Genomic DNA, 277,825 nt, shown 5'->3' on the forward strand with positions numbered 1-277,825 from the left:
TGACATTTTCTTGAGATCTTTGAGCTTCTAGCAGTCCCTGAGCACTCAACTAAACCATGTTTAGCTGCGATGGATAAGGTGCTGATAAGAACTTGCTTTCTGATATCATCTAAATTCCAAACGTCCTGTGATCCTGCACCATTCCCCCTCGAGGCACATATTGTGTTCAGCAAGCACTAAATATGGCCGCCTGGACAATAATATAACAAAAGGATGCATTCTCCCTTTATCAATACGATCAGTGTCAAAGTGGCCCGATTGTTATTTGCAGTTGTGTAGAACTTTACTGCAACATACTCTGTGTGATATTTAGGTAACCTTAATTTAGTAAGAGTAAAAATAAAATGGTACTACAGAACAGTTTTGTATTACTACAAGCACTAATCATTGTTAAATTAACACTGAAAATTTTCAACGCCAAAATATGTGATACACTTGTTTTGGATATCATCAGTATATTGTGCAAGTGGGCGTCCCAGTTAGTTGCGTAATACTTTTTTTCATGCCAATTAGCAAGAGAAACCATCTTATCAAGCACTTTAGAGTTTTATTATCCGAATAAAAAGATAATTGCTATTTATAGGCCACCGGGGCTTTTTTTTTTTCCCCAAAACTAATATTTTGGATTCCAAAAGTGGTTTTGCAATCCTGCTATCTCCAAGCTTGCCTGCAGCGCCAAGGCTGGGATGGGGGGAGGGGTCACACTGGACGATGAAGGATGGCTCGGGCAAAGCTTCCACTTGGTGCCACTGGCTAAGACTAATGTGTGAGGAAGTAATGGAAATGAAAAGGCCTCTTCCATGTAGGTCTGCCTGGAGCTGACAAACACCTGTTCTACTGAACCTCTAATGAGTCCACATCTATCATGGACTTTTTTTATTTTTGGGTCTGAGTGCAATCCTGCATAAAGATCATCCTGATATTATGTTTGAGATAACAATTGTGCCTGTTCACGTTTGGAATATATCTAAAATAATTTCCCTTCAAGCGCTGCTCCTGCAGTGAAAATAAATAATCTGCAAGGTCATACCTTTGTCTTACCTGAAAAACAGGAAGCATCTTTTTTGTCTATGTGGGAAGGGTTGGTTGCAGGCAAAACAGGAAATGAAGAGTGTTGGACTTGTCTGTCCATGCTGATCCTCCAGCTGACCAGGAGGCAGGGGGGGGGGAGAGAAGACTCAGATTTGTGAGGTCATGAGTTCACAGCCCAGGTGTTGTGCCTCGCAGCGGGACATTTGCCAGTCTAAACAGTGTCAATGGTTTTAGAGAGTAGAGAGGTTAACTTGAGATCAAGAGTGTCCACCTCTGACTCTTAACTCTCCACTGTATCAGTGAGAAATGTCACTCACTAGAGACAGACAATAAAACACTTGACTTCTTCATTTGAAAGCAGGTAGCTTACAATTTTTGTTTTATGATTTTTATTTGTACTGTTTTTATTTGTTATATTTGCATTATTTATTATTTTTTGTTTTAGGATTTTTATTTGCATTATTTTTATTTTTAAATTTATATTATTTATTATTTTTATTTTTTTATTTTATTTTATTTATTTTTTTATCATTATTCATATTTGATATACATTTGCATCTGATAAAAATGGTTAAAATCTAACACCATGTAGTTTTTTTGGTCACCCTTAACTCATTCACTCCAAACCCAATTAATAGCGTTGACGTCTATAATGGCACTGAACGAGTTAAAACGAAAAGATATTCGAGAACGCAGCCAATAAGTTTCCTGACAATAAATATACAGAATGTCATATTTTAAAGCAAGCCGCCATCAAATCACCGGAATCCAGCTCTTCTTCATTCCCATTTCATTGATTTAATTTCTTCTCCTTTGAAGATGTCACTTTGTGTGAAAAATGTATTCACCCTGCATATGCAACTCTTACTGACGCTAATCTTTTTGCCAGAGCAGAAATCTCATGGAGGGATAATCTCAGATAAATATAGTTAATTGAGGCCAGGTGAACTTTCTTTATCAGCTGCATAGTCAACCAATCTGAAGTAAATGTGATAATTAGGACGGACATGTCTTCGCTGTGAACACAGCGAAGTCATGTCCCTCAGCCATTTTCCCTCCAACTATATCTGATTTCACAACACATCCAAGATCCGTAACGGTGTGCCGTTGTCTGCATGCTTGGTCGAGACCACATCTTTTAATGTGGTGACTGATCTTAAATTACATTCTAACTTTTCACATCAGCACATTTACACATGATAAAAGAAAGCCCATTAAAGATGTTGTGAATTAAAAGATGATGATGTGGACGTACTTCTACCCTCGACTGAGCCCGGCCACCGCTAACACCCCAGAGAAACCTCGTCCTAATTACTCATTCACCCCGGCAGAATCTCCTTAATTACAAACTTCATTAGCCCGCAAGACTTTGTTTTTCTGCTGCAAAGGATGAAGCAGGGGACAACTCTGGCCAAGGTGCAGCCAGGGTGTGATTTAGCTTCTTTAGCACCTTTATCCCTCTATTTTTTTTTTTTTAGACCCTAGTCAGAGATCTAATTAGAATCATGGTGGGAATCACACACCTTTTAACTAGCCTCCGGAGCACCAGTCAAAGGACAGCGAGAAGATTTGCCAGACCGTGTTAGCGACTAACTACTCAAATGAATGTCACTGGCCGCCATACGATGTAATAAACCTTAACTGTATGTATTTCAAGCCGCCATTCTGCTTGTCATTCATCAGTCATGGCTGCTTGAGATCATTACACAATGTTAGCGTTCCTCTTCTTCAATAGCTAAACTCGACAGCGGTGAGGAGAAACATTATGAGTGAATGGAAGCGAATGATTAGCAGGTATTATCGGAGGTAGTTTGGGCGGCCGAAGTGTTCATTCGCCAATCAGAGATGTCTCGGTGAGGATTATGACAACTGATCATTTACACCCTGAAGTCAAAACGTGTTCCTCTTTAGAAACTGATCATCCAAGTTGACTTCTATCAAACAAGACAAGTTAACTCAATGTTACACATTGTGAGCATACAACCATAATGCTTGTTGGGGTTTCAAACTAGGGTAAGGTTTTCAAGGTAGGGTTTAAAACTAGGGTCAGGGTTCCAAATTGGGGTTCAACGCTAGGGTTAGGGTTTTAAACTAGTGTTCGGGTTGTTAGGGTTATAAAGTAGCGTTTAAAACTAGGGTTAGGGTTTCAAACTAAGGTTTTAAACTAGGGTCAGGACCATATCCTGAATCTATATTTCCATGTCAAACAGTCAAAGCAATTTGTCTTTAGCTTTTTAAAGCTATTTTGATGTTTACGCTGAGTTAAAAGCATCATCAGGACATTAAAACTCTTCGACTATTTTGCCATTCATACCGTAGAGCGTTTTTCCACTTAAAGAAGCGAGTACAGAGTGCACACATCCCCGCTTGCTCCCTGGCCACAAAATATAGTACATGAGGACATGGTGAGTACCACACAGAAAGACTCATGGAAAATATTGTTTGGGAATATTAGTCATGTTAAAACTAACTTTAAGAGTTTGTTGTGTTTGGAGGGCTACTATTATGACAGGACTGATCAAGCAGTTGGCCCCATTTCTCACGGATACCACAAACAGCACTTGAAAAGGTTCTAATGAGACTTGGCGTGGAGGTCGGATTCACATTTCAGAGTTCTGCGTAAGTCTTGATTGGGCTGCAGACACGGCGACAAACTGACGTGAAGTCATTTTGTAATATCGTGATTTTATTCCATCCTTTTTCTCAACGTGTTCAGGGTTTTGGTCAGTTCCAATTTTGAGGTACATCTGTGACAATATGTGTTATGACAATATATTCATCCCGTGTATTTTCATTTGACCTAATTATATATCTGTAATTTGTATTTTAAATATATTTGCAGGCTTCATCGTGCTGAAATAAAAGTGTGAGCTATCCACCCATCCCAATACAAACAAGCATCCCTCCTACCACTGCTATATTTCTCTTGCTTCACTTTCCAGACTCTCATTTGCACCCGGACTTTGCCACCAGAAACTTGATATATTGGGGGGGCTGACTTTTCCACCACTTTGTTACCAAGAGGGGGAGACACAGAGAAACCGTGCTGGTTGCAAAACAGGTGTACACCTGTCTCACCCTGCCAGTTTTATTTCAACTCCTGCAGTCACAATTAAGTGCAGCAGTGTAACGTCATGATCGTAAATAAAATACTTTCGGCATTAGTAGCTTCTAAATAGCCATTGGCGCTTCACAGATGACTCTCATATCAGTAGTGATGATGAGAGAGGGGACTCACAGGTCAAAAGATGCAGAATAGTTCAGCAGACACATGTGATATATTTAGCGAAGCCATTGTTTGTTTTATTTAGGGAGCGAATTGAGGATTTTCCAAACTGCAGGGCCCCTGAGGTATTTTATCAGGTGTACAGTCCACCATGTGTTAAACATTAAGGGACTGAGGGGAATGTAGCCGCTTGCACATATAAAATGTTTGTAATTTTGGAGGACAGGGGGGTCTACAATTGCTCCCTTCAGAGCTGGCGGACGGATGGAAAACATGCCACTTATATGCAAATGAAACAGCATCACATTACACACACACACACCTCATTAAAGAAAATAAACCTCATGGAATCTGTGGGACTTCAGCAGGCTGTAACAGGGCCGTAAAAGTTGTGCCTGTTCCCTGGGGGGGGGGGGGGGGGGGGGGGGGGGCTATTATGTCACAATGCTTGCAGAGGAAACACCACGCATGGAGATGAAGCCAAAAAGAAATAATGTATTTCTAATATCTTCTGGAGCACTATGACTATCATGACTTTTATCACGTGACTAATCGTGCGTATGCGCAAGATGCTGACTTTACGCAATGTGATCAAAGGTGAACACGAAAGGCACAAAAAAGAGGAAAACGAAATATGACTTTCGTCATTATTATTGTGATCATCCTGTTGTATATTTTGCACCTGTCTCGAAATGTAAATGAAATGTTAATCCAAGCGGAGTGAATGCGTCTAAGTGCTGACTGCACTGGTTGAGAGTGGAAAGTGCCGCGTTTGTAAACTCATCGCTTCACATCATGTCTACCTCCTTTATTAATAAAATAAAGAAGAAGAAAAAAAAGGAAACTGAAACCGAGGCTGCTATGTTTAATTCATTATGATGCACGCCGTTTGAAGGCTGATTGTAATTGCTCATTTGTCTTGTATATTTATCGCTTCGCCTTATGTCAAGGTCGAGAAGAATTGTGTGGGGTCCATTCTCTCGTTTCATGGATCTATTTCAGTAGTAATTTGGGAAACGGGGCAGCTCAAGTAAGTCGATCGTGACGCGCGGGTCCGCGGACGCGCTGCGGCCCGCTACAGACGCTCCATCATGAACAATTTCCACGCTTCCCAAAAAACAAAATAAATATGTGATATCTCGACATAATTTGCTGCTGATGAATATAAAAGTCGACATTGAACATGTCCGGTGTTTTCCCCTCCCTCGCGCATGCAGCCTCCATTCACATTAGTGCTGTCAGCGGACGTCATTAGAGCTACTAATTGCAGATTAGAGGTTTTGGGTCAGTGGGGGTCACTTGATAGGAGCAACTACTCTTTTCACTGAAGGATAATTATTTCACATAGCTCACTAAATGTTTAATGCTGAAAATTGTGCAGAGTACACAAAGAATAGCATAATCAAAGCGAGAACTCGAGATGTCATTATGTGTGATGAGTACACAATATTTGGAATTTTGCCTACTCCAACATTCGTTTACGCACATTTTAAACCTGTTTTGCGGGTTGTAGCAATTTTTCAAATCACACACAAAGCAGAATTTTATTGACTACAATTTTTATGGTTACGTTTTCATTATTATAATAAATAAGCATTAAAGATTATGTTTCGTTATTTTTATTATAAATATTTGTGATTTTTTTGTTTGCTAAATATAGTATAATTAATATAATAAAGTATATCCCCATGCATTTTTTTCCTCTAACATATAATGCAAATTAAATAATAATAATAAGAGGGAAAAGAGGGATTTGCAGGTTAAAATCTATGCATTAAATTTATCAAATGGTGGCAGGCTCTAATGAGACTCTGTCCTGTCTCCAGTGTGTCCACACAGGCGCACAGAGGGTGCGCCAAATTTTGTTTGTGACGGATCAAGGCTCACCGCCTCCACTGCACTTTCTTTATCTTAATTCCAACTTGAAAAGATATAATTATCTAGTTTGAACAGGACCACTATCAAATCCGTCTTTATAGGCAGGGAGGGGGAAAAGCTCGAGTGGATTGTGAGGCTCTGAGCCGCTCGGTGTTGCCCGAGATAGGAGTAATGAAGTTGTGGAGTCCGGAGATACAAAGGGCATTAACCTCATTAGCATGAAACCTTTTCTTCTAACTATTGTGGGACCCTTTCAGTGCTCTAATCCCCCCTATTTCAAAACTGGGTTTGTAATAAAGCTTTTAGTTTTTTCCCCCCTCTAATTCCCTAAAGATTTTTATTGCTGTTATAATCAAATGAACCGATTAAGAATTCCCTGTTACAAAAAAAAAAAACCTCATCTAAAAATAAACACGTTAAGAAAAAAAAAATAACTAGGTTGAATGTTGTACTTCATTCAAGTGTGCGTTGGCCTAAAAAGTGTTATGTTGCGGTTGCTGCAGCACCAAATCAAGATTTGAAACAAAGATCCCATTTTGAGGCGCATTGCAACCTTCCCTTATCGCGTCGCGAGGGCTAGTCAGATTGTGCTAAATTATGTCCAACCAAGCCCCCTTGGATCCGGATTAAGAGATTAAAGTGGACCACTGGGCATTGCTTCCCCTTTCTCCCCCTCATATTACTCGCATGATAATTGCCCAAACTGATTTGCACTTTCACAAAAGCTCGCCGAGACTCTTTGGAGCTCCTGCACACAATCATGGCAGAAACAAATGCTGAATCGAGCGCAAATTATTAGCTCTTCTTTTTTTTTTTTTACAATACACCTGAAAAACGGCAACCGCTATAGACTAATTTATTAAATCTTTTTTTTTTTTTAATAAAGGCCTGCGTAGACTTTTACAGCGCGCGACATATTGATAAAACTTTATTGACAAAATATTGACAATTACATACTTCTTGGAAGTATACTTTGTGTTAAAATTGTAGCAAACTTAACACATACACAAAAAATATTTACATTCTGTAAAAGAGGGTTTAACAGAAACAATAACAATATTTTTTCTGTACATGGAATACGCTCAGTGCTTGGAGGTTTGTTTTTTTTTGTTTGTTTGTGTGTCTATAATTCATTTTAGTCCTTGTGGCATCTTTGAGTGGAGGCTCACGTCCTGACAGAAGGTTGCGTGGGGCCAAGTACAACCACACATTGGTAAAGCTTTAGAGATTCAAGGAACGTCCTGATATACCATCCCTTAAATTCGCCCCCCCCCCCCCCCCCCACCCTAGAAAACCAATTTTTGCTTTTTTTTTTCTTGAAAAAAAAAAGACGATAAAGCACTGCTACTTCATATGTTTTCACAATCACTTTTACACGAGAATTATGAATTAAAGACTGCACACTGTCTGAAAAAGAAGTAGGCCTACAACACCTCTCTTAGAAAATAGATTTAAATAAAAAATTGTTTCGTCTTCCTCTTGATTGTGTCAAAATAAAACAAGTAACATGCAATTCAAGTTTTTTTTTTCTAAAAAGCAGTTTTGGTATCTTGAGTGGGAAAAAATAGAAGTGCAACCGTCCAATATGAATTGGAAAATGATAAAAAGAATATTTCAGGTGGTGGAGAGTGGTGACACACAATCTGTCAGTACCATGTTCCTGGTTCTTTTGGACTGACGGAGCCGCAGGGTGACAGCTGGGCCACGCAGCAGCCGGCCTTCCGTCGCCCTCAGCTGCCCATCGGGGATGTGAAATGTGACATCGGGTTATTTGAGCCCACTGTCTTCCCACGGTATCCTGTATTCGTGTCCTCCGTGCGCTCAGAAGCACATATGAGTCTCATTTTAATCGTCCGAAGTCACATCGATTTCCTCCGGACTGGACTGCTTGGTGGCCAACCTCCAGCGATTTATGTGATGGGAGCCCTTCTTTTTCTGTTGCGACTCGGAGCCCTCCTCTTCTAGCTTCTGTCTCTTGAATTTTGTCCTTCGATTCTGAAACCACACTTTTACCTAAAGTGAGGAGGAGGAGGGGTGGGGTGGGGTGTAAAAATGAATAATTATCACCGAAACAGAAACGCGTAAAATCATGCGTAAATACGCACAGGGCTGCACTGAATAACCATGCAGAAAATTAAAGGGTAAAAATAATACCACATTTCACATTTGTCAGGATTGCTTCAAATATCAAAACCAGTGACGAAACTCCAGCTGTTTTCTTTTTTTTTAAATAAAATATCAATTTAGAGCTTGTCCTAAAGTGGCCACGATGACGCTGCGTCGGTTATCTTCACAGGTACTATTTTTACACGGCCAATAAAACAAAATCAAGAAGGATTTCCATTATGTGACACATTTTACACCCATCGTGCTGATCAGTGGTACCGTGGGGAACTAACATCTAAATCGATCAATTGTCTGGACCACGCAGCTTTGTCAGTCCCTTCAATGGCAAGTGAGGCGCATTTAATAAGCCCTCAGTGTGTTAATTGAACGACGTGATGCGTCATTTGGACCGATGGGCTCGAACAATATGGTGAATATGGCAGCGCGACCCACTGAGGCCGAGACCTTCCTTTGAATTGCTGAGCCCACAAAATGGTTAAGTTCTTCATTTAGCCTCCATTTTGAAAGGCAACATTCTCAGTGTCCCCCTCGAAACAAAGCACCCCCGTCTAAAATTAGCTCGTACGGGAGAGGGGGGGCAGATATCCCCCCCCCCCCCACAACTGAATTTAAAGACAATTTAGCAAATTATGCACAAATGAACTCTATTTTCAGTCATCAATGTTTATTTCTAAATATCACAATATCTTGCAATGATTACATTTTAATATGCAAAAGCAAATATTTAAACTATTCTCCAAATGTAATTCCCCTGTCACAACAGACACATGCACATATAATAATCATATAATATGGTGTAATTGTCCACACAGCAAACGAGTGAATAAAATCACACAAATCCAAAATTGTAGTCTTACCTGAGTTTCTGTGAGGCTAAGGCTGTGCGCGAGTTGTTTCCTCTCTGCGCCCACCACGTAATGATTTTTCTCAAAGGCGTGTTCGAGCCGCAGGAGTTGCGATGGAGAGAAAGCCGTGCGGATTCTTTTGGGCTTTCGGGCGAGCGCGTTGTGCAAAAGGAAGCTCTCGGGACCTGTTTCGTTGCCTGAAGCCCAACAAGAAAAGGAGTCAGTTTGTTTGGTTGCTTTTAAATTATACACCGTAACGTAAAGTATTGGCACCGCCGGCCTGTGCAACGATTGGTGGTCGTGCAGGGTGGGTATCACGAAAAATAAAATATTGAGGTATGATCTAACGTCATGTCACATCTTTCTCAGGCCTAAAACAAACCAACTACTTTATTTAATTCATTTCTTTTAAACAAAAATAATTCATGCAAAAAAGGCACATCGTGTCATTTTTTAAAGTGTGTTAATTATATTTTGTTGTCAGTCCAATTTAAAAACAAATATTTGCATATGTAGTATAAGATATAGCACAATGAGCGAGTATCAAGGCTATTAAAAAAAGAAAACTAGGACTGCCCTAAATTAAAAGAGCCACCTGCTAAATAAAACGTATAATTAAAACGCAATTAAAAACAAATCCAATCGAAAAAGACTCTAAATGTAATTAAAATAAAATCAAATGTTATTTTAAATGCATTGTGTGCAGGAAGGATTCCTCATGCAATCGGAATATATATTGCACAAGGCAAAATAAAACGCTATCTTTTATGAGAAAATATAATTCAATACAAATATTTGAACGAATCCGTCGTTTTAATTCAAAACGCCGCACAGAAAGGCGGTGAGCAATTTTGAATTGTAACAATGTTGCATTAAAATTCTTTCCTCTTGCGCTCAACAAAAACTTTGGGTGCTTTCCGTGCGTAAAAGTGAGCCAAAAACCTACCTTGAAATCTGTGTCCCAAGTATCTATATCTGTGTAATAACCAGGGGTAAAAAGTAGAAGGGTCTCTTTGCTGGCTGCCAAAAAGAGGGTGCGGACTATGCGGGGAAGAGAGCGGATGAGCGGCCAGGGCGTGCGGCGGGGCCACCGGATGCACCGGGACCGCCGAGTTGGGCTGATGCGAGACCGTCTCGGCGAACACCAAGTCCGGGTTTGAGTAGACGCCCCTGGCTCCGGAGTGAAAGCCGTTGAGGAAGGGGTTCATCTGGCCAGAGTTTGCATAGCTGAGAGCCGCCGGCCGGATGGGCTCCTCCGAGCGGGACGCCGTTACCGGATTATCCTTGGCAACCAACGATTCTATCGTGAAACACCTCTTGGGTGTGGGCTGAAACATGGCGTGAAGGTCCGGGTTCCCCAGTTTAAGAGGAAGTTATCGCGGAAAATACTCCAGAGTTGGGAAAGAGGCGAAAGTTGTTGCGCGCCGCGAAGAAGTTCAGCAAAAGCGCAGCACACACCAGACACGATGGATACTGGAGGAGGACGTCAAATCAAAAGTGCGCCGTGCGCTCCCAGACTAATCCATGGATGTGATCGTTTTCCTCGGTGACTCGGTGCGGGCAGATGTGTTAGTTCATGAGGCTAATTAGCGCTGCACTCCCATAAACAGCTTCCTGTGAAGCCTCTAATGGCATGCTGATTGGCCGCCGCCTCTGCCGCTCGCCTTAAGGTGGAGAAGGAGCGAGGAGCTTTAAAGTGCGTCAATGGCAAAGCGGCCTGAGCTCAGAGAGGCGGACTCGAACACAACGCCGACACGATTCGTCCGCTCCTCAGCACCCCCGCCGTGCGCGTGCACGTAGGCGCGCTGCGCACGATTTACGCACGGAGTTCAGGCACTGGAAGGCCTCGGACACGTCCGCACTTGAAACGAGCGTTAGTGGTTTATTCCCATCTTTGAAACTCGACCATTTATACTGGTCGGCCTTAATTCGTCTATCCCCGAACTGGGGAGGCCACAATAGCCGTCACTTCTCGTTGAAAAATTAGAATCTGATGTAAACTAATGAAAATCGAGCATTACCGAATTCAGCTAGATTTGCTAGTAGAGTACGTGGAAGAAAATCCATATTGATTTTAATTCGCCTTTTTAAATATGAAGATGAGCCTTTTTGTTGTTAGGTTGGTAATACGCGCTCCCAGATGAAATCTTCAATCATGTCAAGCGTCTCTGGAAACATACACAATGCAGGCATTATTTGTCATCCTGTACATGTGTCAGTAACACTAAACAGACAAAACTTTACTAATTTATTTCATAAAAACTTACAATTAGCTTTTTTCGTATTATAATAATTATTTTACGGTAATCAATGTCGTGCATTACATCAGACTTTAGCTTTAAGCCTTAATAATTCTGAGTAAAACACACCCGTCAATTACAATTTATGAATGTTTTTATTTGTAAAAAGTATTTCAACGTATGTAACACAAAAATCCCATCTAAAGACTAATAAAGGATATCTTAGTCTAAATAATGCGTAGTTAATAGGTAATAAAATAACCCACCCAATTTATTACTACTCGTGTTTTGGGATATTAGTAGTAACGCAAAGTTTCTGATTATATTGAATACAATTTAAACAATAGATGCATCGTTTTTCCTGCTATTGCCATGTGAAAAGTCCTGCTGTGCTCCGTGGAGCTTTAGTGACCTCTAGTGGTTGCAGTGTATAAAAGACAAAGGTAAGCATGGGCTGAATAGCCCAGTTGCCTACAAGAAAACGATTTTTAGCAATCACAATGGTATATTTACTAATATTGTGTAAGGATTACACGTGCCTACATTAAAAACGACTGTTAGTTACACAAGAACTAAAGAGGGCTCATTTAAAATGTTGGGTTGGAAATGATAGCAATTTAGAAATTATTATACTATTAGGCTCGTGATAGCTGAGTTTACAGTCGATATTGGAATTTCTGACGCTGACAGATTCGGCAGGGTGCCTGGCATGTCAATATTATCTTCTGACACTAGGAGGGCAAACATTAAAAAAAAAAATAGGGTTTTATCCGGTCACATACAACCTGGTGTCACTCCATTGCTACCGCATGAAGAGAAGCAGAAAGTATTTGACGAGACAAATTTAATATTTGAAGCATATACTTCAAAATGGATATTTCACTCGTTTAACATAATCATTTGAAACAGTAGATTAGCCAACACTGACCTTTGCGTGAGCGCGCCATCATACAACATCCCTGTAAAACGTAACATTTTAAGAGGCATTGGTGATTCAGTAAGTTTGATATACAAGTCTTATCCGCTGGGGGTTGTCATGTCTACAGTGATGGTTTGACTGATGCATAACATTTTTAGAACTACTCAACGTCAACTTGTAGTAAGTTTAATATCCATCTGCATGAAGTATAAGAGTTTAGATATTGAATTGGAAAATTGATAATAGACAGGGAGTAGCAGAGGTTTTAATTCAGCTAAATGCGGGCTCAGTTGCCAAAGGCCAATCTAACCTGTCTTACTATTATTTTTGGAGCCACTTGTTGAGACTCAGCGGCGGACGGTGGTCCAGCCATCATCATCGGTCTCGTTTTTCGTGCGACGATCTTTGTCCGCACGCCAGGTCTTCTCTCCCTCGGTCTCTTTGTCTTGCTCGCGCTCCCGCTCTCTTTCCTTTGGCCTGTCGCGTTCCTCACGTCTTTCTTCACCTCCACGACGCCAGGTGCCTCCTGCACAAACAACATTGCTTATCAGAAAATGCATTAAATATGCCATGCAGAAGCACTACTTTTAAAGATACATGACGCCACCTACTGGCTGCTGTTTGAAGCGTGGCACACATACGCAAAGCTCCCACAATCGATATATTAGAGAAGCATGAAGTCACTGACACCAAAATGTAAACAAGCGATGGGTACCACTTTCATCAAACGGAATAATAATAATAGTGATAAGGTACAACATAGTGTATATGCAGCATCAAAAGCACGCCGTTCAGGGTGTCCAAATGTCCATGGATCAATGGCTGAAATATTGCCAATTACAAAACAGAGAAAAGCTGATTCCCATATCCATTAGAGGTAGTACAGCAATTCAATTAGACTACCTTCAAAGAAAAGCATTCATAAGTTTTTGTTTGCTGCTATTGTTTTGCTATCAATATTGCAACAGTATTTTATTTTCTATTTTTCCCAATAATACTACACCTCATGTATAAAAATATGCCCAGATCCCTTGTGATGTGCACAACTATAGGCTCCGTTTACCATCATTTAACTCTTTTGGTGGAGCTCTCTGGTGATCATCACGGCGATCGTCGCGGCGATCGTCACGCTCAACGCGGCGCTCAGTGTCCTCTCTGCGAGAATCTCTCCAGCCGCCTCTTCCTCCTTCTTCTGATCGCCTCCAGCCATTGTCCTCTCTGGAAATATGCACACCACTAATTGAACTGACAAGCCCCAAAAACGCACAATACGATCCTCATTCTGTCAGTCCCACCTTTGACGGTCTCTGAAGCGATCACTGGGAGGTTCCTCTCTCTCTTTGTTATCTTGGTCATCATTGGTGCCGCCGCCGCGAGGAGGACCCCAGCTCTCCTCCCTCGCCTTTTCCCGCTCACGCCACCCACCTCCTTATTATTTTATCAAAATAAAGTACAGTACAAATATAAGGTAAACATAACCGTTTTGTCACCGGGATGGATTACTGTAAAACCCTGTGAATAACATGTACTCTGTTAGAAGATGTGCCCCCAAAAGCACCCTCCCACCTTCAGTAAATCCCGTGATTCGCTTGCATTCTTGCATGGGCAGCTTTGTTTTCCCCAAGTGCTGTCTTTGTTTTCTGACTTCACAATCAACTTGTCATTTACCGCATATTTCATAAACTAAGATGTTCACGATCATGGTTGGATTTAAATTCAGTTTCCAGTTACTAGATGACTCATAGGCCAAATGCATACCTGGTTTAGTGAGTGGCTTCCAGGGTGCCGGGTCATCACCATCACGACGTGGACCATCGTCCCTTCTACCACTTCTGTCGTCGTCACCTCCTCTTCTGGGTCCCCAGTCATCATCACGCCTGGGACCCCTGGAGTCATCCATGCCCCTACGTGGTCCTCTGTCGTCGTCAAATCCGCGGCGGGGGCCACGATCGTCGTCAAAACCGCGCCGGGGGCCGCGATCGTCGTCAAAGCCACGCCGGGAGGTGCGATCGTCATCAAAGCCACGCCTGGGGCCGCGGTCGTCGTCAAAGCCACGTCGAGGGCCGCGATCGTCGTCAAAGCCACGTCGGGGGCCGCGATCGTCGTCAAAGCCACGCCGGGGACCGCGATCGTCGTCAAAGCCACGCCGGGGACCGCGATCGTCGTCAAAACCTCTGCGTGGAGCTCGGTCGTCATCCATCCCTCTGCGGGAGGGACGGTCGTCGTCGCCGCCCCGACGTGGACCTCGATCATCATCAAAGCCTCTACGGGGCCCTCGGTCATCTCCGCCTCGACGTAGACCTTCTCCTCGTTTGAAAGGATCTCGCTCCTCTTTGTCATCATCACGACCCTCTTGCCTCCATTCCCTACAAAGACACCCCAAGAGTTAGAAGAGGAGAGTCGCACAACAAATGAGTACGCAGCAAACGCACTTGTCGGCCACAGGACGTCGCCACTCTGATTCCCCTTCGGTGCGCTTCCGCCATCCTCCCTCCTCTTTCTCTCCCGCCCAGTCCTGTTGAGAACAATGACAACATTACCCTCCTCAATAATGAACAGACTGCAGGTGGGTTTGGATTAAAACATTCCCACAATCAATTGGGATATGTACAGACAAGTCGAGACAAACCTTGGGTTTCTCGTCTGGGTTTGTGCGCCTCTCCTCTTCACGACGGCGCTCGCGCTCTTCGATCTCCTGCTGACGGGCACGTTGCTTCCGTTCCTGCTCTTCAAGTTTACGCAGGCGCTCCTGATACTCTCTCTCCTCCTCTTCTCGCTGCTCCTGTTCAATGCGCTCACGCTCTTCGCGTTCTGAGACAAAAACAGACCAAAAATGTCATTTGTGACAAAGTAGCAGATAATGACTCGCCAATGAGTGGTCCCTCTGGTGAATATATGTTCCTAACCTTTCTTGAGCTGTTCCTCATGGATACGCTGTTCTTCTTCTTCTTTCTGGAGGTAGAAAGCCTTACGTCGGTCTTCTTTACGCTGAATCTTCCTTTCCTCCAGACGATTCTTTCTTTCCTCCACCAGGCGCTCCTGGAATACCTTCAGTTTCTCCTACAAAGGGACACGTGTGCTTAAAGTGTGTTACGACTAAAGCCAGATTGGCACTATTGTAACTCACCTCATAAATGAAGCTACGCGCAGCAGTGATTTTGGATAAAAAGTTTTCCTTGTCCTCCATCATGCGGGACATGCGCTTCTTGTGCTCCAGGGCCTTTTCCCGTTCTATTTTCATGTTACTGATCTGCCACAAAAAAAAACATATTTGTAAAATCTTGGAAGTATTTAATAAGCGTACAATAGCTCATTTTCCAAAGCTAATTTGCAACAAACCCGCTCCTCCTCTTGGAGCTCCCAAAGTTCCATGTCCTTGACACGCTGCTCCTCATAGGCCTTTTTGATAAGAGGAATTTCCTCAAGTCGTTTTGCCCTCTCGAAGTAGTCAATCTACGGAAAGAGTCCGGTACAGTGGTGAGTGACGTCACAAATGCAGTGATCCCTCGCCGCTTCGCAACAAAGGTGTTCACTGTAAACCATCTGGTGTTACCTTCTTCTCCTGGTTCTTCAGGCGCTCTTGGAGTTCTTTCTTCTCTTTCTCCAACTGCTCCACTTGCTTAGCCATGATGAAGTCAGGATCCAGCTCCTCCAGGTCCTGCATGTCAAGAGGTATGTTAAAGACATCTTAGGGACAGATCAAACACACGAACCAAAAGGGCTTCATGTGGTTGGACTTTACCTCGATGTCAATATCCTTGAAGGCCTTGGCGCCCAGTTCGGTCTTCTTAATTTGTTCCAGGCGCTCTCGCACTGTCTTTTTCTTGATCTGCTCGTGCTCTTGCATGATGCGCTCCTTCTCCCGCTCTTTAGCCTCCTGACGCAGGCGCTCCTCCTCTGCCTTGCGGACCTTCTGCTGCTCAGCTTCCCGCTGCTCTAGTTCTTCCTTCTCACGTTGTATGTTGAGGCTTTCAAGACGCTCCTTGCGCTCTTCTATGGTCTGTCTACGAGCCAGGATGCGCTGATGATCTTTGCGGGCGTTTTTCAGATAAGCAGCGATGGCCTGCTGGCTGTGCTCCTCACGCTCTTGCTAAAAAACAAACACATTCACATTTGGCATTGAAGAATTCAAAACCTACGAGTCAAGAAGATTTCTGCCACATTTCTTCGAACACAGCAAAAAACTCCCAAATTAAAAAAAAAAAGCTTTTTGGGGACAACAACATTTGTGGGAATCTCTTGAGCTCACCAGTGTGGAGGCAGGTTTGATGACCTGCAGGGCCTTGGCCAAAGAGGCAGACATAGCAGTCAGCTGGTTCCTTATTTGCTCAGATGGCATGTTTTGCAAGAATGGACCAACTGGAGCATCCTCTTTAGTGGAGTAGTTTAGGTCAGATCCAAAACTCAAGGTCCGAGAGGTGTGGTCAATTCGAACCTTTGTGAGGGAACACAGCTTTTGATGATGACAAGTCCACACTTATGTGCTTGCTTGTGTGTGATTGGCTCAAGAGGTTACCTGTAGATCACAGTGCCTGGCAGCATCAACAATGGAGCGCTCCAGCTGGAAGGCATCCACAAATGGAACCAGGGAGGCCAGACGACTGAACTCAATGCTCTGATAGATCTGTGCAACCTAATATAAATGGACACAAAATATGAAACCATAGCAAAAGGTGTGCTTGTAAATTCAAAGCTTTTTAAGAGACTGTGTTTGATTACCTGTTGCAAAAGACGCAAGATGGTGTTGCTTTGCAAGTGAGGGACATATTGCTGAAGGTCAGACTCCTTCTCACCTTGGTCTCTGACCCAATTCAGCACCTGGGAAGAGAGCAGAGCAGATTTTGCGGTGGGAGTAAGTCCTGACCAAACGCAACAAAAGAAATACAAAATCATTTCATAATCGTTTACTTGAAGTTTGTTACCTTGGTTACTCTTCCACTGAGCTTCAAGGGATGGAAGTCAACTTCGAGCCAATTGTGAAGTTCTTTCACCTCAGGTACTATATACTGCAACAAGTTAAACCTCACCTGGAAAACACAATAACAGTAATGTCTCACAAAATCAACCCTTGCTGTCACTAATAATTATTTTTACCATGTCATTGATCAGACTTTGGCGAGTTGGTGGAGCCTGCAGACCCAAGAGGGTCGCCAGCCGCCGGTGTTTCTCCACAATGATACCATCCATGTCCAACAGCCGAGCGATATCTGTGCGCTCGGGGGTGATGGGAATGGAGAGAGTAGCCAGGAGGACTCTGGTAGACATCCTGAAGGTGGAGTGAGAAGAGATTTATCATTAAATGGTCTTCACCAGAATAATCTTATACAAAGCTGAGATTGTAAAAAAAAAATACCTCTGCATCTCCTCTTGTGTGAGATTCTTGCGCATCTCTCTAGAGAGGTGATAAAGCCGGTGGAGGGTGCAAGCATGGAAAAGGGCATTTCCAGACTTCCAAAACACAGTCGACACCTTGTTGTAATAGTTGGCCATTAGTTGAGGTTTGGGTGGCTTTTTGGACAGAGCAAACAAACCATGGATGTCCTCAACAGCCTTGAATGCTTCCTGGAAAGACACAACAAAACGTTTTTACCTAGCACCTTGGAAAGACAACAAAACATTTTTACCTCCCACCTAAGTCTTAATAACTGCATATTTGTATTTCTCAGTATTGAAAGTGAATGACTTATAGTAGTAATGTATATTCTTTGATGAGAAACAGACCTGCCAGAGCTCCATGCTTATGGCACTGTCAAGCTGCACCAGGCGCGTCTCCAGGTGCATGGACTGACTTTCAGGGTTGTTGAGGTTGATGGCAGTACTCTGGTTGTGGTGTCGCTGAATTTGACCCAGATGCATTCGCAGGTTGTCACACAACTTGCGAAACTCTGCCTTTCGGGTGTACTGAAGGCAAAACTTGAATGCTGCAAATGAGATAAAACACAATAGAAAAGTCATTTTAATCTGAAAAGATTTGACTTCTCCTTTAACGATGAATAGTAACCCCAGTTAACACATTCACTGTAAGACCAGTTCATCCATCCATTTTTATGTGATCAATAACATATGTTACCTTGCTGGGCGATGTCATGGTAAAGGCGCTCCACCTTGGAGTTGTTTCGGAGAAGGTCCAGGCATTGGCGGTAGGACTCCCACAGAAATTTCACCCACGGAGTGAGGAGCAGACGATCGGTACGATCCTGAGTGTCTTCTCCACTCACAGCACTCAGGAGCACACTTAAGGTGGAAAACAAAGCCCAAAACAGTAAGCTTTTGACTAAACCAACAAACCACATCATACAAACGTTCTCACTTTTCTGGAGTCTGGATGTTGTCCAGATCCTCAATGTCCAGGACCATCTGCTGGGACTCCTCTTTAGCAGTTTCAGTCTTATCCTCCGCCAGCTTCAAGTAAGCCCTAACCACATCCTCAAGAGACTTGATGTTGACCTGATGATACAAGCAAAGAACGCTTTAACCCCTGATGATCTTAGACATGAGAACACACCAATGAACCTAACCTGCTGGCAGATGTTTTTGTATTGGTAAAGACCCTCCTTTGCCAGGTGACTCTTGCGAAGATCCACGCATAGCTCCAGGTATTTGAGCATAATCGGCTCGTGGATCTTCTGCCATGTTCGATGTTTCTTGCTCTTGATGACATCGTACAAAACGTCCAATGCAGGTTGCTTCTTGCCAACTTCCAGGAATTCTGTGTATTACACGGGGGGAAAGACGAGTATGTAACCAGTCAATCAATTCCACAGACAGCATCACTATTGAACTAGCTGTTCACTTGAGTGGTGCTCAAGAGCACTGGAAATTGGGCCTCAGAAGCAATCGGTGCGCAATGTTCAATTTCCAGAGCTCATAAGCCCCGTTTGTGAGCAAAGCTACAGATAATTTCTGAGTACGAAGAGGCCCGATGCGGCGTCACATAGCATACACATTGTCACCACATATGGGACAGACAATTCATGTTAATAATTCGAAAACGCATCATTTCCTTCAACTGTCAAGATGCAAATCAAAATCGATTATTTACTATCCACGAGAGCGTGTCTGCTCGGTTGCTGGCTAATCTAATACAGTCGTGGTGACTTCTGCTGACATTCGCTAGCTAGCGTAAGCATTTCCTTTAGCATTAGCACCACTTTCGGTGACGCGTCAGCTAACGAATGAAAGAGGCCGGCACTACACTCTATTTCTTCTCACCATTTGCTCGTTTCAGAGCATTCTCTGGGCGTTGGAAATACGCCGGCATTTTGGTGGCTTGCTAATCTTATCAAATCGTCGAGTTTATGTGAAATTTGAAAGAATCGACCAGTCCATCCAGGCCACGGGTTCACGCACGGAAACGGCGGTGCCTGAGAAAGGAAGGACCTCGTGAGCGGCCCGCTGAGGTTGCCAAGTGGCGTCACACGCCATCCCCCATGAAACACTTAACATGCCGGATATCAACACGCATTAAGTGATCATATTGTCTTAAAACATATCAAACGAGGTTTCCTCATATTACAAAACTGCTCCCTTGCAATTGCATATATTGATTTGAATTATTTTGTCAAACGTTTTAGGGTTAACTGCTCATCAATGTTAGTTATACTAACACAATATGTTTCAGAAGATGTGGTTATTTTAATATTATTCGATAATAAATATTTTAAAAAATAAATAAATTGCTTTCTTGCGAAATGTACACCAACAAAGGGGGATTTCACAAAACCTGGCAACTCCAAGTGACCCGTATGTATCGTAAACCCATTGTGGTGCGTTCGCTGACACTCAAATGTCAACTGTACGAGATCTAAATGTTAAATGCTGGTTCCATGTCAATTCGCGAGTTGGATACATCTTAAATTTCAAATAAAACTTCCAGTTGAATTGTTGGGTTAGCCAGGACCAGAATTCCCTTGATCTAGGTTAATGGTGTATCTATTTTTGCTGCAGAAATGTGCGTATCTGAGGGAATATTGTAATTAATTTTAAATACGTCTGGTGATTAGGCTCGCAGTTCGACCATGAAAACATTTTAAACATCGAATCGAATGCCTCTTTTACGCCCACAATGTGATTGGTTATGAGTGGTCAGGTCTCCTGACCCGGAAGAAGGAAGAAAAATACGCTCAGAGCAGCAAAGCAGTGACAGCAGAGGTAACAGAAACTGGAATAACTCATCAGTTTTATGATTGCATTAATTTTTTTTACATTACATTCATGCATCCATTTTGATCTTTTTACATTCGAATAGCTTGCAGTTTTCTTGGTGCCAGTCGCATCTTGATGGTCAAGATGCGACTCTCAGCCAAGAAATTGATGTAGTTTTGTATTCCTTCCGAAATTTATTAGTGATCATATTCTGATATTCTCCAGGTATGGAATATGGCATCAATCGAAACACAGTCCATGTTAAGCGTCGGATTGATTGGTAAGTTAACTTTCTCAAGACAGTATTTCACCTCGTTCTTTTCCATAGGAGATTAGCGACTAATAGAGTTTGTGCTGTAAAATCACATGACAGCAGAGCGAACTGCTGCAATAGCAGAATTCTCATATTTTTTCTTGGTTGCGACACCAGAGGGTCTCAAACTTAATTTATTTGTATTTTTATTGATGTGTCTGTTATGTTTTATGAAATAAAAGATGTATGAAAGAGGGATTCAAGTACTGTAGTAAATCCACTATTATTTATTAATAACAACCCAGAATATTATCGGTTCTTCAAAACAAGATTGGAGACACAGTCATTTCCTGGGCATACTTCTTCAGCAAGTCTTGCTTTGAAAATGACTGGGACTAGTTGACAAGTTGTCTTTTCTTTCCACTGTCATTTCAGAAATACATTTCACCAAACAAAGCCATGAACTTTAGCTGTGGTAGCCTACAGGCGATTTGACCCTTTGACCCCTGCACCCCAATATTGCCTCATTGTGTGTGTCACGTTATCCCCAGAAAAAGATGTGAACGGTGACACTCTGTGGGTGTGGTGCTATCCTTCGGTGGGCTCTGATCTTAGAAGCGTCCTCCTGAGCAAATGCTGTTTGACGCAGAGCAAGGATGATTTTCATACCTTTGTATTTGGCCAATTCTGCCGCACTTGGTACTACATCAGCACACTTGAGGTAGAGGAGCCAACACCTCTAAACAAGGTAGCTGGCTCATTCATAACAAGCATGGCACAGTAGTTGCTATTCTTACATCTTAAGTTGTTTCTCCCTTTGCTAGGTCACGCATTTGTCAGTGGTCGTTACAGCAAAAGACTTCAACCCTGAGAAATATGCTGCGCTTAATCGAATACTCTGCAGGTAAAGTGTGTATGCGACATTGATATCAATACTGATTATTGCACGATTTGAAATGATAACCTTTAAGAAATCTTTATTTTACTATTTAGGATGTACATCAAATATGGCAGTCCGGTGAAAATGATGGAGGTCTACATCGCTGTCCTCATTAAAGGTATTTGCCAAAGTGAAGAGAATGGCTCGTTTTTAACCAAGGACTACGACATACGAAAGGCATTCCTGGCAGGATCAATCAAAGGTAAAGAAATAAAATGCACTTCATTTCATTAATAGGTTATCCCTTCATATCAATTGGAAGTGATGTACAATATAAATTTCCTGAGATAGGGTGACTTATTGAATTTTACTAAGTTAACTTGAATTAAAGACTAGATTTAAAAACAAAACCATCATATCAGATTGAAAGAACATTTGGAACAATGTTCTGTAGCAATTTGAACCTTGAAATTAAAGGATCCAAATCAAACTAATAAGTGTGTTTTTTTATTATTTATGTTAGATGTGGTATCTCAGTTTGGCATGGAAACCATCATCCTGTACACGGCTGTCATGCTGAAAAAAAAGATTGCTGTCCACCACCCTCGAATTGAAGCCTTATTGGAATTCACGAGGTAAATTTCATCCAAACATTACATTCGTAATTCAATTATTTATTTGCGTGGTGGCCATGGTTACGCACTGTTAATCTTTTCTTTTAGAGCACTTCCTGCTCTCGCGTGGCACAGGAAAGACTGGTCTATTCTACATCCATATGTGCACCTGACTGATACTGAACTGGAGCATCTCAATAAATGCTCAGGTGAAAAGGTTTCCTATTTTCATTTTGTCACAAATAATTATCAAAGGGAGTCACTTTAACTCAACATTTGGACTTAGTTGGAATAAATGGGAGACTTGTAAATTTTGTTTTTCTACAGGATATATAGCAGGATTTGTCGATCCAGAGGTGAGCAACAGATCAGACCTGTTTGATGTGTATGTCAACCTCCCTGACAGTGTCATCACGATTTCACAGAGTGCCAAAGGTGCTGTAATTTTTTTGTAACACTATATTGCTGAGTAGTATTTTGCCTGACAATAAATGATGTGTTCCAACGCAGAGGCTATGATGATGGGGAAGTTACATAAGGACATTGGCAATCTTATTGTCCATTCTGCAGAAGACATGGAGAAGTCAGATAGTCAAGTCATTAAGGTAAGAGTTGTGTTTTTGTCTTCTAAGCTGTCAGGAATGGAGATGATTGTGACAGCTATATTTTGAATTACAGGACATTTCTTTAAAGACCCAACAAATTCTTGCTCATTTGGGGACCTTGGCTGATCAGTGTGAAGGCTCTAAAATTACTTTGGAATATTTAAAGCAGCAACATTTCCCTCCAGCGACGGAAAACTTCCTGTTTCATCTGGCTGCGGCTGAGCAGATTTTACGGATGTGAGTCTTCTATAAAATTTTACGGATTCTCAGATGCCGTCCAAAATGGTGACGGTTTGGGCACGCTTGTCACTTAAGCAGACAGGACCCTGAGTATGTATGACAGTAGAAGTGTGCCAAATATGGTGTTGAATTTTTTCTTTTTTAACTAAAGTTTTCTTGCTGACCTCAAATTCCAAGACATAATTTTGTTTTACTATATTGTCACTATGCCTCATTGTTCAATAGGTGATACACCGTGCAGTAATCCAGGTAATTTTTGCGACAAGGAGAAGACTCATACAAACAAGTTTTTGATTTTAAGTTAAATAATAATTAATTCCATGCCTACAGATTGTGTACTGTCTCTTTTCAGGTTCTACCATGTTTTTTGTTATTATGTTTTAGGGTACATTTGCTATGAATGGTTAAGCGCCTCAGTATTTCATTACATAATGCAATGCATAGAAAGATGTAACATTGGAATGGTTGCATTTATTTTTTATGAACAGATTTGTATTTGGCAACTATCAATGCTCAAAATATTCATAGACTAATAATAAATGTATTGTTAAAAAACAATGTGCTGCTTATTGACGGTTATTTCTCATTTGTGTTTGCGTCGAGCCCTTTCAGTTTTACTAACTTGAGCTCAAAGTCCTCGGTGGTAGAACAACTGTTCTTCAGCCACCTTGGCCTGCAGGTCTTTGTCAACATTTTCTCTCCTTATCTGGAAAAACAAGGTCAGATGAGCTCATGTTGATCCATTCAGACGAGAAGATATTCAGAATCTCACCGTCCCAAACTGAGGGTAGAGACTGAATGAAATTGGGATCATCAAACCGAGGACGAGAGCTACACTTATGTGACGGACAGGAGCGACCAGTAGAGAATTCTTCTGGAAAAATCTTGTTCTACAAGAGTGCACGTTAGTTCACCAATAATTCCAATCTGATGATTGACATTAGAGTCAACTGACCTCCGTAAAACTGAAACCAGGAGATTGGGAATAGCAGCAGTTGTGCCAAATAGTACTGCTCTGGATAATGCAGTTTCCATCACAGCCTGACAAACAATATTGCAATAGTGTGGATGACCAACATGTACAGTCGTGTTGATGTTTATACTCTATTACCTTTTCTGCCGCTGCCTTAGATATGCCCACAGAATTACCATTGGAATCGAACACTTGGATACCATTTTCACATTCTTCCGCTCTGACAGTCAACACGTTGAAGTAAGCAAGAGCAGCTGGCAAGACAAAACATGTTATGCTCTGAAATATATTATCATCAATTTGTGACTGTCGGGCAGAAACTTTCCATGTCCAAAACTAAATATATATATTTTTTAAAATTTTCTAATAATGGAAATATAAGAGGATAACAAACCTGAGAGTGGGATTGGTGCGGTAAACCTGAAGAAATTTTGGATGACAATGCTTCTTAAACCAAGACGGTTTACAATCATTTGAGGTAGGGCCTGAAACCAAAAAGTACAGGGATGATGATAATAATTTTTGATTGACAAACAGACAATTCAGTAGTTTATTTATTACTATGGCTGCAAATTGTATTAGATGAGAATTATTCAGCAACACTTTGGTGGTGAAACTCTTGTCATCTAATTGCATGTCATTAAACTGTGCATTTTGGTCATGGCTTTCACACCAGCTACAGTTGTCACACAATAATTGTTGTACATACCCCTGCGCATGTTGTATAGGAGACCGTCCCCGCTATCAAAAGGAGCTGCTTGAGAGACGGCGTGTGACCCTGCAGATAAGCAAAAAGTGCCAACTCCTCATTCATGAGTGATTTGATTGCAACTGTCAGAGCAGAGGCCTTATGCAGTCAATTTAGTATTGAAAATAGGTACACTACCTGCTCTGAGGAGCGATTTCTGTTGGCATAGTTGAAACCGGCAGTGTAACTTTGTAATAAAAACTGCAAGGAGACGTTTCAGTGATGAAAATCGAGTGGTGTGAAACACACGGTTTAAAAAAGTAACTCCCATACCTGCCAAAACAAGGTTGGTTTGATATTTCGATGCGGCAAAAAGCTGGCAACCACCTTAAAATAGAGACATTTTTAATATTCCTCAAACAAGCAGCAGACTATCACATATTTTAGGACGGACGTACCAATGGAGCTGTAAATGGCAAAAATGCTGGAAAGAAATGAGACAAACAAAAAGGGCCTGAGAAGCAGCTAACATATCCACAATTGCACAAAGTTCGATATTAGCATAATATTATTATATATTTATATTTTTAAATGTACTGTACCTGGAGGGCGGAAAACTAGTGGAAGCGCAGAACCAGAATCGGCATGGACACACGACTGTTAAGACAAACTAGCGGTCAAAACATTAAATTTAGCTTAATTTCTAAGACAGTCAACTATGCTGAAGCATTTAATGAAAAACCCAAATTAAGATATATGTAAAAGATAGGCCAAACAATATTTTTTGCAGCTAAAACAGGCCTCTGTCTCCTGCATTAGTACTTACAAGAGAGATGTTCCATGCATGTGCATCCTACAGGCAGGAAAAATAAACAGAAACATTGGTACTCGGTTTCAAAAAAGAAAAGCAAACACTGAGCGCATCTGACCTTTTTGTTGATTATTTCTCCATCTCCAAGTTGGGAGCGACTTTCTTGTATTTCTGCCTGAGAGGAGCGGTATAATTAATTCACAACTTGTGGCACATCACTGGAAAGTCTCCAGTCTTGTTAAACTGTTCTTGATACTCACGTTTGATGTGAGCAGAGATAATGGATCCAGAAGATTCACCCAGATCTTTAAACGACTAAAGGCAGAATGATATAGAAGGACATACGTTATCATATGGTCTATTTATAACTCTTCCTTTGATACACAAATAGCTACATAATACACAATATTATGATAGCAACAACATGAGTTATTTCACTTAATACATATGATGCTGAATCTCTGCTTGCTCAATTACCTCCCCATGGCTCTTCCAGTACAACAGATTGGGATCCATTACATTAATACTGTCATTATCCTTGTAAACTCAATAAACAAGGTTTCCCATTTGAAAATAAAAAAAGATATTCTCAATTAAACACAAGCTGTCATGTTGTTGAGGTCAAATGGGAACGACTTCCGTGGTCAGTCACGTGTTCATTTATAGCTTTAGGAACAGTCGGAAATTTGAAAAGAAGCGTTCATTTTGACGATTAGATTATGATTTTTTTGTTGAATTTAGTTGAATACATGCATGTATAGTCTATTATTTATATTAAACGGAAATTGAAAGATATACATCTGAATGTTTCAAATACTACCAGCAGATATTTCGTCTTCTGTGCGCACCTGAAGGCATCTTTGATTGATTTCGTTTAATTTTGCTTTTTTATTTTTATTTTAGGGTGTTTTTTGCATTGACGAACAACAATAACAATACTAAAATTATATCCATAGTATATGATTAGATAAGACGTGTCAAAAAAGTAACGTCCACCCGCCCTCTCTTCTGACATCATCCAAAATGGCAGCCAGCTTTGGAAGACTCCTCAGGACATCTGTGAGTTTACAACTTACTTTACACTAAATCGCATTATAATGTCTGTTTGCGTTCATTTTACGTGTTAGTAATATCAGTAAAGATGCTATTGAAGAATGCATGACAAGCTTTTTTAGGTTATGCTGACTTACGTTGAACCTGCAGGAGCAACCTCTGGTTTGTGACCTCTTTCCGCGTTTCAAATATACTCTAAATTTATTCTACATTTAGATCAATTAAACATCATTTACGTTTGTTCCTTTCATGTAAAGCACATGTTAAAATGTAACATACTGTTTTGCTCCAGTACTTCCTGCTGTTAAGTGGTTACAAAACTAAAAACCGGACGTGCGCAGGTCTTTTGGCTTTGAGCACATGCTCAGTTTGTCAATTATTGATTTGTTTCAAGAAACTTCCTATGAATACTGTAAATTGCATTACAATCTGTAGTATTAGTTAGTCAAGAAGGTTTTCAAAAACGTGATGAGCTGCATGTTAAATGATGACTGTCATTTTTTCAGGCAAGAGTTGCAGGAGCATGTCGGCAAGGAGTTGCTGCAGCCGAACGAATTGGGTCTGCTTCGGTGCTTCCGAGGGCCTGCTTCTCTAGCAGTATGTATAAATGTCACTATTTCTACTGAGACCACTCATCTGAATAATAAGATTTTGCACAGATATAGAACAAAGTATTGCCTAGTTCACAGTCCCCTAAGCTGTCATGTGTTCTTTCAGGTTCTTGCAGATGGGCCGCTGCAGTCACTCAACCTGCACCTGCTTTTAAAGCCACCGCAGTCCATAATGGAGAATTCAAGGAGATGAGCCTGGCTGACTTTAAGGGCAAATATTTGGTTCTCTTCTTCTACCCGCTGGATTTGTGAGTGCTGCCACTCCCGCTGACCAACTTCCAAACATCCTGAGCTGACCTGTGATTTTGCACATGAGCATGCATGAGCCATGAACAGATGTCTGTTATGTACATTATTGTAAAATGATTTCTTTGTGTTTGCTTTATTGTAGCACCTTCGTATGCCCAACAGAGATTATCTCATTCAGCGACAAGGCTAATGAGTTCCACGATATCAACTGCGAGGTAGTGGGTGTGTCTGTGGACTCTCACTTTACTCACCTAGCGTGGACCAACACTTCTCGCAAGGTATGCTCCCTTATGGAAATATATTTTGTTTTATTAGTATTAGTGCAATATTAAGATGTAAAACATTAGCAACAAATAAAAACGTAATTGACTCACGACATCGTGTTGTCCATCGTAATGATGTTGTTTGCATCTGGCAGGCCGGAGGCTTGGGCAGCATTCATATTCCTCTGCTCGCTGACCTCACTAAGCAAATTTCCAGAGACTACGGTGTACTGCTGGAGAACCCAGGCATTGCTCTGAGGTAATTACAATTTAAAGTCATTCAGGGTGAATGCTGACCCAATAAAATTACATTTCCGTATAATTGGTTTTCCTGATATTATTTTAGGGGTCTGTTTATCATCGATCCTAATGGCGTGGTGAAGCACATGAGCGTAAATGACCTGCCAGTGGGTCGTAGTGTGGAAGAGACCCTTCGCCTTGTGAAGGCTTTCCAATTTGTGGAGACCCACGGTGAAGTGTGTCCCGCAAGCTGGACCCCCAAGTCACCAACAGTGAGTGGACAATATTCCAGCCTGCCCATATTAACAAACTCTGCAATTCAAAGTTTTTCCTTTTCATTTCAGATCAAACCAACCCCCGAAGGATCGAAAGAGTACTTTGAAAAAGTCAACTGATTGTAAAGCACTACAAGTCCATTTAGGTTAAGTTGCTTTATGCACTGTGATATGGAGAGTTATGCTAATAAAACCAGATTTATGGAAAAGTAAAAGCTCCACAACTGTTATTTTTTTTTTGCTCATTCGCACATCAACAGGCATAAGCTCACAACCCCTGTACATAAACATGTTTATTTCCTCTTTTTACAACAATATGCAGGATGAAAATGTCATCAGACGAGGTGCAAAATCAATTTCAGTGGGGAAGAATAAGAACTGAGAAGGCAGTACAAGTAGGGCACATACTGTATATACACAATATGTAGGGGTAAATAAAGACTTTGAAAGGCTGCAGCACTCTGTAGTTATGAAGACATTTAAGTCGAGTGTACTTTTTCATACATTCACACATAGCGTGTCATGTAAGGGGCAGCAAACCGAAAGGGTGCGCGAAGGAAATGGCTTACGAGATGCCGAGCCTTTTTAAAGCTTTAAATAATAGGAAATCAGTAAGTAAGCTCAAGTGGACCATCCAGCCCCAACAGTGCATACTTGCATTGTGAAGCTGATCTTATCGGTGAAACAATTTGATCAGTATGGTTTGGTGAGAACCTCATGCAAATTCAAGCAAGATGAAACGGCGCCACCAGCCCCAACCGCAACATACCTTTTGTTTTAGCTGATTCATTTAAAAAAAAAAAATCTGTACAACGAAAATACATTTGGGATCTACATCTAAAGGTACATTAAGGTTATATACACTCCCCTCATACATATATTATCTTTACATGTAGACAAAATTCAAACCCAAACATTGAGAAAACAAGACTAAACTTCGGGGGGAAACTCATCACATCCATTTAAAAGTCCGTGACTGTACTCCGACTGCAGATCTGACCCTCATTCTCGTTTCCGCAATCAACTACAGCACAACTCGAATCGCTGCCACTGGAGGTTGAGGGAGCGTAACAGGAAAGATTAGAGCCGCCAAAACGGGAGAATGACTCAAGTGGCAGCGTCGAGTTTTTGCAGTGGAAGTAAATGGGAACAAAGTACTTGCACTATGCACTAACATTACTGCGAGTTGACTTCAAGAATACAAAATAGAAATCAAGTCAGAATAACTCTGTTATTGTGACACAATAGAACAAATAAAGGCTTTCAATATATTTAGGCCTCTTCACTGAAGAGAGCTGCACCATTCCATCCATAAACATGTCTGGTCTCAGGTGGGACTGGTTTGGAAGGGAAGCCACGCAAGCCTTAAACATTTGCCCCCGATATTTGTGTGAGCGCAACTGATAAAAACACAACCGGATTTTGATGCCTCATCTGCAGCTATGCATCTGATCACTTCATGTTGCAGCTTTGAAAATCATTCAGAAAATGGAAAACTACATTGTACAAAGTGAGATTCTCACAATCTCTTTGCAAGAAAGAAAACGAAAAGGATGTTGTTTGCCGGCTGTCTTCCTGGATATTTTTATGACCTTGCCGTGGTGCTTTAGTCTATTTTCACATTTGTGTATATCTTCCTAACAAAGGCACTTGTTCCCATGTATCCGACGGCACCTGTAAGACACGCACCAACAACATTTAGCCCTTGGGACTCACCTAATTCTCGACAAAATTCTGGTTTAAAACCATGTCAGCACTTATGTCAACATGACTGTCGGATTTGTTTGTACAAACGAAAGCTACATATTCAAACGTCATGTCGTTTGCATGAAATACTGACCACACATGATTCCAAGAGCAGTGCTGAAGACAGCCATGTAACCAAAGTAGAAGGATGTCTGGAATAGCCCGTACATCCTGAAATATGCCAAAGAAGAAACCATTTAGTTTGTGCAATTGTTTAGTACAACAACAACGAAAATATTAAAAAAAAAATCATCCGCCAGACTCACTTAGTTTTGAAGAAATAGTAGTAAAAAGAGTACATGTAAACGTAAACTGCGGTGGATGCAGCAGACAGGAAGCTTGTCCATTGCCTGGAAAGGAGAAACGTCATGATCATCAGGTAACGTTTTCTTCCCTCCAAAGTTAGTGTGGGACAAGACGCTCACCATCTATAGTCTTCAGCATTGAGCAGGAAATACGTGCACACAATGGTCACGCACACCGTCACAATGCAAAGGATCACCAGGACCAGCATCATGAAGCCGTAGACGTAGTAGATTTTGTAGGCCCAGAAAGATGTAAAGATGAAATACCTGATGTGGGAGGAAAAATCAACTTGTATAATTGGCATATATAAAATGACCACTCTCGGGGCGTCGATTTACATTTCAATGAAGATGGACCCGAAAGGAAGGATTCCACCCAGACAGACGATGACAGCTGGCTCCATGAACCTAATGGCACAAAAATCCCCCACACGTGGCTTAGAGTGTTGAAAGTTAAAAAAAAAAAAAAGTAGGCCACAGGCAAATGCCGTTCCTGGTTCCACCTCAAAGGATGCAAACCTACCATTTCTTTTCAGGGATTGGCCTCGGCACAGCGTTCACCCTGCAGGGAAAGTTTGGCTGACCGGAAAGGTTCCTCCCCAAAATCGTTCCCACCAAGTTTAGCGGCAGAATGACGAAGAAGCAGATGCAACAAACAGCCACCTGCATATGGAGACACGGATCATTTTCTTTCAAATCAGTTCAAGTGACACTAATTAACACTTATATACTACGACCTTAAAGCAAGGTCACACTAACCTAACAGTTATATTTTATTCTTTTCCTCCCAGCAAACTAGTTGAGATTGAATCAAGCGCACCTCTGTTGGCATACAAATTCAATCCAGTTCTTTCACATGTAGAGCAAACTTACAAATGATTCTATTGGTACAAGTTAATCAAACTTACAAATGATTCTATTTGTACAAGTTGCGTTCACAGCTAAGTAAACAAGTCCATACGGAAGATCAGCATCCGGGTTCTTTAACACACCCATGTCTAACTAACATACCCCTCAGTCCAATTCCATTCCTGACACTCTTCATTTAGAGGAAGTAAATATATTTGAAAATAAACTGAAATAAAATCATCACATCAGTATGTTGTACTATATGTACTTTTGGCGACCCTTTTGATTGGTGGTGTTCCATGAGATTTTTATTTTTTTTTAAAAACCCACCATGGTGCCAAATGGAATGGCTCTGGAAGCGTGATAGTAGATTGCGATGAAGTTGATGAAGAAGGCAGTTCCGCACACCATTGCCGGGATCATAAAGGCTCCAATGAACATTTGCTTGATCCATCTTCTTCCTGTTTTTGTCAAGAAATTAAAACAAGAACATTTGAATATCCTATATGACGTGAAAAGGTAACAATCGATTTTCAAACACGATCATCACCTCCTTGTTTCGCGTACAAGCTTCCACCAAAATAGCCATTAACAGGGGAAGTGGCAGCATACACAAAAATGGCTGTGCTCAGCATCGATCCTCTCCTGCGGAGCAAAACCAAACTCTGTTACGTCTGCGATTCCTTTCACGGAACGGTAATTACTGACGTACTCTGTATATAGGTCCTCGACCATTGCCACGATGATGACAATGAGAGACACAGAGAAGATCTGGCAGCCAGAGCCAATGAGTGAGGAGAAAATGAGTGGATGGCTCGAGGGGCGGAACACATCCCCGTGCACCTGCTTCCAGCCGTATTCATCTCCCAGATCTCGGTCCTATTGGGAAAAGCATGGCGTCCTATGAACTCATTTGAAAGTACTGATTGTCTATGAAGAACCTTTAGCGAGCTTACCATGTCATCCATTTCCTCCTCTTTGCTGTACCTGGCATAATCCTTTCGGAGAGTTCTCATCAAAATCATTGACACCAGACCCACCAAGAAGATCACCATCATGAAGGAGTTAAAGATGGAGAACCAATGTATCTGGAAAGAAGGAGTGAATATGGTTTAATTAAGACACGCACTGGCATCATGCTTGTGACCTCAAGCAGACATTCTCAACTCACTCACCCGGTGCTGAAAGAAGGATGGGTCGAGATACTTGTCAAATCTGTCCTCAAACTTCACATCAGACTTCTTCCATTTCACCTGTGTATGCATTTAGGGATACTTAACACTTGTTTTCAACAAGACCTACAATACAGGTAGAAGAACCATTCCAGTAGCTCGTTGGGTACTTACAGAGTAAGACATTGCAATCCTTGTGTTGGGCACAAGTCGAACTTTGCCTTCACTAGTAAGATTCACATCAACAATTCTGTTGCCGTTAAAGCCGATCTCCAATTTCTTGTACGTCCAGAGGTAGTGATCTTCTCCATTTTCATCTGCCTCGCCAACAATACCTGAAAAATGAAATTGAAATTTGGTACTGGCTGAAAAAGATGGAATATTTTTACTCTTGACTTTTTTTGTTTGTTTTCAAAATCATCCTGGAGTATAAAAATATTTCCAAAGAAACGGCAATAGCTTGGTTTTGCATTCCACAACGTAACGTTTCAGGTTGTTTTAGTACTGGAATTTCAACCGCAGCAGCCAGTGGTGCGCGTCGATGCAGCCATAGCACTCAATGTCGTGGGACACGCCTCAAAAAAGAATAAAGACAAAAAATTCGCTCCCCAGTTTCCGGATTGTTCCCCGAGGGAGGGGGGGGGAGAGACAGGTGCTCAACAGGTAGGGCAACCTGAAAGATGCTACAACTTAGGCCTGCAAATCTTGATACGGCTCACTCATCAAGTTTATAGAGAAACAAGAAACAGAAAAAGCCAAATATACTCATTATAGAAATTTTGGATTGTCACTTACCCCAGATGGGCAGGTCATCGATGTACATTTGGTACCAGTAGTGATTCTTTATCGCATAAACAAATGCGTCCCGTTTGGCTTTGTCCAGCTCAATTTCGCAATACGTTGTCTGCATGACTTCATCTAGAGAGGTAGATAAAATGTAGTATAATCAAATTGTCAATGTGAAATCAAATACCAATTGAAATCCATTGGCTGAAACCACGCCTAAACAAGTATGCCCAGGCAAGCAATGAATAACTCTGCTTTTGTTTACCACGTCTACTGTTACCACCATTGCCTTTTGTAGTCCAATAAAAAAAAAAAAATCATACCTTAATTACTTGAAATGCTTTTCAATATGTGTCTTGGCAACATGCTTTGAGTTTAACATTTTTATGAAAGGCTCAAGTAAGACATGTTGGTGCGATGCAACAGTAAAGTACCTTTGAACTTGATGTCAAGGCCGCTAAATTCCAACTCCACTCCCTGCAGAGCTTCTCCAAGTGTCTCATGGTAATGACTGATGGTCTTCTTTGTGCCCACACAGAATGGTAAAGAGAAATACTTGTACGTCTCCTGTCGGTTGTGGTAAGGCCCCACCGTGTTCATCCATAATACTACCTCCTCTTTATCTGTGTACTGAAAGGAAAAACAAGAACTGTTACAATAAAGGTCAGACATAATGTGTCAATATCACCATAGGATGATGTTCCAAATTCACCCCCCAAATCTGATTGAACATTATTTTCACTGTATAGACCAGGGGTGTCAAACTATTTTTATTCGCGGGCCACATTATAGTCATAGCTTCTTTTGGAGGGCCATTATGACTGTCCACTCAAATAAATGTATGAGCACCTCATATATATACAGTAAAAGCAAAACAGACAACTAGTTTTCAAATCAGACGAGTAAAAACTCTTAAAATATTTTTAAAAAGATATTAAAATTGAAGACAATTTGCAATTCTAGTAATGACACACGAATTTGATGCACAATTTGTCTTCGCGGGCCACATAAAATAATGTGGCGGGCCGTATCTTGCCCGCGGGCCTTGAGTTTGACACTTGAATAGAGTATTGAAGATATTTATTAAACATGCTGCAGTTAACAAGGCATGTGCAACATGCTTAAATCAGGAATACCTCTTTAATTATTCAGGTACGTTTATATGATGGGAATAACAGCACACTTTCTGTGACCGGATAACGCGACTCAAAACTTGCACGCCGGTGCTCCAAAATAGCTTTGTGAGCAAGCAAGCCGTTCTATGAAGCCAGCAGGGAAACGTTTGGCCATAAGCACTTAGGCCGATGAGCGTTGACAGGCTAGCTTGCTAATGCTCAGCCTCGCTGTCGTTTTCCTAGCGCAATATTTGAAAATAAGAAACACGACGATTGAGTTTTTCTGTCTGCGAACAGAGTACTGCTGTACTTTAAAGTTAAGCAAAACGTTAGCATGTTGCACAGAGCAAACGTCCATTTTTTTAAGCAATCCCCTTTCATTCGGCCTTCCAAACGTAGCCTTACTGTGTGTTCATGTTCATCTGCTTCGACGGATATTAAGGAGCCAAGTAGACCGAGGAACACCGCAGCTGCCACCCTCCACCTGGATGATCCCATTCTTTTCGGCGAAAGTGTGCAGAAAGATCGGGGGTGTTAGCTTTGCAGGGCTAGCCCACCTTCTTCCTGGTTGTATGACTGAGGCGATTTTTTGGGACGCTCTTCTTCTACGCTTACGGCGTAAGTAGTTTACGATTACCCATCGGATATACTTCCGATTGGCTCGAATGAACCACGTGACTCAACTAAGCCAATCACGTTAAGAAGCGGTGAATGAAACGATGAATAAGAAAACTGTGGCTGCGAATCTTCCGCAACGTTCAGCCACGTCATCTGACTGCCAGAGACCGGAGCTTCACGTTTACCAAACGCACTGTATGACGTGAAACATGCCACAAAGCAAACGCCATCCGAACCAGCCTCCCTTCATGATCTGGGGCATTTTTAACATTTATTTATCCAACTACGTTCATCAAATTTGTACGCCGCATTGATTGACGTGTATACATACAGGGCTTGTTTTTTTTCTGCTCTCAGTGTATGCAAATAAAGTCAACAAAACTAAGAAAGACATTAAATGACTTACAAACAGAATACAGGGTAATATTTGTTCATTTACATATTTGCATTCATTACATCTATAAGGCAATCAACATATGCAAATCATTTACTTTGGATAATATATGCTCTCATACACACATTAAACAACTGCTGGAGGCATCTTCCAACTTCACAAAGACAACACAAACTTTCTGTGGAGAAAATAATATGCAGTTAAGTCACCATCAATTCACATGTGTAGCCAAATATTTAACTTGATATGATATTCTGTGAAATGATCAGTGCAATGTTCCCTTACTTTATGATGTCTGGCAGACGGGGGTCTTTGTATAATCCATTGTGTAGATATCCTAAAGAACCTTCGAAGGACACAAACTTGACACGCTCTGCATTCAGAGTACTCACTGCTATCTCGTACAGCTGGCGGTAAATGTCAAACATACAATTAATAATTAAATATAGCCATTTCACTTTTGGCAAATAGCTAAATAGTCATACATGCTGAGCACTCTGAATGAGAACCATTGGATCATCTTCTGCATGAAGAAAAAGTAATGAGCTTTTCATTCTTCTTAAACTGCAGAAAAAAAACATGTTAAGCAAGTGAATATTATTTTTTTACCAAATCACAATGAACAGTATAAAAATAAATGTAAATAAATATAAATAATTTTTTGAACACCTTCGGCATTACTTCAAACTTACTTTTCCGCAGTGGGAAAGACAATTTTATTTTCAGCCCACGGCTCTGGAAAAAAGTATCCCATGCCAGGAAACTTCCAATAATACTATGAAAAACACGAATAAAATTAAAATCAATATTGTATATATAAAGTAAAGTATAAAGTATGAAGTGGTATAAGTGATACATGTTGAAGCTTACCCATGAAAACACATGACTTGATAGTTTCTCTTTAGGAAAATGAAAGGTGCCTTCAAGAATCACACCATCCAAAACAATACCTGTTGATATTAAATATAGTGAAATTTAATTGCATTACAGAATTAGTATTTACTTGTGTAGTTGCACCTACCTTCATCTATTAGTTTGACTGCAGTGTTAGTGGACACTCTGCAAAGTCACACAGGTTCAAAAAAATTTTGATAATGTTTTTACAAGACATTTGCTTACTTTCCATGACTGAAAAATTATCACATTTAAATTGAACCACTGAAAATTGCTAAATTTATTGTTTATAATCTCAGGCAAGATAGCAGTTGCTATATGCTATGAAAACTGACCCAGTGCCAAGAGAATGTCCCCAGAAGATGACCAGGCTGCTTCCACTGCGTTCTTTGACCCACTTGAACACTTTAAGGGCATCTTTCGTGAGTCCAGCTTCAGTCGGCTCACCGCTTGAGTCTCCAAAACCTGTCAAGTTAGATGTAGTTTTACCTTGCCGCCACTAGATGGCCATCGCACAAAGCGCAAAAGTTGCACCCATGGCAGTCTGAATAAAATTCAACTAGTTTATTATTCCCTAAAAAAGCTTTCATTTATTTGTAGTGGTCAATCATTCAGAACTAAAAAGTAAAAAAGAAAAGTTGATTTTTATTTTTACCAACCTCTGTAGTCAGGCACTATCACATGGTAACCAAGTGCACTCAAAACCTGTTGACAAATTAAGTCTTATATAGTTTAGCATTACTGACTTAATGTTAAAGAATGAAAATATTTGTGCCGTTAATCACTCACTTTTGCAACTCCTACCCGATGAGGAGCACCCCTGTCAGAACAGTTTGTAAGAAACAAAATTGTTAATGAGTAGGAAAAAAGACCTACAAATTCCTAGCCTAATATACCTTGTGCCTGTGTTCCCATGAAGATATATAAAAACTGGATTTCCATCACTCAGTTGGTTTTGGTACCATGCCAAATGTTTGTCTTGTGCCTCCCTCCACTGACTTTCGGGGATTGTGTACCTGGAATAAATCAAAACAACACAAAGCTAAGAAGTGGACCATTAAAATGTAATCTCTGTTTAGAATAAAATACTGGACTCACCACACACCAAGAGAAATGCCTTCCTCTGATGTTAAGTACATGTTAATGGTGTGATTTAAGGAGAAATCAACAGGTTGGCTGAGGTCAACAAAGAAGGGAACCTTGACTGCAAATAGAAGACAAGAATATTTTGAAGTCAATCGAGGATTTTTAACCATATTGGGAATTCACTTACGTCTGTGTTTGTAAACAAGATGCTGGAATAATCCCCGTGACACGACCAGCGTGAAAGGAACCAAAGCGAAGATGACAAATAGTACAAATAAACGACTTTTTGTCCACCGGGACCTAGGCAAGGAAAATACACGAGTAAGCACATTTTGTCTTCACAATCGAATACTGAAATGTGCTTTAATCATATTTATAAAGTAAAAGAGTTGGCTGGTGTGATGATAAGGATGTCAAGACTCTACTGGAATCGGTTTAACCTTGCTTGAGGCAAAAGCACAAAAGAAGGTTCAGAATATGTCCAGCTCATGGACAACGCATTCCTCCCCTCCATTAACACTGTATTGTGACAGAAGAGCCCTTTGAGTGGAAAGGCTGATTTCTTCACACCCCTCAATGGAAAAAAATGGGACGTCATTATTGCACAAGCTTCCAAAAAGCTGGCTAGTTTGCACAGAACTGTCATCATGAAAAAAGTGACATTTGAACTCATTTCGTATATTGCACTGATTATTACTTGCGTTTATGTGCAGCCGATATTCGATATTGACGTTGCGCAAGTCTTGGTGACGTATGTGCTTTGCAGCAGGACTTCGAGATTATTACATGAACATGCAAACTTACTTGTTCTCGTGCTTCCTTCTCTGTTCTTTGGCTGTCTGAGCGGAAGTCGACATATCCTTTTTAAGAGGTCTTTGTCTCATTTTGATGAGCGATTGCAATGCGTTTTGATCCGTAAGCGAACTTTCTTTTAATGAAGACCTATTGCTCGCTCAAAGTTCAATTTTTCGCGTGTTCGGTCGGCGTTAGATTTTAACTTATTATTTAAGGCGGTGCCAGTCATGAAAATTGCATTGATCAAAAACTCCCAAAAATTCTTCAAAAATAGATAACGCTGCAAAAAGGTATTGGGGGAGTGCGTAAAAAAATGTAAATTTTTAAATTGAATAAATAAAAACAGTGATAGACAAATAAACACATCAATAAATAAATAAATAAATAAATAAATAAATAAATAAATAAATAAATAAATAAATAAATTAAAAGAAAGCTGATCCTCTTGGAACCCATTATGCTTTTTCTTTGGGAATTCCCTGTATAGATAAGGAAACACAGGAAAAAGCAAGGCAGCTTTATTTATTTACAGCATTTCATACACAAGGTTACTCAATGAGCTTCACATAGTTGGATATACACATAGCTTCCCATCCAACAGTATCTACAGTAAGTGCACTCCATTATGATTTACTGCATACATTGTTCATATTATATAGATTCAATGGCAGAAATCAGAAATCCCATGATGTTTACTAAGAAAGAGATGTTGGTGAAGATGTTTGACCCGTTTCAAAAGCATGGAGCTTTGGCAGTACGTGGGAGCCAGCACTGAGGACACCAGCTGTTGGTGAACCTTCGGGCAACTGATGGCTCAAGTACACACCAAATGTAATCTAAAAATGCCAGAAAATAGCAAGCAGCATGATGAGAAATCAAATGTTACACTAAGAATTGAGTTTTTTGAGAGCTTTGTTTGTTGCGGCACAATTTGGAAAAAAATGCGAAGGAGCAAATATGTGGGATTAGTTGCGAGGAAATCGTTTGGCCATGACTCACCTTTCCATTGCGGTACGCAGAAAGAGACATCAGCGGCTCCTTTGTTTTGGTCCCCGTGTTCTGGTCAACTCCAATCATTTGGCAGCGTACACATTGACCTCTGACCTTTTGATTTATTACACAAGAAGCTTATTAAGAATCCACTTCTAACACACGAAAAGACTTCATCTCATATCCCAAAGTGTCAACTCACCCTGAATTGAAGGTTGTCGATAATCAAGTGTGACCAATTATCTTCTTCAAACGCTTCAACCCCCGAGATGACAAAATTGGACCGGAACTGACTGATGATGTTCTGTGCGTCAAGCTCGGGATAGTCTTCCCTTTGAAAGGAGTCATGGAAATCCCATGTTATTTTATCGCACTCTCAAAATGATAGTGTCGTCGCATCCTGACGTCTTTCACTGTTGAGTATTTGAAATACGACAGTGTGAGTTCAAACCTGCTCCTCATTACGTTCTGAATGAGCTCCACACTTGCACGGTTGATCATGAGATACTGAGCTTCATTCACCAGGGAGAGCGACGAGGAAGTGACAGCTGGAAGGAAAATAGTTTATATTAGCAATTCATTTTAGGTACTCATCTCTGCTGGAAATCCTTAATGATTGTGGAAATTGAAGCTGGAGGGGGGGGTCTACACTTATGCTTCCTGTCTTCAAGTTGTGACAACAACATAACGATCACAGTAAACTTCTGACACATTCACCCGAAGCAGACTTCTCGTTCATATGTCGAGTGAAATCAGGACTTTGTCGTATAAGGCGGCATGGCTGTCCAAGCAAGTCCGAAAGCCACGATGCAGCCTCGTCGCCACAGTCCATCGTCTCCACCCTAGGGAAAGATTTTGTTTAGGACACCACCAGGGGATACACAGTTTATCGTGAAGTGAAAGTTTGTGCAACATTGCATCCGCGAATCACAGCCGTTTCGAATAACTTTGACTCATCAAAAAATATAAACAGCACTTTGTTACTAATTGTTTCATTTCCCCCTAAAAATGGGGACGTGAGTTTTTGAAACTGTCTCGGCCACATAGCTACTTCATGTTTGTTGCTGCAATACTTTTATTAGAAATTATCTTCACTTTTAAAAATGTTGCCAAGCATTTTATCACTGACCTCTTTTCAAAATAAATGTAATATTTGAACAAACAATTTTTGCTTTAAAATTCCATTTGTGGTTAAACATTACTATCCAGAATGTGATTAAAAAAGCAGAATACAATGTTACAAGCAGCAAGTATAAATATCAAACAAGTTCGAGTTGTTTCCTGTCCAAAGCTCACCTGTCACCACAAACTTTACTCTGACAGACGGGAAAGCTTGCGTGCTTTTGAGTCCTAATTTCCAGCGCAACTGAAATGTTATTCATCCCTGCAGGACAGTGAAGAAAAATCTTTTAAAAAAAGAAAAATGATTGACAGCTGCTTGAGCAGTGCGTCACATTGGCAGAGCTGATGACTGACTGACTTGGTGCCTGCAGGAGCAATTCATTTGAGGACAGATGAACTTGTGGGTGAATGAGGCATAAACGTGGCTCTCTTTTTTGATTTAAGCACACGCCATTTCCATTTACCACCATCCAGCTTCGGTCGTATAGTAAACCCCGAGGTCCAACTGGCCAGTTCTGGACCTAGAAAAAAAATGACAAAAAAAAAACCTGTAGAAAGAATATTGAAATGCACAAAAGGTGACACCAAGTGCTCATACCTCAAATGCACCGCATGATTTGATGGGATAGATGTAGATGTTCGTCAAAGTATAAGGTCCTTCAAAGTTGTTTGGACGTACGGGTTCAAATTCCTTCAGTGAAACAATTTTCTTTTCGTCCCTTTTGTGTGTCACTTCCTTGATAACGATTGTTTTCTCTTCAATGGATATGCTAGCTGCTTTAAGCCCCTCTAGTCTCGCATGGTCTACCGTCGGCGGCTTGTTCACAAAGCAGTCGACAACAAAACTCAAGAATTTTTGACAGTCGTCAAACGTCGACGTGTACCCAAACGACACGCGAACAGATCCGGTCGGCTGGCCATCCACCATGTCCATGGTGTCTCCGCAGACGTGGCCGGCCTAAAAAAAAAGACAGTTTCATTCTCCAAGCATTTTGAAATTTCCATTCCCCCAAATCTTTCACCTGCAAGTTTTTCCTCATCTGCTGATTTGTGATACCAAGAAAGCTCTGACAAGCTCCAGTGTTGCAAAAGCAACCAGTACGCACATGAATGTTGTATAAACTTGCCATTCTGTCCACCTGTAAGAAAAAAAAAACCCTCATAAGTGCTGCCATCTGCATCTACCACCACATTTCTTACTCAATATGAAATTCATCTTATGCACCTGAGAATATCCAATTATTTCTCCGTGCGAGTCCATCAAGTTGAAGTTTAATATCGCGCCCTGGGAGCTCGGACTGTCAAATTGGCCTTGTGTGTACATTTGAGCCACCGGTCGCCCGTTGCCATGGCAAAGACTTGACAGAAGCATATAAGTGTAACGTGCTAAGCCAAAGGTGTGCTTTTGTATATTTTGCATTCCCCCTGCAAGAAAGAAAGAAACAAAAAAAAAAAGGTAATTTCTCTGTGCGTCTTTGTCGCTGTTAAACTCGACTTACCGGTGATCCTGTATAATGCATCAAAACTGTGATTAAGGGCAATGATGTCCAGGAAGGAGACAGTACCATCTTCCAATCTAATCCAGGAAAGAAAAAAAAAATACTCGAGCCCTACAAGGTTTGCATGCATAAAATGATGTTTTCAAAGACCGTTCATGCTTGGCAATGTTGTTCACGGCCCTACCTGTCAGAAAGGTTTGCAGCCTGCACATAATAATCTTCTCCAGAAAGGTAAGCTGCTGCTGTGCCTCCTCCAAAATAAGCCTTTTTTAGTATGCCTGCTGCATTGTTGCGGACAAGAAGGGCCCCAAGACCTGTCGGGAAGCCAAATATCTTGTAGAAGGAGATGGGAATGAAATCAGCTGGGCAGTCTTGAAGGTTGAGAGGAGAACAGCTGACAAGCGAGGCCGCATCCAGCAGCACAAACCACTGGCCCTGATGGTCACACGCTGGATAAAGACGTCTTGCCTGGATGCCTTCGACGTGGCTCAGGGGATACTTTGTCCCTGAGAAGTTGCTCTGCGCCGGGTAGCAGAAGAGATGCGGCGTGTGACAAACTGGATCTTTGCCTTGAGTCTTATCTTTTGCCCTATCTTCCACTTCATGGGGGTAAACGGGCAGGGTAACTACTCCCCGGGTAGAGGTTAGACCTCTTACGCCAACAACAGACGTATGGTTGTCGGTGAGATGGCAGAAGTAACTGCCCGCCTCGCTTTCTGTCTGCGACCTCCAGGGGAAGACCTCTGCCGCTAATTTGATAGCGGCTGTACTGCCAGAGGTGAAAATCACTGAGTACTCTTCAGGGGTCGTGTTGAAATGCTGCAATATTCTGAAAGAAAATGATCCTGTTTTTTTTTTAGAGAACTCATTTCATGCGAGATGGTTTTAAAGAGGCCTCATGGGCCCATTTGGAATGTGACATGATTGGAGCTCACCTGTATCTGACCCTCTCCACAGTATCATGTGTCAACCTGCTGCTGGGGTTGTGGCTGTGAGGGTTTCCTGTAAAGAAGATGATGCTCTACGTCAATTTTTTATCTGGCAAATAAATATTGCTTTTCATACCATACGTGTTCCTTGAAATATCTAGGCAGTAGTTCTTCACCAGTGATTCCGGGTACAAAGTCGTTGCAGCATGATCCAGATATACAGTGCCTTAAAACAACAAGTGTATTGTGTGGTTAGTTAACTTTAAACTGCTCAGAGCAATTCACATGAGGACACGATTATTACCTTTAATCCGTGTGAACTCCCCCTCCAGCACGTCCTCCAGGTTTTTTCCGTAACCATAACAACTCCACACTTCCCTAAAGGTTTTGAAAGAGTTAAGTTGGTGGAAGTCCATTGAACGATAAGGAGAAGTGTCTGTGTTGGAGGCAGCTAAACTCTGACAGCTGCGAGAACAGACCGACAGTTATTGATTGATTTCCACGCTCAAAGTCCGCTGAGCACGGGTTCAGGTTTACGGTCCCATGAAGAGCACAAGACCACAGTTTCACTTTGTCATAGTCTTGTAACTTCCTTGAACAGAAGTTGTTCATGTTAAAGTTACTGGTGTGGAGAGGGGAGGAGCCAATGGACGGCAACCCTGACTGTCCACCTCAGGGTGGCGGGGCATCTACTAACTTCCTCCCACTGTTGACATTTCAAAACGTCCTTTGAAGGAAATCGATCTGGTGCATATGTATCGACCAACAGGGATTATTTTAATAAACGGTTAATCTATAAATTATTTGATCAATTAATCACTGTATCAGATAAAAAAATATTAATATTCCGTACAGTCATACAATGGACGGTGTGTCTGAAAAGTTTCATAATAAAAGATAGAGAGAGAGAGAGAGAGAGAGAGAGAGAGAGAGAGAGAGAGAGAGAGAGAGAGAGAGAGAGAGAGAGAGATAGATAGATAGATAGATAGATAGATAGATAGATAGATAGATAGATAGATAGATAGATAGATAGATAGATAGATAGATAGATAGATAGATAGATAGATAGATAGATAGATAGATAGATAGATAGATAGATAGATAGATAGATAGATAGATAGAAAATAGTATGAATTGATAATCGATCAACATCGAATGCTGTAGATATTTAAATCTAACTGGAACTAGTGACAAAAAAAAGTTTTAAATAACCCGTCCAGAGTAATCCCATTATATATAATCCCAGACTCAATAGAACCATCAGCACACGAGGGGGGCGATTAGGCACAAGTGACATAGAATTGGAATGTCTTATCCCAAATAATAGTGATGCAAATCTCTGTAAAATTACGGAATGAACTTTTATTGACTTTCTCTCTTTAACTTATGACCTTCTCATTTTACTATCTTGCTCAACTCCAAATTACTCACATATGCTTTTTCTTCTCATGACTAAATTAGACAGTTTTTATTCACAGAAGAACTACTGGGGAGTTGTATTGAACTGCTGAGCGGTGCTCAGATGTCGGAAAGACAGCCATGAGGCTCACAGCAGCCATCATTGTTTCTGTGCAACACAGTGAATAGTAATTAAATATGCCACTTATGCTTCACTGATTCACTTCCCTCGCAATTTTGAAGCTGAGCTGAATAAATTTTTTTGTGCAGAAGGGCTGTATTGTATCTAGTATGGCCTAATTTCCAGGGCAAAAGGGCTTGGTGTGGGGGAGGGCAAGGCAGAGAGAAGGGGGGGGGGGCACCCCACGAGGACATTGTGCTTAACATCACTAAATACCTTCAACGCCACATTGTCCTTTTTAGTCCTCAATTAGTTGGGCTCCAAGCACAACGAATCGATTTCAGAATGATATTTATTGTTTTTTTACCTTGAATATTTATTCAACTACATCTTTCTATGTACGTGCATGTGCTTTGTAATAATTTGATATTTATTTTTCTCTGACGGCATCCAGTGCTATATGTGGATTGGACAGTCGCCAGCAGAAGCGACTCTTTGCCCTGCCCTTAGGCCCCTTCAGCCTGTGGAACTTCTTCGTGTGGAGGAACGCCTCTTTGGTGGCAGGGACGGGGAGAATTAGGCAAGAGATGTGGGTTCTCTTGGCCTGTGTAGGGGCTTATCTTGGGCTAAGCTGAGGGACTAATAGCAAAGCCAACCTCCGCTCCAGCCAGTCTAAGGGCACAGAGAGCCATCTGTCCATTCTGTGGATAACTGACAACAAAGGAAGTAAACATTGAACACGGACAACAAACTCAGAGGTTATTCCATTAGGAGCCATAAAGGAGAGGAGGGAATAGTTTGGATATAAGGTTAGTAGATTTTTCACATTTTTCGTATCGCATTAGGCCTTCCTCTGGAGATGCAATTCCAAGATGTACTGGATTTTGCCATAATGCCATGCAAGATATTCTACAAATGTCTACTTTTGCCCAACTATGAAGACATCACCAAGCATTGTTTGATGTGCTCCTCGCAAAAGCATTTGATTCTTTTATGCCCTGCAAAGTAGAATGACGTCCTCATTACTATATTCAAAAACCAAGAAGTCGTCCTTGTTGTATTTTTCACCTGCCTGTATGATTCTGTAGTTTATTATGTTGTATATACTGTGGCCGCCATTGTGCACCAATGTTTTGTTCGGAAGTCTTGAGTCGGCGCTGACATACTAGAGGTGACAGAAATGGGTCAAAAGGGTCTTAGCGTTAACAAAACAAATCCTGGCCTATTGGATTAGGAAGAGATGTTGCTGTTTATTTGATGTTGCCACTGTAATTTTATAATAATACACAGAGGAGGAAAAAAAGAAAAACAACCTCAACGTACTAATTGGATTTGGTCAGAATGAACACATGAACATGGCGGACTGTGGAAAAAAACAACTCATTATCAAATTATCATATTTAATTCAGTTGACTGCACCAACATAACGGTAAAGTCCAATTTTTTGGGTTTCATTTTAGGTTTGGAATGGCAGCAAGGAGCTTGCAATTATGTAAGTACCTGAACACAAATCTGCGAGCCGGTCAATGCGTTATATTACAAATGTATACACTAAATCCTGCAGTAGCATGAAGCTACGCTATCGTTACCTCGATAGAACTACCGGAGATCTGCACACGTCGATAACACTTCTCTTTCTATCAATAAATCAAACTAAGTACCGTCATAATATACAGTAAGCAAATCTGGTTTTAAAATATAGCATTCTATCTCTGCGTATTGTTAGCAAGAAGCTTCTCTTCCGACATTGAACGCCTCCAAACATTCTTCATTTGGTCTGCATTGCCAACAAAGATTTGATTCACAGTCTTCTGAGCTCAAATTGTGTGTCAGTACATTGGAGACCATCACACACATATCACTTGATTGTCGGCTCGCCACAGTGGCGTCCTTTGTGTCTTATCATATCCAAAGGGAGTCACACATCTTGCATTAAGCCGGAACCAAAGACTTGGTCCCATGTGAAGATTGCACCTCGTGATAGGCTTACCCGTCCCAACTAGAGGATCGGGAGGGGAAAAACCTCATTGGTCAAGTCCCTTGATAAAGTTCTGAACATAGTTACAGTTTGGAATCAATTTTATGTCTTCTGGAGATTGATACTATACAGTCAAGGATTTTGTTATGAATACTATTTCTTTTCCATCCATCCATCCATCCATCCATCCATCCATCCATCCATCCATCCATCCATCCATCCATCCATCCATCCATCCATCCATCCATCCATCCATCCATCCATCCATCCATCCATCCATCCATCCATCCATCCATCCATCCATCCATCCATCCATCCATCCATCCATCCATCCATCCATCCATCCATCCATCCATCCATCCATCTTTCGCTTATCCGGGGTTGGGTCGTGGGGGCAGCAGCTTTAGTAGGGACTCCCAGACTTCTCTCTCCCCAGCCACTTCATCCAACTCATCCCGGGGATCCCAAGGCGTTCCCAGGCCAGCTGAGAGACATAGTCTCTCCAGCACGTCCTGGGTCGTCCCTGGGGTCTCCTACCGGTGGGACATGCCCGGAACACCTCCTCAGGAGGCATCCTGATGAGATGCCCGAGCCACCTCATCTGGCTCCTCTCAACGTTTCATTGACAACATTTCTTTTACATTGTTATTAAATCACAATGGCAAACTGGAAACGAGATAGTGGCACAAGGAGGCCACAATCGCACTGTCTGTGTTTTCATTCAAGCACCTTGATGTCTTGTCTAACCTCTTTTAATTTATTTGCAGAGTATTTACATATAAGGTGTGAAAACACAGGGCATGACTGAGAAGGAAGAAATGGCCTCAGATGGGAGCCTGAATGTCACACTGACACTGAGGCTATTGATGCATGGAAAGGTAATTAACCAATGTGGAATAGCCACTGTAGTATCGTCGTCCATGCTTGTTACTGCTATTTAAGGTTTCTTTTCATTACAGGAAGTTGGCAGTATAATTGGAAAGGCAGGTTCATTTTCAAATAAAACATCATTCATTGTGTCACTGCCATGTATAAGATAAATGGAATCAGTCAATGCCCTTTATTTCCTTCCAGAAAGGGGAAACAGTGAAGAAAATGAGAGAGGAGGTAAGAAATAAAGAATGGGGTAACTTGGCATGTTCTCACATGCAGGGTCTGCCTGGAGCAGCATAGAAATTAGATTGGATATTTATTCTTCTTCCCTCAGAGTGGAGCTCGCATCAACATATCAGAGGGATCGTCTCCTGAGAGGATAGTAACCATCACAGGGCCCACAGATGGAATTTTCCGAGCTTTCTCCATGATTGCGCAAAAGTTTGAGGAGGTCAATATGGCTGACATGTCTTTATTTGCCATTTTGTGCTAATATCCACAACACATTGTTGATCTTCTCCTCAGGATATAACGGCGGCAATGACAAACAGCAATGTGACAAGCAATCCGCCTGTGACGCTTCGCTTGGTTTTCCCAGGGAGTCAGTGCGGCTCACTGATTGGAAAAGGAGGATCTAAGATCAAAGAGATCCGAGAGGTAGGAAGTTCTGAAGTTTTCTATCTGGAAGTTATTGGTCTGCATGAGAATGAGGGGACACCATGATCATGGTTTTCCTTTCTATACATTTTGTAGAACTGCATATGAGAATCTGATAAGCTTGCACAGAGGCTGTAAAGCCATTCGAACTGAAGATGATTTATATTCACCTATTTAAATATTGCTGCACACGTTCCTATAAGGCGCCCAGCTGCTCTTTGCATGTCCGAAGCTTATCGGGGGGATAGAGCTGCAGGTGCTTGAGACTGCATTTCAATTTTGGGTGATGGAGTTCTCTTTCTGGCAATAAATGGCCATTTTTGCTGTGTTTGTCTGCTGATGTCAAGACCACAGGGGCCCAGGTTCAGGTGGCAGGAGATATGCTGCCGGATTCTACCGAGAGGGCTGTCACAATCTCGGGTACTCCACAGGCCATCACTCAGTGTGTCCGACACATCTGCTCCATCATGCTGGAGGTATGTTCTGTCAAACAGGTCTTCATGATCTTTGTTTAGATACATATCAGTGTTACATTTGTTGATTTGCATTGAGCAATATAATATTTCAAATATGTCCATCACTTTAATATTTACCTATAATATTTAGCATTTTATTACATAAGCATTTTTTGTGTACGTCGAATGGCCCAATTCTTTGCTGGAGTTTTAACAAAGACAACCTTTCAATCATTTTTCCTTAAAGTGATAATTTCAGTAAGAGCACAGAATTAATTAGCTCCTTAATTAGCATGAAAGCAACTCACCTTTGCATTCATGAAGCTGCTACCAATTAGATGGGTTATTATTACATGAATCACTGTTTCACCATGGTATCATATTGTATTTTCTGAATGAAGGCGTTGGGGTCATTAATTAATTTCTAATGGCAAGGGCACGATTACGCTGGAAAAATGAAATGCCTCGTAAATTAAGATTTGATTTTATCGTGGCATGCAAGGTCCATGTAACCTTCTCAACCGATTAGACGGCTATTAAAATATTCACTGAGGGATATAAGTGATACAAAATGTATCAGTCTTGCTAGGACTTCCATATGTAAAATGGTAATTTTTTTTTTTTCTTTATGCCTTTGTCTCTAGTCTCCTCCAAAAGGAGCAACTATTCCCTACCGTCCAAAGGCCATATCTGCAGGAGCCCATGCAGTATTAGCACAACAGCACTCTGCACAAGTAAGTTGCCAGGAAAAAAAAAACTGAAAAATTGAAAATGCTGCAGGGTTTCCTCAACCTGAAATGCACAAATTTTGTCAATAAATAAATCAACTCCGAACATATTTGGAACAACAAATATGAATCTAGATGGATTTTTCCATACACGTGTGCCTTTTAAGTTATTATATTGATCACCCTGTCAACCCAGAGGAAGGGCAGTAACACCTTTAATATTGCACAAATGTAAGCTTGAAATTGTGTAATTAAAACACATTCAACAATGTAGCTAATGTGTGACAGGTACAAATGATACTTATTTACATTGTTACTTCTCTGCAATGTGAAACATAAACGACATGGTGATGTTTTCCATTAACTGGCTTCCCACTGTCCTAGATTTGGCACACGCAGTTCTGATTTTGCAGACATGTTATTGAATTTCTGCCATTGTCAAAACATCAGTTGACTTCTAAATAAAATTCCATCAAAACCAATTACAGCTAGTGATTATGGGAAAAAGTGCGGGGATGGATTTTCAATAAAACTTCCTTTATTTTATTTTTATTTACTATTTTATTTATTTTATTTTTATTTACTATTTTATTTATTTTATTTTTATTTACTATTTTATTTATTTATGTTATTTTTATTTACTATTTTATTTATTTTATTTTTCATGCTATGTCCGTTGACGTTTCTTCTCCTACGCCATGCAGGCATTCGCACTTCCAGGACAATATGCTTTTGCTCATCAAGATGTAAGTGTGTTCCTTGAAATGACTGACTCCTTCCTTTCTCTCCAACTCTGCCCACTCCCACCAGTCCCCACATCCTCTTTCTTAACCCGTCTATCCGTTTCAGCATCAATGAAACTCTGATTTGTCAACATTCCTAACACTAACACAAATTAGCAGCATGCTCTGATTGAGATCCAAGTTTACAATGAGTCCCTTCATGAGCAAAGTTGTAGTTTGGTAGCCAGAGATATGATTGTATTTTCATGAGAATTCCGCATGCTTTCTGAAGGAAACCAATCTTCTCACTGACACCGTCTGTGATGTTTGTGAACTTCAGATGATCTCTGTATTGTAGCTGTCAACTCCTCTGAAATAATCCAGTTTGATTGGTTAGCTCTAACTTCCTTCCTACCCTGCAGTTGACCAAGCTTCACCAGTTGGCTATGCAGCATATTCCCCTCCCTTCCCTTGGGCAGAGCAACCCTACCTTCCCTGGTACGTACCCACGGCTCCGGGGAAGACCATCGATCCCCTCTGTCGTTACTCCTCTTCCAATCACAACATCAAACCACCCTGTCACATTAGACGGTATCAGGGATGTCTTCATTCCCCTCAAAGGTCATTTAATTTTTCGTGACCACATTTTACAAAGCGCAAACCTGTGTGGATAGCATGTAGACAAAATTATTGGAAAAACTAGGAAGGCAAAATGGATGTGTCCCTCATTTTTGATTTATCTAAAGGTCAGAGGTCATCTATATTGATAGAGTGGTTGTGCCGGTTGCTCCAATTTTATTTTTATTTTTTGAGGGAATTTAGATCAGTGTCCTCAAATTCTTCCAAACCACAATTCTTTTTTCCTCGTTTGTCCACTCTTTAGTGGAACAGTAAGTGTAACTCCCTAAACTGTTCCCCAAAATGTACATTTATAGACTTGGCTCACATGTGTGGATAAGATGAAGCACAACCACAAAAAAATAAAATAAAAAATAAAATAAATGGGGCATATCTTTTGATGGAAATTACAGTAGTAATATTTCTAAATTTCTGCTATTCAACCATTTATGAATATTTCCCAATCCTCTGAAAATGCAAATGCATTTGCCCGATTTTCCCAACTGAAACAAATCCCAATCTCTTGAACCCCCTTACCCTTCTACCCAGCATCATCTCCCCTCAAAATCTAACAATAACTTGGCTCAGACTATCCCTGAAATCATCAACCCACACTTTCATGCAGTCTCTCACAACTAACTAAACCTGCACCACATAGACAGGACTGATGGAAACAAACTCATGCTATATCTCACATTAAAGATTTAGAACCATAGCCGTGTTTTATATGTGGCTAGAATATGTCTTCAATATGTACACAGTACCTAGAAATCTTCTTTTCGTTCCTCCCACGTTATCAAAAGTAATAACTACTAAAAGTAGGTCAATTTTTGGAAGCCATTAGTGCCATGCAGTTGTTAGCGTTCTGTCTTCTACTTTACAGGATTGGATGCATCTGCCCCCACAAGTTCACAGGAGCTGGCCATACCTAATGATGTAAGTTTCTCATAGTTTGTCTTGTGGCAGTTCTAAAATCTGTTTTTGTTTTTCATTCATATTCCTTAAAAGTTAGACGTAATATGCTCGGACAATTTGCGGTAACCACCAAGAACCTCTTAAAGATTCACTGTGGTGTTTATTTTTTGTTTGTGTGCTTGCTCCCCTGTGATATTATTTCTTCCAAGGGTAAAAAAAAAAAAAAAAACATGAGCTCATTTGCTATTTACATTTTTTCACTCGCCTGCTCTTCTAGTTTATTGGCTGCATAATTGGAAGACAAGGCAGCAAGATCAATGAAATTCGCCAGGTCTCGGGAGCTCACATCAAAATTGCCAGTGCCACTGATGGCTCAGCTATGCGCCAAGTCACAATCACAGGCTCACCGGCAAGCATTAGCGTGGCCCAGTACCTCATCAGCGCCAGGTAAGACACGACCAGCTATTTAAAATTGATGTGAGGGTAGAATAATTATGGTCAAGATTTATTTTAATTTGCTGCAGTCAACTGCTCCAGCCTCATAAAAAACAAACCTGATTGTCTCTGCTTTTTTAACACATGGCTACTCTGATGATGTTTTCTCTTTGTCTTCTCACTTTCTATCCCTTCACATCCCTTTGTCTTTTCTTAACCTCACGCATCTCATCATCCCCCTCCGAAATCACGGCGTGCAGCTTAGAGATGGCTAAATACACCATGCAGGCTGCTTCCGCTGCGACCTCAGTTGACCTCAACATGAGCTACGCTCAGTCCGCTTCCAACGCCGCCAATGCTGCCGCTACCTCTCTCGCTGTTCTGACGGCCGCCAGCCCAGCCTCCACCAACATTAATGTCCACTCTCCCTCCACCTTACAGGCCCTCCAAAATTCCCACTATGCTGTCCCTATTTCCAGCCTGCTTGGCATGAAAACACTTCCCGTTCTGGCTGTTCACCCAGCAGCCGCTAGCAGCCTAACACAAGGTTTATCTCCTTACACTGCAAAAATATCCAATTCGAGCGTCAAAAAGTCCGAGCGGCAGAAATTTGCTCCCTATTGATTGCTATTTTCGTCTCTCCAATTGGATCATTTTTTATTGTAAATGTGTCAATGCACTGATTACCAGTGAAGCACTAGCTTTCCATTAATCAGGAGAGCATATTTATCATAGGTGGCAGAGGTGCGTGTTAACTCATGATCAATTTATATATGCAATGTGCAAACTCAGGCTTGCTTTGAACCCAGGAAAAAGCGTACTTTTCTTATGACTGTGTGTCACAGAGCTTTATATTAAGACTTACTCCAGGAGATTTGTTTCTTAATATGCAATGTTTACTTTCTGTGTATCTTCTTAGCGCTCTTTTTGATAGCAATTCAATTTGTGTAGGTAAATGGTTTGTTATGTACAATAGAGGTGGTTGTTTTTAGTATAATTAACAAGGATTGCTTCATTTCTCTGTCATACTTCCCCACGTTCCTTCACTTTAGGCTCTCATCCGGGCTAACAGGCTTGGGGGTTCTGTAGTAGCGTGGCACTGTTGCAGTTCTGATGGGATTATTCTAAAGCCACACTGGATTCTAGTGGATTTCACTCTGCACAGTAATCCTTTAGAGCAGGACTGGTCCAGACAACTCATGTATTGTTTCTTTTCCCAATCTCTATCACAACCGATTAATCATGTACGTCAGAAACTGACTGTTATTATGATACATTTGTTTTCATGTTTTCTTGGTGATGGTCCTGGCAAAGCAGTTTTGTAATGCTTGATGTTTATGATATGGATTTGGAATAAATGAAAATGACTTTTTATTAAGAAAAATGTCTGTTTTTATTGTTGCATTACATTTTTTTAAATTTAGTTAATTTTGTAACAAAATGAAGATATATATGCATATGCCTGTATGCATATATATATATATATATTTAAAAGTGTATATCCTATGTCCTAATTGTTTTTTAAATATATATATTTTTTCATCCATCCATCCATCCATCCATCCATCCATCCATCCATCCATCCATCCATCCATCCATCCATCCATCCATCCATCCATCCATCCATCCATCCATCCATCCATCCATCCATCCATCCATCCATCCATCCATCCATCCATCCATCCATCCATCCATCCATCCATCCATCCATCCATCCATCCATCCATCCATCCATCCATCCATCCATCCATCCATCCATCCATCCATCCATCCATCCATCCATCCATCCATCCATCCATTTTGTGTTGTACTGGACAAGACACTGACAAAGTACTATTTTGGATGCAGCCAGTTAATACTAAACACATTTGCAAATCCAGTGAGGGGGAGCAGAATATAATCCTTGTAAATATTCAACAGGATACAGAAAAAAATACTGAAAATGGAGAATTTTTTAATCTCTAGTTTACATTCAAGGGTAAACATTGCAACACTGTATTATTAACCGGCTGCTAGAGTAGTGTAGTGTTACTTTTTGCCCCCATTGCTGTGTTGTTCCACCCTTGAATTGACCCTTCCGACTGGGGAACCATATTGGCCATTTTGTTGATGAAAATGTTGAAGTGCATATGATCAATAATTTAATGGGGCCCAAATAAAATGACAGTGAAGATTGACATTCAACCTCAGGCAAAACAGTAACAGCAGAGAGCACTTTTGTGAGAATGCTAATGGATGTTCAAAGTTTTCAGGTCACAGCCGAGATAATGAATTCTTTTATAAACTAAAGAGAACGGAGTGGTCTTCATACTGGAATTGAAATCAATACTAGGCTTACAAAAAGCAACTTAAAAAAAAATCAAATTAAACTTTAAATATGTAACTTGAATAATAAAAATTGTAGTTTAAATGTATTTCCCATAATTTTAACTAGAAAGGATTGATCTCAAATATAAAATGGCTCAATAAATGTTGAACTGGTTGAACTGCACAAATCCAATTATAATAGTTTATTACCTATTTTATCTTGATAACATATGAAAAAAATACTTAAAATGAATGATCACTTTTAACGGCTCCGTGCCCAATTAACCAACAGAGCATAAAACCAATCTGGATCACCAGATTTCCTTGCCCCATCAGCAGTTCAGTCTTTTAAATCGTGCCACCTGGCGGCCAGATTGTTAGTTGCAGGAACCAAAGCACCCCGCCTCCATCTATTTAATAATTTGGGGAGAGAGAATAAAGTGCCCGCGCGTGTGGAGCATCAGACTCTCCGAATCACAAGCAGAGAACGGAGCACCTTGCACATTCTTATGAGACGACTAAAGTTAAAAAACGATCTTCTAGACAACCACCGTTTGGCAAAGTGGACCATCCTGCACTTGTTGTGATCATTTGTTTCTATCTGGGTTCCTTCGAACTGTGTGTAGCGGTGATCCAAAAGCGCTGACGGAACCGTACGATTATCACAGGTAGGTTCATTGTTATATTGATTAATATTTGGTATTTTTTTCAGTGCACTTATGAGAGGATTACAACCTGTAATTATTATGATTATTGTAAAAAAAAAACATTCCAGTGCATTTACAGTATAATATTCTTTATGCACCTGTGGATGCTGCATGTCTTCCTTTAGTGTGCATCTTAAAGATGGGAGGAGAAAATAAATGTTTGACAAATTACATGTACAATGGAATTCTACTCAGATTATATTCGGGAACGTATGCTTCCTTATTTTTGTATCCGGAAAATGTAAATGTCACTACATCTCTGGGTGAGCCACATCAAAAAGGAATATACACAATGTGTCATATGCTGCACTCTGCCCTTTAATATCGCCTCAGTTCTATTTTTATTTTTTTTTTACTTTTCCTGGCTGGAATTGTGCACACAAGCACATTTTCACCTTTATTCCATTCCACATGATCCAAAGATTACATGACAGTTTTACAAGAGTGGGTTGTATGTTTGCAAAAACTTTCTTTTCATGTAGGTCACTTGTAAGATTTACAACGAAAGGATCAAATCCAGTTAGACAGCCCTGAAATTATTTGCTAGCAGATGGCTCAATACTCTGCTTTGGTGTACATTCTTCTTCTAATTAGACTACATGATTCCACCCTTTACCTGTTTAATTTCTTTTAACATGGCATCATTAATTCAATGCTTTCTCTGCCCTGTCAGATCGGAGCACACAAGCAAGAACTGTCCTAAGCTTTCATGTCTTAGCCCTTGCAATGCGCTTTGTCACAAATTGACCCAAAGTAAATAGTTTCCTTGCACATTTGTGTAGATGTTTGAATGTTGGAGCAGCGAAGCTAAGGAATTAGATTCAGCGAAAAAACTAAATCAAGTGCAGACAGCTGTGCAGGCATACTGCGAGTCTGATTTAATTCTAGCCCGTGGACTTGCTTTTCCTCTAAATGACATCCAGTTTGATGTGACAGAGGGACATGGTTTGACTTTTATTCACTGAGACATTTTAAACACGATACTCGCCGTGGAGGTTCATTGCCAGCCAACCTGTGTGAGCTTTGCAACAACATCCCTACCATACAAATCAAAACACGAGGCTGCGAGCTCATCTCTGGATGTCGCCGGTCATGTGGATGAAACATGGCCGTAATAGATTTGATTCTTTTGAATAATTCAGCAGAGCTAGTAATTATCAACAAAAACAGTCTCAGCTCATGTGAGGAAAATTCCTGAAGATGGGAATTCTGCCTCAATTTATTTCAGCTTATTTATAGCATTGACTCATTCACTACCATTGATGCATATAGACGTCAAAAGTTGTATTTTATCTTTCACGTCTATATGAGTCAATGGCAGTGAATAAGTTAATGTGTTGCTTCATTTGCTCAAAGCAACTCTGGAAGAAAAATCTGAGTGACATGACTGAAGAGCGCAAGAGGCAGGTCAACCTTTTCTCCACTTGTTATAATATTGAAGTCTTGTCAGACTAATCTAGTGGAATAGAATGAGTAGTGTCCAATTAGTCAAGCTTGAGCTATATTTTCTCCCTGACTTAATGCTCCTTCTCAAGACTTACCGGCTTTATTTCCTCTGCTTGGTAATGAAAGCAACAATATTTATTATGAGTCATACATCAACGCTACGGTGGGAATCATTGAATCGTGAACCAACAGCCAGGTTAAATCTCTCTTTGATTAATCACCGCGGCTGCACCTCAGTGATCAACTGTGACAAATATGTCGACGTGAGCAAAATATTGACCTTTGACTTTGGGAACGTGTATGCAAAGTGACAGCGCTAATCTGCTCATACTGCAAAAGAAGCGTTTTTTTTTTTTTTTTTTGGGCTCCCTGCAGAAAGTCAAAGTAACATTTAAATGTCAGTGGAGATCAGGATCATAAAGTCCACCCGCCCCGTCCAACAAAAAAAACGTGGATCAATAGCAAATTTACAATATTAATAGCAGAGCTGGGCAATGATGTGAAGATAATTTGTTGTAAATTTGGCTTTGTGTCAAGGAAAAGCTCTCAGTATCATTAAGTAGTCAAAAGTAGTTCATGTTTTGTTTTGAGATATCTTACTCGTTGTTTTAACATTTATCACCTTGATTATCTCACTTTTATTAGGAGACAAAAATAAAAACTTTTATTGAGCTGTAAACCTGTTTTTAGTGCTGACGCTTTGTGTGAAAGTGTTTTATTTAGTGTTAATATGCTGTAAGGCCCAATTGCATTATCAGGCAATCTTCTGATGTTTGCTCTATTTACTCTTGCATTAGCAATCTTTCCTTCGTTTTAAAAATAATCATATTCACCATTTAGGTCTGCTGTAACTGGACATCTAATGTGTTTTATTTGGGCATCCAATCCCCCAAATGCGTTCTCACATTAAACCAAATTGAATTAACACAAAGTGTAATGTATTCCTCTGACAAAAACGATCGCTTGCACAGAGTATGTTACATTATATGACAACAATAAAACCTTTTGCACTTCAACATTGCTGTATAGCTTAGCTGTGACAAACAATCAAATGCAAATTCATTGATGATCATTCACATTTAGAGTTTCACTATTTTTCATTATCTGGAATCAGGAAAGTTGGTAAGCATTAAATGCTGCTTACCCTTTTATGTTTTTGATCTTTCAATGAGCAATTGCATTTTTGGATTGACTTTATAGAGAGGAGTGAATTTCCCATCAGCCCAACATTCGATTCACTTACAATTTTTTTGCAAAACGATTCACGCACCGATGCACCTCAATCATGAGCTGTATATATATTTTTTTCTTTACGTGGAACTGCGTAGTAACTTTAAAACATGTTACATTATTAGATGTCACGTTAGCCAACAAATCTGTCACAGCTATGCAAAAAGCCAACACTGCTTTCAGTTGCGTGTATGTACACAGTTTGGTCTAATCACGCACAAATCAATTCAGACTTCCGACTGTTATGTGGACTAATGGCCTATTAAAGCAATTAAAGCAAAATAGAATACACGCCTTGGTTGCAACCAGCCAAGGCAGTGTTGATTCATTCTCAGTTTGTGTTCAAAAGAAGAACAATATGACGTCAGGCAATATCATGGTGCAATGAGTCCCCAGGGAAGGATTACGTGGTCTATACTATATAACGATGATGTCAAAAGCAGAAAATATAACTGAGAATAAGATCATTGTATCGTTTTTTTTGCAAGCCGATCGACAATTGTAAAGAGTTTTAGATTGTTTGCAAAATTAGCTCAATCTCTGTACTTTACTAACAACATTTGATACAAACATTCATTTAACTATGTGGAAAAGCACATTTTCTCTATTTTCATCCAACATGAACATAAAAACATTATAATATTATTGATTTAAGTTCATTTTTCCCATAGTCAATCAAGGAAATGCAGTCAAATGCCTAACTAAATTCTGTTTCGTTACTTTAAAATCGTTTACCCATCTATCATTTGATTTGTAATGCGTCAACAAACTACGAAAATATGGTATACGACTCATTAATATATATATACATCCCCTTTGAGGTTTGTTTCTACACACCTCACAGATTTAGAAAGCATACTTATTAAAGGAACAAAATGAGCAAACATTTTGCCTGGCTCCCCAAAACCCCTGTGGTCCACCACTAAGCAATATAAATACAAATATTGTATTGTGAGTCACATGCAGACTATGCATCTTTTTTTAATTGACAGTTTGGGAACTTAAATATTCCCAACATTGGAGTTGTTTCAGAGATGCCCAATATTTGGAAGCATGCAGAGAAAGGAACGAGACCACCTCATGTGAAAAATCACTTCACTGCATATTCTGAGTGTTAAAAAGAAATAGGGAGATTTTAAAAGGCTTCATTTTGACTCTCATTGCAAGCAGAGAATTGCTACACTGCAGTAAATACGAGTCTTAAAAGCAAGTTGCACCTCAAGCAATACAAATACACAACAATTCAGTTGTATTATAACTTATAACTTTCATAAGTTCCCACCCACATGCAACTACCAATTGTGACAAAGCCCAAAATATATACAGTCAAACATACATATGTATTATTATTTTTTTTGATTGTGCTCCTTAAAACCTAGAAATGTATTTTTAGAGTGTGTGGAAAATGTGCCGAACACAGCACAACTCTGGATTGGAAGTGTTTTGGCGTTTCTCCCCAAAATAATTGAAGTAGTTTATCACACAACTCCTTTGGGATTTGTGGATAATGGAGTGTTTATGACATTGTGGGTTGTCGCTATCTATCACTTTTGCCAATTTCAGTGGCAAAGTACACGATCGGCATATACATATATATATAAACCAGAAAATAAAGACACACCAGGGCTGATTTGTATCTTAATAGAGCTGACACAATGCAGAGAACTCAAGGAAAAGATGTGATTTCCAATAAAACAGCATTATTAAGTTTTGAAAAGAATCACCTTGAAAAAGCTGCAAAAGAATACTATAACAATTCAGAATGAATGAAGCCTGCCCTACAGTCAGTTTTCCTTTTTGTACTCCAATGCAATGGATTTCGTCTTTTGCATTGGATGTCCTCAATTCCTCCTGCTCATTTTTTTAGCTCTTCAAAGATACAAGGACAAAAAAAATGAAATGGCTAGTATAATGGAAGGTTTATGATCGAGGCACATTTATATATTTTAGTTTTGGGACAATAGCGCCCAGAGGTAGTAAACAACTTTAGAACATTATAAAATCAGTCCATTTTTTTCCCTTTATTTTTTGTGGCCCTCTGTAGAATTGTTATTTCTCTAAAGCAAGTTCATGTCTCTATTTTTTGACAGAATGGCGGCGATACACAATATAGATCATGTTATTTTCACGAAGCTGTTAACAACATAATGTGTTTTATAGTCTTCCAAACAACAAAATAAAAAGACAACTCAATAACTTCAAGGAAGACGTTTTAATCCTTAGCTAATAACAAATTATAGAAAAAAAAACAAGCCCATCACCTGTAAGTCATTTCAAAAACAGTCAGACTGCAATCACAGGTTCTCCTCACCAGCAAAAAAAAAATACGTGTGTCCCTTTCGGTGTTCCATTTATAACTTGTATTACTGTAGGTGTATTTTCAACACACCATTTTTTTTAAAATTTATTATAGTTAGAGCTGAAGTATTTTGGGAAAATCTAATTACAATGATTTCTGTGACAATTTAACTTTTCTAATCAATTTTTTTAACCAGGCAATTAATATATTTTTTAAATTTATTCCCATTACATATTAATTTATTCCCATTACTTTCACAGTGTCATAAAAAGCCATGTGACCGCTTGTAACAGCTGCTAAGGTGGTTCGGGGTGAGGTTCTTCTACTAATGGGCTCATCTTTTCATCTCTCGTTCTCCCTCCACTGCCTTTCTCTCCCGCCACAACTCAAAAGCTTCTGCCTCAAAAAAAGCAAATCAGCTATAAACATTGCTCCAATACTGCCAGCAGTTTGAAGCAGACAGAATATTTTGTCAGGTTGTCTAAATAACATCATGTGCTGACTCTAACTTCTCTATATTCTGTCACTCCAGAGTCTTAAAGTGAATCCATGCATTGAAGTAGGCTGGAATAAATTCACATTGGATTATTTGAAATGTAGTTAGTCAACACAGACTAATTATATTGTATAAAATGGTTAACATCAATACAATTGCCGCCTTTGCGTGGCCTCAGCAACGGTAAGGAAATAAATGGAAGTAGGCCACCGAGCGCAGCAAAGCGTCATAGCAGGCATTTGAATTTCAAAGTGCCAGAGTAAATCAAGTTTAGCAAGAGGCAAAAATAAAAATATCCAGCACAGCCTTTTTTGTTTTTAATCAACTATGCTGTGTTTGCAGTTTACTTCAGGGTTTTACTCCTCCCGAGGTGTTGCATATTAACGTATAAAGGCTACATTCAAAAGATGTGCAATTACATGTGATTACAACACAAAAGAAAGCTCCAAGGAGGTTTTTAACTCGAGAGTATGTGGGGTAAAAAAACAAAGCTTCTTCACTTTAAACGGCTTGTTACGGCGACCGTGACATGAATGATCTTTTTTATTTTTCAAATCAATCCCTCTTACTGAGATTCATTTTAAGAAGTAAATTGATTGAGCCTTTTTGTTCCTTTAAGAGGAGCAGAGGAGCTTTCGAATGTTGGATTCGGTTTTTTCCTCTTTGCCACCAACAAGACTGATTGATGCAGGGAACTGTTCCAGTATCACGCCGTATCGATTTCCTAACACAGGTCTATGAATGTTCCCCATCTTAACAATCCAATCCCCCGATCTTCAATTTTCTGGGGATTTTTGCCCGTTTCATGGGACAAAGCCACGTGAATGTGTAACCCTGTACCAAAGCCCAGCCATTAAATAAAAAGTGGCAAAATACTGAGCACATAACCCCAGTTTAATTTTCTCTTTCCAGATGGACTGGCTCACACCTGAGCTGTGAAGTGTGTTATGTGAGTCAAGGTGTTTTCCCACCTCGCCAGTGGTGGGGAGAGATGCTGCACTCTGTTGCCATGACAGCAGAGGTTCTCTTTGTTCTCTGGTTCCTGATGAATGGGGCTGAAAGTAATCCTCTAACGACTCTTCCGGTTAGCCGTGAACGTCTGGAAAAGGTCTTGACCCAAGCCAGAGAGGACAAAGTGGTCCCCAAGCAACCCGAGGACAATACTTTGGGTCTAAACAGAACCGGCACGAGCCGTGCCAGATCTAACCTCAGATCGAAGGGTGGGAAGTCCCAAGAGCTGTGGACTGATCAAGATAAGTTCAAACAAATTGACGTGGGTCCCACAAGTGACGTCACTCTGTCCTTGGAGGCCATCGACGAGTACGCCTACCCGGACTACAGGGGTAAAGGCTGCATGGATGAGAGCGGTTTTGTATTCGCGATCGGTGAGCAATTCACCCCAGGCCCGTCCACGTGCCCTTGCCTTTGTACAGATGAAGGTCCTCTATGCAGCAAGCCCGATTGTCCCAGGGTGCACCCTCGCTGCATTAAAGTGGACACAAGTCAATGCTGCCCGCAATGCAAGGAGAAAAAGAACTACTGCGAATTTCGGGGAAAGATCTACGCTTCGCTAGAGGAGTTTAAGGTGAGTTCATGATCTGCCTTCACTGTGGAGCAAAAGGCTGACAAAACCTCCTTTGACGTTGAAATTGTCAAGCACTACAAAAAAAAAAGTAGTTGCAGGCGAGGAAGAAGGCATGATCTAATGGCAAAGATCAGCACTTGTTTTTGTTCGTTCTAGAAGATTTCCGTCGGCTCGTTTTCAAAGTCTTCATACGGTTACAGTACTCTCTTACAAGCTCAAGATGTTAGAAGCGGTTTTGGGATAAAGGTGTGCTGAGCTAAAGCTGCAAAAAAACCTTTCTGATACAAGCATCCTATATTAGCCTTTGGCTGTGCCTTGGGATTTGCAACAGCCAGGTTGTTATGCGTGATTGCTAACTTCTTTGGGAAGTGCTGCCGCGCTCCATTTTTCAAGTGGCATGCGGAGGCGACAGCCTCTGCAATCAGCAACAATACTGTCTGAATTAACCTTAGCGCTCTTGATCGAACCAAAGATGTGCTGCTATGCACAAGGGACTGACAAACAAGCCTTTCACAGAGCTGCAATCTGTACACAATCAGCTACAGTCTTTTCTGGGTTATGATATGGAAAGGAACAATTGAAGAGGCAAGGCATTTTGGAGTAATTCTGATCACGGCACATCTCTTAACTCATTTGCTGCCAGATCAGTTTTGATGTTTATAGCCGTCAATGGCAGTGAATGAGTTATTAAAAGAGGGTGTGTACACTTGTGCAACCACATTATCTCAGCTGCTTTTTTTCAATTGGCTTTTACAGGTTATACGTCACATTAGTGATGGAAAAAGTTTTGAAATTATTTATGGTGGTTTAGTTTTTTTGACATCACAAAAATGAAAGTATAGTGTTGTCGGAGTAAACGTGGAATGAAAGAGGTCGAGGAGAATATTGAGGAAAAATAAAATTGTACCGTTTAACTCCATTCTGAAGACGAGACCTCACAAAAACATTCTGCCCGAAGGCATTTTTCCACAACACAAAAAAATGCAATTTTTCCAGAACCTATCATCCGATTTTCAAAATATCCTGTTCATCGTACTCAGGCTGAAGTATCCATTCCAACCCAACTCAGCATTTTGACAGTCCGTCATTTTTAAGAAATGTTATCACGTTGCTATTGTGAGACAGGGATAGCAAGGAATTAATTAAAAAAATAAAAATAAAACAATACCTCCGCTAATTGTGTTTTCCAGGTGTCACCGTGCGAGAAATGCCGATGTGAGCCGAGCGGAGAGGTGCTGTGTTCTGTGTCGGCTTGCCCTCTTACGGAATGTGTGGACCCGGAATACGAGCCGGACCAGTGCTGTCCCATCTGCAAGAGCGGTAAGTGGAGTCACTTATTTTAAACGTATTGGCAGCCCACAGATTCAGTCAGTCCATCCAAATCAGTAAATGAATGGCTTCATCACCCTTTGTGTGTGTGTGTAGTAACTTAGTAGCTCCTTTTCAAAGGTCATATATTACACGTGGCTCATCAGTCACGTCCTTCAACATTTTTGATAAATTATTCCCAGCTAATTTCAAAGAGTGGCGACAGCATCTGTTCTGTGGTAAATTGATGGTGCTATTATGAAGTCGAGGTAGAAGGAGGTACTGTATGTTCATGTTTTGTTTTTAGTGTGAAGAACTCTGCAGAAACCATGCTGCTCAGTCCTTCCAAGACAAAAACAAGGGTCCTTTGTTTTTCTTGGTGGGACTATCAAATAGATATGTTTGTGTTATCGTGCAACAATACTGCTTGAATCCCTTCAAAGTAGAAAAGAAAGATTAATGCGTTATCATGTTGGCGCAGATATTCATGAGAAATTTTCAAATACTCAACAAAATGGCTTTCAAAAGAAATCTAGATTACATTCCAACCCAATAAAATGATCAAAGTAGACAAATAATAGATAACACATGCCATTATATAACATTGAAATACGATTAAAATGTGCTCATAAATGATGGTGATGATCAAAATACAAATTAAGAGTCAAAATGTTGTTTCTTTCCCTCGGGCAGACACTGACAGTCATGTTTAGCTGTTGGATTTTGGCAGGCAACAAGATGATTGTTTGTTCGCTTGTGAAATACGTACATGCCCAAAGAGCTTTGTGTTACATTTAGGCACTGCTCCAGTTTTCTCCCTTTGGATTGCACAGCAGATTTGTCGAGCTTCAGTTGTATGCGCATCTGTTTGGAGACAGATGTGGCATGGCTGTCAACTAATATTCACAACTGCCACCAAGCCGTCATGCTCTTTTCATCCGGGGAAGGATTTGCTGTGTTGCAATGGAATCCACCCATATTACCATAAGCTTGACTTCAACATGTCTAACGCAGCAAACTACTAATCCAAAAAATAAAATAATTGCAGCTAACAGAGGTAAACCTCGCTATTTGATCTATTATGCCAGTCCCAAAATATTTCGACCACCAAAAAGCGCCACGACATCAAGCTCAGTCGCCAAAATATTGTGTGATGACTTTATGACGACTTTATTCGGATCAGAACTTTGCAACATAAGTATTGAAACAGCTATGGAACACAAGATAAGATTGGCTGGCCCTTTAAAAAAAAAAAAAAAAAAAAAAGGAGCTCTAATTAACTCGACCTTCATCAATTTATAGTCCACTCGACCTTCATCGATTTATAGCAAATACAAGAAAACTCAACTCGTTCAGCCTTTACCATGTTGATTAAATCTGAATCAATTTTAAAAAATGGTTGACTAGGTCACATGATCAGAACACACATACCTGTACCCAACACATACACACAGAAATAGCACCGTATTGAATGATATCATCTGTTCATATACCCTGTAGCCAGGAAGACAGGAAATGATACAGACAGTGAGCTCTGTAATTAACTGTGCAGCACCACCAACAAGCCACGTTTAAAACAATGAACACGTGCAATGAAGCAATCCCGAACTAAAAATCAGCCAGCGGCCCTGAAGGGATCATCAAAATAAAAGTGCAGACAAATTTTGCACATTGGATTCGGAGCGAGTGGACCTGGCCACTTCAAATTCAACACAGTTTGCTCTCTTGTGAGTGACAGCATATTTTTCAATTTTGTCACTTTTACAATTTATTGCCAGCGGCTGAATGCGTTAAGGGAAGAAAAATGTAATCAACGTAAGGTCAAAATGAAATTCATCATCCTTCATCATCCAAAAGCCAACTAGAAAAGAACCGCGATAAAAAAAATGAAGACCAAAATTGTACACGTTATTGCCAATTGAAAAAAAAAATACAAAAGATAACCAATAAGACTTAAATAAAGCAGTTGTCATTGATTTTTTTTTTCTGCTTTGGAAACAAATGCAATTTAAATTTGTCATTCTCCTTGCAGCTACAATACAAAGGAGCTATTTTTTGTAAAGATAAATAATTATGACTCGCTGCCACATTCCACCTGCCCACAAATTCTACGTGACAGAAAATAAAAAACTCTTTCACCCTTCGCAATAATTAGCGTAAAATAAGTTCATCGGCGACCATTAAAATTGTCGCCCTGCTCGCATATGCTGTTTAAGTGTAGCAGATGTGTCGCTTGTAGGAAATGTGTCACATCAAAGCTCACATCATTAGTAGGAAAATAACAAATTACTCATCCAGGGGTGATTTAACACCGACTGACTGACTGAGTAAATTGCCGGAGCTGTGTTAATGTTCTAAGGTACATCAAAATTGAGAATATAAATCTCAAGGGTGTAACATTAGTATTCCGATTCCTCATACAACACATATACTGATTTAGCCAGTCTGCATTTTTGCATGGCTTTCATCGCTAAATGCAAGAATTGCATCGTTTGATGAGTTAATCAATTATGCACTGACATTATCGTGGCCTTTTCAGACATGCAAAAATCGATGACCATGGCAGGGTCCCCTGTCTCAGATGTGTTATTCACTTGTTATGCATGCAGACATTTTGGGGAAGAGCCAAGGGATGAAGATGAAAGCGCCAGGTATCGCTGACATCTCACCCAGACAGTTGTTCATGAATATCAAAGGCCAGCTGTGAATGAAGGCAACTTTTTTTTGCCATTTGACTCATCCTTAGATAATTTTTACCAATAAAGTTTGTGACTGACATTTACTGGATGCTGTCAAGTTTCATTTAACAATCGTGGCACCTCATTTATAGTGCTTCAAGAAAAACACTATTTTAAGCCATCACTATATCATGGTGGAGGACCCCAAAATATTGTCGGAAGGAGTCACCTGGGATTGTTTAGTAAAGTCATCTGTCAGAAGAACTTTCAACTCCAAGCTCTGACAGAATTTTAACCAAGAGAGGAACATTGTGCCAGAGTGGACCATGTTCCTGCTTCGATTCTTGAGGTGCCCGGACTTCCCCCATTGGTCATCCAGAATTTGAGTGCAATAGGAGGACAGTCCATGAAGTTAACACAATTCATACAACGGCCGTGTGTATCAATTGGAGAGTGCACCCACACCAGACTTCAAACTTGCATGATTAAAGTCTGTTGCCATTATCATAACAGTCTGAGTGCATAACCATCTGTTTGTCTATGGCACGCTGCAGCATTTCCATGGCAACCTTAGCGTTACCTTGGGGTAGCACTACAATGATTATGATAATCGTTGTGGATTCTTTTAGCAAAGTGTAACATAAGAGTCACTCCATGTCCAGATGTCCTCTAGTGTGGCGTTATTAGATATTGTTCAGGTACACACACAACCCTTGTCCACATTACGGACTTGTTGGTTCTACCCGTCTGAAGAGAAAAGTAGATGGCCCGCTAGCTCATTGGCAGAGTTTGGGATAAAAGAGCCCAGCCACATCTCCGTATCACACAGTACTGCAGTAGTTGCTCATCCATTTTATTGTTGAGTTGGGAGTTTGGAATGGCACTTTTGAAGGGGTTCGCAATTAGTCCAGCCTTTAGCCTCGTCCCAATCTCTGTTGCTTCCTGCGTCGCCACTTTGGGCAGATGGTGAAGAAGAGGCCCGCAGATCTTTGGCACAATCAAGTAGTCCCAGTTGCTGTTATTAAATGAATCATAGAAAGGAGTTCTGGAAAGTATTGCAAATATGATCTGGCTATTCCACTTATGAGTATGAAAGTGAGAAAAAAAACGCAAAAACCTTCTAAAACTACTCCTCAATCTGTTGCAACTTAACGAGTGGCGGGTCGCTACTTTTGCTCACGTCACCATCTCGGTTCGTCAAGTCAAGCAAATCGATTCTTATGCCCATCTCCTATTTTTCAATTTAAAATGAAAGTTCTGCTTTTGAAAGATGAAAATAACGACATTAAAATCAGAGATGCCTCTCCATAATCGAAACCGAAATAAATTGTCCTCTACTCTTGCAGGTTATCATCTTGGTAACGTACAAGGAAACAAATGGTGTTTTTCCGAGACCCAGACATTAGGGTCAGCACTAATCTGGGGGTGTGTAATAAACGATTTGAACCGGAGCCAATATCACTTCAAACTGAGCAACATGAGACATGGTGGCTCTGTTGCTAAGAGCGATAAAAGCTCATTTGAATTAAGGCAAGTATTAAGGTCCTCTTAAGATGCATCTTAAAAACACACACACGCTACACTAAAAAAACTAAATAAAACATAAATACTCGAAGAAATTGTACTCCACACTTGTTGCCTGTTTATCCTTGTGGCAGCCCAAGAAGAAAGAAACACTATCCTGTAAAATAATTTAATACATTTGAAGCTAGTCAAGCCTGGTAAGACATTGGGCTTTATTCTGGTATTTTCTTTTTAGTATAAAGTCAATTTCCAAGTGGCCATTCCACAGAAACCAACATTGCATCATCCGCAAATGGAGATCTTGCAGGTTTTTAAATGAGATATGCCTATTTCCTGCACGATGAAGAAAAAGGGTCAATTTTTCTGCCCTTATGAAGGACATTGAAAACAATAGGCAAGGCGCCGGTGTCCCGGTGGATTCATCCATAAAGATTAGAGGTGGTCTGACTTGATGAAACATAAAAAAGAAAAGATCGTGCTAGAAGGAATACCGACACTCTAAGCTATTAATATCATGAATTCATTTATTCATTGTGTTGTTAAATTGGTCCCTCGTGTTTTGTCTTTACACATCAGTGACACTTTTATCCTGTATTTATAATGCAAATACACTCAAGAAGTCCATTAAGATGAGGGATTTTTTCTCTCCAGATAATTGAGATCTGTTAGTTTTCTTTTTTTTTTTCTTTTTTAAACGATGGGATGTGAGTGTTTGAAAGTGTGCTCTCTTCTGCTGTCTGCTTTTCAAGCTATAGGTGCTAATGGCACATCATTTCCATATGCTGCCTTTGTCCCATCTTCATAAACAGTAGTGAACGTCTGGCTCCACAGTCCATTCGTCTGTGTGAGTGTCATTGAAAAGCTCTCGTGCTATCAAACGTGCTGCATAGAAAATACGTTAATAGAATGAAACCATGACAAAAGAATAGTGAACAAAATGATGCACCAATGCAACTGTGGGTGTTTCAGTCTTATCAAGATAAGGGTTGACGTGTGTTTTACAATATTATTGTCCTTGCAAATCTTTGACACGTTGTCGTAAGGATCCCTAATGATGACAAATGGGGAAGGACAGTCGTCCACAGCCACAAGACGAGATGTTCCCCAGTAAGGGTGCATGTCGGCATCTAAAGGACTTATGAATGTGTTGAGGTTGACATTTTGACAGGCTGTTTGCATTGATTGATGTGCTAGCAGCACACTTCTTCTGGCTGCTGACACCTCGTGAAATGCTGCAGCGGAAAGACTCCTCATTCTTCAGTCCCCTAATTACATCGTAATATATAACCAGCAGCTTGAGAGCTTGTTAGTGCAAGAAATGGCTATTGTTATGCTATACCTGATGCTGCGAGACACAATTCCTGTCGAGTTTATATTTCGTGTGGTGAGGCTGGGGAGATAATGGATGCTTTATGACCTTTTTTTCCCCCCTGGTGGCGGAAGAAGAAAGCACGAGGAGAAAACAGCCATTCAAAAGGGTAGACAAAGAAAAATCCATAATTTATTCATTTATAATTTAGCGCTAAAACCCATTTTGTGTTTTATTGTGTCACGATTTCCACTACTGCTTGGGTAGCATTAGGAAAAGTGTCCTATGGGACATATTTATGTATTCATTCATTCATTTATTTATTTTATTTGGCATATTCTCCGGTACCAGAAGTTCGATTTGTGCTTGAGGCAAGTTCAGGAAATAAGAAGAAAAACATAATTTTGAAAGGAATTCACAAGTAGGTCTTAAGAGCTTGGCGGCACGCTGAGCACATCCGAGAGGCGAGAGGTGGGGCAGACCCTGAACTGGTTGCCAGCCAACCACCATAATGTACTTGTTAGAGGATCAGAAAGTGAGAAGAAAAAAAGAGAATCTACTAAAAAAACATTTGTATTGTCTGTCAGAGATGGTTGTTTCGAGATACGAAAGTGCGGCCATCTTGATGTGAACTGCATTACACAAATCAAAATTTATAGCATATTGGATGGTAAAAGAGTACTCACAAACAAGCAAGACCTGAAACCAAAAGATGAATCTTTTAAAGCTCACCGTTACGACATGACTGAATTGAAAAAAGGCTCGCGGTTCACTTCAGGTTTCCTCCGTTGAGTACTAACTGTGTGTTGACCCAGGCCTTAAAAAAAAAAAAGTCTTTGGAGATGCCAAAATTATTTAACATTTGATCTTTGGCCCTTACTATTACACCAGTAGATACATTTTCATGTTTTCGATTATTGATGTAAAAGATTCCTTCCTAGTCTGATGCTAAATGGAAATCGTTTCTCTGCATAAAACAAGGGCAAGGCACTCAACGGTCTCAAGAGCCTGTTAATGGCAGTGAAAAGCTAAAATAGAAGCAGAGCATGGATGATGCATGGCAGTTTGGGGGAAAATGTCAGCATGTAAATTCCACCTTTTAAATGACCCTGGTGAAAACATCCTGTAAAAATGACTTCTATGTTAGTTGGCTTCTCATTACTGCCGGTCAGAAAAGGGCAATACACGACACCCACGGTATTACAAGCCTTATCGCAAAATTTGATATTTGTGTGTCTACCAAATTATTTTCCTGCCCTTTTCAACGTCATACCATAACGTGATTTTGGATTACCCCAGATTTTTCATTGTGTTGTGCTATGCTTGTGGTCTGTTTGTCTTTGACTTGAAATTATCGTTTTCATGTCTTATCGAGTGAAACTTGCAGCTTTAATCTTTATGGATGAAAGATCGAGCTGTACACAGACAGTCCGCCAATGTTCATAAATGTCCTTCATGGGGGCAGAAGCAAAGCCAGTCTTAGGTATTCTTTTAAAACAGTACATTGGACTATTCTGCAAAGCCCTGATTAAAATCCTACGAAACATCTGGAGAAGGTAACCTTCAAACATTGAGACAGCTGGAGTAGTTTGCTCAAGAAGAGTGTGACAAAATGCCTGTCAGATTACATTACGAGAAGCATACATTTTGCCAGGAATTTTTCTTTGTAATAAATCTATTGGGACAGAAAAATCAAGCAATGTCTGATTTACAGGAGTTATTGTCTATCCACCCAACCATTTACTATTTTTCTCATGCTAACATTCAAATATGGTTGTAGTAGTGCTGCTTTACAACTTTCGGACCTGGATGACAATTTGTGATATCACGCTGAAAGCACATTTCAGTTCGACATCATCACATCAGCAAATAGCTTTTTTGAATGGCTTAAATAAAAAACATGAAGGTTTTTGGTCAGGCCAAATCAAAGTCCAGTCTTGAATCTGATTGAAATTCTATGGAATATTCTTTCAAAGGCTTTTCATGCTTGAAAACCTGTAGCCGTGTTGCTGAATTACAGCAATTGTGCAAGGATGACTGGGCCAAAATGCCTCCAGAGATGTGAACGCCAATTATAGTAAATGCTTGATTTCGGTTGTTGCTGAGGGCAGCCCAAGGCTTAGGGTGGCATTCATTTTCCACACAGGGTGATGTGTGTGTGTATAAATATATATAGGTATATATATACATACATATAGATAGATAGATAGATAGATAGATAGATAGATAGATAGATAGATAGATAGATAGATAGATAGATAGATAGATAGATAGATAGATAGATAGATAGATAGATTATTTATATATATTTATTTATATTTTTATATTTATATATATATATATATATTTATGTATTTATTCATTTTAAAAATAATACAATCACTAATTTACATTAACTGCAATTTGTGTTTACTTGCATTGTCTTTGATATTTATTTGGTTTGATGATACGAAACGTTTAAGTGTGACAAACGTCTCTCTGTCTTTCTCATTCCGTTTATTCCTTTGCAATTCTCATTTCCCATTCTTATTCTTGCCAACAGGACCCAACTGCTTCGCAGACACAACAGTGATACCGGCCGGACGAGAGGTAAAGATCGACGAGTGTACAATCTGCTACTGCACGTACGAAGAGGGCACCTGGCAGATTGAACGCCAGGCCACCTGCAGCAAGAACGAATGCCAGCGCGGTTAGAGACTAGCGCGGTGAGAGGAACGTTGGCGAGCAACACGAACGTCCGTCCATATGAACACTTGGCCTTTCACCCAGACTTTCGGACATCAGGGTCAGTCGTCTCAACATTTGGAGTCTGCGCTAAGCAAAGGCTTTGATAAAGATTCGTAATCTGCACATAGAATATTTATTTATCTATGTGTTAAATTATTTATGAATATATCTATATATCTATACACAAATACTGTCTCGATGTCATTACGCTGTACTAGGTACAAATATTTTTTATAGTCTCTGTATTTTAATAATCGGCCTCATTGACTGCAAAGAAACACAAGCGAATGTATAGAACACACATGGCTGTCTTTGGAGGCTGAAACCTTGACATTTTCAAAATTCTGACAAGCCCTGACATGGCTGGCGCTCAGATGAGCAGCCATCTCCATCTGACGGGCACTGCTGTTCAAAATGATCAAGCACTGAGCCAAAAGTGAATTTAAAGCTGACTGTTTCTGACTTGTACTACTGTATGTTCTTTCGTCTCTTTGGATGTTTCAAGCGTGCTTTGATTTTTGAAAAGTGCTTTTTTTTGTATCTTGGTGCTCTACTGTATGTTTCTGTTTCAAATAAACAGCAGTCTGTGGCTCTGCGGGAGCTGGCATGAGGCTTCCCATCAGCCAAGTGCTTCTTTACTTACGATTAAAGTGTTCGGGTTCAGTGTCGTCGTGACATGGACCTTAGATAAGAGTCAAATTGGAATCCTAAGAGGCCCTCGGAGGCAGCCACTTTTTTTTTTTTAACTCGTGACCATACTGACAAATTTCTCAACCTAACACTTGGCACGGGGAGAACATGCAAACACCACACACAAAATCCGGAGCCGGAATCGAACCCTGCACCTTTAAACTGTGAGGCGGATGTGCTAATCAGTGTGTCACCGTGCCGAAAAAAACCCTCCAAAAACTGATACAATCATTTAATCTGAATTTAGACCAGTCTTGAATTTAAATTTGACACATTTATATTTACTTCCTCCAGTTTCAAATGAGTAACGAGTGTGTGGCGGAGCCCAGCGGTTCCTCAGCCAGCAGATCAAAACGACGGCTCATAATAAATCCAGGAAATGAGCGCTGAAGGGCAGGTAACAGATCAATGAATGCAGATGCTGTTTCAAAATTTACCAGCTGTCTTTTGCATGAGCTAGACAGTGCACTCACACCGTACATTGAGCCGGTCATGCGGCACAACTCTGATCAAGAGGGTTGCCAGACAACGGCGTAACATCTCCAGCAGTGAAACGTGCCTCTGAGCCTGCCAGCAGGATCTGAGACAAATCAGCCTAAATGCATGTACATGCAAGCTGACAGGCTTTCTCTGAGCAGCTGGCACAGCTCCATTACAGTTTCTTGTCAGACCTAACGGGTCAGATTCTTTGACTGTCCTCTCAAACGTAAATCATTCATTCAACAAGGAATGGAAATGTGCTTGTGCATAAGAGTGCTAAATGATTGTGGTTTCGCTCTTCAGTCTAAAGATTTCCTGATACAGCACTCGAGGTTTAGTGTGTAAAAGTAATCAAACAGCATTGTCTTAGATCAGTGTACAACCTTGACAAACTGACTTGACCACATGTGCCACATTTCAAGAGAACGGGAGGAGCCACTCTGATTGGCCCAGAGCGAGGTCAGCTCTGATCACTATCACAGTGGCGCTCACCTCCCTTTGTCAATCTGCCGTCGGCACTCATCTATAAAAATCCCAACACCAGGTCTAACCCTCATGAGCCAGGCAGAATTCAAATTAAGCCCAGACTGTTTATTTGTATATTGAAAGAAAGTACTGTACCTTTGTTGGTTTGACTTCCCTGGTTTCTCATAACAAGTCAATAAAGCAAAACCTGTTTAGCGCTTTTTATTTATTTATTATCTGGTGTTAAATTTGTTATGTATTTAAGTACTTGCAGTCTCAGCATATGACTAAAGGGTAGTCGCGATTAAAGCAACATAAGTCCTCGTCAAAAAGGAGTCTTGGGTCTTTGACTTTGATGTCAAATTCCCTAGATAGTATGCTTATAAGCGAGTCTTCCTCATTAATTGGACGGCATCTGTCAGAGGCACTGATAAAGGATTAGCCTCTGCACTTCCCAACACCGCAATGCTGTAATTAGACTCCTGCCCTGTTCTGGCCACTATTCACTTCTGCTGATCATATCATTGATGCTGATGAAATTCATTCCATATTTACTGCAACCAGCCAACTCTGTCAGTTGTAATTAAAATGCCACAGGTTTTAGTAGCTCACAAATAAATGGCAGCCAATTTTTTTTTTAAATAGAAAAATATGTTAATTAAACATTGAAAACATTCAAAATGAAAAGAATGAAGTGATATTCAATCCTTCCATTTGGTTGGCATTGCATTAAAAATGTGAGTGCCATACATTTAAAGGTGTGGTTTATCCTTTAATTTCGGTTGTAATGTCTTCCTCTTCACCACCGGCAGTGACTTTGAAAAACACAGCATTTCTTACAGAAACATTTCTTAATGCTACCAGTAATCTTTTAATTATTTCATTACTCAGCACAAGTTAGTCATAATGTCTTTCAAGAACGTCCCCCCAAAACAATGCATTATCATTTATATTCTGGTCAAATACATCTCAGGATAATTGCTATCTTTAAGCTGTTTACATAAAACAGAATAATTTGATTACATTTGGAAGAAAAAAAAAATAATTCTATTTTTCCCCCAAAATAGCCAAAGTATTTTTAATCATCTTTGTATTCATTTGTCTGAAAAGCACACGAATAAAGGAGAATAGAGATTTAAATGGAGGATGCATTCAATTATTTTTAGAATAATACTGTTATAACGCCATGTTTGGAGAAGGATGAAGGAGGGTCGGTTGTGGGCTTAGCAAGCCGTAAAGAAAACTATGCTACAGCAACCACAGCTGCAGCTCCAGATCGATGTCCTCCAGAGGCTTAAGTATGGGTCATGTCACACAGCAATAAAATCAACCATGAAACTGTGGACATACAATATGTATAAAAACTAGAGCTGTCAGTTTAATGTGTTAATTTGGTTAATTAACTATGCTGCAAATGACCACACTATAAAACTTTACGCAATTAATTGTGAGTGGCGTGTCGGCTGCAGTGACAGGTTACTTCCTGCTTGCACCATGGATGCCACACAGTAAGCTTACTTAGACCTTTTAATTTATTTATTAAAAAAATAGAGGAAAGATGGGACTATTAATAGGAAGGCGGTGATTTGTACCTTGTGTAAAAAAAATAATTTTCCTCCAGCCTGAATTATCACTCAAACGCTAAATGAACCAGTGATTTGAGAAGTGGAGGTGCTTTCTCTCTCTTTCTCTCTTTTTTATTTTTGTGTCTTCTACACTACTGTTCAAAAGTTTGTGGTCAATTGGAAATATCCTTATTTTTCAAATAAAATTTCTATTTTTTCAGTCAATATAACAATAATCAGGAATACACTCTATACATCGTTAATGTGATGAATGACTTTTCTAGCCTTTAATGCAATATCTACATAGGTGTATAAAGGCCCATTTTTGGAAATCATCCCGCCATTGTTCAAATGCTCCATTGTGTTTGCAGGCTAATGGATGATGAGAAAACCCTTGTGCAATTATGTTAGTTTTCATGGAAAACTAAATTGTCTGGGTGACTCCAAACTTTTGAACGTCGTTATATAGCTGCGGAATACTGGTACTGTACACGAGCCATGTTGCTATGGTGATCCATCTTTGTGGATCATTAGATGTGAATGATTATGTAGGCTTTTGTTGTTGGCTTGTCTGCACATTCATCTCCAGAGAGGAAGAATGCAATTGGAGCCACAAGTTCTACATTTTTAATGGCGCTGCATTCATTTCAGTCGGAAAGGAGTTTTTTAACGAGAATCAATTAGAATAAAGCCTAGTAATATGTCAGTGAATTTAGGCTTGCTGCTCAGGGTGGGACTTTTGAAAGAAGTTTTATTTTCACTGAGTGAACAATTTTCAGTTTCTGCTCAGAGGTGAACTTTTCCCATGCTGCCTTAGTTCATTAAAATTGCAATGATATGTTTTTATGAACTTAAAATTCCATACACACCATCAAAATGTGTTTAAAATGCTTTGAGAATTCATTTAGCACCTTGTGGATTTATTTCTAAGCTCATGTCCAATAATCCGTTCGATCCAACTTTGAATCCTCCGACAGTTGCACCTGCTTAAACCACGAAGACGTGGCGCGATGCTCCCTCGTGATCGGGTTGCTCCTTGATCAATCCGAGTGAATCGCTTCACCATCGAGTACCTGGAGCCTCAAATTGCCTTTTATAGATTTAGTATTGTTACGGCTGCTCTGCTCCCGGGCCATTACCCAGACCTTCACATTTTATATTCTACTTCTCATCTGCTGGAGGTGTTAAATTGCCCTACTGTGCATATATACGTATCTTTAACCATCCCAACAAAAAACTTAAATTGCTGGAACGTTATGAGCATCAAGAGGAATTTATTCTTAGATAAGACACATACTGGGATTCCAATCCATCACAGGTTGTTACGAAAATGAATGGACAAGACTTCCATGTGGGCAACATTTCATCCACAACTAAACCAGTGTGACCTGTTTGTTAACGACTTTCTTATTTTGGTGGTCAACTGAGCACAGCACTGCTGCAAAACACATCTGCATATGCTGCTGTCAAGTGGGAGCTCTCATTGTGGATGGTGGTGAATATCAATAATAAGAGTTTGCATCTGCAGAAACCCTTAAGACTTTTTTTTTTCCTATGGCAATATATCATCAATGTCATATCTTGATCCATATAATGCACATAGACTAGCTGCTAGCTCTCATGCCACTGTGGACGTCCTCGGAATATTGCGTGCATGAAAAGGTTTTGAATACATACAACACTGATGAGTTTGTTTTGACCATTTTGTACAAACAACTTGAAATATCAGGCAGGAGGGGGAAAAGTATAGCTTCAGGCTGTGGGTGTCCATCCTGAGGATTTCTCTTCGGTTTATAAACTTCAAAAGAAGAGACTTTTGCAGTTTGGTAGCAGCTTAATAACAGAAGGCAGGGTCATGTCTTGTATTCTAGGCTAACAGGGAAAGTCCATTACTGTTGCTGCCACTATTGCCTAATGCAATGCCTTCTTTGTTATTAAAGGGGGGATCTGTGTTATGCCGCATAGAAATATGAAATAGTGTTTTGCAGTGCCACAGTAGCAGTGTCACATTTGTGAGTCTTTACCGACCTTCCACGATTATTCCATTTCATGCCATAGATTTGCTATAAAAAAAAAAATGTAAAAACATTTTTGAAAGGGAAACATGCAGTGATTTTTGATTCAAATTTGATGTTGAGCAGTGTTACGAATGATCAGAACACCTTTGGGCCGCTCCCTAACAAAAAGATGATGTCCTTATTCATATTTGAGCTCATGCATCAAAGTGGCAAAAAAATCATGATAGAAGAGGATGATGAGTTTGCTCACCCGATTACAAGAGTAAATACAGCTCTGGTTTCAAATCAAATTGTGGCAACAGTTATTGGCTCTGTCATCAATCATCATTTGTCCTTTTTCGGAAGGCTGCATGAACGGTCCAGTTCTTTCTGAGCCACAGCACGGCGGCCTTGATTTATAGAAAAATGATGACATGCTGTCAAGAGAAATGGTATAGATCAGCTTGTTTTTATTTTATTTTCCTTTACAATGTTTTCGTCACAAATTGTCTATTGCTCAGTCCTAGTCCGTCCATCCATCCGTCCAATCCATGCCTTGATGTGAAATAGAAGCAGCTCAGTACAATAACGCTATCTTTAAAAGAAAACCCAGACACCCTGCGGAGGAAATTCATTTTGTGATCTTTTTCTTTCGGGTTCTACTCACACTTTATGACTTAGGGGAGGACGGGAGATTGACCAGTAAATCAAGAGCTCCACCACAACATCTCCAGTGACTGTCACGCTCCAGATTCATTGTTGTCAAACTTTTGAACAAAGACCGAAGCATCGTTAAACTCCTCCACTTAAGGCATCTCTGACCCAACGGCAGCACACTACACTTTTCATCATCCACTTTGCCTTGGATGCCTTGCAAACACTTGCACCATTTTAACAGCGATGGTTCAAGAACGCCCTTCTGTAATTTGAATCATCATACTGAATCAGGAATGAGGAGATGGAGACAATCCAGATTGTAAGAGTTCTTTGATTGGATGCTGCTAAATACACAAGGTGACATTGCGGCCTCATGGAGTGATTAAGAACTCTGTTTTTTTTGTTCACTGACACTCATTGGAAACACTGACAGCATAAAAGAATGACTCGAGTGAATTGGATCATTTCAGTGAGAGACTCACAGTTCATAAAATGAACTGTAAATGTGAAGCGAATGTGACTTCTTTTACTTTAGTCTCATAAGTCCCAAAAACATTTGTGTCAAAAGGAATCTCAGCAAATTTTAGTCTTGTCAGTTTTTATTTACTTCAGTGACTATTTTCATTTATTTGTTCTTCAATAATATATTTTATGGAAACATGTTGAAATTGATCTGTGTAAAATCTAACATTTTAATAAAGCCATTTTTCCAGGCGCAAGAAAAACTGCTGTTGTGTGCAAATTTGAATAGTGGGACAATTAATTTTCAATTCATGAGGCTGCTGACATATTTATTGTACCAGAGCGCGATCTTGTGGCTCGGAGGGATTTAGTTTGGTTTATCTGAAATAAGCAATTCTATCTATACATTCATTAATGCAAGGATATAATGTTATGGACACACGGTGCAACAATTCTGCATTATCTTTGATGGACAGCTAAATCAAAAATGGAAAACAAAATATCCCTACAATCAATAATTTGCACGGTTCACTGACTCGTAATAATTGGAACACTGTCGCTACCAAATCTGGCTTATAATATTGATGGGTCAGCAAAGAATTCCATGTTATATTCGTACTAGGTGCTGATATAAAAAAAAATGTAAATCTTTCATTTATCGTTTTTCCATTGTTGTTGTGACATGACTGTTAGGATAACACAATTTTAAATCCTACTTATATATTAAATCACATTAAATTTTGCAGACTTGCATAAAATCTCTTTATATCTAATTAATTTGTGTCAGCTCTTGTCTATAGTTTTCGGCTAACTTCTAAAATACCATATTTATATTTCATTCATCTTGATTAGAGTATAATGACAATAGTGGTCCATTGCCCTTCTTTATTCTTCTGTTAATATGAGCCCTCACGACACCATACTATAATCCTTCTCCAACGTCTCCTTTGCAAAAGAGGACGGGCCCTATGATCTAATTTACAACTTCTTGTGCATCTGCTGCAGTCAACATATTCATCATCGCGGGTGACATTGCATTATGCTGAATCTCTCTCGCAGGGAATGTTACCATTAAACATGCTCATGCAGCATCATGCCAGCCTGGAGGCTACTCGACAGGGGGTGGGGGTGGCTGAAGCGTGTGTGGGAAAACTTCCATATTAAAAGCATTATAAGGAGCACATTCTTCACTCTCACCCCTCTCATGAAAAATGTACAGCGGCATACTCATTACTTTCTTGAGCTAAGTGAGGATGACAAGCGGAGAGCGGCGGCATGGAGAGGGCAGGGAAGTCGCACTACAATAAAGCATCGGGCCCTCTCCTCGGGCACGCTTGCCCACATCGCTCACGGGAGTTTCATCTCTGCACTCGACTCGAGATCTTTACAAGTGGTCGAGGACAACGCATCGTAAAATATAGCCGGCTAATATTCCGCCATGCTCGCTGGGTGCTATCCGGTCACTGCCTTTACAGTGTAATGAATATGAGCTAGGAGCAATGACCTCAAAGCACATTCATCAGTTTCATCTTCTTACAATAGACAAGGAAGATGAAATTTGATGTATTGCTTGCATATTGAGGCGAATGATTTGAAAAGAGTTCAATCCTGGTATGGAAATCCCACCTGAGAAGAAACAACTGCCATCAAAGCTTTAGAAGTAGTAATAATGAATAAATTATTTATCTGGGACCTGTCATTCCTAGATACACAGATAGATGGGAACATAAATGTATGTTTAGAGCCCATCTGTCCTGGTAGCTGCTATTGTCTCCTGCATACATAATTATTTCATTAATACATTTTAGTAGGAGGAGAAACTAATGACTATAGCTAGACATGTCTCATAATGTTTTGGGGAAGTAATATTTTAGTTCTGGACACATTTGGGTGAGTCAACCATTTTAAGTTGTTTTAAATCCTTCAGTATGAACATTTTTAGCCATCATTGGGTAAAAATGTAAATATCCCCTTTGCACCAGGCTGAAAATACAGCGCTGGCTTTTAGTGACAGCAGTTGACAAGACCGGTTACATAACAAAAATTTCTCATGAGCGATCCCACACATGACTAAGGAGACATTAGTGTGTGTGTGTGCTATTCTGTCGTGTAGTACTTACTCAGGATGACCAGCACAGCACATTTCATAGGTCACACATCTCTGTTAACCAAGATGCCGGGGGCTCGGGTGCTATCTGTGCATTGTATATATAAAAAAGAGAAAAAAATATATATTAAAAAAATCATGACATTTAAAAGCACAAAAAAAAAAAAAAATTCTGGGGACTGCATTGTTGCAAACTTTTTTTATTTTTATTTTTTTGTAATTATGACTTGACACATTTACTAACCGCTGAGTAGGTGTATTTTTTGGGGGGAACATTACAGTATCTATTTCATTACTAGAGTGAATAAAATTGTTTCTTCAACAACAATTGACTTATCTTTGCCTGTCAAAGGCGTATAAAAGCTAGAGTGGGTCACCACCCAGATTTTGTAACCGGATAAATACTGCTGGGTGGTCAAGCTGCTACCTGTCCAAATTCACTTCACTTTGATCATTCATGTCACACCATCTGAGTTATTATGCGATTTATTCCGAGCTTGGGCAACCTTGCGCATATCTTTTCTTTTAACGTTTTTGTTTTTCTTTTAATTGTGTATGCTATTTTATGTTTGTACGGTGACCTCGAGTGCCTTGAAAGGCGCCTGATAAATCAAATGTATTATTATCATTATTATTATCTTGCTTTAATGGTTCTGTTCTCTCTGAAATGACAACCTTGTAAAAAACATTTTTGCTATTCATTTTTGCACAGGCAAACCTTTCGAATCAATACAGTATGTGAGCAGCTGGAGCTTTTCCAAGCAAAACAAGGAGAAGTCTGCAAAACTCCTACAAAATGTCTAGTTTATGGAACAATCTCGTGGAACTGACTTCCATATATATTCATGAATTCTGCATGGCAACAAATAGGTGGGGAGCAAAAAAACTGATCTGACAACATCTGTTTATCTATTAAGGGCCTCTGACACAGCGACGCCACTTTATTCTTGTAACCAAATCTTCTATACCCAAAGTAGCAGCTGCCCATATTGTCTTCAAATCACCTCACTCAAATTGTTATTTTGCTTTAACAAGCCTCTGCAGCAGCAAAAACACTGATCCTCCATCCAGAGTATCTGATCCTCTCAGACACATCTAGCCTGTGCAAATTAACACCGCACTGCAGTATCGGGTCCACTGAGCTGGCCAGTAAATATTTTCACAGATCGAGGATGCTTTAAAAGGGCTTCCAAGCAAACCAATAACTTACAATTCAGAAACAGAGACTTCTCTGATGAGAATGGCGCCTCCCTCTAGAAATAACAAAGCAGTGTACAATTGCAGGCGGGGTTTGGTCTTTAAATCTGAGCAGAAAACAGAATTAATTGGGGAAACAAAGATTTAGGGGGATGGTGACTGGAGATGCAATAAATCATGTGGATATATCTCAACATAATGGCATTCATTATAGATGCATGAATATACAATCAGTGGATGCAACAAATGGTATGTTTTTGTCAACACAACCTATCTCACTTGTGTCATGTCTGCCCTCCTTTTATCAAGGGAGCACTGCATGGGCGACACATTCGCCACTCTTGCACTAACTCATAATTAGGCTATTTTTAACACATCCCTTTCAACAGCTCGTGGGTGTTTACATTTGCAAACGACAGCCTGAGTAGAACTCATCCATCAGCAGGCATCAGCATCATCACTGACACATAAACATGAAAACATTTTCTTCCAACAAAATACCACCCAGCCACTGAAGATGCGGCACACGTGTGTTTACATTTACGATATGTGCATTTGCACATCACAATTTTGGCAACCCTTGCAAACTAATTAATAAGCACTCATGCACATACTGTGAAATATTTGTAGTTTTGATTTCTTTTTTGCTTCAGTGAATAGAAGACAGCTCTTTCAAGTCAGGGCATTTACTCGATTATGCCCTCTGAAAAAACGTGTTTTTTTTTTGCTTTTTGTTTTTTACATGCATGTAATTTACATATTTTACTTTTAGAAATCAAAACAACATTTGAGATTCTTTTTTTGTTTCTGTCAACTCACCTGCAAGCAAATAATAAGACGTTTCCTTAGGGACAGAATGTGGTTAAAGATCATAATAATAATAAATTAAACACAAATGAACAATTTTATGAAATCAGAATGAATTTTTGTACTTGTAGAGGTTTTTTTTTGTTTTATCGTTATTGCTGTATTATTGAGAAGGGTGATATTGGTGTATCATGTCAGATTTTTTACCCAAATGAAATAATTCGCCATTTTATCTTTTTTATTTTAACAATAAACACACAAAAAAAGCCTTCATAATCACAAAATAATAATCCATAGTCTTTTTGAGGTTTGCGATCGCTGCAAGTGAACAGGCAGTAGTTTGTAGAGTTAGTAGTAACTAGACAGAGCGCTCACCAGTACTCCGTGGATTATTTTACCTTTTCCTGTGCAGCGTCTCTGATTTTAGCGTCGCCTTAGTTCTTGGTGTGCAGAGATTTGATTGAGGAAGTGTCTGTGTCACATATTATCTTGCAAACGGACACCTGTGTGCGCGTGAACTGGAAAGGAACAGGGTAGAACGTGCTCGCACCCAATTACGATTGCCCAATTACGCACCTCAAGTGCGCGTTCCCGTTCGTGCACGTTTCATTTCTGTGGCTCGTTTCCGGGGCGTGCAGGTCCAGCGGGCAGTGCCACATATTGCACGATGCTTCGGGCCGGTTTAAATTTAGAGGCGGGCCAGATTTGGCCCGCAAGCCAGACTTTGATTGACAGTGACCATGGTATTTTAAACTCATAATAGATCATCATAATAACCCGACAGGGACTTCTATTTTTTTATATATATATACTGTTTCTATTGATTTATTATGAGAAATAGCAAACGATATTTCTCTACTGCCTGCTAGTGCAAGCACTCTATCTAGTGGTCAAATCTGTAAATGGCAATTGTTCTATATTTAATGACAGAGAAAAAACTCTATTTTGGCTTCTTCATCAATTAGTTATGTGGCGGTGGAATTATTTTGAAAATCAGGTGCCACTACGCAACTGCAAAATACCACAATCACAATAATGAAGTTTTGCTTGACAGTGTCATTGAAAATATCCATACCCACAAAGACAGCTGGGATAGCTTAAAACAGATTTTATTTAGCCAGTCGACAGGGCTGAATTTATTATTGAAGGTTGACAAATTAAAGCAACGCAAACCTGAGGAGTTCTGAGGCAAAATCACAAGTGTGGTGAAACCAATAGAATTTTGTGCTCTCAATTTGAATGAATAATGAGTGTTATGTGACCTCTGTGCATGTCAGCAATTTGATCCAAGCTGCCACCAAAGTCAGTTTCCCAGCAACCAAATGCCCACGACATAACTTTGCCGGAAAAGATCTATGAACTATGCTGGTGCACAAACACCCTCAGACACTCAGCCTTGGATTTGAATGGCTCCAAGCTAGCCCCTGCAAGTTTGCATGTCATCAGACGACCGACCTCTCGTGTGGGTCGACCTGCCGGAGGGGACACACCTCAGCCAGGAAACGTTAACTCGAATTTTGGATCTTATCCCCGAGCTCAGCATGACCCTCTGGCTCCCGAGCGAGATGACGTCCCCCTTTTGGATCCATGCAGCTGGCAGCTGAGTGCTGGAGCGCAAGATCGTCACAACTTTATTGACTTTCGGCATGTGGCCCCTAGCTCCACATGACAAGGAAAGGTTGAAAACAGCCTCAAGGCTGTCTGATATAAAGGTAAGAGAGGGTAGAACTCTAGGAGAGTCCCTCATGCAGCAGCAGGAGCAAAACTCACTGGTTAAACAAAAACATCCTATTTACTCAAATTCAATCTATTGCTGAATTTATTTGGGGATTATCTTAATGAGCAGTACTGTAAAATCTTAATTCAATAGCTGCAGTGCGACACAAATGGATCAACAGCTTCTTCACAAGCAGTGTTTTGCTGCCCTCTTTGGCTGAAATTGTTTAAACTGGTGGAGACACTCGACTACTTTATAAGCAGCGTTTGGCCAAAATGTCAATACTGTTAGGGTAGGTTGGGAGAAAAAGGAATGACATCATTTTTGTATGTTGTTGTTTCTTTTCAAAGATCTTATTCTCCAGTTTTTTTTTGACAAACAAATCAATACGCTGCTGTTAAAATTCACATCCAGCTAGATACAGATAGTTCTTGTAAGTGTCAACACACAATATTGATGCCATCAAGAGTACAAATCTTCTAGGAGTACCGAATTTATAAAATTTATTCTACATTTTGACCAAATTTTGTGTTCAGTGTTATAAATTCCAAAATTCAGAGTTGATTACAATGCTATGTTACACAGATCTTTTCAAATGGTGCAAAATATTGCCCCCCTGAGAAATAATTTTCATTATGTCAAAAAATTATGTATGCCACACTGAGAAGTTATTACCAAAAAGTGTCCGCTAGAGGGCAATCTAATTCACACAATCCAATACAGTGCAATACAGCACAGCCATTTATGCCCCTGATAAGAGTTAAAACATTTTGTGCATTGGTTTTGCACGAACACGCCGAAGACTGATGTCAATGATGCCAACACATCAGCAACAATTTAAAATATTTCATTACAAGTATGGCATGTACTCGAGCTGCAGCGTTTTGAACAATCTGCAGCTGTTTGATGCTCTTTTACAGGAGTCCAGTCAGAAAACCATTGCAATAATAAAGTCGACTAAAACCTGTGCTAAAGTATTTAAATGTGTGAAAAAAGTGGAAATTCTGCTCTTGACACCGCTTCATGTGTCACAAATTTAAAAACACCAAAGAAATAAACGTGCTCACAGGTCAACCATTGAAGCTGCATGGTTTATATTCTGGAATTAAGCTTCGAGGTCAAGTTAATGCAGGAAATAAAATTAAAAAATGTACATGGATGTAAAGATTTTGAATGTTGGTGGCTCTGTGTACGACTTGGGGAAAAATGCAACGTAAAAAAAAGTTTGTTGTTGTCGAAATGTACTCAGAGTAAATGTGTTTCCTACAGGGGCCCCAGCAGAGTGAACTTTACCGGCTTTTGGAGCAGGCTGCTCCAGATGGCTGAATCCAGAGCAGCTCGTGGTAATGGTGGTTTTCACAACCCAGATCCATTTTCCTGGTGCCCGAAAGCCCCTGAGATCTGTTTCCTTTGCTGATTACACTGGCCTCCCCCAGAGTTTTCCCCCCAAAAGAACAAAAAAAGGCAACTGTTTGGAATGATTAACGGTCGTCCTCAACGGTTAGACGACTTCCACATCTTATTTCGGCAGAGCTCACACACAACAAGTGCTCATGTTATGATTATGGTTAGCAGTTGTTTTTGCTTGGAATCTTCACATTGACTTTACTTTCACAAAAGAAATGCCCTCAATGTGTTTCTTCAAAAAAGACAATAATGATGTCACTTAATGATTCACTGAGCTGCAGAATAATGAGCTGTCTCATTATCATTGATTTATATAAATGTTTGTCTGCACTTTCTTCCTACAAAGCAACCTATGTGTGCAATAATAATGAATTTTGAACTGCAGGATTTGCAGGTAAGTGTAGAGATTTTTTTTTTTTAATAAAATGTTTTAGCTAGCCAGCAATCAGTAAGTTGACACCGCTAAAGTAGTCGGTAAAAGTAACCATGATTGATTTTATTATAGGTACCAAACTTTTAATATTTTTTTATGGAATCCATGGCCAATCAAACAGCATAAACATTTTGATCATAATGAGAACTGTATTTGCTGAAAAAAAAAAAACCCACCCCCTCCCCCCGCCCACCACTACGTTGTTCCACCCCGTGGTCTCCATCTCATCACTGGTTTCTTTTCAAAACAGCCTCACAAACATCATGATTGATTCAGCTACTATCCTGCAGGATCTCTCAATGCCTGCCTGGGCTGGAGATTAATTTCATTTCCTCATCTTAATTTTTACTCATCGCCTCTCCATAAAAAGGCTAAATGTCAAGCATGCCTGACTCCTTCTAGTGACACGTCTATTCCAGCAGATAATTACCATAAGGAAATTGATGCTTTAGTGTGCATGGGGGAAATTTAATTTACCCCGACAACCTCACAGCATAATGCTTTCCTAAAGAAAGAGAATTTTTCACTTTGCAGTTGACTTTTTAGAGACTATTTAATGTGATTATCAGCCTTGAACATATTTGACTTATTAAGGTGCTCTAAGCAATTAAGTGCTACACCGTGCTCGTGCTTCCACATGTGAAACATTGAATACTGCTTAAGGATCCATGAAATAGAAAGCCGGAGTGTATTGTTTGGTAGTCGGCCAGCTACATCAGCCGCTTGAAAGCCCCCCACCCCCCAACCCTAACCCCACATACTCGCCCAGTGATATTAATTACAGCGACACGACTTTCTTCAGGTTGTTGATCAACCTCGAGGTTTCTGTTTACGATAAGACTTGATGATTGCCTGCTCAAACAGGAAGATTAATGTTAAATTCAATAATTTCATCAAAGCTTGAGCTGGGACGCTCATTAACAGTGGGCAAGAGGGCCACAACTCACAGCACTGTTGTTATTTAGTTGGAAAATAAAAGCATTAAGATGACTGATGAAAAGCAAAAATGTTATTGGTCTTGTTCGTTCTTTAAAATTAAAGTTTGGGGCACCATTTGTTAAGTCATGAACAGATACCTCAGATCATGCTGAGTCATATTTAAGTCCAAACATTCCTTCTGCACAACAGGGACCACCAATCTTGCTTTTTCATAGCAAACATGGTCAAAAATGAAGAAAAAGGAAAAAGCTTCTGACCCAACACGAAGCATTGAGGAAGTCAGTGAGTGTTGCTGCAATCCACATTTAAGCCCAAAGACAGAGTAGGCCACATCACTCCTGCTTAAAGTTCCTCCTTTTGCAAGCAACTGCCTGAATGTTGTGCTTCTCAGGAGATAAGAGCAGCCTCCCACGAAAGGTGACTCAGCAATCCAGTACACGACCGCTCCTGAGATAAGACTCGGTGGGGCCTGAAGGTAGTGGAATACTGGAAAATAATCCAAGACGAATTAATAACGGTCAAATTGAAGTGTTTATCAAACCAAAAAAATACAAGAATTCTAAAAAATATAGCCAGGGGGATCATGTGAAAAAATACTTACAGATTAATATGAGATTATTATTGGAGAACTGCGAATAAGGGGTGATTCAATTTGGCCAAGGCAGAAGTCATTATTTATTAAAAAATGTATCAATATTAATCTTCAAATCATATATATTTAAATCATTTCCTACACAATATTAACACTTTTTACTTTGCTACTAAATTACGTATGGCTGCAGTGTAAATGAGAGCTGGATTAAAAAAAAAAATAGACTACCTTTGTTTTACTTGACTATTTATTTATTTATTTATTGTTTTCATGGCAATTCAAAACAATCCGCATGTGTCCAGCAAAAATGTCTGTTCCTGTCACAAAATACCCCTGAGGATCAAGTTGTACCTGCTTTTTAACCCTTTTGGAAGTTTGTCAAACTCAGTGCAGCTCTGCTTCCTTCATTTTGGATTTGAACACAGCCGATATTCTCCCAGCCAGGTCATGGGCGGAGAAACTCTGTGTGGTAAGAGTGCTTAAAATGTAAATTAGACTGTCACTTCACAATTGGACAAAATTCAGCTGGCCTCAATCACAGACACATTTTCAAAAAAAAAAATGTAGTATCGATTTAATTTCATTGGTTGTTTAATTTCACACTTGATGAGTGTGCAGACACTCAGATGACCCAACAATTAGTATACAAGCTAATAAGAAATCAATTTCCATAATATATCCCATGATATGATATAGCTTGTCTGATATGATCATGTTGTAATATGTCCGAATTTGTTTCATGAGACTCGACTGTGGCTCATGAATATACATTCAACTCATAATTAGCCATTTTTTAATAATAACATGTGGCATGTTATGTTTTGTTGACATTGTAAATTTTGATGAAGTAGACAGATTTTGCAGAATTGAACATGCATCTAATTGCATATGTATCCATGGAAAGACATTTAAAAGTTTATTCAGCATACTTTAACATCCATGGGCGGAACTTTGCCACTAAAGCGACGATTGCTACATAAGAGAAAAGAAACACTAAAAAAAGAAGAGTGGAAGAGTCATTAGGTGGAAATAGGAGTGTTAATTATAGGGGATGCCGGTATAGGTGACGAAGGGGTGCTGTCCAATATTCGAGTGAAGGGGTGACCCCCCCAACGCGCCCCTCCCTCCTCCATCAGCATCCTCAGTGAGAATGAAATAAATAAACAATGAATGGTCCACTCTTCTTGCGCGCGCCTCATCCCATCTCATGCATGGCTGCCAGTAATGGTCTACTGGGTGTCAGCTTTTATTGGCACGGCACAAAGCAAGTGCCAAGACGCCCCACCACACAGCGGGCCTGTGGATAAAAGCAAGCAAAATGCCTCAGTCGAGGACAGAGTAGTCATGTTGGGCTGGAACGAGGAAGTGCAGTGGAGAGGGGAGGGACTGAGGGCGCAGTTCCATGGGGCCGCGGCGCTGCGACCTTCTGCACATGGAGCAGGGGACAGTTGGAAGAACTTCATACTGCAAACTCAAGGAATAGCAGGTAAAGTGACTTCCACTAACTTTCAGCTCAGTGAGAATTTTGGCAGGACAGGGATAAAGTCCGACACAGGCGCGGTGAGATCCTCTTAAGAGTTTTTTAGGGGGCATGCACCTGCTGGAAAAGACTCCTGTAGAGTTTGGCGGCTGCAGGTGCATCATCTCATCCCGTTTGACACGCGCGCTTTTCTCTGCCGCTACATCGCACTAACACGCCATGCTTGACTAATACTGGAAATGAAAGAATTTTTCTCTTAATTGCATTTCTTCCACAAGATTCGCAGAAATTACAGGAAGCCTTTTGGCAGTTCCCATTTTCCATTATTTTTTTTAGGAACAATGTGAATCCATATTTTCAAAATTTCTAATAAAAAAGACGATTTTTTTTTAGCTTTCACAATTTTAATTGCTTATCCTGACATCTTTATCTGTTTTTCTATTTTTGTTGTAGCACCTGTTGCAGATGTGCCGCACCACTGCATTGAGAGCACGCTTTAAGAATGCAATAATTGTCGTATTTTTTTTTTTTTTTTTGCACGATTAAGGTGTTAATGTGAAAATATATTCGTACGGCTTAAACAGGAACCTTACCATGACACGAAAAGATAATCCGTAGATAAATATATGAACATTTCCTGCACGTCTAAGCTTGTTTTACATTTTCATCAAATTGTTTAAATGGAAGAAACTTGTGTAAAATCTTACCTTTTGTAAAACTAATTAAATTTTTTACAGAAAAGTAAAAGATTTTAATTTGATTTAAAAAACACACCGGAATTTTGTGCTTTTGAACTTTAACAACTATGTCAAAAAATATGTGACATTGGCATTTTATGAATACGTAATGACATTCTGAATGTACTTAACGAACTATAACAGACCTTCTTTAATTTTAATACATATTTTAAAAAAATATTCTACAGGTAATTTTAAAGCAAGGAACAAAAGGGAAATTTACAATCTTACAAATTGAAATTAACACCAGAAAATCTGACACTTTACAATATAAGCAACACTTCCCAAAAAATAATTTCAGTTTTCCGTCTATTTAAAACGTGGAAACACACCTGCGCAAATGACTTTTTTTTTCGATATAAAGAAGCAGAAGTGCTGCAAATGTGTGCCTCGTGTATGCTGTCAGAAGAAAGAGAAGTAGGAGGCACTGCAAGACACCCACTTATTAAAATAATTGTATTGTCTGAATAGCAGACTAGTGAAGTGTGTCACATGCAAATGAAGGAAACTTCTCTTGAGTGCACTTTTACTCCCCCGTTGCCCCCTCACTGGGCCCCCCCAAGAACACATCTGCTAACTCCGCTGATATCATCCATACATTTCACAAATTACTGATGCGAAGCTCCTTATGAACACATGTACGCAGGAGGTGAAAGCTGAAAACTTGGTTCCCTAATTATTTATAGAGCCCATCGCGTCATGACTTATTTTAAATCACATTTTCAAAGTCACATTTAAATATAGTGTTTGTCAAATGTCACTGAAAAACCGACTGTGAACATAAGAACAAAGATAAATGTTCTAAACTTTAATTTATTTGATATATATTATGATTGATTTCAAACAAAATTATTGGTTGGTTATTATTATTGCTTCCCAAATATTCAACTTTTGTTTCATTTAATCTACTGTGCTGGAAGCAATTGTATTTTTGAGTGCGTGCGTGTGTTTCTATGTGTGCGGGTTTATATGCATGATCCAATAAGATCCAAAATAAGAATTGTACCAAAAATTATGACTTCTGAAATTAATTTTGAATAGCAGAAAAAGTGTATATGTATTTGTGCTAGTTTAGAAGAGCAAAGAGATGTTTTAAATTAATGTTACCTAATTCACTACAAACCTTTTGGAATGATGCGGTGCAATTCAACATAACTGTAAATAAAAACCCAATTTTTTTTTTTTTTAAAGTACAAGTTGGACTTGAATATCTATTAACGTTATTGTCTACAGATCGAAATTTAATAATTTTGTGCCTTGACATTCCAATGCTTGCAATTCATTTGCTATCATAGAAACACATACGCACACGTGTCTGTTTGTGAGCTCCGTTTCGGGTATCCAGAATATACTGGTGTGGTCCTCAGTATCTGTTAACGGTTTCGCTCTTTCTCATCTCCACCCTTCTTGTTGGCGTAGCTACTTTGCACCTCTCTATGTGAAGAAGCCCCCCACCCTTTCCACCAGCACATAAACACTAATGTATAGACACATGCAAGCCTCATGTCAACCCACAAGCCTCTTCCTGTCTCTCCTCACTAACACTCAGATCAAAACTTTTCCAGTGCTTCTATATGCACGCACGCACCCACTTCAAACTTCCTGGCTATACTAAGTTTCCAGGCGTCTTTGCAAGTAGGTTTTGGCTGAAAGTGTCAACGTGCCCCCACCAACACATGGGTGATTCCCCTCGCACCATCTGCCCAGAAAAAAGGGCACGAGAGAATACATACCCCCCTTTTACCCCGACCTCCAAACTCCAGATGCAGAAGGTCGGTGGAGCACGCAACACCCTGCGTGATCTGTGCAGTAAATCATCTGCACCAGCAACCTTTGCCCCCCTTCCTTTCTTAACAGTTGGGTGTCTGCACAAGCTCCTGACTTGACTCCGCAAAATGCTCTTGCGTTGCGACACAAGCCCTGTCGCTTCCCACTATTTGTTCCAAATGTGTGGAGCCATCTGTTAGTGAAACAGGAAGGCCTAGGTTCCCCTTCTCCCTTGGGCTCGTTTCGCTATTTTCAGGAGCTTCACTTCTCCCTGTGTGGCTGCTTGGACTGGGCAGCGGCTCCACCGAGGGCTTCTTGAAGTGGCGGAGCCCGTGCCGAGGCTGTCGGGGCCCATCTGCTTCAGGCTGGAGGGCCATCCATTATTAATGGGGCCACAACCACTGGTGACTCCTCAGATATTCAGCCCTGGCCGAAGGAGCGGCGTCTCTGGACTCGGCTGCCTTCTCTGGCTTCTAAAGAACCAATAAAGACAACTTCTCCATCCGCTATCCTGTTGGTCTATTATCTCACCACCTTCCAGTTGCATTTGCTCTCTTGACTTCTCAGTTCTTCCCCTCAATTGCAATCTATTCCACCGCCGAGATGTCAATCGCCCTCGCCCTCGCCTCGTCTCTTTTGGGTTCCGAATGCGAGCGCGTCTGTGGCGAGACTGCGGACTCAGCCATGCGTGCTGGGTAAATTAGAGAGAACATGAGCGTTGATCAGCTGAGCACGGCAAGCACCCGCATCCTCAGTGACCTGAGGCCAGTTAATTTTCTGCTTAATTTTGCCGCGGTCACTTTGCATTTTTTAGATGATTACGTGGCAGGAAATTAACAATAAATAACAAATGTGGTCTGAAAGGCTATTCCCGGCAAGCCCGCCTTATATCGCCGGGCCACTCTCGGATCTCTGTCGGACTTGTAATGAAATTGTCTGTAATTCTTTGCAAACTACGACAAGAGTGACAAGAGCGATCTCACCGGGGTGACATAGCAAGAGTGCACCCTTTACCCCGCTCCAGCTTTGTGAAATGTTTCCTCTGCCAACTCTTGATTAAATGTACATACTTTTTACATCTCAATCTGTTCCTCCATTAGAGTACTTGCACCGCATGGAGACAGAGGAGGTCCAGGAAATGGCCCCAATGCCAGGTAAGAGACTGCCGCATGATTGAGCCATAATATGTTTTTTAAATCACCGCGAGGTAATTGTAGTCCTTTAAGAGAGGCGCTCGGGGTCCTTGCGCGGTGAGTGACGGGAGCTTTCCGATGTGTGTCACGCTAGGCCGAGACAGCTCCCCTGCCAATGAAGCTATCGAGGAGGCAGAGGAGCCCATGGCTGTTCCAGAAGACCTGTCAGCAGGCTCCACCCAGCAGCAACACAACAGAGGGGACAAAGGTATACTCAAGCCACAAGATACTTAATTAAAGTTAACTGGGTAGCATGGTGGTCAAATGATTAGCATGGTTTGACTCTTCCTGTGTGGTGTTTGCATGCTCTCCATTTCTCCAAGTACTTCCTCTCGCATCCCTAAAATTTAATTGTCTAAGTGTGAAAGGTTGCTAGTCCATATGCGCCCTGTGCTTGGCTGGCAACCTGTCCCAAAGTCAGGAATAAAGCGATGACGTTTGTTGAAGAAAACAATCTTATAATGTACAAATATTGTACTGTTAATATATAATCCATTTTCATCCATTCAAACATCTTGATTAGAAATTTCCGGATAATTCAATGAGTGCCAAATGAGCAATTAAGTCAAACACGTCAGCTTCAAAAAGTGTTACATAATTTTTTTTTTCTTTCAACATTTCCCTTTGCACATTAAATGAGGAATCTTTGCAGCTTCTAATCCCCTGGATCAATTAGAGTATCTAAAAATTGTGGAATTGATGCATTTAGGTCATTGGCAAAAAAAAAAAAAAAAAAAACTCCTTCTGATCCATGGCATGTAATTAATAAGCCAAATCTTAAGGAATAACTAATGTGACCTTGATTTGAATCTGTCAACATCAAGCCAGGGAATATCACGGGGAGGCTAAGGATGCTCATTAACTTTAAGTCCCCCAAAATGGATAATAATATACAGAATTAGTGGGGGATTTTAACCAGACATATTATTGACTTAATTGATCACATATAAACCACACCAGACTATAAGATGCTGGTGTTTTGAAGTTCAATTTCCATATGTAAAAAAAAATATGCACAAATTATTCAACATTATAAAAATCACATAAAAAAATGATTATACCAATTATAAAAATCACAAAAAAATCCATAGATAAGCCGCATTGGACTATAAGTCGCAGAGTAAAAAAACTGCATTCAGTTTATAGTCATCAAGACAGGAGAAAAAAAAGCAAACCTCTATCCCATCTGTGTTTTTCCACTCATCCAGATAACGGCAAAGATTAGCAGCACGCAATGAGAAATGAAAGGCGAGAGGAAACTGAAATAGGATGTGTAAGAGTTTCCTCAGAAACTAGTTGCCGTCAGGCAGTTTCAACACTTTTGGGAGATAAAGACTCCAGGAGCGGGGCAAACAAGCTTCATTGCACACCTGCACACACACACACGCAAACTTTACAGCACAACCTATTTCGAGTGGTCGAACAAAATAACACACAACTGAAATGAATGTGAATGTGATGTAGTTGAATCCCCTTACTTCCCTAAACCGCCGGTATACACTGGTATAAGCGTTTCTGTTTGTGTGTCTATAACGTTAGCGAGAAAACACGAGAGGAGGAAGTGTCATTTTCTCCTATATCTTTGTGTCAATGCCACACAGGCAAACATGCAGGTTGCAATGCATCAACTTGTTGACTGCAATTTGAATCTGTGACCCCAAAAAATGTCTTTGTGTTATTGTTTTTTTGTACAATAGTGGTTGCAGCTGCACCACGACACACTAAAAAGATGCTAATTTAGCCTAAGTGGAAGGATAATAAACATTTCATGTCATGTATTGGAGCTCATGTGAGTGAATTTTTGTCAGACCTTGGAAAAAAAATGACTGAGACACATTTTGAAGTTTAAGAGTAAAAGTATGTTGTTTGTGTTGGTTCCACAAGCTTGCACAGACGTTTTCAGGCAGCCTTGTAACAGGAACCCCCGGCAGGCTCAGTGCATGTTTCCACACAGCATACAAGAGCATTTGCTATCTAACTTCCCATATCTGCTATCTATCGACACCAAAATGTGCCAATTACTTCTGCCACAGGACTTGCTTCTCCTTTGTTTGCAAGTCAAGGATAACATTTATCCACTGTTTTATTGCTGCATGGTTTATTTGTTTATTATGGGTTGTGACACTAGCTTCCCAAAAAAAAAAAAAAAAAAAAATCAGGATTTAGTATGTGACTGAGGCAAAGATGATATAAAGTCAAAAGGCTTCTCCCTATTCCCGGTTCATTTGTAACTTCCCCATGTCCAGCACCACGGTTACTTTCTGTTTGCTCAGATGAGTTCAGATGGCTGCTCACACGAGAGGAGAATTGTTATAATAAGGATTTTTAATTGCTGCCTTTAAAAAAATAATAGTCATGTAGATGATGAAAAAAAAAAGAAAAATGATTAGTGTTGTTAACGGGGTTTTTTTTTTTGGCTCACTTTTATGAGACAGCAAAAATATTACAAGTCATTTCAGGCTATTTAGACAAAATGTCATGATTCCAGGTCAAATTGTGAAAAGAAAAAAAAAAGAGTAAGATTAAATATTCCCTTCCCTTGCCCTTAACTGCAACAAGCTTGTTTGTTTTCATTTCATTCAAGTGGATTGTGAAAAAAAAAGTTTAGTCAACCTGTTTCAGTTACAAGTTGTTTAACAATTCCTTTCCCATGCTTCCCTTTCTGTCACTTCTCCATAATTCTTAGTATTTCAGTTAGACAGGCCCTCTTTCTGAAGCTTCCCCTTTTCCATGGATTCCAAAATGCTTCACGATTTCCACTTCTTCCTCTTTGGTTGTAAAAGCGCAAGGCTTGAAACGTGGGGAAATCAGGCTGCGAACATGACACGTAAACCGCAGCTTGGCGATTCGCATGATCAGTCTGAACAACGTCGTCTGGTGGGAAAGAAGGAGAAGGTTGTTTGCACGCAATGGCCACTTCTCTTTTCTGGGAAAACAACAAGTCAAAAAAACCAGAATGGTTCTGGAACTATGTTATCATGATTTGTAGATTCTGTGTGATTGAAACGATGATGAAAATCTATCAGAGGTTGCGTGTGTGTTTATCAGTGTGTAGACTGTAGTCCTTAGGTTCACGCTACTTCCTGCGTCTCTGTTTCCTGTTTATCTCGCTGTCATTTTTTTCACCAAAGCATGATGGTGTGCGATGATCTCATTGCTGACTTTCTCAAATGCACGGCATGCAATATCTTTTCCATCTGCATATCACCACTTGGCTCTGGTGCTGCAATACAGAATGATCCTATCGAATGTTCAATTGCCAAAAGTGAGGCAAATGGACACTTTATATTTGAAGCGTCAAAGAAGTTTTCACTGGGCAATTGCAAAATTCTTCCAACTTCCGTCATGAAGAAATTTCTTATGGTGTAATTTCTTATTCCAAACAAAATATACCTCTTAACATATGTTACATTTGCATTGACAATTTATATCATATGAATAATAAAAAAAAAATAGAAATATATATATATTTTAAATGCATTCTAAGGAACGATATACACTGCATGAATTATAACCAACAATCTAGTACGTCAGGGTTTTTCAGTGCCTCGCTCAAGGGCATCACTATGTACCTCTAAATTGTTGCCATAGTTGTGATTTACAACTGGTGTCTTGATAGGGAAGATGAGTGTGTGTTTGTCTTGAATCAACGTATTTAGATGATTGCTGGCTTTCTGACAGGACAAATCCAAAATGTCTGCTCATAATGACAACAGACATATTTATTACCATCGTATATCCTCATGTGGTCTATGATTGAGAACTGATAATGGCAGAAAAAAAATGGAATGGGCTCCACAACTTCAGTAGGAAGTGACAATTCTGTCTATAGACACTGATTTGGAATTCTGACCTTAGAAACAGTTGAACGTTCACAGACAAGGTAAAGATGACTGGATGGTGTGGCTTTATCTTTTCAAATGTAACATGAACTAATTCATCCCAGTACTAGACTGCCCATCTGTTGTTCTACACAACATCATGACAGAATCTTGCTCTTCTTCTAAACCGTGGCCCTTCCCCTCCCCCTGCCCTCTTTTCCAGCCTGTAACATTAAAGTTGAGGCTCGCAGTGATGAGGAGAATGGGCTGTCCTGTGACATGAATGGCACGGAGGAGGAGGAGTGCGCGGAAGACTTGCGCGTGATCGATGCCTCTGGGGCCAAGGTGAACGGCTCACAGCCGAGTCCCGAGGCCAAGGTCTTCTCCTCGGCTGGCGGCATCCGGCTGTCCAACGGGAAGCTCAAGTGCGATATCTGTGGGATAATTTGTATTGGCCCCAATGTGTTGATGGTGCACAAGCGAAGCCACACTGGTAAGCCACCTGCAAAACATCATGCCCTCCATTATGCACCATGTTCAATGTTACGATGAGAGGATGGATGGATGGATGGATGAAGGGCAGCTAAGCGGCTCGAAATGTGGTCTTACTTTTCTGGCACGAAAGTCATCATAGAACTTGGCCTGTGTCTCCTTGCGCAATGATGGGTAGTACTTGTAGTTTGGCTGTGTGCATGCAGATTGGTCCTATCTTGTATAAAATCATCATTAGCGTGCAAAGAAAAAAGAACTGAGAAACATCACAACAAACTTTAGTCACATTATTGGGCAATCAAGCAGCAAAAATTAACGTAAAAAAAAACCTCGCGAATTGAGAAAAGACTCCCTTCGCAAGAATTAAATGGAATCTCTGTGCAGTCACAAATATATCTAGCTATTAAAAGTTTTTCAAAAATTCTGAAATGATATTCTATCATAATGAACCCGAACCAGTGGTGGGGAACATTTTTGAAAAAGGCACTTAACTGTCGTGATGTAGAAACTAATGACACTCAAAATGGAATAAAGGAACAGGAGACTAATGTAAATGAAAGTACAATAAAGAATACAATTGTGCCTCCTATTTGAATAGAAAATATTCTGTGGTTGAGTCTTTGCTCCTGAAATGCATTTTTAATGAATTTCCCCTTTTCAATATTTTTGCTGCTTCACTGGTGACTCTTATTTTATGAGGTGGAGGCTTTGGGAAAAAAAAAAAAGCCACATTAAAAGGTTCTCACAGAATGCCACAACACTCAAGAAGGCTGGATATTGGTTGATTCCAGGAGCGCTGATCAGGAAGACTGGCTCTCAACACAAAGTGTTTCCTTCACTTTATTCAAATGAGGCTGCATTTGCATTGTGATGTGCTGCTCTTAGTTTAGAGACGAAGAGGAGGAAAAAATGAGATTTTCAGATCAAATTGACCCAGGCAATGGTGCATTACGGAACTGCCAGGCTGAGTCTGAGAGGCTCTTGTTCGATCAGAGCACCGGGAGTTGATGGGGCAGGGGGGAGCATGGAGAGATGGAGCGTCACCCTGGAACCCCCCCCCCCCCTACACACACACTCTGCCCCTCAGCCGCTCCATTATCTCACTTGTTCTCTTTCCTCGGATGCTTGTAACACAGTGACCCCGTATTCCCGCTCCTGTAGCATACTCGATCAGGGTCCTAGTAAAAGTCAAAATAATTATAATAAATAAATAAATAATCCAATTAAAAAAAAAAAAAAAAAGACTTCAATATTTTGATGCTCATTGTTTCAGCAGCAATTTGATCCTATTTTGTCTGTGTGTTTTTTTTTTTTTCTCTTAGGAGAACGTCCCTTCCAGTGCAGCCAGTGCGGTGCTTCTTTCACCCAGAAGGGCAACCTGCTGCGTCACATCAAGCTCCACTCTGGAGAAAAACCCTTCAAGTGTCACCTTTGCAGCTACGCCTGTCGCAGGAGGGATGCGCTCACCGGACACCTGCGCACGCACTCTGGTAATTTCCAAATACCAACATTGTCATTTAGAACTCATTTATATGCAATTTTTACATATAAGTACTGTAGCTTTCCCCCCAAATTTCCAATTTTTATGAAATGCTTGTAAAGTGCTGCACCTATTCTCACTCACTAAAAAATTTACTGCTGCACTTCTTCTCGCTCACTAAAAATGTGACTTTTTGATTTATGCCTAATATAAAAGTGATTTAGAAAACTACATGCTTAAATGTGTGCCCAAAGATACAATAGAGTAAAATAAAAAAATGCATATTTTAATCAAATTATACAGTTAATTGTTTACAATGTGATTTTGTAAGTCTCCCGAGAAATCCAAGACGTCTTTTTGACTACCGCTCTACGTTTTAATTAGGAAGACAAGTCAACATTGGTTTGTTTTTATTCCTGTGATTATTGATTGATGCATTGATTTATTGATGTATTTATTTCAGTTGGAAAACCCCACAAGTGTGCTTACTGCGGTCGGAGTTACAAGCAACGGAGCTCTCTGGAGGAGCACAAGGAACGATGCCACAATTACCTTCAGTGCATGGGGCTGCAGAATAGCATCTACACAGGTCGGTGTCTCAAATTTAAATTTTCATTCACCCAAATGTTGATGACATATTTGACGTCATTCAATAAGCACCCCACAATAGAAAAGCTCAGGTTAAACATTTGATGGTCCTTGAACGCTGCATCACACATCACCGACTATGAGCTAAAACTTTGACCTCTATAGATGACCTCTGAAGAGACATTGATTAAAATAGTGCTGTAGTCAGCAGAAAAGAAAAACGAAACAATAAAAGCCGCCCTCCTACACAAGTACATGACTTTTGGACCATCTATTTTGACTCTAAAACTTCCTTCTCTGTCTTGCTTTCCAGTAGTAAAGGAAGAAAGCAGCCAGAATGAACAGAGGGAAGACTTAAGCCAGATGGGATCTGACAGAGCCTTGGTGCTAGACAGGCTAGCTAATAATGTAGCTAAGCGTAAGAGCACTATGCCACAGAAGTTTGTGGGTAAGGGCCGAAATCTGCTTCCTTTGTCTCAATACATTTACAGTAGATAGGTCTGTAAATTGTTTATTGTTATATGTAAAAAAAAAAAAAAAAACACTGCTAGGGAGCTCAACTACTGTTGTTTGCTGTAAATGGTAAAACCTCACGATAAGTCACTTCAGATTGATTTTACTGACCGGTGACTTGCATTGACATTGAACAGACTTTTATCAGACTGAGTCTCACATTGTTTTCAATAAGAACTAGGTTTCTCATGTTTTTACGGTGTGCTCGTTTCAGCATTGTGCTTTTAGCTAATAAGCTCAAAATATGTTTGCATGGATCAAATATGTTTTCACCTGTGACAACAAATGTGTGTTTCCTCAGGTGAAAAGCGCCTCTCAGATCTTTCCTACGATGGAGCACAAGGCGAGCTGATTCAGCCCCACGTCATTGACCAGGCCATCAACAGCGCCATCAGCTACCTGGGTGCAGAATCGCTTCGGCCCCTGGTCCAGCCCTCGTCAGCCTCGTCCTCTGACGTGGCCATGGGCTCCATCTACCCGCTGCACAAGGCGGCCCCGGAAGCCCAATCGGGACCGGGCCACAGCCTGTCAGCCAAGGACAGTGCGGCTGAGAATCTGCTCTTGCTCTCCAAGTCCAAATCTGCCTCCAGCGAGAAGGATGGATCTCCGAGTCACAGCGGCCAAGACTCCACTGACACGGAGAGCAATAGCGGGGATCGAGCGGGTGGGGTGGCCCCCGGCCTCATCTACCTGACCAATCACATCACCTCGGGCGGGCGGAACGGCACGCTGCCCCACGTGAAGGAAGAGCAGCAACGACAGTATGAGGCCATCCGCGCCAACATGGAGATGGCGTCTGAGGGCTTTAAGGTGATGACAGCAGACGGCGACCAGGTGAGGGCGTACAGGTGTGAACATTGTCGCATCCTCTTCCTGGACCTCGTCATGTACACCATACATATGGGCTGCCACGGCTTCAGAGACCCCTTTGAATGCAATCTCTGTGGCCATCGCAGTCAAGATCGTTATGAGTTCTCTTCGCACATAGCTCGCGGGGAGCATCGCTACTGACCCCTGAAGACCACAACATACACACATATAGTAAAAGCAATGCCTAGAAGTGTATCATGTGAAATACACAGTTGATGTGTGAAAGTGTGATTTTATACAGTGTGCATGTTTGTTAAATACAGAAGACATCCAAATCTCATTTCATGAATTTGTGTAAATAGATAACTAAATGGTGTTCAGTAAAGAAAAAAATGGCAAAATATGCCGAAACAGCATCACTTCTTACAGTATGTAAAGTAAATGTTCTTATGTTATATTGTGTGTATGTATGGATTTTTTCCCCCTTATAACAAGCAGCAACTTTATTTTCTAGTTTTTGATTAAAAAAAAAATCTGTGTTTTTACAGGTGTGTTAAGTGATGGAGACAAAAACCAAAACAAAATACCATATCTGTACAAAATGCAGTCAATCAAAAATGTCGATGTAGATATAATTCAACTCAAGTTCATTTTCCAACTATGTGCAACACACATATTATTTATACTACATTTACTTGCCATTTTTGTTTTTGTATTTATTACAGTAATTGGTGTTTGTCAATAGAATAGTTGCCAGACCTGTTCAACTGTATTAAATGTGTTTATAGTGAAAACATGACTGCTGCTCAACGGCAAAGGTGAGGAAAATGCTATCCTGGAGATTTGGTTCATTTCTGTCCATTTAGAATTGTTTTCCTCACGAGATAAAAGCCTTTTGAGGCTTAGTGGGAATTTTATGCTCACAAAATATCAATAAAGGATATTTTAAATAAGCCATAATAATGTCAGATTTGTTTGTTTTCCTGTGTTTCCTTTAATGAGATTAAATAGGTTGAAATTTGAGGAAAAATAAAAAGTTAATGACACATATTTAATGTTTTTTTCTTACCATATGTATTAAATGAGAGCATATTGTCTATAGTAAAATATAATTCACCTCGTTCCAGAGAGTCACAGTGTAACCAATAGATTTCATTTAGATATTTAAAAAAAATAGATTTTTTTTGCGGAAAGCAGCTGTGGCCAACATCGCCGCTCCACGCTTGACTGGGACCAAACAGGGGAGGGAAGGACATTTGCATTACAGCTCCCTTCATTTTAAAATACTCCCTTAAAGCATCAATAAGTAGTCGTTTCACCTTAAAGTTAACCAATTCAAAATTAGTTTGTAGCAGAATAGTTTGTGAGCAAATGTACAAATGCACAGTTAGTACAGCAAAAAAAATATATACAGGTATATTTGAAAAAGACTAATAAAAGTATCATTAATTCAGCTCTTTTACTTAAGTTAAAATAATACAGATACATGGACTGAAGTAATAAATTAGGCTTTACAGTAAACAAAAAACATTCTGGTAAATTTTGATGATGCCTAAATCTTTATTTTGTACTTACAAATGCTTACTAGTGTATCTATATTTGAATTACTGGTAGCTTTGAGTGGTTTTTACTTCCTTTAGTGTGAACGTGCTTCTGCTGGCTACACACACACACACACACGCACACAAGCATTGTGTCCCATTAATGCGATGTGACAGGAAGGCATTAAATGTTGACATTGCAAATTTGTTCACCATTTTCACCTTGCTTCTTGAGATGTGTCTCTGACAGGGGGACACGTGTACACAAGTAGACTCGACTCTCTTTATATATAAAAAAAAAAAAAAGCAATTCGATTCAGGTTATACCGTCTTTGTTGTACAAGCACTAAACAAAGAATAAGAGAGATCGAGTCTTAAGGTTTGGGGAGGGAAATTCAAATTAGTGTTGTGGTTAAGTTTCCAAATATTTTGTGTTGAACTTGTGACCAAAAATGAAATATAAATTATTTTTAAAAAATGAAATATAAAATATATACTATGTAAAATAAAATATATAGTTTCATTACTGTCTCTTTATTCTAAATATTGATCACTTAAAAAAAAAAAATCTCAGTCTTAGAATGTCAGTGGTTAAAATATTAAATTGACAAAAGGCATTTGTTGAAAAACTTAAGCCATTAATTCAAACGGTGTGCAATATGCAAAAACAATCTCAGATTCGACTGGCCACAGTAGAAATTAAGAAAACAAGCTAACACCATATGTCACCGTTTGGAGTCCATACTCAGTGGATCCCAGGCAGCACCAGAGAAATTCTGTGCATCTGTCCTAGTCCAGCTGTGAGGAGTCCCCCGTGATGCCAACTGGGAGGCGGGGGTGTTGACCACCGTCGCACGCTGGCCAAACCAACAAAGTTTAAATACAGTGGCCAGCCGCACAAGTCTTAAATATTTATGAGGGACGTGACAAAAAGATGAAAAATAAATGAATGTCTTTTTTTCATGGCCTTCCAGATTTGCAAAGATCATTTCATTAAAATTACATGATAATTTCATTTCATGTGTGCACTCTATAAGTGTCCCCTTCCAGAGGGGCGTGCGTGTGACCGACCGACCAGGCTATTGGCTCATAACACTTCATCAGATTGTGCTCACATTCACTTTCTTCAGACTGCTGTCCAGGAAGGTGGGAGGAATCATGTGAGTCACTCACTCTGAATATTGTGGAACACTTGCTCACTGAGCGGAATGTTAGCAGCAACCAATCAGCCGGCCTGTGCTGCTATCTTCATCGATGACAGGAAGAGAGGAACGCAAGAGGACAGTTTTTAGGATGGCGAATTTCTTACGCAACTTCCGTGGACATGATTAACACATCCATCTTTTGGAGTGTGTTACCGGTGTCACACAGATGCATGAGGCAAAGACTCATGACACAATACACTGATTTGTTTCATACGTATTTCTGTGTAGGCCTACTGTGCTGTAAATGGTTTTATGTTGTTATATTTTAGAAAACATTGCAATAGTTTTACATTGGAACATTTGTGACTATAGCCACTTAAGTAGTTCAGGAAAAAAATGGAAATAAACCGAAACAGCAACATGTGCACTTTGCTTAGTAACCAGGGAAAGAATATTTGTCCAACTGTCCGATGAAGTGAAACAAAATCCAAGCCACTTGTAAGCTTTAATGAAAGGTGTATTTATTTAATATTTTTTTTTGCTAAGGCCATCATCGACCACTTCCAAATGTCTTATTCCACTCCTCATACAGCTCCAGGTCCTTGGATGAGACGCTGGGTCGCACGGTCTTCAGAGCGTCTTGGAAGTCGCTGTAGAGGATTGGCCGTACCTGATCCGCCGTGATGGTGGCGATGTCGTCGAGCTGAATGCTGCGAATGGGTCCCAGGGCCGCCTCTCGGCACAGTTGTGTCATGTCTGCCCCGGAGAAGCCGTCTGTGTTGGCGACGATGCGTTCCAGTTCTTCGGCTATCAGCTGGTTCTTCTCTCGAGACATGAGGTTGGTGACTATCTGCTGCCGGGCGGGGCCCTCGGGGAGGGGGATGTACAACCTCTTGGCCAGGCGACGACGGGCAGCCTCGTCTATTTCCTGAGGTCGGTTGGTGGCCCCCACCACCAGGATGCGGTCTTCTGCTGCCGTGGTGGCGCCATCCAGCTGAACCAGAAACTCCGTCTTGATTCTGCGTGACGAATCGTGCTCCCCGTCAGTCCGCTGGGACAACAGCGAGTCGATTTCATCGATGAAAATGACAGCGGGCTGGTGACAGCGGGCGATGGCAAACAAGGCCCGCACCATTTTTTCACCTTCACCCACCCATTTGGATGTGAGTGATGACGCGCTGATGCTGAAGAACGTCGCTCCTGACTGGCAGGCGATGCATTTGCCTATCAACGTCTTCCCGGTCCCCGGGGGTCCAAACAGGAGTATTCCCTTAGGTGGACCCCGAAGGCCTGTAAATATGTCAGGTCTCAACATTGGCCAAACAACAATCTCCTTAATGGTGGTCTTAGCAAACTCCAGGCCTGCTATGTCATCCCACACCACAGGAGGGCCGTGGTCCATGATCTCACTCATGATCAATTCCACTATCTTTGGCTCAAAGTTTTTCAGTCGTTCATCCAGAATCTGAGGTTGCTGATTCGAGTTGGGTCTTGAAGCACCCTCCTCTTCGCCCTGCCGCGGCATAGGAGACACAAATTTAGAAAAAGCCCCTCGAGGCCTGTTGGCTCCCAGGGATTTTTTCACAGGTGCTACAGCGGCAGACGTTGCTCCTCTTTGGGGCTGATTGGAATGTTTCTTGTGTTGGTCCACAATGAGTTGCTCACGGGCCGATTTAAAATTACATGGAGGTCTTAAGTCAGCCCCTGCTTGCGTCCCACTGCCTTCACTTGCATCATTGTAAAAATTCTTCCGTTTTGATGGATTGGAGGTAGAAAATAAACTGGATTGATAGTTGCTCCCAGCAGGCCGCCCGTTGCTCTGAGGGGGCCCTGACGAAGAATGACTAAACACCGGCTGGACTCTTGTGTTTGAACTGGAAGATGAGTAGATATTATCTAACATTCCCTCAGTCGTTTTAGGTCTATCTACAGAAAGAGTGGCAGTGTTATCAACCTCTACTTTGGCTTGTGGTGGCCAATTAGTTTTGAAGGCCGTGCCTTCTGACTTGCCAGCAGCAGTGGAAGCAGACAAGGAGCTGCTGATGCTGCTGCTGTCTTGTCCAACAGATATGCTAACATCTGCTGGTGCCACGAGGGAGCCTTCTCCCCCTGCCCTTGCTCGAATCATATTCTGCACGCAGGGCAAGTCAAGCACATGTTCCACAGTGAGGGACGATTCCCATTTGTCGCTGTGGTTCTTCTGATTGCGGGCCAGATGAAGCGCGCTCTCTGCATAGTTGTTAAGCCCCGTGCGAGGGTCATCCGAGTCCAGCACTGCGGCATAACGCTCGGAGTAGGTCCTGAGCAGGTTGCCTGTGGCGGCCTCTGAGAGGTGGGAACTTGCCCATGCATACTGAATCGAAAGGATGTGGGCCCGGTAGGCATCGGCCGTCTGTTCAGGTGTACAATTGCCAGATGAAATGTCAAAGGACCTCCTTTGCCATTCGTCCAGGTGTGCACCACTCATGCCTGGGCTGTTCCAGCCTGGTGAAGAAGATGGGGCAAAAGTGATGAAAAATGCAAAACCTGTGCAAAAAAAACATGGTTACATGTAACCTGCAGCTTTATGATACTGCAAACATAATGTAAAAATGTAGCAAGCGCTGCTCTGCATTTGATTTCTTTCAGATTATTTAAACTATGAATTGACAGGTTGTATACATAAATACACGATGGCACGTACAATCTACACGGTGACTTAAAAGGCATGCAACGCAAAGCTAGCAAATAAGCGTCTTGCTTACTATTGACGGTATGCTCTCACGACTTTGTTACGAAATATAATTGTCAGACAAGCGAGTATCACGCGTACGAAACGTACGGTTCCAAACGTACGTTTGCAAAACTATTTGTTCCCGCCGCCATTTATTTCCTGTACCGCCCAACTTCCGGTCGCGTTGAATATTTTTGTTTTTTTCCAAACCGACAGTAAACGCTAAACAACACTATTTAATGGGAAAATTATGTAAAAAAAAAAATAATCGAAGATGCGGAAAGTTGGTACTCGCCCCACAAACACACACATATGTCGAAACTTTAAGCATCACCTCGAGGAAGCACAAACACTTCATCACCCAGACTAATTTACTCACAATCAATACATAATTTTGTACACTTACCAAAGCGCTCGAAATCTCAAACTTGTTTTGAAGTTACAATCACCGTTGCCGTCTGTTTCCGGAAATCTGTAGTGCCATCTTGTGTTGGAAAGAGCATAAAGCATTTTTAAATGTTCTTTACCCCTTTCCCATTGCATTCTGGGAAATGAAGTGTATAGAACGTCAAACATCCGCTTTTAAACTAACCAACGAAGAATATTCTTTTGAAAAAACGTCATATATGTTTGTAAATGTTTCATACATCACTTTTAGTATATTTATAAGATTTATACCAAAGTTTTTCTTGCACTTAAGGATTTTAAGTGCAAGTACACAAACTACACTAACCATAACCGAGCGAGCTTTAATCCATCAAGAGGAGACAGCTTCAGAATGAGAACGCATGTCGTTGTTGAGTAAATAAACAGTATTTTAGATAGCCTGTACAGAAATAGCCATTTAGTCGGATTTCGTCGTTTCTAATTATTTGTTCAGGATTGCATCATGTTAAAAATTAAATCGGACAATTTAGCAGCAGTCTATTGAGTCAAAAACCGGATGCTGACAGGCCCATACAGTGGCCAAGTCCGTGGAACTGCTGTCTGCTCCCAGCAGACCCATGTTACAGGACACTTCTGGGGCGATGCCTATTGAGTAAAAAAAACATTTTTATTTTATTTTTTTGCATGTACAGTGATAACGGTTTGTTGTAATGTAGTATCGACATGTCCGCATTTAGCAGTGATCTTCTGGCTCTGTTGTGAAGTGAACGTTTGGACTGGATATGACTGACTCATCATCACCATGGCCCGGTCAGAGGAGATAACGCTTGACCCTCGATGTGCTGCTCTGCCTACCAGACAAGTAACTCTCTAGCAAGAAAAGTTGTTTAGGTTCACAATTTTCGTATTTCCATCCAATCGTGGGACATGGCCTCGCAGATGTACACTTTTGTTACCCGGGACGACAACAGCACCGTTTATGCAGAAGTTTCCAAAATCCTCCTTTCTACTGGGCAGTGGAAGAGGTTGAAAAGAGACAATCCCAGATTTAATTTGATGCTCGGTGAACGGAACAGACTACCGTATGGCCGTCTAGGTAATGTATGGTTTTTTCTTTCTTCATGCTGAAAATGGAATCTGCATGCGCTACATCTGTTGTCCACCCATCCACCCACGAGACAGCTGCAGTGACTGCGTAGGGCTGCAAGCCCTTGCGTCGTGTGGAGGATCTGTGATTCCACCCATGCACCTCAGTTAATGTGCAATTTTGTTGACATTCCGCCCTTTCTGATCATCTTTTTTCGCGGGACTTTCCTTTAGGTCATGAACCAGGACTGGTGCAACTGGTCAATTACTACAGAGGGGCAGACAAGCTTTGCAGGAAGGCGTCTTTAGTCAAGTATGTCGCCTATATATTATTTCATTCATTTGCCTTGTTGACGTTACCATTGTGTTTTGTTCCGCTAATGAATTATTCAAAGGATTTACATTAGCTAATCGTCAACTACCTTTAAATCATCAGGCTAATAAAGACCAGCCCAGAGCTCTCTGATTCGCCCAACTGGTTCCCGGAATCCTACATCATTTATCCCACCAACCTCAACACTCCTGTGGCTCCTGCTACAAATGGCCTCAGCCATCTGAAGAGCAATCCTAAGACGGACGAGCGAGAAGTTTTCCTGGCTTCCTATCATTCCAAAAAAGAAAGTGGAGAGGGGACAGTGTGGATCGCCAAGTCATCTGCTGGAGCTAAAGGTGGAATATATACGACACATTTTGTCTGGCACAATCTTATCAGTACTCTATAAATCTATTGTAAAATAGGCTTCGAATCCACCAAAAGAATCTTAATGCTCAACTAACTTGCTCCTCATCAGCTATATTTGACTGCTAACTAGCTATCATAGCTTAAATCTTTCCTTCTACTATTGACAGGCAGTTCAGAAGAACTTTTTTTCTTCCAACAGGTGCCGGTATTCTGATATCGCACGATGCTAACCAACTACTGGACTACATTGACAATCAAGGACAGGTTCATGTTATTCAGAAATACCTGGAGAAACCTTTACTTCTGCAGCCAGGGCATCGGAAATTTGACATCAGGCAAGTCGTTAATAAAACTCGCAGAGTCTTCATTACTCCACACTAATCATTTCTGATCTGGTTTTACTAGGAGCTGGGTCCTCGTGGACCACCATTACAACATCTATTTGTATCGAGAGGGCGTGCTGCGGACTTCCTCGGAGCCGTACAACAGCTCGGACCTCCAGGACATGACCAGCCACCTGACTAACCACTGCATCCAGGAGGAGTACTCCCAGAACTACGGGCGCTATGAGGAAGGAAACGAGATGTTCTTTGACGAGTTTCGTCTGTACCTGCTCAACACTCATAATGTCACCTTGGAGTCCACCATATTACCTCAGATCAAACAAATCATCAAGTAGGTCTTATTGTATTGCCTTCATGACTTTGGATTGTGTAAGCGTTGGTCATTTAACCTCTGTGATTGACACATGGAATGGAAAATGCTGTAGGCTGATTACACAAATCGTTAAGACTAAATCATTAATTTGGTGTTCAGGCAGCGAGGTTGTCAATTTCGAAAGAGACTGGTCGCTTTAACTTGTTTTTTAAAATACTGAATGTATTGGTTAATAAGTAGGCAAATGAGATTTGCAATTTGCCTGTAATGCCCATTTCTGAATAGAAAATGAACGTTTTTTCCAGGAGCTGTCTGTCATGCATCGAACCGGCGATCAGCACCAAGCATCTCTCCTACCAGAGCTTCCAGCTGTTTGGATTTGACTTCATGGTGGATGTAAACTTCAAAGTGTGGCTCATCGAGATCAACGGAGCACCAGCTTGTGCACAGTCAGTAGCAACACGTATTGGCAGAAAAATGCATTTTCACGTTGCTTTGGTGTAGTTTCACTCGATTCAACATGCTTTTTACTTTTACATTACTCATATAATTTCAACTTGGTATGTCGCTCCTCTAGAAAGCTGTACCCGGAACTGTGTCAAGGGATAGTGGATGTGGCCATTTCCAGTGTCTTCACCCTGAACAATAGTGGCGACGCCTCATCGTCTTCGCCTTATTCTTCCTCTCCATCCACCCTGTTCTCCACCAACGTTTGCTCCTCCCCCAAACTGAGAGGACCGCTTCACGTCGGCCCTTTTACCCGACTTTAAGCACAAGGCAAATCCATTGCTGGGAGGAGCATCAATTGTATTCTGAGCATTTATCGTACCTCATCTTTTCCGCATGCGTGTATTTGATCTACAGATGGTGTACTGTATTTGTTTTATCTTAAGAACGAAACAAAAAACTTTCCGTGAGTGTACATTAGGGACCGTAATTCATCCTTTCCTCCCCTGATAGATAGTTGGGGGTTTTGGGGAAAGTGTAGATGCTCAAGATGAAACTTGTGCCTTACATTTCCAGCCATGCAGCTGCTAACGTATCAACCCACTTACATTTCTCTGGAATTGTGTGAGGAGATTCACGTTAGCAATGAGAACGACTCAGTCGCCCATCAAGGTTATTGCAACTAGTAGAGCTCACACTAGCTCACTCACTTCTCTCACTAACAAATTATTAGTTTTAAACTAAGAAATTTTGTTGCTACGTCACTTTGCTGATTTCCTATTTTTAATCTATTTTAGGCGCTCATGTTCACGTCTGCTATTTTTTGAGTTATTGTTTCTTAGGTCAACAATGTATTTAAGTCTTTCAGCCTTTTTGTTTATTCTGTAGAATGGAGATTGGTATTTGGGACCCTTCATCCAGAATGTCTGGATCCGACTGGGTTATTTGTGGGAAACACTGTGTTGCAGATTTGTTCATAAATGATGAGATACAATGAATTCATTCTTGTATTATTGTAGTTGTCGAAAAGCTCTACCATGACAAGCTAAGCACAGAGAGGCTTTTAATTGTGTTTTTGATAATGAATTGGAAACTAATATGATTGCTGATTATTTTTGGATTTGTTTAGGAGAAACATTTTTATTTTTTGCATTGGGCAAAACGTGCCTTAGTCATCAAAACCTTAAATTTATGTGTTTTTTAAAATTGTGCATCCAGCCTGGTATGTTTATTTAACTGTTGTCTTAAGTTTTGGATTTCTTCATCCCAACCAAAGATGATATGCTGTATATTAAATCAATTGTCCAGTCTTGTGCTGTAATTTGAATGAACCAATGGAGTCATCTGAAATTGACTGTCGTAGGTGTGGTGATGTTTTTGTTTTTTAAATGTTGCATGGTAGTATGTTAAACTGTATTGCAAGAATAAAACTATGACCCTCGCATATGCCTCTGTCATTCTCAGAACTAAAAGATGCGGGACATTGAAGATCATGTGGTTTTGTAGGATTTAAATAATTTGAAAATGAGTAAAGCCTTATTGGTGCAAAAAAGAAGTGTATACAACATGAACTTATATTAAACAGCTCGTTTGGAACCACTAGGTGTCGCAATATTTCCCTTTGGTGACGTACATGCGTCGAAGCACAAAGCACTACTCGAGCTGATGTTCCTCGCCGGGTGTGGTGGCGCACGCCTGTAATCCAAGCTACTGGGAGGCTGAGGCTGGAGGATCGGTTGAGCTCAGGGGTTCTGAGCTGCAGCGGGCTATGTCGAGCGGGTGTCCGCGCTAAGTTCGGTATCGATATGGTGCTCCGGGGGGAGCCCGGGATCACCAGGTCGCCTAAGGCGGGGTGCACCGGCCCAGGTCGGAAACGGAGCAGGTCAAAGCCCCCGTATCGCCCAGTAGCGGGATCGCGCCTGTGAATAGTCCCTGCAGTGCAGCCTGAGTAATACAGCGAGACACAGTCTTTTATATCTTATTTCTCTTCACTAAAACGACATACAAGACTGAACGTGATATATTTACATAAATAAACCTTTTTGCGTTCCATTTCTTTTTTCACAAATGTCTGTTTTTGTATGTCCTACACTGCCTCCTACTGGAAAACAAACACAACTACACAGAATAAGGACCAAAACATGAAAACAAATGAATGAAAATTAAAATCGAAATAATACATTTGACGTCACTAGACAAAATGCACGAGGGAATGCATTAGTGCTTTTATAATGTGTGGAGAAAATATGTTGTTTCCTTGATAAGGTATACAATACCGTCTTTCGCCAGGAGGAGGCAGTATTTAGCAAACAAAACTATGCCTTGTAAGGAAAAACTTGAGCATTTGGAAGTTTGTGCAATGCGATAAAAACAATACCAGCTGTTGTTTACAGAGTTAAAGTATAAAAGGCTGCGTCTCGCTGTATTGCTCAGGCTGCACTGCAGGGACTATTCACAGGCGCGATCCTGCTACTGGGCGATACGGGGGCTTTGACCTGCTCCGTTTCCGACCTGGGCCGGTGCACCCCTCTTTAGGCGACCTGGTGATCCCGAGCTCCCCCGGGAGCACCATATCGATACCGAACTTAGCGCGGACACCCGCTCGACATAGCCCGCTGCAGCTCAGAACCCCTGAGCTCAACCGATCCTCCAGCCTCAGCCTCCCAGTAACTTGGATTACAGGTGTGCGCCACCACACCCGGCTAGGAACAGCAGCTCGAGGAGTGGCTTTAACTTCTACCTATGTGACGTCACCAAAGTGAAATATCGCGACATCTCGTGTTTCTAAACTATAATTTAAATTGAAGCTTGTGTACACTTTTCTTTTTTCAGTTTATATAGCCTACCGTGACTTCCGTTTTATAAACGTGAACTATACACAATTTATAATTTGAATTTCATACAAATTATGAAAACTCTTTATATAATAAGGTGACTGAAAATAGAAAAAATAATCATTTTATTTTTACTGTTGTCTCTTCTCATTAAGGTGCTGGAAGCTTTTGATTGAGGAAAACCAAGAACAAACAAGCAAAAGCAACTAAAAATGTTGGCAGTGGGAATTTCTTAAGTGGGGAAAGTTATGAAACATATTTTGTGCTCATGTATGTTTCCAAATTAAAATGGACTTGTCTACTTTCTTGTGCACGAGTCTGTTGTTCATGTTTACTTTCGAAACAGGATTCCGCAACCACTGCACACAAAAACTGGAATATTATCTGCGTTGTGCTTCTCCTGTACTGGGTCAAGTACATCTTGATCAATTTGTCCATCAGTCTGTATTGACTCCAAAACATCCTGCTCAATGTGTCCATCATCTACCGATGTTTTGTTCAAGGAGTCACTACTGCTCCATTGTCTCATATGTGCTACTCCATCAGAGGAGCATGTTGAGCGCAAAATGAGGTTGTAGGAAGCCTTGTCTTCATCCTCACTGTCTGAGATGAGCTCTTCTTCAAAACCTTCGATCGGGCAAACCAGCATCTGATCAAAAGCGTTGTCCACACTGAAAGAAAGCATGCAATCACAAATGCAGCTTTGCAACAAAAGAAATATTTGAACTATGAAATAATGGCGGTTATAGACACAGCTGTGGCAACAGAGGAGGCAAGGCCAAACCTTCTCCTTAAAATTTTTCTTTTTTTAGTATTTTTACGTTTACGTAATGATCAATCGACTTACTACGAGCTTGTGTGACTCTCATGAACCAGATGAGCCATTGAGACATAGCGATGCTTGAGAGCCTCCGCCGGAGCGATTCTTCTCTCAGCTTGAATGCTTAGAAGACTTTTTAGAAAGTTAACAAATTCATTTTGATCTTCAAATTCGCTGAACACCTCTTTTGTATCCTCTCGGCTCTGCTGAGTGTCAAACAAAGATGGCCGATCCAGTTATGGACTACAGTATGAAGAGCTCTTTTCTAAAACGAGAGCAACTGATTGATCAAAATGGACCTTGCCGTGTCATTGTATAAAAACTTTTTTTATTTTTTTTGATCTTTTATTGAACATGTTCACACTAAGGAAACAAGTTATTTTAAATGGCTAAAATTAGTATTTGTAAAACATCCAAGTCAATTTTCTGATCATATACAAAATCATCATCAACACAAGTTTGTAACATTTTGGAAAAGAGTTCTTCACATTCGAACATGTCATGTATTTGTTCTTTAGTTTAAAAAAAATGGAGCACTTACAGTTTTAATGGCATCCAGTGATTTTAATCGTATCTTCCATGTTTTTGTCGCTTCTCCGTTTGAAAGTTTATATTCGTCTGGAGTCTAAAGGGAAAAAAAATATTCAAACAGAAAATCTAAATTCAAAACAGTTGTGCATTATTACCTTTAGCTTCCACTGTTCAAAGTTCAAGTGGGTAAAATACTTTTGGCTGTATTTGCCTGCAAGGAGGAGCGAATCAGGTGGCTGCCCTCGTATTTGCACGATGGTTTTCATCTTGGGAGAGAGAAATAACATGCTGGATGTCACTCTCTTACTTTATAACTTTACAGTATGTTAATCCTTCCGTCTTATTTACCATCTGGTACTCGCAATTTGTTGCAAAAAGGTGCTGGCCAATGTGCAAAAAAGTCAAAGCGCAACCAAGTCCCCACATGTCCACTTGCTCAGAGAATGGGAGGCCAAGAGTAACCTCGGGTGCTCTGTTTGTAAAAAGAGCAGAAAGAAAAGTACATTTGAATATCATCTTTGGCAAATGTTAAAAAAAAATATCCAGTGGAACCTCTAAAGTGGAATAATCTGAGATTTCAAAGTTAAAAAGTTGACTCCAGGATGTTTTTTTTTTTCTATTATTGCTACGATGATGGCTTTTTAAAATATTGTATATAAAAATAAAAAAATCAACCAGTTGACCTAAGAGGTAAGAAACTGCAAGAAGAATGAACCCTACCGGTACCCCATAGGCTGTATGATCATTCCAAGGGTGACTGCAGAGGTCTGGATGGAGCAGCCAAAATCGATTAACTTAACCCTGAATGGCTCACATGAATGATTCACCAGCATGATGTTGTCAGGCTTCAAGTCAGCGTGAATGATTTGGATACCTTTCAGAGCCTCAAAGGCCGTAAGCAACTGCATGATAATAATAAGAAAAATAACTCACATGTAATCTTTGGACAGGTCATACAATTATTATATTTTTAACTTAATTATGTAAAAAAAAATCATGATATGATTCGACACATCTCTGAAATGATAACATTACCTGATGTGCAATCGGCCGTATCTCACTGACAGACAACGGCTTCTTTCGTTTCTTGACAACAAAATCGAAAAGACTCATGTCGAGCATTTCAAAAGCCAAACATGTATAGCCTTCATGCTCAAAGTTTTCAATAAACTTCACAATGCTCTTTTTGACCGGGTCCAGAACACTCACTATCTCAAGCATTTTGATCTACGGAGAAAACGACACAAATGAGTGACACCGGAGTTCTTCATCAGGTAATAGATGGTGTTTCTTTTTTATACCTCCATTTTGGATATCACATTTGACTTGGTTTTAAGGACTTTGAGGGCTACGGTCTGTGACGTGTCTAAGTTTACACACTGGGCAACTTTACCAAAGCTTCCTTCACCGATTACGTCTTTAAGCAGGTAGGTACTTGTGTTACTACTTAGGATGTTAGATTGTAGCTTTTCAAACGGTTCTGTTTTTTTCTTCTGATCTGCAAATGACAATAAATGTATCAATTAGAGCGAGCACGCAAAGGTCACGCAGTGATTACTTGCTGACACCCGATGCTGAATCACCTACCACCGGTTTCACTTGAGTGTTGAATCTTTGAGTTTACGCCCATTGCCATATTTATTATAATTAAACATAAAAATATAATTGCACAGTTCCCTTGTGTCAAGACATGCACTTTCAACACCATAACGACTCTATGATGTCAGGCCATGTGACTGTGGATGTGACGTCATAATCTATGATGACGCTTACAAGTGTAATGTGCGTGTTGTCATTTAAAAAAAAAAAAATCTAGGAAGTTCCTAGATTTCTAGGAAAATCTAGGAAGTTCCTATCCACTACCAACACGTTTGTGATGCACAGTAAGTACAACAAATAAAAAAAAAGCCATTATTATTAGAGGTGCATGTATCTTCCTATGTGTTAGTGTTGCAAATGCATTTAAAATACATTGATGACATTTTTAGCAATTGATCAAGATTTTAATTCACAATCTCATCCTTGACCCCTCCCAAAAAAAAGATAAAATACAGGGATTAAAATTTAGTGTTTATATCGGCTGTTGCCCCTAATTTAGTTGTGCCAAAATGTCTTCCAGGTCTAATACGGTAGAAAGTGTATAGTCAGGTGTCACTGAACCAACAGGTACAGCATCACCTGCATTGTTAATCCAAACTGTAGCACGTACATGTGCATTGAACCCTCCCTGGATGTCAGTGTCCAGTGAGTCTCCAACCATGATACAGTCCTGGGCTTCCACCTGCAGAAGGTCAAAACACAGTCTAAAGATGGAAGGGTGAGGTTTCTGCTCTGCATAATCTCCCCCGACTACAATTTTATCGAAAAAGCCTTCGCAAGCAGCCGCCTCCACTTTCTCCTTTTGTGTTTGAGAATGCCCGTTGGTCAGGAGAAGCAGCTTGTATTTCTTTCTAAATTGTTTCAGAAGACTGGAGATCTCAGGGGACAGACGAATCAGCTCCAGTCGACTCTTTTTCCATAGGTCGTAGCACTGAGCTGCCAAGGAAGGTGTTGAACAACTGTCCACACATTCCTTGATGCTCTCTTCCCAGTGACCCTCTCGAACTTCATCTATAGATCTGCCAGCTGAAGGGTCAAACTTTTCGTGGTGAAGTTTCTGCTTGAACTTGTCACAAATCTTGCTGATGACGTCATCATCAAGCTCCAGTGAGCTCTTCAAAAGTTCATAGGTCTGTAAAAGTCAGAGTATTTCAATTGCAACGTGCAAGTCAACTACAAAAATGACCATAAATTAAATATTTTTGAGAACACATTTTCAAAGTAGTTGCAAGTGTAATTTGGCAGCGATGGTGTTATTGTGAACCCATCCGTTGCTTGCATTGGCATTTAATCAAGAATATACTTTTAGTAGGAGAATACCACCTTTTGCATCGCAAATTGAGTCGCGCGATTAGTTTCGATAAGCGTGTTGTCCAAATCAAACAATATAGCCTTTATAGGGACACCGTCCATTGCTGATACAACAAGAACACGGAAGGAAGCTTGAGTGAGTTGCGGAAGTAACTGCGCCTATAAACGCTACGCATACTGGGAATTGTAGTTCATGTGTAAATAAAGCGCACTTTCAATTTACATCCACTTGAGGGCGTTAATACACCAAAATGGCTATTATCCATGATTCAATCGCACTATCCTTTTTAAATCAATTATTACAACACGTATTGGTATTATAGTGTCAACACAATCACAGATTGGGCTACAGTTGCTAAATAAAAATATTATGCAGCTGTATATATCCAAAATGTAGGTGGTAGTTTAAATCTTAATCTACGAGTTAGGAAAATAAAAAAAAAAAACCCATCAGATTAGAGGATATTTCCAATTTTAAAATTCCCTGAATAGTAGATGAATACTTTTATTATTATTTATTATTATTATAATTATTGATGGAATTATTTGGTTTAAAAAGTTGATCAAAGCAGAACATTTTATGATTTAGATTTTTCAAAGTAGGCACCTTTTGCTCAGATGACAGCTTTGCACAGCTTCTCAGTTATCTTTTTGTTGGACAAGCACTGTGCATATACAGTACAACTAGAAAAAAATGTTCACACATTGTTTTGTGAACGTCTAAAGTGAAATCATGGGAGTCTGAAGTCTCCAAATAATGTTAGCAAACATGAGTTTTTATCAAACATCTATCTGGTCTGTTATTCTGTGACACAAAATCAAAACATAGTTCAGTTGTTACGCAACCGAGTCATTCTCTCCTCTGGCAACTGGCCAACGGTTCACACGCAACTTCGTGCAGGCCTTTTTGTCTCTCAAACCCAATCAGAACACGCAACAAGCTCTTCTCACATTACCTGAGATCATCCGTTGGAGTGTAGCTCAGGTGGTTGCGTGAGTGCTTCAGTTGGCCTTTAAAAAATGCCACAGATAAGATACAAGCCAAGAAATAGTGTGAGAGGCCTAATTTGCTACTGTCTATCAGAACAAAAGACTTTTGCACGCTAGGTGAGAACTAAGCTTGGGCCTAGTTAAGGGGCAGGCGTGCAACAACTCAAAGTTCTTAAATAAAAATCTTAAAAAGGAAGTGAAACATTATAGAGAGATGGAATTAAAAAACATTTCATACATTCGAATTTCCTTAAATGACCTAACAGCACCTGTCATGAGCTCTCCCTGGTTGGTTATCACCGTACATCTCTTGTCTGTGGTTGCTATAAATAGGTTTCGAAGATAAACTCCATCTGGAATGGAAAGAGAACTCAGCTGTGCTGTCTTTGTCATGATGCCTCCATCGAGCTTTGCCTCTTACGGAGACTTATGCACGTACGCAAATGCACGCACGCACACACGTTGGAGATCATATCAAGGACGGGAGTGTGTGAACTCAACAGAAAATGTTGATTTACCTCACGACATGAGTCGCGGTAACGGGGAGAATGGCAACCTGCATGCACCAAACCAAAAAAAAAAAAAACATGATCTAGGGCAGAATGGTGCCTCTTTAGTTGGTAACAAAACACTTTCTAAGATATGCTTATCTAAAATTTGTCTATGTTGCATGGCATGAAATGACACTATTTGGTGTTGGACCTGAACAATAATAGATGTTCTTTTGAAGTTCTTTTAAAGTGCTCAGAATTTTTGTGCATCAAATTCGTGTGTCTAGAATTGCAAATTGTCTTCACTTTTAATATCTTTTTTTAAGTATTTGACCAGTTTTTACTCATCTGATTTGAAATCAAGTTATTTGTCAGTTTGTTTTGTAACTTTTACTGTGTATATGAGGTGCTCATATATTTATTTGGGTTGACAGTCATGATGGCCCTCCGAAAGAAGCTATGACTAAAATGCAGCCCGCGAAAAAAACGAGTTTGACACCTCTGCGTTAGACGCTTGATAGCGTGATTTGAAAATTGAGACGATCCTGTCATCATTTTTGTGTATTGTTCAATTGCTCAGCGCTTTGAAGTGGTGCTCGTAGATTTATTTACGTTCTGTCAAATGACTTATTTATTCGAAATGTTCTGATATTTGACATGCAACGATCAAATATTTGAAAAGTCATTTTAAGGGATACAGTATAAATTAATTTACAGTATATTTTGTCATCTCTGATCATATGGATGACTTGTTTGATTTTACTTGTCAGGGTTAGGCCCAAAGTTGAGAAAACAAAGCTAATCAGTCCATCTTTTTTTTTTTTTCGAGCTGTTTGATTGGCTCAGAATGTGCGATGCAGTGACGCTGGCAGCAGAAAGAACAGATGGCCTTTAGCTGTTAGGCTGACAGTTGCAGGTGCTGACACTTCCCATGTGAAGTGCTTTTTCCTTCGTCAAGGAGGGGTGATGATGACATGACATGTTCAATGTCAGTTGCTTAACTTTGGAAAAGGCATCCAGAGGGAAGGTCTGGAATTGACGCAGAGAAGACATGACACCATATGGATGTTATGTGTCTTTATTGCTTACTTGTGGAGCTTCACTGTGAGATCACCCACCACGCAGCTTGTCAAAGTTTCACAATTCACCCTGAAGGAGGCATTTCTCCTCTTGCGTCTGAAAAAAAACATTTACATATTAATGTTGTTTAAATTTGATTTTTCAAAGTGTGTTGTGTGCAAACCGTGACACAAACTGTAATTGCATTCCTGGAATAAAGTTAGTGAGTCAAACTATTTGGAACACAGATAATAGTTTTAGTAATTTTATTGCCTAATCTGGATTGACTTTCTCAAGACAGCTATCACTTTACGAGCCTTTGTAGGAAGTCGGCACGATGAGGTTAAATCACCAGGAATATTTGCATTTGTTTCAAAATTATTATTACTATACAAATATTATTATTATTATTATTATTACTAGTATTTCAAAATTCAAATCAGGTCGCTTGTACCTCCAAATAAATATAAAAAATCTGCATAATGCATTTACATAATTGACAGTTGTCAAAATTAACTAACCCTCGTTAGGCCAAACCTACAGTAAGCTACTGTGAAATAAATCGTGCAAATGTTTTATTTTTAACAGGAAGCATACCAATTTTTTTTCTTTTTCATATCATTTACACAAATATAATAAATCAATGGCTAATCAAATCACAGGCATTCATAAAAGTTACTCCTTGTTCACAATTTTTTATTTAACACTTCAAATCCACACACTGTGATGTACTCTGTAAATCTTGATATCAACTCAAGCTCAACAGTTATCTGATGCAACAGTCTCTCAATAGTCACCTCTAAGAGATCATTTATGGATATTGCGCTACGTCTGCATACGCTCCCTTCTCACGGAAGATCATGCAAGGGAGGGCCCTTGCATGATCTTCCGTGAGAAGACACATGCAACATAGTTATGTGGCACAGTGGCTGCATGCTATGATTGTGATGTAACAATGGCTCTCCGACAGCTCATCTTACCGCTAAACAATCATTCGCGCCACCGACTGCAGAGGAAGTCGTGTTTTTTGTGCACAGTCTAAAAGCATTTAGAAAACAGGTTTTCCCTAATTGCCAAAAAAAAAAACCCAACAAGGTGCTTGCATGCAAAGACTAGAAATTAAAAGGCATTGCGTGCATCTGCTACTACGACCTCGTCAGTCCAGTTTGGCGTCTTTTCGCGCAATCCATTACCTGCTTTAGTGGAATGTAAACTACAAAGAATGGAGATCACGTACAAAAGACTGGCGTGTTGAGAATAACACACACATCTTTATGAATGGAAATGCTTTTCTTCATTCATAAATCCTCGTCAAAGTAAAGGCATTGTACGTTGAGCAAATATATAAACATAGCAAAGAGCTAAGATGTTTTCTACGTATACACAAAAAGTGGAAATAGCGTAAATGTAAATATCTCCATTCTATAATTCCAAACGCAAGCCAACACAAAGACATAGGTTTTATGGTGCATGGACTATATTATACCATCAAACATCTCTAACAGGCTCTCATTGTCAGAAGAGCCAGCAGTTTGGGGTCATGCTGTCAATCCTGGGACCAGCAAGGGACACTAGGATGTAATTAGAATTCAGTCTGGGTTATTAGAGCATGTCTGCCTTTGTGCCTTCAAGCGCACAAACACTGGCCAAGAATGGGAAGCTTCATACATTACGTTTCAATTGGACATGTCAGCACTGCTACCCAAAGATCAACTTAAACATTCTGACCATTGAAGTCACCGGGTCAGACAGGAAATGTGGTCAACGACGCACCTACACTCGCACAGAGGTGTGATGTTGATGTTTTCGTGTAGCTGAAGAACATTTGCCTGATTATTTTAAAATTAAACATCGACTATGCTTCTTTTTGTAATATGGTACAATTTATGTTTTAAATGCTCGCTTAATTCATGGTTACCCTTTTTGTGATGTTTTGAATAATCTGTTAACATTTTCAGCCATGATTGATGTGTGAAAGTTGCAATAAAAATAGTAAATAAAAATCATCATCGTTAAATACCACAACAGCGGTCCGCTGCTTCCATGTCGCTTGTGCTGCTTTTTCCCATTGATTGTCCAATTATGCCAAGACCCCATCCCTACCTCCACGTTGAAGAGCACTGACATTCACATAATGTTGTGGCAACATGATCAGACGGTCTCTCTGGCGGCTCATTAGCGGCCTCCAACTCCCGAGCTCACACCTGCAAGAGCAAGATGTCACAGTCCCGAATCGCATGACCAGCTTCAGAGCCGACCGGAACGCCTCATTTGTTTTTAAAAGACACAAACTACACAAATATGTTCAAATATTTAGATTTCTGACCATGACATCTTCCACGAAATGAGATTGCAACATTTTACTGTGGCCTAACTTGCTGAGTACTTGACATTAAATCTTGCATTATTTGAATTTATTTTTTCATGAACTAACTTTGCATGATAACTGCACCTTGGCCTTGATGGTTTTAAGTTGACATGTAATAAGAAAAAGGAGAAAATAATAATAAAATAATACACCAAATTAAACACCAAAAGGATCAAATCTAAAACATGTTGAGCTAATTGCTATTTTCACTCCGAGTTTTGTCATTTACACAATGACTTCCATTCCAACTTGGTTCATTGCTTGGAAAATGCAACACAAGAAGTTCAAGCATGAGAAGATGAGTGAAATGTTGATCTTGGAACATTCACCCCACCTGCAGCTGTGATGATGTCACTCTTGACTTCTGAATTGCAGAAATTCATAATCCCCAGAAGAGCCATGTCAAAGTAGAAGCCACCAAAGCCACTGAAAGATAAATTCAGTCAAAAACCAAAAAAGCCATTATTTTCCTTGTAACACATCTCACTTCAAAGTTTAAACACACGAAGAGACAAAATATTAGAGCAATCAAGTGCGATCTGCGAATAGCATTCAATTCCTTCTGCAGCCAAATCCAAATCAGATCATCCCACTGTTGTGGCTGAGCATTTTATACACCCTTTGTTTTCACATGACTGGCAAAATAAGTCACACTTCAGAGGATAAACACTGTATTTGTTTGGGTTTCTCCAGCCATGAAACCTGACAACAGACGGTCAAGTGATACCGACATTTTGTAACCCATCCATCCATCCATTTTCTGAACCGCTTAGTCCCCACGGGGCATCGTTCATAAATGAATTTAAGGATGATGACATACAGCATAACTCAAAAGAAACAGCATTATTAACATAACATAACATAACATAACATAACATAACATAACATAACATAACATAACATAACATAACATAACATAACATAACATAACATAACATAACAGAATATACCACTTATCAATAACTCAAGGAATATATTAAAAACTTGAGTATATTATATAGCTCGTGTTGGCCAATAAAAAGCAATGTGATAGCCCTGCCTGCTTCAAAATAAAAGCTAAGATATCATTTGGTAAACTTTTTTTCTGAAGTAAAATTTTGCATTGGCAGCATGTTTTATTATGAAGATGTTTGCAGTTTCCTTGATATGTCTATTGTAAATAACGATGGGCTCATGTGAAGCCCGCTACATCGTAAAAAGAAGCCCCTGTATGCACTGAGAAGTCTTTTCAGTTAAAAGACTTAATGTAGTTTATTTGGAAAAAAAAAAGATAAACCATTAGGCTTTGGAGATGTTTTGTGTAATCCCAATAAAATAGCCTCCCTTGATGTCTGAACTCATTTGTTCCATCTTGACTTTGTTTCTTTGAAAGCTGTATCAATTACGACATTCATGCGGTGCCTTGGACAAGAAACAGCTCTTTGCAGGCTGCCTCCCATTTCGCTTGACTGTCTGTCATCATTACCATCGAGTAAAAGTCCCAGAGACAATGCGTGGGAGGGGAGGCAGTCTCGTTTCGAATGTTGTCTCACCTCTGACCTCTCACTAAGGGAAGGACGCAAACACCATAGAGAAGATCATTACTGAGCTTGTGAGACTTTTAATGACAGGTCCCGTTTGGGTTAGAATAACAACACGGTCATCGTGCAGAAATGAGATCAGATTAGACCTCAATGTGCATGGGAAGGAGCTGCAGAAGCCTTTGCTGCTGTGTAGCTCTAACCATGTATTGTATTGTAATTGTACTGTTGCTGTATTATTGTTGTTGTGTATCTCTACGCATGTATTGGATTGGATTGCATTGTATTGTATTGCATTGTATTGTATTGCATTGTATTGTATTGTATTGTATTGTATTGTATTGTATTGTATTGTACTGTATTGTATTGTATTGTATTGTATTGTAATTGGACTGTATTTGTATTGTAATTATATTGCATTTATATTGTATTTGTATTGCATTTGTATTGTAATTGTATTGTATTGTATTTGTACTGTAATTGTATTGTAATTGTATTGTAATTGTATTGTAATCGTAATTATAGATGAAATGTGTTGTTTTTTGAGCTAAATAAAACTTATTGCTAAGTGTTTAAAAAAAAAGGTGTTTTAAAAAAAAAAGTCATCCCTCTAATAGCTTGATTAAACAATCAAAATGTATTTTTCACATAGAATCCAAAGTAAGCGTTGACGGCAAAACACTTCAGCCATCATTAATTTGTCATCACAGGCTAGTTATTCCCCATGTAGCCACTTCAATTAGGCTGATAAAAACAATGATGGATGACAACGGTTGCCTGATGGCGGCAAAGAAGATGCAAATTGTGAGCAAATCCTTTTTAGCTGGCATGGATTTGAAATGCGCAGTCATGCGGTTAGACTCGTATTAAGCCCCCCATTCTTTGCAAAGAAGTAGCAAGAGTTCAACTGGATTGAAAAGGTTTTCCTCCAGTAAAACAAAAAACAAAAAAGACTGGCCTGCACTTCCATTTGCAATTCAAGGGGGAAAATGCCCTTTCAGTGTGAGAACGGAGGGGAGATGCCTTCACGGGCTGCTGGTTACGCTTTGGCAAGGGCCTCCGTTGCACTTGGCCCAGACAAAAACGAAACAAAAAAAAAAAAAAGCGCTACCTCATTGAATGCTGAGTTGATCTGCAAGGTCATCGGGATTCTCATTAGCACCCATCTGCACAACTTGGAGAGGCAGTCGTTTATTTTCTGTAAAGAATAAAATAGTGGTGCAGTGGTGTGGGAGAGTGGAGGTCGTCGGACCACCGTTCAAGCGTGTCATCAGTCGGACTGCGCTTTAGCCGAAAGCTAGAAAAAGCTTGCTAACCCATATAGATATAAATCTTAAAGTTCTATATAAGAAAATAGTATAGTATAGTACATTTTTCAAAAAGTGAATGGGGAAATAAACGTAAAATATAGAGCTTGAGTTAGTTATGATGAGTGAGGAAGTGTAGATGGATTATTAATGCTGTGACAAAACCAGTAATTAGAAAAAATAAAATAAAATGACACAAAAATGACATGACAAATAAAAAGGTATGATGTTGGTGGGAGAAAAAACAACTTTGAAGAATAGTAATATTAATTAAATAAAGTAAATAAAATAGGGAATAACATAAAAAGCATTGAAATTCAGAAAATATTGATAACCTTAAAAATGATTGGTATTCATCTTTTTTTTTACTTCTTGCAGTTTCATTTACTTTTCCTAAGTTTATTCATTTGTCTTCTTTGTCAGTGTTTTACTCTCCTCCAAACTTAACATAAACCTTACAAGTAATTTTATCCTTTGACAAAAAAAGGTTTTGGATCAGTCTAACGATAGCTGAGTAAAAATCCCCAAGAATGAATCTTTTTAAAAAGTGGCTTTTATCTTAATCTCATTTTAAAACATTTTTTAACGAGAGTTCCATTTGTCCAAAGTAGAGCTTTGTCATAATAACCTGTCCCCAGAGGCGTACCATATTTGGTGAACTTGTCAGTGTTGACACACGGATGGATGATGAAGTACATGTGCGTGACTACTTTACATGTTTTGCAAATCCTTCCAATACGAGGCCCCTGTTGTTCCGCGCAGGTTCTCAGCATTGATGTGGAGTGTGAGATAAGCTGAATAAGTGCTCTGAGATCACGTGTCGACTTCCACTTAAGACCTCCACGTAAATCAAAGTCACGGATGGCTTTCCATACCAAAACTCACTTTCTGCAGCTCCTCAGTGCGGCAATAATACAAAAAGGAACACGCTGCAATGGAACTGTACTTTTGCTGCAGGTGCAAATCATCACCTGTACACACCTTCCTGCCAACTCCTCCCTGACCTCCATTCTCACTCACACGCGATGAGCAATTGAACTATCAGTCAAGTAGCAAAAGGAAACACTGTTAAGACTCAGCTTATTAGCATTGAGCAGCTTTCTTTGGCGGCTAACGGCGGCGGCTACTGTCTGCGCAATTCCGCCATTCACTTACAGTGTGGATTAAGCAAATGTTCCAGCATCCAAACACTAAGAAATGTGAGGTTTAAGAGATCAAGGAGGCTTACGCGCCGACGGACGGGTCGCTTGAAAGAAAATAATAACATTTTACAATGCGCACCATTTAAATGAAGCTTTAATGGATCACAAAAGTTGCTAAATGTGATCCATACTAGCCAAATGGGACTTGAATTAGGGCATGCAGGATTGATGAGCCAGATAAAAGTGACAGGAAGCAGGTGAAACTGACAGTGTAAACAGAGACTACTAACTAAATAGAACGTTACCGACTTTTTTCAAAGCTGTGGTCAAAGTCATGTAAATAATAGGCGGGGTTTATCTGCATGTGTGTTCGTGGGAAGTTCTGGTTTTGATATAAGCTTGCCTCAACTTGAAAAGCCTGAAGAGTTCCTAGAAGATGTGTATTTGAGTTTATACGGCATTCATTTTCTTGAACTTGATTTTATGCTTTAATAATTTAGAAGCCAAAAAGGGAATGAATTCCAATACATTAACAGAGACTCAAAAAATAATAGTCAACACATACCGGTGGCATCTTCCAGGTTATTCCCAGCTTGGTTTTCTGACAACAAATAAATCTGGTGGTATTGAGAGAGAGAGAAAAAGAAAGAGGTTAGAGGAGGTGTATAGATAAATAATGTTTCATTATAATTTATAAGAACCCAAACAAATAATAGGCAGGATTAGTTTTGCAAACAAATCTTCGAAAGAAAAAGGTGAGGGTGACGTTGGATGGTTTAGTTTATGAACTTGGCAAAGGAGGCTGGCTTCACACCACACACTGGTTTGTCTCCACCCTCCATATTTTGAAGTACAAAGGCACCACCGCATTTGCATCTCAACTTATTTGACATCAAGGGAAGAAATCTGGACGCTTGGTAAGTTTACTTTTGACTTTACCTCCAAATTTTTATGGTTTTACTTTTGGACAGAATTTTGGACATTTTAGGCATATTTAAGATCATTTTAGGACAATTATGTTGCATATGTTTTCATTTTGATAACTTGGGGAAAATCAGTATTATTATTAATATTATTATCAAAATATAGTGGTTGTATTTTTTATCTATATATCTGAGAGGGGGTCAATAATAATAATAATAATAATAATAATAATAATAATAATAATAATAATAATAATAATAATAATAATAATAATAATATAGTTTGTAGGGGTGGATTACAGTTAGCTCATCTGTCTCGCAGTTCTAAGGTTCAGGTTTGAATTTTGGAATTTTGTGTTTTCTCTGTGGTTTCCTCCAGAGGGCCATTATGACTGTGAACAAATAAATAAATAAATAAATAAATAAATAAATAAATAAATAAATAAATAAATAAATAAATAAATAAATGATGATTTATATGATCAAATTCCTGGATAATACTAAACTCAGAAGCCAGTTATTAATTGTTTGATCAGCCATATTTCAATTCACTGAACACCAATAATTGTTCATAGATGTGAAAGTGACAGTGTATGTCATAAAATACGTTTACCCTGCAACTAGGGTGACTAATTCTGGCCACTTTCCCAAAGCCAGTAAGGCTAGTATCCATCGCTGAATCGTGGGGTTCACTCGCCTTTATCAGAGTGTTGCAAGCTGCTGTCCGCGGTGCTGAAGCGGGTCCCCAAATCCCACCATAGGCCAACAGACATGAGCAGCGGTTCACGAAGACGCAAATTTTGCATCACATCGACATGCAACATGAATTAAACTGACTCACAGTACAAAGCTGTGTCGGATCTTGGAAAACAGAAAAGACAGAGACCAGCTCAGGCCACAGGGCCTCGTCGTGTATTGTGCGATCGTTGCTAATTAGCTATTAATGCTTTACAACGTGGGGCTCGCCTCCTCCTGGTGGTTCAATTGGAAAGCACATCCAAAATTCCCTTTAATTGGGCCTCATCACCCAAATCAGAGAGTTGGTTAGATATTTGATTTACTGCATAAAGTAAGCAAAATATTAGACACAGCTCTCTTCCTGCTAGCATTAAACTAGAATGAAAGCATATTATTTTATTGACTTGAGTCACATATGATCAAATATATTTTTTTGTAAAGCCAGTTCATTTCATTCAGCTCTTAGATATTATAAATATAATACATTTTGCGTTTGAACTCACTGGTGGGACATATTTCGCCGGTTACCTGCCTATATGTAGAGTCAGAGCATGCATGAAGGGAGGGTTGGAGGAGGTGCTGGGGTGACACCCTCTGCACGACACCTAAATAAAAAACTGAAAACCTGCACACACCATGTCGGGACCAGAGCAGGCATGCAACAGGCTGCACTTTGCCATGTTCAAAACAGAGAGAAATTTAATCTTTGCATCAATGTTTTCTTTTCATTTAGCCAGATATATTGAGTTGAGGGCTAGCGCATATCAGTAACACAACTTTCAAATTATTATAGTCCTCCCACCTGCAGGACGAGTCAAGATGTCACTGAGGCTGGATGAGAGCGGCGAAGCGAATCTGACGAGCCTGTTAGTGACTTGTATCACCCTCTTGCTGTCCTTCCAAGTATGTCGCTGGTTCCAGCAGCGCTCCGTTGCGCGCGTGCCGGGGCCGTTCCCCTGGCCCATCATCGGGAACGCAGCGCAAATCGGCAAGGCGCCGCACCTGTATTTCATGCGCATGGCAGAAAAATACGGCGACGTCTTCCAAATCAAACTGGGCTGTCGGAGCGTGGTGGTGCTGAACAGGGAATCCATTAAGCAGGCGTTGGTTAAACAAGGCTTGGAATTTGCGGGCAGACCTGATTTCACCTCGTTCCAGTACATCTCAGGTGGCAACGGGCTCGCCTTCAGGACCACATCGGACAGGTGGAAGGTGCAGCGCAGGGTGGCTCATTCCACTGTGAGGATGTTCTCCACAGGGAATCAGATGACAAAGAAAACATTTGAGCGACACATCTTATGTGAATTTAAAGAACTTGTGCAGCTCTTCGTGCGCAACACCGAGCAGCAGAAGTTTTTCGCACCCATGGAGGGTATTGTGGTGTCCACGGCCAACATCATGAGCGCGGTGTGCTTCGGGAAGAGGTACTCGTACGACAACGAGGAGTTCCGCGAGTTGGTGGGCAGGAACAGCCAGTTCACCGAGACGGTCGGCGCAGGAAGCATCGTGGACGTGATGCCCTGGCTCCAGTACTTCCCCAACCCCATCAAAACGTTGTTTGACAACTTCAAGAGGCTCAACAGGGAGTTCAGCGCGTTTATTATTGAAAAGGTGACAGCGCACAGGAAAACTTTTAAGTCGGGCTCCATCAGGGACATGACTGATGCTTTGATAGGGGCCATGGACAAAATCGGTGAGAAAACTGACCACCCATCGGCCAAGGACTATGTGCCAGCTACTCTTGCAGATATATTTGGAGCAAGTCAAGACACGCTGTCAACAATGCTGCACTGGATCTTTATCATCCTCGTCAAGTAAGGCAATTTCCTTTCTGTTTGGTACTTAAAAAAAAAAAAAAGAATTTCGAGGGATGGTGGTGGTGGGTGATTCTAAAATATTTAAACTGAAAATTTGAGTGAACTCAAAATCAAAATTTTAGGTTGGGCAGTTCAACGAAATATTTTTGAAAATGATCTGTTCTGAATTTTCAACAAAACAAGAGCTTACAGCTTTTTGTCACTCAAATGATAAAATAATTTAAAACATGTCAATTTCTCCACTCTAACCTAAAATGTCAATAATTATATTTTTAAGTTATTCAAAATCTCCACCGTCGACTCTAAAATGCAATGCTGTGGCATATCTTCATCTTCATATTGTCCAAGACTTCTTCCAAAAAAGTTTCACTCTGAGCTTAACCAATTCGATGTTCTTGATTGGGCGGATAAGTGGCGACCGATGGCGCCGATACCAATTAAAAAAAACGAGGGACAGATAGCGTCGGAAATGTAATTGCCTCATTTCAGACAAAAGACGTGATGTTGCCCTCAAAAACACCCACAATTATTCTCCGCTTAGTGGGATACAGGGTTAAATGTTTTCAGATGATGTTGTAACATCATATTTTCCAATGAAGTCCAAGACCTCACCCTTGACCTTCACTGATAAGTGTTTAAACAATCAACACAGCTTGAGAGTCAACGAATTCCAAATCAGATGTATTTTGACTTTATATTTTTTCTCCACGGTGGATTCAAAGGTACCCGGAGATGCAGGTGCGCCTCCAAGAAGAAGTGGACAAAGTGGTGGACCGCAGCCGCCTCCCCTCCATGGAGGACCAGGCTGAGCTGCCGTTTGTCATGGCCTTCATCTACGAAGTGATGCGTTTCACCAGCTTCGTGCCGCTCACCATCCCTCACTACACCACCACAGACACTTCCATCAATGGTTACACCATACCAAAGAACACAGTCATTTTTATAAACCAGTGGTCCTCCAATCACAATCCCGCCATCTGGTCCCAGCCTGAGAAATTCGACCCCCAGCGTTTCCTGCACCCCAGTGGTGATCTCAACAAGGACCTGTGCAACTCGGTGCTCATCTTCTCTCTGGGGAAGCGGCGCTGCATTGGAGAGGAGCTGTCTAAGTTTCAGATCTTCCTCTTCACGGCTCTTCTGGCTCACCAGTGCCACTTGAGCACAGACCCGGCCAGGCCGCCCGACCTGGGCTATACCTACGGTCTGACTCTCAAACCAAACTCTTTTGTAATAGCTATGTCTCTGCGGGATGACATGAAGCTGCTCCAAGAGGCGTCCAGCCAAGCTTTCCACGAGGACACCAAGGCAGAGCCCTCGGACTCTTAAAAAAATAATCAAAAGTCAGAAAAATGAGCAGGAAAATGAACTGAACGTATTTATGAGATGAAATGTCAACTTCAGTGAAATGTGGTGGTGACAAACCTATCAGGAATTGATGTATTCTAGATGACACTGGACATGTATTCAACTTCTTCCAACTGGAGGTCATCCTTCAATGCAGTGCCTCTCAATAGTGGGGCAGAGAAGGGGGGGGGGGGGGGGGGTCTGTGACCCAAGGAACATGTTAATTACATTACAATTTTATAGACAAATGATACTATTTATAGTCACTGAGGAGAGTTGAAAAAGGTGTGAAATGTTTTTTTCTTCCTCGCATAAGAGAAAATAATTGACAAGCACTGATTTAACGCAAACAGTGCCTAACCAGGCAAATAAGCTCAACAAGCCCTACTAGACAGTAATCCAGTAATAAGGCTGATGTAATACCAAATGTTGAAAATAATAAATTGTGAAAGTTACTGTACATGCAAGCACTACTTGTGAGCTGTTGTATGGATGCACCATCTAATATATACATACATTAGGTCAAAACAGTATTTTTATTTCACTGAAGGAACAATAAGGAACATTTATTATGTATATAAAAGTCTGGATTCTTCATTATTCATGCCGACTGCCTATTTCATCCCCTATTAAACATTGATTTATTTACTTCCTGATTTTTTTTTTTTTACGTGAATTCTAATTCAATATATCTATAACTCATTAAATCAGATGCAAAACAAAATTTTCAAATTGTTTTTAGACTACCATGTAACAGCCAAGTGGGACAACCAAAATATTTGGTTAACAACTGAATAAATCTCACGTCGTTTTGATTTATATTTTAAAGCGTGGTCCACAAATCACTGTACCTAGATTTTCTCCTTCCTCACCTTCACTCAGCCAGGCCAGGTAGGGACAAAATGGAAGTGTTTGGGGGATACTTTTTTTTTTTTAATGCACAGCTGTTATCTTACTCTGCCAGGACATCCTGTACGTGATCAGCTTGAGACCTGCAGAGTGCATAACAAAGTGTGATAAAAGTACAGTAGATGATTACTGATAAAGTTGACGACATGCTTCTTTTATCACTGGCACGTTCACGATGAAGACCCGCTTGGCACAGATTGCAAACTATAATGGAAACACCCAAAGTTAAATGTGCAGAGTTGCCAACTGAGAAATTGATCTCAAGATAAAGACCGCAAGGGAGGAACGTTTGTAGAATTCCACTCTAATATGCAAAGTACCTCATACAGATAGCTTTCCTAACAGCGTCAGTGAAAATAATTTAGAAATGCTAGAATTGATTTTTAACTTTCACCATCATAGAACCTGAAACTGCAGGGTCATGGCTGGAGTCAAACGACTGAAAAAAAAAAAGAAATAAAATGGCAATAGATTGAAGATCATCCAGGTGTATTTTAAAAGTAGACCTCCCCTTTCTGTATGGGTATTATTTTCTTTCCGAAACAAAACTACCAACTCTCCAAAAATATTATTTACTATTGCGGATGTTTACCTTTCCACAATTCACAAGCACTTGCGCGAGTCACATCCACATTGAAATTGTGCCAGTAAATCAGCTGAGACATGAAGAAAACAAACAGGGAATTCCACAAATGTTTTGAAGGGCGGAGAACAGTAGAAACTTAAGTACAGGGCTATGTCGCGTGAGAGGCTTTTCAAAACACAAAGGTAACATGAAAGCAGAGGTGATTTCAAATTAAAAAATTCAATTCATCCTTCCTCAGGAATTTCAACTAGAGAAGACAGAACACTGGTAAAATATGACACACTGTTATGCAACCAAAAGTTCATTCCTTAAGACCCGCACGTACCAAAATCAAGATTAGAGGCGAGCAATCGCACCCGCAGACTACCTGTACTCAGTTCTCCTGAGAATGCATTTCATGGAATTCTGCAGCCCTCTTCAGTGATGCATGCAGAAGGAAGAGGAAAACATTTTCATAACAGTATCCCACATGTCATTTAAATTCATTTGGAAGGAAAATGCATGAATAAAAATGCAGCAACGTGAGTAAAGATGCGGGCAATATGGTTGAAACAGATGGGGGAGATATCAATAATCCACATCTTGAAATGGATAATAAAAATCATTACAGAATTTAACAAGGTCCAATAGAGTCACACAAATGGATTGAAATACTCTCATCGGTTTCCCAGATTTAATTACACATTCTAGTACCATCCATGATTCAGTTCACACAAGTCTCAACAAATAACAGAATTGCTTTGGCGTAGAAGAGAAGAAAATCACATACATGCAACATCATCTTGCCAGTACAAGTACCTGTGTAAAGCGACAAATTATTTTTTTCCTTTACAAAAGCACTTTTTTAAAAATGATTTTAGACACACAAAGCAAAGATGGAGAATGAAATAAATACATGTCTGACCTGCATCAGGTCTCCATTTTGAGAACAGTTGTCTAGGCAATAAGGAATGATTAAAACAACTATAAAATCAAAGCCCCAACACTCATAATTTATTATTCACTCACAATAACATTCAATTTTTCCGAGTCACACATCCAAGGTTTCTGCTCCAAAGACTAAATATTACCAAACCTGCTGCTAATGGCTCCATTTAACTGCATGGATCATATAAACACATTTCCCCACCACCTTGTGAATTACTGTTTGTCTGGATAAAAAAAAAGATACCGCAAACATAGGTGCTTTTTTGTGCTATAAATTAATGTACATTGTGATTAAAAAAAAAATGGTGCCAGTGAGTATTTATTAGTCCCAAGGACAACAAACGTAGCCCATGTGTCCGTTCTAAAAAGAGCTCACAAGTGATGGGACTCTTGGACTTACTAATGAAAAAAATTAAAACGCAGTAAGAACGTGAACATTTATTTATTCAAATTTAACAAGATATGTTTTTTGGTTACCAAATAGTCTATTTTATTTAAAAATTAAATAGCTTGTGTAGTGCTTTCATGTTGGTACACAGTTTGACCGACCAACACATACATAAAAATAAATGCTAAAAAGTACAACTCACAATTTGGTAGAATCCAGTAAGTTTCTCCCTTCCAATGTGTTCCATGACATGACATTTCTCTATTTCTACTTCAACTGTGCTTTTGTTCTATTTGATGTTGAGGACTTTCCCTTGAGGATGTGGATATTTTGCAAAAGTAAAATACTATGGCCACACGTTGTATTGAGTCAATAATGTCAATCAATGTGTTCATAAAACAACAGCGTGATCATTGCGTATTGGAGCTAATGAATTATGTCAGGTAGGTGCGACGAGTTGAGTGCAGAAAAATAGAGCCAACTATCAGCAAGAACAGGAATTGTCATCATCTGAGCAGTGCCCACAACTCCAACAACAAAATTCGCTTTCTGAAGGAGCGCTGGGAATGGACCAGGACCCAGCCACACCAACCATAGCAATCAACTAATGTTCATCTTCAAGTCAACATTGCCTCAACGGGCCAATTTGCTCCCAGTGACGATGGAATTCAACAACTTGCCTCTCACCGAGAGAACGCTTATGGTCTCAGTGTACTCACTGCACACACAAGTTGCCCAGAAGGAGCAGAAGCTACAGGTCCGATTCATCTTTCGGGTCTAACAGTCCAAGATCCGGGCGGAGAAGTTCAAGCTCTTTCTGTGCGTCTTCATCCTATTAACGGACCGTTTATATTAGTGCATTGCAATATCATACAATAAAGTAAACATAGCTTGCTTTAAATATAAACACATAAAAACTTATTCTGTTTGTTATGTCTGATTTGTACCCTAAAATTCCTTTTTTTTTCCCGACATTCTTTTGACTATTTGGTCAGGTGCTTTTAGTTTTCAGAACCGGACGAGGTCATGGAAAAAGTTAGTAAAGTGCCAGCTCCATATAGAGGTCAAGGGTCAAAGAATTATTATTATTTAATATGATGGTTCCTACCTCTTTTGAAAGCGACTGCATTGACGCAGCAGCCTCACACATCTCCCTTGCCTTCTTCCTGTACCCAATGTCTCTGTAGCACTATCACAGAGAAGAACAAGAGACCTTTACAAAGCCCTAAATATCAATATAGGATATCAAAAAAATATATATTAACGTTACAAACAGGTAGATAATGCTTTGTTTTGTTTGATTTGTCATTGATATTCATTTAGGCTCATGAGAGTAGCTGTAGTTTGCAGTAGAGCATACTGAATGTTCTTTTATAATAGAGTGTCCCTTTCATGGCAGTAAATGAGGTAAACAAAATATTTAGAACACTTCTGATAAGAAATGTGCAGATTGTGCAGATAGTAAAAACAGCACTTTTAAAAATTAAAACTTGCTCAAAAGGAGTCTACAAGATAACAGACCTTTGCAAGAAATACATAGTTGAGTTTGGAATATCTTGGATGGATATCTTCAACCTACAACAGAGAAAATGTGTTCATTTCTGGAGCTCTTTGCACGCTAAACACAAAAGCGTTTTTGGCAGCTTTGCTTCTATGTCGTGGGCTACATGTTATAACAGGGAGCCAGAACTTGATGAGTGAAGATACACAAGACGCAATAAAGAGACACGCAGATATATTAGCCAGAAGCGAAATTCTCCACTATATAAACAATCCAAATGTGAGAACACACACTAAGCCTCTCTAAACACGAAGGGTTTGGCATCTGAGAATTTGGCAAAGGAGAGATTTGGGAGGAACTTGAAGTTGAGCGTTTGTCAAATGGGACACAAGAGCACGTCTTCGTTTGAACATTGAATCTGTTTTCTTCGTTATGTGTATGAGACATTAGTATGAAAGAAAAAAAAAAAAAAAGAACCTTCAGAAAATTCTTCAGTGCGTCTTCAACGGTGGCACTGGGAGGTTCTCCAAATAATGCAGCGGCAACTTTCCTCTCAAGCCAAGATAACTGGGCTACCTGCAAAAGGGACACCAGATATTAATCAAACTCAGGCAATTTCTTGACTTAACTCATGAACGGCTATAAATTTCTAATTTAAAGTTCCAATTTGAACTGTGCTACGATTTAAGAAAAACATTTCTAATCTCTTCTCACACTGCACAATTTAATTCATTGCCTGTTCTAGATCATTGTCAATACAGTAAAATCCAAAAAAGTACAAATGAGGCTTTTGGGAGTATTTTCACAGAAGGTTGACAACACTGGTACCTTCCTACCAGCATATTTTTTTTCCCCCCCTATTTGATTTTTTTTCATCAGACTATGATAATGGCCAGAAGTACATAGTCTGCTTCACACCATTCATCCGAGCCGTCTAATTGCAGGTGTCATATTTCTATGGCGTCATCGCGGAAGCTTTCAAACAGAGGCACTGGTCGAGTGCAAACAGTACATCATTGTGGGACACGTAAACGTGACAGAGAGCCTCTAAAACTCAGACTGTGAAAACATCAGGTGTTATAAAGCGCACTGCTCCTGACTCCTCGCGTGATTAGCAAATGTTGACTTTAATGACAGTGATCTCCCTAATAACCTATTTCCTTCCTGACAGCAAGTCTGACATATTGACTGGAGCAACACTAGAAAAACAACCCATAAAAAAAAAAAAAAGTCCTTTTAAGCCAAGATTGCCCCAAATAAACTGCAATTAGCCGAATGACTGGTTGACTAGACGCTGTGAAAACAATCGGTAGTTGCAGCAACATAAACGTGTGACACAATGTTGAACAGAAGTTGCATGAAAATACGTTCCAGCTCACAATCTGATTTCAAACTAACAATGGGCTGTGTCCTGTCGCCCTCTCCTGAACATCCTTGCGGGGGAAAACAAACAGCGAAGAAAACCCAAACAGTGCCAATGATTAAGGGGAAACGGTGGGCGTGTTTGCAAAGGGAGACGAAAGGTCGGGTCGTCTTTCAAGGCGGAAGCGGCCGTGGATGTGGGGAGAGATGCAGGAGATAGCCTGAGTGTCACATACAGCATAGCACCAGCGGCCCAGCAGGTAGTAAGACAGGGGGTCTTGAGGCTTCAGCTCGATGGCTTTATCCAGATGATCCTGGCACAGAAATGAAAATGCTGAATGTGCAAAGGTTTCACTGGGATGTAGCAACAACGCTCACTTACCTTAAAAATGTAGCCATTCTTGATCTTGTTCTGGACGGTGTCATATTCCGCCATAATTCCACACATAATGGCATACCTGAAATATATAGTTAGTCCAATACTGAATTCAATTAGATTTCTTCATTTTTTGGGTTGCATTTGGGCATTTCATTACACAGGAATTTGGAAAACATTTGATAAAATAAAACATTCTTCCTTTTTTCTGCAGTAATCTCCCCCAAAAAATCATTTGGGGTTGTTTTGAAATCTATATGTCAGAATGAAGCTGAGGGTTTGAAGAAAGGTGAAGGGGGCTGATCAAGGTATTTTCACTGGAAGGCTGCTTTAATCCTGCTGGTACTCTGTCAAACAACACAAAAAACACCTTTTATGTACCATGGTGGTGTTGATGGGAATTGGAATCTGCCACTGAATGAGTCTCGGACTATTTATGTTTTAGCGTTGGGCTGCTGTTTGAGGTAATCACAAAAGTGTCTTTGAATGAAATTTGGAGATGATTTAAAAAGTAAAGCTAGCAGGCTGGAGGACACCTTGCTAAAATGCACAGAAACAAGAAGAGGGAGGGAGAAAATCAAAAGACAACCAGCGCCAAGACTCCAGGGACCAAGAGAATGTGCAGATTAACTGTCTACAAACATTGGTACACAAATTAAAACAGTGTTGCCAAGGCTCCTGAGGGCAGAATCCAATCTTGCCACGGTGAAACTAGGGAGGTGGCAGAAGCTCATGCTTGAAATAAAACCTTGCAGAGGTCAAAGCCACCTTCTCCGTGTCCTCCTGTGGCTTCCCTGCTAATCCGCACGCCTGTATTCTATAACAGAGGCCCCAAAGGTAGGGATCCAACATGGTCTGAATTTGCACACTTCCAAAGTTGGCTTAAGACAGTGGCGAGGTCAAATAGGTCAATTGATATTTTAAAATGAAGGTGCTTTTTGGTCTCGGAGACAAAGTGGGATAAGTGGTCTACATTTCAAAATGTTTCAAAGCAGGTTGACTGATCTGGACGTCAATTGTGGGTTCCGATGACGTAATGACAATTATTATTTATAATTATTGGACACTAATTTCTCAACACATGTCGTTCAAATAAAACACAATGAAAATCAAGGCAGTGGAGCGTATGAGTAGTTATTTTGAGAATGGAACAATTTAGTTCCAGATATTTATAGATCACAGATAGTAATTGAACACACAAAAGAGTGTAAAAAAATAGATGTGTCGAACTGGTTTGACGAAACCGGGTTTGTGCTTAACCCGAGTGGATTTACTGAATGATGTTTTGGTTGAAAGACAAATTTTGGACAGCATCCAGGTGAAGAAGACTTGTTTTGTGATTTTGGACCATTGAGATTGTGATTTTTGATGTAATTACACTAAATAACTTATTGGGGATGTTCAGACCTTTGAAATATCGGATGCAACAAAAGTCAAGGGAAAGTTTCCCAAAAATTCCAACATTCCACCTTTCAGTAGGACAAAAAAATAAATAAAAAATAGCTCCCTCGTAGTTTCAATCACAAAGCAGAAAGTGAAATGTGCCAAATTGTGACACGTCGGGCGTCACATAGAAAAACATGTGACGAGTTTTCTCACGGCATCATTAGACTTTGTAAACAGTTACCTCAGACATAAACTTCCTTGTCACACTACTTGGTAGTGTTCCCAGTTCCTGCCTTCGACCTTATACATTGGTAACAACTGATCTGAGGCGCTGTTTTGCTCCGTTTAAGGATCTAGTAAATTCCATTAAGTGGATGTAGGATTAAAAATTAAGCTTTGGAAAAGCTTTCATTAACTAAACAAACACGGTGTTATACGTCAAATGTTGTAGCACATGACTGACCTAATACTCTTTATGACTGGAGCTTTCAGTTATACACCAAATAATTGAACAATATTAGTAGAAATGTGCTGCAAAAAAACCCACACCAAACAGTTTTCTTCGTGTAAAATACATAAAGGTCATACCAGATTTCAGTAAATGTAAATAGAGTGGGAACGTGCACGATTTCTTGCGTGTCAAGTTTAATGCTTCTTTTAACTCAAGCGCCGACAGTGGATCTCGTCCATTACAGCTGAAGATTCCGTGTAAGATCAGTAGTCAAGTTTTGACATGAGCATCATTTCGGATGAGGAATGTACCAATGAGGCTTGCACAAATACCAACAAGATTTTGAATGCCATTTTGCCACAGCAAGGGGATTTCACAAGCAATCAAAAAAAAAAAAAAACAAGCGCTCCATATTTTGTCTTTGCAAGTTCATTGTGAGAAACGCACATCAAGTGGGGTAAATCAGAAAATATCAAATGATTAAAATAATCCCTAGACTACGACACAAACAAGAGATTTAATGATACATTAAATGTCAGTTTATCAGAGCACGCTCGGGTCAGTTGTGATTGGCTGAAATAGATAAATAATAATAATAACATACCACTGGTGGCTTTCAGCACATGTGGGGTTCAGCGCCACTGCATCCTCACCGACCTTCTTTCCTACAAAAAAAATAAAATAATCATTTTGTTTGCTGGAACCTATCCCAGCTGACTTTGGGTGAGAATTACGGTCCATTATGAACTCTGTACAATTACGTACAATTGCCCAATCTTTACAATTAGTGCCAATTAGAAGAGAATCTGAGGTGAAGTTGGTATTGTGCTATATGAGTGTTTACACAGTGGGTTGGATTCTTGTTTCTTTCTAACTCTAGAAATAAAAGATAAATCTAGAATAAAAGATTACCAGTTTCAGCATGATTCTTCTTTTCTTCAAGCGTGGCGCTGAGGTCATGAACGTCGCTATACGCTCTGATCAGACGCCAAAGAAATTCGGAGCTCTGTCCAAACTAGAAATAGACCAAGATTAAATGAGCGAAAACGTCCCAAACTGGTCATTTCTAGCTAAAGTAACAAACCTCGTCTCGTTGAGTTGATAGGATGTGCAGACTTTCTCTTTTGTCAGCCTCTGTGCCCTGATGCAAAGAGTCAATCCTCTCAAGTAAGCTAGTTAACCTGTCTGTTGTCTCCTCCCTTTCATCCCATTGTTCATCATCACTTTGTTCCTCTTCATCTGAGTCAGTCAGTGCGGTTATGTACCTGTGACAATAGAAGTAGTTTTTGTCAGAGAAGCAAATTGAATATGGCAGCCAGAATGTGGAAATTATTTTTTTTCCACTATGTTTCTATGATTGCTGAGAAGCCAAAACTGGAAATTCATTTTTTATTATAATTGTGGAGCTTGATCACCTAGTCGCGGTGGGGTAATATGATTTCTTGACCGCAATAATAACAAAATGTTTTATTATTATTTTTTTTTTTTACTTTCACCTACAGTGAGTACATTCTCACGCTTCAAGCTGAAACCTAGAAAGCAGTAGTCAAGCGCAATTCTTTCTTAATTGAAGCGTTAGACATGAAAAGACAGACACAAAGTTGGGGAAAAAAATAAATAGAGTTATTAAGATCCATGTGCGTCACTGGTGGTTAAGGGAATATTTGAGGCTATAGGCAACGGTTCTGGAGGCGTGTCAGAGCGGGCTGCCGACACAAACATCAGTGACCCAACAGGTGCCATGCGCCGCAGGCTCCATCCCGACCGACTCCACCCGCGACACACCCCTTCCACCCTTAGTGCTTCCATTACAGGCGTGATACGCCAACATTTAATGAGCACCACAATTGATTAGGTCAACAACATCAATGAAGTTACACTAATGTGCCGACAGCAAAAGTTAACTCTTACCTGCTGTTACATCACGAGCACATTGATTTACCAACGGTATGAAAATATGGCAATAAACCTGCAAATCTCAGAAAAATGCTACTTTGTATACTTGCAAAGGAGCTAATTGTACTATTCATCGACTTTAGCCGTTACTAGGCAATTATATTGTTTGCTGTTGTTGTTGCATAAGAAGTAGGGATGTTCGATACCACATTTTTTTCAAACCGATACCAGTTCAAGTGTAAGACTCTCGACAAACACACGCATGCAAAAATTGCATGGCCACAGGATATGCGCTCAGAGCTACAGGGAGCCCGGGCGACGTGACGAGCCGTCAATGAAGTTTAGCAAATCTCCTTGGTTACTTTGTACAAGCCTGAGTTACCATGTCTACTTTGGTGGGCCTTTTGAGCATGCAGCCTCGCTAATCAGCATGTCGCCACCACTGACAGTGCCAATGAGAACCTTTCATCAGAAACAATTGTTGACAGATTCCACAGGAGCTACTTTCCAACAGATCAGCCGCTGAACTAAAAATCATTGGGTTCTTAGGAAACCTCTTCTCAGGGAATTAATGAGTAAATAATAACAAAAAAAAACATAACTTTTTCATAGACATAGGATGTCATCTATATATTGTAATTTCACTAGCACGTGTGTTTAGGCATTGTAAACATTTGTTCCCAAGATAGGAGGAGGCAGAAGCTGATTTTGAAAGTCATGCATACTTGCAAAAAAATGAAAAAAAGGGCAGAATAAAACAAAAATATAGTGAGACATTACCTTCTCCCCATTTGGCAAAAAAAAAAAAAAAAAATTGCAAACATGAACACATTCTGAGATGTCACACACCAGTGGATGGGGCTGTAAGGCGGAAGACTTTTTACTTAAACCAATAAATTATTTTAGGGCATAAAAATATCCACACCACAGAACAAACATTCCCATGAAAGAAGCTCCACAAAATAAACAAGCAACTCCATTTGCTTGATTTAAAACTTAAGCGTGCTGAGCAGACTTGCCCGTCGCTAGACAATACTTTTTATGCTTAAATCAACAGTTCTCCAATGTCATGAATGCATTTAAAAAAAAAGAAAAAGAAAAGCTGTAATGTTCTTAAGATAAAGTTGCATGACGTGAATGAATGCAGCGGATACTGTTCAAGTTTCTACAAGACACATTTCAATGAAGCCTCTGGCAGCTTGGCACACAGACAGCTTGATGCGTACGTGTGTGTGTGTGTGTGTGTTTTTTAAAATAACATCCAGAGACCTGGATTGCACTCAATAAACTGCATAGAAGAACTATAACTTTACAACAGTTATTATCAAGCTCTGACGTTCGTAAAAAAAATAAATAAATAAAAATTGCTATGCCATCTGGGCTGAATTGGACGCAAGGATAAATTGTGCAACCGGCTTCTTTTGTGTGGAAGCAGCATGATCCCTAAAGGGGTGGAATTTTATCCCTTCACCATTCCCACACACACAAAAATTACAGAGCAGTAGGACAAACTCTTTAATTAAAGGAGACATGGGATTTTGTTAAAAAATACCTAATTTATAGTCATCAAAAAGGCATCAGCTTGATTGGAAAACCACGGGTTAATCTGGATATTTGATTTCTGTTTGTGTTGTTGTAATACAAATGTTCTGAAAGACAAACCATCTCGTGAAGCCAATAACGGCTGGGGAGTAGCTCCTGAGATTTAAGATTTAGTGACACCTACAGGTATGTTTTGATCTCTCTTGGCACTGCTTGCGCAATATTCTCAACGCAGGTCAATTCAGGTTAAGCAAAAGAACATTCAAAAAAAAAAAAAAAAAGCTTTTCCCAGACAGCGAAAAGACTTCAAACCTTGACTCGAGCGATGAGGTGTGATTTCATAAAAATATATTCAAGTGGGCCTGTCCCCCCCCCCAAAAAAAAGAACGAAAAATAAACATCTATTCATGTGACACAAGGTTGCCGTGAGTTCAAGGCATTTGTAAAAGATAAGTGAGTGGACCTTCATTAGCCTTGCTGTTTACGCAAGAATCTAAAACAAATAAGTATACTGAAACCACACGAGCGAGAAGTGGGGCAAACTAGATTTCTTCCACAACAAACCTGCTGGACGACATCTAGCAAAACTAATGCGATTCTTCCTGATGCGTGTTAAGAGCTGGTTAGACTGCATAAACATGCCTAGGAGAGGGAATTTACACTTTACCAATGGCCTTGGCCAAATCCAACACTGTAAACAATGGAGTGTGCAGGAATGTGTGTCAGTATGACATTGAGAACATCTAATACAAGCACTATAAGACCTGTCAAACTTGAACTAATACATCCTCTTATGGTTGGAGAAAATCTGCTGTGAAGTGATTTATTTGGATTATGCACTTTTTTTGCCCCAAATAAGGTAGAAATATTGCAATAATAAATGAGTTTAAATACTAACTGTGCATGTGATGTGTCAACAAGTTTTTTTTTCCCCCATTGAAGATGTGGCAGTGATCATTAAACGGTCTTGGTAATATGTGACTCATTGGTGTTTAAAAAAGGGGGTTGCAGGGTCAAAAGTACAGTTGAAAAGGACTTCAAGGGGGAAAATGTTTTTACTATGTTGAATAATCGTGTTCATTTAAATATATTGTATGTACTTGTTGCTGAACATGTTGCATGTGATCCACTAATATTGCAATTTTTTTCTAAATTGTGCACTCACTCGTGACACTCGCAAAAGGTGTAAAATTGGTGAAGATTGCAATATTTAAAAGAGAATTTCAAACATAATCCTGGTTGGTCATTTCATTCTACAACCATCACAGATTTCTGCAATCTGTAATGCCGTTGACACCACCATAAACACTTTCCTTTTTATTTTTTGTATGTTTTCCTCAAGGTCTGTTGAGACACCCAATCAAAACATCAGGCTCCTCTCAAAGTGTCTGACAAAGACGAGATGTTAATACTTACCCTCCCTCACTTTCCGCTTCTTCAGAACTTCGCCCACCTGCTATGGCCCCAGTGATGCTGCTTCCAGCCCTTTTCCTCCGTGTTGGTGTGGTCCTGTGAAGAGGAGCAGCTCGATGTGCATCTGACCTATGAGGTGCACTCAGCTCTTCGCCAACTTGACCTTGCCGCATCGGTAAGGCATTCTTCAATGCCTTCATTTCGTCTTTCAGCTCTGACACACATTGTAGTAGGGCCTCGAGGCGGTCCAGTACCTCGATCTGGTCCCCGGGTAGACCGGGACTATTCATAAACGGTACAAGTTCATTATTAGTGTGTAGGTAGCGCGCTGGCAATGAGGCCCTTCGTTTCATTTTATAGCCCTGGTAACATGCCACGGCCAAGCCGATGCCAGCCACCCCAGCCAAAGCTCCCAGAATCAGGACTTTGCTGTCTGTTTGGGCCATCCTGAAAGCCTGCACAGAAAGGACATTTTTAAGTTAATACTTTTGGGTGCAGAATCTAGGAAAGGGTCATTTCATTGGCAAGTATGATTGATGCATTAGATATAAAAATGAAATTCTTTATCTGTATTTTGCAGTGAAAACTGGAGGGGGGGGGGGTCTGTCAGAGGGCAAGTACAAGGACAATTTCAAGAGTACAAGAACGCTATGACAATATAAGTGTTATGGTTGTAACAGTAAAACATCACAAGTGCAGTAAATCTAAAGTTGGCAATAAATATTAAACAAGGTCCCAGGTGTATGTTTCACGCTTGCAGCATTATTTTAACCAGTCACACTGAAGAAAAGGAGCATGTTACTAAGCAGACAGCAGCTCAACAAAGCCTGAATAATGCACCTGCACAATCTACAATATCTTTGGTTTGCAAAGATGGAAAAAAAAAAATACACTCACTGCGTTATTTGCTGCAACTGCAATCACGTCGTGTTGCTATTAGCTTCGATTCAGTTCTGTTTTATAATAATACCGTAACACTCTTTTGAACACGCAGCATAATGACATTGGATATTTCAACGCATAACATCTTTTTTCCAAATACAAAACAAATGTCTACATTATTGTTGACGTGGTTGCCGAAGCTTGTTTAGAAGCGGTCTGTCAAGCTACCTTGTGCTTCAAAGAAAAGAGTCCGTGCGGCTTCAAATGAAATAACGAAAAGTTCCGCTTTACCAAAACAGTGCGGTTATTAATCATTATAATTTTATTCATTCTCCGGCAACAGGGGATTGCAAATTTATGATTAAAATATAATATATTTCTTGTTTTATTAAGACGAAATAACTTGTCCGAAGTTTGCAGAAGTTGTAATGATTTAACTTTCCACTAAAGCAATTATCAAGCCCAACAACACAGTTTGCAGATAAAATCATTATTCACTTAAATGAAAAAGAAAGTTCTTACCATTTTATTTTTCTGCGTGCATGTAAAACTAAAATTTTATGAACAAATTTGAAGCATTAACATTATGAATCTGGCGTTCATAATAATTGTTTTGTAATATTAAATAGTAATATCAATATAGTAATATTAAATAGACACTTACTGTAACTCTGGACCTCACGCCTTCCCTTCAGATGACACTGACTATATAACTCATTATCAAATCAACCTTGAAAATGTTTGCATTGCAGTCCTCACTGATATTTATTCAAGAGTAATAGTTGCACAGAGCAGAGGAGTTGGCTGAATATTATTTTTTCTGTTTAAGAGCTTTTATATGAAAGGAAAGCAAACAAGATATGTAACTTTATTAAGTAATGGGTTATACTGGTGTACTGTATTTTTACATGCCCAAAGCACTTCATCATTAAATGATTAAATGATTGACAGATGGTAATGTAGCGTGATGTTCTTTTATGTAATGATGTACGCTACGTGCCATTTTCCACCTAGCACCATCATCACTGTATTGTTCCTTTACCCACAACCTGCATTCTGCCAGCAGGAAACAAAAACCTCCCTGAAATTCAGAGGAATGGCTGTTTGGGGGATAATACAGACCAGGCGAGATGTTCTGGGTTTGTCCTCCAGGCATAGATATTGTGATAAGGGGATTGTATACAGTACAGATGTGGCCTTGTTCCCATTCGGTCCAAGTCAGCAGATAAGTAGATGTTGTCAACACTATAATTTTATCATCCCACATGCATCACCTCAATTGCTCATTCTCCCCAGGAATAAATAAAAACACCCACTGATTTTCTTTTGTGCATGCAAAAAAAACTAATGCATTTAACAAACTATGGACATAAGGTAAGAAATGTTTTGACACACCTCAGTGCAATGCCATGTATAATACAGTCATGATAAGCTATTTCACAATCTGTTGCATGTCATATTATTATGGCCTTGTGTAACAACAAGCAGAGAATCGACAAAGTTTAGTATCTAGCAAAAATAAAAAGCTGATTTGAATGTAATTTGTTTAATCATTTGCAAATAAATGGCTAGTAATGAATGTTGCAATAACAATTCTTAGGCCCGCATTATTTTTTCGAGCACTCAAAGTTTTACTTTCAGTCTGCATTCCTTGACCTGGTTTCATAATAGAGTGGGCCTGTCATCAGCAGCTAAGGGATGTGAGTTGTTCAACAGGCATGGCCTTTTACTATTTTTATTATTTATTTACTATATTGCAACACTGATAACCTTCTCTTATCATGTTTAATTTTTTTTTCCAACTGAGTGACAGTCATTGCCCTCTGCTGTGTGATACCAAATTGCACATTCCTGTAAAAAAACAAAATTGTTCACGATATCATTAAATGTATGCTTAAAAAAATATTTGTGCAACACTTGAGTACCTATAACTGTTTAGATTTGCTTGATAAAAGCATGACTACTTTGGGACTTGACAATGAGTGGGGAATAATTTGGAGATAGTATCAGATAGACTATAAACAGATTGTCATGCTTCTTATTTTGTTCACAATTATATTCACAGTAGTTCTCCCATGGGCTCTTGAGCCACACCTAAGACTATCCAAGACATTGTTTGTTGCTTAAAGTTCTGTATCAAGTTAAACAGGACTCTCAAACAAAACACTGCACAGGCAGCGTGAGTCAAGTATCACATTGGTACTGAAAAAACAGTTACAGAATACACATCAAGCTGGCAGAGCATTTCAAGTCTTCAACTTTACTTTATACACCAAATAAAAACGGGTAAAAATGAAAAAATGGTTGAACTGAAATAGGATGTATTTTCCAATATAGGATTATCAACGCGTGAATGTTCATTTCAGCTATGGATTGATGGAGCCAGACACCCGTCATTACGTAATTCAACCAGCAGGAGGCACCCAAATAAAACATTTTGAACTCTTTTTGTTGGTAGTGTGCACAAGTTACATTGCTCTAAAAATAATAATAATAATAATATTATCCCTTGAACCTTTGAAGTTTTTGTGACCCTATTATCACAATTTTTTTTGGGACATTTCATTTGATGCACCAATATAAACTGTGTAGTGGAATGAATATGGTCTATGCTTTTCAAAATTTTAAACAAATACAAATATGAAAAGTGTGGTGTGCATTTAAAGTCAACCCCCTCGACACTGCAACCCCTCAGTGCAATCCTCTCTCAGTAGGAATACATGTGCACCTGCTCTTTGAAGGCCACCAATGCACAACATCATGAAGACTCAGAAAGGGTTGTGGAAAAAAATTAAAGCATCGTTAAATTATTTACACCTCAAAGAGCAAAGCGCAATACATCATCTAAAAATGAGAAATGGTATGGCCGTCCACCTAGACTAACATCGGCACTGACGTTTTGGGGCTTGGCCTTTAATAATAAACAAACTAATCACCAAAAGGCGATCAAAACAGATCCTGACACAATTCCCCAAAAATCATGCTGACAAGAAAAAAACATGCAACAATGCGTATGTACGTATCTCCTCTCATCTGCAAAAGCTGCAATTTTTCCTGTTGCTGGATCTCAGTCTTTTTGGATGTGGTTGTTGAGTGAAAGCCCGCATGGTGCCTAGAATAGCTGAGGGTGGGGACGGACAGCAGACTTGCTCCCTGAGTGGGACGCTGTGGAGTGTCTTTCAAGCATCCGCTGGCCTGTGGAGTGGAGGCTGCTTCCTCACATGCATGCCGGTGGTCAGCGCCGTGCCTACACACCCTCAACTATTTCTGTCTTCTTTCAGTTTCTCTCTCTCCCTTTGTTTTACCACTTAAACAATGAGCACAAGTTCAATCTAAAATTAATACAAATTAAGTAAGATTGTGGATTGAGTCGTGTCATCAAAGTCAAAGATGTGTAATGCTAAAGCTATTTTCTGACTAAATTTAAAAGACATGCAAGGCATCAGTCATCAGAGAAAAAGGGACTTTTAAGGATAACACTGACATTCCTGTGGTTTTACTGTTGCTTATCACAAGATTATGTGGAGCTGATTAAGACTAAAGCCATAATGAGTGTTTGGTTGAAGAAAAATTATGAAGCATTCCTCAAGTTAAGATCTCAATGTGTCAGCAAACTGCCCCAGCGGGGAAACATAAATTCAAAACAATTTAATAAGGGGCATGGGAATTCTTCAGATGTCCAAAGTAATTTTTTTTTCACAGGCTTCCTGTATCGAATACCGTAAATCTGCAGTGCTGGGCAAGAACGCCTTAAAATGTTAAATGTGGTAAGTCTACACAGTTACTGTACAAGCATAAGAAACACTTAGTGGTAAAAAAAATCTGTTTATGTAAACCTAAAATTTATCCTTATCGCTCTCGTGAGGCTTCCCTCCCTTCTACTGTGCATTGCTCCAAGTTGCACCTCTCATAATTAGATGAATAAAAGATGTGCTCCTCTTTGACATTTCAAAATTGTCCTGACCTCATCATGCGCTCTGGTGTCTTGTCCTTCCGAGACACTTGATCCAGCAACAGTAGCTGAAGGCTCAGATCGACAGAGAGTCCTGGCTCCCGAAAAAGAATGATAAGCTGCCGGGTTAGTTAAGAAGTTGCCAAGATTACCAGGCAACGGCAGCTGGATTCCTCAAATGTGTTTTATAAATTGAGCTCTAAAAGTTAATCTGACCATATGTCTCAGTTGGAAATCAAATTGCACATGATTCGGGTTAAAACTGTGGTCAGGGTTTCAAATTAGGATTTCAAACTAGTTCTAGGGTTTCAAACTTAATATGTAAATCTTTGTATTTCAATCAACTCACCCTATGCCTATGCAAAGTAGTGGTCATTTGGAAAATTATGGGTAAATTGATAGCAATGTGTTCTGTCTTTTTTTTTTTTCACGCAAATATGCATGAGATTGCCGTATAACATGCAACAGGTTGCGCTTCACTCGTGCTTTCTTTTTATCACATAAGAATCTCTCTCATTACTTGTGAAACGTTGATGATTTTGTGGTAGTTGCAATTGTTTGTGGTAGTTGCAATTGTTTGATGATCACAATGATGATGATTATAAGTCATGAGAAAAATCATGGAAAAAAAACTATATAAACTGCACCGGACGAAAAGCCGCAGGGTTCAAAATATGAGAAAAAAGTAGCGGCTTATAGTCCGAAATTTACGGTACATCCAAACTTCCATCTCTTCAACAGGAATGAAACATGAGATAATGTCTGTTGTGTACATTCTCCAAATTCTTTCATGGTAGATTATGTTCTAGGAGTGTGAAATATTTCAGTAAGCAAGAACAGATATCACCAGGGGCAAGGAGTTTCAATGTGCAGAACTCATCACAGTGGCATCTTTAAATGAAGACAAAAACGAATCTTTTAAAAGCCACAAATTAAATAACATTTGAAACAACACAAATGCAAAATTTAGAGTAAAAAAGTTAAAAGGTGATGAGAAAAATTCAGGATGCAATGTCTACCACTATAGGTGGCCTGGGCGAGGCTTGATGGTTTTCTACTATGGTCAGCCACTGTGAAAGAGGCAAGCGAGGCGGTCTGCTAATTCTCATGGACATAATGGTACTTGGGTTGTGGATGGAGCAGGATGTCGGCTGTTGAAAATGGCCACAACCACACGTTGATTGCTGCTGCCTGAGAAACATGCGGCAAAATTCTGGTGGGAAAACTACCAAGTTATGTATTACTTGTATTCTCTTTCTAAGGATGCACGACAGACAGACAGCCTCAATGCGGTCAGACAGTTTAATTGTACACAACAGCTTGTTCCACCCCCAGCCAGATTTGGAAAGACATTATCATTATCATCAGGTTGTGATGTATTGTGCAGTCCAAGCGTCAGTCTGTTGTTGTAAAGTTTGTGTTGTTGTATAATTCTCAAACAACCAACTCAGTCAGTTCATGATTGTGATAAATAATCTGTGAATGTTGTCAGGCTTCAAGAAAACAGCAGCACTAGCAACACTAAAATAAAATAAAATAAAATAAAATAAATGTGATGGATTAATTGAAGATATGATTAAACTGTCTGTCGTTTTTTGTCAACATGTAATGATGTTATTCCGAGGCACACCCTTTTACACAATCGTTAGCGACGGACAAAATGACAGCTTCAGTGGAAACAATAATTGATCAACAGGCTATCAACTCACTCACTTGTTGTTTGTTTGCCTGAAATTGACATGGAGACCAAGATGGGTGGAAAAGACAGAGCTGAGCCAATTTGGCTAGAAAATAATTACCATGAATTAAAATGTTCTTGTCATCAAACTCCACCTTCTCACCTCTGGCCAGGGTCCATATCAGAAATAAACACTTAAGTGAAGGTGCTAACTTTGGCATGTGTGGTCTTCTCCAATGACTCCCAAGAACATGCCTCCATGTATACATTTTAAGATATAGCCACAGTGCAAGATGGTGCTTAAACTTTCCACAAGATCATCTTCTCCACACAGCAACTCATCTACTAAGGCTCCTTACAATGCTCCCAGGCTCCAAATTCTCCCGAGGGTATTGAAAAGGAGAATATATTGCTAAGAAATTAATTGTCTCAGTTGCCGAAATAAACTGTCAGCATCTAGTGTCAAGTTTAATAACAGCATACATGTTAATAATTGTCTTGTTATTGCAAGATGTGTTTTTATTATTCTAAAGTTATTCCCTTTGGAAAAAAATATTCCAAATGGCTTTCACCTAAAAATTATAATTTATGAGATGATCTTACACAATGTCCACATTAGGCCTAGAAAATAGCTGCACCAATAATGAATACCATTAATAAAGCCCCAACACTGTATAATATCTGTCTGTCAGTACTTAATATGAAAACTGACTTACGCCCAACAATAACAATTGGCACATTTCCAAATCTCAGACACTTGAAAACCAACAATCTTTTTTTTCAGACTCCCAATGACTTCACTCATACAGGAAATGATACTGATGAATCTTGCACTGTAAAGGGTGTGAACAAGTATGGTAGCAACTGGAGGAGGAAGGGCGTAGTCGACTGATGTGTCAACAGAGTCAGGCGTTAACGTGATTCAAATTGAACCTGAAAGCGTCATCAGCCATTTCATATACGTCCTTCAGTAAATAGTTTGTTGTGTGGTGGTGGCTTAAATGGAACAATTTAGACGTAGAGAGCTTAATTGCTGAATTTTCCTGAACTCGAGGAAAATATGAGTCAACTGCCTTCCAAAATCACATGAATATGTTGTTGCACGCATGTTAGTTGCTAGGATGCAACTGAATGTCAACATCACTTGCAATTTGAAGACTTTTTTATATCTTTAATTGTGTTGATTTTTTTTTTTTATTAACATGTCAACAATCTGCAAAATAAAATAAAGCAATTTCATATGAGATCATGATCTACCATGGGTACTACGATGACATCATTGGAGGAAGCGCTTCATTCACATCTCTTGTCAGGCCTGCACAAATATTTTTGTCATTCATTATGAGCGTTACAAAATATCTTATTAAAGATGGAAAAGAATGAGCAAATCTAACACTAAGGTGGTGAAGGAGTGTGTTTATGTAAGTATGTACTGCATCATGTTGTAAGACAGTGAGGCAAAATTGTTTAAGCAGCATTATTGCTTTTGAGTATGTTAATCAAACATTTCTCAGATATGCATCTCTGGCCACAATATTAGGTACAATTATGAAGTAAAAAATGTTTTGGTTTTAGTTCCTGATTGTGATATTGATTGTCTGCTGCACACCACTTTACACTTTTAGTCTCATAATGGTAAAAAATAAAATAAGACACATAATTAAATTCACAAGGTCTGTTACTTTCAATGCATATGGCTAGACAGCAGCATGGTTATTTTTATTTTTTATTTGGCTGAAGTGCTGTCCTATGACCTCCATGTCCTCTGCAGATACTGCATTGCTGCAGTGTTCTGCATCTCCTCACACTCTGGCACTAGCCTACTGCAACCTAGAAGAATAAAGCTTCCCTGCAAAACAGTCTGATCCTCTACTCATCCAAATGCCCCATTCTAACAGGAAAAGGGAGGTTTTGTTTTTGGAAAGAATGTTTGTGACAGACAGATAAGGATAAAAAACGCGAAGAAATTGTCCGGTCCAGTCAAATATCTCGAGGCTGTCCACAGAATTTACAGAATAGCTCTTATCAGATGTGAGACGGAACGAAATGAGACACATGCACGCTCGCTCGCCTTCACATCATGCAGCCAGACATCCACATGCTATTTCTTGCTGAGCTTGTGATTACTGCAGTTTTTTTTATTACTGCATTACCCAGGGAAGCAATAAAAGTAAAACAATCTATGAAGCAAATAGAGGAGACAGCAGGTGTTGCTAGAGAGAGAGAGAGAGAGAGAGAAGGGAGGGGAAGGAGGCAAGGAGAGAGTAATGAGAAGAATGAGAGAGAGGAAGAGGAGGGAGGACCGGGGTGAGGGAGGTATAGGAGGAGACTCGACTTACTTCAGAGAGGAACAGGAGCCGAGGAGCAATTGATAAACAGCTGTCCGGCAGACGTCCCAGTCGACAGAAGTGCAGCCCCGAGGCAGAAATCTAAGGCTGAAACATAAAAGAAGCCATCAAAGACAAAAAAAAAAAAAGAGCAATGAGCGTGCACAACCTGGAGAGGATCAAGCATTACTGAGGAGGTGAGTGAGCATAAGATTTATTTTTCATCTCTGAATTGCTGAATGGCATAATGGTGTTGTCGTGTGCAGGATTCGACACGGGGTGCTCACATTTTGTTGTCGGCAAATCTCTCAAGCAGCTTGCTGCTGACTTTGACACGTGAATGAATGCAAGCGGTGTAAAGCAGGTTTTTAAGGTCACACACTTGACTGCCAAGAGCAACATGATAAGCTCCCTCATGCTACACATCTAAGGGATGTTCCTTTATAGAGTAAATCACAAAGATAGCTTTGTATTTAGATCAATGATAGAAGATAGATGATATTTAACAGGCAAATTGAAAGATTATTTCTAACCAGTGCATGTGGGAATTGTTTCACGTTTTGTGTGCTTGGATTTGAGTTCCCTACTCATCACGTAATGCTGACAAGCTGCGGATGGTAAAAAAAGGAAGCAAGATCGACAGAACAAATGTGCAACCCTGCTATTCACACTCCCACCACGGGCCCTCAGAAGTAAAGCCTTTGCCTATAATTGAGCTTTTTTTTTTTTTATGAAACAAACACTTTGCCATTTTCAGTCGAAGAAGCTCTTTCAACCTTTCAAAGGCATGAAAGCAAAGGCAGTAATTTTAAAGTGGTCTTTTCTTTATGACAACAATTAACCAAATATCAAACAAGATCTATTTTTAAACAAGACAAAAAACAGGACATTCTTTGTTTTTCAAGAGGAATATTTTGTGGGTGCGTAATGTCTATTTTGGACAAATAGGGGAAGTCACATGCAGGTCACATTTTAAACAGCTGCTCTTCTTATTCGTTGTGGTGCCACCAGAAATATGCAATCTTGTCATTGGGTTACACCACTAATAATATACTGACCCGTTTGTATTGTGCACGTGACTCGCCCACACAAATCATGAGCCACACGTTGAATGCCAGATGCCAAACTCTTTCAACACCTTGCTCCTTATACTGCCTCCACACTAATAACTAAGTGCCCGAGCAAGCTCAGGCTGGAGCGGCTCCAGATCACTCCATGCCCACCCAGCAAGCTTTCACTGACCCAATGACACTCTGGTTTATCGTGCTGGACAGATTCTCAGGCAAGTATATTTAGGAAAGTGTGCCATCAGATTCCAAGTCCCCCCCACGAGAGATATAAATGAAAACCGTGACCGCATTCTGTTGTGGCGGCACTGCTTGGCCCAGATTGGTCAACACGTGCAACACATTTTGAGCAAGTACCAAAAGCAGAGTGCAAATCTGGGCCTGGCTTTGTGGCTTATCAGAGTTCTCCATAAACTGAAGATTATTTTGAACTTCAAATGTTGCCCTCAATAAACTCTTTCACTTAAGTCAATTGTTGTTTAACACGAACGAGCTTGACGAGGATTGTTTTAATTCCTGAGAGCGTGTGAATCATCTCCCGCCACACCTCACGCAGGTGTGTTGTGCGTTGGTGGCAGTAGCCAAAAGCAGCATGATTGTTTTACCAGTAATTTGCATGTGACCTCAGGAATTCCTCTCATGTTTGCCATTGAAGCCAAAATGAGCTACCAGCAGGATGTCTGATCTGAAGGTCATAGCCTCAGGCTTTCACCACACCAGCTGACTTCTTACAGGCCACAAATGCTGACCTTGGCGAAGATGCATATGGGATCCACTCCCTGTGAGACTACCATGTTAGGTCCATGCAGGCATTTTGTCATTTCAACAATAGTTATTGGCACATCTGGCAATTACACAACTAAAAGAGGAAATAAATATAATGCTTCTTCTTTCCCGTTCAAGTCGAACAGCTTCCATTCTTCCAGAAAGACAGAATTTGTGTTCCGTATTTGTGAGGTCGTATAAGTCCATGCCTGTGTCTACTTACAGCTCGAGTTCATCTCACAGGTGTTGGTTGAGGTTGAGGTCAGAGTTCTTTGCAGGGGTAATTAAGTTTGATAGCTAACAGTGATTTTTTATGGAAGAGGCCTTGCAATGAGCTTGAAGCATGCAACCGGAGTTAGCTAGCCCGCAGAAAGCTGTTTTTAGATTCTAGCAAATGGTGAGCCTCCTGGGCCCAAATTGTACTTGGGACTGTCGGGGTTGGAAAGGTTTGAGGCATAGTTCAGTTAAGAGCGCAAAATGTTGCTTTTTCCAATTCCCTGTCTATTTTTTGCATTGTACTACAGAACATCGCAGAGTAGTGGTTGAAAGATTTTTTTTTTTGTAGACTATGACAAGGTGAAATTTGAGTTGAAGTCGATTAATCAATGACACTGCTGAGATTATGTTACAGTGTATCTGAAACTTGAAATCGAAGTTCGGTCGGGCTGTCACAAATGAATTGTTTATCTTATCAATTATTTTATCAGTTAATCGGCGACCCTGAGTCCTGCAGTTTCCTCCCTCATACCAAAAATATACATAATAGGTTCACTGAAGTTGTTTTCCGTGAGTGTGAACGTTTGGTTCTTTGTCATGTGATTGGCTGGCGACCAACTCAGGGTGTGCCAAGATTTATAGGCAAAGTCACCTGGGATAGGCTCCAGCATACCTGTGAGGCACGTGAGAAAAAGCAGGGCAAAGAATGGATGGCTCGATAAATGTTGCCGATGGACTACCAGAAGATGGGAAATGGCTTTCTTCCTGAAAAATGGAGGTTCAAAAAATTTTATGTGACAAGTCACCGAGTCATGACTTCATTTTTGGACACCATTATCAGGACAAATTCATCTTTAACATATGTCAGACTACAGGATTGTTTTAGACATAAAATAATTTAATTGTTGTTCTTGGTCAGGAAGTACCAAAATTGAGACAAATTGAAATCTGTGTACCAGGCCAGAGAATGAACAACGAGAGTGGGCTGAAAGAATGAAAGCCTCAATTGTAAATATGAACAAAACAAGTCACGGATCATATTGATATTTTTCTTAAACACAGCTCACGCATGGCGTCCATTCAAAAGCGCTATCAGTCACAAGCACAGTCAGGCATGTCCTCCAAGCACTCCTATACAAAATATTTTGTTGTTCACCACACTGTTTTGTCATGACTACATCTCCAGTCCAGTCCTTTCTCGGTAAAGCTTGAGCCAAAATGGCTTTTACTTACATGCAAGTTTCTTACCTAGTACACAACAATAAAACAGCACTTCTAGGAATTCATGTTAAAAATGCCGCAGTTTCAAGTCCCAACGAGTGCTGGTCTCTCTGGCTCCATGCTAAATAAACATAGCCTGCCAAAAGTGTCTTTGATAAGGTTGATGGAAGAATGTTCTTTTTTTTTATTATTATTATTACCTTGTGCTTTCTTTTTGTTAAACTAAGCTGACTGTTTTTAGTGATGCACTATCAGACGGACACTGCTGACAGACCTCATCAGTAAATGTCTATAAATGGGCAAGCTCTCTCGACTGCCACTCATCACACACACACACGCACTCAAAAGAGAGAGACAAAAAGAATTTACCCCTTTCTCCGGTCTAGTGTTTTGTCCTAACATTGTCTTACGAGTATGTCAGTTCATTCCACTCTTAATCTTGTTCTGACATTCTCAAGAGAGAGCAGAAAGCAATCAGTAACTTCATCAAATTTAGCAGGCCTTAATAACGATCAGTCATACTGATGGGGTTTGTGATTCAAAGTCAATCTCGTGCCAAATCTGCATCGCCTTCTTTCTTAAAATCCACTTGGCCTTATTATATCCAACCCCCCCCCCCCTTAAAACCCTTTTGCCCATCTTGTGCGTGTCTACGCTTTCTCTCAAGCGGGGTGCCCTCCACTGATCCTATTAAAGTCCCCCTTTACTATCCAATCTGTAGACCAGCTGTTCTACATTAGCACATCGACAATGGTGCAGACCAAAGGAGAGACACGTGAAAAGAGATACGCTCATCCTTCTCTGATCTTCAAGCTTTTAAGATCAGCCCAATCAAGTTGAGCAATGAAATGTTTATTCTTTCTGTCAGGATCCTTTGTGTACTTTTCTGACTTGTTATTGTTATTACAGACTGTAATGTATTTTCAACATCAACATATTTTTTTTTCTTATTTTCCTTTCTTGTTGTTTTCAGAGAACAGTGGAGTTGCTGCATGGACGACGCAATACGGAGAATGTAACTCAAGATTCTCGTTGGGGATCTGTAATCCACAAGTTATAGAGCTACTCCGACTACTTCCCGAGCCGCAAAGTCACAGTCATGCCAGCAAAAGCACCGATATATCTGAAACCCACCAACAGTAAGAAGGGGAAAAAATGTCGCCTACGCGATATTTTGTCACCGGACATGATCAGTCCGCCACTCGGCGATTTTCGACACACCATTCACATCGGCAGGGGTGGCGAGAGGGACGCCTTTGGAGACATGTCCTTCCTCCAAGGAAAGTATGAGCTCCTACCGGGAAAGGGAGGTTCCCAACCACAGTATGGTGTCCAAACTGAGTTTCTGAGAGCCAACAGTACAGGCAATGCTTCCTTCGCGGAGACCCCATCCCCTGTTCTTAAGAATGCCATCTCCCTCCCGACCATCGGTGGCTGTCAGGCACTTACCCTACCACTGATCTCTTCCACCGTATTCTCAATGCCCCCGCAACCTGGAGACATAACAGGGCCCGCACCCCCAACGAAACCTGACAACATTGAGGATGTAGAGATCGTGCAGATGGATGCTTTCATGCACTCAATGGACAACTACAGTAGCAATGCCTCACCCCACTTTCGAGACATCCAGTCAAAGCCCGACGTCCTTCTGGATCTCCTGGAGAAGATGAAAAAGCCGAAATCGAAAGCGGTTATCAAGACTAATATGGTGAACAAAAAAGAAAGTAGGATTGAGGAGCAATCTTATTACATCAACAATCATGGCAGCAGCAGCTACAAAGCTAACGGAAGCCTTCACAGCAATACGAGCAACGACAGCTTTGAAAGTTATGCAAAAGAGGACTACAAGAGCAAAATTTACAATGATGACGGTAGGCTCACTGACAAGAGCAACGATCTGGGACATTTTCAGAAAAACATTAACCTGGAATTCAAGCAGGAGCTTCCCAAGTGCAACGGAGAGTGGGTGGACAGAGACAGTGGCGTTGAGGAGGGCCGCATCTGTGATTTTGACTTTGACTTTTCCAAAGAGAAGAACACATCACAAGAGTCCCTCACCCGAATCACGGGGTCACTGCTCTCCCTTGAACTTGATCTGGGCCCATCCATCCTGGATGATGTGCTCAACATAATGGATCAACCCGCAGTGAAAAGCAGGCCTTGAGCTGCACTGAGGCCCTTGGAGGAGAAAGGGAATGATCAAATGATCAACAAAGGACTATGTGAGCTACGTTAGACAGAGCTGCCTATGTTTTCATTATCAAAACATATAACTATTTTGGCTTCTATGGAGTGATTTTTTTTTTCTCTTTTTTTTGGCCATGCCGGCATGTTCATATATGCATGTAGTACTGGGTTACAGTATTGTGCCTTTAATCTTCATCCATCCATCCATGCATTTCCTTTACTGCTTATGCTCATTCATTCACGGATGTGCTGGAGCCTGCCCAGTTGACTTTGGGCGAGAGGCGAATTTTATAAATATTCGATCTGTTTTTCTTTTTCAGATTTGTGTGTCAAACACTGTTGTGGGTTTAACAAAGCACTCTTTGTTTCTTCATCAATCTGCCTTTTTTTTTTATGACAGATATTATGCATAAAAGTGTTTTGGAATTTGAACACAAATAAAATATTTTATTCTGAACATGATCTCGTTATTATTGTGAGAACGCACCACAATACGATGCTACCAAATTGGACTACAAATTAGAAATTGTAACGCAAGAAGCAGACAAGGGGGAAAAAAATTGAAGTACAGATTGACAGAAAGACAGAATGGATTTATTTTCTGTCTCGAACATTCCTGACATTCTGTCTCCTTGCCCTGCAGTGGGAGCACCGGTGGTGCTTGGGCCGGCGCCTGCACCATTTGTTTGCATGTTGAAGGGACATGCAGAGGAGGGGGTCTTTGACATTCTCTGCATTCCGGTCACAGTGCATAAGTGTCCTGGACCGGACGTAAATCAGCTGTTCCAAAGGAGACCGTCGGTCTGGTCACACTACCCATCAGTCAAAATGTAAAACCAAATGACACAAATACAACTTAAAAGCAAACTTTGTTCAATGCTGAGCGATAGATAAGTTTTCTTTGGTCCAGTCACAATAAAAACATGTTGTGCAAAGAATCAACAAATCCAGACCTATTTATTATTTCTTTCTTTATACAGACACTGACCGGGCCATTACGGCGCGGATCGGTTTCAATCCCCAAGTATCCATAAACAACCACAATCAGTTCACTCAAGGAATCTAAATCAGTCATAGAACCAGATGTTAGAGAAAAGCCATCTCATCACAAACGACAGGCCAGAAGTCGTTGGAAAATCCCCAAATTTCAAACAGGCATCCAACAACCCCCATGCTTGAGTAATGAAAACCTTTGCTGTCAATGTAATTACTATTTTCACACATCGCTACCCTAATAACAGCCTTCTTCAGAATGGACCCCAAGCAAGCAGCCTTAAAAAAAATTCATCGCCACACCTCCGTACCCGTAGTCCGTTGTGTAACATTACAAAAGAATTTCTGTTGGGATGCCAAAGATCTTTGGACACAAAATTCCAGGAAATACCAATGATTTATGAAATCCAGTACAAATATTTGACATATGTTTGACTCTGAACACCATGTCCCTGTTTTATTGCTGTCTATTCCACATTAATGGAACTATTTTCATGTTTCAACAGACGATAGGAAACTGTGACTAGAACCGTAAATGTCGAGCACATCAACAAAATATTCCGTGTGTGTGCGCGCTTCATTTGAGTCTATAAAGACTCCATTTACACATTAATTATATAATTTCCTCTCAGCTCAACTTAAAACACCGTCTTGACTGCAGCTTTTTCACATCAGTCCAAGAGTTAGGGCAAAGCGCTGTCATTACCTGCTACCTTGGAATTTTCCAACCAATGAATTAATGAGCTTTCACAAACAGAAACACTGTATTTACTATTTTGTGCAGCAAAGCAAAGAAACACTACCTCAATTTTCCTGTCTGAGTTGAAGTTGTCACTACCCAGATGAATAAACTGTAGGCCAAGGGCCACTGGAGCCAAAGAAAGCATAGAGCAAATATTTCCAGCCGTGTCTAAGAACAGAGGTGCATAGTGTGAGCGCTCTTTTTTGCATGGCGCCCCTCATGTAGATCTCAACTTTAAGTGACTGAGGAGAGGGGAACATTTAGTAAGTTGTTTCTCTGAACGCTGGCCAAGAATGGAGAGAGCAGAGACACAAATGAAGCATAAAGTCCCTCTTTTATTTATCTACTCTCACTGGACGTGTGTACATGCGAGAGGAATTTGGTTTCCAATCAAATAGTCTCTGGTGGGTGGGAGTGTGTAGTTGGGGGTATAATCCAATTTTCAAAAAATCCAACATGGTCGGATTAAGGTTTTTGCATACATTTAAATATAGATCACATTTTGACCACAAGATAGGATATTCCGAGGATATTTCCTTGATCAGATTGTACAACACTGATGAATTGTTCATATTTACTTTCACTGTATTCGTTTTTTTAATTTACCATTTGAAATTAAAGACAATATCAGCTATTAATTAAATACTCTAAACTCAATTTACCTGGGGGACACTGGAGGTAAGGCCACATTGGGTATTTTTAGGCTCGGATAAAAACGTTTGTTGTTATTAAATGTAAGAAAATAATTAACAAACGGGAATAAATAAATAAAATGATAATAAAGAAAACAATAATCCATCAGATATAGAAAACTGAATAAACCACATATAGCTGCTGACTAGAGACATTTATTTTAATTCACATTCCCATGTCTGTATTAATTCCTTCAGTGCCATTGACGGTTATAGACTTCAGAGATATTAACTGGGTTGGCAATGAATGAGTTAACAGTTGTTTAACCTTGGAAGGAAGATTGTTCTGAACATGGCTTCTGCCTTTTTTTTTTTGCTGCTAGAGACCTGGCAGCATTTCCTCCTCTTCATAGTTGAGCCACATTTGGCATGAGGGAGGAAGCAGTTGAGACCCTCAGTAGGGCTTAAATATTCTCTGTCACTAATTCTGTCCAAGGTTAAGCTTATCTCAGTTGATTTTTGGCAAGTGACATTTTGATACCATTTCATCGCTACCATTGTGACAACACATCGATAATCCATCATGACAAGAAAATCTTCAAGATGAAATATCCATTTAGCATTACCAGCACTGTCATGTATACTTTTTATTTTTTCTCAGAACTGTAAAATTGCTGGACAGACAGATTTATTGTCTGCATGTTCAACAATGCAACCCCCATGATACCTGACAAGAAGACTTACCCTGGGAAAATTTACTTAAGGATTCCCCACAAGAAATGTAAGTATTCTACATATTTGCTGAATTGGCAGAAGCTGCCTTTCAAAAGACAACAAAAGGAGGGTTTTTGAGAATGAGGTCTTTCTCGGAGATGAATAAAAAAAGCGTGAGTCAGAGTTGATGCAGTGCAGATGCGAGTAACCTTGTACAGTATGGCGGACGGGCGGACCATGGATAGCCCGACATCTCTGCACTGTTGACTGCTGTTTGTCTGACAGTAACCATGGAAAATACACTTTGTGTTTGTATCTTCAGCACGTGAACGAGGGCAAGAGCTAAACACGGCACTCTCATCTCTGTGACAAAACCCAGACCCATTTAGCCAAGGTGCCCCTGTGAGTTGAGTCAAACACCAGATAGTTAAAATGCTTGCTGGGAGGTTCATGAACATCTAAATTAAAAGAGTTTCTAATATTAATGAAATAATATTAAGTTCACGCTAAAAACCATATCATTTAACTTTATTGGCAAATGTATTTGAATCATCAGAATGATGCACATGTTGTCATCTTGCAATCCTCAGCAATTCCCCTGCAAACATTGTGACGAATACTACACTGACTCTTGAAGACACTTGAGTGTGAGTTTTTTTTTTGTCCTCAGCACAGTGTCACAATGCATGTGTAGCTTTTAATTTTTATGACAATCATCTTGCTTGGTAAATCAAATTCCTCTATTTTTACTTTACATTTCACGTACCCACAGCACGGTGCAGCAACAGCCCGCCATGTCGTATTGTATTTATACATTTGCTCTGAATTCCATTAATGCCATGCAGAAGGAGTGGCGCTGAACTTCGAAAAGTGTCTCCCCTTATAGATACCGGGTGACATCATGAGACATTTTTTGTTCTGGTAGGTTAACAACAGCAGCCTTGTGACTCTAATGAAACGACTTGACTGCTGTCACCTCCTTGAATCCAGTAATGTGGTCAGGTCATTGAGGATGAATGGGAGGGGCTTCTATTGACAGTGCATGCCTGTCCTATAATTAGTGTGGCCCATGCCAACAAAATAGACCAAACTTAGAACTACGTTCTAATTTGTTGGCAGCAAAGTATCATTTGCTCATCTGTAAGGACTTTGAGCCAGACGACCACGGTTGAAGTTTTGTTTCGGGGGAAAATTTAAAAATGGCAACTAGTTGTTGGAGAAAGTAGCGTGGGGAGAATTTAATTAGAATTGAAGAAGTGAGCCATTCATTCTGCATGTGTATACGTTACTCACCAACCCACGTGACGGTTGCTTGTTTACTTTCAAACTCAGCTTGTAGCCGACACGAATGACATCATGACATATATTGAATTAACACTTGACTGTTAGATGTCACGTCTTTTCTGCTACAGATGTTACAGATGGGGTATTGTACCAGCAAGACTGCAGTAAAACATCAAGTTTATGCACATGTCAAGCGTTCAGGTCAGAGGCGTACATTCCTTCCGTTATGGACAGTAGACTTCGGGATTCTGCCTTTTAAGGTAAGACCCCCACTCGGATTCCCCCTTATTCCCCACTACATGTGTGATCCCTCTGGACCCCCACGTTAATACCTTGTCACCAACCAGCCATGCAAACACTTCAGGAGGAAGATTCAGGACAGATATAAATACTAAACACCAAGCTGATGGGTTTTTATTTTATGGTTGTTTGGTGGAGTTTTAAATAGTCTGTGCCTGACACACTAGTCTTTAAATTCATCAATTCCCATTTGACAAAAAAATATATATATATATCGCAAGACTTCCGTTTCTTTGCTGCACTGTCAATCAAAATGAGGACGAAGCTGATCTGGCTTTCTTGCTGTCAGCATTGTGAATACCTCAATAGAGTTTCATTTTTAGCTATTTCATCAAGCTTACTTTTGGTGCTGCATTGTCCATTGTTGCTTCAATACATTTAAGTGAGTCTATCATTGTTGTTACTGGCCTCAGTGATTGCAATTTGTCATGAACAGCGTTAACTTTTTAATACCATTTTATACTCTTAGTTACCGGATGACCTTTGTCTCCACGTAGTTAAGGACTAGGGCATGACCTGGTGTTGGCACCTGTTGTTCTATTGTCAGTCTGACTTTGTCTCACTGTTCCCCCTGAATTTTATTTGAGTCCAAAACACAAATCCAGTCCTTGTCTTCTTTCTCATGTTGTCAGCAATTTAGGGAGAAAAATAAAACACTATTAAATCATTTTGTGTGACAAGGAACCTCAAATCCAAATTCATCTTTTTGAGTCAAACTTGTCCTGACAACATTTGCATGTTTGTCTGGTCTATGTGGATTGTGGCATTTGGAATCCTTCCAGAAATGGTTTTGAGTAATATAACTGCACTGCTTGTTGCACTGCTGATCAGTCCAAAATATTTTTAAAATCCATTTTGTTCAGAATGAAAACAGTATAGCAGCACCCTCTACTGTTGTATTTTTCCAACATCCACATGAGTACCCTGAGTCTAAGACGCTTTGATTTGCAATTAGTGAAAGCCAAACCCAATCAGAAACAAATGTGCACTTGTCATGTCTTCATGTTTTTCATCTGTATGATGCAGGAATAGGACATCATTTTAAACCATAGAAACAAAATAAGGGCGAGAAATACCAACAATGCAGCGAGCCAGTATATAAATAACATTTATTATAACAGGCTACTGTTGTGGGCTTGCTTGGTTTTGTGTTGTGGTTTGGTTAACTAACATGAGCTACAAGTGGGTTGAGTATACCCCTCCGAAAAAAAAAAAAGGCTTCAGGGCCCCTCAGTAAAATTGGTCTTGAACTACCACTGAACACCCCTCTTCTTGGAAAAATGGATGCATAGGCTTATTTAAAATGCATGGTTAGTTCAAATATACATACATGTTACCCAGATATGGGCGGAGCTAAGCCAGACGCAATTTATAAATATTCAGAAGTCCTATTTCTGTTTCCTACAAAGCAACAAAAAGAGCAAGAAAAGTCCTTCATTGTGTTCAAAATATTTTGGTGCTATATGTGCCCGTAAAATTTAATTATACAGTGACAATTCCTCTGCTGAATTTTGGTTCTTGTCTTGTGTGATACCCAAACATGTTTGTGGGAAGTAATTACTATTTTATGTGGCTGTGAGCTAAAAAGAAAGTAGTACAACTGGCTTGCTGACATGTGAGGAACCACTGGGTGGCACACTGCCAGCACTCAATTCTTTCACCAAAAGATTTTACACAGCAGTCTTGGTTTTATGATACATATTTACATTTCTGTCTTTGCTTCTCCCATATTTAAAAATAATTTAAATATATGATAATTGATCATTTAATGTGCATGGTGAGTAGCCTACTCTAGAGAAGCCCATTTAAGTTTGCATTAAAGTTATTATTCCAAGTTGCACACAGCACTTTGCCCTACATTATACTGATCAGATAATTAGAAGGTAAGTAATCGATTAGCTGTCACAGTGCAGACGTACCGGTTGAAGGGCAGACGTGACATAGATATAACCTTGAAGTAGCCTTCAAATTGAGACAACAGTTATGAGCACATGGTCCAGCTGATCTAATCCTGATTCGGAAAACCGCGTCACTAATAAATGAGTTTTTAAAAATCGAAGGATTTCTGGCAAGGATGGATTCTGTGATTTATTTTTTTAAATGATTTGGTGTCTTTCATAATCCTTTGAAGCACATTGTGTAATATTTCCGAGAAGCGCTTTTGTAAGTATGAAGGAAACAAATTGACTCGATTATATTTCAATCTCAAGGCTAGTTTGTCAACTGGGAATCAAATCTTGACAGCTCCCATTGCAGCACTTCATTTCTATGGTATGAGAACATCATGCTGTAAACAAATTTCTGCTTATTTTCTCCCTTGATACATGATGAAGATTTTGTACTAATGTCTAATTGATTTCATTTCCTTTTGTTTGACCGGAATTCTTGCACCACATCTGAGATGAAATATAAAGTCATTATGTATATGCGCACTCATGCCCTAGTTCTAAATAAGATTGTCCGAGTAAATTAGAAAAATATTCCGAGTGGTTATACATGATTCATATTCATGTTGTGTCCAGCTCTATCATCTCATCCTTCACTTCGTGAAGTGTTTACATGCAACACTATCCTTGTGAGGATATTGTTGAAGAAATTCTCCAAAATGAATTTCAAATGTAAAACTAAATACTTAATAGCATCCTCATCTTTACTTGATATTTTCATTAATGTTTTTTTAATTTCTTGGTGCAAAAACATGAATAGGAATTGCTCCTGACCTTCTGTGATTGATGTTTTTTTTTTTTTTTCACCGTATACTCCTTTGTGTCCCCTATTGGGTCATCATGTATTCCATCTGCATGTCTTTATGGAAGATCAGGAAACGCATGGCTTTGCTATAAGGTGGGAAGATATGCCATTAACCTTTTGGCTTTATTCACGGAAATGTCCTTTAGAGGCTATCTGGGGATGGCAGAGTCACTAAAATACCATCCATCCCACCCATCAAGTGGAGTATCTATAGTAACAATGGGAGACTGCCATCTTTCTTGCTGAGCCATGGTGACTGTGGCGTCATCAGTCACTATCACTATTTAATCTCTGGTGATCCTTAATTGATGATTTCATCAGAGCGGATCAGGACCCTTTTTGAGAGGCAAACTGCTATTTTTAAATCTGCCTAATTATTCCATATTTGCACATGACCTAATGTAAGGAACCAGATATAGAAATGCACTTTAGGCTACTTTTTTTTTTTTAATCGTTTAATCGTATATAAATTGTTGCTGTGGTAGCCGCGTTAAAGGTTTGTAAACTTGGCTTCTATATTTGGACCTGCACGGTTCTTGGAATAATACAAATCCAAGCCTGCACATTTCCTCCAGGTGAATATTTTTTCTGCAATCCATCTTGCAGACTGACTGGGACTTTTATCATTGCCAAACAGACTTGCACTGCTAATGGATTTGCACATAGGTATTTGTACTTAGCGTGGATCTGCTGTCAAAGTGTCTAGCAGTCTGCATCCCCAAATGGAAGAAGCAATGACAAAGTAATCCTTCCATCCTAGTCCAAAGCCATCTTGCTACGGAATGAAGACAGATGAGCTATTTCAATCAATTTGTAATTTACTATTATTTACTATAATATTCAACTCTAACCATAACCAAGAAACTGAATGTGCTTTATCAAAGAAGAATATAACAAAATAATATTGTACAATATTATTCGAATCAAGACAATTTAAATAAACCGCTCGCTAATACGGATGTACCTACTCTGCTATCTGTGAAATAGCTGTAAGGCTGCTCAGAAATATTCAAATGCATTTTCATCGTAGCATCAACAACTGCTATCAAATATTTGCAGGTTTATTTCACTCCCTATTTACACACAGTTATTTAGCAACTCTTCTGCAGACTGTATTTCGCATGAAAAGAAAAATGTTCCATTGCTTTTCTATGTTCTTGTGTCTTGCTATACAATGTAGCATTTGAAGGTTACACGTTTTTTTTCTTTCTTGCACCAGCCAAAGTACCGTTTGAAAGTAACAGGGACACGTTGCACCAGTGGGAATAAAACACAGACAATCACTTAACTAAACTCGTTTTCAAAATCTTTTTGGACAAGCACACCCAGTTCCCAAGTGTCCACTATGCACCTCAGGGTCAAACTCTCCTGGCCCCTCGCTTCATTGTAGCAAGAAAAATGAGACTTGACATACACAATTCAACCCATGTTTTATTTCTTTTGGCATTTTGTTTTACTAGCGCAGATATACGCAACTGTGCGCCGTTGTGGGAGGAAGCAGCCAACTGGCAGCTCCCCTTGTTAATGAATTTAAATTCAACAGAGAGAAGAACAAATATGGATTTGTTGGAGTACATTCAGGAGATTAATACAAGAAATGTGAATTCATAGTTAAAGTAACTGCAAGATTTTCCCTCAGTTGTGTAATGTCCTTGTAATACTGCTTGTCACCACCACCTTGTGCCATGACGTCGGAGGGGGGCTGTTATAAATATTGATTTAATCTTTGAATACTATGATTCTGAAATATTGCCCCTCGCTCATTTTTACCAACGGATGACCTTTGTTAGTGAACCACCCCGTCCCCTATGATCTCTATTTGAGTGAATTCCCAGCAGAGAGGAATCTGCCAATCGATAACATCTTGTCCTGCTCTTTCTCTGGCAGACTAGTGACAGAGCATTAATGGAACCCTGCCAAAGTGGAGAGGTTTTATTTTAGCACCTTTACGCAGTGTACTTTTCCTCCCATGGCCACAATGACCTCTAATTTCTAAGTAAAGATAATGAAAGATTTGTCATCAAGTTAAACCCAAATTCCCTCAAGAACACACACAATTTATTCTAAAATTAAAAAAGTAATTATTTTTCCAATAATTACTAGATATCTGACTTTACATCGTCCTCCACTTGACCTTAACCTACCTAAGCAGGACATGTGTCCTCATCGTGAGGAGATGTTGACTCAGACAAGATTAGATGGCCTCCCTCTGTCACTGTCCTTTCTCTGCCTTCTCTGGTTTCAGCCCACCTAATGGCTACATTTTCCAACCTTTGGGGGGTCCCCGCTTTGGAAATTAAAGCCAACAAACCCTCGTCTATCATCAGCCTCACCATGATCATATTGAATTGCAGGCTGGTGTCCAGTTGAGATGAAAAGGTTCTTTTCAGTGATTGGAATGACAGCACGTGCAGAGAGAGAGCTGTTTTAAAAAATATGCGTGTCTCTATAAAAGGCCTCTGATTGACCACAAATGAAATTCGGCTGCTAGTTTGCCGTTTCATTTCTTTTCTTTCGCCAAATCAGCACTCGTTGTGGTCCACAGAGAGCTTCCACGGCATGTCATTTAACTGAAGAAGACATTTCATACAAATTTGAACTCCTCTTCAACATTCAACAATTCTTCCTTGAATATCAAATCCGTCTATTTTTAGGACTCTCTGCCACATCTTGTACTTTGCATTACAACAATGGAGATGTGCTACATTGTGTTTTCTCAGTACATTAATTTGCACCACTAAGTCCAAAATGACAAGTTAACATATTTACACCTTTATTTTCCCCTGTGGTTATGCATAAAGAAATGTGTGAACAAGCCTGCAGTCATGCACATAGTTGCAATATTCTCTGTAAGGGGACTCAAGAGGTTTATTTTGAATTTGTAATTGATTTTTTAGATTTGAAATATACTGCATCATGTACTGCAATACAACAAGAGTACACTTATAGATAAACATGTAATAAAATATATCTTGACCTTTATACTGGCTTGTGTTTGTGCATTTTATTCTAAGATTCTGTCAAGCACCTTGAGACTGGTGTGTTGTGTTTGTTCCTCAAGAGGGATCTGCTATTTTGAATCAACCTGAAGTTTCATGAAAATTAGGTCAGGCGTAAATAATGTCTTCCAACCTTTTGCCTCAGTGGCCTTCCTCGGTGAACAAAAGAGACATCTGGATGATGGAGAGAGCACCTCAAAAGGTCACCAAAATTTACAGACGTGACAAAGTCACCAGCGATACTGTGTGGTGATTATTCAAAAGGTTGTGAATGGAAAAAAAATCCGTAATGTGGAAGGTGACTTTTTGCATGGTACTCTCACACACTTAACCATTGATAAAATGAATGTGTCAAATGTCTTCATCAGCCTCGTGTTATTCAGTTGGCTATCTTGTAGAGATCTTGTAGAAAGATGTACCACTGTAAGGAAAATGCCCATACACACAGGTGTCATATCAAGAATATGAATACAATTCAAATAAAATGTTACCATCTGTGTAGAGACTGGTAAAATTAGACCTACTGATTCAATTTAAATCAAATTAGGCTCCGAAAGTAGAGATTACACAAAAGTAAAAAGTAAAAAATATATATTTTTAAATTGATTACAGGATTTACCAATTTTGTAATTCAGCAAGGTGAAAAACAATGCCAGTAAAATACATTCCCACTTTTATCAACTTTTTCATTGCTTGGACTAAGATTAAAAAATATATATACATATTACTTGCTCATTGCTTTTATTCCATCAAAACATGTTACTTTTTCTAACATTGTAAATTGATGCACACAATGCTAAATGATCTAATTATGGCAAATTAAAAAAATACTATAGCCTTGTCAATCTCCTCCAGCACTTTATTTGATATTTTATATTAATTTTATAAATTATTTTCTTTGCCTTTTGGTATGAGAGTATTCCCATTTTTGTCAAAAACGTAAAGATTAAAATGCATTTCCCTAAGTGTGTCATGTGACAGTGTTACATTGACCTAGTTTCTTAGGAGGCGTGTTGCTGCTGCTGTCTTGTGGGTTTGTTTGAATGAGCGGCGCGCGCGCGCGCGCGCACTCGCTCGCTGTCAGTGAAGGATGCGCGCTCCAGCCGCACATCGAAGCCACCACAATGACCGAAACCACCTTTTTATCCCCGCAATGAATCCTTCCAATGAAACCAGAGCCGAACATAACCTGTTTGCTTTTGGCACCTACAAACTTCTCGCCTTCACCATCGGAACCATTGGAGTGTTTGGCTTCTGCAACAACGTTCTTGTCATTCTACTTTACTGCAAATTCAAGAGACTTCGGACACCTACCAATTTGTTACTCGTCAACATAAGTTTGAGTGATTTGCTGGTTTCTGTCGTTGGAATAAACTTTACATTTGTCTCGTGCGTCAAAGGTGGGTGGATTTGGAGCCATGCAACATGCGTGTGGGACGGCTTCAGTAACAGTTTATTCGGTAAGATTGCAATCTATCATTGTTATTTTTTTATATATTACAATTTTAGAATTCAGAATGTTTTATTTATTTATTTATTTATTTATTTATTTATTTATTTGATTATTTTTATTTTTATTTTTATTTTTATTTTTATTTTTATTTTTATTTTTATTTTTATTTTTATTTTTTAGGTTACCCAGTGAAAAACTTTACAATAAAGTTGACCTCACATTAGATATATTTGGGGGTGAGAATATGCAAAGTCCACACCGGAAGGCTTAGATAAAGCTTTTTTAGTTTTCATTAATTCCACAAGTACATAATGGATACATCATGCAGTGTAGAAAGCTTTATCGACAGAGGTCGTGACTAAAAAAAAAAAAAACTCAACTGGCATCATTTCGTGTCCTCCAGAGTGGAGAAAATGTCCTCTTTGGACAAATATGCCGTATCATCCTTGTACCTCATCCAAAGTATTACTCAGTGGAGGTCGTTGACTGGCACAAAGGCGAGCCAGGGGAGCTGTAGCAATAATAGCAGTCACATCTCGCAAAACATGTCCATCCTGCTGAAATTGTATGTGGGAAGAGGAACCCGCGCATGCAGATCCCTGCAAATTTTGTGTCTGTCAATGTTGGCTCAGCCTTTCATCCATTAATTAGCAGGTTAATGAAGAATGACAGCTTTGGCATGGCTATTAAGGCATGTAATTGAAGAGATGTATGGATTTTATAGTAGATATATATATATGTGTGTGTGTTTTACAATAGAAATGTCATCCTCAAAAATAAATGTTTTGATAATTGGAAGTTTCTAATCAACATCCTAATTTCTGTTCAGGCATCGTCTCAATCATGACGCTGGCAGCGTTAGCTTATGAGCGCTACATCCGGGTGGTCCATGCACAGGTGGTGGACTTCCCCTGGGTGTGGCGGGCCATTGGCCACATCTGGCTTTACTCCCTAGTTTGGACTGGGGCTCCTCTCCTGGGCTGGAACCACTACACACTAGAGATCCACCAACTGGGATGCTCCTTGGACTGGGCTTCCAAGAATCCAAATGATGCTTCATTCATTCTTCTATTCCTCCTGGCTTGTTTCTTTGTACCTGTTGGCATCATGATCTATTGCTATGGAAACATCCTCTACACAGTACAAATGGTGAGACCATTTAAATCTGACTTTTTTTAATTTGATGATACTAGAACATGAATGAGTCAGAATAATCAGTTGCAAAAACGTGTGAATGGAAGGGCTCATTAAAATTCATGTCAAGTAAACGTAAAAAATAATTTGTCTCTCCAAGGTAAAATGAGGCAATTTGATGAATGGAGCACCATATGGGCATTTCATAACTCTCCCTATCTTTAAATATACTTTCTAAACTGTGTCATTCCATGCGTGACCATGGCACTACTTGCAGTATTTTGCAGAGGCTTGTTGATGTGATAAATTGCTTCATAAGAATAGATGCAGTTCACGGGGTTAAACAACAAAAATGCCTCTAAACTTTCCTGAAGGGCAGTCGAGGGAAAAACAATTACATTTTTGCCCAACAACTGATTAATTAAGAATTCTCTTAATTGTGTGGAATTATTAACTGTGTTTTGAAGCAGATGAGGCAAAACAGTGTCATCTATTTGACTACAAAAGAGCATTGAATCATAATTAATTGTTTGGTTTCCCCATAATCAATCAAGCAACAATAATTTCTAATTCAATGTTGGTTGTAGAACACACAGATAACAATCTTTATATTTAATGAAAAGGAACTGTGACCCTCACTAAATGACTTGAGTGCAGCCTTTCATTTCTAGCTCTATTATCATCATAAGCTTTAGTGCTTTCTCGCTTTATTCCATCTGTCGCCTGGTAATATAAAAGCAATAAAAAAGGGCGATTGCGTGGGTTGTGAGGATTACAATTAAATTCTTGTGTTAAGTTTGATAATTGTGTGAGTCAAGGAAATCTATGAATTCTAAAAAAGGTGAAACATCCTGCACGATCATGAAGGTGTACGCTGTTAGATTTCCGTTCCTAACTACCACACGAATTTCCATGCAAACCTGTCTGGAAAGTCCCCGAAGCTCTCCCATGCACGAGAGGAGCATTTTAAGCAACATGGCAATTGGGAGCCCAGGAGAGGTTATAGAAAAATCTTCTAAAGCAAGTACCTGAACCCTGAGTATTTCTGCTGTCAAAAAAATCTCACTGCAGATAGAGACAATTTCAGCACACACACATAGTATCAGAAGAACATGCAAAGTCTACCAATAAATAAACTGACTCCTGCTCTTTGCTTTGTTTTCATTAGCTGCGCTCCATCCAGGATCTTCAGACAGTCCAAATTGTAAAAATCCTAAGATATGAGAAGAAGCTAGCTGCAATGTTTCTTCTCATGATCTCCTGCTTCCTGGTGTGCTGGACGCCCTACGCTGTTGTGTCTATGATGGTGGCTTTTGGCAGGAAGAGCATGGTCTCGCCCACTGTGGCCATTATCCCATCCTTCTTTGCCAAGTCCAGCACAGCCTACAACCCCCTCATCTATGTATTCATGAGCATGAAGGTTAGTAATTATGTATTTATCAATTTTTACAAATTATCTCCGTGTGTGGGAGCAAATTGGAATGAGAGGCCCCAAAAGGTGTAGCGAGATGCTAATTTGATTATTTTTCCTCATCAATGACTTTTGAATTTAAAGACCTTTAAGCAAATCAATGTTATCGGGTAGTTCTCCACTGATTGAAGCAAAAGGAAGAGCACACCAGATGTAAACAGGCACATGGGAATGTGGGTGGGAAATTGTCACTTTCATTTGTTATCCAAAGAGAGATATCTGGTGTGCTTGGCATACAAATCAGGGGGGTGAATGTCATTGTCACATTAAGCAGCACACCCTCGCTCTTCTTCTCCCACCTACTTGCCTCACAGTTCCGGCGCTGTTTGCTGCAGCTGCTGTGCTCAAGGTTGTCTTGGCTGCAGCAGAGCTTCAAAGAGCGGCCCCTGGCTCCGGTTGAGCGTCCGATCAGACCCATCGTTGTTTCAAGTTCACGCGGCAGAAGAAAGAGACCCAAAAAGAGGGTGACCTTCAGCTCCTCCTCTATCGTCTTTGTCATTACAAGTGACGATTTTCACCGCTTCGATGTGTCATCCCCTGCGGAGTCCTCTGCTAATGTCATTCAAGTGAGGCCGCTGTGATCCCCCCCCCAAGGCGAGATTGTCATCCTGTGCAGGTTTACGACCTGCCATGCTATTCCAAGCTCAAATCAATGTGATCACTTTATACACATGAGAGGGTTTGAAAATCAAATATTCTCACCCTTATATAACATATATGCTGTCAAAACATACATTCTTTGTCATCTAGTAACTGAGTTCAACTATGGTTGGTATTTAAAAACAATTGGATATTGCTTACAGTCATACACGCTAATATGACACTTAAAATGTGTTAATGGATTTAATAAAGAGATAGTATTTTTTATTATCTAACTAATTTGCTTTAAGTATTTTCAATCCAAATCTTTCCAGCGTCACTGTTGAAAATGGCAGAATTCTACAGTATGTATGAGGAGGACTGTGAGCAAGATAAAACTTGGACTTCAAGGCATACAGACTTTTTTTTGTTTTGGAGACGGCTCCGTCTGTCAGAAGAGTTCCAGGACCGGAGTCATGAACAATGCTGTATATTTACAAAGTAGGATTTTTCTCCCCAGAGTATATTGCACAACTGTTACCTCGGCTCTCTACAGCCATTGAACATGTTTACAGTCGCTGATCAACCAGCACATCTATAAAAAAAAGATCCTGTGCTTCATTCAAGGTGTGCAGAAAATTGTGTCAGGTCATAACATAGATGATTCAAAATGACAATGTGGCTGCTCATAATGCTCTGAGCAGAAAATCCCGACCTGGATCCAAATGATCCCCACAAACCTGTCTATGTGGACTAAAGCCATTGAGTCACTAGTCTAGCAGATGAGTACTCTTATTGTGTGAAGGCGATGGCCTTCACACATATGTTATTCTACACCATTCTCTATTATTATTATTATTATTATTATTATTCTTCTATTTTATTCCCGCCACTTTTTTGTCCCGCTTCTTCTTCCACATAATTCATCCGATTCACTCCGTTCCACTTTTGACGTATTCCAAATATTCACGAGATGGGCGCTTCCATTTTTCTCGTTCCGAAAATTTTCCGATTTCGCAAAATTCGCGAATTTACGACAAATTTTTCCCCATTCATTCTCAATGGCAGATTCGACATTTCACATTTACGTCATTCCCCTTTTAAATTCACCTCATTCAGCACATTCAAGCCACATTCGGAATGATTCTCGACATTCCCAAAATTCCCAAATTCAAAAATTTCACGTTTTCACGTTAAAAATTCCGACAAAATTTCACGAAATTTCGTTTTTCACCTCTAATTTCTACATTTTTCGACCGATTCAACCCATTCCAACTTCCAACTGTTCATCTTTTGCCTACCTATTCCACAACTTCCCACTTACAAAAAAATTCCAAATTTTCAAATTTGAAATTCAACCAAATTCTTCGTAATTTCGTTTTTCTACTCTAATTTCTACATTTTTCAACCGATTCAACCCATTCCAACTTTCAACTGTTCATCTTTTGCCTGCCTATTCCACAACTTCTCACATACCCAATATTCAAAATTTTCAAATTTGAAATTCAACCAAATTCTACATAATTTTTTTTTACTCTAACTTCTACGTTTTTCAACCAATTCAACCCATTCCAACTTTCAACTGTTCATCTTTTGCCTGCCTATTCCACAGCTTCTCACCTACCAAAAACTCCAAATTTTTAAATTTGAAATTCAACCAAATTCTCCAAAATTTCGTTTTTCTACTCTAACTTCGACATTTTTCAACCGATTACACTCATTCCAACTTTCAACTGTTCATCTTTTGCCAACCTATTCCACAACTTCCCATTTGCCAAAAATTCCAAATTTGAAATTCAACCAAATTTTTCTAAATTTTGTTTTTCTACTCTAATTTCTACATTTTTCAACCGATTCTACCCATTCCAACTTTCAACTGTTCATCTTTTGCCTCCCTATTCCAAAACGTCCCACTTACCAAAAATTCCAAATTTGGAATTCAACCAAATTCTCCAAAATTTCATTTTTCTACTCTAATTTCTACATTTTTCAACCAATTCTACCCATTCCAACTTTCAACTGTTCATCTTTTGCCTACCACAACTTCCCACTGATCAAAAATTCCAAATTTGAAATTCAACCAAATTCTCCAAATTTTCGTTTTTCTACTCTAATTTCTACATTTTTCAACTTATTCAACTCATTCCAACTTTCAACTGTTCATCTTTTGCCAACCTATTCCACAACTTCCCATTTGCCAAAAATTCCAAATTTGAAATTCAACCAAATTTTTCTAAATTTCGTTTTTCTACTCTAATTTCTACATTTTTCAACCGATTCTACCCATTCCAACTTTCAACTGTTCATCTTTTTTCTACCTATTCCACAACTTTCCTCTTACCAAAAATGTCAAACTTTCAAATTTGAAATTCAACCAAATTCTCCAAAATTTAGTATTACACTTCTATTTTCCACATTTCTCAAGAAATTCAACTCATTTCAACATCATTCGGCATCATTCCCCAAGAAGTCATTCAAAGTATTCGCCTTCACACGCAATTTCTCCCGAAATTGCATTTTCTAGTTTAATAAATATAATTATTTGTATTCTATCTTTGTTTAGTAATAGAAGTGGTACTATTTTAAAATAATTCCAAATAAATTGTATTATATTAAGTAAATCTAATCTGACAACTGTGCTAATCAAGTGCCATTTTCATAAAATTAATCACAGTAATGAATTTAATTGAGCATCATTTGAGACATTTTGTCTCGCAGCATGAGAATTAATTGAATACATTTCATCACTGTGAGCGATGGTGTAATTGGTGCACTCAGCGTCACATGTGAGTTAAGGAGGTACAGAATCCTGCAAGCTTGTTCAACAGTTTCTCAGTAGGAATGCTGAGCTTGTTGATTTGTGGGGGATTTTTGATGAGCAGGATAGAGCCTCCCAAAATTGCTCCTGTCGCAGCAAAAAACAGGCCCCGATTAATCACCTGTGAAAGAAAGAAAATATTTTTTAAAAATTGCAGTACAATACTTACATTCAAATCCCACTATGTTAATTTTATGAAAATGTGAAGAGCTCAAACCTTCAGGCTGAGATTTATTTGCATTTGCTGCATTTATAAAAAGAAATGACTCTCTGATTTGTTGCAGTGCATTTTATATTGCATCATTATCAGACCAACATTTTCCAGATGAATTATAATAGATAGATTTACTAGGGTACAATATGCTTTGAATAAACAAATAAAATAATACTGAATTTTCTCAAATAGCATTCAAGTGGAGTTATTTACCCAAATTCATGTTAGTCTGTGTTCTAATCTGGAACATCACTGTATTGAATAGGAGGCATACAAAAGCATTGACACAGGGTGATGTTTGTTTTTCTTGTTTAAAGACATCTCCAAGGTTAACACTGTGCCAAAGTTTTGGTCTTTATTCAGTTCACTGACAAAATGCATGTTCTTTACAGAGGTCAGGGAACAGCACAGCCGAGATGAGCCAGGCTGCAGTGTACCGAACTCATTACTCAAATGTATTGAGTGGCACCAAAAAAATCGAATTAAAGCTTCCTAGAGGAACCATCTCTTTTTTTATCGTCAATTTGATGTGAAGCACTTTAAATGTCCCCACACATCTGGTGCTTAAATGAGACACAAAGTCTATTAGTGGATGGATGGATTTCAGGGACTTACTTTGTCTTGCCAGTGCCAGCGATTCACAGCTTCATGGTAACGTGTTCTTGTGAAAGTCACCTAATTGGGGTAAAGAATACAGCTTATTTTAAAAGTGGGCGTAATATTTCACCTTATGCTTTATATTTTGCATTTACCATGGTGTAAAGTGGGATTATTGTCTTTGGCATGAGGAAATGGAGGATGTTATCGACATGTTTTCGGAAAAGGAACCATTTGGAGTTGACGTGAGCTCGCATCTGCAAAATAAACAGCGAGCAGGTTTTGAAATGAATGCATGTATTTAAATGTCAGGTCATTTGAAAGCATGAGAAATGAATTTCTCAGTTCAATAGTAATATGCAAATCAATGTTGTATAAATCAAGATGATTGTCACGTTTCATTGACATTTGGGCTCCTTTTTGTGCCATCATTTTCCCAATGTTTGAGTCAGCTGCTATTTACCTTCCTCATTTGAATTTTACGTCATTTGCATTCTGTCTTTAAGCTTGCACTGGATAAATTAGCATATATTAGATTCATTACATAAATTACCAGATCTGTACATTGAATCTAGTTTATTAAGATCTGCTATGTACTTCAGATATACAATAAAGGAAGTTACTTTGGATTAAATTTTAGACTACATTTAAATTTTTGACTAGGTTTTGATACATCGAGTTGGACTTAAAGATGATACCTGTGTTTGTTGTCTTTCAATAAACTTGCATACAAAAAGCTCATTAAAGAGCAAGCGAACAACTATTGATCATGGCTTAATGAGTTCAGTTTTCATTTGAGGACACCAGGGGCCTATTTGGTATTATACAGTTTGGTATGATTGCTTTAGTGCCAGAGGAGATACACTCCAGTCTGCCTGGGATCCTTTACAGTATATGTGGTGTAAATCAATGTATTAATATTATACACCTAATCACAATCCTTATTCACAATATTTTGCATTTTACAATACGGGGTGAAATAAACATGTATTACTTCAATGTAATTGTACATGGCCAGATCTGCGATTGCATGGTCATCCGGAACTCGCACTCTGGAATACTCGGGCAGTACAGCACCTGTGTTAAAAAGCAGCGGTAAAATTCTTCATTGGACCCGATCACACATCATTGTTTATATATCACATGCACTTACTGAAATCTTCATTGAACTGCTCCATTATTTCATCAAAAACAATGCAATCTTCAAAACCCTAAAAAACAGACATGGATTAACAAATCTATATTTGCATTATTGTCCATCCGTCCATTCCCTTGGTGTTACTTACAGCATTCATTCCTTGCCCGTAGAAAGGCACCACTGCATGAGCCGCGTCGCCCATAAGGACACATTTATCTCCAATATGATACGGGGAGCACTTGACGGACACCATGGCCTGGGCAGGCAATCGAAAATAATCCCTTTTGAGAGCATCACTGGAGAAAAAAAATAAAATATTGAACTGGTTATGCCTGTTTGTTGGGACAGCTACATGATTGTAAACAAAGCACACTTGGGGGAAAAAAAATAAAATTTTGAACTGAATATGCCTGTTTGTTGGGACAGCTACGTGATTGTAAACAAAGCAAACTTTTTTTTCTCTCACTGCATCGTCATCCCATCTGACTAAGCGACAGCGACTATTTGTGGAACTAAAGCACACATTCAATTGTTTGCTCTCCATGCTCCAAATCAAGTTAGTGCTGAGAGGAAGCCTGAAGCGTTTGGTGGAACTCTGTCAGCCCCAACAAACGCTTCACCTTCAATTAAAATCGAAATACATGTAAGAGTCAGATTTCAATTTCACACTTCACAGACTGTGCTTGTGTGGATGGAGTTGATGACTTGGAAATATTCTGAGGGTGGCATGGATTGATTGGATGGAAAAAAATTATGCAAAAGAGGATGAAAGGGTAAATAGAGGTGAAGGTCAGTACGTTGCTTACACTCCTATTAACGGTATGGCGTCGGGAAAGTATTTTTGGAAAAACTCGATGACTTCATCACCTGTGGTGATCTTTGCAAACTCTTCAAAGGGCATGAAGAGAGTGCAGGTAAACGTCTTGTCCTATAAAGAACAAAGGAGATTCGCATAGATTTTTTTCATTCAGGAGAGGCATTGTGAGATGATTCTCTGTCAGGTACTGATGGAATACTAAAATCGTTTTTCTCCAGTAAGGCTGATGAAACAACCCACATATATTTAAAATAACAGAAATTACTCCTAAAAGGACAAATTGTCTCTGCAATCATTTCTATACAGCAGCAGTCGCACATCTGTTTTTTTTTTTGTTTTTTTTTGGTGTGCAAAGACATTCTAGGTGCTAAGGACATTGAGTGAGAGCTCTGAAGCACTTTCAAGTCTGCAGCTTTAACCTTGAGAGAGCAAAGGCGCACTCGCTGACTCAGCCATGCGGAAAAATCATTCGGGGATTAAGATAGACAGGAGCGACAGAGAAAGGTTTTAATACTAACAAGAAATAAAAACACACTTTGTAAAAAGTAGAAGAAGACATTTTGCCGTGTAACTGATTAGTCGGTTCCGACTGGCAAATGAGGTTGATTAACCCACTAATGGCATCATTGAGGGTTAATCAATTTCAAAGCTTCTGATTAGCCGGAAATATATGCAAATAATGTCATTTCAATCCGTACATCCAAAGTGAGGAGAAAAACATGGATCCCTCTTACCAAATTGGGGAGCGCAATCATCATGAATGTGTTCCGTGGCCAAATATGGAGATAATTAGCCTTCATGGCAAACTGAGGATGGACAAGAAAATATTTGAGTGTGAAAAGTTCAATTGTTTCACTAGAAGCAGAACTGACCTCTCCATTGACAGGCGGCATGGTGAGCTCCATGTAGCCATGGGGGATGTAAGTCTGACTGTAGTTAAAGCGGCTCTGACGAAGGAATTGCTTGCGAACGGCTGAAAATGCTCCGTCACAACCGACAATGAGGTCTGCTTCGATCTGCGTTTTGGATCCGTCCGGCCTGAAATGCACAGGAAAATTCTGAAAAACCTGCAATTACTTCACTATGTACACCTAATGTGATCCAATACTCCATTATCATATCGTTTTATCCCATTATGGAGCACAAGACATTCTTGCATAAATAATTCCACAAGCTGTAGACAATAAATTAGCTGTCACGGTTCAGGATGTAAAAGCGAGCAAATGTGGATTGCGTTCGAGCTCCCGGGGGTATGTGATTTTATAATGCACATCTCCCTCAGTGTATGTAAATGCATTCATGTGTGTGTGACTCATTCAACTGACTACATTAATGGCCACCAGACATTAAATCAACACATAAAAAAAAAATGTTTGAATCAATAAGGTGTGTCGCTTGAGGGGTTTCATTGTTGATAGTTTGTATTGCATTTAGAAAGAAAATAAACCATTGAGAGGCTTCAAAGACCATTGAGATTAGCGTGACAGTAAACATGGTCAAGGCCACATGCACTTGTATGTCAGGTACACAAAACAATAAAACCAATAAAAACACAGAAGCCTTAATATATTATGCAGGTAAGTGTGAGTGCATGTTCTTGTACCTATCTGGATTCATTGTTACATATACTTACCTGATAAAGGTCATTAAACCCGATTCAGCACTCCAATCCTGCAGTTTGTGGTCAAAGTTCAACTTGGTGTTTGCATACGTCTCAGCCTCTGTTAGTTAATAAGAAAAAAAAATGTTGAAGCTTTAAGTTTTGGAATTTCTTTTTGTTGTCATTGCAGGAGTCTGATTTGTCCTGATAAGCTCAAGTTTAATTAAAAGACTGCCAGACATTATCTCAGAGTGGAAACTGAGGCACGACTTCATAATATGGCTGCGACTCACTGATAAAAATGAGGGAAACAGTTCACACAATTTAAATTTAACGACAAGACGCCATAAAATTAATAGTTCAGTGCAATCAGGGATTTTGCTATATTATACTTGGCTTGTATATACCAATATAATCTTTATCAATTGATCAAATACTTGATGTTTCGCAAGGGCTTTGGAGATTTAGTTTAATTGCACTTCAAATTCAAAGAGCTACTTTAATTTGGTCACTGTTATGACTGCAGCCTTGTCACATTTGTCTGTGCAGTGAGTTACTTTAGTAAGACTATAGAAAGCTAGATAATGGTCCTACCTGTTAGCAGCTCTTTGTTCAGGTTGGCTCGGTCGACAGACAGGATGTACTGAAGTGAAAACAATGTCTCATTAGTGCAGTTACAGCTCCACAAATAGACAACATGCTGTTCACTGAAAATTGAAAACCGCCTGGGATTCATACGTTCATGATGATTCCCATCTCTGTGTTCTCAGCAACAAACAATCATTTTTAGACAGATAAATGCTATTTTCAATTAATATTTTCAATTAACAGGGCAAGCGAGACAAGCCAGCTCTGTGTGCAATTATTCATTTTTTTTGCTTTAATGTTTGTTCATTATTGCTTATGTTGATACATTTTCAATCAAGTGAAAAGCAAGAATAAATATTTCAAACCTGGCCCTTTTTGCCATATGGAATTGGGGACTGCACACCATTTGGTGAATGGATCATTCTTGCATGCATGGGGATTCCTTGGGAGACAATCTAAAAGAAGAAGCAACACAATATAGTAGAAAGCCTCAACAAATGAAGATAGCAGTATTACAATATTAAACTATACATTTTCCAATGCAAGAATGAAGTAGTAAATACTGAGGGACATTTGACGACATTTCCCAAAAGTATTTAACTTGTTCTCAAATGCATCATTATTTTGTAGTTTCCTCACTTTATTAAGATTATCAAACAAATGTGAATGTCAGACAAAGAAAACCCAAGTTAACATAAAATTCATATTTAAAATTGTTTTTTATTTACTATGGGAAAAATATATACATTATATTCAAAGCTACCTGGTCCTGTGTGGAAAAAAAGTATTTGCCTCACTTAAATCAATAATTAACCATGGCTAGTTACATTTTTTGGAAAACTGAGTTCATTTTCAGAGACCACAACCCAGTCAGATTACCGCCAGACCTGTTCAGTCAAAAATCTCTTAAATAGCTAAAATAAAGATGCCACTTCTGAAGATCCTAAAAAAAAAAAAAAAAAACGCAGGCCTCACATTTTTTATGACATTTGTTTGCACCAGTGTTGTGTTTACAATGTTAATGCTGCTGGGAGCGATTGTGACATGCTTCCTAAGTTAATAAACTGTACCTAGCTGTGAAGGTGAGTCTAAATGGTTGGTTGTCAATGTGTATAGTAACATTCAATTAGCTTTAAATTTTCAAATTTAACTCATGAGTTCTCCCTGTTGTTTATGTCCTACTATAGCAATAAATGATGTCAGCAAACCTTCTCCTCCATTCCGACATGCTTGAGTGACTGGCGGCCTCTGTGAGATAAAGCCAAGTTGATACTTCTCCCCTTCACGATTTTTGCTTGCCGGATATCTGGCCAAGAGGTCAGACAATGACTTTATCACCAATTCATCACATTATCAGATAAAGACTTGCTCTATGGCTCAGGGGAGATTTAAATATCTGTCATACCATCCCGAGTTTCAAACACATGTACATCAAAACCTCTTTTGGCAAAGAAACAGGCATTCAGTGCACCAACCTAAAAGAAAAGATGGGGTGTTTTTGTCACTGACAGACTTCTAAAATTAAAATTAGTTACATTTATGAAGCTGCTCCAGCTACAGTACATTTACTTAAAGTGAATTTGACCCACAATGTATCAAAAGGGAAAAAGCAATGTATGACTCAATAAGAAAAATAAAAAAAGGTTTTTACTTTAATTTTGTCTTACCAGTCCACCCCCTACCACTGCTACAACTTTTTTTTCCTTAGTTGATTCCTCCATTCTTGCTCAGGTGGTCTCTCACCCAGTCAGGAGGTCTTGTTTGCTGCTTGTGCTTGTCTAAGTGACAGAGCTGAGCATGAGGTAAATTTTTAAAAGAGGAGGAGCAAAGTTAATGACAATATTGTGAGTCTTTTCAAAGTAAACACACAAGTTAACTCTGCTTGTTTTACATCATTTTGGTCTTTGCACTTTAACCTAATTGTTATTGGGGGGGATCAGCGTGACTGTGCTTATTCCATATGAAGTCAAAAGGAAAAAGGTGTGTTTTGTGGGTTTTAAAATGCAGGACCACGCAAATACTCTACCTGCTTACAATCAGAATAGTTGTCTGGATATGTTTCAGTAGTACAGTTAAGAAGCAAATAACCTACTTGAGTGCAGTTTGATTGAGAATAAAAATGTGAATGAGGAAGAAATGTGTCTCCATCTAGTGGTTATATGTGTTGACATCAATTAAATTTCAGTAACTTAATATAGACGTGCCTAGCTTCAAATAAGCGTGTAACAGACTTTTATTTTATTGTGTCACACTTACTTATTTATTTATTTATTTATTTATTTATCTATTTATTTATTTATTTATTTATTTATTTATTTATTTATTTATTTATTTATTTATTTATTTATTTATTTATTTATTTATTTATTTACACTGTAGTTTTTTTTCCAGGGATGGGAATTAAACACGATCCCCATCAGTGCCATTATAAATAGAAAACCTATTTATTTTGATATCAAAATAATTATGGAATGCTTCTTTTCGTGTTGTCTTTTTACACTGTTATGTGGCGATTGTCCAGACCTTTTATGTCAAGTAGAATATCAGAAACATCCAAAGAAAACCAAGGTTTTTAAGTTAAACAGAACGCAACGTTAATATTTACTACAGGGGCCCTTTCATTCGATCAATGTCGCAAGACATTACGAAATTTGTGACGAATTTGTTGAAACAGCACGTTGTATATTGAAGAAGTACGTGGCCATTTGTCTGCTGACAGCTGTGCACGCGCAAAGTCAAAGCTTTGAAACCAGATCGATCCATCACACTCAACTTATAGGCCTTATAATTGATACACGCGTAAGTCACATTTTATTGCTTTGTAGTATTTTTCGCGTATTAGGAACACGTTTTAATGACCTTCAAAGTTATACCCCATTGTTACAAAAACGAATTAAGCGTTTTTACACCCTGCACAACTTCTCGATGACGTCTGGGATCGATTTTTATTGTCTGAACTAAGATGGCGGTGTGAAAGGCAAGGTTTGTTGTCCATGGATGCAAAGTATGTATAAGTGTATCAATCGAACGGCGCAGTGCACGAAATATCTCCAAGCAGCAGGAAGCGGCCCCAATCTCAACAAAGGATTTGCGTAAGTGTTACATGGCGATCTATATGGTTAGAAGAAGTAAAACTGTTGTTATCGCACGAAGTCCCGCTAGCTAGTCCTCGCTACGGACACCGGTCAGGGCCGTGTTAAGCCGGGTGGTTGATCTCCGCTTTCCATCTTAAACACTTCCTGTGTTTCTTCTTAAATGATCTGCCTTACATCCTGTTTGGTGCAAGGACTCTAAAGGATCAGTGCGTGTTGTGTGTATTTCATAGAAATACAATTCGACTGCCATCTAATGTAGTTTCTCGCTGATGGCCCCAACATTCATTGTTGATGAGTCAGGTTTTCATTCCAGTGGGCGGCTCCCCACATCCCGTATACACTACAGACCTTTCTCCTTCAAAGTGCTTAAATTGCTAAATGTAATCTTAAATTGCAGACAGATGCTAATGTAATGCCCATAGAGTTATTTACTTGGCTGGTGGTTGGCCTTCTGAGTTGGAGTTCAGAGTTCAGATCAATAAATGCTGTATTACTTGTGATCTAAAGGCAAATGTTCATGGGGTCTCTATTGTGATATTAATAAGTAACCACACAACTTTACAATTTCATATTAACGTAAATTAAGAGGTGGCTGCCTCCTTCCAATTTCCACCCGAAGGCTTTAGGAACTTTGACCTCATGAAAACTGTTACGTGGCCAGGTTTGTTTTATGGTTGTGCGATGGATTTACTTCACGGTGTAAATGAAGAGCTCTTTTTCGGCCTTGCCACTTACGTGCAGAGTTTTCTTCAGGTTCCAGCAAAGTTATTCAGTTTAAACGTTCGATATCTTGTCTTAAATATATAATATATTAAATATAATCACTGTGTTCCTATTTACGTCCCAACTTCGTTGGAATTGGGGTTTGCATATATGTGAATATCTGTGCTCATACTGTATACATCCTCCCTATTATAGGCTGGTGTCATCTTCTCCACTTAGAATGATTGACCCAGCTCTGAAGAGTGTGGTTGCAGACATAATTCGCTCCCCCGAGGACAAGCGACTTTACAGAGGCCTGGAATTCAACAATGGATTGAGGGCCATGCTCATCAGTGACCCAACGACTGACAAATCCTCCGCTGCTTTGGATGTCCACATTGGTAAGAAATAAAGAACATTTCTATGTGGTATACCCATCATCTGCAGTATATCGAAAAATGTATCCTCGCCTCGATTGATTGTACCTCAGTGATCATTCTACTTTGAAATTTCAGGTTCATTATCCGACCCGGCGAACATCGCCGGCTTGGCGCACTTTTGTGAACACATGCTGTTCCTGGGCACAAAGAAATACCCAAAAGAGAATGAGTACAGCCAGTTCTTGAGTGAGCATGCTGGCAGCTCCAATGCCTTCACCAGTGGAGAGCACACAAATTATTACTTTGATGTGTCTCATGAGCACTTACAAGGAGCTCTCGATAGGTAAAGGACTATTTATTTGATTCTATTTCATCATTGAAAAACAATGATTTGCCTTCTACGGTATTTCTAAATAATTTCCTCTCATGGTTTAAAATGGCATTCCCAATTTAAATTTATTGTCACAAAGCATTTTTTTGAATAATGATCCACACTGTGTCATAATGTCATCTTTAGGTTTGCCCAGTTCTTCTTGTGCCCGCTCTTTGACGAGAGCTGTAAGGACCGCGAGGTGAATGCTGTGGATTCTGAGCATGACAAGAACCTGATGAATGATGCTTGGAGACTCTTTCAACTCGAGAAGGCCACTGGCAACCCACATCACCCCTTCAGTAAATTTGGAACAGGTTAGCATCACAGTGCAGCATTTCAGCTCGTTTACAAATATATTATTGGATTCAAGAAGCAAATATGATGTGCCCTGTCCATTCTAGGTAACAAGCTGACCCTTGAGACCAGACCATCTAATGATGGCATTGATGTCCGCCAGGAGCTCCTCAAGTTTCACTCGACGTATTACTCCTCTAATCTAATGGGCCTCTGTGTTTTAGGAAGAGGTAAGGCAACCCAGAGGAAGATTTTATATTTTTTTAGGAGGCAATGTGTTATGTGACTTACATCCCAATATTTGATAAAGAGCATCTGGCCTAAGACAATTTATTTTTTTGCGTACCTCGTCCTTACACGCAGAATCCCTAGATGAGCTGACGTCTATGGTGGTCAAGTTATTTGCAGAAGTAGAGAACAAGAACGTGCCTATCCCGGAATTTCCTGATCACCCCTTTCAAGATGAATTTCTAAAAGTGAGCAGCTGTTCTTTGCCTTTGCTGATGAATTATTAGATACCATTTTAAAAAATAATTTTATTTTCCCTGTTTGCTGTGCCAGCAATTCTACAAAGTGGTGCCCATAAAAGACATAAGGAATCTGTACGTGACGTTCCCCATCCCAGACCTGCAGAAATACTATAAGTCAAACCCAGGACACTATCTGGGACACCTGATAGGTCACGAAGGACCTGGAAGTTTGTTGTCGGAACTAAAAAGTAAAGGTAGGGCACACCGAAGGATTACATTTGAGCATATGAGGATTCAAAAAAATCGATTAATTATTATTATTGGATGCCTAAGTAGTGGAATTGTCATTCTTTTAAGGATGGGTGAATACACTTGTTGGAGGCCAAAAAGAAGGAGCTAAAGGATTCATGTTCTTCATCATCAATGTCGACTTGACAGAAGAAGGCCTTTGTAAGCAGTCTTTCGTGTTTCCCAGTCTGGTGTTTGCGGAACACTTTAAATTGTAAAATAACCTCTTCACGTGCGTGTCACCAACAGTACACGTGGAAGACATTATCTTTCACATGTTCCAGTACATCCAGAAACTGCGTACAGAGGGACCTCAGGAATGGGTGTTTCAGGAGTGCAAGGTATTACATTATTTTATAAATTTGGGGAACAAAAAAATATTCTCACTGACACTAAATTTGAGCTATCCATTTGTATGACTTGGATTCTTTCTTTCTCTGCAGGATTTAAACAAGGTAGCCTTCCGATTTAAAGACAAGGAGCGACCCCGTGGCTATACCTCCAAAGTGTCTGGTTTACTACACGTAGGTGGTTCTGTTTCCTGTCCTGACACTCACCCTGAAGCTGCTCTTAACTTAGAGACTCATTTCTGTTAATGTCTTATTTGTTTTTTCAGTATTACCCACTTGAAGAGGTTCTAGCGGCAGAGTACCTTTTGGAAGACTTTAGGCCAGACTTGATTGAGATGGTGCTGGACAAGCTGAGACCAGAATATGTCAGGTTAGTGGAGTTCTTCTGAAATAGTGGGGGGGGGGGCACGGTGCGTTTATTTTTTTGTTTTCTTTAATGTTAAGGGTACAAGCATGGGGGGGCGCAAAATGTTTTCTTCTCCCTAGAGGGGGGCATCACAGAAAATGATTGAGAAGCACTGGGTGAGTGCAATATTATAATACAGGATATTTGAAAACAAATGGTGGAGCAACACATGTAGACGGAAAGTAATGTAATGCTCATACATATATTTAACAGCTAATTTAGCTGTAACACCAAATTTCTTATTACACATTAATTTTTGATATAGTAAGTATGGGTGTGCGTTATGTCACATATTCTCTACTTTCAGGGTTGTTTTGGTGTCAAAGTCATTTGACGGTGAAACAGACAAGGCAGAAGAATGGTATGGTACGCAGTACAAGCAGGAGGCGATATCCATGGAGACCATCAAGGTGAATCTCTGCAAATACAGTGCTAATCATCAATCATCACTGTGCTGGCAGTCAAATTCTTCTTGCTTCTGATGAACGACATCATCTTAAGACCATTCAATCATGTACGGGTTTCAGAAATGGGCCAGTGCTGACCTCAACGGCAAGTTCAAGTTACCGATGAAAAATGAGTTCATCCCGACCAACTTGGAAATTTACCCTCTTGAGAAAGACTCTGCTTCCGTCCCTGCTTTAATCAAGGCAAGTGTGTTGCGGCTTGGCGGCTGTGTTTTGACGTCAGAGTACTGGAGTGCCACTTATCATTAATGTAGATTACATGGAAGAAAAAAAATCTGGTGTGATTGTGTTTGCTAAAAGAAGGTTGAGGACATTTTATTATTGTGTGGTTTTTTTAGGACACAGCAATGAGCAAGGTGTGGTTCAAGCAGGATGACAAATTCTTTCTTCCCAAAGCGTGTCTGAACTTTGAGTTCTTCAGGTATGTAATTATTTGGTTGCTGACGGAAAGGTTGCACAATTACCCATTTAAATGACCTTCATCAGCTCACACAATCATTTAATTACACATTAGTTGGTCATGAATCCTTCAGAATAACTGCTTTTGTTCCTTTCCTCCATTTCTGTTACATCAGCGTTAGCTTAATTGCGCAGAATGTTTTGTTTTTTTCATTGTTTTGTGCTGACTGTTAAAAATGTTACGACATCAGTTTTCATTCAAATACTCCCAGCGCATGACAAAAATATTTATATGGTCAAAGATTTTCAGAAGTATAAAAATTATTTGAAGAAAGCATTTCCAAGAAAACTTCACTTGCTGATAGTATACATTGTGTGCGTGATATTTTATTTTGCTGCATTTTGTTTCCTAGGTCAAAGAGGGAAATAATTGTCATTTGTAAATGCACTTTCTTTCTGTGACCCCCTGCTATTTTTCTACAGCCCGTTTGCATATGTGGACCCATTACATTGTAACATGGCTTATTTATACCTGGAGCTCCTAAAGGACTCCCTCAACGAGTATGCATATGCAGCCGAGCTAGCTGGTTTGAACTATGACCTTCAAAATACCGTCTATGGGATGTATGTAAGTATTCTGATTCCCTCGTAAGATTTATGTTGCATCCCAAACCAAAAGTCCCCCCCTCCTCCTACACTTCCCCCGACTGGGCTATAGTGGCTCAGCCAGGCCTCAATGGCATTATTTGTGAAAAATAATCTACTTTTTCTTCAACGTAAAGAAAAAATTCTTATGGAAATAAAACACATAAACGAGACCTGGCTGGTGTCAGTATCGCTTTTGTTCTATCCCGATTTTTTTTCCATCCTTCGTCTATCTTCCGTTCATCTTCCGCAAACACTCATTCCTATGAATCCCTTTATTTGTGCCTCAGTTCAGGCACGTTGATTTTTATGCTTGTTCCTGTGCTGTGAAACTATCAAAACAAGCGTGAGACTTCTCCTGATGTTTGTGCGGGACAGTCATGAGGCTGCATATACATACTCTTCCTTTCGATCTTCACATATTTGCAATGTCTCTCATTCCCATCAACTGTCTTGTTGTTTTTGTTCTCCCTCCTTCTGTAGTCGCTACTTATATGCAGATCCGCTACACTGCAATATGACCTACCTGTTGCTCAGGTTACTGAAGGATGATTTAAGAGAGTATACATATGCAGCCCGCCTGGCAGGGCTGGTGTATGGCATAGGCTCAGGGATGAATGCCATCCTTGTAAGTAAGCTTTTTGAGCCCCGCGGGGAAGTGAAGCAAGTGCTGTGCTCTTTGAGGACTTTCGAATGTGCAAGTCAAATTGATTGCTTGTCCCCTGCTCACTTTGTTGTTTCCGAGATGGAGGCTTTTATAGGGATGGTTTGCTCCATAATCTACAATGTAAATAGTAGCGCTTTTTTTTTTTTTTTTAAAACATCAGCTGGATTATAATTGTCAAAAAGTTAAACACCAATGTACTGCAAAACGTTTCAACCAAAAAATGCTAGAGTCAACACAAATGGCTAAATATCAGCAAGCTCAAGCAGTCCGCTCCATTATCTCGATTTATATTTCTCCACCCTCAATGTCTCTTATCATCGCATCATCTTTGGCTGACATAGCAAATAGTAGTGCTTGCCCATGCTGACGTTTTCCTTTTTTGAATCCAGATCAGCTTTCTTCAAATTTTGAAGCCGTACTATTAACAAATGTCAATAAAATGTTTTTTCTTGACTACTACAATCTTTTTCCACTCACAAACCTTCTGCAAAGTTTGGAATAATCCACTAATAATCTCTCTTTGCTGGTATTGCTCATTAACAACCTCTCGTTGAAAATGATGGTGGTCTCTCCTTGGTGACATCACTTTGGTATATCTGTAAGCTGTGCCCAATCAGTTGACCATTTGTCAAGTCATGTGATGTGGGGATGAATTGGTGCGGTTGCTGAATCACGAAGGGTACAGAATGATGACACTGCAATTCAAAAATGAACTTGTATCTTCTATTTTCAAATTGTTTTTACATAGAAAAACAATAGGAAACCTAGGAATGTTCCTTTCTCCCAATACAGCACCACTGTGTTGAAAATGATATATTTCACCATAAAAAGGTTGTGCATGAACAGCTTCATCCCCCTGGCTGCCTGTATCAGATTCGATTGTCTCCAGACCCAATCGTCCCACAAGAGATGACCATCAAGTTCATAAAAATGATTAAACTTACATTTTGACATTGATCAATCTGTTAAATAATCTGGCTCTTTCTCACTGTTCCAGCTTTCTGTTAAAGGCTACAATGACAAGCAAGACATCCTTTTGAAGAAGATCATTGAGAAGATGGCCACATTTGAAATCGATGAGAGGCGTTTTGACATCATCAAGGAAGCGGTAATCGCGATTGGCGTTATCACCATTGCTGTGCTCCAGCCAGGAAATTTTACAGTGCAGAATTTACTCTGCCTTCATTTTTTTTTATTTTTAAATATATTTCTTTCTGCAGTACATGAGGTCTTTGAATAACTTCAGAGCAGAACAACCACACCAGCACGCCATGTACTACCTTCGTCTACTCATGACTGAGGTGGCTTGGACCAAAGATGAACTCAGAGATGCTCTAGAAGGTGAGATGATTGGTTTTTTTTGTTTTGTTTTTTTTATATATTTTTATTAAGCAATGGTTTCCTCATTTCTTAAGATCCTTTTGAGACACTCGATGTTACTCGATGTTATTTTAAATAACTATTATCTGTATTCCAGATGTAACTCTCCAGCGCCTCAAGGCTTTCATACCTCAGCTGCTGTCTCGGTTACATATCGAAGCCCTTCTTCATGGCAACATCACCAAGGAGGTTAGTTTGTGTTTTACTTCTTAGGACAGAAAATCATTTCTGGTGTTTGCATGCAATCAGAAATATTGCCTGATGTTTTGTATTTGTAGCACTTTCTAATTGTTCTTTCTGCCTTCTTTGCCGTGTTATTAGTCTGCTCTTGGCATGATACAAATGGTGGAGGACACTCTGATTCAGCACGCACGCACCAAACCTCTCCTACCAAGCCAACTGATCCGCTACAGAGAGGTACAGGTTCCAGACGGTAAGTCTTGTACTCCTTCACACTCCAGAAAAGCACTCATAAAATCAACACCCTGCCAGTCTCACACTGCAAGCACAGAGAAGGACCCTCACCCCTCTTGCATGCTCACGTCATCTGTGACGCAGCCTTACACTTGAAAAAGCTTTAATTAAATTCTTAATTCCACCTAAGGAGACTCGTGCTCAGCAAGTATGAATTGATGTCATCGAGCCAAAAATAGACACATATTAATATAATTAATAATAGATAATAAATAATAGAATCATTTCTGCTGCTTTGAGAATTCCAATGAGGCTCTCTTTTGATCATGCAAAAAAAAAAAAAGTGAATATTGTCACGTTCCTGGCAGGTGGCTGGTACGTTTATCAGCAGAGGAACGACGTGCATAACAACTGCGGCATCGAGATCTACTACCAGACCGACATGCAGACGACTCACATGAACATGCTGCTGGAGCTCTTCTGTCAGATCATCTCCGAGCCGTGCTTCAACACATTAAGAACTAAAGAGCAGCTGGGTAAGAAGCCTGATATTTTTTATAACAGTGTTTTATGCTTTGAGCTCTAACCCAATTTCTCTTTTGGACCCCAAAGGCTACATTGTGTTCAGCGGGCCAAGGCGGGCTAACGGGGTTCAAGGTCTTCGCTTCATCATCCAGTCTGAAAAGGCGCCGCACTACCTGGAGAGCCGCATCGAAGCGTTCCTTTGCACCATGGAGAAATCGGTGGAAGAGATGAGCGAGGAAGCCTTCCAGAAGCACATCCAGGCCTTGGCCATCCGCCGCCTGGACAAGCCCAAAAAGCTGTCTGCTGAGTGTGCCAAGTACTGGGGAGAGATTATCTCCCAACAGTATAATTTTGATCGAGGTGAGCTAACGCTGCAAATGTCCTCCTCACCTTTTGATCACTTCTGTGATTGCTCATGTTTCGCATTAAGAGTAGAAGGAGCAGGATATTGGACACTATAGACAATAAAAGCCTAGGATGAGGTTCTTAAAGATGTTTTTTTTTTTTATTGCGTTGTACTTATAGGTAAAAGTGTAAACTGTAAGACAAAATGATAGCAGGAATACCAACATTGTGATCATCTTTGTGTCGTAGATAACATTGAGGTGGCCCATCTGAAGACGTTAACTAAAGATGACGTTATGCAATTCTGCCGTGTAAGTCGATTAACCAACCACACACATGCACTCACGATCAAATAAAATAAACTAGTGGTTACAGTTTCATATTCATCTTTGTGTGCCTTCCACAGGAGCGCCTAACCCTGAATGCCCCTAAAAGACACAAGATGTCAGTTCACGTGTTGTCCAGAGAGATGGACACCTGTAAGTATCTGCAGTCACGTGACCAAGTAGGACACCACACGGCTCAGTCTGACCTCACCGTGTCTCTTAGGTCCCCTCGTTGGAGAATTTCCTGCTCAGAACGATGTCAACTTGGCCCCTGCTCCCTCTCTGCCCCAGGTGAACTCCATTTACACAAACACATCTTGTTTTTGAGTCGGTAATGTGAGTTTTTACTTGGATGTTCAAATTGTTTTTGTTAATGTGACAACTAGTCCCTAGTGAGCTAAAAAGAGGATCTTTAAAGATGTTTTTTTATGTGTTTCTGCAGCCGTCGCTGGTCCGGGACATGACGGAATTCAAGAGGAGTCTGCCTCTCTTCCCTCTGGTCAGACCTCACATCAATTTCATGGCAGCCAAACTGTGAGCGACACTGGCTGTGTCCAGACACTGCACACGTAACGTCAAGAAGACTCAGATCTGTGTTTGTGTGTGTTTAGGGGAGTACATATGAATGTGTAAGTAAGCAGTCTGGATCAACTAGAAAGAAGTAGATGCTTGGAAACATGCGTGTCGTAGAGTTACACAGGTCACCATAGCTGTGATTAATGGTAGAGCCTCATGTTCCAATTGAGCAGGAGATGCAACACTTCAATAATGATGTCACAGTCCTATATAAGCTTTTTGTAGAGGAGCTTGACATCACCTGACAAAAAAAACTTTTTACTCATCGTCATGTTCATCAGCCTCGTTGCGATGATTTTAGTCTTCAGACTATTTTCATTTTAAATTGTTCATATGTTGGGACCCTTTTGAGCTATTTTTAATCAGCTTACTATGAATAACCTTGCCCGTAGAAAGTTATTTATTTTTTTTTAGATTTCAACTTAAAACACTTTAAAAAAAAAAAAAAAGACATCTCAGGGGTACTCAAGTGCTGATTTATAGTCTCAAAGTTATGTTGGTCTGTCATCTGCATTAGTTTGTTCATTTAAATAAATTTGATCAAATCCTAATTGTCATTATATAAGTTTACTTCTTTCACGGATGGTCAACCTGTTGTGTCTTACTTTTGTTTCTTACAGGGATAATTCATCACACTCACATGCAAACCGAAAATGCATGTTGTATAATTTTTTATCAGTCTTGGCATAAACCATACAAAAGAGGCAAGTACAAAAGTCAGACTGAATTCCGATAACTAAACGTGTTTTGGCAAACTTCACCGTGCACATGTGAGACACAGCTAACACATCCGTGGTCAGTGTGCCTGCAATCTTTTCAAGCCCCTCCCATTTTACCTGAGCCAAAAACAAGAGGACCTCATGCTGCTGCAGTAAGCATCTGTTCTTACCCTAAATATATGTTCTGCATGTAAAATTAAATTGCTTCGTCAACTGTTGTATCAAAGCCTCCATCATACATGTTGATATACATAATAAACCCACGCGATTGGTGCATGTAAGTCGGAATTGCTACGAGAAGTGATTTGTTTTTTCTAAAATGGTGGCCAAGAGAAACAATGTTAAGTTTAATCTGATTGACTTGGAATCAGAAATGTACATATTTTAAAATGAAAATACTTGACATTGGTTGTATTGTCCCTGACAGAAACAGTTGAAAACTGTCAAAAGGAGGGAAATAAGTCCTTCTGAGCAGCTTAAAGAAGAGAAAGATTGCCAAGTTATGTCTCCTTAAATTCCGTAAGGAAAAGGAAGTCAAATCAGTACCCCTGGGGCACAGTTGCTGACTAAAGAATATTTGCATCTGAGATAGAAGTGCTTGCAAACACATGAAACAAGTGGCCAATCAGCAAAGTAAGTGCTGTCACCTTTCATTTAAATATTCACTCATTCATTGTCCAAACAGCTAATATGTCAAAATATATTAAAGAGAGACATAAAGAGGTCAATGAGATAAACTCTGGAATGAGTTTTTGACTTTTTGAAGTCAAGTTTGGGCATCCCATGGAAGGGCGACGGCCTTCAGTAAAACAACAAGGAGTTCTTGGACAATCTGGCTCATCAAGTTCACTCTAACTTCATTAAACACGCAAGAAACTTATTCTTAAGGAGATTTTACTTGTTATGATTGTGATGGTTTTATGTCTTTTTTTTTTCTAATTTGAGAATTAAATCTCAATCCACTGACTCACACAAAGAGTCTAGACAAAATCATTTGTCATGTGGATTACTTGGCTGTTGCCGTTTTTTCTCAGGTGTGTGCCTAGGGCATGGCACATAAAACCTGAATAGAATTTAAATGTATTGTATGCAGTTGAACAGCCACCACACCCACACTCTCCCACACACGCCCATGCTGGACCAAGTCAAGGTGACATTATTGTTATGGGCTGGTTGCCAGTTGAAAATGATTTTAATGCATTGGTTTCAATAATCGTTAATACTGGCCGTATAGTATATTCTTTATTTATTTTCGTATCTATTTTGAGGTGACATCTAAGCAATAATATGATGGGGTGCTTTCCGAGTTGAGCGAAGGAGTGGTTGAAGTTGATTAAGTCCAATTAACTTTATTCTTGTACTTTCTGGAAAGGAATGGCATGTCCTTAACAACAACAACAACAACAACACGAGTATGTTCTAAAAATAGTTAATCGGTAATCGGACATTGTGACTGCCTAAGAAGAATGTTAAGGATTGTTTTTCTTTTTCTCTTTCCTTCTTCCTTTTCTTTTTTTTTTTTTTCAAATTAAGTTACTCGGTTCTTAACATGCAATCTACATATTCTGTTTGAAAAAAATGGATACAAAAATTAGTGACAATTTAAAAGGACATTTTAGTGCTGCAATTTTAAAGCCGTGATACTGCAATATGTTTGCCTAGGATCACCATACCTCCAGACACGATCGGAATGGAGCCAAGGTGACCAAATGCAGCTTGGACCAGGGTTTTATAAGGGAAAAGGAAGTTGGAAGGGAGGATGAAGGGAACAGACAGAACAACTCGCAGACAGGAACCGAACCGAAACTAACAGAAACAGGAGATGCGACTAAAACAGACATGTGAGACATGAAAAATCTGACAAAAAAGTGAGTGACGTGCAGACAGGACTTAAATACGTGACAGGAAACAAGAGGCAGGTGACTGTGGTTAGTACATAAATTGTGAGTAGACACAGGAGGGGAGGGGCGAGTACACAGAGATGCAGACAGAAACCATGGCAACAGACACACGGAAATGAATGAAGATGGGTCGTGACGTTAATATTATATCAAAGCAGGGACTCCAATCAAACTAATAAAAATAAATGTTTTCACACTTTTAGTTGTAAATGGTTCATTTTCATCTTTGCTTATATACAGTTGAAATGAAAACAATTCAATTTATTATTTCTGAATTACTAGTTGGGGCTGTCACACTTTTCAGAGTTGCGGCAAACATACTGTAGAAAACAAACACCCAATTTTTTTTTTTAGGTCCATAAATAGGTTTAATAATCATTAACTCAGTCATACACATAAAACCAACTAATCCACTTTTCATTTGTTTAAATACTTAAAAGAATTGTTAAATTTGAAACTGGCAATGGAGTACAAAGTACACAATAATTTAAGTTGTTAGCACATCCGCCTCACAGTTAAGAGGGTGCGGGTTCGATTCCACCTCCGGCCCTCCCTGTGTGGAGTTTGCATGTTCTCCCCGAGCCCGTTTGGGTTTTCTCCGGGCACTCCGGTTTCCTCCTACATCCCAGAAACATGCTTTTAAGGCCAATTGAGCACTCCAAAATTGTCCCTTGTGTGAGTGCGAGTAACTGTTTGTCTCTGTGTGCCCTGCGATTGGCTGGCAACCAGTCCAGGGTGTCCCCCGCCTACTGCCCGATGACTGCTGGGATAGGCTCCAGCATGCCCGTGACCCCCGTGGGGACAGGCGTTTCAAATAATGAATGGATGGTATTCAGGAGCTGTTTTGAAAGGAGAGCGACTTCTTATATGAAGACAACTGGTGTCTCCAAAAACAGAATGTACGGAGCAATTTTCAAGTAAAGTGCAGTATTTACAAACACACATAATCCTTTAAGAAGCTTCACGGTCGTATATAAGTGGAAGAGTCAAACTTATTTAGTTAAATTTTTATCTTACACACAATTGCAAAACACGGCGGAAGTTGAAGCGCAAGTCGTGCGCTTCACTGTTTTGTTTGCACTGACTTTCATAACAACAGATAAGTACATTTATATATAAGCAGCGTTACTGAATAAATGATAAACCGCATATATGAGACATACATTTGATCACAAACATAAATAGATGGCTTTCTAAACGAGATTTTAAAACACGCTTCACAAAAGCAATGTGAACACAACAGCGGCGATCATGGTGGTGAATGAGAGCGTCTGTACGTTGGCGCCGTTTATAAACGTAGCCTTGGCCAACGACGCGTCTGCCGTTCGCACTGCGATATTTGCAGACGAGGCCGTCGCTGACGCCAGAGCCCGCATGGTGGCCGTCTGGGTGTTGAGGCGACGGCCTGGCGTGGTTACTATCACAGCCAACACTGCCGCTTGTCTGGTTAAGTCAGTGCACACCTGCCCTGTGGACCCCACAGATAGGATGGCCAGCGGATCCAGAATAATCTCCGTGCATGGCTCCGAAGCACCAGTCACCGTGTCTTGCAACCTCCTTGTAAACATCCTCCACTCATTGTTGATTTCTCTGGCCACTTGGTGGGCTTCTATAATTGTTTCCGTCGTTGCTTGACCAGAGGCAACAGATTGTGCCGCTCTTGTTGCCCTGGACGCTATTTCAGCCGCCTCCATTGCCAGGCGAGCCAACTGCACTTCAAGGCCTGAGCCATTTTGTGATACGGCCAGGGCCGCATCGGCTGCGTTATTGGCTGCGAGAGATGCCGCAAGTCCGGCGTTCACTGTCGAGTTCAGGGAAACTTCACTGTTACTCAGTGAGGTGGCAGAGCTCGCCGCTTCCTGTGCGGCGGTTAATGCGTCTCTGGCTGCTGATTCTGCTCCTGTTCCGGCCGCCGCCGCCGAGCTCGTTGCGGTTATAGCTGCAGCCGAAGCTACGAAGCCGACCACTAACGAGTCTTGTGCCAGGCTCAGTGTTGTTCTGTTCATGACGTTTTGCATCAGGTCTATCCCTGTTCGGGTTATTGTGCTCGCAGATCTTCCTAAGCTTCTTGCGTCCTCGAAATTCTCGGTGGCTCCTGCTACGATGCCTGTAGCTTCTGCCAGCAAGGCGACTTGCTCTGCATCACCAACTGCTTCAAACAGTTCAGGTGTCAGCATGGATGACAACTGACTTCCGAAAAGTTCTGCGGCCCTTCTGGATGTCATCACGAATTCTGCCGAGGTGCTGGAAAATGTATCTGGCCTTCCCGTCGCCACTTGTCTGGCCACCGTCGCCGCGTCGAGTGACACCCTTGCCGCCTCGAGCGAGAACCTTTCCGATTCCACTTCAAGCCTTCCAGCTGCTTCTGCTGCGTTGGCCACTGCTTCTGCCGCATCTGCTGCTCTTGCTGCGGCATCTCTTGCCTCCAGTGGTTCTGCCTCTCCATTTGCGACTAATAAAGCCACACGATTTGCTGCCTCTGCACTTTCAAAGGCGCCGTCGATGAGATCGTTTAGATCTGTTCCAGTATTTGCCCCAACAACTGTCGCCGCCGAAGCTGCGAGGGACGCTGCTGCTGCTGCCAGGGAGGCTTCTCTTGACGCTTGGACAGCTTCTGACGGTGTTTCCGCAGACTGTGCAGCCGCAACTGCGTCCTGTGCTGCATTTTGTATTTTTAGGACAGCTAGTTCACTAGCTAACTCAGCTTGTATATTTCCGTCATTTGGTGCCGTAGATTGTTCGGCTGTGTCAAGTGCACTTCGAGCTTCTGCTGCTGTTTGTTCCACCAACAAAGTTGAGCTTTCAGCTTCCTCTATAGCTTGTCTTACGCTGGCCTCTACATCTGCTGGCAGCTCAGCTGAATTGAGTATAGCTTGTAGTTCTTGTGCTAACATCTCAGCCTCTTGGTTTGCCATTCTTGCATCATCTATTAGAGATGCCACATTTTCTGCAGTGAGTCCAGAAGACATATCACTCGCTCCGACGGCAGTTGTCATTGCAGATATTCTTGCTAAAGTTGCTGCTTTTTTTGCTAATTCGGCGAGTTGAAGTGCAACTGGTACCAAGTCCTCGTTCGCCCGAAGCGTTGCTTCTTCCGCTCTGGTTGCAGCAATTTCAGATAAGTCTGCTGCATTATCTGCTGCTGTTGCTGCTGCAGCTGCATTTATTGTGCCAAGAGAAAATGAAGATGCAGCAGTGGCTGCCTGTTCCGCAGCAAATGACGCTGCTTGTGCAGCTTCTTCTGTTGGTACGAAGCCCCCTGATACTACAGCTGCCACTGCTGCGGCTAAGCTCCCCAGTGATGCTGCTGCTGATGCAGCAATAGTAGATGATGCCACGGCTGTCTCCGCTGATCTTTGGATTGCAACTTCGGGAAAACGTGGGCTGTCAGTAATTACGGTGCTATCGCTGGACAGGGTGCTATCGCTGGACAGGGTGCTATCGCTAGAAAGGGTGCTATCGCTCGAGAGGGTGCTATCGCTAGAGAGTGTGCTATCACTGGAAAGGGTGCTATCGCTAGAGAGGGTGCTATCGCTGGACAGGGTGCTATCGCTAGAGAGGGTGGTATCGCTAGAGAGTGTGCTGTCACTGGAAAGGGTGCTATCACTAGAGAGGGTACTATCGCTAGAGAGGGTGCTGTCACTGCTTAACGTGCTGTCGCTGGAAAGAGTGCTGTCACTGCTTAGCGTGCTATCACTTGAGAGGGTGCTGTCACTGCTTAGAGTGCTACCGCTGGACAGGGTGCTATCGCTGGACAGGGTGCTATCACTGGACAGGGTGCTATCGCTAGAGATGGTGCTATCGCTAGCGAGGGTGCTGTCACTGGAAAGGGTGCTATCGCTAGAGAGGGTGCTATCGCTAGAGAGGGTGCTGTCACTGCTTAACGTGCTGTCGCTGGAAAGAGTGCTGTCACTGCTGAGCGTGCTATCGCTTGAGAGGGTGCTGTCACTGCTTAGAGTGCTACCGCTGGACAGGGCGCTATCGCTGGACAGGGTGCTATCGCTAGAAAGGGTGCTATCGCTAGAGAGGGTGCTATCGCTAGAGAGTGTGCTGTCACTAGAAAGGGTGCTATCGCTAGAGAGGGTGCTATCGCTGGACAGGGTGCTATCACTAGAGAGGGTGGTATCGCTAGAGAGTGTGCTGTCACTGGAAAGGGTGCTATCACTCGAGAGGGTGCTATCGCTAGAGAGGGTGCTGTCACTGCTGAACGTGCTGTCGCTGGAAAGAGTGCTGTCACTGCTTAGCGTGCTATCACTTGAGAGGGTGCTGTCACTGCTTAGAGTGCTACCGCTGGACAGGGTGCTATCGCTGGACAGGGTGCTATCACTGGACAGGGTGCTATCGCTAGAGACGGTGCTATCGCTAGAGAGGGTGCTGTCACTGGAAAGGGTGCTATCGCTAGAGAGGGTGCTATCGCTAGAGAGGGTGCTGTCACTGCTGAGCGTGCTATCGCTTGAGAAGGTGCTGTCACTGCTTAGAGTGCTACCGCTGGACAGGGTGCTATCGCTGGACAGGGTGCTATCGCTAGAAAGGGTGCTATCGCTAGAGAGGGTGCTATCGCTAGAGAGTGTGCTGTCACTGGAAAGGGTGCTATCGCTAGAGAGGGTGCTATCGCTGGACAGGGTGCTATCGCTAGAGAGGGTGGTATCGCTAGAGAGTGTGCTGTCACTGGAAAGGGTGCTATCACTCGAGAGGGTGCTATCGCTAGAGAGGGTGCTGTCACTGCTGAACGTGCTGTCGCTGGAAAGAGTGCTGTCACTGCTTAGCGTGCTATCACTTGAGAGGGTGCTGTCACTGCTTAGAGTGCTACCGCTGGACAGGGTGCTATCGCTGGACAGGGTGCTATCACTGGACAGGGTGCTATCGCTAGAGACGGTGCTATCGCTAGAGAGGGTGCTGTCACTGGAAAGGGTGCTATCGCTAGAGAGGGTGCTATCGCTAGAGAGGGTGCTGTCACTGCTGAGCGTGCTATCGCTTGAGAAGGTGCTGTCACTGCTTAGAGTGCTACCGCTGGACAGGGTGCTATCGCTGGACAGGGTGCTATCGCTAGAAAGGGTGCTATCGCTAGAGAGGGTGCTATCGCTAGAGAGTGTGCTGTCACTGGAAAGGGTGCTATCGCTAGAGAGGGTGCTATCGCTGGACAGGGTGCTATCGCTAGAGAGGGTGGTATCGCTAGAGAGTGTGCTGTCACTGGAAAGGGTGCTATCACTCGAGAGGGTGCTATCGCTAGAGAGGGTGCTGTCACTGCTGAACGTGCTGTCGCTGGAAAGAGTGCTGTCACTGCTTAGCGTGCTATCACTTGAGAGGGTGCTGTCACTGCTTAGAGTGCTACCGCTGGACAGGGTGCTATCGCTGGACAGGGTGCTATCACTGGACAGGGTGCTATCGCTAGAGACGGTGCTATCGCTAGAGAGGGTGCTGTCACTGGAAAGGGTGGTATCGCTAGAGAGGGTGCTATCGCTGGACAGGGTGCTATCGCTAGAGAGGGTGGTATCGCTAGAGAGTGTGCTGTCACTGGAAAGGGTGCTATCACTAGAGAGGGTGCTATCGCTAGAGAGGGTACTGTCACTGCTTAACGTGCTGTCGCTGGAAAGAGTGCTGTCACTGCTTAGCGTGCTATCACTTGAGAGGGTGCTGTCACTGCTTAGAGTGCTACCGCTGGACAGGGTGCTATCGCTGGACAGGGTGCTATCACTGGACAGGGTGCTATCGCTAGAGACGGTGCTATCGCTAGGGAGTGTGCTGTCACTGGAAAGGGTGCTATCGCTAGAGAGGGTGCTATCGCTGGACAGGGTGCTATCGCTAGAGAGGGTGGTATCGCTAGAGAGTGTGCTGTCACTGGAAAGGGTGCTATCACTCGAGAGGGTGCTATCGCTAGAGAGGGTGCTGTCACTGCTGAACGTGCTGTCGCTGGAAAGAGTGCTGTCACTGCTTAGCGTGCTATCACTTGAGAGGGTGCTGTCACTGCTTAGAGTGCTACTGCTGGACAGGGTGCTATCGCTGGACAGGGTGCTATCACTGGACAGGGTGCTATCGCTAGAGACGGTGCTATCGCTAGAGAGTGTGCTGTCACTGGAAAGGGTGCTATCGCTAGAGAGGGTGCTATCGCTGGACAGGGTGCTATCGCTAGAGAGGGTGGTATCGCTAGAGAGTGTGCTGTCACTGGAAAGGGTGCTATCACTCGAGAGGGTGCTATCGCTAGAGAGGGTGCTGTCACTGCTGAACGTGCTGTCGCTGGAAAGAGTGCTGTCACTGCTTAGCGTGCTATCACTTGAGAGGGTGCTGTCACTGCTTAGAGTGCTACCGCTGGACAGGGCGCTATCGCTGGACAGGGTGCTATCGCTAGAAAGCGTGCTATCGCTAGAGAGGGTGCTCTCGCTAGAGAGTGTGCTGTCACTGGAAAGGGTGCTATCGCTAGAGAGGGTGCGATCGCTGGACAGGGTGCTATCGCTAGAGAGGGTGGTATCGCTAGAGAATGTGCTGTCACTGGAAAGGGTGCTAACACTAGAGAGGGTGCTATCGCTAGAGAGGGTGCTGTCACTGCTTAACGTGCTGTCGCTGGAAAGAGTGCTGTCACTGCTTAGCGTGCTATCACTTGAGAGGGTGCTGTCACTGCTTAGAGTGCTACCGCCAGACAGGGTGCTATCGCTGGACAGGGTGCTATCACTGGACAGGGTGCTATCGCTAGAGACGGTGCTATCGCTAGAGAGGGTGCTGTCACTGGAAAGGGTGGTATCGCTAGAGAGGGTGCTATCGCTGGACAGGGTGCTATCGCTAGAGAGGGTGCTATCGCTGGAGAGTGTGCTGTCACTGGAAAGGGTGCTATCGCTAGAGAGGGTGCTATCGCTGGACAGGGTGCTATCGCTAGAGAGGGTGGTATCGCTAGAGAGTGTGCTGTCACTGGAAAGGGTGCTATCGCTAGAGAGGGTGCTGTCACTGCTTAACGTGCTGTCGCTGGAAAGAGTGCTGTCACTGCTGAGCGTGCTATCGCTTGAGAGGGTGCTGTCACTGCTTAGAGTGCTACCGCTGGACAGGGTGCTAACGCTGGACAGGGTGCTATCACTGGACAGGGTGCTATCGCTAGAGACGGTGCTATCGCTAGAGAGGGTGCTGTCACTGGAAAGGGTGCTATCGCTAGAGAGGGTGCTGTCGCTAGAGAGGGTGCTGTCACTGCTTAACGTGCTGTCGCTGGAAAGAGTGCTGTCACTGCTTAGCGTGCTATCACTTGAGAGGGTGCTGTCACTGCTTAGAGTGCTACCGCTGGACAGGGTGCTATCGCTGGACAGGGTGCTATCACTGGAGAGGGTGCTATCGCTAGAGACGGTGCTATCGCTAGAGAGGGTGCTGTCACTGGAAAGGGTGCTATCGCTAGAGAGGGTGCTGTCGCTAGAGAGGGTGCTGTCACTGCTTAACGTGCTGTCACTGGAAAGAGTGCTGTCACTACTTAGCGTGCTATCGCTTGAGAGGGTGCTGTCACTGCTTAGAGTGCTACCGCTGGACAGGGTGCTATCGCTGGACAGGGTGCTATCGCTAGAAAGGGTGCTATCGCTAGAGAGGGTGCTATCGCTGGAGAGTGTGCTGTCACTGGAAAGGGTGCTATCGCTAGAGAGGGTGCTATCGCTGGACAGGGTGCTATCGCTAGAGAGGGTGGTATCGCTAGAGAGTGTGCTGTCACTGGAAAGGGTGCTATCGCTAGAAAGGGTGCTATCGCTAGAGAGGGTGCTGTCACTGCTTAACGTGCTGTCGCTGGAAAGAGTGCTGTCACTGCTGAGCGTGCTATCGCTTGAGAGGGTGCTGTCACTGCTTAGAGTGCTACCGCTGGACAGGGTGCTATCGCTGGACAGGGTGCTATCACTGGACAGGGTGCTATCGCTAGAGATGGTGCTATCGCTAGCGAGGGTGCTGTCACTGGAAAGGGTGCTATCGCTAGAGAGGGTGCTATCGCTAGAGAGGGTGCTGTCACTGCTTAACGTGCTGTCGCTGGAAAGAGTGCTGTCACTGCTGAGCGTGCTATCGCTTGAGAGGGTGCTGTCACTGCTTAGAGTGCTACCGCTGGACAGGGCGCTATCGCTGGACAGGGTGCTATCGCTAGAAAGGGTGCTATCGCTAGAGAGGGTGCTATCGCTAGAGAGTGTGCTGTCACTAGAAAGGGTGCTATCGCTAGAGAGGGTGCTATCGCTGGACAGGGTGCTATCACTAGAGAGGGTGGTATCGCTAGAGAGTGTGCTGTCACTGGAAAGGGTGCTATCACTCGAGAGGGTGCTATCGCTAGAGAGGGTGCTGTCACTGCTGAACGTGCTGTCGCTGGAAAGAGTGCTGTCACTGCTTAGCGTGCTATCACTTGAGAGGGTGCTGTCACTGCTTAGAGTGCTACCGCTGGACAGGGTGCTATCGCTGGACAGGGTGCTATCACTGGACAGGGTGCTATCGCTAGAGACGGTGCTATCGCTAGAGAGGGTGCTGTCACTGGAAAGGGTGCTATCGCTAGAGAGGGTGCTATCGCTAGAGAGGGTGCTGTCACTGCTGAGCGTGCTATCGCTTGAGAGGGTGCTGTCACTGCTTAGAGTGCTACCGCTGGACAGGGTGCTATCGCTGGACAGGGTGCTATCGCTAGAAAGGGTGCTATCGCTAGAGAGGGTGCTATCGCTAGAGAGTGTGCTGTCACTGGAAAGGGTGCTATCGCTAGAGAGGGTGCTATCGCTGGACAGGGTGCTATCGCTAGAGAGGGTGGTATCGCTAGAGAGTGTGCTGTCACTGGAAAGGGTGCTATCACTCGAGAGGGTGCTATCGCTAGAGAGGGTGCTGTCACTGCTGAACGTGCTGTCGCTGGAAAGAGTGCTGTCACTGCTTAGCGTGCTATCACTTGAGAGGGTGCTGTCACTGCTTAGAGTGCTACCGCTGGACAGGGTGCTATCGCTGGACAGGGTGCTATCACTGGACAGGGTGCTATCGCTAGAGACGGTGCTATCGCTAGAGAGGGTGCTGTCACTGGAAAGGGTGCTATCGCTAGAGAGGGTGCTATCGCTAGAGAGGGTGCTGTCACTGCTGAGCGTGCTATCGCTTGAGAAGGTGCTGTCACTGCTTAGAGTGCTACCGCTGGACAGGGTGCTATCGCTGGACAGGGTGCTATCGCTAGAAAGGGTGCTATCGCTAGAGAGGGTGCTATCGCTAGAGAGTGTGCTGTCACTGGAAAGGGTGCTATCGCTAGAGAGGGTGCTATCGCTGGACAGGGTGCTATCGCTAGAGAGGGTGGTATCGCTAGAGAGTGTGCTGTCACTGGAAAGGGTGCTATCACTCGAGAGGGTGCTATCGCTAGAGAGGGTGCTGTCACTGCTGAACGTGCTGTCGCTGGAAAGAGTGCTGTCACTGCTTAGCGTGCTATCACTTGAGAGGGTGCTGTCACTGCTTAGAGTGCTACCGCTGGACAGGGTGCTATCGCTGGACAGGGTGCTATCACTGGACAGGGTGCTATCGCTAGAGACGGTGCTATCGCTAGAGAGGGTGCTGTCACTGGAAAGGGTGCTATCGCTAGAGAGGGTGCTATCGCTAGAGAGGGTGCTGTCACTGCTGAGCGTGCTATCGCTTGAGAAGGTGCTGTCACTGCTTAGAGTGCTACCGCTGGACAGGGTGCTCTCGCTGGACAGGGTGCTATCGCTAGAAAGGGTGCTATCGCTAGAGAGGGTGCTATCGCTAGAGAGTGTGCTGTCACTGGAAAGGGTGCTATCGCTAGAGAGGGTGCTATCGCTGGACAGGGTGCTATCGCTAGAGAGGGTGGTATCGCTAGAGAGTGTGCTGTCACTGGAAAGGGTGCTATCACTCGAGAGGGTGCTATCGCTAGAGAGGGTGCTGTCACTGCTGAACGTGCTGTCGCTGGAAAGAGTGCTGTCACTGCTTAGCGTGCTATCACTTGAGAGGGTGCTGTCACTGCTTAGAGTGCTACCGCTGGACAGGGTGCTATCGCTGGACAGGGTGCTATCACTGGACAGGGTGCTATCGCTAGAGACGGTGCTATCGCTAGAGAGGGTGCTGTCACTGGAAAGGGTGGTATCGCTAGAGAGGGTGCTATCGCTGGACAGGGTGCTATCGCTAGAGAGGGTGGTATCGCTAGAGAGTGTGCTGTCACTGGAAAGGGTGCTATCACTAGAGAGGGTGCTATCGCTAGAGAGGGTACTGTCACTGCTTAACGTGCTGTCGCTGGAAAGAGTGCTGTCACTGCTTAGCGTGCTATCACTTGAGAGGGTGCTGTCACTGCTTAGAGTGCTACCGCTGGACAGGGTGCTATCGCTGGACAGGGTGCTATCACTGGACAGGGTGCTATCGCTAGAGACGGTGCTATCGCTAGGGAGTGTGCTGTCACTGGAAAGGGTGCTATCGCTAGAGAGGGTGCTATCGCTGGACAGGGTGCTATCGCTAGAGAGGGTGGTATCGCTAGAGAGTGTGCTGTCACTGGAAAGGGTGCTATCACTCGAGAGGGTGCTATCGCTAGAGAGGGTGCTGTCACTGCTGAACGTGCTGTCGCTGGAAAGAGTGCTGTCACTGCTTAGCGTGCTATCACTTGAGAGGGTGCTGTCACTGCTTAGAGTGCTACTGCTGGACAGGGTGCTATCGCTGGACAGGGTGCTATCACTGGACAGGGTGCTATCGCTAGAGACGGTGCTATCGCTAGAGAGTGTGCTGTCACTGGAAAGGGTGCTATCGCTAGAGAGGGTGCTATCGCTGGACAGGGTGCTATCGCTAGAGAGGGTGGTATCGCTAGAGAGTGTGCTGTCACTGGAAAGGGTGCTATCACTCGAGAGGGTGCTATCGCTAGAGAGGGTGCTGTCACTGCTGAACGTGCTGTCGCTGGAAAGAGTGCTGTCACTGCTTAGCGTGCTATCACTTGAGAGGGTGCTGTCACTGCTTAGAGTGCTACCGCTGGACAGGGCGCTATCGCTGGACAGGGTGCTATCGCTAGAAAGCGTGCTATCGCTAGAGAGGGTGCTCTCGCTAGAGAGTGTGCTGTCACTGGAAAGGGTGCTATCGCTAGAGAGGGTGCTATCGCTGGACAGGGTGCTATCGCTAGAGAGGGTGGTATCGCTAGAGAATGTGCTGTCACTGGAAAGGGTGCTAACACTAGAGAGGGTGCTATCGCTAGAGAGGGTGCTGTCACTGCTTAACGTGCTGTCGCTGGAAAGAGTGCTGTCACTGCTTAGCGTGCTATCACTTGAGAGGGTGCTGTCACTGCTTAGAGTGCTACCGCCAGACAGGGTGCTATCGCTGGACAGGGTGCTATCACTGGACAGGGTGCTATCGCTAGAGACGGTGCTATCGCTAGAGAGGGTGCTGTCACTGGAAAGGGTGGTATCGCTAGAGAGGGTGCTATCGCTGGACAGGGTGCTATCGCTAGAGAGGGTGCTATCGCTGGAGAGTGTGCTGTCACTGGAAAGGGTGCTATCGCTAGAGAGGGTGCTATCGCTGGACAGGGTGCTATCGCTAGAGAGGGTGGTATCGCTAGAGAGTGTGCTGTCACTGGAAAGGGTGCTATCGCTAGAGAGGGTGCTGTCACTGCTTAACGTGCTGTCGCTGGAAAGAGTGCTGTCACTGCTGAGCGTGCTATCGCTTGAGAGGGTGCTGTCACTGCTTAGAGTGCTACCGCTGGACAGGGTGCTAACGCTGGACAGGGTGCTATCACTGGACAGGGTGCTATCGCTAGAGACGGTGCTATCGCTAGAGAGGGTGCTGTCACTGGAAAGGGTGCTATCGCTAGAGAGGGTGCTGTCGCTAGAGAGGGTGCTGTCACTGCTTAACGTGCTGTCGCTGGAAAGAGTGCTGTCACTGCTTAGCGTGCTATCACTTGAGAGGGTGCTGTCACTGCTTAGAGTGCTACCGCTGGACAGGGTGCTATCGCTGGACAGGGTGCTATCACTGGAGAGGGTGCTATCGCTAGAGACGGTGCTATCGCTAGAGAGGGTGCTGTCACTGGAAAGGGTGCTATCGCTAGAGAGGGTGCTGTCGCTAGAGAGGGTGCTGTCACTGCTTAACGTGCTGTCACTGGAAAGAGTGCTGTCACTACTTAGCGTGCTATCGCTTGAGAGGGTGCTGTCACTGCTTAGAGTGCTACCGCTGGACAGGGTGCTATCGCTGGACAGGGTGCTATCGCTAGAAAGGGTGCTATCGCTAGAGAGGGTGCTATCGCTGGAGAGTGTGCTGTCACTGGAAAGGGTGCTATCGCTAGAGAGGGTGCTATCGCTGGACAGGGTGCTATCGCTAGAGAGGGTGGTATCGCTAGAGAGTGTGCTGTCACTGGAAAGGGTGCTATCGCTAGAAAGGGTGCTATCGCTAGAGAGGGTGCTGTCACTGCTTAACGTGCTGTCGCTGGAAAGAGTGCTGTCACTGCTGAGCGTGCTATCGCTTGAGAGGGTGCTGTCACTGCTTAGAGTGCTACCGCTGGACAGGGTGCTATCGCTGGACAGGGTGCTATCACTGGACAGGGTGCTATCGCTAGAAACGGTGCTATCGCTAGAGAGGGTGCTGTCACTGGAAAGGGTGCTATCGCTAGGGAGGGTGCTATCGCTAGAGAGGGTGCTGTCACTGCTGAACGTGCTGTCGCTGGAAAGAGTGCTGTCACTGCTGAGCGTGCTATCGCTTGAGAGGGTGCTGTCACTGCTTGGAGTGCTACCGCTGGACAGGGTGCTATCGCTGGACAGGGTGCTATCGCTAGAAAGGGTGCTATCGCTAGAGAGGGTGCTATCGCTAGAGAGTGTGCTGTCACTGGAAAGGGTGCTATCGCTAGAGAGGGTGCTATCGCTGGACAGGGTGCTATCGCTAGAGAGGGTGGTATCGCTAGAGAGTGTGCTGTCACTGGAAAGGGTGCTATCGCTAGAGAGGGTGCTATCGCTAGAGAGGGTGCTGTCACTGCTGAACGTGCTGTCGCTGGAAAGAGTGCTGTCACTGCTGAGCGTGCTATCGCTTGAGAGGGTGCTGTCACTGCTTGGAGTGCTACCGCTGGACAGGGTGCTATCGCTGGACAGGGTGCTATCGCTGGACAGGGTGCTATCGCTAGAGAGGGTGCTATCGCTAGAGAGTGTGCTGTCACTGGAAAGGGTGCTATCGCTAGAGAGGGTGCTATCGCTGGACAGGGTGCTATCGCTAGAGAGGGTGGTATCGCTAGAGAGTGTGCTGTCACTGGAAAGGGTGCTATCGCTAGAGAGGGTGCTATCGCTAGAGAGGGTGCTGTCACTGCTTAACGTGCTGTCGCTGGAAAGAGTGCTGTCACTGCTGAGCGTGCTATCGCTTGAGAGGGTGCTGTCACTGCTTAGAGTGCTACCGCTGGACAGGGTGCTATCGCTGGACAGGGTGCTATCACTGGATAGGGTGCTATCGCTAGAGACAGTGCTATCGCTAGAGAGGGTGCTGTCACTGGACAGGGTGCTATCGCTAGAAAGGGTGCTATCGCTAGAGAGGGTGCTATCGCTAGAGAGTGTGCTGTCACTGGAAAGGGTGCTATCGCTAGAGAGGGTGCTATCGCTGGACAAGGTGCTATCGCTAGAGAGGGTGGTATCGCTAGAGAGGGTGCTGTCACTGGAAAGGGTGCTATCGCTAGAGAGGGTGCTATCGCTGGACAGGGTGCTATCGCTAGAGAGGGTGGTATCGCTAGAGAATGTGCTGTCACTGGAAAGGGTGCTAACACTAGAGAGGGTGCTATCGCTAGAGAGGGTGCTGTCACTGCTTAACGTGCTGTCGCTGGAAAGAGTGCTGTCACTGCTTAGCGTGCTATCGCTTGAGAGGGTGCTGTCACTGCTTAGAGTGCTACCGCTGGACAGGGTGCTATCGCTGGACAGGGTGCTATCACTGGACAGGGTGCTATCGCTAGAGACGGTGCTATCGCTAGAGAGGGTGCTGTCACTGGAAAGGGTGCTATCGCTAGGGAGGGTGCTATCGCTGGACAGGGTGCTATCGCTAGAGAGGGTGGTATCGCTAGAGAGTGTGCTGTCACTGGAAAGGGTGCTATCACTAGAGAGGGTACTATCGCTAGAGAGGGTGCTGTCACTGCTTAACGTGCTGTCGCTGGGAAGAGTGCTGTCACTGCTTAGCGTGCTATCGCTTGAGAGGGTGCTGTCACTGCTTAGAGTGCTACCGCTGGACAGGGTGCTATCGCTGGACAGGGTGCTATCGCTAGAGAGGGTGGTATCGCTAGAGAGTGTGCTGTCACTGGAAAGGGTGCTATCACTCGAGAGGGTACTATCGCTAGAGAGGGTGCTGTCACTGCTTAACGTGCTGTCGCTGGAAAGAGTGCTGTCACTGCTTAGCGTGCTATCGCTTGAGAGGGTGCTGTCACTGCTTAGAGTGCTACCGCTGGACAGGGTGCTATCGCTGGACAGGGTGCTATCACTGGACAGGGTGCTATCGCTAGAGACGGTGCTATCGCTAGAGAGGGTGCTGTCACTGGAAAGGGTGCTATCGCTAGGGAGGGTGCTATCGCTAGAGAGGGTGCTGTCACTGCTGAACGTGCTGTCGCTGGAAAGAGTGCTGTCACTGCTGAGCGTGCTATCGCTTGAGAGGGTGCTGTCACTGCTTAGAGTGCTACCGCTGGACAGGGTGCTATCGCTAAACAGGGTGCTATCGCTAGAAAGGGTGCTATCGCTAGAGAGGGTGCTATCGCTGGAGAGTGTGCTGTCACTGGAAAGGGTGCTATCGCTAGAGAGGGTGCTATCGCTGGACAGGGTGCTATCGCTAGAGAGGGTGGTATCGCTAGAGAGTGTGCTGTCACTGGAAAGGGTGCTATCGCTAGAGAGGGTGCTATCGCTAGAGAGGGTGCTGTCACTGCTGAACGTGCTGTCGCTGGAAAGAGTGCTGTCACTGCTTAGAGTGCTATCACTTGAGAGGGTGCTGTCACTGCTTAGAGTGCTACCGCTGGACAGGGTGCTATCGCTGGACAGGGTGCTATCACTGGACAGGGTGCTATCGCTAGAGAGGGTGTTATCGCTAGAGAGTGTGCTGTCACTAGAAAGGGTGCTATCGCTAGAGAGGGTGCTATCGCTAGAGAGGGTGCTGTCACTGCTTAACGTGCTGTCGCTGGAAAGAGTGCTGTCACTGCTGAGCGTGCTATCGCTTGAGAAGGTGCTGTCACTGCTTAGAGTGCTACCGCTGGACAGGGTGCTATCACTGGACAGGGTGCTATCGCTAGAAAGGGTGCTATCGCTAGAGAGGGTGCTATCGCTAGAGAGTGTGCTGTCACTGGAAAGGGTGCTATCGCTAGGGAGGGTGCTATCGCTGGACAGGGTGCTATCGCTAGAGAGGGTGGTATCGCTAGAGAGTGTGCTGTCACTGGAAAGGGTGCTATCACTAGAGAGGGTACTATCGCTAGAGAGGGTGCTGTCACTGCTTAACGTGCTGTCGCTGGGAAGAGTGCTGTCACTGCTTAGCGTGCTATCGCTTGAGAGGGTGCTGTCACTGCTTAGAGTGCTACCGCTGGACAGGGTGCTATCGCTGGACAGGGTGCTATCGCTAGAGAGGGTGGTATCGCTAGAGAGTGTGCTGTCACTGGAAAGGGTGCTATCACTAGAGAGGGTGCTGTCACTGCTGAACGTGCTATCGCTAGAAAGAGTGCTGTCACTGCTTAGCGTGCTATCACTTGAGAGGGTGCTGTCACTGCTTAGAGTGCTACCGCTGGACAGGGTGCTATCGCTGGACAGGGTGCTATCACTGGACAGGGTGCTATCACTAGAGACGGTGCTATCGCTAGAGAGGGTACTGTCACTGGAAAGGGTGCTATCGCTAGAGAGGGTGCTATCGCTGGACAGGGTGCTATCGCTAGAGAGGGTGGTATCGCTAGAGAGTGTGCTGTCACTGGAAAGGGTGCTATCACTAGAGAGGGTGCTATCGCTAGAGAGGGTACTGTCACTGCTTAACGTGCTGTCGCTGGAAAGAGTGCTGTCACTGCTGAGCGTGCTATCGCTTGAGAGGGTGCTGTCACTGCTTAGAGTGCTACCGCTGGACAGGGTGCTATCGCTGGACAGGGTGCTATCACTGGACAGGGTGCTATCACTAGAGACGGTGCTATCGCTAGAGAGGGTACTGTCACTGGAAAGGGTGCTATCGCTAGAGAGGGTGCTATCGCTGGACAGGGTGCTATCGCTAGAGAGGGTGGTATCGCTAGAGAGTGTGCTGTCACTGGAAAGGGTGCTATCACTAGAGAGGGTGCTATCGCTAGAGAGGGTACTGTCACTGCTTAACGTGCTGTCGCTGGAAAGAGTGCTGTCACTGCTGAGCGTGCTATCGCTTGAGAGGGTGCTGTCACTGCTTAGAGTGCTACCGCTGGACAGGGTGCTATCGCTGGACAGGGTGCTATCACTGGACAGGGTGCTATCGCTAGAGACGGTGCTATCGCTAGAGAGGGTGCTGTCACTGGAAAGGGTGCTATCGCTAGAGAGGGTGGTATCGCTAGAGAGTGTGCTGTCACTGGAAAGGGTGCTATCACTAGAGAGGGTACTATCGCTAGAGAGGGTGCTGTCACTGCTTAACGTGCTGTCGCTGGAAAGAGTGCTGTCACTGCTTAGCGTGCTATCGCTTGAGAGGGTGCTGTCACTGCTTAGAGTGCTACCGCTGGACAGGGTGCTATCGCTGGACAGGGTGCTATCGCTAGAAAGGGTGCTATCGCTAGAGACGGTGCTATCGCTGGAGAGTGTGCTGTCACTGGAAAGGGTGCTATCGCTAGAGAGGGTGCTATCGCTGGACAGGGTGCTATCGCTAGAGAGGGTGGTATCGCTAGAGAGTGTGCTGTCACTGGAAAGGGTGCTATCACTAGAGAGGGTGCTATCGCTAGAGAGGGTGCTGTCACTGCTTAACGTGCTGTCGCTGGAAAGAGTGCTGTCACTGCTTAGTGTGCTATCACTTGAGAGGGTGCTGTCACTGCTTAGAGTGCTACCGCTGGACAGGGTGCTATCGCTGGACAGGGTGCTATCACTGGACAGGGTGCTATCGCTAGAGACGGTGCTATCACTGGACAGGGTGCTATCGCTAGAGACGGTGCTATCGCTAGAGAGGGTGCTGTCACTGCTTAACGTGCTGTCGCTGGAAAGAGTGCTGTCACTGCTTAGCGTGCTATCACTTGAGAGGGTGCTGTCACTGCTTAGAGTGCTACCGCTGGACAGGGTGCTATCGCTGGACAGGGTGCTATCACTGGAGAGGGTGCTATCACTGGACAGGGTGCTATCGCTAGAGACGGTGCTATCGCTAGAGAGGGTGCTGTCACTGGAAAGGGTGCTATCGCTAGGGAGGGTGCTATCGCTAGAGAGGGTGCTGTCACTGCTGAACGTGCTGTCGCTGGAAAGAGTGCTGTCACTGCTTAGCGTGCTATCGCTTGAGAGGGTACTGTCACTGCTTAGAGTGCTACCGCTGGACAGGGTGCTATCGCTGGACAGGGTGCTATCGCTAGAAAGGGTGCTATCGCTAGAGAGGGTGCTATCGCTTGAGAGTGTGCTGTCACTGGAAAGGGTGCTATCACTAGAGAGGGTACTATCGCTAGAGAGTGTGCTGTCACTGCTTAACGTGCTGTCGCTGGAAAGAGTGCTGTCACTGCTTAGCGTGCTATCGCTTGAGAGGGTGCTGTCACTGCTTAGAGTGCTACCGCTGGACAGGGTGCTATCGCTGGACAGGGTGCTATCACTGGACAGGGTGCTATCGCTAGAGACGGTGCTATCGCTAGAGAGGGTACTGTCACTGGAAAGGGTGCTATCGCTAGAGAGGGTGCTATCGCTGGACAGGGTGCTATCGCTAGAGAGGGTGGTATCGCTAGAGAGTGTGCTGTCACTGGAAAGGGTGCTATCACTAGAGAGGGTGCTATCGCTAGAGAGGGTACTGTCACTGCTTAACGTGCTGTCGCTGGAAAGAGTGCTGTCACTGCTGAGCGTGCTATCGCTTGAGAGGGTGCTGTCACTGCTTAGAGTGCTACCGCTGGACAGGGTGCTATCGCTGGACAGGGTGCTATCACTGGACAGGGTGCTATCACTAGAGACGGTGCTATCGCTAGAGAGGGTACTGTCACTGGAAAGGGTGCTATCGCTAGAGAGGGTGCTATCGCTGGACAGGGTGCTATCGCTAGAGAGGGTGGTATCGCTAGAGAGTGTGCTGTCACTGGAAAGGGTGCTATCACTAGAGAGGGTGCTATCGCTAGAGAGGGTACTGTCACTGCTTAACGTGCTGTCGCTGGAAAGAGTGCTGTCACTGCTGAGCGTGCTATCGCTTGAGAGGGTGCTGTCACTGCTTAGAGTGCTACCGCTGGACAGGGTGCTATCGCTGGACAGGGTGCTATCACTGGACAGGGTGCTATCGCTAGAGACGGTGCTATCGCTAGAGAGGGTGCTGTCACTGGAAAGGGTGCTATCGCTAGAGAGGGTGGTATCGCTAGAGAGTGTGCTGTCACTGGAAAGGGTGCTATCACTAGAGAGGGTACTATCGCTAGAGAGGGTGCTGTCACTGCTGAACGTGCTGTCGCTGGAAAGAGTGCTGTCACTGCTTAGCGTGCTATCACTTGAGAGGGTGCTGTCACTGCTTAGAGTGCTACCGCTGGACAGGGTGCTATCGATGGACAGGGTGCTATCACTGGACAGGGTGCTATCGCTAGAGACAGTGCTATCGCTAGAGAGGGTGCTCTCACTGCTTAACGTGCTGTCGCTGGAAAGAGTGCTGTCACTGCTTAGCGTGCTATCGCTTGAGAGGGTGCTGTCACTGCTTAGAGTGCTACCGCTGGACAGGGTGCTATCGCTGGACAGGGTGCTATCACTGGACAGGGTGCTATCGCTAGAGACGGTGCTATCGCTAGAGAGGGTACTGTCACTGGAAAGGGTGCTATCGCTAGAGAGGGTACTATCGCTAGAGAGTGTGCTGTCACTGCTTAACGTGCTGTCGCTGGAAAGAGTGCTGTCACTGCTTAGCGTGCTATCGCTTGAGAGGGTGCTGTCACTGCTTAGAGTGCTACCGCTGGACAGGGTGCTATCGCTGGACAGGGTGCTATCACTGGACAGGGTGCTATCGCTAGAGACGGTGCTATCGCTAGAGAGGGTACTGTCACTGGAAAGGGTGCTATCGCTAGAGAGGGTGCTATCGCTGGACAGGGTGCTATCGCTAGAGAGGGTGGTATCGCTAGAGAGTGTGCTGTCACTGGAAAGGGTGCTATCACTAGAGAGGGTGCTATCGCTAGAGAGGGTACTGTCACTGCTTAACGTGCTGTCGCTGGAAAGAGTGCTGTCACTGCTGAGCGTGCTATCGCTTGAGAGGGTGCTGTCACTGCTTAGAGTGCTACCGCTGGACAGGGTGCTATCGCTGGACAGGGTGCTATCACTGGACAGGGTGCTATCACTAGAGACGGTGCTATCGCTAGAGAGGGTACTGTCACTGGAAAGGGTGCTATCGCTAGAGAGGGTGCTATCGCTGGACAGGGTGCTATCGCTAGAGAGGGTGGTATCGCTAGAGAGTGTGCTGTCACTGGAAAGGGTGCTATCACTAGAGAGGGTGCTATCGCTAGAGAGGGTACTGTCACTGCTTAACGTGCTGTCGCTGGAAAGAGTGCTGTCACTGCTGAGCGTGCTATCGCTTGAGAGGGTGCTGTCACTGCTTGGAGTGCTACCGCTGGACAGGGTGCTATCGCTGGACAGGGTGCTATCGCTGGACAGGGTGCTATCGCTAGAGAGGGTGCTATCGCTAGAGAGTGTGCTGTCACTGGAAAGGGTGCTATCGCTAGAGAGGGTGCTATCGCTGGACAGGGTGCTATCGCTAGAGAGGGTGGTATCGCTAGAGAGTGTGCTGTCACTGGAAAGGGTGCTATCACTAGAGAGTGTACTATCGCTAGAGAGGGTGCTGTCACTGCTTAACGTGCTGTCGCCGGAAAGAGTGCTGTCACTGCTTAGCGTGCTATCGCTTGAGAGGGTGCTGTCACTGCTTAGAGTGCTACCGCTGGACAGGGTGCTATCGCTGGACAGGGTGCTATCACTGGAGAGGGTGCTATCGCTAGAGACGGTGGTATCGCTAGAGAGGGTGCTGTCACTGGAAAGGGTGCTATCGCTAGAGAGGGTGCTATCGCTAGAGAGGGTGGTATCGCTAGAGAGTGTGCTGTCACTGGAAAGGGTGCTATCGCTAGAAAGGGTGCTATCGCTGGAGAGGGTGCTGTCACTGCTTTGCGTGCTCATGCTAGACAGGGTGCTTACGCTAGGGAGGGTGCTATCGCTAGAGAGGGTGCTGTCACTGGAAAGGGTGCTATCGCTAGAGAGGGTGGTATCGCTAGAGAGTGTGCTGTCACTGGAAAGGGTGCTATCACTAGAGAGGGTGCTATCGCTAGAGAGGGTGGTATCGCTAGAGAGTGTGCTGTCACTGGAAAGGGTGCTATCGCTAGAGAGGGTGCTATCGCTGGACAAGGTGCTATCGCTGGAGAGGGTGGTATCGCTAGAGAGTGTGCTGTCACTGGAAAGGGTGCTATCACTAGAGAGGGTGCTATCGCTAGAGAGGGTGCTGTCACTGCTGAACGTGCTGTCGCTGGAAAGAGTGCTGTCACTGCTGAGCGTGCTATCGCTTGAGAGGGTGCTGTCACTGCTTGGAGTGCTACCGCTGGACAGGGTGCTATCGCTGGACAGGGTGCTATCGCTGGACAGGGTGCTATCCCTAGAGAGGGTGCTATCGCTAGAGAGTGTGCTGTCACTGGAAAGGGTGCTATCGCTAGAGAGGGTGCTATCGCTGGACAGGGTGCTATCGCTAGAGAGGGTGGTATCGCTAGAGAGTGTGCTGTCACTGGAAAGGGTGCTATCACTAGAGAGTGTACTATCGCTAGAGAGGGTGCTGTCACTGCTTAACGTGCTGTCGCCGGAAAGAGTGCTGTCACTGCTTAGCGTGCTATCGCTTGAGAGGGTGCTGTCACTGCTTAGAGTGCTACCGCTGGACAGGGTGCTATCGCTGGACAGGGTGCTATCACTGGAGAGGGTGCTATCGCTAGAGACGGTGGTATCGCTAGAGAGGGTGCTGTCACTGGAAAGGGTGCTATCGCTAGAGAGGGTGCTATCGCTAGAGAGGGTGGTATCGCTAGAGAGTGTGCTGTCACTGGAAAGGGTGCTATCGCTAGAAAGGGTGCTATCGCTGGAGAGGGTGCTGTCACTGCTTTGCGTGCTCATGCTAGACAGGGTGCTTACGCTAGGGAGGGTGCTATCGCTAGAGAGGGTACTATCGCTCGAGAGGGTGCTTTCACTGCTTAGCGTGCTATCACTGGACAGGGTGCTATCGCTAGAGAGGGTGGTTTCACTGATTGGCGGGCCTTCACTGGACAAGGTGCTATCGCTAGAGAGGGTGGTGTCACTGCTTAGCGTGCTGTCGCTGGACAGGGTGCTATCGCTAGACAGGGTGCTATCGCTAGAGAGGGTGCTGTCACTGCTTAGCGTGCTATCAGTAGAGAGGGTGCTGTCACTGCTTAGCGTACTATCGCTAGAAAGGGTGGTGTCACTGCTTAGCGTGCTATCACTGGACAGGGTGCTATCACTCGAGAGGGTGGTGTCACTGCTTAGCGTGCTGTCGCTGGACAGGGTGCTATCGCTAGAGAGGGTGCTATCGCTAGAGAGGGTGCTATCGCTGGACAAAGTGCTATCACTAGAGAGGGTGCTATCGCTAGAGAGGGTGGTTTCACTGATTGGCGGGCCTTCACTGGACAAGGTGCTATCGCTAGAGAGGGTGGTGTCACTGCTTAGCGTGCTGTCGCTGGACAGGGTGCTATCGCTAGACAGGGTGCTATCGCTAGAGAGGGTGCTGTCACTGCTTAGCGTGCTATCAGTAGAGGGGGTGCTGTCACTGCTTAGCGTACTATCGCTAGAAAGGGTGGTGTCACTGCTTAGCGTGCTATCACTGGACAGGGTGCTATCACTCGAGAGGGTGGTGTCACTGCTTAGCGTGCTGTCGCTGGACAGGGTGCTATCGCTAGAGAGGGTGCTATCGCTAGAGAGGGTGCTATCGCTGGACAAGGTGCTATCACTAGAGAGGGTGCTATCGCTAGAGAGGGTGCTATCGCTGGAGAGGGTGCTCTGACTGCTTAGCGTGGTATCACTGGACAGGGTGCTATCGCTAGAGAGTGTGGTGTCACTGCTTAGCGTGCTGTCGCTGGACAGGGTGCTATCGCTAGAGAGGGTGCTCTCACTGCTTAGCGTGCTATCGCTAGAGAGGGTGCTGTCACTGCTTAGCGTGCTGTCGCTGGAAAGAGTGCTGTCATCGTTTTGCGTGCTTTCGCTGGACAGCGTACTATCGGTGGAGAGAGTGCTGCCACTGTTCAGCGTGCTGTCGCTTGAGAGGGTGCTTTCACTGCTTAGCGTGATATCACTTGTTGTTTCACTTGAAGTTGTCTGCGTTGCTGGTGTTGTGAAGTTTTTCGGCGGGCAAGGGTGAAGTTCATAAAAGACAGAGTCATTGTCTTCTTTTTCATGGGTATGCTTGCAAGGTTTTTTTCCTTTATGGCCTGAGTGATGGGCATGCCGGCAAGGGTTTCCTTTATGGCCTGAGTGATGGGCATGCCGGCAAGGGTTTCCTTTATGGCCTGAGTGATGGGCATGCCGGCAAGGGGGTTGTTTTTTATCGGGGTAGTCACTGGTATGCCGGCAAGGAGGTTTTTTATGAATGGAGCCATGGTTATGTCGGCAAGGCTTTTGTTTTTTATGATTGGAGTCAGGGGTATGTCGACAAGACGGTCTTTTTTCATGAGTAGAGTCACTGGTATTCCGGCAAGGGATATTTTCTTCATATGCGTTCAGTTTGTCATTTGTGACGTCATGGGAATTCCTTCTATTTGTGGTGTCATATTTGCGTGAGCTTTCTGAGGGAACATTAAGACTATGTTGGCTGGCCTCCGGTAAAAAAACTGTATCATCCTTGTGGTCGTCTTCTGGTCCTAAATTCTCCTCTATCATCCTTGGCCATTTTCTCCTTGTTGGTAGACTGTTGATTCCTGTGTTAATGTGTTGACAACAATGTTTCATGATGACTTTTTTCTTATTGTTTGTTACATGTTAGTTGGGAGATTGAATACTTACTGACAAGGAGAAGGAGAACGGTGAATATTCTGAAAGTGATCATCGTGGCATATGATGTCCTGGAAACAGTCAATAAATATGTGTCACATTAATAACTATTCATCATCCATTTAATTTCTAGCAATTTTTCGGGGTTGGGTCATGGAGGCAGCTGCTTAAACAGGGAAGCCCAGACTTTCCTCGTTCCCCATCATCAATCGATGAAAATTAGGTGTCCATGCTAAAAGCTTAAATAAAAGGTTCAAAATCATGTTGCTCACTGAAAGCATGGTTTAACTACTGCATCAAATGTTTAAGTTAAACCGAACCCTGAATGTAGCTTAGCGTGGCACCTAATGTGAGGAAGATGACGCCTTCCAAAGTCATCATGATCAGTTTCCATTACTTACTGAAATGAGATGGTTTCTTTTATACGGTGGCCCTCTTAGACTGCTTGGTGGCGGATGCGATGAAGACAGAAGCTTTCACTAAACCTAAGCTCCACGTCCACGTCACTACGACTGGACAGGAAAAGATGATTTGAATATGCAGCGGTAGATAGAAGTTGAAGCTCAAAGACACAAATGATTCAAGCAGCTGGGCAATGAAGACAAGAGGCTGAGAAAAACTGGTTAGCCCAAACATGTACACTTCGACGATCGAACCTTCAACCTTTGCGTTGAGGGACTACCACTGAGTCATGCCAACCTACACTTTTTATTTTTTTGAACTTATCTGATAGCAAAGTTATCAGATCCATATGGACACAGCTCAGAGTCATGAATTCTGCACCATTTTTTTTTTCTTTTTCAACGTGATGGGTTATCACGCACGTGCTGTGTACATCGTTCATCACCGTGATTAATTATTGCCTTTTCATAAGGTTGTGACAATTTTCCAGCTGACTGAGCCCTGTTTCATTGTCTTTGTGATCGTAATCTGAAACAAAACTCAACCTTTGTCTTTAGGAATTTTTATAATGTCACCCAATGACACAGAAGAGTGATTCATTTTCAGAGCAGATGAAAAACGTGATCATTCAAATGAACATTCGCATGCTATCCAAAAAATATATACACGTGACAAAACCAAGTGTCCTACAACTAATTGAAGCTAAGGTGACGAGGATTTTACATAAATGATTGACTGAAACGTAACCACCTATAGAGCTCTGCCACTCGGTGTGATTTGCATAACTTGTTTCTGAATATTGCTGCACTACTGGTACACACACCTTACACATTAACCTTTTAAACACAATATCTTTGAATAGTTTTGCACATCTATGCAGTGCCATTACTTAATGTGCTTAATCTGTACCCTCCACACCCTAACCAAATTTCTCACAAAGGTTATCTGACACTCACACTGTCTGTCATCCGCCCTGAGACGCAACATGAGGCCAAAATGAATGTTCAGTTGCTTGATGACACAGATCAACATTTGCTAATGATGTGTGAGCGGCAATTAGAAATGTAGTCATAAAAAAAAAATTGAAATTACAAGACAACATTACAAGAAGTTAATATCCCCCTAAAAAATGGTATTTTGATATCTGTTGGTGTGCATAATTAGGTAACACCTACCGGTGGAAAGGAGCTGGAAAAGGTTCCTTCTGGGATGTAGTGAGTCCAAGAGAATTTTGTCAGCCCAAACGTCTGGCAGTCCTTAAAAGTACCAATGATCCTTTCGGCAGTCCCAAGTATCCGTTGTCAATTGACTTTGTCCTTCTTTGTTGCAACGCCAAACCAGACTGAAATGGATGGACAAAAATTTAATGATTGCGATAGAGAACAAAGATGTTTTTTTTTCGACTTCCAAATGAGGTAATGGGGAATTTGTAGAAAAACTAAACAGGAGTTAACAACCCTAAAATATATTTAAAAAAAAAAATAATTAAGAATACACTGTATGAGTAGTCAACAGTAAAAACCTGGGATTTCGCTTAACATTACATTTCTGGAATAATAGTTCAACATAATAAATCATCGCCTGTCTGCTTGTGGGCAGATTCAGACTTTTTAATTGGCAATCTAATTTGAACCGGTTGTACCCGCATTGGTTACATGATGTTATTTCTCTTATGTCCTTGAGATATGTTAAGTCTAGAAAAAAACTTTCCCATAATCCGGAGCCCCTTTCAAATGTTTAGGTTTTACCTTTCAATGACACATCTTAATACAAGTCATGTATGATAGTTACAACTCATTTCTAATATTTTCAAATCATCGAAGTTCAAATCATTTTATATTAGTTCTCGTATTTTTCTTTTTCTATAATTTCTTTTTTTGTTTGCGAGCCTTTGGCGCTAAGTACATTTTTCACAGTTCATATCACCGGTGTCAAACTCAAGGCCCGGGGGCCAAATACGACCCGCCACATCATTTTATGTGGCCTGCGAAGACAAATTGTGGATCAAATTCGTGTCATAACTAGAATTGCAAATCGTCATCACTTTAATATATATATATATTTAAATATTTGACCAGTTTTTACTTGTCTGATTTGAAAACGAGTTATTTGTAAGTTTGTTTTGTACCTTTTTCCTGCATATAATTTGAGGTGCTCATACATTTATTTGGGTTGACAGTCATAATGGCCCTCCGAAAGAAAAAAATTAGTTTGACACCCCTGGTTTATATGTTTGAAAGTTGCATGTTCATAAAAAGTGCTAAATAAAGTTGAAAAAAAAATGGACTCGTCCTATATTACTCTTTAGTCAGTCTGCAGCAAAAATTAAGGAGTTTACCCGGCTGTTCTTCAAAGTTCTACGGACGGTCCTAGATGCTATTGGCAACTCAGGAACCGGAGCGTGATGTTTGCAAGTGAAGTAGGAGAAAGAACTTACCGTGCCGAATGAAGGTAAGTAAATTGCAGAATGCAACTCCTGCCTTGGTTTCAGTCCTGTATTTTGGTATCACCTCCCACCTGTGTTGTGACAGTTAATAAGTATAATGATTGAACGTTCCTCCCTTAGAAAGGTGTAGTCATTAGGGTGTGCCATTTAATTAATTGTTCTTTCATCCCTCCCAGCTTTACCACGGTTGATTGTTCAAAATTGACGCAATGAATCAACAAAACACGTCATTAAATGGCATTGTCCATGTCATGTGAACTTGAAGGGCTATTCAGAAAAATGTGGAATGGTTCTCAATGGTCATTCCGATAGTGAAAGAGTTGAACTAGCAGCCAGTTTTCCCAAGCACTTGCATACGGGAGCGCTATCTTACAAAACATTTAAGGTGTGTTCTAACCACTTTGTGTGCCTAATGACAGTAAGGCGCAGTTGCATCTTTTCAGGGTCACTAACAACAATTGTGTAAGCCTAAAATGCAATATTGCGATTTGGAACAAGAGTGGTAAATAAGCAATGAGGGGTTTCATTGATTTTTGGACTTCAATTCATCTGTCTGATCACACCACCAACAAATGCATCCGGTATAACAACCAAATAAAATATCTTGGGGGATTTGCCAGGACTCTGTTTAGGAACATAGAGATTAACATGGAACTTTACAGCACTGCAGTGGCTAACTTTAAGAGGGTCATCAAACTGGATTATAAAAGAAACACTAATAACTCCAGATAGGTGTGGATGGGAATTCAGAAATGAATTGAATTGCTTCAGGCAATTGCTTTTAGACTGAAATGATACTGGCTGCACACAGGTTTAAAAAAATAAACTTGTTGTTTCCCATACACAGAAAACCTCAGGAGTTTAGGGAGAAACAACTATTTGAAAAGAAAAATAAAGCTAAATCTACAAGCTGGAGCGAAAATTCCTAAATTGTCCTGATTTTTTTTTTATTTATTGTTTTGGTTATTAGTCATTGGTGTAAACAAACACATTGTCCAAGCTCGGATGACTCAGTTATGTGTAGCAGTACTTAAGTAATTATGTAAATTTTGGGTTTGGGTTGTAATTTTCCATTGAAAAGGTTTGGATCGGCCACCAAACAAGACAAGCACAGACTGCAACGGACAATCGGGTCTGCGGAAAAGATAATCGGAACCAACCTCCCATCAATTACTGGGCAATAATATTCTGTTCTTGCCACTTAAATGTTGTTAGTTACCTGAATGGTGTTAGTCACTTGAATGTTGGACTGAAACTGAGATCAACCGGAGTCAAATTCCTTCTTTGGCATGCACAAAGTTGGCCAATAAAGCTGAATTGGTTTCATTGACGATAATTTAGCAAAACAGGAAACGGGGGTTTGGGATCTGGCCATCACACAAAAATGCTGAGGCAAGAACACAATTACAACCTTGAATCGTGACAAGATAATTTGTCATCTTAATTGCACTTTTTTATGAGGTCGAAAGTGTTTTGTTTTGAAATCATAGGCCTGCGAGTTTGGCACGTCAGCTGCTCATCAGTCATCAAGTGAATTTAATCAGCTTGAGTTACTTTCAATTCTAGTAATGACATGAATTTGATGCACAATTTGTTTTCGCGGGCCACTTAAAATGATGTGGCGGGCCGTATCTGGCCCCCGGGCCTTGAGTTTGACACATGAGCCTTAGACGCGTAAGTGGGTAAAAAAAAATGACCCGGTGAGTTTTTTTTTTTTTTTTCTTCATAATAAAAATTAATTATCTTTTCATATTCCAGGTATTCCTCAATAAAAACATGTTTTTGACATACTAGCATTTAATATTTTAACTTACCTTTTATAAGTGCATTCTCTATGCATACCCGCACGCCTACATTAGTAAACGTTACAAGGCATTAGCATCTGTATTTGGAAAAATACATTTATTCACAGAACAGATACCAAAGGATGGAAGTGAGTGAGACACAGTGAGGGTGCAGGAAAAGCTCACCAAGTTTACACGTGCAGGTTAAATATTCCCAAATAGTGTCTTTCCACAATGGAGTCACATTTCTGACAGTTTCCTCAAAAGGGAAAACAGCAACTTACAGCTTTCGTGATCACAGCTCCAGCGTCGTGGGCACATTTGGAAAAAAAATCAAGCAGTTGAACCTACCCGTGAAAAAATTCAGATTTACAGCTGACCCGATTCACATTCTTCATTGTTGCTGTTGGTATATTTGAGTCAGTGGTATTGGTTGGAGGGAAAGTGCATGGGAAATAATTTTAATTGTTCAAGTCCTTTAGATGACAACATTCACAGGGGTCTCCCAAGTGAGGGAGTGATCTGATAAAACAAAATAAAGAAATGTTTTCCGTCGTATCGTGTGTTCCCATGGGACCAGCATGTCCATGTTGGCCTCCGTCCAAGTAAAAAAACCTTAATTTTATAAGATGTGACTGTTAGACAATCAAAGTGAAGGCAACCAAGGCCTTAAAACACCAAACGTTTGTTCACATTGTTCTCTTAGGAGAAGTTTGAGGAAGAAAAGCATAAAGGAAGTTATTAACATTTTATCTTTCATATAATCAATAATAGTGATGACTTTCAACAGAAGCAACCAAAAACTGGCAAAGGGGACTTTTCCAGGAACTGTTATAAAACAACAATTTATTTTTTATTATTTAAAAAAAAAAAAAAAACTTACTGCCATATGAGTGCGCACATTCTCTGGTGTGCATGAATATTGTCTATTTTCAGCAGGCAGAAGCATCAGAGGTTTAAAAACAAATGTTGGCAGGATTCTGGCGGTATCTTGTCATTGAGGTGTGAAGATCATATGTTGTGGGGGCGTGGGGTGAGACGGACTAATGTCCCACAAACCTCACCCGCCCTTGATCAGCCCGGGTCCTCAAGCTTCCTCCTGCTCAGGGAAATTGAGGATCTTGCGATGTGCTTGCCGCATGTACTGCTGCTGTTTGAAGTACACTTTGAACGACCCCTTGATGGCAACAAAGGCGATTCCTCCCTGTGAAGCGAATGGGTGAAGCGCATGTTTCTAGAAATGGTATTTTGTGTTCGATATTTGTGGCTCCACCCACCAGGATGGTCCTCTGTAGGTTGGAGTTGACGCTGCTGAACATCAGCTTGCCCACAATGGTGGCAATGGTGGGGAACACCAGCGCGCCGCACAGGATGCGGGTGGCCGAGACGTGATCGGCCAAGGGACTGGCCTCGGCCGGGATCCGAGGGACCGGGCAGCCGATCCCTGTGGAGATAAAGCGCCGTATAAGTCTTCAACAATTTTTTGGGGTAGAGGCTAGTAGATAGCTTCGCACGCTAACCGGGAAAGATGCTGTTGAGGATCTGCAGTTTGTTGGAGTATTTCCTCCATAAACGCAGGACGTAATCCTCCCAGCGGATCATCTTGCCGAGGATCAACATGACAGGGATGGTGGGCAGGCCGATGAGAAGGAAGAGAGGATCGGCCCGCTCCATGACATCCAGACCCTCCTTGTGGCCCACCACCTGGGCATAAGACAGATTCCTACATTGACTTAAGTCTGGATTGTTTTAAGTGAGGAATAAAAGCTATAACATTTGTGCTGGAGAGTAACCAGAAGGTGCCCTCAGAGGTCAAACCTGCATGACGGTGACGGCGCCATACGTGACTGCAGTCCAGTATATGGATCCCACCATGATGCCGGCTGCAGCGAAGGGACCGGCCTTGGAGATAACTCGATCGGCCAGGTCCAGTACGTAAACCACGGGCCCTGATGGGGGAAAAAAAAAAAAAAAAAATCAATCAGGAGCACAATAGAATTGGACCAAATGCAAAACCAACTGTCAGCAGGGAAATGAATCAACGTATTGACACCAAATGGCCCGTTTGAGGTGAACATGACCCCCCCTTTTTTTTTTTTTTTTTTTTTTTTAAACCGCACCTGTGTTAACATTTTATTCTAGACTGATTTCGCAATGCTTGAGTACAGTTATTTTACAGTTACTATGATAACAGTATAATTTCCTTCCATTTACGCCTACCCGAGCTCTCCGCTACCAGAACGAGATCTAATCGAGTCTGCCTTTAATGAGCCGCCCACAGGACAGGAGATTCCAGGCATTCCATTACACGTACTGAGTTTTTTGTTTTTTATACGAGACCATTTAAAAAGGTGTGGTAAATGCTTCAACGGTACATGCGTGTTTGGCGGACTATTACGGAACAGTAATGACGCCATGCTCAGAATGACAGCAAAGGAGAAGAATCCAAGGACTCGTTGTCCTCTGAGCCGTGTTGACGGGCTTGTTTTTGGCTTCGCAGCAGGCGGAGTGCTGATGGGAGTGTTGCCGCAACTACTCATCGAGCCGTTTCCATCGTTGCGCCACGTTTCTCAGACAATAAACAAAAGCTGGGTAAAGAGAAAAGCTGATATGTTGCTGTGAGGTTTCACAGCGGGGCAGTTTGTGGAAACGAGGCGAGCGAACTCGGCAGTAACCCCGAGAGGATGATCGCCCGAGCTTTCGTTAGCTCCATTCTCCAAATTGAAAGCTGTGGTCAGTGTACGCACGCTGTGAAATTACTCTCACTATGACTTGACAGTAAACACTTCCTCTTCTGCTTCGAATGTGACTTTCAAGAAACCACCAAGCATTTAAAGAAAACAACCAATCCAAGATAAAAGAGAGAGAAATCATTTGTCACGCACTTGCAGGCACACCCATAACTGGCGCACCCTGGCAACCTCGGGCTTTCTGTTTCCTTCAGGAACTTTGTGGAAACTATGGCTGAAAAAACAGCCCTCGATGATAAGGTCAACAACTTGGCATGAGACTCGCAAACAGTTAGGCAACATTGAAATCTTGCACGTTGTTTCAACACTGCAAACTCCCTCTTTATAAAATTAAGCATTCTACTAACCTGTTAGAAAAGGAATAATACACTTTGAAAATGGCAACATTTCCGGACTATAAGATGCTACTTTTAGCACAAGCTTTGAACCTTGCGATTTTGTTTCGGTAATACACTTGAGAACATTTCATTCAAAACACCTGCGTCGGTCTACGTGGTGGATCTGGTAAATCTCAAACTATTTTTGTTTTTCTTTTAAATCACAAAAACATCAAATGCTGGCTGAAAGAGGTCAAGTGAGGTGCCGTAATGTCTCAAATAATATTGTCACGCTGTTATGATGTACGAGATTAGGTGTGACAGCTAAGCTATATTTGATGTAAAGATTTTGAAAGAACTTATTACAAGTTATAGTTATGATGTAAAAGATTAGGTGTGACAGCTAAGGTATATTTGATGTAAAGATTTTGAAAGAACTTCTTACAAGTTATAATGTATTCAAGAGCTCATATAATATTGTGAGTTACATATGACTGACAGTTAATCTTGGAATTCATTGGTGCGGAATTTAATTAACACCTTGGAACAACCTTGGCAGTGTTAAAAGTGGCAGAGTGGTAATCATGAGCACCTCAGAGATTGCATGTTCATCTACTCCTGTAGCTCCTTTCACTCCAAAATGCAACTTACCCAGTTTGGGAAACACGATGAGATACTCTGCGTTACACTGCGGACAGGCCACGCGTGCTGTGCTATTGCCGCGCTGCTTCTCATCCACCCATCGCTGTAAGCAGGCCTGGTGGACCCACTTGGTGGAACCCCGGCAACGGCATGGACGCACCCACTCGGCTGTGCGGTCATCTTCGTCTGTTGCGAAGCATACCCAGCAACTCCTGAAACGTATACATGACGACACGTCTGAGGATAACAAGCAAAACAATCTGGAATGTTCGACAAAAGTGAAATGTTAATGGTGCATTTAGAATTTTCCAGTCAGTGTATTTACAATACGGATTCATGATATCGCATAGGGACATGATAGGGACAACTAAGGGGATAATCTGTCACCATCTAGTTTACTGATGGCCACTTTGAAAAGAAAAGTGAAGCTACAGTTGTAACCCAGCAGCTGAAAAAGTTGTCAAGACAAAACACAGCACTCTCCCACAGACTCATCCCATTCAAGGTAATCCAGCCTCACAGTCCGACAGGATTTAATAAACCACAGCCGAAATGCAATCCTACATGCGAAACTGGAAACTGCAGCTCGCCCTTTTGTCTCTAACGGGCTAAGAGAACTCTAAGAAGAGTAAAAAGTGCTAAATAGTGTCAGTCTCCCTGCATTAAATCTAAACTATATTTACCTTAAAAAGAGCTGACAATTTTATTATTCACAGGACAGGGGAGGCAATTGTCGGGTCTCACCCACACTGGCGGTGATTGATTTTTGACATTGCTGAGCCATTGAAAGCTGAAGTACCAGTGTTAACCACAGGATAGCAGACTCACTCCCCAAAATCTTCAAGCCCAAGGATGTAATTGTGAAGAGGAGTGTGTCATGGCCTCTTTCAAAACATACACAAAGAGCTGGGATTGCCCGCAATGACAGTTTGTTTGAAGTGCATGACGATTTAGTAAATTTGAACCACCAAGGATTCGAATGACATACTGGAAAAAACATATGGATGTACAATATTAAAATCTTTACATTGTTTTGTTTTTTTCTGAAAACATACACAAAAAATGTAACTGTTTTGCTGTTTCTTTGAATGGGAATTATTATGCAAAAGATGAGCAATGGATGTTTTCTATAAGCATCTGAAATTTTAAATACATGAAGATACTCTTCTGTACATTAGTCATTTTGTCCCCATCAAAAAAATGTTTACCATCACATGGCTATTAACTAGTCACACATGGCAAAAATGATGCAACCATCAGCAGGGTAGAGTCATGTTTCCCTTCAACTGGCTGAGTTCAGGAGAAATGAAACTAAAGACAAGCAACAGGAAGAGGGGTGATGAAGCAGAAAGACACTGTGGCGAGAATGTCACATGCTGTCAATGTCAGCTGTGTCTCTCTTTTTTGGCCTCTGGTGTCTTTAACACAGCTAGCTGTCTGCATGGGATCAGCTAAGGTACCCCACCGAGCAGACATATGAAGGAGACAAGAGTTTTTTTGTCACATGTCCTAAACAGCCAGTCCTTGCCTAAAATAGTTCCTTCAAATTTGCCGATAGCCTCTTAGCAGCTTCCCTGACCATTTTTCTTCTGGTCTTGAAACGATGTCACTGTGGTGCCATATATACTTGAGGATGACTGTCTTCACTGATTGGACCAACAATGTATTCCTCACCAACTAGTTGTGAAAAACCTACTCGCAGGAATGACCTGACTGCCCCAGACAGCCCCAGATAAGAGCTGGTGGCCTTATATTTGCAAGTGATAGTGGAAAGTTATTCAACCGTGAGAAAGAAAGGGAACACAATGTACAACTTCTTGCCATCACCTTTTCAAACATGACCAGGGTCATTGCGTGTGCATATGTGCCTGCTACTGGTACGTTTAATAAGAATTTCCTTTGTGTGTGTTTGTAATGATTCACAAACAAATGACGTTACATGATGCCTATTTATTCATGCTTTCTAGTTAATCATAGGCATATATAGGATTACACTGCATATTACCTTTGACACAATGGCAATTATATATATTTTCTTATAAAATATGAGTTATTTTGGTGGGCATTTTTTCAACGCGAAAATAAAACCCCACCTCTACATGTTCTCAGTAGATTAAAGGTGCGTTGAGTGACCACTCACGACGCATTTAATGCAGCAAACAGTGACAATGAGCACACTGCAGGGGGTGCACACTGCAAGAGGGTGCATGGCAACATTTTCGGATTTGTTTAACACACCAAAAGCAGAATAGTCGCTCAAATTGCAGGGACAACTGTTTGGAAAAACTGAGGGTGTGTTTAGTCTGCATGACTGGTACGGGATGGCTTTTCACTTTGTGACATCACAATGTGAGGATACGATCGTTTTCTCAGATCAGGCAGGGGTGATGCTTGGAAGGGAGAAAAGACCACAATGCTCCAACATATACGAATGGAGGGAAACACTTTGGGGAGGGGTTGTTGAGGAATTAGTATTTTAATTTTAAAAATTGGTTTAGCATGATATACAGTAGCTCTTTTAAAATCCGTAGGGCCGTAGCTCCCAAACCCAATCTCTGATTGCCCTAAAATTCAAAATGTTCAAACCCATAAGAATAATTACTTGACAACTGTCGAGAGTAAACTGTTGTGATTTTCTGCAACATGGTACATAACGTCCATTAGCATGCTAGCCATACACTCACCTGTCCAGATTCTGCTGCAGGACCACCGCATCTACGTCCGCCATTATCAAGAGGAGAAGTGTGTCGTCTAGACGCCGTGTTTGAACAACCGATGACTTGATTTAAAGATAGACATAAAAACAAAAAGGCCGTTAAATCACGGACACCAAGAACTGGCGCTAGCTAAACAAGCTAGTGGCTACGAAGGCCTTTGTGTTGACGCGAGTCGCCAACTACTAAGCTATTATTGTGCAAAAATCTATTCATTCGTGGTCATTGCGCGCTATCGATCTCTTTGCTGCACTCCGCACATTACCACAAATATCAACATTTTGGCTAAGGCCTAGTAATCTGTTACTCTTTACCACATCGTTGTAACAGCTTGACTCCGATCCGATGACAGGAGGTTATGATGCTGCGCAGGGCAGCACGGCCATGCGTGATTACGTCATCAAAACAAGGTCGTGCTCTCGGGAAATGTAGTTTAATTACGCTTCTGTCAAACTACTCTTATTGTAGTTGAGCCATTTAGGAATAAGGCTGAATTAGTCTGTCAGATGCTTTGTCGCATTTTTATAATCATAAATCATAATTACAAAATACCCATATATGATATACGTAGTATAATATAATTACACAATAATTACGGTTTTTTTTAAGTTGTGTTGCTTTCCATATGTTTTGAAAACACACGAGAAATGTATTTTAATGTGTCTTAATCTCCATATTCAACATTGTTGCTCACTCAATATGGGGACTAAAATTATCGTTCATGTTTCCATAAACTCTAACTCCCATGATCCTCTGCGGCATCATCCATGCGCCGCAGTCAATCAGCTGTTGAGGCAACTGCTGACTACCTCGGAACAAGGGTTGCTCGTTTGTCATTTCTAAACCTTGACGAGGAAAAACAGAAATATATTCACTCTCCGAGTCCCCAAAGGGTGAACAATCAAGGTAACTTGGCGATAGACTGACAAACGGCCGTGGTGCATGCTGCTTGTGTCGTTTTGTGTGACACCTATGGATCAAAGGGGGGTTTCAAGGCAAGGCATGTCCATGAAATGTATCGCACGTCTGTGTGCGAAGTGCTGTTTGTAAAGTCATGTGGCAATGCGTCTTAAAAGGGTGAGGATAGCTGTTCTCTTCTGATGACCTTGGAAGCGCACCTCTTGGGTGGAAATCGCGGATTAACTACTGGGTTGTGTGCAATGCAGGTTGTTGCGATTATTTTCAAATCTATAGCTGTCACACGTCTAAAATCAAATGGATTTGATAGTTTTCAATGTCTCTGCGGTTGGATGTTTATGCAATAAGGTTGCCAAATGTGTAATGACTACAAACACTGCATGACTTAACATTTGCTGCTGCCTTTGTCGAAGCGCAGTTGAATGTGTTTTCATGCGTTTAGATTTGTTTTGAACCCAAAAAAATGAATGCAAATTGGGTTGGTGATAATTGCTGGCCATGCCATTTGCGTTTAACGAATAGAAATGGTTTCACTGAAATGGGAAGCGGCGTACGTACTTGTCACCGGGCTAAACCGCACTACAATATCAGGGTTGAATACAACATTTTATCTTTATCACTGCGGACCTCCACCAGTGCGCTATAGCTGAATAAAAAACCTTTCGACGTATTTACACCGTGTCTACATATTCAGAGCACACAACCGGATATGCGCATTAATAAAGAATTCCAGGCGCGTCACGGTGCAGCATTTAGCATGGTCAGTTCATTGATAGCTTCATAACAGACCCTATAGGATCCTTTCTCCTTACGGGAGGACATCTGTATTTACTGACGTATGCAAATGAGCACAGGGGCGGTCCTATATCCCCACGCACAATTCCGTTTCACATTGCAGTTTAGAGTTTCCTGCGTGGAAGGGGAACCGCAACGTGGCGAAATCGGAGAACTATCTCCACGTATATGCTCTGTGCAATTCGTGGCATCTATGAATGCTATTGTTGGGAAGTATTCGATAAAATGAGTGATCACCAAATGGGCTTTGCACTTGCATGGTCCTACTAGAGTCAGATCCACGCTGGAGTTGCTCTACTTGGACCGACCCGACAGTTGCTGTGTGCTTGGCTGAAATATAACAATTACACGTTAAATCCATCTGTTTTGCAGCTCTTCAAAACATGCAGGATGATTTACTGATGGACAAAAACGCAGCCCAGGCTCACCATCAGCAAGATCCGACACAAATAGACCCTCCTCCTTCCTCCAGTACCCCCCCGACCTCGTCATTGGAGCCCTCGTCCTCATCATCAGGGTCTGAGAGTCCGTCGACCGGGAACAGCAGCACGGCGGACAAAGTGTCGATGGAGTCCCCAATCCTGCCAGGGCTGAACTTCCACCAGCAGCCACAGGAGACCGATCCTATTTCCTCCCCGCCTTCCTCCTTCGGGAGCACTTGGTCCACTGGGAACACCAACGTCGTGGACGAAAGCTTTTTCCAGGGAATACCCTCCGCGAACGGGACGATGCTTTTCCAGAATTTCCCCCACCACGTCAACACGGTCTTCGGTGGTAATTTCTCCCCGCAGATGGGACTCGCCCCTCAGTCTCAACAGCATCAACAACCGGCGCAGCAGCAGCCTCAGCAGAGAAGATCACCCCTCAGCCCCAACCAAGGCCCCTTCCTCCAGAGAAACGCTTATCAGACCATCATGAACGCAGCTAAAGGGTCCTCTTCTTCTTCAGTATCGTCACCGGCATGGAATAACCACCAAAACATGGGGTGGAGCACCGGCTCCAACCACCCTTGGAGTGGTTTACAGGCAGGCAGGGACCCACGCAGAGCAGGGGGCGTCGGTGTTGGAGTCCCCTCTCCAGTGAGCCCAATTTCCCCCGTGAAAAAAAATTACGGCAGCAATGTTATTGCACCGCCAAAATTTCCAAGATCTGGTCCCCTCGCTCCCAAGGCCTGGAATGAGGACGGTGCCTTCAGGACTGACAGCAATATTCTACCTATACAGGTAAACACACTCCCTTGCAAAGGAAATGGGTTATTTAGTCTCCGATTTATTTTTCTCAGTTTAAAATTCGTATCCTGCCTCAAAATCAAAGTAATGGAGCGATTTTGGAACTACACGTAGTATTGCAATATGCGTCTTGAATATTGCGTATCGATATGATTGCAATATTTAACATGCGCCTTAAGTAATGACATATTTACTATCTAATGAAAGATTTGTGTCGATACTGTACAGACTTTCCACAGGCTTCATCTATGTTTACTTGTATGAACAGCCTCAAGACTGTTTCAGAGGGGCACCTTTCTCTGCTCGCCATATCCAATTGCAAGTAGACTAGTTGCCAATACTGACTTGCTTTTCACACATGGCCGCTCCCCAAAAACTCACTCAGTTTATTTATGCTGACTGCAAAATATATCTATTTGCTTAAATCTAAACACGGATACATCGGCGTTGTAATGATTACATATCGCGTGCGGATGAAACGCAACTCACGGATGGCAGTGCGGGATTAAACATTCAGGGAAAGATGCTTTCACTGTCATTTAATCCTTCTCAGGCCCAACAACACAAGCCGAAGTGATACTGTGGACTTGTCTAATAAGACTATTGTACATGTTTTATATAACCGATGAATGACTTTGGCGTCAGTCATAAGTAAAATGAATTGAAAATGAGTCACAAACACTGGAGGGAAAATGCACGGTCATCCGCCATATTTGCCCTTGGTTTTCTCAGTAACATCGTCCTAGTTATATAATCAACATGTCACAGTTAGCCCCAAGCTACGCTGATGCTAGACGCCATTTGTTTTTGCCTGTGTTTTTTTGTACCTTTCATTGCCTGATCAACAGGCTTCTTTCTAAAATCCCGTCCGATATCAAGATATGATTTGTCTTGACGCAAGGCTTTGTGGCTGTGTCCGTATTGAGTAAATTACCTTTGCAAGTCCAAATCTTAAGATATGTGGGCCGCATTATCAGTTGCACTCACCTACTCACACTAACCAACACAGTATTTTCCTAGAAAGCCTTCACTGATGTCATCCCAGCCACAGCTCACACTTAAGTGCTTAACAATTCCAACCATAATTGGAGGGGAGTTATCACCACGATGCAAAGTCAGGGTGCCACATGTCATCCGGTTTGTTGACTGAAGTGAAACTCGGGCAAATTGCTGAGCCAAGCAGCAGGCGCAATGTCACGTGGTGAGCTCATGACACGCCAGGTGTGCCCGTCGAGGTCGAAGATCTCACGAAGGGCCATCTTTTCCAGACTGCGTCTTTTCGAAGTGTCTGAACTTGCGAGTTGTATTTATGCCGATTCCCCCGGTACAGATTTCTGACCACTGCACGTTTAGTTTTGAACGAAGGCGGCCACCCTAAAGAGAAAGGGAAATCATGGAACATGGAGTTTTCCCTCAAATGTGTGATTGTAAGTGAAACGTGAAAATGATTAAGCACACTTTAAATTTGAAAAGGCATTGCACCAGCCGTCCCCAACCTTTGCACAAAAAAGCTGTTTCAGGTTGACATATTTTGAAGGATAGCTATAGAAACAAATGAAATTAAATTTATTTATTTATTTATTTATTTATTTATTTATTTATTTATTTATTTATTTATTTATTTATTTATTTAAAACGTCTTGATATTGAGGGAAGACCCAGCCCATAGTCCATTCTGACCTCTTGGGTCCTTAGTTTACATTAAATCTTTGGATCTATTTAGGTCACTGGACCAGATTGACCTCTCCCCCTACAGTGCTCATCCATACTGATCACCCAGGAAGGGGAGCGCACGGAAACTAAAAGCTCAGCATTTGACGTATTTAGCGTTTGTACCAAGTGGGCAGATTTTTATCTGAGTGGTGCTGTCGGGTCCACAGTGCGGGTGAATGACGCTTTTGAATGCTCAGCCTAAAGCGTAACAATAGTGTTGGTGTGCAAACAATGCTGCTTGGTTTTGGGCTGCCAAGCCTGGAGCGAGACATTCTCAGGCCTCACCTTTGGCTCACATGTCACTCTAATGCATTCGGTCACCGGCGTTTGATCAGCTGGCAGTGATTGGATTGACCTTGGGCCATTCACCATAGTATTGATTGTTATTGTGGTTTGCAAGGGGGAGGGGTCAATGCGCCTCACATGATCAGAAAAGAAAAAAAATCTGCATTTTTTTGTTTTCTTTTTCTCATCACAAGGACAGAATATGCAGCACATGATTAGTCATCTGTGCTAACTAAAGACCAGAATAAATCCCTGTGTGACCCATGACCACTAGACCAACTTTCCACTGAGGGCAGCTTCAGAGCCTTCTCTGTTATGTAGAACAAGTCAAATATTTCGATTGGTTTCACTCCGGTTAGAACACGTTGGTATTTTAACAAAAGATGCAAGGAATAAATAAATAAGATATATTATTGCTGGTATTTTGATCTGTTCTGTGTTCATTTTGTGTTTTGCAAAGTACTGCCGCAGATTATGACCCCTGTTTTCTCTCTCTCTCTCTTTTTTGGTTGTTTTTTGTTTTTATGTTGTAGGACGCATTTAACTTGCACTCTTTGGGGAATGCCTTTATGGATGCGATAAGGGCTGACCATGACAAAGGTAAAACTCACCCACTCGCCATTTAGGCCCACTGATGAATATTGATATTTTGTGAAGAAATCATTTTGCAGGGATAATATTCGTATGTCCCTGCTTTTACTCTATGTAAAAAAAATAAATGTAAAAAAATACAAAAATATATATTTTTTTAAATAAATAAAAATACAAAAAATGTCAAAATTGTTTTTATCGCTCTTGAGATGCCAAACATTTCTCATTGATTCAATCGTATGCTATTTTTGGCCTTTCGCTGTAAAGTATTGATTCCAGGCTTTGTTTTTGTTATTGACTGGACATTGCTAGCAAGTATAAAACATCAGAAGCAGAACAAATAATACTGCTGCTGTTTGACTTTCAACACTGTTGACAAAAGCATCAGTCTGTAGATATAAGCTAACACACGAGGACTTTATCGGGAGCAAAACAGGCCTTGCCGGCACAAGTCAAAAGAGTCGTAGCCACCAGAAGCCTGTTTACAAACTGTCAAACCGGGAATGATGCACTACTCTTATGCCTCGTTGCTTCATTTGGGTCAAGTGTGAGCAGACTGTGCCAGATTAACTTTGCCACGTGCCCACTCTGTACATAAGGTAATCCAGAATTGTCCACACATGGGACAAAAGTAAGTCGACAGGATTGGAAGAGGGCTGGTGCTAAATTAAGGTGAGGTGAAAGGTCAATATTAGCTTTGCCTGACATGCCGGACTTGACCTCATAAACCTTCAGCACGTTACACTGAGATGATGGCAACAGTAGAGGATGGCCCTGTACTTTAAACACCATTTAATGACTACATATAAGATAAGATGATGACTGTGTTAAAGGTGAGATTGCAACTAATGTCCAATAAATCCTGTCAGGGTGATTGTTTTGCAATAGGACGGCAAATTCACAGCTCGTGCGGTCAGGACTGGGCTAATCCCTCCAAGGCAGGAAAACAAGTTTACTCGTCTTGTTTTGATAATGAATAAAGAGTTTGTTTGTCCGAATCGAATTGAAAGCGTCATATTCAATAAAAAAAAAAAATGGTTCTCCCAGACTAACGCCAGCTTTGAAAGACATGCCGTAATTTTATTTTGGTTACTTTTGACCCAATGGTTATTTTGAGTTTTGTTTTCCATGGAAACAAACTTTCTGTTCTCTGTTGTGTAGCTGTAATAATTTTCATGATGTTGTTGGTGCAAGTGTGCATGGGGGGGGGGGGGAGTAGGTCATGCTGACAAATGTGGAAGGAAAATAACTCGTTCTTTCCAACCATGTCAGGTGCTTCTCACTGGGTATTGTTTTTCTTTTTTTTTTCCACAGTACAGTATTCCATTGGGATTTAATTAACCTGGTCCAGCTCAACGCAATGCGGGTTAGGGGAGCAATGTGCATTTTTTTTTCCATACTTTGACCTTTGCATCACTTTGGTAGACATTAATGATTGACCTAAAAGCCAATCAAAGAAAGCGAGGTCTTGTATCCTAAATAGTAACACTTTACTGCTGTCCCGGTTAGCACTAGTTGAATTCTATCTGTGAGGAAGCCTAACCAGAGCCGCAGTTCCAACTCGGGGGCCCCTCTGGGGTTCACACTCAACTTCTTGGGGGAAGCAGATGGCAGTCAGCCAGAGCTATTTTAACGTGTTAGGAAAGCAATGCCCTCAAAATTACTCATGGAAGATGGGCAAGCACATTCAAGGCCTTAATTGTCCAACATCTACACGTGTGAATCCTAGCACAAAATTGTTCACTTGTGTTGTACAGAAGTAACTTTTAAAATGCTATTTTGTTTGCACGACACCAACCTGTAACAAGCAGCTGGTCCGGCTCTCAAGAGCCATGTCACGTGAGGGTTAAATCCACAACAACATCTTATCAGCCTTCTTTACCAGTGAGCTGGTCTTGTATATTAAAAGTATTCTATTAATAATATTTATGTTGAAGCTATATTCTAACCGTGTGTTGAGTTAAACTGGTGTATTTCAATATAGTAGTAGGCAACCTTTGAAAGGGAAGGATAGTTACTGTCACTCGAAATGAGGTTCATGCCATGAGGAAACGATACTTTCTTCAGATAAGATATCTTAATTGATGTTGCTCGTGGGTTCAGAGTGTATGCTTGGAATGACTAAGATAACCAGAATGAGAATGTCTCACATTAAAGTGTTGACAGATAGATTGAGAGACAAAAGCTCTGCTGAGTTCCCAGCATTTTAGATCCCTTTGTATGTGTTTCTTCATTTGTGTGCATATCAAAGATGTGACAACAAATAAATTTGTATTTTCTTACGTTCACAAAATTTTTATTCGTTTTATCCAATGTTTATGTGTAGTGGTGCTTTTCAACTACGATTAAGTGTAACAGAAACAATTCAAGCAAATGGCTATCAAGCTGCTTTCGATTTTTTGGTTCATGCCTATTTTTCTTTCCTAGGACGTTTGGGCCTTAACTTCCATCGTCCTGGAGCCGAACACATAATGCCACTGAACAGTAAGTAACATTTCCTTGCGATGTCATTCTATTTGAGTTTTTTTTTTTTTCTCAGAGGGTTTTAAGCCTTAGCTAATGTGCGAAGTATTTTATGCCATGTTTGTACAGCACAAATACTGCATTTCTTCAGACAGGTGCAGGTTTATTTACTTAGTTGCAATGAAGATCTGGCATCTCTTTCAGGGAAGGCATCTATTTGCGGTAGGAAGGTGTAATTAGTGCAAATGCTTGTGTATGGGTGGAGCAAAAACACTGACGATCATTGTTTGGTCAACAGAATTCTTACGTTGGTGTTACAGTGGGAATGGAATGTGTACTTGGTTCACATTAGTGGAACTTTTTTATTCCTGTTTTAGGTAAATGCGGTTACGATTATTTCCTGATTAGGTTTCTGCATGGCGAATCATGCTTTGCTTTAAAACTACCTATGTTGTTTATTTTATTATTACATATGTGTTATTATTAAATATCTAATATGAATAAGTAAAAATAAATAAATCAAATCCAAATTGTAAGTTTTCCTTTTAAAAATAATTCCCGTGGAGTCTCTTTCCCAGCTTTTTCTCTCATACCTTCATGAATTCCTGGAAAGATTTTTTTCGGGATCCTCCACAGCCACAACTCGCCTCCTCTTCCTCTCGCAGTGAACTAACCACAGCAGTTCTTTGTAGACTTGCTGGTTGGTTGTCGAGAATTTGTTGCGGTTTGAAATCTATCTGACGTGACGCCAGTCTTGGAACTTTTCTGACACACCTCGTGTGGAGTAGACCATGCCACTAAACATTTGGTGCACCTGCTTAGCCTTTATTTGGGGCTGGGTTTCCTGACACCATAAACCAAGGATGAACCTTCTAGCACAGTTGACCTGTGAATAGCATGACTATAAATAGCCCCACATGTAAGACTAGAATCTGTTGGTGCTGGTCTACTAGCATGCTGATGACCAGCCAGGTGAAGAAATCAGGATCCATATTTTTTTATCCATTCAACCCGTTACATTTTTACACACAGGAGAAGCCTTAATTAATTTTCAAGTGCTACAATACACTACAATTATTTTCATGATCGCAGAGAGTGCGTCCTGGATTGATGTTAAACTCCTGTTTCATGGGAGTACGCTGAAGCAAGCACAGATCTGTCAGATCTTCCGAAGATGTCGCAACAAAAAGGAGCTAGCTTTCTTCTATTCTTATAGTATCACTCATTTGCTTTGAGGAGTGCGGAATAAAGTTGCAGTGTCAGACTTTATAAAGGTGTCTGTAGCCAACTTATCACTTGTGGAAATCAGGACATAACAAACTCATCACTTCCAAAGAAATTTCATTTTGCCTCATGGCCCAAACTCATAAATGGAGCTCCAGCCCATTATTTATCTCCATTCCCCTTCACGGGTTTGCTCCCCGTGCTGTAGTTTCTGTCTGTTTCCCTGGTTGCTAGGTGACTTTGTTACAGCCGAGGCTCGGGAGAAAGGGCAATACTACAGACAGCCATTCCAGGTTTGGGGGGGATTGGAGAGTCAGAGTTTTTTTTTTTTTTTTTAAATGAAAACGTTGTGAAGGAAACGAGCCTCAGAGACAACATATTCTCTGAGAATAATCCTCAAGCTTGTCCACGTTTGTAATGTAAAAAGCCAACTCTTTCCTCTCCTGCTGTTTGTATTTAATGAGACATATTGAATTTTGGAGTGGAGACAAGATAAAGAGAATTTTATTAATCCTATGAGGGAAATTTTAAAAGCAGGGCATTAAAGTCAGGTTCAGATTCTGTAGTGAAGTGAAGCACAACACTTGTGTAATTTTGTGACAACCCTGCAAGGACCGATTAGACAGGCCAGATGTTATGCCCAGGTCTGCTCCACATGATAAAAGTAAAAGTTGGAGCTTTAACTATTGATTCAAGTGAAGGCTTGAGGCCGCCACCTGTCCCATCTACTCAATACCCCGTGGGAACTTTCCACTCATCCACAGGTTTCCATTCCTAACCTGGGAGTCAATTATAATACTTCACTGAGGTCATGATAATGACTAACTTGCGCCACCTTAATTCGTGTATGTACTCTGCTTTATTGTCCTGTTCGTAAATAAACACAAAAGATTAGCATGAACGTCAACCGTTGCTGGTTCATTAAACTTCGATGACAATGTCCACTTTTGCGTTATGCAAGGAAATATGTCAGCTATTTGCGTGACTAAACCAGATTAAATGTGTGTTGTTGCTAAAGTCAGTGGAGCAATTTGCAACGTGCAGTTAAAAAAATTCCTCCTTTAGTTGAACAGGCTTAGGTGTGGCCGTCCGTGTTTTTCCTGTTACCTTGGCGATGTTTCTGGACTGGTGTTATTTCCACAAAATGTCTCGTATCTCTCCCCTACCTGTGTTAATGTCCACCACCCCCCCCATTGTGTCTCCTCTGTTTTTCTTTCCTTCACTTTCCTGACAAGCAGCCCGGAGCTTTGGCCGCAGAAGAGGTAATATGTAGATCTTACTCAAGGTTCCTGCTTGCTTTGCCCACTATTGTCTCTTGAAAGACACCTCATCTGTGTTGTCATTGATTAAATCATCCAAATGAATGCATTTTCATGAAATCAAAATGGGGTAAGAAAAAAAAAATGTTCATCAAAATCACGAGGGTTGACTCACCTTAGTAATTGGCATCAAGCTTTTGTAATACTATGTGATTTGAGTTCTTCCAAAGCGAATCTTCGAGAATTTCAAGAGTTGGAGATGATTCATTTGATTGGCAAATGAGTGATTCTAATATTGTTGTTTTTCAATATGCTTTTGAACAGCAATCTTCAAGCAGAAATGCCAATTTTATGATTGTTATTTGTTAGCCAATAGCTTCTGCACTGTTACTTTGTTAACCAAATAAAGGCTGAATATAGTTGATTCCCCTAAACACACATCACATCCACACAAAGATAGTCATTCAATATTAATGTGTTGTTTTTCCAATGCATAGTGACAGACTTTGTGTCACCAACTCCTCAGGAAGCAAATTTTATTTTTTGGCTGTGTCCAATGAACCATTCTACTATGTAGCGAGCAATTGTCATAATAGGAAATGAGTCATAATAATAAATGAGTGTCATCCGGAGAGGACTAATTTACTAAATATGTTTTACCCGGCATCGGGTTGGCTGGTTGTACCCTGCCGCTTGCCAAAAGTCAGCTGGGAGAAAATGGAAAGATGATTTAACCTGCCAGGCAGTGATTTTTTTTAGAAGCAATTCCATTTTCATCCCGCTCTGATGCTGGTCTTGACACCCAAAAATCTGAATCGATTTTAGGGTCAATTATTTTCAAAACACAAAAGTTTCCATAGTCTTTCTAATACTTTCACAATGAGGAGCTCATAGTTGTGGAGATTAGATGTGTGGTGAGGATTTCAAACAGAAATCTTCTCAACCAATAAGAGACCAGCAGGTTTACATTACCCGTTTTGGTATTGTTTCCGTTCATTGAATTGAGCCAAGTAGGTACCAGGCTCAGCAGGCAATTAAACTCATGGAAAGCAGCCAATAGATTCCCTTAAGCTAGTGGATTCCCTTAAGCTTTCTTTTTTCTTTTTTTTTGTTCATAATGGCCATCCATACATTACCTAAAGCTGTTTCCACTTGGGAGAGGAAGTATGCGGTGTAAAAACAAGTCCTGCCCCCTTCAGTAGACATAAATTTAGAAACAGTACATTGTTATTGTGGATTGGGCTTAGTGTTAAATATTAAATACATTTAGATATATTTAACCTGGCCTTTACATTTCGATATTTACGTGCAGAAGTTATGGACCATGTGGAATATTTGTTTGTACTCTCCCTGCATTGTCTGACCTCCTTTACTCAATCTTTGCCCTTCTCCTTGCCTTTCCTCTTCTGCAGGTCGTTCCTACCTTTTTCCCTTCGAAGATGCTTTCCTTGACAATGGCCATGGTGAGCTCTCTTTGACCCCAGGCCTCAACTCTCCAACCCGTTGTCAAAACGGAGAGAGGATGGAGCGCTACTCCCGCAAGGTTTTTGTTGGAGGCCTGCCCCCAGACATAGATGAAGGTAAATTTTTCACCTGTTTTATTTTCATTATTACCACTCTCCCACCGCAGAACACGTATCTTAATATAACTTTCATATGTACATATATAATGAGCAAAAACATTCATGACTTCATTCTTTTACCAGATGAGATCACCAATAGTTTCCGTCGCTATGGACACCTGGTGGTGGACTGGCCCCACAAAGCCGAGAGCAAATCCTACTTCCCGCCGAAAGGTAACATTAGTTTGTCCAAACAAACGCTGGATTTTCCCATCGCACATCAAAAGACTACACCAATAAATATCACCTTGGGCGATTCTCATCATCATAGGGTGCCCTAAAACGTTCATGTTACCCAGAAATCATACTGAGAGAGCGTCACATTGTTAATCTGTGTAGCCCAGCGGCAGTAATCATACACCATGAGATTTCACACTAAGGGCTGTTTATTGGAATGGTTACCTCAGGCAGGACAATGTTTTTCTCCACAACTTCATGAGCCCATCAGCAACCCATGAGCTTCTGTCATTTTAGAGAAGCTATTAAGATGTTCTGGAAATAACTGGCATTCCTCATACACGTGGTAATACGCTACATCTGGAGGAACTCGTTTCTCAATATTATTGTTTTTCTGAATTGGGAGGATTCCTTGGGCGTAGTCTTGACTCTACTAACGCCACACCCAGCAGCAAAACTATGACAACCTTTTCGGGGAATGAGCTGAGGAAGCTGTCATTGTAAAGGGGTGTGGTCAAGTCTCTTAAAAAAATATATATTTATACATTTTCATTTTTAATATTGCTCCAGAAAGCATACAAATATATAAAATAAAAATATTATTATTTATTATTTTTTATTTATTTGTTATTATTTATTATTTATTTATTATTTTTTTGCAAAATAACACAAAACCGTGATCTGCTTTTTGAATATTTAAATGTGAAACACTCTAATCACTTTCTAATTAGCACTTGTCAGTTTCACTCATTGCTCATCAGTGTTTTCACAATTCTTTGTCTCATTTAATCCGTTTGTTATGTTTTTCTCGTCAACTGTTATCCACTTGTCGCAGCAACCTGTTATCAGCTCGACACACTAATATAAGTATTTTTAGCTGAGCACCAATGTGCCTGTTGATTGTGTCAACAGATATTTTATCCTCAAACAATGAAGTGTCATTAAATGGATTTATTCCCTGAATGCTTCTGATGTGCTCTGAATAATTTCTCGGGATGAAAAATGACACAAATGGAGGCCAGTCTTTGGTTCTCAGATGTCTGTGATGTCGTGGCAACCACAATGAAGTCTGGTCACTATGGTGATGGGAGGTACTTCTGCCCTATATCACCCACCACCGTCATCACGGTTGATGCTGCAAATGTTAAGGAGCTATTTAGGGCTGAGTGAACGAGGTGGCAAAATTGCCCGAGTGTTGCAAAGCGCTACCGGCGTGCAAGATGACATCATACTTCTCTAAAGCTGCAACACTCTAAGATGATATATAGTCGTATCGAAATGCTTTAATAAAAATGACCTTTTCAACATGTTTGACTTTATTAATGGAATTGATTGTCTTTTTTCTTGCTATATAGCAAAAGGAAAAAACTAGAGGCTACTGTGAATTAGTGCAAGTCTTGGAAATGACTGCTCACATTAGAAAAAGAAAATGCTTGCAAACCACCATGACTCATTCCAGACTGTTTAGGCACCAATAATTTTGAAACTGACCATTCATTTTATGTTAAAAAAAAAAAAAATGGTTATACACCATCATGTAGCACTGTTGAAGTGCTTAAGGTTATCCGCTTACTTTCCGTTCATGAATATGTATTCCATTGTTCATTGTGTGACTGGGTGACCGTGTAAAGCATTTAAGTAACTTGGGCTGAACATTTTAAGTCTGTTTACTTTTCATTCTGGAGCATTTCCATTTTTTTCCACTTTGTATTTAATTTATTTGTAGTACATGTTTTTTCTCTATGAGTTTGTCGGGCTTCTCTGAGTTAAAACCTTTCTTGTTATGTTAAGGTGACACACACTATTACTTGATTTTGACTTTCTTTTCAAATTCCTCTTTTCCAGGTTACGCCTTCCTGCTGTTCCAAGAGGAGACCTCTGTTCAGGCATTGATTGATGCCTGTATTGAGGAGGACGGCAAACTCTACCTGTGTGTGTCCAGTCCCACTATCAAAGACAAACCGGTGAGCAGATAACAGCAGCCATCCACATATTTTCTTTATCCTCTGTGGAAAAACAAATATTAGCTTTAATGTGGTTAGAATTTTTAAATTTGTAAATACAATTTTAACCAAATTCTTTCATTGATCAAAAAGAAAAAAAAATCCCTGCAATATTTTTGATTTTATATTTTAACCATGTGAAGCACTTTGAGAATCCTCTTTGTGCTGTATAAATAAAAATGTATTTACCATAGTACCCCCCCTAACAGGTCCAGATCCGTCCATGGAACCTGAGTGACAGTGACTTTGTCATGGATGGCTCCCAACCTTTGGACCCCCGCAAGACCATCTTTGTAGGAGGAGTGCCCCGTCCTCTACGTGCAGGTAACTGATAGAACGATTGGCACTAATATTACTTGCCTCTTCTAATACATACATGTACTATGTACATGGACCTTAATAATCTCTTTCTCTCATTCCAGTGGAGCTTGCTATGATCATGGATCGGCTGTATGGAGGCGTTTGCTACGCTGGCATCGACACCGACCCGGAGCTCAAGTATCCAAAAGGGGCCGGCCGCGTGGCCTTCTCCAATCAGCAGAGCTACATCGCCGCCATCAGCGCTCGCTTCGTTCAGCTGCAGCACAATGACATTGATAAAAGGGTACGTTCACCATGCCCCGTTTCCATCCGTCCTCACGAAGGACCACCGCTGAGGTTTTTGCTCTTATTGAACTTTGTCTCACCCTCTCTGCCACATGTCCCATTGTTATTATGGTGCACGTTTCAGCTTGCTAAAATGAAAAGGCTCGCTTAGGCTGTCTCATCACTGCGGGCCAACACGTGTTTCCAGTTGCAGACACACACGATTGATTTAATTACAGTTCTCTATACATGTTGAGCCTCACGTGCTGCATATTTGGGCCACGCCGGCCAATAGCAGACGCATACATTGTGACCGAACAAGACTGGTTGTCAGCCAGAATACTGGGCCTCTCTTTAGGGCGTGGCCCCACCTATTTTGTGTGGACAATAGTAGCCTACTGAGACACACCTCTGAAAGATGTGACTAACCCTTAAATCCACCTTAATTCTTCAGCAAACGATATTATTTTGAGTAATTCTATGCTTCACATTTTTCTCGCCTGACACAAAAGTAAAGTCGATGAACTACTATCAACACAAATAAATGTATGAGCAACTCATATTATATACAGTAAAAGCTACAAAACAAACTGGCAAATAACTCGTTTTCAAATCAGACAAGTAAAAACTGGTCAAATATTAAAAAAAAAAAAAAAGATATGAAGAAGTGAAGATAATTTGCAATTCTAGTAATCACACACGAATTTGTCTTCGCAGGCCACATAAAATGATGTGGCGGGCCGTATCTGGCCCCCCGGACCTTGAGTTTGACACCTGTGGTATAGAAGTATTTTTGTCCAAAGACTTTGTCTGTGTGGGAGTCATTTAAATGGTTTTGAAAGAGGCTGACACACATGCTTTAAATTAAATGAGAAGGATTTTGTGGCCACACTCCCACAAGGTTTGCATCGTCATTCCCACCTTGAGTGTCACCATGACGACCGAGCCCTCATTTCTTTTTCCCGGTCAAGCTCTTTGTAAAGAAAATCGAAATAAACAAATGGGAGCTGTACTGTATCAATGTGAAATTGAGGAGAATGTCTTCTGCTCTTCCCCTCAGGTGGAGGTGAAGCCGTACGTGCTTGACGATCAGATGTGTGATGAATGTCAGGGGGCGCGCTGCGGGGGCAAGTTCGCCCCCTTCTTCTGTGCCAACGTCACATGTTTGCAGTACTACTGCGAGTACTGCTGGGCCAGCATTCACTCGCGAGCCGGCCGAGAATTCCACAAACCGCTCGTGAAGGAAGGAGGCGACCGTCCTCGACACGTGTCCTTCCGCTGGAGCTGAGTAGTGTGTCTGCCTGACCATCCCCAGATACATAAAAAAGAAAATAGTCCTTCTATCCATGAGCAGAGCATGACAAATAACACAAAGCATCCCATCTTCACACCCTCAGGCCCAACTCTTTGTATTGCCCTCTGATGAAGCATTGTGAAACGTGAAAGCTTTGAATTTGCACTTTGGCATACCACCTCAACACACACACATGCACGCACACACACACACAGGATGTAACTTCACACACTTGACTACTTTCAGCTCACTCGAGGTGACGAGGTCCTGCTGACCCCCCTAACCCCCCACCCTCCATAGCCACGTGGAAGTGGGACCATAGGAATATTTATAAAAAAACAAAGCCTATTTTTAGTTTTGTACCTATCTATACATGTGGATTATTTTAATTTAATGTAAAAAGAGCATGCACTTATTTTCAAACACACACACAGACATACATTACACACATGTATACATGGATGTACTATAAATATACACAGTAGGCCCTAAGAGAAAATGAGTCACCAAAGTGTACAAGTGTAGTCAAACTGGGCAAAATAAGAAACATCGCAAAATAAGGGCCCTGTAATGCCTTGAAAAGATGAAAATAACATTATAATCAATCAATCCATAATCGTAAATATTAATACCTCATACACACAACCAGATTAGTTCACTGTTGATTTCTAATGATATTTTTCTAAATGTATTGCTGCAATGGCTTTGCTGCTGAATTTTATGGTCAGATACCAGAAGTACAAAGTGCAAAGAGAACACATCCACGGTGCATTCTTGACAAAAAAGATGGCTGCCATTGAAGCGCATGATTATTTCAGGTAGCTGCATGCTATTGACCTTTTAATACTGCCCATGTTTGCACAGCACACTACAGATTCATCAAGAGGCAGTGAAGATTCAAAGCAGCTCCGTGTACCCTTAGTATCACAAATCCAATTCACTGTAAAATAATATGACAAACCATCTCTGATAGGTGAAGTACTTTTTTTTTTTTTTTTTGCAGTGATTGTTGTTATAATTGTGCAATTTTTCTACCGTATCTAGTTAGGTCAGAGTATGCCTAGAACTGTGATTCGCTTTAGCTGTTGTTCATGTCCAACATAGTGAGTGAACTTTGGATAAAAAGGACAGCAACAATGTTGGATCCTATTGAGACGTCCCATAAGTCAACCAAAGAGTTTCTGACTCGATGACAGTCAGCCGACCAGTTGTTGCTGTGCGTTGTGGATTCAGTGATAAGAATAGAAATGAAGCTACTGGATGGCACATGTTCTCTACATATTGGTAGAAGTAATACAGATGTGCAAATTAGGGGTACGACACTATTTACCCCCCCCCCATTTATTTTGTCCTGCAAAGCTTGAAGTAACCAACCTGCTAACAGTCTATTTGTGTTTTGTATGAAAAGTTTATGGAGTGCAGTGATGGCAAATTACCTGTAGTTTTTGTTTGTTTTTGTTTTAAGCAGTTTTGTGGACAATCCATAGCCTGTAAGGTTCTTGCAAGGTCACGCGTGATCACTTTTGATTTTTCATTGGGGTCGTTGATTGCGCCATGCCCCGAAGCTCATCATCTCTTTTAGTCACAATCTGTTTGTTTTCGTATGTTTTGTGCTGTCCACAAAAAAAAAAGCAGAAGATATATTTTTACTGATGAAAAGAAGACGAAAAGAAACTAGAGGTTAACCATCAGTCGTGTATTCCTAGGAAAGTGAATTTTGTGACAATTTCTTCCCTGCGAAAGTGATTTTTGTGACAATTTCTTCCCACCCAGGCAGGTTTTTTGAGTTTGTTTCTCCTCTGCAGAATAGGTTTTTGTTATGCACTACTCTTTGTATTGTTTTCAAGTGTCCGCACTTGTTTTTGTTAAACAACAAAAAAAGACGATAAGTTTTCTTTCTGACTGACAAGATCTTTTGCAATACCTCACTTTTGAAATGTAATAGGAGACAAACTGATATTTTCTAAGTTCATTCAGATGAAAAATTATATATATATTAATTTAATTCTTAAAGAGAAATTATTTAACAGATGCTTTTTTTATTTGCTCATTTGCTTTTATTTAAAAAAATATATATTTTTGGGAGAAGATGACGGTTGAAGGAGTTAAAACTGCAACCAATATAATATTGCGTCTGTGTGAGAGAGTACAGCCTAGTTTTGTGGTCACGTCTGAAATATTAAGAAAAAAAAAAGTGTCCCCACTTTTTGTATCTTTATAATCACGTATTTAGTACTCTGTTGTCCACAGTTGTAAAAGAGGTTTTCTGTTTTTTTTTTTTTAAGACGTTTATTTTTTTGTATTTCAAATAAAAAAAAATCCTGATATGTTAGCTTGGCCTCATTGAAAACGTGATGGGAGGTTGTAAGAAAAAGAATGCTATGTTAACATCAAGCAGACAACTCGTCTGAAAGCCCCCAAGGTGCATCAAGACTGGTGGCCTTTTGCTCATGCAACACTTGAATTTGTCCCAATTTTTTTCCCCACCCTTCCAAAGCTAAGAACCTCTTTGTTGTTACGTGCAATACTGTTTGTACTATTTGTAAAAAAAAAAAAGACAAAAGAAAAAAGTGGCATAAATCTTTACTGCAAAATTATTTTAATTGTGATTCACAAGAATAATTTTCTACTGTGTATTTACCTACTACCTGCTAGTACCTTTCAGTAGTATGTAGCCTTTGTACTGAGAAAATTATTGCTATTTTCAGTTTTCATTTCATTTTACATAATTTTTTGGGAAGAAAAAAAAGACTAACATATTTCCATGTCTTTTTTATATTTTTGCCTTCACTGGTTTATTTTTTAACCCATAAGATTTCTTGGGTGAGACGTTCATATCTGGTCAATGTCATTTATATTCTATTCATTTGTATTTTTACTTAATAAATTAATTTTGCGATGGTAATCATTTCAAATTCATTTGAATTATTTTCACTTTTTATTTTTGAAGCTGGATTTAAAAAAAATTATAATGTCACGTGTGTCTGGATGCTAAAATGCTTAGCTCTGTGTGTTAATGTGAACATTATTTTGATAGAAGTGGGCCTACAAATTGGCAAATGAAATAAAAAAAGCTGAATTTACCATACACACTACTTGTATATCCTGTAGCAGCATGGCACACTTAACACAAACACTCAAGCTGACTTGGTGTAGTAAAATGCACATCGCTTCCCAATCACCAATTAGATCACGTTTCCTTTGTCTAGTGTGACTGTGTGTGCATAAATATAGCGCTTAAGTGCATATTATACAGTATTTGTATTTTATCTCGATTGGGCAGTGATTCACAACTAGGGTGCTGCAACACACTTTAGCGTGTCATGATAGATCACAAGGGGTGTTGCAGGTGATAATCTCATTTGGCCCAAAATTATCAATGACAAATTACCTGTGTACATCTGTCATCGACAGGCAAAAGCTACTATGAACCTGTGTATCTATCTACGTGCTGCCATTAAGAATAATGACTTTCTGCGAGTGCATATTAAACAAGGCCAGATTTCTCACTAAATAAATTAGTCAACTGAGATGAAATCATTTCAAGCTATATTTCATACTTTGTAATAGTTTTGTTTGGTTTGTGATTTTTCTATGTAAAATGGGTGCCTTGACTCAATAAAGGTTGGGAGACACTGATCTAATGGTTGCGTTATCTCATTCATAATGAAATAAAATTATTACTTGGAAAAAAATTATTTTCATTGCATCTCAGTGATCAACCCAAAATAAATGTAAAACTATCCACAAGTATCTTAATATGACTAGTTTGTTTTGGATGTTTTTAATGTTTTCTGTATTAATGGGCAAATGCTATTAAATATATCATGGTGCTGCAGAAACATATTTTGTGGCATTCAATTCTGTATCCAAGCTAACCATTATTAAGTTTTTGAGTGTCTGCTTGGACTACAAAGTTTATTTCATCTTATCTATTTTAGGATGTTCCATTTTCATAACCAAAAAGCAGCTATTACAGAAATGTGTACATTTCAATTTCTTTAAAATACATTTCAGAAACAATTTTCAGCTTAGCCCCTGAAAGACTTTTAGTCTCTGTGACGCAGCATCAAGTGCACAGCTTTTCCTCTGGTCATTTTATACTCATTGGGGAGGCTCAGGCTCTTGTCTGCAACCGTTTTGCATAATTAAAGAAATTGCGCCATCTAGTGGATAATAGATGAAACTTCCGTGTTGATTGTGGCTACTGCAGTCGATTCGATAAAACAGCCCAAATGAAACTTCAAAATCTGTTCTTTTCTATGTGCACTTGATCTTAAAGCATGACACTGAACATAAATGTTGATTTCATTAAAAAAAATCATTCAAATCAATCAAAGTTATTGTAATTTGTAGAAGTTGGTTAACAATTTTGATTTAGGATAGGCAGCAATTGAGATGAGGATCTTTATGGTGCAGGAATCCAAATTTCCTTGTACTGCTTCAGCTCCAAGGAAGAATTATAAACAGCCCCAAAGAAGTGGTTGGCAACAAATGATTTCCCAGCTTTAGTCACGAGTTCTTGCAACTGCTCTCCTTTTTCAATGCTTGTTTCCCAGCTTGGCACTCCTTCAAATGATCTGAGCAAGATATAATGAAGGAAACACGTCAATCTATATTACCCTGTAAAGAAAGCGTAACTTTGCTTCTTACCTGACGTAAACATAACCCATCGGTCTTGTTTGTATCCACACATTTGTGTCACTGATTATAGCTATTTCTGTGTTATTTGGAACAAACCAGGACATATTTGCATACACCTTATCTGCAACTTTAATGGCTGAGATGAGGACAGGGTAGCCGTCAGGGATGGGATAACCTGTATGAATGCAACTCTGTATTATTAGAGGGAGATAATTACACAGCAACCAGCAAAAGACAAAATACTTTTTGACTCTGAGAGGTAATGATCAAGGTTTTAAAATAGAGGCCTGATCATATGTAAGTATTTGGCATTTGTTTACCATGTAATTCTCACGAAATCTAAATGCGTTGAAATTAATCAAATAAAATAACGTCATTTTATGGCTGCTTATATGATTTGAAGAACAATTCAATCCCTCATAGCCATACCTTTTGCTTTTTGTCTGTCGCAAAAACCTTGCAATCTGTAATGCGCAGCCATCACATCAGACAATTGTTTGCTTTTTATTTGAGTGGTAATCCATCGCGTTTCAACATACAGACGTGTTTCAAAATCCTGTAGACAAATTCATAAAACATTTTACGTCCAACCATACCACATGAAATTCAGTTTTCTTAAGAACAAAAATATCATTTGAGAGTCGTTAAATATCAACAACTTACCTCGTTTGGGGTAACAACCGAAAAGTATTGAGGGCATATTTTTTTCGCTCCGCAAATACCTTCATTGCACAGTGCTTTGCACAGCAAAATAAAGATAAGTGCTAACAATGGAAAAAGAAACTGTGCCATCCTCTGTGAAGCCATCACAACTGAATGACCAACGTTGTGCAGTACTGCAACATACATGGTGAGTAGGTGTGGCAAGCCCAATGCAAAAATGTCATGAATCGAACTGCATCTTTTGCATACCTGTATACCTATTATGTACTGGAATTAGTAAACAACATTTAATTAGTTATTTATAATTTGTAATTCTTTTTATTGTTGTCTATTATCACTTATGTTCAACTCTTATACAGCTGAGATACTGTGCAGTGCATATTGCAAAAGTTGAGTTTTGACAAATCAGTATGAGATATTCAATTTAAGAATTGCAGTTCAAAAAATGTTTTACATAAAAAATGAACACAAAGACATTCATTTTCTTTTGATATTAATCACAACCTGCTTGGAACTAATGGGGGTTGCAGAGAACATGTTATTGCAAAGTACATTTTTGACTCCACTTCCACTTTACAACAATATTTAACCAGATTTAAAATCTCATAGTATATGCCATTGGATGAAAATAGACATTTTTTAAATGTCAGTGCAAAACTGGAGCTTCAACAAACAACATTTGAACAAGCCAACTGACAAACTAATACAAGAATTTGAAATAGTCCTGGAATTTGGCTTATTTCATGCTACGATGACTGCGTGAACTAGTCGGAGCAGATCGACTCGTCTTTTATCATGTCCCGCATCTAAAAACCTTTTGGAACTCCTGCCACCTGGTTTTGGAGTGAATCACTGAAACTTCATCATTAAATCACACTGAAATTTATATGTTGGTTAATTGTTTTAATTTTTTTACACGAAGTCAAATGACATCATTAATGGAGACTCTCCAATATGACCAGCAATTTGGTCCTTATTGTTTTATAATGCTACTTAATATTTTCCTGCACAATATACAGTGCCATTGGAATGCATTCTAACACAACCTTCGTAAAATTTAGTTGTGGAAAAAGTTCTTTTAGTGCACCCTAACTGGTTCTACTCGTGCGCTAAATTGTCTTAATGCGCGCACCTCGAACTTAATTTTGGTATAAACGCTCCACGATTGGGAATAATTTACATTGGTTGTACTGTAACATAAATACCAGCAGGCGGCGCGCAAGGCGAGGCAGCCAATACCAAGAACGCAGGCAGACTTTCCATCATGAACACACCGGTTCATCCTCGCTCTCTTTGCACCTGCAGCCTCCCCGCGGGTGCTCGCTCTCCTTCTCTGCGCAACGGAGCAGCGGTTGGTGGGTGCATGGCGGACTTCAGCACCCTGGACAGAGACAAGATGTCAGGCAGACGGCGCTATGCTGATACTATCAGAAGAGCACGATGTGATTGACGGAGCAACCTAAATGACAGCTATTCAGATAATTAAAGAAGGGCGGGCTGGTAAGAGTGTAGCCTTTTTCCCTGGAATTCTTTGGACAATACTTTTGGGTCCTCATTGGAGTTGTAAAGGATGGAAAAAAGCACAGCGCACAAAACGCAGACGTCCAAAAGGGCAGACGGTCACGCGGATGACATCGCCAAGGTACCTGACGAGGAGCTGCTCCTGTGGGGCAAAGACGAGCTGGTGAGATGGTTGCGGAAGACCGAGGCTGAGAGGAGAGGCGTCATCGTGGAACACGGGAACCTGATGCGGGAAGTGAACAGAAGGCTCCAGCAACACCTTAATGAGATACGGAGTTTGAAGGTGAGATGGGATGGGGGTGAGTAAGCTAAAAAAAAAAAAAAAATACTACATTTCAAGTAAAATAATGACAGTTGATTGTGGAGGGACAGAGGCTATACTTTGGAATATATTATTTGTCAGGTAACCCCCCCCCCCCCTCCTCCCCCCATGGACTACTATTTTCCATGTACACACACTATATCTACCCGAAATGAAATTATGAAGTATATACAGTATGTTTTCAGAAATATATTCCTAACCTGTCTGATATTACTAAATAGATTATGATTCCAGGGGCGTCACTATGTGTAATGGATGGGTGGTAAGGGGGCTAAGCCCCCATGAGATGCAAAGCCATTTCAGTCATGTTGAATATCTTTCACTAGCGCAGAGATGTCAACATAGAATCGTAATGTTAACAACAGTGTATACTAAACAAATAGTGGATGTTGTCATCTGAGCAAAAGATTGCCTTTGTTGCCAGTAATGATTGACAGCTGCTTGTGACCTGTGACCTCACGTGCCGATCAGGCAGTGTCTGGTGGCTGCCGTTCTCGAAGTGTGGCCACTCATCCTGTCCAACCAACAGAACGAATTTATGACAGCACGTGTCTATTAATCTGGTTACCCTGACATGTGCATGTCATCCCTCACTTCTCTTCTGATCTCTGTGTGTGAGCTTCCCTCCTTTGTATCTGTGTCTCAAAACCAGGATGTGAACCAGAAATTGCAGGAAGATAACCAAGAGCTTCGAGACTTGTGCTGCTTTCTGGACGATGACCGTCAGAAAGGGAAACGAGTGACACGAGAGTGGCAGCGCCTGGGTCGCTACAGCAGCGGTCTGATGAGAAAGGAAGTGGCCATCTACCTGCAGAAGCTGAAGGAGTTGGAGCAGCGGCAGAATGACGTGATGCGAGATAATTGGGAGCTGAAGGAGGTGTGCCTCATGCTGGAGGAGGAGAGGGCTGCTGCTGTCGGGCAAGAGGGGTCCAGTTGCAGGACCTCCATTGACAGTCAGAGCAGCCTTTCACAGCTGGGGGGCGGGCTACCTGCCTCGGGTCTACTACGTGATGTTGGTGATGGAAGCAGCAATTCCAGTACAGGAAGCACAGACAACCCCGATAACTTCCAGCATAAACCCTCACCATCGGGTCCCAGTGCCAGCCCTAGATCCCTGGAACCCCCTGACAGACTGGGGGTCATGTGCGATTCCACAGGCAGGAGGCATAGCTCCACTCCAGATTACCACACATTTCCCCAGCCATGCCGCCCACGAGGGGGATCCCTCACCAACCTGGACCCTCAAGACTTTGGAGGACGCAGCCCGGAAAAGCACAGGTCCCCCAAAAGGCAACCATGCGATTCCCACCGCAGGGCCTGTAGCTCTGACCTACTTGCCCAGAAGCAGTTATTAATTTTAGGGCACGTATTACCAGGGTGCGAAAAGGGCATGGCCAAGTCCAGTCCAGAGTTGAGTCAAAGACACCGCTCAGATAGCACTATGGGGGCAAGCTGTGGGAGTCCTGAGGCAAAAAAAGCAATACTTGGAACACCTGAGCATCTAAGAAAAGGTAGAGTGATCGTGGGCAGTCCAGAATCTATACGACACCATCATCACTATAAAATCAGTCCTGGGCTGGAATACAGCAAGGGAGGGAATAGCGGAGGCTCCCCGAAACGAGACATGGTTCACAGGAGGGCTGCTGGAGAGGAGATGTCCCCCCAACACCAGAGTCTGTACAACGGTAGGCACAGGGTAATATTCATTTGTATTCAAATTCATATTGTATTTTTGAACCGTCCTTATCTCCTGGTGCTGTGGGGGCAATCGACAGGCAGAGACAACCACATTGTTTATAAATATAACTACAAAATTTAGGGATGATCTATTTGTCTCTCTGCTTCACACAATCTGCAAATGAAGCTTGAATGCTGCCACTTCAAAATTTTTATTTGAATTTATTTATGTATTATTTTGATTAGGGCCCAGTAGAAAATAGACCCTCATGAAAATGTAGATGTTCTTGAGGTTTCTTCAATTGGCTGAGTTTATCCTTGCATCTGTTGCCTCGAGCTTACTTATGTGATGTTCAATTGGGTTCTATTGATGAAGGAGGAATGCGGTTCTGGACCTGCTCCATGTGTAAAGTACTTTGAGACAACTTCTGTGTTGTGATTTGGCGGTATATCAATGAGAGGAAATGGAAATTTTATTTGGTCTCATCAATTCACAGGTTTCACACACAGTGGCACGGGCCAGGGCTCCATTACTGAGGTGTAGTTTCTCATTTACTTTTCTGTCAGACTGTTCTGGTTGCCAGATCACAGCTTCTCTTTTTAAAAGTGACTTAAAAGCTTCACACACAACTTGTGATCCACTTTGGTCTGGTATCCACTCTACTTAATCAATTCATTTTCTTGTACCGTTCTCTGAACTGTCTTGTATTTGTAGTGTCTTGTGAGACTTTCTTGCAAGTTATGTTTTCCTGAGGTTGTATGGGCATACGCCCCCCTCCTCTTTTGATCACTTCCTCATCTTGAGTCCACTGGCGTAACATATTTCAGGGGGCATTTAAGTACCGTATTTTTCGCACTATAAGGCGCACCGGACTATAAGGCGCACCATTAATGCACCATGTCAGACGTTTAATCCAAATCAAATCATTCTCCATTTCATCTTTTTATTTCAACTTCAGACGCAACAAATTACTTTATAATCACAAAATAATGATCCATAGTCTTTTTGATTCATAGTCTTCAGCGGGCCACTTATGATTGATTTCATGACACAATGCTTCGGGCCAGTTTAAATTTAGGAATTTGGTCCATATATAAGGCGCACCGGACTATAAGGCGCACTGTCGGCTTTTTGAGAAAATTCTAGGTTTTTAAGTGCGCCTTATAGTCCGGAAAATACGGTAATTCACTGCTAAACCAGTTAATATCTTTGACATTTATAATGGCACGAATGAGTTAAACATGCTTGGAGTATTTTGTTTCAATCTCTTGCAAAACACGGCCTATACTATTACATCATTGCGGTTCTAAAAATCCAGAACATGAATAAGAGGATTTGTAGCGCTTACCTTTCCCAATTTGTCAGATGATTTAGGAAATGAAAAAGGGCCTTTTTGTTGTCATCCATCTGCTTAATGGCGCCAGGCTGGATTCTCTAAACTGAGCTCCTGTACACTATCTGGTTTTCTTTAACAGGAGATGTGTTTCATTTAACATTCACACATTGCAAAGATGTGTGAGGTGTTTGGCATCTGTGAGGAGAACGTGTGCGGTGGTAAATTTAGCATTAGGCAATGTTTGAAGTTGTCTTTATTTTAGACTATAATCAGCGTGTGTTGTACATTGTGCATAAATTTGGTTTCTTGTTTTAAACGGTGAGCTCAGGCTCATTACACTTTGTCCTCCATACAGTAATCTAATCACCAACAGCAGTTTATGCAGAAGGCACAGACACGAGCAGACGTGACCATCGCAAGTTTAGCATTGTTAGCACTTTTGAAACAATGGATGATTTCCATAATTATGAGGTCATCCCACAGGACCAGCATACACAAGGCCATATGCAGTATGATTTTCATAACTCTACTCTTGCTCTACTTTTCTTCTTGGAGAAACATTCTAAATCGGGAGATGTTGCATGTAAATTGCAAAGGTCTGTTCAAGAAACTTCAAGAAAGGAGACTCTGGAAAGATTGACCAAACAGCAGAATAAGCAGGCAGAGAAACAGGAAGATGACATCATCTTTATTTTTCATTAGAGATGATACATGAAGAGTGAAGGCCAGAGAGAAAGACGAGAAGTGCGCAAATGGACAAAATGTTGTCGCTGAAATTGCTGGAGTGCGTTCAGGTCTCAAATTTTGCAGTAGCAGGCAGCCTTAGTTATAGCCCAGTGCTGTCAGCAGCAGCAGCAGTCAGCTTGCAAGTACATTCAACATCACCTCCGTAATAAATCTTGTTACGAATTATGTTTGGGAAGCAAATAAAGAAGAATAAAAATATCTTGTTTCAGGAGCTTTGGGAACACATGTTCACTTCATTCATTATGAATTGACACGCGTGCACACACACACACGGTTCGAGGAGAAGTGTGTCATTTCCCAACCACTACTGGAGTGCCCTTGAGCAAGGGCAAGCCCAAATGCTGGTGGCAGATGTTTGTGTGTATATTCATAGGCTCCTTAGTGTGCAGCATGATCACTTTAGCCACTGGGTACATAAAATATCAGTTGGTCAAACAATCATTCACGATCAGATTCACACCTATGGAGAGAATCAATTGTTCACTTCAACCTAACAACAAATGTATTTCCTATCTGAGAGGAATAGGGCATGCAAATTTATCAGTGTAATATGAGATGTAATCCATTTATGAAAAAAAAAGTTTATTTTTACATTGTTTCTCATTTGCTCATCATCTCATTTGGGTAGAATTTCTTTCCCAGCGGTAAGCGTACTTGACACCAGCTTTAATTAGGCCACCCATAATCAAAATACAGCATTTAAAGTGCTCATGTGACTTGCAAGTGAGGCATCTTTTTTTGTTGTTGTTTTTTTGTTAACCACTGAGCCAAGTTTGCGAATATTTTGCAGTAGTTATTCATCATTGACCTGAGGGCTTGCTGGATAATAAAATGGTAGATTATATATATAATATAAACTCATATGAATATCAACATGCAGTCCATTATTACATTGCTCATGAGGTTACCATATGTCCCAGTTGAACTGGCTGTTTATGCGAACTTTTTACATTCGGCTTTGTCAGCGAGGATTTTGTTCGTCATATAATTCTCTGTGTGTGTGTGCGTTGGTGTGTATAATCAGATGTCCTGTGTTAAGTAGTGCCCTGCTAACTAGGCCAACAGCTGCTTCCCTGGTCATTTATCTCCACTCAGCTTTGATGCCCTTTTTTGTCCTTATATTTCAACAAAGGGACACCTTGCAAAAGAAATATGTGAATACACCGAGACCATTATAAATCAACATTCTCTGTCTGTTCTCTTCCAGTAAATAAAAAATGCAGGATGCTCAAAAAAACAAGCACACAATCTGTACACTTGCAAACACGCTCTCTTCTTTCATCCATCCACCCTTGTCCATCATTCTCGCTGACATGCACAGTGAGTGAAGTGAACCAGAGGACACAGCTGTGAATCGGCCCAGAGGCTTGTCTTTCAGTGTGTGTGTGTGTATGTGTGTGAAGCTCTCTCTCTGATAGCCTGGGCCACTGGGATGCTGCTAGAGGTACAAGCAGGTCACGGTGCGAATGAGGCCATATTGAGTTTAGGAGGAGCAGAGGAGGGATGTTTGAAGCTGCAAGTTCATAGTATGAATTTTGTTGTTTCTCTCGCACACACAAGGTGAAGAACACTGAGCTGACAAAATGCACAAAGGTGGCCCGTGATGCCCACGAAGCTCATCACATGGTGGAGTTGAACAGAACTAAAAATAGCTTCCGTTTTCCATCACATTCTGAAATTAGCCATAGAAAACCTTTTGAAGTTTTATTCTCTGAGATTGCCATGTGAAATTTAGCATTTGAAAGAAAGGTGTTGGATTTCCAAATACATTAAAAACTGGCATAATTAACATAACCAGTGATTTTTTTTTTTAATTCGTATGTACCCCTCTGGAAAGACAAATAGTAATTTAATAATACAGTATATTATCAAATTATTGAATACTGTATGATAAAGCTGTCAGTGAGTGTTTTGTTTGCTAGATGGAAAAACCTGACAACACAGCTCCAATTGTTTCTAATGAATAACATCTGAGTTAGTTTTAAAAATAAGATGTTTACAGATAGACACATAGACTGACACATCTATGAGCCTGTCTGTCACCAAAGGAAAAGACAGGAAAGGAAGACCGGGAGGGGAAATTATTGCTGCCAGTGCCTGTCCAACTGTGACAGGAATCAGGAGGGATCAACAGAAAAAAAAAGTGTTTCATCTCAACAACCGGAGCTCCGAATTTCACTCTGTGGTTGTGGCAAGGTTGAATTTGCAGCCAATTTTTTCAATACTTAGTCTAATGATTGACATTTAGGAGACTACTTCTGCAGTCGGAAATTGACTCATGAATAATAGTGTCATCAATACTGTCATTGATCATTTCCAATTTTTTTTCTTCCCCCTAAACAGTTCTGATATCTGCTGGCTGCTGCACCAACTCCTGCAGGAGTGTAAAGCTTTGGGACAGGTGAGCCTCTTGCATACTGTTTTTCTATCAAACAATATTAGCAATTAGTCTATAATTGGACTTTAATTCCATTTAAATTCCAATTGCATTTACACAGCATTCTGATACTAACATAAAATGTCAAGCTTTGTAATTTTAAGGCCACTAAAATGTATTTATGCCACTGCCTACTTTGAACCATCATGTGTTCATTCGAGGTCACCCTGTGATTTTAATGCACTGAGTGAGTGATGGTAGGAGGTTAATATTTAATGGTGAAGCATCTCCTAATGGCCGAATAAATCAGGCTCTATCTTTACCTCGGGAATAAGAATCTTGGCATTCTGCTGACCACACACACATGAAAAACCCATGACCCACACATTACATGCATACATATATGCAGTAATTGCAGTGTTTCCCTTGTGTCTTCCAGCTTTGATGGCTCCTGACCATACATGCCTCTCCATCAGATGCTGCTTGACAACACACTCCAGAGAGAGAGAGAGATAAAGTTATGATGCACATGTATGGATGGAAAGACACATGGATCAATGCACAACTGGTCACAAAGTTCCGAATCAATCTGGTTGAAAGGATTGTTGCCCTACTGGCTGCTGCTGTGCATTTCTCTTCAGTTTCTTCACTTTATTTTGTTTATTGTGACACATCAACATTTGATTTGCCAAATTTAAGAAACAGCAATGAAAATGCTCATTGCAAAAAAACAACAGAGAGCTGGCTAGGGGAGTGCAGTGCCGTACAAATGATAAAATAAACTGCTTTCAGTGTGAAAACTGCTGATACAGCCTGTATTAAAGCAGAGTGTTACAAAATCGGTATAATCCATTGTTGGGGCTCACAAAGCTGACTCGTACTCTGCTGGCCTCGACTCAATGCCCCGTTCAGAATTGTTCCTGTGATTGACTGATTAAAAGAGGTTTCGGCAACACAGGTTTAAGTATTATAGATGCATGAATGGGAAGAGATATCAGTCCGAGGCGGTTTTACAAATTTAAAGGAGTCACTGGCGCTAAGCTGGACAAACATGACCTTACTAGATGCTTGTTGGAGAAATCCAAAATAGAACAGTCTTGAATTTAAATATATTTTCGATATGATGGATTTACGTCAATTCCAAGATTCTGCTTGGCTTGATATATATGGGACAGATATGCCGCCTAACATCCAAAGTCAGATGGAAACCAAGTGAGGGTAAACGAGAGAGAAATTGTTTGGCTCTACACAAAAGAGTTCAACTTTATTCATAGCACGACAGTTATCACCACTAAAAATTATTTGAGACTGCTGTAAATAACATGTTGAAAAAATATGCACCGTGCATGTCATGGATCCACAACAAAATCAAAAGAGTTCTTTGTTGGATCCTTCCTCACTCCTTAATGACATTTAGCATATCCCAAAATTGAGCACAAAATGATCAATCCATCAAATCTGTGATCATTTTTATTCACGCAGTATTTCAAAATGCTTGTTTTGTGTAAAGCGGCACAAATTAAATTTGGATGTAAATTTGATCCTTTATTGGCTGCAGAAATTAGATGAAGAAATTGTTTGCAATGAACTATTCTTGATCATTTGGGGATGAACATCAATATTTTAATAAAATATTATCTGCTGTAATGTACCATCAAAGAAATATATCTTCATTTTTAACCACAAAGTGGTAGCACAAAAGTGTACATCAAGAAACATCTTTTTAGTTTATGCAGAACATGCATTCCTGAGTGTTAAGAAATACCTTTCTGACAAAAAAAAAAATATTACAAAACCAAACATTGGTGGAAAATGTTACAAGTAATGGTGCTATATTAGTCACAAGAACAATGTATGGTAGTCACTGTATTGAAGATGACCATCTGGCTGAATTCAGATGTTTTGCTGATGCAACAGAGCTGGAAATATAAATGATGTGATTTAAGTTGCGCAAGGAGAGGAACAAACTCCACTCAGCAAAAGTGCCAAATTGTTCAAGAGCAGTGTGAGATGGAATCAAACCTTCTTGTATAAAAACTGAACTACACAAAAAGAACCTTGTAACAAAAAGTATTTGCTGTATTGTGTGAGGTTTGTGAAAGAAACCTCACGTTCTGCAAAAGTTTTTCTTCTGCTGGTGGTTTATTTCAATGCCTGACAACAAATAAGCAAGAAACGACACGTTGTATGAATATGTCCATTCCGTATAACCGCTTGTGTGATTTTCATTGATAAGTAAAATGAAGACAAATATGATATGCTAATCATAATATTATTATAATAAAACAGTACTGTAAATCTGTGTAATTTTATAAATATATATCATAAATTATTATTTTTGACTCCTCACAATATGATATTGCTGTTATATCCAAAATTGTATGTAGAAACCAATAAAGTGACTTTAGATAAAACTTTTTTTTATCTGTTGAGTGTGTTTGTATTTCTCAATCAATTTCACTGTATTCTTTCGAGAATATTCGATGAAACTCATATTTCTTTTGAAAGTAATATATCACAATTGTTCTTGTTACCATAATGGAACAATTAATGGGATGGAAAAAAGTACAGGTAAAATGCCAGTCAACTATGTTACTACAGGAACAAGCAAGATGAAGCCTCCAAAATACTGGAAGAGAGTCATGTTGGCCTGCAGCTGCTGTGTGGGTGGAATATGTTTTTTTATTTTTTTAAATATCCACAGCCTTATGACCAGAGGATGTTCTGCTCCGCATGACTGTTTTGCATGAACGGATGCAATCTTTGTAACTACCATTAGAAAATTACGAAGATAAACCTCTGCCAAAACATTGTGGTACATAATTCAATATAAAGAACTAATACGAGCAACTTTGATCACAATCTTCCATGGATTAAAAATCTAATTGTAATAATTAGGAAGCATCATTTAAAGATGTCCTGCCCAAATCTCAGCGGGAATGCACAAATAAAATTTGTTTTATTTTAGAAAAAATGTCTGCTATAAAACGTTTTGGGAAATTGAGCTGGCAAATAGCCTAATCTAAAAAAAAATTAAGGATATGTAAAGAGAAATGATTCATGCATCTGTACAGCAAAAAGGTTGAATTTGGCTAGAGAGCTATCAGACAAAATCATACCACAAATATTTATTAGCTGGAAAGACGCCTCAAATTTGAATACGGACCAACCAGTGCATACCAATGCATCAACCTTCTCATCTGCTACACACACACGCATGCATATTTTTATTCAATAACTGTCATGTTTTCAGTAAAACACCCAAGTTTGAATTCATATGAGGCTGAGGTATTTTTAAATGTCACTTTTCACAGGTCAATGCAAGTGATGTGGCGTGGGGGGGGGGGACAACAGAAATAGCAATTCTAAAGTGATGCATAAACGCTGAGACTTTCAGTCACTGCACCAAGATGTCAAGATGAAGATGTATAACCCTGGTGACACATTCCTGTATATGGCAGCACTTCTATTCATTGATCCATCCATTTTCAACACAGCTCATCCTGTTCAGGGACATGGGGAGAAAGAGCCCCCCCAGCTGACTCCAAGCAAAAACCAAACTGCATCCTGAACTGTTTGCCCCTCAGTCGCCATTTACACCATCACTGAGAGGAAACGGAAACCACCAAAGTCAGGTGAATGTACCACAACAAGAGGAAAATTCATATACTTTGCAAAAATAACCTGAAAAAAAGACATTTAGAAAATGAAATATTACCAATCAACATTTCAAAAATAGTCTTATGTTCAGTCTTTCAACATTTACAGCCAAAAAATTCAAATGGAATGATAGGCTCCACTTTTTTATTATCAGTAGCGAACAACAACAGCTAATCAACCAAATAGCCAACAAATGTTCCAAGTGGCGTATAAGCGAACAAAGCCCCTCGGAACATGTCCTCGATTTATTTAGCACAGACACAGACGAGATCACATTGTTCTTGTCTCACTGCCACTATTGACAAAAACAAAAGCCATTTGATTGCAATCCCTGTTCATTTGCATTGGACATGTGGAAATGAGATTCCAAGGTGATGGATGGGCCCGAGCTCCCAGCTATTTAAAGTGGCTGATTGAAGATGTGTAGGTCCACATTCCCACCATTCCACTATCACTATTGCAATGTAATTGGCTTGGAAAGGGAATTGCCATTCCAGCCATGTAATGCTGAAGCCCAGTTACAACATTTGCTGCCAACTTATTTAAGGGCAGCACCGTGTCACTTGATTCATAGTTAAATGATTCAGAATTTGAAATGTGTGACCCTAAAGCGGACAAGCTGTATAGAAAAACCTCAATGCATGGAAATGAATGGAAAAAAAGGCTTCTAATATTCACAGAGGGTTAAAAAGTCAATTGCAAATGTCATTTCATGCTACAGATTAGAAGAGGAAATTTCTTAGTGAGAAGAATTAGGGAGAGTGAGGACATGAGTCAGCACTTTCTCTTCTCATTAGAAGTCATGGTGTGTATGCATTGCAGTGATTTTTTTTTTTTTTCCGGAAACTTTTCCACTCACCTTGGCCAAGTTGATTCTCCAGACACGGAATTATGTACCCAAGGAAGCTCTGGACTTTTCTTAGTCACAGCACAAATATTTTGGAATCTAATTAATGTAAAGTGAATCGAGTCTACAGAAAGGCTGCACTCCACAGACAGTTGGGCTTTTGCGTAGAAACAAAGGCACTGATACTAAATACTGCGTTGGTAGTAACATGAAAATGTTGATAACTTTTAAATTCTGAATAATTTAAGCGTCAACACCAAGTCATGACAATACTACATTCATAAATACATTTTGCTGATTGACTTACTAACATAACTCTAATGTCACATATTAAATAAGACCTTTTTTTTTTTCCTAGCACAACATGCTTGATTAAGTGAGAAAAGAATATTGGCTGTACTGCACAGTGGAAATTGATTTCCACCTTGTGAGTCTGTTGCTGTCAAACAATGTTATCCAAGACAGTAGATGGCATATGGATCAAAGTCATATTGAAATGATTTTTGCCAAGGTCATATTACATTGATAAATTACCATCTGGGTCATGCATTCCCAATAGTTTGTTCACAGTAATGTCTGCTTCAGACGTGTGTGATGTCCTAATGCAGCAATATGAGTAGGAGTGCTCCAAGATGAATTTATAACAAAACATTAGAAGGCTGGATAATTGGTGAGAATTTGATATCAATTCCAGTGCTGAGATTTGAAGTTAATCTGCTTTGTTGATGTCAAATTGTTTCTGCAGATTGCTTATTGAGTGGCCCCCAATTAATTTACAAATTATATATATTTACTGATTAATATACTTATATTTATTCATTTAAAGAACAATAAAGATACAGGAAATAATCATGTACCAGTATATGAAATTGAGTTTTGTGTCAACAGACAACACTGCACATTTACTGCCTCGACTTTGACTCTCAGGGGATTCCACCTATGCATCTAAAGTTCACCTGAAGGCTTGGTGCAGCAGTTTTCCAGCTAAAGATTGCCATGGCAACTTCATCCACCTTCCCTTTCTTAGACGTAAGAGGATTTTCATTTTGTGACAATATTTTCTGGAAAATTTTCTTTAGCAAACTATATAGGGATCCAGTTTTTTTGTAACGCAGGCTAAATAAAACAGTTTGATGAATTACATAAACAAATTTTCTTGTGACAAGAAAAAACAGCCTCATAAGTAAAAAAATAAAAAACGAAGCGTGTCCAAGAATGTGCCGATCTTTGCATTTTTGCGATAAAGTTCTCTTGGTTTATGGTGCAGAAGCACATGAATCCTGAGGCATAAATATGAAATTAGATCTCTACAGCCAGCATGACCTTTTGTCTGCTCAGTTTTACTTGCACACCGTCTGCCAGAATCGGCGGCGGCAGTTGCAGCTACTGCAGTACACCGTTTTGCTGCAAGACCAAAACGTTGCAAACATGCATTTGAACGATTTGATTCCATATAATCTAATTCCTGGTATCTTTCTAAAATATTAATTTCTGCAAAGTGATTTTGTACAGACGCTTGTTCTTTTGGTAATCTGGTGGATTACAGCAAGGGCAGTGATTTGGCAGTGACTCAGAACGTAACATAGCAACAAGCAGTTTCAAGCGGGTGACAAAAAGTGAAAAGTCCTGATGCCTCTGTTGTTTCACAATTGGAGTAAAATACGCATCTTTATTTTCAAATATGAAAATAAATTCTGACCATGGAAATGGACCTTCCAATGCACACATAAAAGCACTGCTTTCAACAAGCAAACACATGCACGACTTAACCTTTTTCTAAACCAGAAATGTTTTCAGAGTGTGTCACGGGTGAAGGCAGGGCGACCATGTGCAGCACAAACTTTATCGACTTGGAGGAAAGGGCAAAGCTGGACAACAGGTAGCATACAGGATGGCAACATGGAGCAACAGACAAGATAGCATAACGGCTAGCAACATGCAAAGACAACAGGTAGAGAAACAGAAGGAAGTGAAACAGAGGGCTGGGTGTGCAGGGTTTATATAGGGCGGCTAACAAGCTGGGAACAGGTGTGGAAATGAGCTATAGGTGCAGCCAATCAGTGTAAATGCTGCCGACAGAACGGGAGGGGCAGGAGAGATGAGCTGTCCATGGTGCTGATCATGCCGACGCATGCCACATATATAGCAGCGAAAGCAATTGCTTCCACCTTGCTTTTGAATGACATTTTCTGTTTGGAGGGGGGTTTTCTGTTACCCTAACAAACCCCTTTTTTCTTTTTTTGAACTACAAAGAAAGTCCCAACTTTTTAATCAAAGCAGTTCCCCTTTTCATTTTTCCTGCAATAAATATGTGTTTATAGGCATTACTGGAGATTTATAAAAGTGGTAATCGGAAATTCAAGCAGGGAAAGATATAAGCCAAAGGTGAGAAGTGAAGCAGCTTGTGAGAACGCAGTATTCCATTCTTGAAAGGAGATTGGAGCTCAAGTCGTTCTGCAGACTGTGAAATAGGGAACACTCTCACAGAGAGGTGAGAAAGAGGGAGTGAAGATGAGAAGCTGATGTGGAAAAGTGTAACAGAAATAATTGCCAAGTTTAAGCTTGGGGTCCAAAAAAAGATGTGAAAATGAGCCTTCAATAATGCATAACAGATCTATAAATACATATAGTTGGAAATGAAACCACATTACCATTTGGACACTTAATATATCGCTAAAAGGTTACAAAAAAAATAAAGCACTGCAGCAGTTTAAATGTAGTATTTAAGTCCTTGATGTTTGCAGGTTTGGGGCATGATGAACTCTTTAAGCAAGACTTTTCTTTAGTAACTATGATTAACTAGAAAGATGAAATGATTGTGATTTGATACGCACTAACCCATGCCATGTGTTTCCCTCCATGGTGACCCTTCAATCAATCCCGTTGGACTTCCGACAATCCTCAACCCAGGGTTCATTTTAAAGGATAGCCATAAAAGGAGTAGGATTGTTAAATTTCTATGTATTTATTGTGTCCCTGCTGTTTGATGAGATTAAACAAAGAGCAGAGGAAAGACACTTTTACGGTGCTATTTTTGGAGCAATATTATAAATGTGGGCAACTGCAAAGGTTTATTTGTGCATTAGTGATCTGGGACTGTGTTCCAAAACTACACACTGTCACACTCCCTGATCTAATTAACAATTTTGAAGAGGCATTGTGTTCATAATGGTGGCTATGGAAGTTCTTAAATAAATCTAAAGAAGAAAACAGAACTAAGGGTTGTTATCATGCCAAAGAAAGCATCACTTAAGCGTTCACAATTCACACACAAGGCAAATCAAAGTGTTAGTCCATAAATTACATATTAAACAATAAAATGAATGTATTCCATAAATTACAAAAGTCATTAATAATTGTTTCAATTAAATTGACTTCCATTGATAGTTATACAACATAAAAATGAAGTGTACATAAAATACTTCAGCTGTTTTGTACATAGCTAAACAGATACTTTTTTAATCTGGATTTGAAGATTGGCAGTCCGTCCATCCCTCCCTCGCTCGCTCGAATTAAAACCGACTTTAGACATAAAGTTTGACATTTCCATAGTTAATGACCTGCTGGCAGCAGTAAGGAGTATGTATATCCTCTCTCTGTATCTCTCTCAGCCATTTAATGCTTGGAGTGCAACCAGGCTATGACAATATTTTACATATATTATGTATTGAATGCTAGCATTAGATTTGATTTATTTTCCTCCCATTGCAAAGCCTCTTCAACCGACATTCAATTGAATATAATACACTTCTGCCACACAGGTAGATTTTTTTTCTTTGCCTCACTCTGGGCTGGCATTTTGTGGGTGTACTCAATAAAGTGAATGATTCGATGATAAATTGTAGACTACTTGAGCGTACTCCAGCTAAGACCCAGAAGACAATGCCAACAAGTCACCTCTGATCACATCCGTGTGAGAACAGAAAGATATAAGACCCTCCTCGTCTCCCCCCTGGGTACTGTTAATACATCGAATTTTCCGTTGGCTCCAAACAATTAGTCTCGATTGATAAGACTGGGATTCTCAACTGCACAATCAAAGAGGCAAATAAGAAAAAGAAGCATGCCACCATGTCCCAATGTTGTCTGCAAAGATGAAAGTTAAATGACAGGACGTAAACAAACGTTAATAGGTGTGATGCCAATAACCGAAGCTTGAAATTTCCCCGTCTCATTTTCCCTTTTTTCTCTGTATTGTAAATTAGATTAAATCTGAGGCTGCTGTTTTGAGAATGAATCAATAAAGATCCATTTATGGGAAGTTGGGATGGATGCAGTGTTGTCTTTAATTATATTCAATAATATACCATTATCAGACCACTTTTCATTGATTTTTCTCACTTTAAAACTCTATATACCTAATTTCTCGTAATTATCTTTATGTATGTGGGCCAAATTGAAAAAACTTTGGACACCTCCTGCTCTTAAACCTCAAACACAGCCGGCAAGACGAGACAACTTTGCAATGTTATAATTCAATGAGTGCCACAGGAAGTAATTAGCTGTAATTGACTGCGTATGTATCTCTCTAAGTAGCTTCTGCTTCCTTCCTTACCAAACGTCACATCACAGAGATCTATTTTTAACTGAGATGTTGTTGCTCAGTATTGATGAATGCATTTACATTTGGCAACTCACACCTTTGTTTGGAAATTTTCTGTTAAGCCAACATCGGAGCATCAGACTTGACAGAAAAAAAATCAATATTCCATCTTATTATGCATAAATGCAATGGACTTCATAGAGTTGTAAATGAACTGATTCAATGTTATGGGTACATCTGAAAGCTGCTGCATCACACAATTTGTTCCTCTGTACCTTAATGGAAATTATCAGAGGGACTTTGCTTCCATCTAGTGCCATCTACTGAGTATTACCAGATAGCTTTCTTTTCTTTGTTCTTTCCACAACTCTCTTTTGCACGACTACCCCCATTCTCATCTTTAATGGATGCTGTAAATCCTGAATTATTATTGCCTAAATTTACAGAAATCGTATTTACGTAGGCAATCTAGTATTCATTTGTCAAGCATCACTCTTCATTTGAGGAGCCTGTAGGACACGCTGCTGCCAGTCTCCGGGGGGCTGACATACGTTGTTTTGTTGTTTTGATTGCAATTACAGGATGTGTCTGCATATTAAAGAAGGAGAACATGGCTACTGCAATACAGCCACAGCTTTTGTTACTGGGGGTGGAAAAGGAGACAGGGGATGCACAAGTATTTTGGTAATTACAGGGGACACTTTCACATCACTCAGTATGTTTTACCCTTAATTTGCCACCGCTCAAAGCCAACATTATCATCATTATTATTATATGAACAAAATCCAAATGTAGTTTAATTTTATAATTAGAGTGCTATGGTTGCAAGCTTTTTTCTTTTTCAAAAATCCGGGAACTCATAACCCTTTCACTTGCTAATAACCATGCATCCTAACTACAGAGTCTGATTCAAATAAATAATCCTAACACAAGTAATCTCAGCATTTATTTCAATGGTATACGATGAAACATATATATACACGTATATACATATATACATATATATGTACGTATATTTACATGGATATACGTGTGTAGGTGATGTCTATGTGTTGTCAAAGCATCCTTATGAAATTATGGATGTAAATTCACTAAGGTATACTGACTTCTGTGTATACAAATACACTCACTAATCTATTGTGATTGCCTGCCTCAGCAGTTGGTGCGATGTCCTGCTTTTTTTTCTTTCCGACGTAAACTCTGTCAGGTCTCAGTGGTCCACCAGAGCAGCTGCCACCACCAGGAATGAAATGAGTAAAGTATGTGCGTGCACACATGCATGCACGCACACACACGTCTGCAAACTTGCCTTATTAGTTGCTCCAGATTGGCTATCGAGAGGCCCAGATGCCTGTGACCTCCCAGCGCCCCCTAAATGTGGACTTATTGTGATTTAAGCATGATTGGCAGTGCTGGTTATTAATTCTAATCTTGGGCACATATGCAGTGTGGTGGGCAGAGGGCAGGCTGCGGTGTGTGCCAGCCAGATGCCACGTAGAGGCTAATTCTCTATGACATGCTATCAAAGCATAGTCACACACATTCCACTTTCCCCTGATACTCGATATACTGCATAGTGTCCACACACGAGAATGAAGGCGGGAGAGAAGGTTATACGGGATATTGTACACACACACACACACACTCAAACCAAAATCCACTTCTTCTGATCTTAAGCACACACTTGAAGGTAAGTCCATCATTTAAAAGCAGGCACGGCATGTGTTTAGATAATCATTTTTATTTCAAGAAGACTCTTTTGAAGGTCTTAAATTTACCCCTTTGATGAAGACAAATGCATGTAGGTTTATTTTGAAAAGATGCTTCTTGGGAGGGTAAAAGCACGGAGATAAATTAGGTCTAATCTCTCCTCATAAATTCCGTCTCGTGTTAAAACGCCCTCAATTACTGCAGCAATTTCACAGGTGAGTCACAGTGTACGAGTATATCAAATGTATTCTTGAAGGATTGATTACTGGGGTGCAATTATATATTATATTATATTATATTATATTATATTATATTATATTATATTATATTATATTATATTATATTATATTATATTATATTATATTATATTATATTATATTATATTATATACCTAATTTTTGTCGTGAAAGATCATGTGATAGACCTCTAACAGAGCATTTTTGATGGGCCGTAAAAACACCTATGCCGTTGTGGCGCAGTCGACATTTGAAATTGCAGCCAAACTATGTAGCTGCAAACGGTCTGCAACAAATGAAAACTAGTTGCTAGTGATAACCTGGCTCGCATAATTTTCAGGAAATCTTTGCTTAGAAAATATCTCCATTTCAAGGTTAAGCATCATCATGTTGCAATACCACACATGAACAAATTCATACACAAAGCAGTGAAAATGATATTGCTCTTCTTTCTCCTGTAGGGGGCATTGCAATGCTATGTAAATGCATTCAAACACAAGAAGTAAAGTGCAAGTTTGAGGGAAGCTACAAAGAATGTGGCAAAAGCAGTTCTGCCACAATTTTAGGACAACTTTTATAACACATCAAAACCTGGCACTTGGGTGAAGGTGGAACCTGAGAATTGTCCTGAAGGATTTAACAAGCTTAAGTATTCAGCATTCAGCACAGAAATCTGAACGTGGTGGCATTTTGTCTATTGTGGGAACTCATGAGTATTATTTGCTTGTCTTTTTGCCTGTGCCTGAGTATGAGAGTGATAGAGAACAAAAATGATAAAAATGGTGGAAGTGGACAAACATTAAATAAAGGTAAATCATAATTATGAAAGTTGGCAAGGAGCAGCAAGGGAAATGAACTAAAATACAGTGAAATTCAATCTCTTTTTAACTTTGAATTTCACACTCCTGGTCCTCTCCTCCTCCTCACGTATCATTTGGAGCATTCCATCCCACTCTCTCACACACCTACACACACACACGCGTGCGCGCACTCACACAGAGCATAGATCAGCAAGGACAGACATTATTTTAGTATCATTACAGTAATGTTATTTTTATGCGAGCCTGACATATAAAAGAGGCCATGGAAGCCAGAGAGAGCATAGTGAGAAATAAAATGGAAGCCAAAGGGACACACAATGCCCGAGGAGCAGAGAACAATCTTTCATTTATTCAATTAGCTAACGAGGCGAGGGAGCCAGACACAGACAGAGGATTGATGGTAGGGTAAAGCTTTTCTCAGCAGGCAAAGCTTACTAAGGACTTTTTCCTAGTCTCTACCTTCTCTGTCTTTTCATTCATCCAAAAGGATGATCTCGAAAGAAAGACAACTTCAAGGTGACCTTTGGCAACGGTTTTCGTTTTTATCGAGAGGCACTTGAACTCAGTTAGCGCTGAGCAACTATCGACGTGGGGACGGCACGGTTAGCACTGGTTAGAATGTCCGTGCTCTGGTTAACACGTCCGTGCACTGGTTAGCATGTCCGCCTCACAGTTCAGAGGTTGCAGAGGTTGGGCCACCTAGGAATGTGAAGTGTTCGCAACAATGCATCGACTAATTGCAATAATTGTCATCCAAATACATTTGAAATAAACTCACCTTGTTGCCCCACACATCACTGTTGTCGTTTTATTACATATATTAAACATTATTGTTTGAATATCCAACACCTGATGCACTGGGGTTTTCCTAATGGGACGCCAGTTTTGATCACTTCTAATAAAGTATTATTGTCCTATACAACACGCAGTCATCCTATTACCATGATATTGTAATAAATGAATGCAAATATGAACTGAGGTTGTCATTATTGAAGCTAAAGCAAAAAAAATTAACAGCCGTAGTGGAATAGATTTCCTTGATGATGACAAGTGATAGCCTAAGTTTGCCTGAATCATCTAAAACAGTCAACATTGTTGTCCTGTTCGGTCATGCACTGTGATCTAATTGAGACCCAAGCAGCAAAGACGTCGAGTGGGCACGGCGCTGTTGAAAAATGGTTTGGGGGCATCTATGGTGATTGTGTTCTCTGTCATACGATGGTCTGTTTTATGTAGATGTAATTTATTCCTCCTTTGCTTCCAGTTAGAATACACCAACTGTTTCTTCTATTTCTTTCTGCCCATTTCCCCTCTCATTTTTTTTTAGCACTATTATTCATCACCATCATCATCCTACTTTGTTTTTTACCCTTTCTTTCTTGCCTTGGCCACCTATTTGCATCTCCTCTCACTGAGGGATCCTACTGTTTCCTCTTTATTTACCACATGCAGGACCCAGTGGCTTCAGACAGTAAGGCTCTGATGGATTAGTTTGCCAGCATTGCAGAGTGTGATAAATGGTAAGGTGATGGATAGATCTGCCACATTGGAGACATCCCAAATGGTGCCACAGTTTAGCAACAACTTGCCAGAAGTGCCTGAGGCCAGCCATTTTGTGCCAAGCCACAGACCCCTGATGGAGAAACTGAGACCTGATTAAAACAGATGGTTAGCGCTAAGGTTTACGCTTTGTATGGTCTTTGAGGTCCATGACCAAACCGCGTTGGAGACAATGTCGTGGAGAATCAAAATTGAAGTATCATGCACTGTTGTCAGTGTTGCACGATAATCTAATATTTATGATCTAATATTTATTAGATTTGGATTATATATATATTAAAAATATTAAAACATATTGTTATGACCTTACTGTCAAGGTTGTTATATCCCAAAATATTATGATTCATGTATTCTCCATCAAACGTATGTATCCTTAATTCAAAAATACGTAGCTTTGTTATTTGGAGCGCCATCATGTTGAATTGTTTGCATTACAACACAATATTGACAGAGACAGAGAGGAACGACAGCGAGGAAAGGGTTTGTGTTCTTCAGAAGGTCACAATGCCGCCTTAAATCACATTGCGACACTTACCAAAGTGGGAATGATAATCCAGCAGTATTTCGAAGAGCCAAGATATCATCACTTTATGTGTCAAGTGACTGACATGTTTACGACTGTACATGTGAGGGAAGCTATTAGATCAGCGACAGTCACTTCCATAAGTGACCCACACTGTTTGGAAAAGTGACTTTTTATAAGACGACTTGGTGGTGAATAAAATATGTGAAGTGAGGCCACAAAGTAACGCTGGTTCAAATTGTGATCGCTAGTCTAGACAAGCTACTGCTCGAGTTACTAAGGATACACTTATTCAAATGTTTATAGCAACGGGACATTTATGGAGCTTTTGTGACAGACAAAATTATATACAGTACGTCATTTTATAGCCTCTGGATGAAAATTTTATTGGGGGGAGTAATTTACAAAATAGCTCTACTAGCTACTCATCAATTAAAAGGCTTTAATTATTTGTAGGATATTATAATAAGTGAGTTATTATTCTACTGCTGAGGATGAATATATCTCTTTTTACCATTTTGCATTTGAAAGAATACAGAAGTGTTTTATTTTTTATTTTTTTAGTTTGGCAGTGAAATGCCACTTAATCAACATTTAAAAATGTACTTGGAACATAGTTTGCAAGAAACTCCGCAAGATTCACATTTCGTTATTTGTACCGTAATTTGCTGACTTACTTTGGAAAAATCTCCTTATCCTCACTTGCTCTGAGCTATTTCAGAAAACTGCTTAACTATGCTTCACACATATCTCTTTGTTAGAAAAAGTCAAGCCTTTTTTTTTTTTTGCCTTTTTCTTGTGTGCAGCGTAACAGATGGATGGACAGGCTGAGACGGATAGATGGGTAGACGGACAGAGAAATAGATCTAGCAAGCAAGCGCACACACACGTGCAAACACACAAACACGGACAGACACATCTGTGCGTGATGAGGTGGTAACTTTTTGAGGTGGCTTGCCTGCAAAAAGCCGCCTAATTAAAAAGATCATGAATATTCATGATGCACTTGCAGCTAATAACATATTCAGAGAGAATTGTGGTCACTGCGCAAAAGGTGAGTGCTACAGTTCTTTTTGGACACAATGACAACAAAGCAGCGGTGTTTCAACCTTGTTCAGATTTGCCCCCCCCTCACCCCCTTTGATATCGTTTTATTCGTATTGATTACAGTCCAACACCAAACTATGTATCTTATTCATGTCACATGCCTAAAACCATAAGGGAATGCGGAAAATAAAATTTGACACTGAAATGTGTGTGTGTGTTACTTCTGCCCACCAAAATTAATGGTAAAACTTTTTAAATATGGTGTTGAAATGGAGTGCTATTTTTTAAAATTAAAAATAGATTCCATCAGTTTTTGTTGTTTCGGGGACAAATATGTAATCTATTAATGTCATTTTTGTTTCCAAAGATGATCTAACCTGTGTTTTGAATTATGAGAGTGCTCATACAATGAATTAAGCTCGTATCTTAAAGCACCACCGAAGATTCCATTTCTTTTCTTTCCTCTCAACACATCTTAAAAGAGATCTATTGGAATTAGTGCAGCAAGAGAAAAAAAGCATCTAGAGAATAAATTATATGATGCCAGCCCCACCGTGTAAAAAAAAAAAAAAAAGTGTGAAAAAGAAAAAAAAAAGAGATGGAGGACGCATTCATGGGAATTACAATGCACAATCTGATGGTTCAGCTAATCACCACTTTGCCCTGCCTAATGCAGAGCCCCTGTGGCAACAGAACATGTTTTATTCACCAGCTTATCACAGACATAATAATGATAATTTTGTGAGTGATGAAATGAGAACCATGTTTTATGCTATGTGATCAACTTTAGAAGCGATACATTCATAAATAGTGCCCATCCGTGCGTGAAATTTGAGTTAAACTGGAAATCAACGCAAATACTATTCAACAACAATTCAGTTTTCTTTTCATGATGAATATAAAGAAAACAGACATGAAGTAAGGTAATGTTGTTTCAGTTCTCATCCCAGTAAAATATTCTATTCATGTAGAATAAAAGAAAATCAGACATACCACTTAAAAAAAAGTGTGTGAAATCTTATTTGAGCGGTGTCTCGATACAGCAGTTATGACTTTGCGTGTGCATGTGCGCGTGTGTGTGTGAGTGTGTGTGTGTATTTGTCACAGCCCGCCTGTCTGTGTGCTCACTGGGCATTTTGAGGGGACATGATGGCCATATGGAAAAGACAATGAAGCAGAGTAATTAAAACAGAACAAAGAAGAGACTCGCTGGCACCATAATTAGAACACTGATTAATCAGCTGATAATTTTATCTTGATTAATGTGCCTGATTTTCTCTTCATTTTGACCCCAGCCAGTCAGGCCTGGTCCAATTAAATTTAAATTATGCGTTGGAATCTGTCCGGTCTACCTCCCCTCCTCCATCTCCAAATTTACAGACACCTCAACATAAAAAAAAAAAAAAAATGTGTGCAGAGCTACATGCACGCAGTCGTGAACACGCAAGCGTCTTCTTTTCACTCGACTTGCATCTCTATTTTTGGAGGTGATACATTTCAAATGAACCATGTCGTGATTTGTTTACAAATGAGGCATTCCGGATTTTAGCATTGCTTTTTGTCAATGGGCAGTACTTTAAGATGAGCTGCTTACTAGTTGCAAGGTAAATTGTTTTTTTAAAATATAACATGGATGAGGTTTTGTGTATATATATATATATATATATGTAGATTTTATTGTGTGTATTCTGAGAAGAACAGACAGCATGGACAGTACAGCAGAAGTATCCACACTTTCTGGGAGCAAACTCAGGAGACTGACAATCCAGCAGATGGAGATGATGCAACAGAAATAGGAGCAGTCATTGTACGGTAGGCAAAAGAAAGAAATCTAAAAATGTATTTTTAGGAACTTCTGAACGCCAAAATTTTGACACTGCTTGGCTTCATCATCCCCAACTAAAACCCGATTCCTGGACACATAGAGTGCATATTGTCAAGTCTTCATTTAATCTAATGTGTACGTTTTTGAAGATGGGAAGAAGTCAGTGTGGCAATAGCAAAAAATTATAACAATCACAAAATACATTCATTTAATAACGCTATGTCTCTGCTTATATTCACTACCCAGTCCAACGAAGATGCCCCCACCTTGCCTGTGGCCCCGTCAAGGTAACTAATCTCCAACTTCCACTGCCAGAGTCATTATATTAGAATTCAACCAATACATGACGAAGGTCAATCTTTTTTTCATTACGTTTTCTTATCAATGTAATTAAAATAACAAAGATAGCCTTCAGCGTTAGTAATAAAATTCTACCGCTGACCACAATATAGATACGGCACAGTTTATCTGTTATGAATAGCCCTGATGGTGCCATTAGACCTAAGTGCCACCACTTGTATATCACTACATGTTTATACATGGGGAATTTTCCATCTGTTGCTTTCGTAATTTAAGTCCTGCGGTGAAATCCTTTTTTTTTCCTTCTATATTTATGCTGAAAAGAAACAATGTACCCACATAGAAAAGAGAGATGTCAGAGTGAAGCTGAGAATTTGTTTACTTTTTTGTTATTTTGTTTGTTTGTGACAGTCAAATACCACGTACAGTTCCTAAATCTGTTTTTATGGTCTGCTTGGCACACATTCAAACACATCCCCAGTATTTATTTATCAAAGCAGCACGGCATCGCTGCGCACATTAAAATATTAAATCAATATAAATTCCTTTTTTTAATGCCGTGCTTTTGAAAGTTGCAGAAATGGCAGCACGCGTGATAATTTGAACATACAACTAATTGGAGTCATTGTGTGAATTTGGATGTTTTAAAAGAAGGGAGAAAAATAAAATCCCATCCATCAATAATACCAATTTCTGAATCAAGGTCCCAATATGAACTTACATAAAGCACTGCAATTAATTTGTGGAACTGTATAAAAACACTTGAATGAAGAATAAATTATAAATGTTGAATAGTTGAACCTTGATATTTTCCCTCATCCAGTCAATGTTTCCTCTCGGGTGGCCCTTTGCAATACACCACAACTCATTTGGGTGATGCACCATAATGGCAGATGCATTTACTCTGTCAATTAGAAGAAGAAACGAAAACAGTTGGTCGGCTAAATGAAAGCGGAAATGTGCTTCTCCTTCTCCCTTCTTCTCTCTGTTCATCTGTCTCGTGTCCCTCCCTGTCTTTTTATCTCTGGCCTCGTCTCAACTGACTGGCTTTCTGCCAGAGCCCGCAGAGTGACTTTGGCTTTGTGTGCCAAGGTGCGCAAGCCCGTCCTGCCGAGCCCATCCTAATGTGCCAGCACTGGCGAGGGCAGTGTCGATGCAGGGCCGGCTAACCCCATGGGAGAGTGCACACTGGGTGAAGGTGTTAATGCCTTCAGATTTGGTTAAGAGCAGAGTGACAGCTCTGTTTCCTGGGTGGAGAAAGGGGGGGGGATTTTCCAACCCACAGGCATCCGAAACAATGCCATAAACAAGATCAGTTAATGTGATGCATACTTTGGCGTAGGTTGACGCACCATTACAACTCATAGTTATTTTTGACACTGAGAGCTACTTTGCAGGATTTGATTCATGGGGAGGACTACCAGTTTGGTACACACTACTACAAATAATCAAATCGTTCAAATGACAGTTAATCATATTTGATTATGAACATATAATTATATTCATCTACATCACAGGTGTTAAACTCAAGGCCCGGGGGCCAGATACGGCCCGCCACATCGTTTTATGTGGCCCGCGAAGACAAATTGTGCATCAAATTCGTGTGTCATTACTAGAATTGCAAATTGTTTTCACTTTTTATTTTTAAATATTTGACTCGTCTGATTTGAAAATGAGTTATTTGTCAGTTTGTTTTGTAGCTTTTACTGTATATAATATGAGGTGCTCATACATTTATTTGGGTTGACAGTCATAATGGCCCTCCGAAAGAAGCTATGACTAGAATGCAGCCCCCGAAAAAAATGAGTTTGACACCCCTGATCTACATTTAGACATTGATTGCGTTGCTTATTTCTCACAATAATGATCAACAATGATTTAAAAAGTAGTATCCAGCTAAATATTAGTATGCAATACTTTACTGTAGGGTATATTGTCTCGCAACAAACAAATAAATAAATGAATGAATAAATGAATGAATAAATAAATAAATAAAGTGACTTTATGCCTAGGATAAAATGGTAGTATAATAGGGACAATGCCTAGATATGTAAAAACTTCAGTGGAAGTGGTCACTGTTTACAGAGATGTATCAATATATATACGTTTATACGTTTCTAGTTTTGGCACCTGCCTGGCTGGTTGATAAATAAATAACGAAATGTGAAATGAATAAAAACATGAAGGACTGTGGCAATGACGCTATGTGACAGCTCAGACGTGGGAATTAGAAGCCAAAGCGGTGCTAAAGCTCAGTTATTGGCCAGAGGTCCCGCTAACGAGCCGTGAGATTGAGTTTGACACGTCAAAGAACAGGTGCTCATTTATTTTCCCGGATAAAAAGGACTTCGCCCGCACATTGTCCAACAATGCACCTGTCCAAATAACAATGTGACGTCTCCGTCCATGGGTACGTTTTGCAGGGATTGCAAAGCATTCATTTCCGGAGCTGTTTGTTGAGTCTTAGTGCAAATTCATCTTAATGCCATCTTCAACATTTGCAAGTTGTTGTTGTCGACACTATATTGTCCTTTGCCGGGAGCAGGTGTGGCAGTGTGGGCAATAACAAGCACTGAGTAATTACCACAGCCATATCCATAACAGCCCCAAACCCCCCAAAGTGTGCTCAGGGTACCCCCCCCCCCCCCCTCATCTTCTTTACCATCTCCTGCACCCCCCACCACCACTCTAATGCCTTTTCTCCAGCTAAATCATAGAACTGGGCTCTGGTCCAGGGGCCTTGCTGCCGATCCCAGTGGCTGCCAGGGAAGGAATAAAGCTGGACGGGCCTCTCGGGATACACTAATGTCTGTGTTAATTGTGAGTTATGGGGAAACATGGCGAGAGCTCAGGGGTCAGTCCTGTCAACAATCACACTTTTCAAATGGAATTTACCACAACGCGTCCTGTTTATCCACCCATCAACGGAAAAGAATGCTAGGAAATTAACATTGGCATGCCAAGCTGTTACCATCCCACCCTCAAATGGCCCCTTTCTTTACATTTCTTGTTCTCATCGCAATGACTCAATGTCATCCTCTTGGTTGCTATATAGTGTAAGGGGACCCTAAATTTGAAACGAAGTTCTTCTATATCAGCACCTTTGGGAAATAGAAGCTATTGTAATATCGATGTACATGGCAATACAATGTTTTATTCATTTAATGAGAAAAAAAAAAACTTCTTGGCTCATAGGAGGAATTATTGCCCTTATGATGGCCCATTTTTCTCAATAAGTCAATGAACACCCCGATCCCAGTGTCAGTTTCCCATCTTGTCATTAGAGTCAGATTAGCAGTGTCAGATTGTGTCGACAGCCAAATTCTGTGGCACACACTTCAGAATGAAAATGATAATAATAATAAAAAATAATCCTGTTTAGAATAATATCGACAAAGAATGATAGAGAAGATAGCGCAGACTAAGGCTGGTTTGTCCCAGAACATAATATTGCTGTAATCATTTCCACTACAATTTAGATTTCCAATATCAGTAATCCTATTATGGTTAGCCTAATGTTTCTGGTTTATAGGCACTACTACAAGTGTAATCTGAAATGGGAAAAAAAAAATTCCACTTTGTCAAAATCACATAACTAACCACATTACATACAGCCTAATGAATTGATATCCCATATAGGAGATGCGACTTTGCATATATTGAACGACAAAAGCAAAACATACCTATCCTTAATAAGTTGAAAAAGAGAAAGAATGATTTGAATAATAATGTATCTATATAAACCAAGCAACGGGTTTTTACTGTTTGATAGAAAAACAAGATGGAGAATATTATCACTTAGAAAGGACCCACTGCGTAGTT

At 41.0% G+C, this 277,825-nt stretch overlaps 26 protein-coding genes, 2 long non-coding RNA genes and 2 other non-coding genes across 61 annotated transcripts; 13 read left to right on the forward strand and 17 right to left on the reverse strand.

Annotated features, from left to right (window-relative positions):
- Positions 1-7,411: 7,411 nt before the first annotated feature.
- On the reverse strand, positions 7,412-10,901 carry emx2 (empty spiracles homeobox 2). The gene is made up of 3 exons (XM_088385679.1): positions 10,055-10,901; positions 9,121-9,305; positions 7,412-8,149 (listed from the first exon to the last, which is right to left on the reverse strand). The coding sequence occupies exons 1-3, from the start codon at positions 10,443-10,445 to the stop codon at positions 7,982-7,984; spliced, it is 744 nt and encodes a 247-aa protein (XP_088241805.1). The 5' UTR covers positions 10,446-10,901; the 3' UTR covers positions 7,412-7,981.
- Positions 10,902-12,175: 1,274 nt separating this feature from the next.
- On the reverse strand, positions 12,176-19,667 carry eif3a (eukaryotic translation initiation factor 3 subunit A). The gene is made up of 22 exons (XM_088385717.1): positions 19,480-19,667; positions 18,786-18,976; positions 18,578-18,714; positions 18,338-18,501; positions 17,989-18,188; positions 17,621-17,829; positions 17,362-17,533; positions 17,190-17,294; positions 16,987-17,085; positions 16,784-16,900; positions 16,517-16,702; positions 16,010-16,357; positions 15,821-15,925; positions 15,607-15,720; positions 15,395-15,517; positions 15,174-15,327; positions 14,897-15,078; positions 14,700-14,782; positions 14,026-14,633; positions 13,563-13,695; positions 13,331-13,485; positions 12,176-12,793 (listed from the first exon to the last, which is right to left on the reverse strand). Exons 1-22 carry the CDS (start codon positions 19,526-19,528, stop codon positions 12,615-12,617), a joined length of 3,813 nt encoding a protein of 1,270 aa, XP_088241843.1. The 5' UTR covers positions 19,529-19,667; the 3' UTR covers positions 12,176-12,614.
- Positions 19,668-20,053: 386 nt separating this feature from the next.
- dennd10 (DENN domain containing 10) lies at positions 20,054-23,562 on the forward strand. 2 transcript variants are annotated; one of them, XM_088385728.1, is made up of 11 exons: positions 20,379-20,418; positions 20,516-20,550; positions 20,638-20,692; positions 21,217-21,413; positions 21,490-21,569; positions 21,659-21,807; positions 22,069-22,180; positions 22,268-22,368; positions 22,487-22,594; positions 22,670-22,764; positions 22,838-23,562. In XM_088385728.1, the coding sequence occupies exons 2-11, from the start codon at positions 20,548-20,550 to the stop codon at positions 23,003-23,005; spliced, it is 1,068 nt and encodes a 355-aa protein (XP_088241854.1). In that variant the 5' UTR covers positions 20,379-20,418; positions 20,516-20,547; the 3' UTR covers positions 23,006-23,562. The 2 variants fall into 2 exon arrangements, with proteins under 2 accessions (XP_088241856.1, XP_088241854.1); XM_088385730.1 differs by lacking the exon at positions 20,516-20,550 and having other exon boundaries at positions 20,054-20,418.
- Positions 23,456-25,877, reverse strand: sfxn4 (sideroflexin 4). 2 transcript variants are annotated; one of them, XM_088385732.1, is made up of 13 exons: positions 25,737-25,877; positions 25,595-25,651; positions 25,492-25,518; positions 25,268-25,322; positions 25,124-25,149; positions 24,999-25,052; positions 24,864-24,926; positions 24,687-24,755; positions 24,372-24,462; positions 24,116-24,231; positions 23,960-24,045; positions 23,777-23,894; positions 23,456-23,710 (listed from the first exon to the last, which is right to left on the reverse strand). In XM_088385732.1, the coding sequence occupies exons 1-13, from the start codon at positions 25,827-25,829 to the stop codon at positions 23,633-23,635; spliced, it is 933 nt and encodes a 310-aa protein (XP_088241858.1). In that variant the 5' UTR covers positions 25,830-25,877; the 3' UTR covers positions 23,456-23,632. The 2 variants fall into 2 exon arrangements, with proteins under 2 accessions (XP_088241858.1, XP_088241857.1); XM_088385731.1 differs by having other exon boundaries at positions 25,124-25,179.
- A 606-nt stretch (positions 25,878-26,483) lies between these two features.
- prdx3 (peroxiredoxin 3) lies at positions 26,484-28,382 on the forward strand. Its single transcript, XM_088385735.1, has 7 exons — positions 26,484-26,535; positions 27,036-27,126; positions 27,247-27,388; positions 27,532-27,667; positions 27,808-27,911; positions 27,999-28,164; positions 28,237-28,382. Exons 1-7 carry the CDS (start codon positions 26,500-26,502, stop codon positions 28,285-28,287), a joined length of 726 nt encoding a protein of 241 aa, XP_088241861.1. The 5' UTR covers positions 26,484-26,499; the 3' UTR covers positions 28,288-28,382.
- Positions 28,383-28,442: 60 nt separating this feature from the next.
- On the reverse strand, positions 28,443-34,768 carry tm9sf3 (transmembrane 9 superfamily member 3). Its single transcript, XM_088385725.1, has 15 exons — positions 34,546-34,768; positions 33,460-33,655; positions 33,035-33,157; positions 32,414-32,574; positions 32,243-32,320; positions 32,024-32,155; positions 31,780-31,946; positions 31,618-31,712; positions 31,398-31,528; positions 30,742-30,881; positions 30,558-30,626; positions 30,339-30,485; positions 30,180-30,263; positions 30,008-30,084; positions 28,443-29,841 (listed from the first exon to the last, which is right to left on the reverse strand). Exons 1-15 carry the CDS (start codon positions 34,636-34,638, stop codon positions 29,774-29,776), a joined length of 1,761 nt encoding a protein of 586 aa, XP_088241851.1. The 5' UTR covers positions 34,639-34,768; the 3' UTR covers positions 28,443-29,773.
- A 235-nt stretch (positions 34,769-35,003) lies between these two features.
- LOC148393095 (lysophosphatidylserine lipase ABHD12) lies at positions 35,004-38,134 on the reverse strand. Of its 2 annotated transcripts, none has more exons than XM_088385727.1 (13): positions 37,937-38,134; positions 37,320-37,432; positions 37,145-37,250; positions 36,943-37,062; positions 36,836-36,866; positions 36,706-36,751; positions 36,382-36,511; positions 36,174-36,211; positions 36,023-36,102; positions 35,845-35,927; positions 35,638-35,716; positions 35,438-35,559; positions 35,004-35,330 (listed from the first exon to the last, which is right to left on the reverse strand). In XM_088385727.1, the coding sequence occupies exons 1-13, from the start codon at positions 38,014-38,016 to the stop codon at positions 35,309-35,311; spliced, it is 1,050 nt and encodes a 349-aa protein (XP_088241853.1). In that variant the 5' UTR covers positions 38,017-38,134; the 3' UTR covers positions 35,004-35,308. The 2 variants fall into 2 exon arrangements, with proteins under 2 accessions (XP_088241853.1, XP_088241852.1); XM_088385726.1 differs by lacking the exon at positions 37,937-38,134 and adding an exon at positions 37,573-37,826.
- Positions 38,135-38,429: 295 nt separating this feature from the next.
- Positions 38,430-81,969, reverse strand: mocos (molybdenum cofactor sulfurase). Of its 6 annotated transcripts, XM_088385723.1 has the most exons (19): positions 81,809-81,969; positions 80,617-80,710; positions 79,420-79,494; positions 62,606-62,746; positions 42,772-42,845; positions 42,604-42,693; positions 42,474-42,540; positions 41,723-42,383; positions 41,539-41,615; positions 41,265-41,464; positions 41,062-41,178; positions 40,638-40,997; positions 40,398-40,560; positions 40,214-40,301; positions 39,635-39,759; positions 39,369-39,465; positions 39,120-39,249; positions 38,927-39,031; positions 38,430-38,763 (listed from the first exon to the last, which is right to left on the reverse strand). In XM_088385723.1, the coding sequence occupies exons 7-19, from the start codon at positions 42,499-42,501 to the stop codon at positions 38,623-38,625; spliced, it is 2,292 nt and encodes a 763-aa protein (XP_088241849.1). In that variant the 5' UTR covers positions 42,502-42,540; positions 42,604-42,693; positions 42,772-42,845; positions 62,606-62,746; positions 79,420-79,494; positions 80,617-80,710; positions 81,809-81,969; the 3' UTR covers positions 38,430-38,622. The 6 variants fall into 6 exon arrangements, with proteins under 6 accessions (XP_088241849.1, XP_088241850.1, XP_088241848.1 ...); XM_088385724.1 differs by lacking the exon at positions 80,617-80,710 and having other exon boundaries at positions 42,609-42,693; XM_088385722.1 differs by lacking the exon at positions 80,617-80,710.
- Positions 44,306-52,751, forward strand: LOC148393097 (poly(rC)-binding protein 3). Of its 2 annotated transcripts, none has more exons than XM_088385249.1 (14): positions 44,306-44,795; positions 45,447-45,478; positions 46,732-46,842; positions 46,924-46,951; positions 47,043-47,071; positions 47,172-47,288; positions 47,363-47,494; positions 47,842-47,970; positions 48,594-48,683; positions 49,382-49,423; positions 49,822-49,897; positions 50,901-50,953; positions 51,210-51,379; positions 52,420-52,751. In XM_088385249.1, the coding sequence occupies exons 3-14, from the start codon at positions 46,765-46,767 to the stop codon at positions 52,454-52,456; spliced, it is 981 nt and encodes a 326-aa protein (XP_088241375.1). In that variant the 5' UTR covers positions 44,306-44,795; positions 45,447-45,478; positions 46,732-46,764; the 3' UTR covers positions 52,457-52,751. The 2 variants fall into 2 exon arrangements, with proteins under 2 accessions (XP_088241375.1, XP_088241374.1); XM_088385248.1 differs by having other exon boundaries at positions 44,310-44,795; positions 51,628-52,751.
- vwc2 (von Willebrand factor C domain containing 2) lies at positions 54,120-72,841 on the forward strand. Of its 3 annotated transcripts, none has more exons than XR_015860596.1 (5): positions 54,120-54,342; positions 60,765-61,437; positions 62,628-62,757; positions 70,799-71,041; positions 71,968-72,841. XR_015860596.1 is itself a non-coding variant. In XM_088385734.1 (5 exons), exons 2-5 carry the CDS (start codon positions 60,844-60,846, stop codon positions 70,948-70,950), a joined length of 786 nt encoding a protein of 261 aa, XP_088241860.1. In that variant the 5' UTR covers positions 54,120-54,342; positions 60,765-60,843; the 3' UTR covers positions 70,951-72,841. The 3 variants fall into 3 exon arrangements, 2 of the variants coding, with proteins under 2 accessions (XP_088241860.1, XP_088241859.1); XM_088385734.1 differs by having other exon boundaries at positions 60,765-61,195; positions 61,286-61,437; positions 70,799-72,841; XM_088385733.1 differs by having other exon boundaries at positions 70,799-72,841.
- A 3,992-nt stretch (positions 81,970-85,961) lies between the features above and the next one.
- LOC148393099 (uncharacterized) lies at positions 85,962-90,689 on the reverse strand. The gene is made up of 2 exons (XR_015860406.1): positions 86,850-90,689; positions 85,962-86,392 (listed from the first exon to the last, which is right to left on the reverse strand). It is a non-coding gene; the product is annotated as an uncharacterized LOC148393099 (long non-coding RNA).
- ikzf1 (IKAROS family zinc finger 1 (Ikaros)) lies at positions 87,654-100,349 on the forward strand. Of its 5 annotated transcripts, none has more exons than XM_088385113.1 (8): positions 87,654-87,984; positions 91,583-91,636; positions 91,770-91,883; positions 95,720-95,989; positions 97,311-97,478; positions 97,932-98,057; positions 98,370-98,504; positions 98,871-100,349. In XM_088385113.1, exons 1-8 carry the CDS (start codon positions 87,669-87,671, stop codon positions 99,578-99,580), a joined length of 1,893 nt encoding a protein of 630 aa, XP_088241239.1. In that variant the 5' UTR covers positions 87,654-87,668; the 3' UTR covers positions 99,581-100,349. The 5 variants fall into 5 exon arrangements, with proteins under 5 accessions (XP_088241239.1, XP_088241240.1, XP_088241241.1 ...); XM_088385114.1 differs by having other exon boundaries at positions 98,373-98,504; XM_088385115.1 differs by lacking the exon at positions 98,370-98,504.
- Positions 100,350-102,551: 2,202 nt separating this feature from the next.
- fignl1 (fidgetin-like 1) lies at positions 102,552-105,315 on the reverse strand. 6 transcript variants are annotated; one of them, XM_088385224.1, is made up of 2 exons: positions 105,185-105,315; positions 102,552-104,591 (listed from the first exon to the last, which is right to left on the reverse strand). In XM_088385224.1, exon 2 carries the CDS (start codon positions 104,530-104,532, stop codon positions 102,616-102,618), a length of 1,917 nt encoding a protein of 638 aa, XP_088241350.1. In that variant the 5' UTR covers positions 104,533-104,591; positions 105,185-105,315; the 3' UTR covers positions 102,552-102,615. The 6 variants fall into 6 exon arrangements, with proteins under 6 accessions (XP_088241350.1, XP_088241352.1, XP_088241353.1 ...); XM_088385226.1 differs by having other exon boundaries at positions 102,552-104,549; positions 105,185-105,308; XM_088385227.1 differs by lacking the exon at positions 105,185-105,315 and adding an exon at positions 104,901-104,966 and having other exon boundaries at positions 102,552-104,549.
- A 167-nt stretch (positions 105,316-105,482) lies between these two features.
- ttl (tubulin tyrosine ligase) lies at positions 105,483-109,481 on the forward strand. 3 transcript variants are annotated; one of them, XM_088385229.1, is made up of 9 exons: positions 105,483-105,817; positions 105,930-106,027; positions 106,105-106,261; positions 106,486-106,564; positions 106,688-106,920; positions 107,133-107,268; positions 107,339-107,608; positions 107,896-108,039; positions 108,168-109,481. In XM_088385229.1, exons 2-9 carry the CDS (start codon positions 105,968-105,970, stop codon positions 108,358-108,360), a joined length of 1,272 nt encoding a protein of 423 aa, XP_088241355.1. In that variant the 5' UTR covers positions 105,483-105,817; positions 105,930-105,967; the 3' UTR covers positions 108,361-109,481. The 3 variants fall into 3 exon arrangements, with proteins under 3 accessions (XP_088241355.1, XP_088241357.1, XP_088241356.1); XM_088385231.1 differs by having other exon boundaries at positions 105,488-105,817; positions 105,930-106,261; XM_088385230.1 differs by having other exon boundaries at positions 105,488-106,261.
- A 230-nt stretch (positions 109,482-109,711) lies between these two features.
- LOC148393103 (signal recognition particle RNA) lies at positions 109,712-110,010 on the forward strand. The gene has a single exon (XR_015860644.1).
- Positions 110,011-110,441: 431 nt separating this feature from the next.
- LOC148393104 (signal recognition particle RNA) lies at positions 110,442-110,740 on the reverse strand. The gene has a single exon (XR_015860642.1).
- Positions 110,741-110,979: 239 nt separating this feature from the next.
- On the reverse strand, positions 110,980-113,938 carry LOC148393105 (homeodomain-interacting protein kinase 1-like). 2 transcript variants are annotated; one of them, XM_088385681.1, is made up of 9 exons: positions 113,810-113,938; positions 113,524-113,720; positions 113,258-113,449; positions 112,943-113,124; positions 112,571-112,694; positions 112,378-112,488; positions 112,233-112,316; positions 111,719-111,894; positions 110,980-111,542 (listed from the first exon to the last, which is right to left on the reverse strand). In XM_088385681.1, exons 1-9 carry the CDS (start codon positions 113,928-113,930, stop codon positions 111,203-111,205), a joined length of 1,527 nt encoding a protein of 508 aa, XP_088241807.1. In that variant the 5' UTR covers positions 113,931-113,938; the 3' UTR covers positions 110,980-111,202. The 2 variants fall into 2 exon arrangements, with proteins under 2 accessions (XP_088241807.1, XP_088241806.1); XM_088385680.1 differs by having other exon boundaries at positions 111,719-111,897.
- nanp (N-acetylneuraminic acid phosphatase) lies at positions 113,836-115,311 on the reverse strand. The gene is made up of 2 exons (XM_088385682.1): positions 115,145-115,311; positions 113,836-114,953 (listed from the first exon to the last, which is right to left on the reverse strand). The coding sequence occupies exons 1-2, from the start codon at positions 115,232-115,234 to the stop codon at positions 114,312-114,314; spliced, it is 732 nt and encodes a 243-aa protein (XP_088241808.1). The 5' UTR covers positions 115,235-115,311; the 3' UTR covers positions 113,836-114,311.
- An 812-nt stretch (positions 115,312-116,123) lies between these two features.
- LOC148393107 (uncharacterized) lies at positions 116,124-129,022 on the reverse strand. Of its 6 annotated transcripts, XR_015860206.1 has the most exons (9): positions 125,546-129,022; positions 124,575-124,626; positions 122,672-122,758; positions 120,375-120,466; positions 118,653-119,876; positions 117,732-117,789; positions 116,641-117,642; positions 116,392-116,475; positions 116,124-116,143 (listed from the first exon to the last, which is right to left on the reverse strand). It is a non-coding gene; the product is annotated as an uncharacterized LOC148393107 (long non-coding RNA). The 6 variants fall into 6 exon arrangements; XR_015860209.1 differs by having other exon boundaries at positions 117,732-119,876; positions 126,199-129,022; XR_015860205.1 differs by having other exon boundaries at positions 117,732-119,876; positions 124,575-125,664; positions 126,199-129,022.
- On the forward strand, positions 124,782-129,431 carry cyp1b1 (cytochrome P450, family 1, subfamily B, polypeptide 1). The gene is made up of 3 exons (XM_088384361.1): positions 124,782-124,926; positions 126,464-127,484; positions 128,210-129,431. The coding sequence occupies exons 2-3, from the start codon at positions 126,490-126,492 to the stop codon at positions 128,811-128,813; spliced, it is 1,599 nt and encodes a 532-aa protein (XP_088240487.1). The 5' UTR covers positions 124,782-124,926; positions 126,464-126,489; the 3' UTR covers positions 128,814-129,431.
- Positions 129,432-130,985: 1,554 nt separating this feature from the next.
- On the reverse strand, positions 130,986-142,705 carry rmdn2 (regulator of microtubule dynamics 2). Its single transcript, XM_088384363.1, has 11 exons — positions 142,466-142,705; positions 141,572-142,023; positions 137,802-137,982; positions 137,630-137,732; positions 137,322-137,382; positions 134,887-134,962; positions 134,741-134,818; positions 133,620-133,718; positions 133,163-133,216; positions 132,750-132,830; positions 130,986-132,473 (listed from the first exon to the last, which is right to left on the reverse strand). The coding sequence occupies exons 2-11, from the start codon at positions 142,012-142,014 to the stop codon at positions 132,393-132,395; spliced, it is 1,257 nt and encodes a 418-aa protein (XP_088240489.1). The 5' UTR covers positions 142,015-142,023; positions 142,466-142,705; the 3' UTR covers positions 130,986-132,392.
- A 7,653-nt stretch (positions 142,706-150,358) lies between these two features.
- Positions 150,359-156,320, forward strand: cdc42ep3 (CDC42 effector protein (Rho GTPase binding) 3). Its single transcript, XM_088384364.1, has 2 exons — positions 150,359-150,604; positions 154,650-156,320. Exon 2 carries the CDS (start codon positions 154,776-154,778, stop codon positions 155,838-155,840), a length of 1,065 nt encoding a protein of 354 aa, XP_088240490.1. The 5' UTR covers positions 150,359-150,604; positions 154,650-154,775; the 3' UTR covers positions 155,841-156,320.
- An 11,035-nt stretch (positions 156,321-167,355) lies between these two features.
- On the forward strand, positions 167,356-174,141 carry opn3 (opsin 3). Of its 2 annotated transcripts, none has more exons than XM_088384452.1 (4): positions 167,356-167,738; positions 168,561-168,880; positions 170,034-170,285; positions 170,651-174,141. In XM_088384452.1, exons 1-4 carry the CDS (start codon positions 167,369-167,371, stop codon positions 170,915-170,917), a joined length of 1,209 nt encoding a protein of 402 aa, XP_088240578.1. In that variant the 5' UTR covers positions 167,356-167,368; the 3' UTR covers positions 170,918-174,141. The 2 variants fall into 2 exon arrangements, with proteins under 2 accessions (XP_088240578.1, XP_088240580.1); XM_088384454.1 differs by having other exon boundaries at positions 170,672-174,141.
- Positions 173,580-181,411, reverse strand: kmo (kynurenine 3-monooxygenase). The gene is made up of 16 exons (XM_088384451.1): positions 181,385-181,411; positions 180,355-180,478; positions 180,093-180,162; positions 179,896-179,993; positions 179,053-179,142; positions 178,694-178,742; positions 178,133-178,220; positions 177,372-177,537; positions 177,234-177,305; positions 176,489-176,610; positions 175,831-175,978; positions 175,698-175,755; positions 175,539-175,621; positions 174,700-174,801; positions 174,563-174,622; positions 173,580-173,854 (listed from the first exon to the last, which is right to left on the reverse strand). Exons 2-16 carry the CDS (start codon positions 180,406-180,408, stop codon positions 173,696-173,698), a joined length of 1,419 nt encoding a protein of 472 aa, XP_088240577.1. The 5' UTR covers positions 180,409-180,478; positions 181,385-181,411; the 3' UTR covers positions 173,580-173,695.
- A 108-nt stretch (positions 181,412-181,519) lies between these two features.
- Positions 181,520-191,340, forward strand: ide (insulin-degrading enzyme). Of its 2 annotated transcripts, none has more exons than XM_088384450.1 (25): positions 181,520-181,779; positions 182,725-182,885; positions 183,000-183,207; positions 183,382-183,551; positions 183,639-183,761; positions 183,895-184,007; positions 184,093-184,255; positions 184,359-184,451; positions 184,539-184,630; positions 184,733-184,813; positions 184,906-185,009; positions 185,353-185,455; positions 185,573-185,695; positions 185,851-185,933; positions 186,395-186,539; positions 188,221-188,331; positions 188,444-188,564; positions 188,701-188,792; positions 188,925-189,036; positions 189,386-189,553; positions 189,630-189,902; positions 190,137-190,198; positions 190,294-190,366; positions 190,437-190,504; positions 190,656-191,340. In XM_088384450.1, exons 1-25 carry the CDS (start codon positions 181,685-181,687, stop codon positions 190,749-190,751), a joined length of 3,033 nt encoding a protein of 1,010 aa, XP_088240576.1. In that variant the 5' UTR covers positions 181,520-181,684; the 3' UTR covers positions 190,752-191,340. The 2 variants fall into 2 exon arrangements, with proteins under 2 accessions (XP_088240576.1, XP_088240575.1); XM_088384449.1 differs by having other exon boundaries at positions 181,522-181,779; positions 182,701-182,885.
- A 1,841-nt stretch (positions 191,341-193,181) lies between these two features.
- Positions 193,182-218,203, reverse strand: LOC148393114 (uncharacterized). The gene is made up of 8 exons (XM_088385370.1): positions 218,008-218,203; positions 216,832-216,942; positions 216,443-216,501; positions 214,233-216,357; positions 212,700-213,305; positions 210,705-211,955; positions 205,842-206,663; positions 193,182-197,927 (listed from the first exon to the last, which is right to left on the reverse strand). Exons 3-8 carry the CDS (start codon positions 216,483-216,485, stop codon positions 194,627-194,629), a joined length of 8,148 nt encoding a protein of 2,715 aa, XP_088241496.1. The 5' UTR covers positions 216,486-216,501; positions 216,832-216,942; positions 218,008-218,203; the 3' UTR covers positions 193,182-194,626.
- A 2,950-nt stretch (positions 218,204-221,153) lies between these two features.
- Positions 221,154-227,914, reverse strand: marchf5 (membrane-associated ring finger (C3HC4) 5). Its single transcript, XM_088385518.1, has 7 exons — positions 227,800-227,914; positions 227,456-227,550; positions 224,781-224,983; positions 222,881-223,011; positions 222,583-222,766; positions 222,340-222,506; positions 221,154-222,266 (listed from the first exon to the last, which is right to left on the reverse strand). Exons 2-7 carry the CDS (start codon positions 227,497-227,499, stop codon positions 222,150-222,152), a joined length of 846 nt encoding a protein of 281 aa, XP_088241644.1. The 5' UTR covers positions 227,500-227,550; positions 227,800-227,914; the 3' UTR covers positions 221,154-222,149.
- Positions 227,915-228,237: 323 nt separating this feature from the next.
- Positions 228,238-246,727, forward strand: cpeb3 (cytoplasmic polyadenylation element binding protein 3). Of its 2 annotated transcripts, XM_088384755.1 has the most exons (11): positions 228,238-228,391; positions 229,571-230,421; positions 232,959-233,025; positions 235,444-235,500; positions 237,942-237,965; positions 239,375-239,542; positions 239,669-239,758; positions 241,607-241,725; positions 241,974-242,088; positions 242,187-242,368; positions 243,410-246,727. In XM_088384755.1, exons 1-11 carry the CDS (start codon positions 228,253-228,255, stop codon positions 243,635-243,637), a joined length of 2,040 nt encoding a protein of 679 aa, XP_088240881.1. In that variant the 5' UTR covers positions 228,238-228,252; the 3' UTR covers positions 243,638-246,727. The 2 variants fall into 2 exon arrangements, with proteins under 2 accessions (XP_088240881.1, XP_088240882.1); XM_088384756.1 differs by lacking the exon at positions 237,942-237,965.
- Positions 246,728-248,050: 1,323 nt separating this feature from the next.
- Positions 248,051-249,114, reverse strand: LOC148393117 (heme-binding protein 2-like). Its single transcript, XM_088384758.1, has 4 exons — positions 248,951-249,114; positions 248,717-248,843; positions 248,297-248,462; positions 248,051-248,223 (listed from the first exon to the last, which is right to left on the reverse strand). The coding sequence occupies exons 1-4, from the start codon at positions 249,092-249,094 to the stop codon at positions 248,052-248,054; spliced, it is 609 nt and encodes a 202-aa protein (XP_088240884.1). The 5' UTR covers positions 249,095-249,114; the 3' UTR covers position 248,051.
- LOC148393118 (uncharacterized) lies at positions 249,080-259,346 on the forward strand. The gene is made up of 5 exons (XM_088384757.1): positions 249,080-249,137; positions 250,256-250,754; positions 251,446-252,478; positions 256,898-256,955; positions 257,371-259,346. Exons 2-5 carry the CDS (start codon positions 250,521-250,523, stop codon positions 257,384-257,386), a joined length of 1,341 nt encoding a protein of 446 aa, XP_088240883.1. The 5' UTR covers positions 249,080-249,137; positions 250,256-250,520; the 3' UTR covers positions 257,387-259,346.
- The last annotated feature ends 18,479 nt before the right edge of the window (positions 259,347-277,825 follow it).

Source organism: Syngnathus floridae, chromosome 9, assembly GCF_059516105.1.
Source record: "Syngnathus floridae isolate MCC-2025c chromosome 9, RoL_Sflo_1.0, whole genome shotgun sequence".
Taxonomy (NCBI): domain Eukaryota; kingdom Metazoa; phylum Chordata; class Actinopteri; order Syngnathiformes; family Syngnathidae; genus Syngnathus; species Syngnathus floridae.

Excerpts from the sequence above, each read along its gene's own strand:
- emx2 (XM_088385679.1), bottom strand. The coding sequence starts at position 10,445 with ATGTTTCAGCCCACACCCAAGAGGTGTTTCACGATAGAATCGTTGGTT. Across the intron at positions 9,306-10,054 it reads CTTGGGACACAGATTTCAAG|GCAACGAAACAGGTCCCGAG; the intron begins GTAGGTTTTTGG and ends GTTGGGCTTCAG. Across the intron at positions 8,150-9,120 it reads TTAGCCTCACAGAAACTCAG|GTAAAAGTGTGGTTTCAGAA; the intron begins GTAAGACTACAA and ends TCCTCACTTTAG.
- eif3a (XM_088385717.1), bottom strand. The coding sequence starts at position 19,528 with ATGCCGGCGTATTTCCAACGCCCAGAGAATGCTCTGAAACGAGCAAAT. Across the intron at positions 18,189-18,337 it reads CCATGACATCGCCCAGCAAG|CATTCAAGTTTTGCCTTCAG; the intron begins GTAACATATGTT and ends TCTCATTTGCAG. Across the intron at positions 15,079-15,173 it reads TGAGGAACAGCTCAAGAAAG|AACGCGAAGAGCGTGAGCGC; the intron begins GTTAGGAACATA and ends TTTTTGTCTCAG.
- dennd10 (XM_088385728.1), top strand. Across the intron at positions 21,570-21,658 it reads CTTAATCGAATACTCTGCAG|GATGTACATCAAATATGGCA; the intron begins GTAAAGTGTGTA and ends TTTACTATTTAG. Across the intron at positions 22,595-22,669 it reads GATTTCACAGAGTGCCAAAG|AGGCTATGATGATGGGGAAG; the intron begins GTGCTGTAATTT and ends GTTCCAACGCAG.
- sfxn4 (XM_088385731.1), bottom strand. The coding sequence starts at position 25,829 with ATGATAACGTATGTCCTTCTATATCATTCTGCCTTTAGTCGTTTAAAG. Across the intron at positions 25,519-25,594 it reads GAGAAATAATCAACAAAAAG|GATGCACATGCATGGAACAT; the intron begins GTCAGATGCGCT and ends TCCTGCCTGTAG. Across the intron at positions 24,046-24,115 it reads CTAAGGCAGCGGCAGAAAAG|GCTGTGATGGAAACTGCATT; the intron begins GTAATAGAGTAT and ends ATTGTTTGTCAG.
- prdx3 (XM_088385735.1), top strand. The coding sequence starts at position 26,500 with ATGGCAGCCAGCTTTGGAAGACTCCTCAGGACATCT. Across the intron at positions 27,127-27,246 it reads GAGGGCCTGCTTCTCTAGCA|GTTCTTGCAGATGGGCCGCT; the intron begins GTATGTATAAAT and ends GTGTTCTTTCAG. Across the intron at positions 28,165-28,236 it reads GGACCCCCAAGTCACCAACA|ATCAAACCAACCCCCGAAGG; the intron begins GTGAGTGGACAA and ends TTTTCATTTCAG.
- tm9sf3 (XM_088385725.1), bottom strand. The coding sequence starts at position 34,638 with ATGGGATCATCCAGGTGGAGGGTGGCAGCTGCGGTGTTCCTCGGTCTA. Across the intron at positions 33,158-33,459 it reads CCTTGACATCAAGTTCAAAG|ATGAAGTCATGCAGACAACG; the intron begins GTACTTTACTGT and ends CTACCTCTCTAG. Across the intron at positions 30,627-30,741 it reads CCAATCCCTGAAAAGAAATG|GTTCATGGAGCCAGCTGTCA; the intron begins GTAGGTTTGCAT and ends TTGTGCCATTAG.
- LOC148393095 (XM_088385726.1), bottom strand. The coding sequence starts at position 37,805 with ATGAGTTCAAATGTCACTTTTTTCATGATGACAGTTCTGTGCAAACTA. Across the intron at positions 36,867-36,942 it reads CATGGGAACACAGGCACAAG|GGGTGCTCCTCATCGGGTAG; the intron begins GTATATTAGGCT and ends CTGTTCTGACAG. Across the intron at positions 35,928-36,022 it reads CAAGTCATGTGTTTTCATGG|TATTATTGGAAGTTTCCTGG; the intron begins GTAAGCTTCAAC and ends TGTTTTTCATAG.
- mocos (XM_088385718.1), bottom strand. The coding sequence starts at position 42,883 with ATGGACTTCCACCAACTTAACTCTTTCAAAACCTTTAGGGAAGTGTGG. Across the intron at positions 42,541-42,603 it reads TATTTCAAGGAACACGTATG|GAAACCCTCACAGCCACAAC; the intron begins GTATGAAAAGCA and ends TCTTCTTTACAG. Across the intron at positions 41,616-41,722 it reads GCTGCAAACCTTTCTGACAG|ATTGGAAGATGGTACTGTCT; the intron begins GTAGGGCCGTGA and ends TTCCTGGATTAG.
- LOC148393097 (XM_088385248.1), top strand. The coding sequence starts at position 46,765 with ATGACTGAGAAGGAAGAAATGGCCTCAGATGGGAGCCTGAATGTCACA. Across the intron at positions 47,289-47,362 it reads TTGCGCAAAAGTTTGAGGAG|GATATAACGGCGGCAATGAC; the intron begins GTCAATATGGCT and ends TCTTCTCCTCAG. Across the intron at positions 47,971-48,593 it reads TCTGCTCCATCATGCTGGAG|TCTCCTCCAAAAGGAGCAAC; the intron begins GTATGTTCTGTC and ends CTTTGTCTCTAG.
- vwc2 (XM_088385733.1), top strand. The coding sequence starts at position 60,844 with ATGCTGCACTCTGTTGCCATGACAGCAGAGGTTCTCTTTGTTCTCTGG. Across the intron at positions 61,438-62,627 it reads CTTCGCTAGAGGAGTTTAAG|GTGTCACCGTGCGAGAAATG; the intron begins GTGAGTTCATGA and ends TGTGTTTTCCAG. Across the intron at positions 62,758-70,798 it reads CTGTCCCATCTGCAAGAGCG|GACCCAACTGCTTCGCAGAC; the intron begins GTAAGTGGAGTC and ends TCTTGCCAACAG.
- ikzf1 (XM_088385113.1), top strand. The coding sequence starts at position 87,669 with ATGGTCCACTCTTCTTGCGCGCGCCTCATCCCATCTCATGCATGGCTG. Across the intron at positions 95,990-97,310 it reads GCACAAGCGAAGCCACACTG|GAGAACGTCCCTTCCAGTGC; the intron begins GTAAGCCACCTG and ends TTTTTCTCTTAG. Across the intron at positions 97,479-97,931 it reads ACACCTGCGCACGCACTCTG|TTGGAAAACCCCACAAGTGT; the intron begins GTAATTTCCAAA and ends TATTTATTTCAG.
- fignl1 (XM_088385224.1), bottom strand. The coding sequence starts at position 104,532 with ATGAGTGGTGCACACCTGGACGAATGGCAAAGGAGGTCCTTTGACATT.
- ttl (XM_088385229.1), top strand. The coding sequence starts at position 105,968 with ATGGCCCGGTCAGAGGAGATAACGCTTGACCCTCGATGTGCTGCTCTG. Across the intron at positions 106,028-106,104 it reads CTGCTCTGCCTACCAGACAA|ATGTACACTTTTGTTACCCG; the intron begins GTAACTCTCTAG and ends ATGGCCTCGCAG. Across the intron at positions 107,269-107,338 it reads CATCGGAAATTTGACATCAG|GAGCTGGGTCCTCGTGGACC; the intron begins GCAAGTCGTTAA and ends TGGTTTTACTAG.
- LOC148393105 (XM_088385680.1), bottom strand. The coding sequence starts at position 113,930 with ATGGTGTTGAAAGTGCATGTCTTGACACAAGGGAACTGTGCAATTATA. Across the intron at positions 112,489-112,570 it reads CAAATTGCGAGTACCAGATG|ATGAAAACCATCGTGCAAAT; the intron begins GTAAATAAGACG and ends CTCTCTCCCAAG. Across the intron at positions 111,898-112,232 it reads CACTGGATGCCATTAAAACT|CAGAGCCGAGAGGATACAAA; the intron begins GTAAGTGCTCCA and ends TTTGACACTCAG.
- nanp (XM_088385682.1), bottom strand. The coding sequence starts at position 115,234 with ATGGACGGTGTCCCTATAAAGGCTATATTGTTTGATTTGGACAACACG. Across the intron at positions 114,954-115,144 it reads CTCAATTTGCGATGCAAAAG|ACCTATGAACTTTTGAAGAG; the intron begins GTGGTATTCTCC and ends TGACTTTTACAG.
- cyp1b1 (XM_088384361.1), top strand. The coding sequence starts at position 126,490 with ATGTCACTGAGGCTGGATGAGAGCGGCGAAGCGAATCTGACGAGCCTG. Across the intron at positions 127,485-128,209 it reads ATCTTTATCATCCTCGTCAA|GTACCCGGAGATGCAGGTGC; the intron begins GTAAGGCAATTT and ends GTGGATTCAAAG.
- rmdn2 (XM_088384363.1), bottom strand. The coding sequence starts at position 142,014 with ATGGCCCAAACAGACAGCAAAGTCCTGATTCTGGGAGCTTTGGCTGGG. Across the intron at positions 134,819-134,886 it reads AGAATGGCTACATTTTTAAG|GATCATCTGGATAAAGCCAT; the intron begins GTAAGTGAGCGT and ends TTTCTGTGCCAG. Across the intron at positions 133,217-133,619 it reads CACTGAAGAATTTTCTGAAG|GTTGAAGATATCCATCCAAG; the intron begins GTTCTTTTTTTT and ends TCTCTGTTGTAG.
- cdc42ep3 (XM_088384364.1), top strand. The coding sequence starts at position 154,776 with ATGCCAGCAAAAGCACCGATATATCTGAAACCCACCAACAGTAAGAAG.
- opn3 (XM_088384452.1), top strand. The coding sequence starts at position 167,369 with ATGCGCGCTCCAGCCGCACATCGAAGCCACCACAATGACCGAAACCAC. Across the intron at positions 167,739-168,560 it reads CTTCAGTAACAGTTTATTCG|GCATCGTCTCAATCATGACG; the intron begins GTAAGATTGCAA and ends ATTTCTGTTCAG. Across the intron at positions 170,286-170,650 it reads ATGTATTCATGAGCATGAAG|TTCCGGCGCTGTTTGCTGCA; the intron begins GTTAGTAATTAT and ends CTTGCCTCACAG.
- kmo (XM_088384451.1), bottom strand. The coding sequence starts at position 180,408 with ATGGAGGAATCAACTAAGGAAAAAAAAGTTGTAGCAGTGGTAGGGGGT. Across the intron at positions 177,306-177,371 it reads TGCCGCCTGTCAATGGAGAG|TTTGCCATGAAGGCTAATTA; the intron begins GTCAGTTCTGCT and ends GTCCATCCTCAG. Across the intron at positions 175,622-175,697 it reads GCAGTTCAATGAAGATTTCA|GTGCTGTACTGCCCGAGTAT; the intron begins GTAAGTGCATGT and ends TTTTTAACACAG.
- ide (XM_088384449.1), top strand. The coding sequence starts at position 181,685 with ATGCAAAGTATGTATAAGTGTATCAATCGAACGGCGCAGTGCACGAAA. Across the intron at positions 182,886-182,999 it reads TGCTTTGGATGTCCACATTG|GTTCATTATCCGACCCGGCG; the intron begins GTAAGAAATAAA and ends TTGAAATTTCAG. Across the intron at positions 189,037-189,385 it reads AGAGGTACAGGTTCCAGACG|GTGGCTGGTACGTTTATCAG; the intron begins GTAAGTCTTGTA and ends CGTTCCTGGCAG.
- LOC148393114 (XM_088385370.1), bottom strand. The coding sequence starts at position 216,485 with ATGATCACTTTCAGAATATTCACCGTTCTCCTTCTCCTTGTCA. Across the intron at positions 213,306-214,232 it reads ACTCTTTCCGGCGACAGCAC|CGATAGCACGCTAAGCAGTG; the intron begins GTTAAGCAGTGA and ends CACCCTCTCAAG. Across the intron at positions 206,664-210,704 it reads ACTCTTTCCAGCGACAGCAC|TGACAGCACTCTTTCCAGCG; the intron begins GTTCAGCAGTGA and ends CACGCTCAGCAG.
- marchf5 (XM_088385518.1), bottom strand. The coding sequence starts at position 227,499 with ATGGCGGACGTAGATGCGGTGGTCCTGCAGCAGAATCTGGACAG. Across the intron at positions 223,012-224,780 it reads CATCGTGTTTCCCAAACTGG|GGCCCGTGGTTTACGTACTG; the intron begins GTAAGTTGCATT and ends TTCCCCCATCAG. Across the intron at positions 222,507-222,582 it reads CCTCAACAGCATCTTTCCCG|GGATCGGCTGCCCGGTCCCT; the intron begins GTTAGCGTGCGA and ends TTATCTCCACAG.
- cpeb3 (XM_088384755.1), top strand. The coding sequence starts at position 228,253 with ATGCGCCGCAGTCAATCAGCTGTTGAGGCAACTGCTGACTACCTCGGA. Across the intron at positions 235,501-237,941 it reads ACACATAATGCCACTGAACA|CCCGGAGCTTTGGCCGCAGA; the intron begins GTAAGTAACATT and ends CCTGACAAGCAG. Across the intron at positions 239,543-239,668 it reads GCCCCCAGACATAGATGAAG|ATGAGATCACCAATAGTTTC; the intron begins GTAAATTTTTCA and ends TTCTTTTACCAG.
- LOC148393117 (XM_088384758.1), bottom strand. The coding sequence starts at position 249,094 with ATGGCTTCACAGAGGATGGCACAGTTTCTTTTTCCATTGTTAGCACTT. Across the intron at positions 248,844-248,950 it reads CGGTTGTTACCCCAAACGAG|GATTTTGAAACACGTCTGTA; the intron begins GTAAGTTGTTGA and ends ATTTGTCTACAG. Across the intron at positions 248,463-248,716 it reads CGACAGACAAAAAGCAAAAG|GTTATCCCATCCCTGACGGC; the intron begins GTATGGCTATGA and ends GCATTCATACAG.
- LOC148393118 (XM_088384757.1), top strand. The coding sequence starts at position 250,521 with ATGGAAAAAAGCACAGCGCACAAAACGCAGACGTCCAAAAGGGCAGAC. Across the intron at positions 250,755-251,445 it reads ATGAGATACGGAGTTTGAAG|GATGTGAACCAGAAATTGCA; the intron begins GTGAGATGGGAT and ends TCTCAAAACCAG. Across the intron at positions 252,479-256,897 it reads ACACCAGAGTCTGTACAACG|TTCTGATATCTGCTGGCTGC; the intron begins GTAGGCACAGGG and ends CCCCCTAAACAG.